Source organism: Lynx rufus, unplaced genomic scaffold (genome assembly GCF_022079265.1).
Source record: "Lynx rufus isolate CCGP_SWC_20201006 ecotype Redwood Valley unplaced genomic scaffold, mLynRuf1.p SCAF_1, whole genome shotgun sequence".
Taxonomy (NCBI): Eukaryota; Metazoa; Chordata; class Mammalia; order Carnivora; family Felidae; genus Lynx; species Lynx rufus.
In genome coordinates, this window is record NW_025814823.1 from 205,409,606 (window position 1) to 205,697,963 (window position 288,358).

A 288,358-nucleotide genomic window follows, 5' to 3' on the forward strand; every position below is an offset into this window, starting at 1 on the left:
TTATTTGGATAAAGTGACCTTTCATCCGTCAACTCAATATCTATTAATCATATTGTTATAACTATTGTTAGTGATAGTAACAAGCTATGCTGAGTTGGAATGCAACAGTCCTCATTTGTTCAGAGTAAGCATCACACTTGTTCATGTGCAAGGGCAATGACTAGTCCATGGAGCAAATTAACAGAGCTACAGTAAATAATAATGATTAGTTATTATGTGCCAGGCATTATACTTAATATTTTACTTGAATTAAGTAATTCAATCCTCATAAATATTCCTTGGGATAAATTGTTATTATCCTTGTTTTCCAGAGTATGCAGGTTTAATAACAGTCTGAGCCATTGTCAGTTTTGACCACAACCAAAAACCTATTTATCCCAAAGTCTTCACTGTTTCTTAGGGAGGTGGTTATTGTGAAAACAGCAGGAAAGAGAAGTATCTACCCAAATTATTTGGCTTTTGTTGTGATTCTTCACCAAAGAATTATTAAGTTGTACCACAGCCTAATGTTTGCCCTCCCTTGAGAATAATTATTAGTATTTCTAGGATAAGACACGTTGTTAGTTTTTTGGTTTTTCTTTTTAAATCAAAGCAGCAAGCCCTAATCAATCCGATAATTGACAGAAAGGACCAGTTGATGGGTGAGATTTTTAAATATGGCTGTAATAGCATAACATATCGAGAAGTTGAATCACTATGTTGTGCATCTGAAAATAATGGAATATTATGTGTCAACTATACTCAAAAAATAAAAACAAAAAAATAATACAGACGGCTCTTTCATAAGTGAAGAACAGACGCATATAGAAGAAAACTGCAATAGATATTTCATCACCATGTGAAATACTCTAAAAATATTCAGGGCAAGGAAGAATGATAAACCAGTGTTTGGCTGAAACCATGCAGAAAATAAAGAAATCTAAAATCACATGAGATGTTAACTCAGAGTAGTTCCATCTCTCCACTTGGAGAATTCCCTAGTAGTGTTAGTGTAGCTGCTTTTGTCCAGCTATTAACTGAAAGCATTCTGTTGCTCATTAGTGAAGAAACATATTGAGTCCCCAGCAAAATATAAAGGAGTTATAAGCTAAATAACATTTTAAAACATGCTATGTAGTAAAATTACGGCTTTAGATTTTTCTAGTAATGGGTAGTAGTCCAAATCAATACAATAACATTCTATAAAACATACTGTTAAATAGTTTACTTAACTCTTAGAGAAGAAAAGGTAGGAAAGACATTTTCCACAGTAAACATTAAAAAGTCTTTGTAAACCAGTTTCTTGTCATTTCAACAAGTATTTTTTTTGAGAGCTTGCTTTGACCCTTGTATTGTACTAACCAAAAATACCAAGATTAAAAACTTAATTATCCTTACCCTTAAAGAAATTGTCATCTTGATTAGTGGGCCATTAGTGGCCATCACTTAGCTATATCCTGAGAGCATAGACTAAAGACAGATAAAGTTTGATGGTAGACTGACTGCAAAAATGGCCCAAACATTCTATTCTCTGTAATCATGACTTTTGCAATATGACTTTATAGCTCCTCCCATTAAGAGATGAGTCTGGCCTTGTTATTTGCTAATAAAATGTGATAGAAATGATAGCATATCAGTTCCTCACTTAGGCCATAAGAAACTTCTGCTCCCTAAAGCCCTGCCACACCCATGAGAACAAGACTGGAATAGTCTAGGTCAGCCGGCCTGCATCATTGATTAGATAGTTGACCACAGAATGAATTAGGTGGAGCAAACATATTTGAGATCAACTTATGTTGCTCCAGATCGCCAATACTGCCCAGCTTACCCACAGCTCATGGGAAGTAATAACTGATTATTGTTTTAAGGCTCAAAATGTAAGACACTAGGTTTTGAGGTGGTTTGTTTTATAGAAGTAGCTAACTGATAGAAATACGCAAAATATTTATGTGGCTGGAGTATGGCTCTGGAAAGTCAAGTCCTTCCGGAGCAATTCAGGAAGTTTAGGCAACTGAATGTTCCTTGGCAGTTATTTGGTGGGAAAATATGGAAATGAAGACAGTTGAGGAATTATCAAGTCAAACTTGACCAACTTCACAAGATTTTCAAAGTCAGGGCCTCTGTACAGGTGTTGCCAGGCTTCTAAATGTCTTCTTTTATGCTTCTGACAGTCAGTGTTTAGGCTCAAAATCTAGTGTCAAAAGACCATAGAATGTGAGAGCTAATAGAAACTTCAGAGCTTTCATACCCTCATTTTGCAAATAAATAAGAATAGAGACCCAAAAATGATCAATGACCTGTCCTAAATCACACAGATAACTTTCACCTCTCACTCTTATTTGTCACTCACAGTTAGTTACAATTGTCAGTGTTCTATGGATTGGTGCCTCTTTTTCACTGCTTCCTTCAAAGTTTATGGCTTTATCGCTCAGTATTTGATTTACTTCAATGGCCTATTTCTTGATATTTCTTCTTATTGCAGTGTTTCTTAATAAGAGCACCACTGGCATTTTAGGTAGGAAAATTCTTCACTGTGGGAGACTGCCTTGTGCCTTGCTAGACATTTTGTCTCCTTGATCCCAAGGTAATAAGTGGTATGTTATGTGAGTTTTGCCACACCTAAAAATAAAAGTTAAAAAAAAATACCCCTACATAGTTACAGTTATGCCCCTCTCTCACTGACACTATGGAGGGTGTACTAAGCCACTACAAAGACTCTTGAGAAACCCTTTGGAAATTCCTCCTAGAGCCTTCCCTGGTGAATCTAGCCCATTTTATTCTTTGAATTTTCTGACCATAGCAATAATTGACCTTTATTATATTTATTCATAGCTTCAAATTATTAGTATCACATAATCTGATATTTTATACATTTTGTTTCATTAAATGGCTATTATGGATAAGCTCTGTGTTCTGGGCTAGACCTTAAACTGCTTGGGCTTTTGCCTTTCTCATAGCACCTTGCTCAGTAGTAGGTCTGTGGTTTATATTCTACATATACTTGTTGATCAGTTGACTATTGGAGACTTGACTGGAGAGCAACAGAAAGCTACTAGAGTCGTGGTTACTTTGAAATTAAATGTTGCATTGTGCACTTTACTTAGCCTTTCTCTGCATTGTCTAGCGCACTACAGCACTGTGAGCTGCTGTCCTCCTACAGACTACAAAAATACACCATTGTCCTGTGGATTTTGAGTCTTGCTGCCTAGTTTTATGGAAAATCGTAAAGACCTCTTTAAGTTTGAGCTCCCTTTATCCATGTAACACACAGGATGGCTTTTAAATCCAGGGTATTGTCTAGGCCCTCCTGGAGGAAGCCTCCCTTCAGTTGTCACATTCACCAATAATGCCAGACTTTTCCCACCTGTTTGTGTTGGCCTTTTCATTTACTATTCTTTGGAACCATTTCAAACTTACTGTCAAATAATAACCTGCCATCACGTAACTGTGTACCTTATGGCTGTCTTCCCTCCTGCACTCTCTTCCTCCTCATGTAACTCTCCTCACCCACTCCAATCCCTAAACTAGACATTACTGAAAAAGATCCATGAGGTTTTCCAGCATTCAGCATTTCTCTGTCCCCAACAATTCATTTTAAGAATCATAATGCATTTAATCTTTCTAAATTTCTCTGACCTTAGGCTTTCATGCAGGAATAAACACCATGCTCAGTTTGTCAGAGTAAGTAGTAGAGCGGGGAAAAAAGAACCTTTGCAGTTTGGTACAGGGAAATGGAACCCTGAAAATCTATTTGAGGCATAATCATCTGACAATTGTTCATGCCCCGGATGGAGCAAATCAGATTTATTATGCTCAAAAAAACACCTTCAATTTTGATAGAGTTTCTATACAAGAAAAACAGTCATTTCATGCTGATATTACTTCTTATATTTTTGCTCAATTTTAACAGCCTATGCAAGAGCAATAACATTTCCCTCCTAATTTTTGCCCTTCATATTTGTTCGGAGGTCATAAACCCTACAAGTCACTGATGACCATCTTGACTGATTTTATTTAGTAGAGTTTTAGGTGGGCTCCATGATTTTGGCTCACACTGGAGATGAATTATACAGGTCCTGTTTTCAGCATGAGGCTGCGATTCCAAGTGTTAACTTGAACATCTGTTGATTTTGATATCTGCCTACCCAGAAGGCGTGTGGTTCTCTTCTGAAGAACTCATGTTAAATGTTAATTGGCTCCTTAGGGGAGTCTTCTTTGTGAAAATAGGAGATAATTTGTACTTTGTGCTAAACATTTTTCTCCATTGATTTTGGCATAGAGCTGATGGGAAATGTCATGTTTCCTTTAGCCACAGGGAAGCAATGAGGCTGGAAGGGTGGGTAGAGGGCTTTATTTACCTGTTTCCTCAATGTACCTTTCTTTCCAAGGCAGTGTTTCAGGGTAGAGAATGTCCTCTTTGAGCACAAATACTGGTAATGCATTTCTCAGGGCAATATAGTTAGCAAGGTCCAAATCCATTTTTGTTAGGGCAGTTTTGGAATGTTTCAAAGTAGTCCTGCAACGTCATAAAGTCTTGTATTTCCATGCTCCATTAAGAAAAGGTGGCTATTAATGTAACGGAGAAAGAGGCAGGTGTGCTTGGCACACTTGTATGTTTTCTAATATGTGATCTGAACAGATGGCGAAGAACGTGTAGAAATCCAGATGTCTCCTGGTCTTCTGACAAGTTGATCTCTGTGCTGCAGTGTGAACAAGAGTGGACAACTCTTCAAAGGAAGACCAGTTGTTATGTTGGCAACTCTGTCAATAAAATGATCCTGCTCAACATAAGTCCAAATCTGCCAGGGACTGAGGTTAAAAGAATTCTATTCACTTCAAGAATTGGTAGTCCTTGTACTGCTAATGTTGTTATTTTAAAATTAGGGATTCATGGTCTTCCTCCTCTAGGTCTGTGGTGCCCTCTAAAGTTGCCCAACACTACAGGAAACAGACCTACCTCTGCTTCATAGGCATCATCAGTTAACCCTTTACTTAGTGTTTTTGAGTTTCCTGGGAGAATTACAACATAGCTTTAAAATGTGTGAGCTGTGAATTCATCTGTGTGATTACCAAACCATAAACCATTTGGTGGCAGTTCTACAAGTCCAACATGGGCAGAGACTGCAAACACGTTTATGTTCTCTCTCTTTGTGGCAGTTAGATTCAAAGTGACTCCCATAAAGTCAAAATGATCCTCCTCAGATGAGAAGGTGGTGATTATTCCTTTGACAGAGAGAGATAGAAAGAGAAAGAGAGAGAGAGAGAGAGAGAGAGAGAGAGAGAGAGAGATCTTGGATCATCTGGAAACTCTTGGTGAAGGGTATACATGCTTGGAGGTCAGGCCAGCTTCAGTTACAGCCTATCAGTAACCTTCAGTTACAGGTCTATCTTTGTGTCATCTACACATTAGGCTCATGTATAAACTTTTATTCAAATTAGGAATCCAAAAAGTTAAATCCATGACAAAAAGCTAAAAAACTACTTTTTAGCATATTACAGTTGGTAAAATTAATTTTTGATGCCCTGTCTCACTTCCACCCTCTTTCTATGTCCTTATTTTCTTGATTTTATTCCAATCAATCAATCAATCAAGCCTCTGTGGCCTCCTTTTAGAAAGCTTAAATTGAAGTAGGAATAGAAGATGGCACCATCTATGACTCAGAACCCTTTTTTTTTTTTCTGCAAGACCCTTCTCACTACTCCATTATCTTCTCTCTTTCTCTACTTTTCTCACTTTGACTTCTACTTGATCTTTACTCTGCTTTCATCTAAAATTTTCTTTCCTTCCTTCTTTCTTATTCTTTTCTTTCTTCTTTCTCTCTCTCTCTCTCTCTCTCTCTCTCTTCCTCTCTCCCTCTCTCTCCCTCCCTCTCTCCTTCCTCCACCTCCTCCCCCACCTCCTTATCCTCCTCCTCTAATTCTTATTTCAAGTGGAACTATAGAAGATTGTGAGGCAGAGAACAGGAGTCAGAGAAAAAACTGCATGTCTGTGATATAGATACAGTTATTCTTTCCTTGTTTTCTGTGTCCTAATTTGTTCACCTTTTACTGGATCTTAGTTCTTTCTCTTAAAAATATGCACAAAATTCTTTAGAGCAAAGCAAAGAGCAGCTTTAGCTGCAGAAAACCTGGGACCCTGGGTCTTCTAAAGCTCTGCCATGCTTTTCCAGGCATGTCTCCTCCACTCCCTTAAAGCACTTGGCCCTGCCCCAGGCGTGCTCCACCTCGCTGCTGTACATCACAGAGCAAAAGCAAATTCTCAGTGGATATGGAACAGGGGTTGACAAATTTTCTCCATAAAGAGCCAAATAGTAAATATTTTAGGCTTTGCAGACCATCTATGGTTTCTGTTGCAACTACTCAACTCCAGCAGTTGGGCCACAATATCTGCCAAAAGCAATACATAAATGAATGGGCATGGCTGTGTTCCAATAAAACTATATTCATGTACACTGAAATTTGAATTTCAAATAATTTTCATGTGTCGGAAAATATTCTTCTTCTTTTCATTTCCCTCAAACCATTTACAAGTATAAAAAGTAGTCGTACCTGGTAAGCTGAACAACAACAAAAAAACCACCAGGCTGTGAGCCAGATTTGGCCTGAGAATTATAATTTGCAGACACCTAATATAAAGGATAAATTCACAGAGACTAGGAATTTTATGTGAATGGCATGAAGTTTAAACTACTTCTATTTTGGCACAAGTCATGCTCTCAGGTTGGGCTCTTTACTTGTGATATATCTTAAGATCTCCTTATGTCATCCAATTATCCCAAATTGTAATAGAGGAGAGACAAGTATTCCATCTTGAAAAACCTGAAAATCATTCAGGAAGTCAGATTTTGGAGCATTATGATCCATACCTGTCACCTTTTACATTCTCATGACCACAGGTGGTCTCCCCCTGTGGTGTGTTTTCCTTCTGCATTTACCTCCATCTGAAAGGAACCCAGAAAGGGTTGCTACCTAAATGATGACACTTCCCTCTAAGCATCATACCTTAAAGAAGGGGAGCAGCAAGGTTGGGGAAAAATCACGTGAAGGGAAGAAAAGATTTTTACCCCCTGATGGAGGTTTCCATAGCCAAAACCAATACAGCCATGACCCAAATCTAAATGGGGATAGGAAGTTCAAAAGTTGACTCCAGTGACCTCTAGGTATATTTGTACAATACCCCACTCTCCTCCTCTCCTTTGGGTAAAAACTGTCTTCCAAGAAGAATAAGATTCCCAGTGTGTGCCCTTTTTTGATGGTCACTGGCCAACACTGTTTTTTGATGTGGGAAACAATGGCAAATGAAAATTAAATTTCCTTACTGCCTACAGCCCACTGACAAATCCTTGAGACAGGAAGAGTAACCTTCTTTTGGGAGCTCACTGCTTCCATGTTAACACTTTGCTAAGGGCAAAAGTGAATCTTAGCTTAATATTATCCCGACCTCCCACAATCCTTTAACTCTACTTTAAATTTTTACATATAAAAATTCCTTTGGAAACTTCCTTTATCTCTACCCCCCCCAAGATATATGTTAATAATCATACTACAAGCATATGGCCCCTGATATAAATCTGAAGGGTCTCATGACTGAGGTTTTACTAGACAGTAATACATGATCTTTTATTAACAACAGCTAGTCCCCCAAGGTCTTGGAAATCTTGCTTCTAAAATTTCCTAGAGACTTACAGTATCCCTAACCCCCTTCCAACTGAAGGTTGGAAGGTATATATATTATATACTGAAGGTATATATTCAGTCACCCATCACAACCCCAGTGGAGCTCTTTCTGCCCACGGGTCCTGTCCCTGTGCTTTAACAAAATCAGCTTCCTTTTTTTTTTTTTTTTTTGCCTAAGATGTCTCAGGAATTCTATCTTGGCCATTGGCTCCATACCTCAACACTTCAAACCACATCGCTTTTCACCTGTACTTGCCTTTGATCTCTTCAAGAAAAATACAAAGGACCTGGACAAAAGATTAAAAGACATTGGCTTCCTGCGAGGTTTTCACCAACTTTGTTGCTCTCAGACTGAAGTCTAGCATCTAAATCCAAGCAACGAAACGACTGCATCATTTGAACAGCAGAAAATTGAGTAGGAAAATTGAATTCTGAAGCTGAAGGACAAAGTATAGAATCAAAGGCCTTTGCTTATAAGTGAGTCCTGTTTAATCTTGCTTTTTCATTTATCTTCTTTTTTATTGTTGTCAGACTATTTTCCCCAACTAGATATTCATATTAGGAAGTTCTGCTTAAGCAATTTGTTATCTAGAAGGGAAAAAATGTACAACTTGAAGAAGCGGTGGGTTTTCAAAGAAATGAAAAGAACCATTTGTTGCAATGACTTGTAAAAACCCTGTGGCAAAGATCTTGTGTTGGTACAAACAGCTCTAGACTTATAAGTGGATTGTGAGCCAAAAGTTTGTTTGTAAGTCATTTGTTTATAACTTGGAAGGCATTTGCCTATCGGAACAGTGTTGTAGGTGGTGGCTGAACACTAGCATTTAGTTACCACAGCTTGTGTAATACACCGTCTTACATTTGAAATGGTAAAATAACAGGGCTTGAGGCTCTCAGACTGAAGTACGCAGAGACATGGCAATGAATACTTCTGGCCATGGAATAAACATGGTGCATCTCTCTGATATGTTCATTTTGTTATAAAATTTAGGGAAGTATCCCTTCTGAATTAAAAATAGGTAATGCAGGGGTGTCTTAAGTACCTCAGTCTTAATTTCTGCTCAAGTCATGATCTCACAGTCGTGAAATCGTGAAATGGAGCCTCCAGTTGGGGTCTGTGCTGGGCGTGAAGTCTACTTAATATTCTCTCTCCCTCTGCCCTTCCCCCACTCATGCTCATGCTCTTTCTCTCAAAAAAAATGGGTAATGCATAATTTATCGAATAAAACATAAAATCCCTGAAAAATGTAAAGATAAAGGACAAGACTCAAGAATATTTTGTGCTTGTAGCTTGAAGCTTTGGTCCAAATCCCCAGGCTTCCTTGATTTCCCTATTATGCAAACTGGAGATGTGAGAGAAGCAAAGCAGGTCAGCATTCCAGCTCCACCTTTGTCTGCAGCATGGCAGCTTCTAGAAGTAGACTTCAGTGGCTCCAGCCAGGCAAGGACAATAAATGAAACTCACTTTATCTAAAATGTAAATTACCATCTTGCTGGGGTAGAAGGAAATAAAGTACCCAAAAGTGACTGGAAGAGACAAAGGAGTCTTGACCACTTCATGCAAGGTGGATCCTAGACTGGATTGTGGAATAGGAAAAGGACATTAATGGAAAAACTGGTGAAATTCTTTTTTTAAGTTTATTTATTTTGAGAAAGAAAGAGGAACAAAGCGGGGAGGGGCAGAGAGAGGGAGAGAGAGAATCCCAAGCAGGCCCTGCTCTGTCAGAGCAGAGCCCGCCACAGGGCTCGAACCCATAAACTGTGAGATTAGGATCTGAGCCAAAATTGGACGCTTAATCCACTGAGCCACCAGGCAACCTAAAACTGTTGAAATTCTACTAAAGACCAGAAATTAGTTCAACTATTGTAACAATGGTGGAATGCCAAAGAAGAGTGGGGAGGTCAGAAGCACATGCTAAAAATTAAACTGCTAAAAACAGTGCTCATATCAATCTCAGTCTTTTTCCTTAAACATCCTTTTATTAATTAATAAGATAAGGGGATATCCTGATATTGTTTCCACATCTGTTATCTCTAGAGATAGGAATGGTGAAGCAAGCCTGGGGCTTAGTGTAAAAAGAGCTTGCTTCAGATGGTTCACACATCTGAACTGGACAGTTCATGGAAATGGATCAAGTTTTCCAGACTCTACTATGGCTGGGAAAGTTTGGGGGTGAGACAGAGCTTTCCTGGGAGACTTCTTGGTTAACTTTCTAAGTCAGAGGTCTTGTTCCAAGACAGTTGACCTGAAAGGCTGCCCCTGCTCCCAAGGTATTGGTGGATCCAGGAGTATTTCCTGCTCACTGGGGTTAATCCAAGATTTAGTATCATTTTGGCATAATGTGCAATTCCCCAAGCCCTTAAAAACTTCATGCCATCCATGAATGGAAAAGACCTGTTATATTAGCCTGACAGATACACTGTCAATATAATTAGTACTATTGAATTTCTTTCTCCTTTAGGAGGGAATAGAAAAGACAAAGCAGAAAAAGAACTAGTCATGTAAAATGAAAAGGCAGATGCGGGGGGATGACAATTAAAGAGAAAGGGGAAAAAAAGAGACTACGGCAGCAGGTACAAACTCAGTGACTGCAGTTTTGCTGCTCCCCTGTGGAAGGACAAATAGAAGTTTGGAGGTTAGTATCACGAGAACTCCCTAAACTACAGACACACATGTGCACATTTAATGGGACTTATTCTGACCTATGCTTACTTTAATTCCAGAGAGCAGAGTCTAGGGAGGGTGTCAAGGGCAGGGTGGAGGGAAGAGTAAGGGACGCTCACGATTCTTAAGGTAAGTGTAAGGGACAGAAAGAAAACTCTGCATGTAGCATGGAAGGCTTCCTCTAGCACACACTTATGCCTACGGATGTTCTTTATGTCTCCAACTATTTGAGAACAAACAAAAATTACTCCCAGAGGTGTTCTAAACCATGCATGGATCATAAAAAAAAGCACTTCTCCACTTTACTGTTCTATTGCTGGTTCTGAGGTCTGCAGAGCATTTAGTGAGACTTTGAAGTCTCCAAGAAAATGCCTTTCTCTGCAGAGAAAATATCCCCTGTCCCAATATGCCCCAGTCCAGCCATCCAAAGGGGGAATTAATTATAAATGGCTTCACCGAAACCAAGACATACTTATGTATTGTTGTAAGAGGGGGTTTTCCTTAATGTTTAAGTTTTTATTTTTTTAAATGTTTGAACTTAAAGAAAAGTTGCAAAAATAGCACAGAAATTTCCCACATACCCTTCACTGAGGTATTCCCAGTGTTAACATCTTACATGACCATGATACAATGATCAAAACAAAAAAATTAACATTGGTACAATATTGTAGATAATCCACAGACTTTACTCAGATTTTCTTAGCTTGTCCCCTGATGTCCTTTTCCTATTTCAGGATCCAATCCAGGATCCCGTGTTTGAGTTAACTGTCATGGCTCCATAGTCTCCTTTACTATGTGATAGTTCCTCAGTCTTTCCTTTTCTTTCATGACCTTTACACTTTTGAGGAGTACTGATCAGTACTGAAGTTATGCATTTTGATCAAGAGTACCCTTCTTGGAGCATCATTTTGGGAGTGTTTGATGTCAGTATGTTTTATTATTAATGATGCTAACCTGGTTAAGGCGGTATCTGCCAGGACTCCCCACTGTAAATTTACCATTTTTCCTTTTATAATTAGTTAATATATTATAGTGAGACACTTTGAGCCTCTTCAAATATTCTTTTTCATTATATGTTACTAAGTTTAACATTCATCAATAGTTCTCCGTTGTAACAATTATTATGATGTCAATCACCTAAAGATGATTTTCTATTTCTATCGCTTTTTCTACATTTATTCATTAGAATTCTACTGTAAGGAGGAGGTGTCCCTTCTCTCCCATTTATTTACTCATTTGATTATTTATTTATGTCAATATGGACTCAGGATTTTTTTTAGCCATAGTTATAATCCAATTCTATCATTATTTGCTGGAAGTTGTTTTTGTTTTGTTTTTTAACCTTATGCATCTTGAGCTCCTAAAAGGTGAAAATTATACCAGGAAAAAGAGATCCTCTCATCTATCTTAGATATTACATTTTAGTGCTAGACCTGAATGAATCTTTCAGAAATACTAAAGACAGACTGGAAGGCCTGGGGAAATGTTTGGTACATTTTGGTAATGCATAATTCTGGAGAGCCTTGTCTCAAGCAAGCAATTTAGAGATACCCTTAGTGGCTAAAGATAAGATTTTAAACCAGGAAAAAGAGAATTCTGCAATTAAGAAGATAAATAGGAAGATGAACCCATATTGGAATCCTCAGAATTTGACTTTGAATGCTCAGAATTTGTCTAAATTGTAAATGTACAATTGCTTTGCTTCTAATGGAATCCCTTGCCCTGTTGTTTCCTGCTTACTAGGGAAAAGGGAAACAACACAAAATCCACAAGTATTCCATGTAGAAGAAGGACTTCCTCCTGTGTACTATTTCAGAACCACTTTTCTGAGAAAAGCCAAAAACAAACACTTGTAAAATGTCCTAAATGTCGATCCTTTCCCTTGGGTGAGATGTTCTTTAATGCTGGAAATCATCCTCCTTTCCGCAAACTCCCACAGCTCCTTTGCACTTTTCTTAGGACTGTTACCACATTTGGTCCTATCTTGTAACCTCTGTATATATCTAAACTTCCCAATAATTCCAAGTCAAAAATAAGCTGCTTTATTTGATGATACTAATAAATTATTCTTACATTTTTAAAGCTTGATAATAGTATTGTGGATTTGTTTTTTAAGAACTTGTTTTTTTGAGATACACACCAAAATATTTATGGATTTCATGGTATGTCTCAGATTTATTTCAAAATCACCCAGCATGGGGGTCAGGGGAGTAGGTAGCATATGTAGAGGGTGGAAGAGAATATCCTCATGACCTTGAATGAAAAAGAACTTCTTAAACAATACTTCAGAAACATAAACCATCAAACAAAGGATTGATGACTTTGATTAAAATTAAGGCTTTTCTTTGAAAAATGGTGGAACATGGGTAAAGGCAAGACAGATTTGGAATGACAAAATATATTTGCAATATTAGAACTGATAAGAGGCTTATATCTAGAATATACACTACACAATCTTCAGATCAGCAACAAAAACAAAAGAACAGTCATCCCCTTCAAAAAAAATGAATAAAGCAATCTTCAGCAGAGGAACTCCTCAAAATTAACAGGCATATTAAACAGAGGCTCAATGTTATTCATAGTTCTAAGAAATGCAAGACAATACAGTAGATATATTGTTTTATTAAAGTGGCAAAAATCTGAAAGTTCTTTACTGTCAAGTAAGTAGGGACATGGGGCTCTCATAGTCCTGATTCTTAGTTGGTAGATTGTAGGCTGGAATGGTCATTTCAGAGAGCAGACAAGCAGAACTTAGTCACGTTAAATTTACAAATGCCCCATGATCCAGCAACCATGCTACTGCACGTATGTCCCAGGGAAAACCTCAACAGGTCTGTAAAGATGTTCATTGCAGCATTACTTTAAAGATGGAGATTTGTAGTCCCAAATAATCTTATAGGCAACACTAAATAAAAATATTCAAGAAACAGATATTCCATTTCTACAAATTCTTCCAGAGAATAGAAAAGAAGAAATGCTCTCCTACTCATTTTCTTAAGCTGAAATAGCAGCAGTAGATAGATCAGTGATTCTCAGTTCTCAAACTTTGCCTCATCTTAAAAGCATGATGTTTTTCTTGTGATCTTTCATATTTCTGTGGTATCGTTGTAATGTCTGCTATTTCACTTCTGGTTTTACTTACTTAAGTCTTCTCTCTTTTTTCTTAGTCTAGCTTAAGATCTGTCAACTTTATCTTTTCCAAAACAACTCTTAGTTTCATGTATCTTTTCTGTTTTTCTAGTCCTTACTTTGTTTATTTCTACTCTGATCTTTGTAATTTCTTTCCTTTCTTCTAATTTTGGGCTTAGTTTCTTCTTCTTTATCTAGTTCCTTGAAGTGTAAAGTTAGGTTGTTTATTTGAGATTTTTTTATTAATATAAGCATTTATCATTATAAACTTTTGCCACATCCCATAAATTTTGGTATGTTGTGTTTTCATTTTCATTTGTCACAAGATATAATTTTTGTTTCTCTTTTGATTTTTTCTTTGACCCGTTACTTGATCAGGAGTATATTGTTTAATCTTCACATATTTGTAAATTTTACAGTTGTCCTTATGTTATTGATTTCTAGTTTCATTACATTGTGGTCAAAAAAAGATATTTGAAAGGAGTTCAGTCTTCTTATATTTGTGAAAATTTGTTTTGTTACCCAATATATGATCTATACTCGAGAATGTTCCATGTGTGCTTGGTAAGAATGTGTATTCTGCAGTATTGGATAAAATGTTCTGTATATGTTTGTTAGATTCATTGGTATAAAGTATAGTTCAAGCCTAATCTTTCCCTGTTTTTTTTTTTTTTTTGGTCTGGATGATCTACCCATTATTGAAAGTGAAGTCTTGTACTATTTTATTGTTTTGCTGTCTATTTTTCCCTTCAGATCTATTAATATTTGCTTTATATATTTAGGTGATTTCATGTTAGGTATAAATATATTTACTATTTTCAGTTCTTGGTGAATTAACTATTTTATTATTATACAATGATTTTTGTCTCTTGTTATATTAGACTTAAAGTCTATTTTGTTTGATATAAATATAGCCACTATTCTTCTCTTTTGATTTCCACTTGCATGGAATATCTTTTCATATCCCTTCACTTTCAGCTTGTGTGTGTCCTTAAAATTGAGGTGAGTCTCTTGTAGTGCACATAAAGTTGTGTGTGTGTGTGTGTGTGTGTGTGTGTGTGTGTTATCCATTCAGCCACTCTGTGCCTTTTGATTGGAAAATTTAATGCATTTACATTTAAAGTAATTTATATGTAAGGACTTACTACTATCACCTTATTAATTGTTTCTGGCTGTTTTGTACTTCTTTTGTTTCTCTCTTGCTGTATTCTTTTGTGATTTGATGATTTTCTACAGTGGCATGATTTGATTCTTTTCTTACTATCTTTTGTGCATCTATAAAGGTTTTTGCTTTGTGATTATGGTGAGGCTTATATAAAACATTTTTCCTTTTATTTTTTTATTTTTTTAATATGAAATTTATTGTCAAATTGGTTTCCATACAATACTCAGTGCTCATCCCAACAGATGCCCTCCTCAACGCCCATCACCCACTTTCCCCTCCCTCCCAACCTCCATCAACCCTCAGTTTATTCTCAGTTTTTAAGTCTCTTATGGTTTGGCTCCCTCCCTCTCTAACTTATAAAACATTTTGTAGTTATAACAGTCTGTTTTAAACTGATCATGTAAAAACTCCACCCTTTTATTCCCACCTCCACATTTTATGTTTTTGATGTCACAGTTCACCTCTTGTTTGTATTGTATATCTAGTTATATTGGGTATTTAACAAATTAGTGTGGCTATCATCATTTTTAATGCTTTTTTCTTTTAATCTTTATACCAGAGTTAAAGTGATTTACATGCCACCCTTATAGTATTACAATAGTCTGAATTTGACCATATACTTATCTTTACCAATGAGTTTTGTGCTTTTATGTTTTCGTATTACTAATTAACATCCTTTCATTCCAGCTTGAAGAACTCCTTTTAGCAATTCCTATACAGCAGGTCTAGTGTGAATCTGCTCAGCTTTTGTTTGTCAGAGAAAGTCTTCAGAAGAAGGAGAACTTTGTCAGGTAAAGTATACTTGGTTGGCAGTTTTCTTTCAGCACTTCAAATATATTATCCCATTCTCTCCTGAACTACTAAGAAATCTACTGATAGCTCTAGGGGATTCTCTTGTATGCGATAGTCTCTTCTCTTGCTGCTTTCAAATTTCTCACTTCATCTTTGATTTTTGACAGTTTAATAATGTATGACAGTATAGACCTCTTTAGGTTGAAACTCTTGAGGGACTTTTGAGTGCCATATATCTGTGTGCCCAAATCTTTCCCCAGATTTGAAATGTTCTCAGCCATTATTTCTTTAAATATACTTTCTACCTCTTATTCTCTCTTTTTTTTTCTAGAACCCCCATAATTCATATATTAGGTCTCTTGATGGTATCCCATAAATCTCATAGTCTTTTTTAATTCATTTTCTTTTTTTTTTCTCCTCTGACTAGATTATGTCAAATAACTTGCCTTTAAGTTCACAGATTTTTTTTCCTTCTGGTGTCAAGTCTGGTGTTAACACTCATGATTGCGTTTTTCATGTCTTTCATTGTATTCTTTTTTTTTTTTTAATTTTTTTTTTCAACGTTTATTTATTTTTGGGACAGAGAGAGACAGAGCATGAACGGGGGAGGGGCAGAGAGAGAGGGAGACACAGAATCGGAAACAGGCTCCAGGCTCTGAGCCATCAGCCCAGAGCCTGACGCGGGGCTCGAACTCCCGGACCGCAAGATCGTGACCTGGCTGAAGTCGGACGCTTAACCGACTGCGCCACCCAGGCGCCCCCTTTCATTGTATTCTTTAGTTTCAAACTTTGTTTGGTTCTTTTTTTTCTCTTTTATAATTTCTCTCTCTTTTGTTCAGCTTCTTATTTTACTTATGTATTTTTTCCTGATTTTATTGAGTTGTCTATTTTTTCTTATAGCTTGCTGAGCTTCCTTAAAACAATTATTTGGAATTTTTTGCCAGAAAATTTACAGATCTCCCTTTATTTATGGACAGTTACTAGAAAATTATTGTTCCTCTGATGGTAGCATGTTTGCTTATTTGTGTGTGTGTGTGTGTGTGTGTGTACACTTTGAAGTCTTGTATTGCTATCTTTGAATTTGAAGTAGGTGTCACCTCCTCCAGTCTTTACTGGATGGGTTCAGAAGAGAAATGCTTTCACAAGTCGGGCCAAAAAAGGTTTCTGAGACTCTCTCAGACCTTTTGTATGGATGCGCCCACTCCACAACTCTTTTTCCTTCTTGGGGGATTAGTCTTAAGATTGTATGCCCTCTCTTGATCCTGCAAAGCCAGGTAGAATGCTGAGAGCCTGCCATTTGTTTTCCCTAGGGCAGTGTCCTGAAGTGCTCGTGTTTGTGTGCCTTCTCTCAATCCTGCAGAGTTGGTTTGGCATTCTGTGCATGCTTGCAAGCACCTGCAAAGACTTGCACTCACAGTCCATATGGGAATGTGCAGGGAGCTGGCCATAGGGTGGTGGTTGAGGTAATGGAGCATTGGGGATTGGCCACATAAGGGATCTGCAGGCAAGGCATGCCTAGTGGCTCACGGATGGGCTTCCTGTTGGGAGTCTACAATGTGGTTAATAGGATCAGCAGCCCTGTGATGAGTTCCAAGTGCTGTTTGATGTGCTTCCAGCCTCTCCTAACGCTTCAGTCATGCCAATCACTTGAGTATTTTGCATTTGATAATAAATAAGTGGGCTTCTTGGGCAGTGTCTCACAGAGCTGAGGAAGTCAGACATTCACTCACTATGTTCTCACTTTCCCTCTGTGAGAATTTGGCACTGAGCTGTGCTGCCTTGGAGGAGGAGTTGACATGGATAAATTGAAATTTTTCTTACCCTCTTCAATGCATCTATTCTTAGATGTTTTTTCTCTTATGGTGTGTTAGAACTTCTCCACTGGACTCCCAGTCTCCCACATAGTTACAATTACCTATGAGTGGTTGTCAAAATTGATGTTCTGTGGGGGATAGTGATAGAAAACTTCTATTCCATCATCTTGTTGACATCACTCCTTCCCTTCTGCCTTTATTAATGGGAATTGTATTGTAAAGAATATCTATCCATTGTTCCCAATTTATTTATTTATTAAAGAAGAGAAAAGGATGGGAGTTAGATGTCTTTTATTTCCGTTACTTTACAATTTTTTTAATGTTTATTTATTTTTTGAGAGGGAAAGAGCACAAGCATGGGAGGGGTAGAGAGAGAGAGAGACAGAATCTGAAGCAGGGTCCAGACTCTGAGCTGTCAGCACAGAACTCCTTGTGGGGCTCAAACTCACGAACCACACATGAGATCATGACTTGAGCTGAAGTCTGACGCTTAAGCAACTGAGCCACCCAAGCACCCCAGATGTCTTTTATTTTAAACTCAAGTTTTAAAAACTAATATTTTAATTAAACATGATACAGATAAGTGTATAGAACATATATGCACTACCTTACAAATATTTTTAAACACATTGTTCGAGAAATAGAATATTAATGACTTTCCATAAACCCTTAGTCTATTCTTTCCCAGTGAAAATTTATCCCCCCCTTAGAGACATCTGCAACTGCCATGACTTTTATAGTAAACATTTCCCTCCTTCTCTTTATGTATCCCTAAACATTAAAGCTCACTTTTGCCAGTTTCTGGATTTTATATGAAGAGAATCATGCTCACGCTATATGCATTATTTATAACATGCTTTTCCTTCTTCAACATATTTTGAGATGTCGATAATTCTGTAGATTTCTGAAGCTCATTCATTTTTAGTGTTGCATAGTATTCCATTGTATGACTAAAGCACAATTTTTTATTCTATTGTTGATGAGTATATGAATTGTTTTTAGTTTTTTGCAATTATGAAAAAAAGTTATTATGAACATTTTTCTGTGTTCTCCCTAGCTCACATGTCCACTTATTGCTGGGGCTATATATGAAGGATGAGAGTGCTTGTATAATAAGGTAAAGGTATCTTTCATTTACTTCATAATACCACAATGTTTACAGAGCCAACAGCAGTGTATGACAGTTTCTGATCCTTTACATATTTGTCAACACTTTATCATGTCTAACTTTTAAACTTTAGTGACTCTAGTACATATAGTGTTATCTCAGTGGGGTTTTGATTTTTATTTTCTCAGCTACTAATGATGTTGACACCTTTTAAAATATTTGTTGGTCATTAACATATCCTCCTTCATAAAGTATCTGTTGTAATCTTCTGCCCATTAAAAAAAACTGGTTTTGGGGGGTGCCTGGGTGGCTCAGTCAGTTAGGTGTCCAACTCTTGATTTCAGCTCATGTCATGATCTCATCGTTCGTGACGATGCCATCAGGTTCTGTGCTGACAGTGTAGAGCCTGCTTGGGATTCTCTCCCTCTCTTTCTCTCTCCCTCTCTTTCTCTCTCTCTCTCTTTCTCTCTCTCCATCTCTCTCTGCTCCTCCCCAACTCGTGTGCACACATGTGCTCTCTCTCTCTCTCAAATAAATAAACAAATATTGAAAAAAATTAAAAGGCTGGTTTTGCTGTCTTTTGGGATAGACCTAGAGTTCTCTGTATCTTCTTATATGTTAGTAGTTCTTTGTTGGTTATACTACTGCAGACATCTTTCTTCCACGTGGTGGCTTATCTTTTCATTCTTTTTATAATGCCATTTGGTGAACAGATGTCTTAATTTCAATGTAGCCAAATTTATCATATTTTCCTTTATGGCTAGTGCTTTTGTATCTTGTTTATGAAATCTGTCTATACCACAAGGCCATAAAGATATTCTCTTATATTCTCTAAAACTTTATAATTTTGGCTTATACTTGCAGACTTTCAATCTATCTGTGATTGATTTTGTGTTTGGTGTGAGGTAAGAATTAATTTTTTTTTAACCCATGGGTAGTTAATTGTCCTGAGATCATTTATTTAAAGGAATGCTTTTTATTTACAAGAGAAGTGGTTGCCAAAAACCTCTTTGATCTTGGCCGCAGCAACTTCTTACCTAAGACGTCTCCAGAGGCAAGAGAAACAAAAGCAAAAATGAACTATTGGGATCTCATTAAAATAAAAAGCTTCTGCACAGTGAAGAAAACAATCAGCATACCTAAAAGGCAACTGACAGAATGGGAGAAGATATTTGCAAACGACATATCAGATAAAGGGTTAGTATCCAAATCTATAAAGAACTTATCAAACTCAACACCCAAAAAACAAATAATCCAGTGAAGAAATTGGCAAAAGACATGAATAGACACTTCTCCAAAGAAGACATCCAGATGGCTAACCGACAGATGAAAAAAATGCTCATCACTCATCATCAGGGAAATACAAATCAAAACCACAATGAGATGCCACCTTACACCTGTCAGAATGGCTAACATTAACAACTCGGGCAACAACAGGTGTTGGTGAGGATGCCAGAAAGAGGATCTCTTTTGCCTTGTTGGTGGGAATGCAAGCCACTCTGGAAAACACTATGGAGGTTCCTCAAAAAATTAAAAATAGAACTCCCTCCAACCCAGCAATTGCACTACTAGGTATTTATCCAAGGGATACAGGTGTGCTATTTCGAAGGGACACATGCACCACAATGTTTATAGCAGCGCTATCTACAATAACCAAGGCATGGAAAGAGCCCAAATGTCCATCGATGGATGAATGGATAAAGAAGAAGTGGTATATATACATACAATGGAGTATTACTCAGCAATCAAAAAAAATGAAATCTTGCCATTTGCAACTATGTGGATGGAACTGGAGGGTACTACACTAAATGAAATTAGTCAGAGAAAGACACATATATGACTTCACTCATATGAGGACTTTAAGAGACAAAACAGATGAACATAAGGGAAAGGAAACAAAAATAGTATAAAAACAGGTAGGGGAACAAAACATAAGAGACTCATAAATATGGAGAACAAACAGAGGGTTATTGGGGGTGTGTGGGAGAGAGGATGGGCTAAATGGGTAAGGGGCATTAAGGAATCTACTCCTAAAATCATTGTTTCACTATATGCTAACTAATTTGGATGTAAATTAAAAAAAAATAAAATCAAAAAAATGATAATATAACAAGTAATAAGCATAAAAATAAATGTTCTTTCCTTCTCCAAAAAAAAAAAAAAAAGAGAGAGAGAAGTGGTTGCCAGAAGTTGGGGCTGGAGAGAGGGAAATTATAGGTAGAGCACAAGAGATTTTTAGGGCAGTGCAACTATTCTGTATGATATAGACATGATGGCCACATATCATTATACACTTGTCAAAACCCATAACATGTGCAACACAAAGACTGAACCCTAATGTAAACTATAAATTTAATTAATAATAATATATAAAGACATAAAAAGAGCAGCATGGTCCCGGCCCTCTATGAACTTAATGTCTTTTCAAGTTTAGCTGGATACATTAGTTATTTATGCCCTTGAGATTCTTTGCAAAAATAAGAATGTAATTTGCTACATTTACAAAGAAGGTGATTATAATTGAAATGTACAATATGTAGCCTTAAAGTTTGATCAAGATGAATTTTATACTAGAATGTTATAAACTGAAAGCAGTTAAGCTGTACTTCCACAATAGAATCTTTATATCTTTGAAGAGAGCAGGAGACAGCTCAGGGGTTCTTTCCCCCAGGTCTGACCCAATTGCAAAAGGATGTGATATTTCTTGGGAAAGCATTGCTCTTTAGAGTATTTCCTTAAAAAATAAAGATGTCAAAAAAACAGTGATACAAAAGGAAAGAAGAAATAGAAATAAAGAGAAAAATGTTCAAAGCATAAAAGAATGGATGAAAGGAAAAGAAAGAACTGGCTAAAAGGAGAAGGGGGAAAGAGGAAAGAGGAGCAGGGGAAGGGACAGGAGGGGAAGGAGAGAAGAAGAGTAGTTTGGGAAGAAAGAGGATTCAGTAAAGACTGGTGGTTTCCTGAGACACAAAGGGGAAAAAATAGCTACTAAAAGAATTTTTTATCTTAAAAGAAAAAAAAAAAAACAACATTGCACAGTCATCCCTTCTGTCCCTGGTGCTCCACTCCAGCCACACTCTTATCTGAGGCATTTCCAGGGGAGCTTAGGTCCCCTTGGGCCACTTGCTTGTTTTTTCTCCAAAGCATCTTACTGGAGGCTTTCACAATTCTCATTAATAAGCTCTAGATATTCTGGCTTTGTAAGTCTTTGAGGAGAAAAGCATTTCTAACCTAATTCTGAAATAGATATAATTAGATAAAATAAAACCAGCCTTTTAAAAACATGGCTTCATTAACATCATCTGCTTCTTTTTTTATAGAGCTTTTCTCTGAATCCCTTCTATGAAGGACCATGCAATGAAAAAAGGTCAGGGAGAAAGAATGAATACATTTTAATGAATATCTTTTCTTATGGCAACTGGACTTTAAGGAGTCACAAACATTTAAGCACTGACTACAACCTTAAAGATATTTTTATCCAAATACTTTGTTGCGTATGTCGTATATGAAACAACATACCCATATATTTTGTTTCTAAATAATTTTTGGTGAGAAGCCCATTTGGGAAGAATAAAATGCTGTCATATATAGAACTACTAAACATTGACCTGTGTGATTTGTGCTCAGTGCGGACTCTTGGCCAGGTCTGGGCCTGTTGTGCAATGCGAGGCACAGAACTCAAAATCTCTAAGCCCCAATGTCTTCCACATGTAAAATGGAAAGAATACCATTTATCCTTTAGGATTATCAGAATTAAGGAAGATATATTCGAAGGCAGATGGAACGCAAGAAATAAGTGTCATCCTCTATTAGGGTGCCTGCCCTATGTGCTTCCTTTTCTTGACCTTCTAGCTTTTCTGTTTCTTTTGTGGTGCCTGTGGCTCAGGCAGCATACCAGCAAGCATGTTAGACCTAGAATTAGAGTTAACAGCAGTCAAGAGGCTGTCTTAATGGCAAACTGCATCACCTTTAAAGTTGGGAATCCTTGGCCTTTGTTGGGCTGCTCAAAATCTTCTTTTCCCTTTTCTGATTCTCAGCCAAGTACACCAGTCTGTAAGTGGTCTATGCCTAAGTAACATATGGCTATAGCTTTGGTGATCCACTGGGAGGTTTTCTGATTCAAGTGCAAGAAGTTTTGTTTTGGCATAGAAACTTTGAAATCTTCCACATTGGGAAATCACCCATTTTTCCAATCTGAGTAAAGTAGTATTGAAGAGAGATTATGTAGCTCTCAAGAGTAAATTGTCTTGAATAGAAGTTTCAGACTCTCCCTTGTCTTCTACCAGGATGTTTCCTCAAAATGTCAATTATATTTTGTAGTGAGACAGTGACATTTATTTCAACCTGTTTATTTCAAACAACACCAGTAAATCCAGACAGATATTATGTACTCCAAATGGATTTTATGTATGTATGTATGTATGTATGTATGTATTATTTAGAATTTATTTTTCATTTTCCAGAAGAGAAGGCAGTGTGGGATACCAAATATATAGTGTATTCTTTGTTTCCTCCATTCCTATTAGAGCCTCTTAGACTCCCACAAAACCCCAGCATCTTTTGAGACTCATGTCCTTCCAGAATTATCTTCTCTGGCCTTCTCTCCTCAACGTGACTCTCTTATTCATGAATTCACAACTTTTCCTTCTTATTTCTCACATCAAAATTTATTTGTGCTGTGTCCCTTTCATATATTTGTATAATCTTGGAGATTAAAGGACATGATTATCTAGTAGAATTAGGAGTTCTTATTATGATAGTGGTTCTGAGGGGTTTTTGTTTGTTTGTTTCAGTTTCCCTTTTATACTCATAAATTATTGAGAACCCCAAAGCTTTTGTTTTTGTGGGTTATAGTTATGAAGATTTGCCATATTAGAAGTTTAAACCTAGACCTATTACATTTTAAGATAAATAACATTTTTATGAGAAATAAGTATTTCCCAATAATTTGTAAGAGCAGTGCTGTTTTACGTATTTACAAAACCTTTTTTATGTTAGCTTAATAGAAGACAGCTGGGTTCTCATATCTGCTTCTGCATTCAATCTGTTGCATTATTGCATTCAGATAGCTTCTGAAAAATCCTGTCGTTCACTCATGAGCAAATGAGAATGGAAAAGCCAAATAATATCTTTGGATTTGTATTGGTTTTCTACTGCTGCTGTAACAACTACAAATTTAATGGCTTAAAATAACACAAATTTATTATCTCATAGTTGTGGAGGTCAGAAGTCCAAAAAGTTTTTCTGACCTAGAATCAATGTTGGCAGGGTTGTGTTCCTTCTGGAGGCTCTCAGGGTCAATAGGCTTTTGGTCTTTTCCTTCAGGCTTCATGTGGCCACCAACACTACTAGGCCTGTGGCCCCTTCCTCCATCTTCACAGACAGCAACAGTTAGGCCCAGTCCCCTTCTGTCTGGTTCCCTCTCTAGATTCTCTCTTCCACTTGTAAGGACCTTTGTGATTACACTGGGCCCACCCAGATAATACAGGATAGTCTCTTTATTTCCAGGTCAGGTGATTAATAACTTTAATCCATTACAATCTTAATTCTCTTTACCATGTAATGTAATATATTCACTAATTCCTGAAATTTGACCATGGACCTCATGAAGAGAGTGTTATTTTGCCAACCACAATACTATTATTAAATTCATTTTGACTTCATGGATCCCATGAAACAGTCTCAGAAACCTTCAGAAGTTTCCAGATCCTACCTTGAGAACCACTATTCTATAATATCCCTAACAGGTAGTATGTGCCTGACAAAGCATCTCACAAGGAAGCCTTTTCGAAAAGTAGTGAAAATTGAACACTTAAAAAAAAAATCTGTCTTCTGTAATTCCCACCCAGTAATGTTCTTCTATTTTTTGGAGCTACAAATAATAAATCTACTCTACAATGTTGACAACCTTTCAAATATTTAAAGAACATTAATGTGCCCCACATGATTTTTCTCTTCATGTTATATATACACAGATCTTTATGAGAGAAGTTATGATGACATTAGCAGCAATAATATTTGTCCAAACTCCACCTCCCTTCACAGCCCAGCCTACATGTCAAGTTTTCTGCAAACTTCCTCAGATGCCACTAATGGAAAATTATTTGTTTTTCCTCTAGTCTCCCACAGCACATTATCAGAGAAGTCATTTACATTCAGGGCTACTCTGTAATATGATTGTAGATTTCTTGAGCACAAGGTCTTTCACTCATTTGTTCTTACATTATACACAGCTTGATATCTATTGGAAAAGAAACACTCTAAGTGATGTCCTTTTGAATAAAAAGACCAAAGAATTAGAGCAGGAGTCCCAGCTGGAGCCCATGCTTACCCTTGGTTTCAGGCACATATGATAAGGTTGAAGGTTCCATGTAAGAACCTCCTACCTGCAGGTATGTACTCCAACGGAAAGGAGAATAGAGACCCACTCTGAAGTGAGGAGGATGCACAGGTTTGAGATTAGGAATGACTGAGCCCAACACAGTGGCCATCACTGGGGCTGTCTTGAATCCTAGAGAGAAAGGACTCAGAATGAAAATGAAAAGTACTATTTCCTAAAAATCCCTAGAAAGACCAGATAACAAAGTGCAGCCTCACTCTGGGGTCCATGTTTTAGTGATTATCACCTGATGGTACAACGCACACCTTCTCTGAGGCACAGACTGGGGTATCATCACATGGGGCCTGCTCAAGGCTTCTGTTCAGATGGAGCCAGCTTCTCAACACTGGGCAATGGCAGCTTTAGCAGAGACAGATTGTTTGCTAAAACTTCTTTCTTTGAGCAACATCTTCCTATTTCCCTCATCCCTTGTCCCAGTAACCATCATTCTACTCTCTGCTTCTAAGAGTTTGACTTTTTCAGGTGCAACATATAAGTGACATCATGCAGTATTTATCTTTCTGTGACTTGTTTGTTTCATCTAGCATAATGGCCTTAGGGTCCATCCATGTTGTCGTAAATGACAGGATTTTCTTCTCTCTTTTTTAGGCTGAATAATATTCCGTGTGTGTGTGTGTATGTGTGTGTGTGTGTGTGCGCACGCATGTGTGTGTGTTTGTATATATACATCTTTGACCTTTGAACAACATGGGTTTGAACCGTGCAGGTCCACTTATATGTAAATTTTTTCAATAAATACAGTACAGTAATGCAAATGTATTTTCTCTTCCTTATGATTTTCTTAATAGCATTTTCTTTTCTCTAGCTTACTTTATTGTAAGAACACAGTATATAATACACGTAACATACAAAATACGTGTTCATCAACAGTTTACGTTATTGATAAGGCTTCTGGTCAACAGTGGCTATTAGTATAGTTAAGTTTTCGGGGAGTCAAAAATTATATGCAGATTTTCAACTGCTTAGGGGTAGGCCCCTGGCCCTCACATTGCTCAATATATATTACATATTCTTTACCCTTTCATGCATTGATGGACACTTAGGTGGTTTCTATATCTTGGCTATTGTGAAAAGGCCTGCAGCAAACAGGGAGGTGCAGATTTCTTTGATATACTGATTTAATTTCCTTTGGAGTTTCAGATATGCATGATGACTATAGTAAATACTGTATCGTGGAGCACCCGGGTGGCTCAGTCGGTTGGGCGTCCCAACTTAGGCTCAGGTCATGATCTCACAGCTTGTGAGTTCGATCCCCACATCGGGCTCTGTGCTGATGGCTCGGAGCCTGGAGCCTACTTCGGATTCTGTGTCTCCCTCTCTCTCTCTCTGCCCCTAACCCACTCGCGTTCTGTCTCTGTCTCTCTCAGAAATAAACATTAAAAAAATTTTTTTAAATACTGTATCATAACTGGAAATTTGCTAACAGAGTAGATCTTAATTGTACTCGATTTTTTTAAAAAAGGTAATTATGTTAGATGATGGAGGTGTTAATTAATTGACCGTGAAATGTTTATAATGTATATGTATGTCAAAACATCACATTGTACACCTTAAATATCTACAGTTTTTATTTGTCAATTATACCTCAATCAAGCTGGGGGGGGGATCCTCTTTCTTCGTGAATAAACACAAATATTACTTTTAATAATATGACTGAGAAGACGAGAAACAGCAGCAGTAGCTTCCTAACCTCTCGGGTGGAGGCATATTCCTTCTCTGAAATCATGCAGGGAGGCAGGAGCAGAGGTGGCTATTCCACTGTTTTCAGAGGCGTATAAAGCAACAAAGCACGTGGGTGAGGAGAGGAGGGTGGAGGACACTTACCAGATGCCATATGACACCTTGGGAGCCAGTGCTTACCTTGGAAGACATGGTCTTAACAGAGGAGTTGGGCTTAAAATGGGGCATGGAGGCCCTAGAATGGTGAATAGGTAAGGCCGGGAGAAGAGAAGTTCTGTTTTGGCTCCTGTTCATTAACTCCAGAATGGCATAGCCCACAATGGGCTGTGACTGGGAATCCTGGCTTGACTTGCTCACAGCTCTACTTAGCAGAGGAAGAATCTTGGTCTCCCCATTTCCCACTTACTTCTACTGTTATAGCAGTTCCTGACTCTTTCCCCAGTTAATGAACTCTAGCACTTTGCCATAGGGCTAATACTTAGCTTCTGCAAACACTTGAGTCAGCTCTTATTGGAATCAATGTTTTTTTCTTGAAACCAAATCTGTTTACTATTAACAGTTCAGACATATTAACTTCAAGCTAATTAGAAACATACACAGTGTAAAAGAGCAAATAAATATTGTAATTCATTCCTTGTTTATTTATTAATGAAATTGGATGAACACGCTGATCTTAGTATTCTAATGATTTAACTGCATATGTGGCACTAACTACATAATGACCCCCAAAATTAAGTAATCAAGCTCTTATCCAACAATTGTATAACACTAATTTTGGTCCAGGGCTAGATACATCATAAAAACACAAACACTGCTCTCCACCAAATGGGAAGAGCATTAGTAGCTCCCTACTCTCCCCATCCAGACATCTGTGTTTGCACACGTCCTTAGTTACTGAGGTCTCTATCACCACTGAGTGTCTACAGCAGCATGTACTATGGGGTCCCCTGTACATACTAGTGTTTGCTGTGGTATAGCTCCTCTCCATGTGTGCACATTGTTTGATGTGCTCTGATAGCTGAGATGTTGTTAGTCCCACCTGGTTTTCATACATAAGGTACTGGCCGGCATCATTGATAACTGATATCCGTGGTCTCTGCCTTTGTCTCAGATCACAACATAATTTAGTGTCATAGTCACACTGACAAGAGTCCTGTGAGTTGCCTCATTCCCAGCCAGCTTTTTGGATGCTGTGTCATACTACACTAAGCCAATCTGCCAAGATGCCTTTGCCTGTCATTGGCATTTGACCACCCACGTGTTGTATTGGACTTGAGGCTTGACTCCTAGACTTGCACTCTTTCAGGCAGGAAGCAAGTGCAAGTCCTCTCTGCTGTAAGATTTAGCCTAATCTACTGTGGATTTCTGGGGTTATCATGAAAGCACGACTCTCAGATGTCTGACTATGGAGAGTATAACTGATCCCTAGCTCTACCTGCCATGCTCAGAAATGCGTCACTGTGTTTGAACCATGTTAAACTTTCTAGGGACTGTTCCCAGTAAGTAAGGAGCATGGCTGGGCTATGAAGGTCAGAAAACCACCTGGGAGGCACAGGGCTCATCTGATGGGGGACTTTGGCTTGAGGACTCGCTGTAGGCTTTACCAAAATCTTCTTAGAAACTGCACCGCTGTCTACATCTTCCTGCCCCCTCCTTTCCTTTCTCCTCCACAGGCTCCAGATCATGGTCTGACAACTGTCTTGTCTCCACCCCTACTTTTCTTACCCCAGGAAATCTGCTTCATTTCTAATCCCATCTTGGCATCTATTTCTCAGGGGGCAAGGACTATAACAATCTAAAGCAACTAAAATTTTCATCTTCCTGCCTTATTTCTTTGGGATACTCTCTTTGGGACCTAAATATTGCCAATTTCTTCTACTTCCCCTCTTCCTTCTTTCTAATTGAACTTATTTTGTGGGTGGGAGAATGGCTAACATTATCATTCTGTAAACACTTCAATTTTATTGTTTATTTTTCAAACTCTATAATCTAGCTTTTAGCTTTCATCTTGCTTAGAAAAGTTAAGCTTTTGGAATTTCAGAAAACAGAATCTCTAAACCAAGCAAATCAAACAAAAATATCTATTCTTCCCACAAAACTTGTCTCTTACTTGTTTCCATACAATGTGTTCATCAAAAGCCCATTCAGAAATTCATCTATCCCTTGGTTTTTGGATGTGTTCACTCTCCTTTTGTGGGCAGAGCAATGAAAAAAGCTGTCACTGATAATTAAATGGTGGGGGCTGGGGCGCCTGGGTGGCGCAGTCGGTTAAGCGTCCGACTTCAGCCAGGTCACGATCTCGCGGTCCGTGAGTTCGAGCCCCGCGTCGGGCTCTGGGCTGATGGCTCAGAGCCTGGAGCCTGTTTCCGATTCTGTGTCTCCCTCTCTCTCTGCCCCTCCCCCGTTCATGCTCTGTCTCTCTCTGTCCCAAAAATAAAAATAAAAAAAAAAATATTTTAATCCCATCTAAAGTTCATCTCTTCCTTGTGATTCAGGATCCATGGGAAGGAACTGACAGTTCCCTAGTAGGTATATTTCAGTTGTAGGAAAATATTATATCTATTTTTCCCCCTTCCCCTCTATTTCTTTTGGGAACACCAGCCCAGAATTTCAAAAATTCTTGTGCACTATTACAAACCATATATGAGAATTGGAGTAAGTCAGCTTGAGGCAAGGACTTTAACCCTAGGAGAGATGGTATATGCAGAGAGGGAGCCAGATTTTGGTTTTAGAGCAGTGGACTTATTAATATTTAGCTTGAAAGTATACTACAGAATACTTTAAATCCCCAGAAATAATCAGCAGAAGTAAGAAAAGAGGAGGAAGGGGGCAGTGTCATGGAAAATTAGGATTCTCTTAGACTATGAACATTGAAAAGAATTGAAGCTTTTCTTTTTTTTTTTTTTTTAATTTTTTTTTTTCAACGTTTATTTATTTTTGGGACAGAGAGAGACAGAGCACGAATGGGGGAGGGGCAGAGAGAGAGGGAGTCACAGAACCGGAAACAGGCTCCAGGCTCTGAGCCATCAGCCCAGAGCCCGACGCGGGGCTCGAACTCACGGACCGCGAGATCGTGACCTGGCTGAAGTCGGACGCTTAACCGACTGCGCCACCCAGGCGCCCCTGAAGCTTTTCTTTAAGAGAAAAGACTGATTCCAATGCAAGAGAAGGATCTTGAGGGGGGAAGATTTTCATGATGACAGTTAAGAGTTGCTCTCCTTTTGGGTTTCCTTTTGGTAGGAAAATGGAAATTTGACATTAGTTTTATCACCAAAAAACAAAAGGCATTTAGACAGAGTTCAGATGGGGTTCAGGAATTCTCTGGAAGTCAGAGGGAGACCAGAGACTGGAGCCCAGGTCCTGGGATCATGCCAGGCTTGGCTGGTGCCTACTCTCCTTATAGGTCAAGGCCAGTATCTGAGCAGTGACTCATTCACACTCTGTCAGTGAAGCTTGTGGAGTCGGACACACACAGGGAAGCTTCTCATGCTCCTGAGGGCAGAGCCCTGGAGGATGAGGGAGTGGTAGGAAACACAGAGCAAGGAGCATAGAGGCGTCAGGTGGGGGGGAGGGGGGTGAGTTTTTAACCCAGTATCCAGGTCCTGATATATGATCTCAAGAGCTTGGCATTATATTCTAAAGAAACAGACTCTGGAAAGAGTCATAATCCCACCTGTTTAGAAGGGAAGAATTTAGATGAGAGTAAACATCCTTGTGGTGGCTTATTGGGAAAAAAGAAGGAAAAATTTATATTATAAATTTTCTTGGTAAGTTACATTTTTCCTAATTCACTTTCTTTTTACATCCTTCCCAACATTTAATGGTGATGAAGGTTTTCATCTTAAAGCCATGACTATCAGGATGGGAATGACACAGAAAAAGATAAAATCTAAATTCTAATTTTCGAATTATTTTATAACCTTCTGTAACCTACAGCAGAAGCAACATTTTTGAAAGACATGACCTCAACTGCAAAAGCAAAGCATTTAAAAAACTAATGATTTATATTTAGCTACCTATTTATAATTTTTTTTTACCATTTCAAAAGCTTCCTTTAAAATATTGAAAACTACATAGGCCAATACAGAGATATAGAACACAGAGTTGATAATACAAACAACAAAGTCTGGAAGAATCCTTGATTTAAGAGAAAATTTCCCCACTATGGCAAGAGAAGTCTCCTTTCTAGATTGGGAAAAGGAGTTTATAAAGGAGAACAAGAGAGTTTTAAGTTAGTGTTGGGCTCTGAGCACTGCTCTAATCGTCTCTAGGAGTTGAAACATTGGGGTGTGTGTGTGTGTGTGTGTGTGTGTGTGTGGTATGTGATAGAAATCTCTTGGCTATGTTTGAATCACTGAAAGCTGATAGGTCTTATGTCCCATTTTATATCTGAAACTGTAGGTGATAAGATCATAGGTTTTATTTCTCTCCTGATCCCTTTTAAAAGATAAAAAAAAACTCTGAAAAGTGTAACAGGTAACATAATTGATTCTTTGGGGGAGTATAATACTCTGTGGTGGGGGCTGTTTTGTGCATTGTGAGATTGTGGGGTTTATAGAGTATCCCTGGTCTCTATTCACTAGATGCCAGTAGCATACCCCCTCTCTCAGCTGTGGCAACCAAAAATATTTTCATACATTGTGAAACATCCCCTGAGTGGCAAAATTAATTCTGGGTAAGAACCAGTGCCCTATAGTAAATTAGAGTTTGTTAGATCATTCTCCTTCATGCTATGGGGACTAGGATGTCATAGGCAGTAAAGACAAGAATGGAGAAAGGGCATTGAAAAGGAAGTTGGAACCAAACCCCCAAGCTTCCTCTACCAACATTTTGTCCTGGGTTGGGTCTTTGTTAAGTCTTCAGATTTTTATTAACATTTTTTTAACAAGATGTCAAACTTAAGGAATGAATTCATCTCCTTAGGAGCCTCTCCAAGTATGTGGAAAGAAGAATTATTCCAAACAACAGGAAATAAAAAAGACAATGTGTGTGTCTAATGGCTTGGGGTTGGTTAGGTTGCAGTGAACAAACTAGTTTCATTTAATGGCTCATTAGTGGATGGCTGAAAAATGTGTAATCGTTCTAATATAAAATCTGCAGCTAGACCAGAAAGCAGCTTGAGTCCCAGACATACATAAAAGTGTCCCAAAATAATAAATTGGAATTCATTTAACAAAATATTTGCTAATGCATCTGAAAAAAAAATATATGCCACAGATATTCTGATGGTAATATATACCTAATGAATAATATTGCCAAAAAAAGCCCATGAGTGTGCACACAGAATGAATTCTGCAATCTGATACCCGAATAAGAAGGACCAAAACAGTGTTTAGTTGTTGTGGAAGGCCTGGAAAAAGCATTAGCTTCATATGCTCTGACCCTGAGACTCTGGGCGGTAAATATATCCAGGTGAGGTCACACCTGCCATTTTAAAATGTACTTTGGCTCATTTCAGGTCTGGACAGACATAAATTATTTGGCAAGCATTCAAGAGTGAGCAATGATGAAGGTAGGGGAGGTGGTGGATGGAAAAAATAGAAGGTAGAGGAGACAGAATATTACCAGGAGCCTCCCCCAAGTAACAAGCGTGAATGCTACGCTATATGCACACATTGTCTGAGACCAATTTATGGTTGAACCATTTAAAGTGACTCATACTCTAACAAGCATTGCTATTAACAATGTACTAAGGCAACCTGCAGCCAACCCAATTTGAAAGTAGATTATTGAGACAGAGGTCTGTAAGAGACATTACTTAGCTAGTTTATCCATTTGGGGTACCGGAATTAATTATAATAGGTAAGGTTCAAAATATCACCTGGAACTGTATATGTTACTATTGGAAGGAGATTCCTTAGATTGAAGCTTTAAAGAAAACAAAATGACACCACCCTATATATTTTACTGACCCCAACAAATTGTTGAGAATCTATGTATATGTATATTTACATGCTCTCTCTTTCTCTTTTTTTTCTCTCTCTCTTTCTCTGTCTCTCAAATATTTTGAGATCTATTTCCTAACTGAGGAACTAGAAATAACTCATAACTAGGGGCGCCTGGGTGGCTCAGTTGGTAAATCATCCGACTTCAGTTCAAGTCATGATCTCACGGTTCATGAGTTCTAGACCTGCATCAGGCTCTGTGCTGACAGCTCAGAGCCTGGAAACTGCTTCAGATTCTGTGTCTCCCTCTCTCTCTGCCTCTCCCCCACTCATGCCTGTCTCTCTCTCTCTCTCTCAAAAATAAATTAAAACATTAAAAAAAATTTTTAAAAAGAAATAACTCGTAACTAGCATGGTCAAGAGAATAATCTGCATCCTTGTCTGATGTTGATCCTAGTTTCCATGTCCCATGATGTGTTCCTCCCAAGCAGTCTGTATTAGGTATCCATTTCTTATTGAAGGGGCTCTGAATTAATCCTAGAAGGAGGACAGCAAATAAAGGCTGGGTTTGGGGGAGGTGAGCTGATAAATTTCCTTATAGCATAGATATTAAAATGCTTTGGAGATACTGTTTTTTATGGAAATACACCTGTAAATTTTCCTTGATAAAATTAGATTCATTATACATAACTGTTTTTAAGATCATCCTTTCAGGAACATATATATTCTATATGCATTAAGGATCATTCACATATATTAAAATGATTCAATTCCAGTAATGTCATTTTTACATGTTCAAAGAACCTTAAAAAACTTAATTATATGAATCACCTTAAAATGGTCAAACAACCAAATAAGAATGTAGAAAGACTTCCCACCATAATACTTTAATTTGACTTGATAAATACCATTCTGTGTAGGTTCCTGCAATGGCTTTCTTCTCAGTTGGATGGGAAAAGAGAGGAGTCCAATAAGACTCTCTTAGGGCTACTCTCTTCTGGTTCTGACTCCTGCCCCCAACCCTTTTCCCCTCAAACTTTCCCTTCACACCCTCTTGCTCTGGTTTGATTTCCCCAGATTCTGTAAAGTTGCCTAATTTATAAATAACTAACATTTATTTAGTGGTAACTGTATGGTTAAATATCTAGTTAAAAGACTAATGGCAAAATATCCTTGTCTCTTTATGAAAAGAATCTATGATCCTTTGTTTATTGTAACTTATGCTAATTGGGCACAAAGAAAAACTACTAATGGGTGTTTTGTTTAATCCCCACAGTGTTTTATAAATTGTCCAACTGGGGACAGAACATATTTAAATGGGAAGGAATTCAGGGATCTGACAGCCAGTGAGCTGAAGCTGGGTAGTCTGTTTCGCTAGGCAAGGCTGCCTGCCAGTGCTTGAGGACAGGCTGGCATGCTTTAGGTATTAAGGATATTTCTGATGACATCACAGAGAAGGTGATCCAGAGGATTGGTAGAAAAGTCAAAAGATCACCCCAGAATATGGCTGGTAGAAAGTTCTAAAAAGAAGTATCTTTGGCAGAATAGCAATATTACTTTATCATCAGTTAATTTGCTGATGTTGGTCTTTATAGAGATTTGTTTCACAACCAGAATTTTGAAGTTACTTGTCTTACTTCGATCTGTTCTCAGAAGGTTACAGTGTTTGACCAAACTGTTTCATTCTGATATGCTTTCAGAGGTATAATGAGCCAGAGGCCCAGGAAATGTTGAAATCCTACCACCTCAGGATTCTTCCATATTCACAGATGGCCACAGTATTGTGATTATAAAAGGAAGCACAAGTCTGTATTATTATGTAAAGATTAAAATGTGAGTTCTCCTGACTCTTCTAAGTGAAAGTTTATCCACATGATTACTCACACCAGGCCTAATGGTTCATCTGTGTGTTTATAACGTTAATGAACCTTTTGAGTTTTCAGATTCCAACCTCAAACATCTGAGTGATAATAGAAGTTTCCATGTAAAGGTTATATGATTTAAACAATAGATTTACTGTTTTACTAGGGACAGCATTTTTCTTCTGTCTGAAGGCTTAAGGATGAGAGAATGCTAGCACTTGGTAGTTTTTTTGTCACTGTTTTTCATCTTTCATACATGTTAAAAGGGATGAAAAACACCATATTAAAAGGTTGGTGATGAGACCTTTGAATTCTGTATCAATATTTCAGTCCCTTGACTAGATCTGCAACCATTTCCTTTCCAGTAAGATTAAAATTGGAGTATTATGTGATGAACATAGACCAGTTTAATAGAGATAATTAAAGTGTAGCAACATCTTTAAGTAAGGACACTTGAGATAATTTCCCTTTCCATCTGCATGGCTATTTAAAATTGTCTCTTATGGACTATAGATGCTGGAGAGGATGTGGAGAAACGGGAACCCTCTTACACTGTTGGTAGGAATGCAAACTGGTGCGGCCACTTTGGAAAACAGTGTGGAGGTTCCTCAAAAAATTAAAAATAGACCTACCCTATGACCCAGCAGTAGCACTGCTAGGAATTTACCCAAGGGATACAGGAGTACTGATGCATAGGGGCACTTGTACCCCAATGTTTATAGCAGCATTCTCAACAATAGCCAAATTATGGAAAGAGCCTAAATGTCCACCAACTGATGAATGGATAAAGAAATTGTGGTTTATATACACGATGGAGTACTACGTGGCAATGAGAAAGAATGAAATATGGCCCTTTGTAGCAATGTGGATGGAACTGAAGAGTGTGATGCTAAGTGAAATAAGCCATACAGAGAAAGACAGATACCATATGGTTTCACTCTTATGTGGATCCTGAGAAACATAACAGAAACCCATGGGGGGAGGGGAAGGAAAAAAAAAAAGAGGTTAGAGTGGGAGAGAGCCAAAGCATAAGAGACTCTTAAAAACTGAGAACAAACTGAGGGTTGATGGGGGGGTGGGCGGGAGGGGAGGTTGGGTGATGGGTATTGAGGAGGGCACCTTTTGGGATGAGCACTGGGTGTTGTATGGAAACCAATTTGACAATAAATTTCATATATTAAAATAAAATAAAATTAAATTAAAAATTAAAAGTTAAAAAAATTTTCTCTTATGCCTAAAGTTTGCCTATTAATCTACGGTCATCCAACATTTCAATCCGATAAACATTGCATTTTCAATCCAACAAAAATACTCTAACTCAGTGCTACATCTCAGTTTGGGTTTCTGAAACCTGTAGGTGCTGACAATCCTGGTACATTAATAAAACTATAGCAGTTTGAAGAGAAAACTTTCTTTCCAATGTTTTCCAAAGAAAATGCAGTATAATTTTGTAACTGCAAGGTACCCTAGAAGTATTTAATCCAACATCTTCATTTTACATAGGAGAAATAAGACTTAACGGAATGGAAAAAGTTGTCTATCACACAACCAACTGGCCCTAAAATCTATGTTTCTTTATTCTGGGTCCAAAGTTGGTCTCTCCCTATGTCATGATTGTACCATATATAGAACTTCTCTCATCATGTATCTGATAGCTGATAGCTAAGGAAGGAGCCTCTGCAGAGGCAGAAGAGCTTAGTGGGTAAGGGTTTGGACCACCAGCTGAGAAGATTCTGGTCTAGAAACCTGATTCTACTGGATGTGATTTTAGGTAAATTACTTAACTTCTCTGGCCTCAGTTTTCTCATCTGTAAAATGGAGTTTGTAATATCACTAAGTTTACAGGTCATTATAAGAATCAAAGGAGGCCCTGACACATATTATGAACTCAATATGTTTCAGAATAAGTATCCTAACCCTGCTTTTGATAAGCATGAGTATAGTTCAGTAACTTTAACATTGAGACCTTTATCTCTTTATCTTCAGACAACATAATTCAATAGATAGAGAGTAGGGAGATCCAAATCAATTTTGACTAAAATACTTCTTATAATGTTTTGACTTGTCAAATCCAGCCAGGCTGTATAAATTGGAAATCTGAGTCCTTTCCCAGAGATTCAGATAAGTATTACCACAACCATTTCAGGCCGCAAAGCATCTATCTCAACTTGTGACATCTCCAGAGATAGAGATTTGAGAGACCTGTGGTGAACCCATTTTTGAGCTCTAATCACCATCTTCTTTTCAGTTTACCTCACTAATTAAATATCAAGAAGAGAAGAAAGTTGAACTTGAACTTACTGAATGCTTGTACCAATGTGTAAAAGATTTCCTAAGTATCTGCTTTGGGTCCCCTGAGAAGCAGATGCTAAGACAAAGATTTGAGTGCAAGTGGTTTATTTAGGAAGCCATCTCAGAGGGAATCAGTAGGGGAGCAGAAAATAAGACAGAGAAGGGAATGAAGTACCTTATCAAGCAGATTATTGCTGGGAGCAACTGGCACTCAGTCTCTCTGGGGAACTACATACAGAACACACCTGGATTTATCAAAGCTGACAGGTTGGGGAGGTTAGGATATTTATTCTTCAACGTCAGCCATGCCTGAGTGAGAGCTGCTCCTGGAAGATTTAATTCCCCACCATTTCTGGCTTGTCCCATACTTGGGCTGAGAATAAGCCATGTGGCAGGGTATTGTAGTAGAGTGCTGCCAGCATAAATTTGATCAGTGAATATGCAAGGAATATGGGTGATGTCCACTGTAGCATGCCTTGTGATTAAAACAATAACCACTGGAAAGTATCTAGGCCTAGAATGTGACCCATGAAACCGAAGAATCTGATAAATTTATCTAATGAAATGTCACTGAAGAAAGAGTCATAGACCATATTATATCCTTCTTAGAAAAAGCAGGGGTAGGTGGATTTCAGGTGCCCTTTTCCACATTCAGATGCATACACGTAAACCCACATAATTTCAATCCCATCTTCATTTCTCATTTCACTAATACCTTCTGGAAATATAGCCTATTGGAAACCATTCTAAAACACAATAGGCTGTTATCTCTCTAGTGCCCATTTTCTACTCAGCACACAGTGACAACATGTTTATCAAGTTTGTGGAAGTATCAACAGTCCAAGACTTGACCCTCCATTAAGCACTGTATTCTACAAAAGCTCTGTTGAGGAGTAATTGTAAGTAGGCACAGAAAGATAATGCAGATAGTACTGAAAGAATAACAAAATAAGGAAAGTTAGCATGAATCTAACTCAAAGTTCAGAATAAGTTCAAGCTGTTGCTCTGGCATATGCTTTCACTTGGGACCAGAGTGAAGGGTGGGAAATTTCAAAATTACCCAACATGTTTTCTTGTTATACTTGGAAAGATGTCTAGTGTTATTTTTTCTTTTTCCATGTATGAAATGAGCCCAATTGCTTGTGTTTCTATGATGCATTCACACCACTAAGAATTAAAGCACTATCTGGGTTCTTTCTTCTCTACCCAGGCTCACTAACCTGCTAATTGGGAAAAGTCATTAACAGCATGTATTGAATTTATTTGCATGTTGCGACTTGCTGTAACAATAATGCAATGGTATCTTTACCTTTTGCAGTCAAGGTTTCAAACAAAAGAGCCTTGTTAAGGATGTCTTATCAATAAATTTTGACAAGACAGATTGTTAATAACCTATTTTCCAGAGGCAGTCTTTGGATAAGAATTTTATATTAGACTATCAGCTAAATGATCACTGTAAGATCCACAGCTATAGAAGTAAATTAATTTCTCTTTTGGTATGCCCTGTGACATGGTAGGAACACTAAACCCAAACATTTAAAGTGAGTCTATGAGAGCAGAACATTTGTTTCCATTGGACTTTAAGGTGGGGAATTAGGCAGAAACCTGGGTCGGGTCAACACAATGCTTTAGCTGATTGTTTAGAGATCAATCACCATCAAGGCAGGAAAGTAACATTTTATATTTTTTGGTTCCATTTGATCACTGCAATAAGCTAATGGATTGTTAGTGAACTGGAAATTAAATAGCTGACTAATGACTAAGCAATCCAAGAGGAAATGGTTAAATCTTTTACATTTTTTAAATGAATGCATTATTAAAGCAGGGGGTTAGCAAACTATGGGCCACGGGCCAAATCCAGCCCACCATTGTTTTTATAAGTAAAGTTTTATTGAAATTTTAGCCACACTCCTTGACATATTGTTTAAGGCTGATTTTATGTTACAAAAGCAGAGTTAAGTAGTTGTTGCAGAGACCAATAATACCCAAAGCCTAAAATATTTACTATTTGGCGTTTTACAGAAAAAGTTTACTATATCTACTATAGAGATGTAACTCAAATTTTTTTTTTTTTTTGGTACAAAATACGCTTGATAGACTGCTTACCTAGAGAGGCCAAAGATGTGGATTTCACACCACATACGCATGCTAATATCACCTTCTGATGCAAATTCTGTTCTGCCCTCTTAAAAATAAATGCTATTAATCATAACAGAAATTGTTGTAGCAAAAGTTAGAATGTAAATTATTAGAATTGGGAGCATGCCATAGAGACCATATAGTTTGAGGTTCTAATTTTATAGATGAGGAAAATGAAACCCAGAAAGGTTAAGAGGTTTGCCCAAGGTTACTCAGCTAATGGCAGAGGCAGGTCACCATTTCTCCTCCTAAAACAAATAATCAAACAGCAAAAGCCCTTTTGATGAAGCCCAGTTCTTCCTGATAAGAGGCAGGGAATATTAATTTTGTTCTTTAAGGAACAACCCTCATTCTATGTCGAGTAAATTCAGTTACTTTAATATAGTGGTTCTCAAATTTCAGGGTGGATGTTTTTAAAATGAGGATTTCTGAGCTTAATGCCTCCTTTCCAAATTGCTGATGCAGTGGGTCTCAAGAATTTGCATATCTAACAAGTTTTCCAGGCAACACTGATGTGCGGGTCTTGAGAGCACATTTAGGATACACTGGGAATGATTAATTTCTGTCTCTCTCATGTGTAGGGATTTGCTCTAAGGTTGAAACAATGATAACTTGCTCATGGCTTATTAGAGGATGGTAATCAACAAAGAGCTAGCAACACACTATTGCACTATACCAAATAAAGCAAAAAGAAAGAACAAGAACAAATGAGACTAACCACTTTAGTCTAGTTAGCAAGTTCCTGGAAGGTGCAGGGACAGAGATAAGGGAAAGATGATGTAGAAAGTTTTCATTCTGTGGGGTATAGCAGTTGACAACAGAAGGAAGAAGGGTTTGTGAGGGTAGAAGAGATGACACAAACTGTCAGGATGTCAATATGTTCTCAGCATTTTTAAGTACGTGATTCATTAGGTAGTGATTCAGCATTTACATTATAAGAAATCACCTGGTACTATCTTCTCCCCCACATACAAATGAGTTAATTTAATATGTATGTATGCAGATTTATATAAATATTTATTCCATAAAAGTTTTATGTGAAAGAAAATAACATGTTATTTCCCTATGTTCATAAATTCACAAAATCTCTTTATGGTCAAAGATTTCTTTTACAACTAGAAAAACAAGAAATAGAAATTACATTAAGTACCTGATAACCATGCAACAAACCAGTAAAAAGACAAAGAAAAATGCTAAATTCCCTTGATTCTTTGAGAAAAAGGCAGACATTAATAGAAATGAATAAGGAATAGAGGTTTATTTTTCTTGGATACTTTGTAATTTAAGTTGTTTTGCCTTTTCTTGAGAAAAAAATGGGGGAGATATTTAATCTCAAAAGATTGAATTTGAACGGGGCAGTGGTGATGAAGAAAAATAATTCACACCCCACCCTCTCACCAATCATCAATAAACACGATTAAAGTGGCTTCTTGTGAGAAAAAGCTCTAAAAATTTAGAACTGAGAAAATTTAAACCTGATGTTTCCATTTCCTTCCAACTTCTCCTGTGTCTGTTGCAACACTTGACTTTTCTTCTGCATCTGTGCCTGTGGATTACTGGATTGCTGGCACCATGGGCTCCCTGACTATTCCTCTTGGGATTATGAGGCCCACTCGGGGCATGGCTGAAACTGAGCTCACCCCTACCCTGCCCCTCTCTTGGCCCCAGTTGCTCCCTCTCTGTACATCCTCACTTCTGTCAAAATTATTATCAATTCTCCTGTCATACAAGCTCGAAAGAAACCTCAGTGAACCCTACCAACTCTTTCTTTCCTACCAAATTTAGCCTGCTCCCAATCCTCTTGATTCCCCCTTTATAATGTTCACACTTATCCTGTTTCTCTCCCTCTCTTCCACTCCCACCCACCCATTCTGAGCTCTCTGCGGGGAATAGTGGTTAGAGCAGGGGCTTCAAATTCAGATACCTAGACTGCACTGCCAGCTCTGAAGCCTCCTAGCTGGGTAACTTTCAGCGGTGAAGTGTCTGAACCTCAACGTCATCATTTTATTTCTAAACTGGGCATAACAATATTGCCCACAGAATTGTTATGTGGATAAGATAGCATATTCAAAACGCTTAGCACCGTGTCCCATACAATGCTCACAGAGACACACAGAAATGCAGTCACTAGAGTGACTATAACAGTTCTTATGTGAGAGGAACACTTACAGTGTAGCTTCAACTTTCATTTGCCCCTTATATACAAATATTCACTCTCATCTATAATCTTGTATTCAAAATTCTATTTTACTTTCTCATATATAATCTTTATTGTTTTTAACGAATGATTCATCCTCTGCTCCAGATGAGAAAGAACCCTGTGGAAAGAGAAAAGCAAGAAGTATTTCCTTCCACATTGACCGTGTAGGGGTAGTGGTGAAATTTATTCCTTTGTGCAAATGTCAGGAAAATAGAGAAGGCTCTGTCCTTTCTCCCACAGTAGTATTTATATATCCCATTTAAGTTTCTATGGTGCTTTCACATTTGTCATTTCTCTGAACCCTAGTGTTATGGATCAAATTGTGCCCCAGCTCCAAATTCTTACGTTAAAGTCTAAAACCCCAATACCTCAGAATGTGATATTATTTGGAAATCGAGTCATGCATATATAATTAGTTATAGTGGCGTGATTCTGGAGTAGAGTGGGCCCCTAATCCAAGATGACCAGAGTCCTTATGAGAAGGGGAAATCTGGACATAGATGCACACACTGGGAGAACATCATGTGAGCATGAAATCATGGGTAATGCAGAAGTCAAGGAACACCAAAGATGGCCAAACAAACTACCAGATGCTACAGAGAGGCATGGAACAGATTCCTCTTCACACCTCAGAGGAAGCATGGCCTTGTTGACACCTTGACATCAGATTTCTAGCCTGAAGAACTATGAGATGATAAATTCCCATTGTTTTAAGCCACTCAGTTTGTGGTAGTCTGTTATGGCAACTAGCAAATTAAAATACCTGCAAAGATGCTATGAGACCGAGCAGATGGTAACTCTCAAGCTGGCTAGGGTCTGGTGGATGGGACCAGGCAAGGTGAGAGCAATGAGTGGTGCCAGGCATGTCATGGGACCAGGTTGGATCCTTATGCAGCACCTCTGTTTCCTTCTCTGCTCACGTCTGGCAAGGAAGGGACTAGGAGGTTAGATTAGAAAAGGAGGTTTGAGTTAGCCTCTGAAAAGCCTGAAAGTACGGGTAGCTACATCCCCATTTGCTGAAGGTCCATCTTACTATAAGGGAGGGGAGTTCTACAGGGATGTTAAAGAGTGGAAGGTTTCTTGCTCCCAGCCCAACCAGCCTGGGATGGTTTTTAGTTTGTAGAATTTTCCATCTAACACAATTTCCCAGTACACTGGATCCTCATACTCAACCAACACACTCCCTGTTGCTTTTAATCCACAGGCCAGAACAAATCATAATCATGCTTTTAAAGGCAAGAGGGTAAGTTTACCCATAACCATACCAATAGGCATAGAACATATGCTGGCACTGTCTTATTTTCTACTTCTGAGGCTTTTCCTCTTTAATTGTGAATTTATGACTGTTTAATTGATAACTAAATTGCCCGGAAGTCTGATATCAAGATAAGTAAGATTTTATTTTAATCAGAAAATAATTCCTTTCAAATTTACCATCTGAAAAGCATGCAGGTCTTATCCCTTGGGAGCTAATTATGGTACCTTCATGATGATGAGAATGGCAGCTCAGCTTGACCCAGGAAACAGATCATGCCCTAGGTAATATAGACCATTTTTTTCCTCTATACAGACACTACATTCCCACAATGCTAACTACTTTTTCCCACAATACCAATGTGAAGACACCTGAAGATACCAGACAATCTGAAGACACCTTGTTTTCTCAATGCCTTCTTAAAGTCTTCATCTATACATCTCCATCTACCCTCCTCTTTGTCTTTCTGAAAAAATGCCCATTTATCTTTTTATCAGCTGGATCATTTCTTTTTTTCTGTGAAGCTTCCCCTGATCCACCCCTTCATCCCCCTCCTCCACCCTTACCCCCTAGACAGGCAAGACTGAGGGACTCTTTCTAGCCTCTCATATCACCAAGGAAAGAAATGGAAGCCGGGCAGATCTGGCCATGGAAGATCTGTAAGAGACCATGTTAAGGGTTTGCAGAGTGCTGAAGTATGTTAGGCTCAGTGAGGGTAGAGAGTGGGAGACTTCTGTGGTGGTAACATTTAGGACAGGGAGCAGATGAGGTGACAGAAAAGGAAAAGTGAGTCTAACATGACTGAGATTTTGGTCCTGGCTGACTTAGGGCAGGTGTCACAAACTTGTTCTGTAAAGGTTCAGATACTAAATATTTTAGGCTCTGTGGGCCATAGAGTTTCTGTCACAACTACTCAACTCTGCCACTGTGGAACAAACACAGCCACAGACAATATATCGATGAAGTGTGACTATGTTGCAATAAGATTTAATTTACACAAACAGGTGGTAGATCAAATTCGGCTTGTGGGCTATTGTTGCAAACCCAATTGAGAGGATGGGGGTTTCGTTATCACAAATAGAGGACAAACTGGCAGAGGTGGGACTCAGCTGAATTTAGATGAGCCGAGTCTGAGATGCCGGCATGATTTCAATATGAAAGGGTCCAGTTTGGAACAGACAACTGAAAAAATCAAGATGGACACAAGGCTGACGTATTAGTCTTACTTTAAAATAATTTCTATAGGAGATAATGTATATGAAGCATTTAAAAGATATGAAGTTATGCTTGTTACAGTTTCCAGAATTCAACTTTCATGTGCAAGTCATTTGAAGAAGGCCTGCAGTTTGAGACTAGCAAATAAGGAGTCAGGGGCCCCCCTTAATGTCACTGATTGGTCAACATAGGACTCTAAAATAGTAAGTCTCCTGTGGCAACTTGAAAACAAGCCAAATAAAAAACAAAACCTGCTCTTTCCCCTGTTTCCTCTATGCTCCTTAGCAGTAACCTAAGCTAGGGTCATAGGGATTATCTGAAATTTCTTATTCTCCTTTAGAATACTCCTTCTATTCATTTGGCTTACTTCATATTTTTAGTATTTCAGATGCTGATCTTTCCTCTTCATTGCCGCTGCCTTACTTTTAGGCTCCCATTAGTTTTTGCCTGAATCACTACAATAATCATTCTCCTAATCCTTGACCTTATCTTATACTACTACTAATATTATTATAATATTATTAAATACTAATAATCCCTATACTAACACTCACTCTTGCATTCTCTGTGCTGGGTTTACCATTGATTTCAGAGATGCACTTGAAGAATGTGTGTTTCCCTTCTCTATAAGACGCTATTGGTCCAAAGAATCTGCTTCCAAAGGGAGAAGGCTTTCATGAGGGAAAATAACTGGTTCTTCCTGGTCACTTTTGCTCCCTTGTATCAAGACCAGTAGTTAGGCAAGGAAGAAGCACCATCCCAACAGAAATAATTGACCCTAATGACCAGGAGACAGTAGGGATGTTTGTTACACACTGGTAACAGGGAGAATATATTTGACACTCAGATGATTCACTGTGGTGTCTCTTTCTTCTCTCCTAATTTTGATAATAAATGGACAAATGCAGAAGCAGGTTTGTCCAATTGTGACAATAAATGGACAAGTACAGAAGCTGCACTTCTAAACTTAAGGATGAGAGTCAGGGTCACCCCCTCAGGTAATCCCCTTAGACTAGCAGAGGTACTAGACTAGCAGAGAATAAGAATAATCTAGAATGGGTAGTCAAACAAAAAGATGATAAGAATTAGTTGCAACTCTGAGACTAGCTATAACCATAGAGACTCCAGTTTTATTCTGCTAACTTTTCTTATGTTAAGTCTTCCTGGAAAAGAGACGAACCAGAATCCTGGAAGAGTTCTTCTCAGTGGGGATGAAGCAAGCAGATCTGAGTGATGTAGGGGGTGAACTCTAGTGGATGCTGAGGTGCACAGCCTAGGTCCCCTCTGCAGGACCAAGGCCCCCACACTCCTGCCTGACAGGAGTGTTGCCTGTTGACTGCTCCAAGCTGGGGCCTTCCTCAGGATATAAAACCTAGCCCCTGTTTTAGTTTGGGATATAGCTAAAGAACTAAACAAGCCCAAGGGCTCCTGTGGGAGTGGCTGATGCCTCTGTTGCAAACTCATCAGTTCAACTTCTTCCCCTGCCCAGTCCTGCTTCCCTTACTCCCTTATGAGTACTGTTCCTGAAGACACTCCACAATAAGCCACCCACTTGCAAATCCCATCCCAGCGTCTCTTCCCCTGGGGTCCCAACCTATAACATCAATATTACAACATTTTCCAAGTGGGTAGGTACCATTTCAAGTCTTGGAATTAAGTACGCACATTTTTTATTAATAAAAACTGTGTTCTTGATTCTTTCAAAGTTCAGAACCTACAATGCTTCCTATCTACGGCAGCCTCTCTGCTCACAGGCCCAACTAGTTCAGTCACTGTTCATGGCTTCTCCTCAGGCACATCATTTAAATTCTTTGGCCTCATTTTAAGCCAGCCAGGAAATTGAGCCCAAACTCTAGCCTGGAGACCTTTGAAAATCATGTTAGAGCCATATTAATTCAATTTCTATTACTTTGGTTATATTTTATGATATATTTAAAACTGTCACTTTTTAATCATCCTGATTTTCATTGTTAAAAGATGAATGATGTACTCTAACCTGATTCAATCAGCTGGACCCAATATGTGAGATGAAAGCCATGTAATGTTGAAAACGCTGCTGACCAAATAAAATTTTCCAGGATACAAAACAAGTAGATTAAGGAGGTCAATATTTTGCTTCATGGTCACTTTACTGCAATCGTCAGTGATGAAGATAAATGTAGTCTGAAATTGTGTCCATGTTATGTAGTCAGTCAATACATCCTAATATGGAGGAAGTGCACTTATAAGGTGAATATGACCTTTGGCATTTGATGGTGTTTCAAAGTACTTCCAAGTAAGACTGTCTATTTAATTTGTGGAACTCAGTGCAAAATGAAAACACAGGGCTCTTGTTGAAGAATTCTCAAGAATCTTTAAGATAACGACAGTAGAGCATTAAAACCAGCACAAAGCCCTTCTAAGCCAGGGGCTCTGTGCAGATGCAGGGGTCTCATGTCCATGAAGCCAGCTCGGGCCCTAACCTTATGATTCACTTAATTTGTTCTAGAATTTTATTTGATATTTGAAAAAGCAAACACGTACTGGAGGGGAGAATATAACTGTAACCAAGAAAGGAGGTAAGCACATTTTATCATATTATTGTCTAAATAACTGCTATGGAAAATAGCATTGTATTTTTTAAAATTTATTTATTGATTCTGAAAGAAAGACAGAGAGAGTAGCAGGGAGGGGCAGAGAGAGAGAGAGAGAGAGAGAGAGAGAGAGAGAGAATCCCAAGCAGGCTCCATGCTGTCAGCACAGAGCCCAGTGTGGGCTTGAATCCACTAACTGTGAGATCATGACCTGAGCTGAAATCAAGAGTCAGATGCTTAACTGACTGAGCCAGCTAGGCACCCCATAACATTATAATATTTTTAAAAAATGTTTCATTTAATATTTTTAACTGTTAATTACTCAAAATCTCAAAAATCAAATTAGTAATACGTTTCATGGATATGTAGGATTTTAAGGTTTAAAAGGCAATTGGTCTGCAGATACTTACTTTGGAGAAGGAAGAAATTATCAAATTTTTCCTTTTATGTAAATGAGCCTATGAAATGAGCCTATATTGTACTTTCTACTGAGAAAAAATTATTTAGGAAATATTTGTCTTTCTGTGTCTGGGGTATTTATTTCACTTAGCATAATGTCCTCCAGTTTCATCCATTTTGTTGCAAAGGGCAAGACATCCTTTTTTGTTGAGAGATTTTATCATGAATGGATGTTGAATTTTTTCAAATGTTTTTTCTGCATCTATTAAAATAATCATATGATTTTAATTCTTCATTTTGTTTATGTGGTATATCACTTTTACTGATTTGCCTATGTTGAACCATCCTTGCTTCTCAAGAATAAATCCCAATCGGTCATGTGTATAACTCTTTCTAATGTGCTGTTGCATTCAGTTTGCTATTATTTTGTTGAGAATTTTTACATCAGGGATGTTGGCCTATAGTCTTCTTTTCTTGCGGTGCATTTGTCTGGTTTGGGTATTGGGTGATGTTGATCTGACAAAATGAGTTTGGAAATATTCCCTCTTCTATTGTTTGGAAGAGTTTAAAAAGGATTCTTTTTTAAATGTTTGGATTAATTCACCTGTGAAAGCCTCTAGTCCTGAAATTTTCTTTTTAGGAGGTTTTGATTACCGATTCAATCTCCTTATTTGTTACTGATCCGTTCAGGCTTTCTATTTCTTCTTTGGTCAGTCCAGGTGGATATATGCTTCTGGAATTCATCCATTTCTTCTAAAGTGTCCAATTTATTTGTGTGTCATTGTTCATAATAGTCCTTTATGATCATTTTTATTTCTGTGACATCAGTTATAATCTCTCCTCTCTCATTTCTGATTTTCTTTAAGTCTTTTCCGTTATTTTCTTGATAAGTCTAGGTAAGGGCTTATTGACATTGCTTTTAGTTTCATTACTTTTAGTTTCACTGATTTTTTTCTATTGTTTTTGTTGTTGTTGTTGTTGTTGTTCTCTATTTCATTTATTGCTGTTCTAATCTTTGTTATCACCTTCCTTATGCTAACTTTGGGCAAATTTTGGAGCTTCTTGGAAGGAAGGGACAAACAGAAAAAAATTACTTGAAGGTGATTTATACAGTGGGAAATTAGTGGCGTATGAATTATATGCTCTTTGGAGGGTGAGGCCATTTGTAATTTGTGAAAACCCAGGCAATTTGTGCTGTTGGTTCCTTAAAATAGTTTTAAAAAGAAAAACTGGCCATATTTAACTAAGTATAATCTTCTCTGAGGAAGTACTCCAATCCCACTCTTACCCAGTGACATTTTCTGGCTCTGTTAATGTTTGGGCAGATGAAGAGGGAGTCACAATGACACAATAAATTAATACACTTCCAAGAGACTCTTGTGAAATACTGAAGTATACTTCCAAACCAGAAAAGGCTACTTACACATTATTCATGTTGATAATAGTATTTAATTTTTGAAACTTTTCTGAGGATCCAGAGGGATACTTTGTGAATTATACCTCATGAAATGAGAAAGATAATTCAGTTCTAATGGTTTTTACATAGCCAAGTGATGCATTTTCAAATTTGGCAACAATCTATAAATATTGTAATTCTCATGCTTGGATGATGATCAGTAATTAGAAGAAGGGAAGGCAGGAACACATGTCTCACTGAGGAGCTTTTCAAATGAGCAGATTCCCCATCTTCTGCCAGAAATTGTGATCACTGTGTCCAGAGAGTTGCATGTCCACATGCAACATGCATAGTAGATGATTCTCATGCAAATGGCCCACACTCTTAAATTCACCAGAAGAAACTCTACCTGCTGGAATCAGTCCAAGGAGTATCTGTTTTGCTTTTCCATTCACTTTTTAGGTCAGTTAGCATGATTCCATCCTCTTCTTTAGAGCTATTGATTTAGAACATTCATGGGTGTGACCCCAAAAGAGATCATTTAAAAATGGTCCTGGGGGATTATAATAATCCATTGGTTTCCTACTGGCTTTGGTATCCAGTGCCCCAGAACAGTGTTTGTCAAAGTTGATTCAAGAATCACTTGTATCAGCACCACCTTTGAGCTAGATAAAATGTAGATTTTGGGGCTCTATCTTTAGGCTCATGTACTCTGAGTTGAGACCTATAAAAAATAATTTTTAACTAGCTCTGTCCCTGATGTCTGAGAATATCCCGGTAAACAGTTTGTTCCTGGTAAAGCAACAAAGGATCAAAACTACAGTAAAAATAGTTACAGGACTGGTTGTCCTACTAGGCATGTCAAAGATTCAGATCAGACAGAGCATGAAAACCAGCAGGATGCCAGCTTCACATTAGGCGGGTGTAAGAGAAATGGGCTTACTCAATAGTCTATAATTAAAGAATAAGGGAGAAATGGTGAGAATCAGCAAGAGGCATTCACAAGAGGACACAGAGGTCTCTCTGGGGAGTTCTAAGGACTGCAGTCTGAGCAGAAGAATGAATTCAAGAACTGCAGAGCTCACTTTCAGAGTTAGAGTTTAGTCATAGGATAATGAGATGATTTTTTTTATTAACAGGTTTTACTTTCAGAAAAAAATTGAAAGTTTTACATTGGAAGTGTCCCCTACATTTTATGTTCAAATAGGAGGAAAAGTAATTATCTAGATCAAATTAAATAAACATAGATTTACCAGTTATAGAGTGAGCTCCTTTAGGGCAGAAATTGATCATTTTAATTTCCTTTCCTTATTTTCATTTTTAAAAAATTGTATTTAATTTCAAGTTAGTTAACATATGTAGAATTTAGTGATTTATCACTTACATATAACACCTGAGATATCTTCATTGTATTGTCTTAGGGCTCTTTGGTTTGAAAAATAGTCATTCAGGCTAACTTAAACAAAAGGAAATTTACTGTAGAAATGCTCATTGAGTGAAAACCAGATGAAATATACAAAAATGCAAGGGCTCAATGCTAGAGATGGAAGAGGCTCTAAATGCCTATAAACAGAAAACTTAAAGACTGTCACTCTGGTGCCCTGCCATTAGCAACACTCAGCTGCTGTCAACCTGTCTGGAGTGTTCTAGGTTTTCTGCTTTAAAATGAGTATTTTTTTCCCTTTGATTTCCATTCAGTTTTTCAAACAGGGAATCTAACTGCCTAAGCCAATGGTTGGTCTTTTTTTCTCCAAGTTGGCCAACCTACGGATCAGGTTGCCAACATGGGTCTAATTTTTGCCATGGCAGAGGATGGGGACATGGAATTGGGATTCAGGCATATGCATCAAAATGACTACTTTGGAAGCAAGGGGTGTGGGGGACATAGATTCCTTTAAAATACAGAAGGTAGGCAGCAGACAGGCAGAGTAAACATGTTTGGGACCTTCCTCTTTTTACGTGAATCACTTAATGTCAGCATTAGTTTTTACCTGGGAACATGATAATTTTGCTTGACCTTTCATGTTGGGGCACATAAGCAAAACAGGCAGAATGGCCTGGCTAGAAATTCAGGGAAAGGGCTGGAACCCTGATAGCTAGACAGGACACTGTCTGGTGGCTGAGACTTAGGAAGACAGAGCTCATTGTTTTGGCCTATATTTCAACAAATTTGTATACCTTGGAATTAGGTCTATGCAAACAAATTGATAGGTTTCTACCTTACTTTTCATTTCAATCTTTTGTGGAATTCAGGTAAGTATGTGTGATTTCAGACTATGCTTCAGTACCTTTCTGCCAACTGCAACACTACTGACTTCGAGATTTCAAATCTTGCTAAAATTACAATGACTTCTTTATGGATACATCTCAGGAGATCTATATAATTTTCTCTTCCTCGCTTTGGTAGTTGGTTGGAAAAAGTCCAAGATATGCCACAATTTCCATGTCTCAGTATGACAGATGTTTTTGTTTGCTGGTTTGCTGGTTTGTTTGTTGCTTATATTCTATAGTCATAGTCAATCCTTTTGAGACTCAGCAAAGGTCAATTTTATTTAGACTTGTAAAAATGTGAGGCATTACAGTCATTGGTCTTCTCTTATGACAACTAATTTTCCACTTCTTTCATCACAAGAAATCCTAATCTGTAGGGAATAAGTTTAGGAATCCCCTGGGCTTACACCAATGGGGTAACAAGCATAAAGAAGTACAAAGTCATAGGATGCTCACACCTAAGTGTGGGTAAACAAGATTAGCACACCAGAATAGGGAGGTGAAAAGGCACCAAGAATAGGGAGGTGCAAAGGCACCCCAGAATAGAGAGGGGGTGCAGAGTCCCCAGAATAGAGAGGGAGGAGCAAAGGTCCCAGAATATAGGGGGGGCAAAGGCCCCCAATACAAAGGTATATGAGGTAAGCAAGATTCAGGGCGAAAACAACCCCCCAATTTAGTACTATAGCAGAAAGCTGCTTTCACAGGAAGGAAGGACCAAATTAGGTAAGCAGGTAAATAGGGCTATAGACCACACGCTGAGGGGCGGTTGATGCTCCCCAGAGTGGAGCTGACTAACAAAAGAAAAGATGCCTTGTTAACCCTGAGGTTATTCCCCTTACCTGTCTTATCCCCTAGGCTAGCTAAGATAAACAGACACAGCACCTCCTGTCTGCCTTTAACAACCATCTGCCCGGTGCCAGGATTTTGTTTTATATTTTTTTTTAAATGTTTTTTCAACGTTTTTTTTTTATTTTTGGGACAGAGAGAGACAGAGCATGAACGGGGGAGGGGCAGAGAGAGAGGGAGACACAGAATCGGAAACAGGCTCCAGGCTCCGAGCCATCAGCCCAGAGCCTGACGAGGGGCTCGAACTCACGGACCGCGAGATCGTGACCTGGCTGAAGTCGGACGCCCAACCGACTGCGCCATCCAGGCGCCCCAGGATTTTGTTTTATATTAACCCAAACCCCAAACACTGTATATCTTCAAAAGCCCCCTTTTCCCTCATGCCCATGGTCTCTTTGTGCATGCCCATCACGTTTGTAAGCCTTCTGATCCTAATAAAACCGGGGCAAGGACACTTACTCAGGGCTCTTGTCTTCTCCTGGACCTTAGCCATCTCTCACTTTTCATCCTGCATCCCACTGTTTTGCTGGCCAAAAGAGAACTTCAGACTTAGAATCTACGACACTAATCCTACATTTTCTGTATGCCTTTGAGAAATATCAGTGACTGGCTTTCTGAGACTAAATTAGAAGAATAATTATTAAATTATTAATTAATGTGTATTAATTAAATATATAAATTAATAATGATTAAATTATATCAAATATTTTCAATAATGAAGAAAGGAAAAAATATGGCTAAAAGGGTAAAGGTGAAACATCTAGAAGTAAAAACATTGCATCATATGTCCAGGAACCAGAGTCTAGTCCCAGCTGTGACATTAACTCTGTCTTCTTGGACAAAGTCACCTAAAACTCTTGAAAAATTAAGGAGTTACATTCGTTCTGTAAACTATACAGTATGAGAAGTTATTTTGGGAATATATATGCATATATATGTATGTATTTATGTGTATATATAAAGAGTATGTCTATATGTATATGTGTGTACGTGCATATTTAATATATATGTAATATTATCTAGGTAATATATATTACATATATAAAATACATATGCAATGTATTAAAATGTAATGTGTTATATTTAATATATATTACATATGTAATCATATATGTAACATATTGTTTATATATACAAAGAAAACTCAAACTTTCTATATGATTTCTTTGTAAGCTCAAGCTCCCTCTTTGGAAAACCCAGGACTATGTGCTAAGGACTTTGAATTCAGTCAACAGTCAATGTCAATTAATCTATCCATCCATCCATCCATCCATCCCCCCATCCATCCACTTAGTGTTCCTCAAACTCTAAGGTGCTAGATAGTGACACGGTAAGGTTTGATATGTGAAAGGAGAGGAAATAAATCATTCCAACTCTATTTTGTTATTGTTTGTTTGTTTGTTCCTTACTTTAAGTCCTGGGTTTCATTTTATGGAAGGAATTGAGGCAATGTGTCCCTTAAAGGAAGTAGCATGTATCCTTATCTATCCCTAAGAACTACTGGGGTACTCAAAGATATTTGAAAGCATGAATAGGTGAACATATATGTGTGAATGTACTTCAGAGACCAAAATGCTAGAAATTTCTCTATGATCTATGCCTTTTGAAGAGCTCCTGTCCAAAGTTGACTATGACTGACAAAACCAGGGACTTGAAGAATGGAATATTTCTCATTCCTCTTTTGTTCAGATTTTACTATGTTTGTGCAGTGAAGGACATTGGAGAACAGAGAAAGAAGAGGAAAATGGAGGGAAGAATTGAGAAAACATTTTGGAATGTTGTATGCATGGTCAAAAGAGGTCAAAAGTTAAAGAACCCAGATGGTGCATCAGAATGGCATTACCACTAGCTCTCTCAAGCCCTCCACCCCCACCCCCCACTTCAAACCCAAATCTCTTCTCTTAAGAATAATGAAAATGTTATACTGATGACATGGATGAATACTAATCCATGTGAAATATCAATTTTGTAAAGACAATTTAGAAATAAAAATTATTCTATCCAAATTCCTCATTCCTGTGGCTAGTCAAACTTTCCCTAGATTTAAATAATAGCAAAGGAGAGAGCAATATTTATAGTTGACTTTGTCATTGTGGGAACACAAGCAACCTCAGCCTGAAGGATGCTGAGACTTCAGAGGCAAGCAGGCAAAGAAAGGAGCATATGTTAGGACAAGCTGGCATAAGAGAACTGGAGAGAAATGTAAACCAGGCTACTTGTGGTTGTCTTTGCAAAGGCATTTAGATTTTAAGTCGTTTTTTATTGCAGCTAGCATCCAATTACAGTGACGTGGCCATGGGAGCTTAAGGACCAAGCACTGCCACTTTATTTTTTTATTGTTGCCTATATGTTATAAAATGGGTGAGTTTAATGCCTAGATCTTTGAGTATATGATTTCTTCTGGAGGCATGATAATCTCACATCCTTTCATAAATGCCATCTAGTCATCCTCCTGTGGGCGCTCAGTGAAAGTCTATAACATTATAAGAAATGGAGTTAAATAAAATGCATTTGAATTTTAAAAGCTGCCCTTTATTGCCCATGAAATACCCAGAGGTCTCCTTTTAGCACAAGAAGTCTCTTTTACACTTATGGACAATGGTAGCTATTGCAGACCATTATAGAGTTAAGTTAGCACTTAGGTAAAATTTGGTCATTTTATAAAATCCTAAGGAGTCTATGATGTTTCCGGTTGTCAGAAAAGGTTCTGAAAAGTTATCTATGCTGCTGACACCATGCACGTAAAATTAGGTCCTGAAATGTAGCTTGGACTCATTGCAAACTGAAATCTTTTCAAAGGTGAAAACACAGGAAGAAGGAATCAAATCAAAGAGTAACCAAATTTGACAACTGCCACAAAGAGAAAAATGGGAAAAGAAATGACACTTTGTATTTGATCTTGATCATAACGTGGAGAAGTTTCCTCCTAAAAAAAGTGGCTTGAATTCCCCCCTTTAATTGATTGGCAAATAGACAATGCTACACCTGTAAGCAGTCAGGTAATAAGAGCAATTAAAAATCAACCCTTCCATTTAAATAAGACCTTATCAAAACTTGCTACCAGAACTTCCCTTTTGAAACAATTCTTTTCAAAGGTTAATTTCAACTGACAGTTGGATATTTAGCATTCCTTTGTGGAAGTCATTTCAATTAAAAATAGGAATTTGTGCCTTGGGCCCAATTAACCCCCCCCCCCCCACCTTTCTAAATTACATCCATAGTAACAGGAACAGCTCTTTCTACCATGGAACATATTTAACCTGGTGTCAAATCCTGGTATAAATCTAACATAGTAATTCCAAAATTTTTCTGAGTCTCCTCTTTGAGAATCTGATGAGAGCAAAAGTAAGAATTCATATTTACACAACAACTTGTCAAAAGTTCAGCAAGTTAAAAAAAAAACTTGAAGCCCTTCATAACTCAAATGAAAAATTTCTGAAATAGAGCCTTTGCACTAAAATGTCTAGATGCCCAGCTATACACATAAGCTATTGCTATTAGTCAGTAGCAGATTCCTAAAAATGGAGTTGCAAAAGAGCTTAGCTATGTCTCATAAAATCTAAGATATTCCTGAAATCTGTTCAGTTTATTGTGCTCAAAGGAGTATCAAAATATTACACTGTTCCTTTGTTTTCATTTTTTTGTAATTTGAGGAACAACTTGTTGTGTTCATTCTGATACTCCAGTGAACCCTTCATGACACAATGTTACTGAAGCCATATCAAATTTGGCAGGTTTAGAGCATGATGATAAATGAGGGATATCCTCTGGCTACCCAATGAGGGTGTGTGAATCAGCAACACTGTATCATATGAACATTTGAGGTCACTGAACCCATCTTATAACCAAATCCAGGGATTCCCTCAAGAGTATTCCTTGACCTATAGTTTTCAAGCCTCTGCTGAGACACCCCAGTGAAGGAGAGTTTATTACTCCTCGAATGATTCATTGTATTTTGGCAGAGCAGAAAATATTAATAAAATTAATTAATAGTAATAAGGTAAATTTTATTCATTCATGTTGAGCTGAAATCTTCCTCCTAACTTCCATCCTATAACCTCCACGTGAAAATAAATGATGTATAATTTTCAAAAATACAAGATATGTTCGTTTGTGCTTGCTCCTTCTCTTTAAACTTCTCATAAAATTGTTTAATTTGCAATTACAGAATTCATTAAAGCATTGTTAGATATTGATCAGAAGATCATCATAGCAATGCATCACAAAGCTAGAGAGGGATACATTTTGGTAACATGCATGATGCTTAGGAGCATAGCCCCTGGGTTAGACCACCGTGTTTTGAATCCTAGCTCTGCCCCTTACTAGCTGTGTATGCTCCGATGAGTTACTTAACCACTCTGTGCCTCAGTAAGATGGAGGTTTTATTATCTACTTTACAGTGTTGGGAGGATCAAAAGAGCTATCTCTAAAATATCTAGAACAATGCCTTGCTTATAAAAATAATACTTTGGTTCACTGTGAAGAAAAATGTTAACAATCAGAAGAATATATTTCTTGGCACTAATAGAAATTTGAACAAAAACGAGACACCTGATTTTCAGGATTAAGTGTGCAGTCTTGCATCATGTACCAGTTTGAATTAAGACTGAATTAAGTCATCTGCTAAATTTAAGGCCTCAATTTAATTATAACTAATCCAAGGCAAATTCATGGAAGATTAGGTCTTTACCACTTTCACTGTAATGCTTTAAAATATGTAAGGATTGCGCCTTATATAGCTACAGTTCCATCTCATGTTTTAGGCATTCTTCATTTCCTTAGGTCTTATGCTTAAGCCACTTTGTATCATTCAGACAGTGAAAAGTACCCATTGATGGAAAGAGTGATTTGTGAAGCCAATGAAGAGGAACAATAACAATGCACATACTTAAGGAAGCTCATGGTGTCTTCACATAGGAATGGTAAATGGCCTTCATCTGCTTACACCAGAAGGCCTGGCAGATATGAAATTAAGTGCTGTGAAAAAAAAAATAAATCTTTATTTCTTTAAGAATACTCCATAATTCACCAACTTTGCCACTGAGTTTGGCTTTTTTTTCCTTCTGAGAACACAAAAGTAGCAATAACAACAATAATAAAAGGTATTCTTAAATTTTTTTTTCAACGTTTTTTATTTATTTTTGGGACAGAGCGAGACAGAGCATGAATGGGGGAGGGGCAGAGAGAGAGGGAGACACAGAATCGGAAACAGGCTCCAGGCTCTGGGCCATCAGCCCAGAGCCCGACGCGGGGCTCGAACCCACGGACCGTGAGATCGTGACCTGGCTGAAGTCGGACGCTTAACCGACTGCGCCACCCAGGTGCCCCAATAAAAGGTATTCTTAACTGTCCTCCTTTTTTCCATACAGTTTTGGCAGAACTTGTGAACATCCTCTTTCAACAACTTGTCTAGAACTCTCAACACTTCCAAGTAATTTAACACTCCACACGGAGCCTTTGTGTCATCAGGCTTATTTCTTGCCCTTGTAGCTGCGTTTCCAGATAATTCGATCCCATTCACTGGCTTCCACAGGTGGCCTCTGGTTTCTCAGGACTAGATAGAAATAGGCCCCCATGGGATAATGAAGTCTTCCATGGCTGGCCGCAAGTTTGCCTTTTAACACCGAACTCTTAAGACTCCAAAATATTCATCATTTGTCACGGCAGATAGTCTGCAGGAGATACTTGGCTTTATAATCGGCAAAACAGGTAATTGTAGTGCAAGAAGGAGTTATGGTCTGAGGTTGGGCATGCGGTTTATTTTCCATTTGTTACTGGGAGTTGAGTGAGCACCTGAATAGGAATGAAAAAGTCCTGCTGCTTTTTTATTGAATCACGGTAGCAAGGTCTTTTAGGTAAGGCTATTATAAATTGGGAAGTTATTCTTAATTTTCTATGGCTTATTTTCTTCTCTCATGACTGCCAAGATAGAACTTTGGAAATTGTAAGTTATGTGAATATCATTAGAGAAGATACAAATGATGGAGATTTCAGCACAATCCCCGTTCTTAGAAACCAGAGAGAAGGGCAATCTGCAGCAAGCCAAATCTGTTTCTACACAAAATGGGGTTCACCTGAAATCTCATTCCAAATGCTTACAATCAGCAGTGCAAGAGGACATGCCTGTGGTTCCCACAGCTTTGTCTCTTTAGGATCATTCTGCAATTTGTATTCACCAAAGGCACTCCTGGGCAATACACAGGGGACTGTTTTTTTAACAATGCCAAGGTTAATAAAGCCAAGATTAAAGGTTATGAAAATGTAACACTGAAAGTTGAAAAGCCACACACAACCTAAGATCCCTGGTCTGAGGAAGCATCATGGCTCAGTGAGTCTATTTATTAACCCAGCTTTATGTTTTGGTTTGTCTTCAAAGCTAGAATGGAGCTCCAAGCAAGAAAAATAACCACATATTTGGTTGCTCCAAGCAACCAAATAATGCCCAGTTATTTTCTTGATTCCTATTATTTCTTCTTCTGTCACTTGTTCATGCCTTTTGTCTTTATACTGCAGGTCTGTCCCTGGGTTCAAGTGAAGATTATGAAATAACAGAATTTCCCCCGTGAAAATCCCCCAAACAAGTTTGAGAAAATATTCAGAAGATAAATAAGTCATATTCTGAAAATTGGTTGGTTAGAACTGAGAAAATAATTCATTTAGAGAAATAATGCTGTGATGGTTGGTTGGTCAGCAGCTAGCCCAATCCACAAAAGCCACTTTAGTAATTCATTCCACTAATAACTGTTTATTGAGTATTTGCAATGGGTCAGGCACTATGCTGAGCACTGAGAATACTATAATGAAGGAACAACTTCCTCTGTCCTGCAATTGTTTACAGCTTTCCCAGGAGACAACAAGTATCAGACAATTGAGAGATAGTAAGATAAATTATATTTCAGAGGCAGATTAAAAGTCTGGATTTTCTTTTCTTACTTTTATGATATGATTAATAAAAGTGAGTCTTGGAGCACCTGGTTGGCTCAGTTGGTTGAGCGGATGACTTTGGCTCAGGTCATGAGCTCACAGTTCATGAGTTTGAGCCCCGCATTGGGCTCTGTGCTGCACAGCTTGGAGCCTGAGCCTGCTTCGGATTCTGTGTCTCCCTCTCTCTCTCTCTCTGCCCTTCTCCCGCTCACACTCCGTGTCTCTCTCTCTCTAAAATAAAATAAACATCAAAAAAAAGTGAGTCTTCATTTCCTGACCCAATTTCATTGTTTTCTAGAGAAAATGGAAAACACACTTGTGAGGACTGTTAACTTCTGCTGGTTACCTTTAAGAATCATGGAGAACGCAAAAATTAGAAGACTCAAGATAGGGAAATATCTTCATATTATCAAAAAAGACTAAGCTGCAATTTCCGTAAAATATTAACTAGTAGATGTGATGTCAATCTCAAGTAAGCTTTTAGGAAACATTAATGAAGAAATAGTTTGTAAGCACCTAGAAGTGAAAGCAGAGATTACTAGTTTCAAAAAGCAGTGAAATTCTATATTAAGAAGATTTTTTGATAAACAGAGCAGAGAAAGGCACTTGATGGAAATCTAAATTTTACCAAGATACTTGACAAAACACATCATTATAACACTATGCATAAATAAAAGTTGGAGTAATATGGTTCTCTTAAAATACAATTCATCCAATTGAATCCTTTTCTTTTTTTTTTCTTTTTCAAAAAAATCAAAGTATCTAAGTTTGCAACAGGGTTCTGTCCTAGCCAATATTTATCATGACTTGGAGAAGATACAGAAGGTATTATAATGGGACTGAGGTTCACACAGAGAGTCGTGACACTGAGGCTTTTCTTTCCAGGAAGCAACTTTATTTGTGCTGGCATGGGCTCAGTGGGTTTGTACCTGAAAAACACCCCCAGCACAGTGAGGTGTATGTAGCCTTTTATAAATTTTCTTCTTCTTTATCTCCCATACATGATAACCTACAGACATACAATCTGATTGGGTGGTCTCATGTTACAGGGTCATGAGGGATGTCACATATGCACACATAGCCAGGTTGCCTTCCCTTATCTTGAGGGATTTTTTTCTCACCACATTCTTTAGGAAGGGGACTCTACCACAGTATGTTCATCCAATTTGAGGATAAAGAAAATAAAATCTGGAGGAATAAAGAGTGTTGAGTAACAGACTCAGAAACTCCAACAATTTTCACAGGCTATAAGGAAACAGACAAACCAAAGCTATTAGAATGAAGATGACAAATAAAATTATCTAGCATAAAATAATATTACCTTAAAAGTAGAAGCTTTAAAAAGTGTAAAAAGAAATATATGTAGAGCTGAAGTATATAATTCATTTCAATTTTTCTTGAAATGAGGAGCTAAATTTTTCTTTACATTATGTGCCAGGAAAAACTGAAACAGAAACTTGGACACTAAAACACATTCTAATTACTGAATGTCATGGGTAATTTCAACAGAAAGTTAGACATCAAGACATATTCTAGTTTTAAACTTCAAAAAAGGTCACCTTCAAGTGGGAAGAATCAGGCTGTCTCAGTTTTCTCTCTAGTGATACTCAATTCTCAAAGATAAAGGAACTTGTCTCCAAATTTGAGGAAAAGAAGGTGACCCAAGAATTTTTTTCCAGCCAAGTTGTTGGCTGGAAACTTTATTCTCTGACATAAAAGATATCAAGAAAATTCACACCTGTAAGTTCTTCTTCAAAACAAAATCTAACTGAGGCACCTGGATGGCTAAGTCAGTTGAGCATCCGACTCTTGATTTCAACTCAGGTCACGATCCCAGGGTCATGTGATTGAGCCCCATGTCAGGCTCCATGCTCAGCATGGAGGTTAAGATTCTTTCTCTCTCTCTCTCTGCCTCTCTCTCTGTTTAAATTAAAATTTAAATACAAAATTTTTTTTTTAAAAAGGAAAGAAAATCTAACCAACTAGAGGATAATTCAAAATTAACAAAAAATTAAGAATATATGGAGGAAGGGCTGAGAGTGAGCATTGAACTCATTTAAACATAAAATTGGTGGTTGAAAAATAGAATATAAATATTATAAAATCTAAACTTACAAAAATAAAAGAATTTGGGACTAGGGAGAAGATACCTAATTATAGTTTGGAGAATACATAATCTTTTTTATTTTTAAAATACTTTAGATCTATTTTAATTTGTTTGGGGTTTTTGTATTTTATTTCTGCTGACCCTTAAAATTTTATTTATTTATTTTTGTTTTTCTCGAAGTATAATTAACATACAGTGTTATATTAGCTTCAGGTATACCATATAATGATTTAGCAATTCTATACATTGCTCATTTTTCATCACTATAAGTTTACTCTTAATCTCCTTTATCTATTTTACCCATCCCTTTATCTACCTCCTCTCTGGTAACCCTCAGTTCGTTCTCTCTATTTAAGAGTCATTTTTATATGTTTGTTTGTCTATTTTTAATCTGTTCATTTGTTTTGTTTCTTAAATTCCACGTGTGAGTGAAATCATATGGTATTTGTCTTTCTCTGACTTATCCTCACTTTTTAGTTTTTGTTTTTAATTAATGAGATTTTTTAAAAGAGTAATTTTAGGTTCACAGAAAAATTGAGCCAAAAGTACATAGTATTTGCATATGCACCTCTCCCTAACCACACAGTTTCCCTTATTTTAACATCTTGTATCACTGTGGTCCATTTGTTACAATTTATGAGCCAATACTGATAGATTATTATTAACCAAAGTCCATAATTTACCTTAGGGTTCACTCTTGGGTGAATATTCTGTGAGTTTGAACACATGTATAATGAAATGCATCCACCATTTAGTATCATAAACAATTGTTTCATTTGTGCTCTATCTATTCATCATTCTTTCCTTCCCCCAGAACTCCTAGCCCTTAGTAACACTGATAATTTTACTGATCCATAGTTTTGCCTTTTAACATAATAATTTAATTATCAATTTAATAGATATTGTCTAAAATGAAATGTACTAAAAAATTCATATGGCTTCCGTCCCCAAGTTTTCACTTCCTTTTAACTTTAGAAAAGACATCATGTATAAAGAGATATTTGAAATTTATAATTAACTTCAATTTTAATTCTTCTCCTTTTTAAAGTTTAATAAAAAATACTTTTATACTGATAACTTTAAGAGAGTATATATAGGGTAGATATATACTATGGAATATTACACAGCCGTAAAAAAGGACGAGATCTTGCTATTTGCAACAACATGGATGAACCTAGACAGTATTGTGCTAAGTGCAATAAGTCAGACTGATAAAGACAAATAACATATGATTTAATTTATATGTGGAATCTAAAAACAAATTTAATTTATATATGGAATCCAAAAACAAAACAAATGAATAAACAAACAAAAAGCAGAATCAGACTGATAAATACACAGAACAAACTGATAGTTGCCTGAGGGAAGGTAGTGGGAGAATGGACAAATGGGTGAAGGAGAAAGAGAGATACAGTCTTCCAGTTATGGAATGAAGAAGTCACAGGGATAAAAGTCACAGCATACGGAATACAGTCAATGATATTGTAGCAGCATTATATGGTGACAGATGAGAGCTACACTTGTAATGAGCATAGCACAATGTATACAGAAGTTGAATCACCATATCGTACACCTGACACCAATGCAACATTGTGTGTCAACTACATTCAAATAAAAATAATTTAAAAAATAAAATAACATGCATAGTATAATTATATTTGTATTAGTTTTTTTCTGAATATATCTGTCCATTGACCCAACTGCACATATACATAGAGATAGATTTGGAATCATGTTCAACAACTATCATAAGGTTATTCCAAGGTATTGAAATTTTAGACAATTTGTAGGGTTTTTTCCAGGTGATTTATAGCTGCAGGTTGTTTTGCTGTTTTTCTTTCTTTATTTTTTAATTCATGTTAGTTAACATACAGTATAGTATTGGTTTCTGGAGTAGAACCCAGTGATTCATCACTTACATATAACACCTAGTGCTCATCCCAGCAAGTGCACTCCTTGATGCCCATCACCCATTTAGCCCATCCTCTGCCCAATGTCCCCTCAAGCAATGCTCAGTATGTTCTCTGTATTTAAGAGTCTCTTATGGTTTGCCTCCCTCTCTGTTTTTATCTTATTTGTCCTTCCCTTCTCCTATGTTCATCTGTTTCTTAAATTCCACATATGAATGAAATCATGTATTTGTCTTTCTCTGACTGACTTATTTTGCTTAGCATAATATACTCTAGTTCCACCCACCTTGTGGCAAATGGCAAGATTTTATTCTTTTTGATCACCAAGTAATATTCTAGTGTGTGTGTGTGTGTGTGTGTATATATATATATACACACACACACCACATCTGTTTAATCCATTCATCAGTTGAGGACATTTGGCTCTTTCCATACTTTGACTATTGCTGATACTGCTGCTATAAACATTGGGGTTCATGTGCCCCTTTGAAGCAGCATTTTTGTATCCTTTGGATAAATACCTAGTAGTGCAATTGCTGGGTCATAGGGTAGTTCAATTTTAAATTTTTTGAGGAACCTCCATAGTGTTTTACAGAGTGGCTGCACCAGTTTGCATTCCCACCAACAGTGCAAAAGTATACCCTTTCTCCACATCCTCACCAACATCTAGTGTTTCCTGAATTGTTAATTTTAGTCATTCTGACAGGTGTGAGTTATAAGATATCTCATATGGTTTTGATTAATATTGCCCTGATGATGAGTGATATTGAGCATCTTTTCATGTGTCTGTTAGCCATCTGGATGTTTTCTTTGAAAAAGTGTCTATTCTGGTCTTTTGCCCATTTCTTCACTGGATTATTTGTTTTTTAGGTGTCGAGTTTCATAAGTACTTTATAGATTTTGGATAGTTGAGTTTGATAAGTACTTTGTAGATTTTGGATACTAACCCTTTACCTGATATGTCAATTGCAAAAAACTTCTCCCATTCTATAGGCTTCCTTTTAGTTTTGTTGATTATTTCTTTCACTGTGCAGAAAATTTTTATCTTGATGAGGTCCAATTGTTCATTTTTGCTTTTGTTTCCCTTGCCTCTGGGGACATGTCAAATAAGAAGTTGCTGTGGCTAAGGTCAAAGAGTTTACTGCCTGTTTTCTCCTCTAGGATTTTAATGATTTCCTATCTCCCATTTAGGTCTTTCATCCATTTTGAATTTATTTTTGTGTATGGTGTAAGAAAGCGTCTAGTTTCATTCTGCTACATGTCACTGTCCAGTTTCCCAGCACCATATGCTGAAAAGACCATCTTTCTATCTTTGGATATTCTTTCCTGTTTTGTTGAATATTAGTTGGCCATATATTTTTGGGTCCATTTCTGTGTTCTCTATTCTGTTCCATCGATCTATGTCTGTTTTTGTGCCAGTACCATAGTGTCTTGATGATTACAACTTTGTAATACAGATTGAAGTCAAGAATTGTGATCCCTCCAGCTTTGGTTTTCTTTTTCAACATTACTTTGGCTATTTGGGGTCTTTTCTGTTCTATACAAATTTTAGATTTCTTTGTTCCAGCTCTGTGAAGAATGCGTTATTATTTTGATAGGGATTGCATTGAATGTGTAGATTGCTTTAGGTACTATAGACATTTTCACAATATTTGTTCTTTCAATCCATGAACATGGAATGGTTTTCCCTTTTTTGTGTGTATTTTTCCATTTCTTTCATAAGCTTTATATAGTTTTCAGCATACAGATCTTTTACCTGTTTGGTTAGGTTATTCCTAGGTATCTTATGGTTTTTGGTCAATTATAAATGGGATAGATTCCTTGATTTTGCTTTCTGCTACTTCATTTTTGGTGTATAGAAATGCAACAGATTTATGTAGATTGGTTTTATATCCTGTGATTTTGCTGAATTCATGTATCAGTTCTAGCAGTTTTTTGGTGGAGTTTTTCAGGTTTTCCACATACAGTATTACGTCATCTGTGAAGAGTGAAAGTTTAAAGTCTTCCTTGCCACTTCGTATTTCTTTTGTTATGTTATTGCTGAGGCTATGACTTCCAGTACCATGTTGAACAAACAGTGGTGAGAGTGGACATCCCTGTAGTATTCCTGACCTTAGGGGGAAAGTTCTCAGTTTTTCCCCATTAAGGGTGAGATTAGCTGTAGATCTTTCTTATATGGCCTTTATGATGTTGAGGTATGTTCCTTCTACCCTTTCTTGAGGGTTTTTATCAAGGAAGGAAACTGTATTTTGTCAAATGTTTTTGCTGCATCTATTGAGAGGATCATATGGTTTCTACCCTTTCTTTTATTAATGTGGTGTATCACGTTGATTGATTTGAGAATACTGAATCAGCCCTACAGCCTAGGAATAAATCCAACTTGATTATAATGAATAATTCTTTTAGTGAACTGTTGAATTTGATCTGCTAGTATCTTGTTGAGGATTTTTGCAACCAGTTTCATCAGGGATATTGGCCTGTAATTCTCCTTTTTAGTTGGGCCTTTTCTGGTTTTGGAATTAAGGTAATATTGGCTTCATAGAAGGAGTTTGGAAGCTCTCCTTCCATTTCTATTTTTTGGAACAGTTTGAGAAGAATAGGTATTATCTATCCTTTAAATATCTGGTAGAATTCCCCTGGGAAGCTATCTGGCCCAGGGCTCTTGTATGTTGGGAGATTTTTGATAACTGATTCAATTTCTTTGCTGGTTTTGAGTGCATTCAAATTTTCTATTTCTTCCTGTTTCAGTTTTGGTAGTGTGTGTGAGTTTCTAGAAATTTGTCCATTTCTTCCAGATTGCCCAGCTTGTTGGCATATAAGTTTTCATAGTAATTTCTTATAATTGTTTGTATTTTTGTGGTGTTGGTTGTGATCTTTCCTCTTTCATTCATGATTTTATCTATTTGGGTCTTCTCACTTTTCTTTTTGGGAAGTCTGGCTAAGGGTTTATCAATTTTTTTTCATTCTTTCAAAAAATTAACATTTAATTTCATTGATCTGTTTTACTGGGGTTTTTCATTTCTCTATTGTTTATTTCTGCTCTAATCTTTATTACTTTCCTCCTTCTGCTGTCTTTAGGCTTTATTTGCTGCTCCTTCTCTAGCTTCTTTAAGTGTAAGGTTAGGTTGTGTATTTTAGACTTCTCTTGTTTCTTGAGGTATGCCTGAATTGCAATGTACTTTCCCCCTAGGGCTGCCTTTGCTGCATCCCAAAGGGTTTGGACTGTTATGTTTTCATTTGCTTCCAACTATGTTTTTATTTCTTCTTTAATTTCATGGTTAACCGATTCCTTCTTTAGTAGGATGTTCTTTAACCTCCACATATTTGAGGGCTTTCCAATTTTTTTTCTGTGATTGATTTCAAGTTTCATAGCATTGTGATCTGAAAATATGCATGGTATGATCCCAATCTTTTTGTATCTGTTGAGGGCTGATTTGTGACCCAGTATGTGATCTATTCTGGAGACTTTTCCATGTGTACTCAAGAAGAATGTGTATTCTGCTGCTTTAGGATAAAATGTTCTGAATATATGTTAAGTCCATCTGGTCCAGTGTGTCATTCAAAGCCATTGTTTCCTTGTTGATTTTCTGCTTAGATGCTCTGTTCATTGTTGTAAGTGGGGTGTTAAAGTCTCTCCTATTATGCTATTATTATCAATTAGTGTCTTCATGTTTGTGATTGTTTTATATATTTGGTTGTTCTGCATTGGAGGTATAAATATTTACAACTGTTAGATCTTCTTGATGGATTGACCCCTTAATTATGATATAATGTCCTTCTTCTTCTCTTATTATAGTGTTTGTTTTAAAATCTAGTTTGTCTGATATAAGTTAGGCTACTCCAGCTTTCTTTGACATCCATTAGCATGACAGATGCTTCCCCATCCCCTCTCTTTCAATCTGCAGGTGTCTTTAGGTCTAAAATGAGTCTCTTTTAGGTGGCATATAGATGGATCTTATTTTTTTTATCCATTCTGATACCCCATGTCTTTTGATTGGAGCATTTTGTGCATTTACAGTCAGAGTGATTATTGAAAGATATGAATTTGGTGTCATTGTGTTACCTGCAGAGTTGGTGTTTCTGATGATGCTCTCTGTTCCTTTGTAGTCTTTGTTGCTTTGGTCTTTTTTCCCCCCAATTCAAGATAGTTCTCCTTAAAATTTCTTGCAGAGATTTTTAGTGGTCACAAAATCCTTTAGTTTTTGTTTGTCCGGAAAACTCTTTATCTCTCCTTCTATTCTGAATGACAGCCTTGGTGGATAACGAATTCTTGGCTGTATATTTTTCCCATTCAGCACATTGAATATTTCCTCCCACTCTCTTCTAGCCTGCCAAGTTTCAGTGGACAGGTCTGCTGTTAACCTTACATGTCTACCCCATGTATGTTAAGGACCTTTTCCCCTAGCTGCTTTCAGAATTCTGCCTTTACCTTTGTATTTTGCAAGTTTCACTATGATATGTCATGGTGTTGACTTTTTTAGTTGAAAAATGCCTGTTTCCTTCCCCAGATTAGGGAAGTTCTCAGCCATATTTTTTTTCAAACAAACGTTCTGCCTTTTTTCCTGCTCCTCTTTTTCTGGGATTCCTAAGATACAGATATTGTTTTGTTTTAGGGAATCACTAAGTTCTCTAAGTGCCCACTCTTGATCTAATAGCTTATCTCTCTTCTTTTCTAGCTTTATTATTTCCCATAATGTTATCTTCTATATCACCTATTCTCTCCTCAGCTTCTTCAATCCTTACTGTGACTGTATCCAGTGGGTTTTGCATCTCAGTTATAGCATTTTTAACTTTCAGCCTGACTAGTGTTTAGGTCTTTGATCTCTCAGGCAAGGGTTTCTCTGGTGTATTCTATGGTTTTTTTCAAGCTCAGCTAATAATCTTATGACTGTTGTTCTAAATTCTTATTCAGATATATTACATATATCTGTTTTTGAGCAACTCCCTGCCTTTGATTTCTTCTTGACCTTTCTTTTGGGGAGCATTCCTTCATCTTGTCATTTTGGCTAAGTTTCTGTCTTGTGTGTGTTTTAAAAGTTTGTTATGTTTCCTGCACCTGAGAATACTGCTATATTAAAAAGGGGCAATACACCATCCAGGGCCTGGTACTTCAGGAAGTGTTTCTGGTGTATGCTGTGTGCACTCTGCTGTTGCGTTTTGGCTGCTCTTTCCCACTGGCCAGTCCTCTGCAGAGCTCCTCCTTGCTTGCAGTGGGGAGTGTTTGGACCTTCAACTAGGTGTGTTTTGATTTGTTTGTTGAAGTAAGCCTGGGAAAAAAAGGAGGAAAAAAGCCTAATCCCAAAAAAAGAGAAAAGGAAAGGGAATAAAAAAAAGCCAAACAGAGAATCAAACAACTATAAGACTGAGTCCAAAGAAAAAGAAAGGGAAAAGAAGAAGAAAAGAAAAATAAAAGAATAAAAAACCTGAACCAAAAAAAAAAAGAGAAAAGGAAATGAAAAAAAAAAAAAAAAACTATGAGCCTGATTTCAAAAGAAAAAAAGAAGAAGGAAAAAAAGAAGAAGAAAACATAAGCTTAGTCCTATTTCCACCATAACTGCAGGTGACACTTTGAAGCACTTGATTTTCAGTACACTTGGTGTATACAGGTTCTGGTTGTGCAGGTCTTCTAGACAAGAGGCTCACTGAATAGGCTCAGGGTCAGTCTTACCCCAGTAAATAAACAGTTGCGAACCATGGGCGAAGGATCGGGGGTGGGGGTGGGGGGGTGTTGGTGTAAGTGGGTCCTGCCTCCACTGGGGGTCGCTGTGTTGCTCTCTGAAGTCCAACCATGTTGGTGTTAGGGGGAAATGGCACCACCCCAATCTCTCATCTCCGGACAGGGGATCTCACACCCTCCCTCTCCACTGTTCAGGCAGCCCTCACAGAATAGCAAGGGCAGTCAGCTCACCTTGTGCCATAACTCTCCTGTGTTTTTTCCCTTTGTGCATAGCTGGGATTCAGAACTTGAAGTCCTAATGGCCCCCACTGCTGGATCTGCCACCCTCCCCCAAAGTAGAGCCTCTCCATGCTGTGTCTGGAGTCCTTTGTCCCTGAAAAACAATCCCATGCCTGCACATTGTACAGAATCTATGTTATAGCACTGCTAAAAGCAACAAAGGTTATATTCCCTCTGGGTGCGCCTCTGTCCTTTGCTGATGAAAAGCCTTTTGCTAGTGCCTGCAAGGTCTTTTGTCCTTGTGGAGGCCATATATCCTCTTCAAAAAGTACTTCACAAAGGGAATGGTCTCTCCAAATATGCCCTGGAGATCCTTACACCACACAATGCACTCAGCTGCCAGCTCCCTCCTCCCCAGAACTGTGCACCACAGCTCCACTCTGGAGAAAGTGGCGCACTGCCAAAAACCTCAGTTTGCAGTCCAAACTCTGTTTCCAAAAAAACACCTGAAACATTCAGTACTTCTCGCTCTCCAGTCAGTGGTCCAGAGAGATTTTCATCTTGTGTGAACATGATGCCACACTTTCTCAATTTCTCTCTCTTTCTCTCCCTTTGTCTCTCCAGGGAAAGTGTTCTCTCCTCTCTGTAACACCAGTTCTTCTCTCCCCCAATTCACTTCCACGCAGCTGACACCTGCCACACTGTCTCCCTCCAACTATAGAGATCCTTCTGTCACTCCATAGATCCATTTTCTGGGTGTTCCAAATGATCTGACATCAATACAGCTATGTTTCAGGGATGAGAAAAGCTCAGAGCACCCCTACTTCTCCACCATCTTAACTCCTGCTGTTTTTCTTTATATATTTCAGGTGCACATATTTTTAATAAGAATTATTATTTTAAAAATCAAATATATTAAAATAAATGTAATGAAATTATGTAAAACTTTTCATTTGGGTCAAAAATGCATCTCATAACTACAAGATAAAGAAATGAAGACTAAAAAGTTTGATGAGAGTGAGCTTAATGCATACACCTGAAAAGCTTAACAGAATATTAGGCTATATTAATAATGAATAATGTCAAATGAAGAAGTCCTTGTGGGTTTTAAAGACCACGTATGGAAGTTGAATTCAGCTCTGGATGCAAATTCAACTGCTTTCAGAAAAAAAGTGACTAGGATTTTGAAAGAATCAAAATGAATTCATGATAGACCAGCTTATGAAAGTGTTAGTATTCTTATGTTTTGTGATTTCAAAGAATTCAATATGTATTAATAGGTAGAACCTATGGAGAGAAATAATTTGATTCAGTAATGGAAAATCTTCCTGAGAGGACTCTCCACCATAGATGTCTGAGCATAAGTTGATCATTACTTTTGGCAGGGATGCTGTGGTAAAGAATTCAAACTTCAGGCAGGTGAAAGAGTGAAAATATTTAAAATGTTACCAGTTTTAAGACCCAAGTCTGGAAACAAGCAAAGATAATGTGATGAGTACAGTGTTTCACAATCAAATAAATCCACTGGGAGCCATACTGATGCTATATTGGATCACCATCATGAAGTGTGAACCATCAGTGTTTCAAAAAGCAGTTGTTAGCCTTCATTACTCCAAATGTTGACAAAGATTTTTCTTTCCAAGGGGCAGTGGTAGAAGAACGGGGAAAAACGATGCTAATTAAGATGTATATATTTTTATGGTTAAAAAATTTATATTTATATTTTGCCAGCTGGACTCAGTTTGGCTGACCCCAAATTTGTTGTGGCAGCATCCAAAGCATCAGAGTCAGGAGCCAGTCAAATATATGCCTTCTTCTCTCCATTGGGCCTGATCAGAGTGTTGACCTTGGCCATGCCAATGTCATAGAGCTTCTTCTCAGCCTGTTTGATCTGGTGCTTGTTGGTCTTGACATCCACAATGAACACAAGTGTGTTGTCTTCTATTTTCTTCGTGGCTGACTTGGTGGTCAGGGGAACTTGAGCATGGCATAGTGGTCAAGCTTGTTTCTCCTGAGGGAATTCTTTCCAGCCACCTTCAGAGATGTGATGTCTTGGGCTGTTGGAACATAGGTGACATGCAGATCTTCTGTGGGAGGGGGGGAAGAGAGAGAGAGAGAGAGAGAGAGAGACTGTGGATGCCTTTCACCACCGCTTTCTTGGTTCTTCAAAGCCTTTGCTTTGGCTTCAGATTTGGGAGGGGCAGAGGCTTCTTTCTTTACTTTTGGTGCCATCTTCATGAAAGATGTATATTTTTTAAGGGGTAAGTTTTTATGGTTGATGCAAAGACAACATTCCTTGCCCCCCAATTTTTCTTAGCCTGATTTTCAAAGTTAAAATTAAGGAGAAATGTATAATTTGTGTACATTTAACATGTGCAAATATATGACTGAAGGGCAATGCTTGTGGAAATACCTGCTTCTGTATCTTTATTTTCCACGCACTTACTTCTTTCTAGATTGTAGAGATTTATAGCTCAAAATGGTCTTAGAAATCATTTAATACAACCACTACATTGAAGAAACTGAGCAACTTGCTCAAGGTCACATAGTTACTTCCTAAAGGAGGTAATTCTATACCTCAGTACCTCTGATACTCAGCCCAGAGTTCTTTACATTACATCATGTAGTGAAATTTCTGTGCTTTATTTTCTCTTTTCATATTGGCTTCCTGATAAAGTGCAATGCTTTGTGCAAGAGCCTTTTCTGTACATACCTGTTGCAGACATTTTGAATAAAATATAATCTTTGACATTCTCCTGTTTTTGTGTCTATGAACTGTGCCTGTGAACGAGTGTCTATGTCTATGAACAAGTGTCTATGTTCACTGTGCCTGTGAACGAGTGAACTGTGTCTATGAACGAGTGCTGTGCCTGTCTAGTCTCTTTCTTGAATTTTGACTGTTTTGCAAAAACCACTCATTTTCCTTTGTTTAAGGGGATATATTATTTAAAGAAATTCTTGGGGTTTTGTTTTGTTTTGTTTTGTTTTGCTTGAGAATATTGAGTTGAAGAGAGAATCCCTGAATAGGTCAAGGTTCTGGTTTGCAAACACTAAGATCCATTCTGCCCAACTTCTTAGGTTTAAGCAATAAGGAATTTATCACAGAACATTAATTAGTTCAGAACACAAGATGGTGAATTTTTAAAAAAATTCACAACTATTATGCTCACTAATCCAATTTATGAGAACTCATTCCACTCAACTGAAATTTTGGAAACCCTATTATCAATGGTATTATATCAGAACAAAAGATGAAATTTCTGACATATAATTGGAATCCAATATGCTCCACAAAGTCTAGACTAGAGTGAACATAAATGCTTGGATATAGACAAGCAGGTGAAACCCAATCCATCTGACATTCTGCCAGGTATATTTTCTGCTAGAAGTGGTAATACTTTGTAAGGAAAATTCACTTTCTGAATAAAGAATTTATTTAATATCCATATACACCAGGCTGGGCACCAATTCATTATAAAAACATAATATCTCACAGAACTAATAGTTTGCAAATGAAAATAGATGAATAATGATCCCGAAAGACATATGACAGGGCATTTGTACACATACTGAATACGGAAATTATTAAATATGTTTCTATTATGTAAAGTCATCAGGGGGAGTCTGAGGGTAGATAGGAAATTGTTTGAATAGTAGTGTAAGACTTATGGAAGGTGAAGTTTTCTCCCTTCCTGTTATTTGTGAGAGACTTGGATTTAAAGAGAACCTTGAATGAATATTCAGGCTTGAGAGCTATACCAAGTCTAATAGAGAATCAGAGCATTGGCTCAGAAATACTTACAGCACAAAATTCATATGTTAGTTAGCTTTGTTGCCGTAACGAACAATCTCAATAGTTGACAAATATTTATTTCCTGCTCTCATTACATTTGGGCTATAGGTCAAATAAATAAGGCTTGGCTTGGCTTAGCTTCATGCATTTTCTCATTCTGGAACCCAGGCTATTGGAATAGCTACCATTAGGACATGTTGTTTTCAAGGGCAAAGGTTGTAGAAGAGGATGAACAGAAGCATGTGATGGCATTAAAGCCTCTGTTCAGAACTCACACACTGACATTTATATCCACTTTCTATTGGCTAAACCAAGTCACATGGCCAAGCCCTAAGTTAATGGATGAGGATGCACATTCCACCCACTGCAAGATGCTGCAAAAGGTGTAGATGAATAACTTTATCACAGTGAGGGAGAGAATAGTTGGGAACAATAATCTGATCTACCAAAATGTACCAAGAATAATTGTTTAAATAGATGTCATAAAGGCTGGAGGGGGCAAGATTAGGTCATCCAGGGTTTTTTCAGAAACAATCTGTAAATACAGAAGATTGTCCTGATTTAGAGAATAACCCCAAGCAAGTCAACCAGATAGACTCATAGCTGGAAGTAGGTGACTTGTTTTAGATACTTCAAGTCTCTGCTTTCTACATCCTTTCCTCATCCCATCTTAAAATTTGCAGTCACTTTATGAGCTCCCAAGTCACAACATCAAATCTTACTTAGGACCAGGACCCATCAAAGTAGGGTATTCACCATAGTCTTCAAACTTAGCATTTTGATGTTTTCTCTAAATGGCAGTATACATAGAGTCACACAAACAATATTGAATATTTAATTTTAACCCTTTCTTGAGCATTTTTTTCAATTTTTAATGTAATAAAAGCCTAAAAAACAAAAAGCTCTATCTCAACTTCTGAAAGGCTCAGCCTAGGAATATATTAAATAAGGTATGTCTGGTAGAATAGTAGTTCCTTCAGTGAAATTTTACAGGGATGCCCAGTGGATACAAATAATATATTTTGATTTCGGCAGTCCAAAGGGAAGTCCAGAGTTACTTCCACCTTCAACTCTATTCTTTCCAACTACCTTTGAGGGACTACTGAGGAAGCCATATCACTTTTTGAAACACCACCAGTATAAGTGTCTGATAAGGCCTAATGAGTTACATCTTTTGAAACTCTTAAACAGTCCCCAGTTTGGTCAGGCAAGGACACAGAGTATGAACTCTGGAATACATGGCTCTTTGGGTAGGTCAAAGAAGTACTGAGGAGCAGGAGGCATTTCTGCCATCCCAGAAATCGTGCCTCATAGAAAACTACTACTCATAAGATAATTATCTTCAGCACTATCAATGTTACTACATAGGAGATTACATCTGATGTCACATTAGATTAGAATGAAACTTATCAAAATCATAATTCCTGCAACCAATTAAATAAAGGCCATTTAAACATATTCCTAGATGGTATTGTACTCTCTGACACAACAGTCAAGCTATGCCAAGTTGTGTAGATGCAAATTACCTTAATGTTTATCTCAGATAAAACAATTTTACTTTTAGAAGTCTCAGTCTGAAATAATGGAAGACAAGTATACATGCACACAATTACACATTTAAATAAAACACTAAAATTCTTTTGGGAGCTCATAAACAAGAGTAAGGAATGGTCCATGAGTCATTGCAGAGATCATTTTGGATGGACCAGGACCATGTAATTAACTTTAAAATGAAATGTTTCTTGGGCATTAAAATATGAGGAATAATTATTGACTATGTAATTAGGGACATCTCTAAGGTTTCCAGTTTGATTTAGTATCATCCCTTTTATCTACATACAGGGGATCCTCTGTATTACACCTCTTAATCCTCTGTATTAAGGATTATCATTCTTCATTCAAGAATGATATTCAACAAACATACTGGGGAATCATTAGCTCAATAAAAGGACAGGAATTTATGGGGGGGCTTAATGAATAAAAGGAAATATTCACTAATCTCTTCTTGAACACTTACTATGTGCAAGAATTGTTCTAGATTCTAGAGTTACAATGTTAAATAAAGCATTAAATTCCCCCAAGAAATTTGCAGTCTACTGGGGGATACAAATGCATGAATTGATTACAACGTGCAAGGTCCTGACCTAACAGACCCAGGCACAATGGGCACTGAGACACATATGCTATAGTCAACATGTGGTCAAAATATAAAATAGAGTTTATTGGTGATAAACTGCCAGCAGAGAGAGAGTAAAAACCCTTAATACTCTGGGTTCTCATTTTCTCATGGAGTGGTGTGCCTAAGCCAGCCACAGCAAACTGCCCCTGAAACACTCTTCATTTTTATACAGAAAGGCCACGGTCCTCTAGGTGACTATATAACAACGGAATATTTGACAAGAAAATGGCCTTGTTATCAAGGAGGAGCCTATAGCAATTGGTCCCTGGATCAGCCTGTTCTTCAGGTGAGTTACTCAGGCTTGCTGAGCCAGCAACTTGCCAAGCTACAAAGGGAAGGGATATTAACCTCAAGGACCATCTCTGAATTTGCTGCTTGTTACTCTGGAAGTTCAGAGGATGGCATGAGGATTCAGAGAAGGTTTCCCAGAGGAGGACATTAGAATTTAATTTTGAATTTTGAAGAGGTTTGCAAGATGAGGAAGAGGAAGATCATTCTGGTAAAGAGAAGAGCAAGTAAGAATGAATAGCATAAAGGACACAGTATAGTCAACATACTCCTGGAACTGCAAATGGTCCAGTGTAACTGGATAATAGTTAGAAGTGAGATAAGTCTACAAGGCAAGTGGATACCAAATCAGTGCATTATGCAATTTCTAACAGGTCAAAACAATGAGGAATTCATCAGCATATATTCTTTCTATTTAGTCTTCATTTACTGATGTTGGGGAAGAGAGATCACCAAATAACCAAGAAAACAAAGATGACAAATTCTACCTCTTAAGTTGAAAAAGCCACTGGTTTAGGTATAAACCAGAAATATTCTGATGTATATGTACAGACAGAACATTCTTGCTCCTTTTCTAGACAAAAACAGTCTGATGGGAGAGGGGAGAGGAGAGATAGCAAGTGGACAGAAGAAATCTGCAAACCCCAAGAAGCTACCAGGAGTCTCCAGAGACAGGAAGCTAAAATAGATGCAAAACAAAACCCAGAGACTGCTCTATGTCTGGGCAGTGTACCCCTGAATCTCTTGATTCCATCAAGTGAGATCTGTTGATCAACAATATTCTATCACCTATTGATTGTCCAACAGGATGAAGGCCCTCTTGTGTGCTAAGACTGTGCTTAGTTAGCTCTTTAAACAGCTCACAAAGACAACTCCATTTTTAAGAGCCTAAGATACTGTAAATTCCTAGGAACCCTGGATCTCCAGAGGGTTGGGGATGGTATGGAAAGGAGAGTGCCTCTAATGGCCAAATATGTGGTGATGGAGCTATATATATGGTAGAATATCAACTGTAGGTAGCTTGTGAGAAGCTGTGGTGAGCTGGTGAGACTAATATGGTTATTTTCCAGAATGGAATATCCAAACTAAGAAGGGTTTAGAGGACTATGAGGAGGACCAATCATGATGTGAAATCATAATCCAAACTAGTGAAGTCTCTTGAAATCCTTTAATACTTGTAAAAATCAGCATTGCAAACTCTTTTTTTATTTGTTAAGAACACTGAATGAAAAAAGTCTTTAGAAATCTATATAAATGTTTTTAAGAAAAAAGATTCTTAATGTTAGTTTCTTTTGCTATAATTCTTACTCTTATGTAGTATGAGTATCATTATATAACTCAATTCCAAGTTATGATATTTCAACCTGCATTCAGTGCATTGATCTTAGTCTTTTGGATAAATTACTTTTCTTTCATGATTATCAAAGTATTAAAAATACTTTAAAATAAAGGAATTCCAAATTTCAGAAAAAAATACCAAAAAGCAGGAGAAAATCATATGTCATTCTAGCACCCCAAGAAAGCCAGTTTTCACCTGTTAACCTCAGGTCTTTATTCTTTCCAGTCTTTTTGCCATATGATCTTTCTTTTGTGTAGTTGACATCATACTGTTGATAAAATTTTTCTTATTTTTTAACTTAATATTAGATCAAAAGCATTTGCACATGTTCTTGACCAAGAAAGAGTTCATTTTCTAAATGTTTTTTAGTTTTACTAGTGGGTTTTATCATATATTTGTCTCCATATATATCCAGGCAAAGAGCAGGAACAAGGTGAAGTAACTGAGAATGAGAATAGCCCCTGGGGATATAACAGAGACTAGAAGTAAGGAAAGAAGGGAGTATATGCAGAGGTACAAATGGGGATATCTGTTTGCCTCATGCCCTCTAGAGGGCACAGACTTGGGAATGTGTCTCAAATGAACTTCTGGTACCAGGTATGCTTGAGCATCTTAAAGGGCAGAGAAAAGGAACATCATTAAGCTTACGAATAGATTCATTAATTGTTAGTACCTGTTTTGTTAATGAATTTTGTCTAATAAATATTATATGTGTGGAAGATTTTATTTGACACTGGATTTCATTAAAAACCAGTGAGATTTGGGGGGAGTAACCCTTAGCATCTCAAATTTTATTAGCAGACATTCTTTTTTACCAAGAAAAATATTAAGAAAACTGAATTGCTTGGGACAGTTTGCAACAATTTCACAACTCCAGTGCATCAGTTCCCCAGGGCCCAATGTAGAGTCTTGTTTCGCCATAACAGCTCCCCGGTATAGAAGCTGTACTGCCACTTCAACTTTCCTAAGATTTGTGCACAAGGAATGCTCATGGGAAAAACCAAATACTCTGTTACTATAATGTTGTTGTGATGGCTACAGAACCCCTGCTGCCACCACCATTAAGAAAGCCCCCGTCCTACCCCAACTGCTGAAATTATCTTTACTGTTGCTATCCAGAAGGAATTATAAACTGGGATTACATTATGAGCCATTCCCTTGCCTCCCATCACCCCCCTCAATTCTATCCCCTCACACAAGAGAAATATATGGACCTAGAGCCCTATATTTTTCAATGCCTGGCCCTACTCATGGGATCCCAGTGATAAGCCTACTTTTCCAACTTTTTTCCTAGTTCCTTATATAGCAATCCAAATGGTACAGATCTTCATTTTTTCCCACTGGCAAACACATTCCAGACTACTTACCCTAGGCGGATGGATAAGACCAGCTAAGCTTACATTTATATTCAGTACCTCTGGTTTGTTTAAGTCTGGCATTTAAGCACGAATGCCATCCAGATCTCCTGAGAAGTTTTTTTTCCAAATATATATACCTACCTCCCACCAACAGAGAATCAGGTTCATTTCTCTGGGTGGGCCCAGGCATGTATAATTGGAAAAAATCCAGGCTATTCACATATATAGCCACATTTCAGCATCACTGATTAAGTCTCTAGATAAATGGGCAGGACCTAGGTGCATTGAATGGGTAACTAGGCTTGCTTTGATACACATTTTCAAAACATTTCATTTCCTAAAATTGTGTAAGAGCAGCCCCTAGATGTTCTCAGCTGTTTTTCTTGCATTTTTGGCTGGTTCTTAAGGACTGGGGTCACTTTTGTGCTCCTCCTCACTTTTTAGGTTGCCTGGCATAGACCAATCAGGGCACTTTTAATCATATTTTTCTAGGTCTTATATTACACAGACAAATTGGAATATTGGTTTGCAGCAACAAATGTCTTTCTGGTTACACAAGCCTGGTCGCTGGGTTTGGGCTGTGTGCAGTACCACACTTCACTATGGGGGTGGGGAACGGAGAGCACACAACTGAGAGGCAGTGTTCCCTAGCTCCCGGTGACAAAATAGGATGGGTAAAAAATCAAGCAGGTCAAGAATTAAGAGTTGCTGAGGGGCTCAGACAGGGGGACAAAAGGAAGGGGAAGGAGTATTTATGAGAACCTATGGGCCATGCGTGGTACATATTACAGTGCATTTGTAAACTCTAGGAAATCCCCAAGCTGGGGAGCACGTGTTCAACCATGGCTTGTTATACAAGCCTAAGGCCTATGGTATGGGTGTGCTGGGTTAAAAGTCTAGATATACAAGAAGGATGGATAGAAAGAAAGGAGTTGGCTTGCCTGGGGATATGTGGATTCTTCTGGTACCTTTAATAGTAATAAAACAAGGCTACAACAATTTCTACTCTTCTTAGAAATAATTCCCCTATCACTGAATGTTCCAGAATCTATGTGAAATTTGGTCAAATGAAACTCTTATTATTGAAACACCAAACATTAATCTGTTCATTTTTCATACTTGTCATATTTTTCTCTGATAAGAAATGAAGTAAGCTTTGTGATTATTCACCCTGTCACCACTTAAATGACTCATTTACAGTGCAGAACAGAAGTGATTTTGTGGACAAAGGACCTAGGTTTTTTGGGTTTTCTTTTTTGCCACATTTGTTTCCAGATGACAAACGTTGAGCATCCATGGTATGCCTGTGCTGTGCTCTTTTCCAGTAGGTGGGAAAGACCTGACTTGTATTTTCTTATAAATCAACAGATTCTAAATAAAAAGCTTCAAAATAAATGAAACTAAAATTATGCCACAAAGCTTTATCTCCCAAGGGTACCCATTAATTTTTTCATCCAAATTCCTTGCATCATAGCAAGGAATCAAAATCATAAAATATGAATTTTTGAAGGGAACACTGGAAACCAGTTGTAAACACTTGAAAAACACTTAGTTGAGTTGACAACTCAAAAGCAATTTTTTTTGTGTTTTTTATATTCATATCATTTTGGTAGGAGTGGGCAAACTCTGTCACTATGGCTACCTTTCTTCTTTTTGTGCATCATTAATTCATTTCCACCTTCACTCATTATTCATTCAACAAGTATTCATTATGTTTGCCATGTGTCAGGTACTGTGCTTTGTCAGGAAATAAAAGGGTGAACACAAGTGGTTACATTCCTACTTCTTAGAACTCTTAGTCTGGCAAAAGATATGCATTAATGAAAATATCACACATACTTATAAAATTGTATTTTAAATGTTAAGTATTAGAAAGGAAAATGACAGCATACCATAAAATAGGGATTTAACCTTGTCAGATGAATCAGGAAAGACTTCTTTAAGGATAGGAAGTGAGCTAAGATCTGCACAATAGATAGGATTTATCTAGGCAAAGACGTGCAGCAAAGGGAAGAGCATGGGTGAAGGCCATGTGGTCAGAGGTGCATTTTGAGATCAAGGACCTGAAGGAGGACCTAGGTAGCTGGAGTGAGAGAGCAAGGAGAAGTACAATAGGAGATAAGGTTGAGAAGGTGTAAGACAAGGCCAGATGAGGAGGGCTTCCTCTCAAGAATACCCCTCTTACCCTGTCTTATTTTTCCTTACCCAATGCTCTCAACTGAAGAATTCTTTGTTCCCAAAACACCCCACCACTTTCCCCATATGCATTACTTTCACCTAGAATTTCCCCCCTATCTCCATTTCCTGTGATTTTATTTAACTTTCATTCCTGCTGAGTTCCATTTTCTCTGTGAACCTTTTAGTAATGCCCTAAACAGAATTAATCTTACTCTTTCTGTTTCTATGAACTTTGCATTTTTTGTTAGAGCTCATCATATTCCAGGTTACCTACTTTTTTTTTTTTTTGGTATATATTTCTCCTTTTCCAAATTGTATGCACCTAGATGGCAGGAATCATCTCTCATTCATTTAATATAAAGCCTAGCATAGATTCTGTGTCTAGTAGGTATCTAATCAATTCTTATTATATTGCATTATAACACCAAACTTCTAGAAAATAAAAAGGCAAGTACATTCCTTTGTTTTCTTTCCCTTTAAGAAGTTTGTTGTTTTAAGAAAAGGCAGTAGATAACAGTGAATGTAGCACTGAAGACAGAATCCAAATAGCTGCTTAATATTTATGAAGATTAACTTTATTTTAAAGAAGAGATATGCCACTTATTGGCATGATGCATGGCCATTAAGTTTCATACGTGTACTTTCCGTAATCCTTTCTTATGAACATACTTATGCCTCATGCCATTACCGACTTCTTTTAGAAAATGTTATTTCTAAATTTACAATCATGCCTGAGGTTAAATGCAGACTTAATGTTTGTTAGTTTTAACCCTGGTGGAGTGGATTTAGGTATTGAGGTGCCCTGGTAAGTGATCGAGAGAAATGAAATTTAGGGATTAGTGTTAAATGTTGACAACAGGCATTGCAATGATTTGTGGCAGTGGGAATTACTCTTTTCAATAATTATGACAGTAAAGAAGGATAGCGGTATCATTGCTAAGTAAGAGGGACAGGAGAAAAGCTGGGAGAAAACAAAAGGAATCTGAACCACTTTGCATGAAGTTCATTCAACAAAAGGAATTGCAAATGGTTTTCATGGCCTTTATGAAACACTGGGATTTTACATTTTCCACAGAGACAGAGTGGTATGAGCTGAAAGGGCATTGAGAGAGACAAGAAAGAGTATAAAGAGTAATGCACAGTATCCACTGACAGATTTTTAGCCTGGGATCCACAGATCATTTCAAGGAGCCTGTACACAAATTTTGCATCTGTGTGTATTTTCAGGGGTTCATGAAAGTTAAGAAGCTCTAAGTATGGTATAATTTTCTACTTATTTAATCAAATACATGGTCTGCTATTTACTTTTGAATACTTCATGTTAAATCGTGTGATATAGTTGTGTCTATTACCTAGCTTTAACTGACATCCTAGTGTAGCAGTTCACAGTGTGGTCCCACACACCTCCAGGGCTCTCCAGGACCCATTTAGTTCAAAACTATTTTCATGATAATACTAAAAAGTCAATTACCTTTTTTACCGTGTTGACACTTGCGCTGATGGTGCAAAAATGGTGGTCAATGAAACTGCTGGTGCCTCAGCATGCATTAAGGCAGAAGTGCATAAGGTAGGGGCAGTATATTCTTCGGGTTCCATTTTGGGGGGTGGGGCAGAAATTTCTATTTATTTTCAGTTTACCACAAGAACAACGTGTGCAGTCACTATACTATCATGCTAAGCATTTGTCCAGAGAAATTGTCAAGAAAAAATGAGCACAAAACCACTAAACTCAAAACCTGTGAGTTCACAGCAGCAAATTCTGCTACTCAGCGTACAGTGGTGGACAGGTGGGTTACAGCAGGCACCAGCACTGACTCACACGGCAGGGGCCCCTGAGTTACTGCCTGTAGGATACACAGCAGACTCCTCTCGCCTCTCCATCTACGCTCCTGTCAGCACAGCAGCTTCCCAGGGCCCAGGGCTCAGGGTAATTGGGCCTAGTATCATAACTACAGATACCATTTCCTGCCAGTTAGGTTAGAGGGAAAGTCTACCCAGAAAGGAAAATTGGAGGATCCTTCCTTTCATGTGCACCTATTTGTGTTGGATACCTGTATTCTCCTGGCCAGCCAAAAGGAAACACCTCTTGAGGAAACCTAGGTCAGGAAGAATTTGGGAGGGGGCTCCCCACGGATGCACATCTCCACTTCTGATGAAGATAGCCCCTGTCTTCTGTGTCTGGGATCCTTCAGAAGTGCTGGTGATTGCAGGGGTCAGCCTGCCCTTCCACAGTGGCCCTTCCTCCTTCCCTGTCCTAATGTTCTATTGAGCCCTTAATCCCTTTATCATTCCTGGAGACATCATGATACAGTTCTGCTTACCAACATAGTTTGCATGCACAGCCCTGGTCTCAGCATTCTGAATTGTCTGTGCCATGACAAAGATAGGGAGCAGAGAGTTCAAGGAATTCCACATAGGACATGACAGTAATTTCAAATGGAAAAAGACTGTCTTGCCTAAAGCACCCACCTCTGAAGGGATTTGAAGGACCATGGGGAGTGGGCCAGCAGTGACAAAAAAGTGACATATTGACTCCCAAGGATGACATATTAAAAAGCTGAGTAGAGTCTGGCAGTCTTAGTTTTAGTGATACAGTTTTAGAGTTCAAGGTTTGACAAGATAGAGGAACCTTGGTAAACATTCCAGGATTTCATTTGAAACCCCAGAAGATGGAATCCTAAGAATGGGCCAAACAGAAATAGATCAGCCCTCAAAAAAACTGGCAGAGAGACTTGAGGGCCCTTAGTCCCTGCTTATATTATGCTAACTTGCCCCTGGGAAAACTACATGCCAGAAACAAAAGCAAATTCTCTTTAGAAAAAGATACAATCTCTGATTATTAAATGATTCTTCATAGGCAAGATCCTGCATTTAATCAAAGCTATCTTTGTTTTTTAGCATCTTGACACCATGATGTGCCTATGTGTGATTTTCTTTTTATTTATACTACTCAGTTTATTAGTGTTTCTTGAATCTCTGGTTTGATGTCTTTTGTCACTTTGGGCATACCAAAAGACAAGTCCAAAGGACTGAAAACTAGGAAAAAATATCTATAGGAAATCCAGATTTTGAAGTTATTATGCAGGGGTTTAACCATGATTTATACATTCAAGAAGATACAGGAGAAGGTGAAATTTTTCAGCCAAGAAGTAGAATCTATTTTAAAAATATCCATAGAAACACTGAAATTTTAAAATGTAATAACTGAAATTAAGAACTTAATGGATGCAGGGACAAAACCAAATCAAAAAATAGAGAACTGGTTAAAAAAAAAAAAAAGTTTAAGCCAGAAACCAGTGAAACTGGGTATCTACATGAAGTATATGGAAATGAGGTGGAAAGTAAATGTAACTTCTTCAAATATTCATTTTTATCTAGCTTGGGATTTGTAATCATATTACTGTTTTACATATTTGAAAAAGTTTTAAAATCAACAATAAAGGGAAATTAAAATAGAAACAAATAAATATAATCATGTATCAGATAACTATGAGAATTAAAAAGAGGCCAGTATCACAACCATGAATTTTATTAAGAATTAATACTAGATTTTACATTTCAATAAAAGAATTTACACAAAACCACAAATAAAGATGGGGTCTATTATGTTATATGTTTTCTTAGGTCAGCTTCCTTAGAAGCAGAATGTGAGATGGGGATTTATGTGCAAGTGATTTATTAGGAGAATATGCTCAGAAAAATCCTCTATGGGAGTGAGGGAAGCAGGCTAGTCAAGTGAAGCAAATTAGCAAGGAGGTGATTTCAGATAAAACCTTGTCTCAGACTGATCGCACATAGAGATATGAAACCTAAATTATGCCAGAATTTGTTCTGCCTAGACAAGGGGCTGGGCTTGCATAGGCCTGTATCTGTCATTCATTGGATAAAGGCCATTCCAAAGGAGAGGCATATAACCCTCAAGTAACCTAGGAGTGATGGGTCTAGCTATGAGTGTCTCTCCAGAGATTGGTAGCAGCAACTCCTAAACAGCTTCAAGTGGGGAATACCAAAGAAGTAAAAAGAGTTCCTGAGATCTGGGCAGGACTACACAGCTTCTACAGCATCCATGTGTAAGTTCCATGAGTTAAATTCCTCCTAGAATTTTGTTCTGAGAAAAGCACACTATGTGGTCTATCATGGTCTGAATGCTGTAATGACAATGATTATAATTATAATGTGGTGCATACTAGGTGGCATTCATCTCCCATAAAGGGTTTTGCATGTGTCAACTAATGTAATCCTTATTAATGACCCTGAGCTGGAGAAACTATTATTACATTTACTTTTATAGGTGAAGAAACTGAGGTAGAAAGAGTTTAAAGTTACACAGTTAATGGGAGACTGGGATTTGAACCTAGTAAAGTTCTAGAATTTCTTACCTAGTAGGGAAAGAAAAATATACATTCTCTTTATGTTGTGTTAGGCTACAACCTGGGCCACAACTGACTGCACTGAGAATTAACACTGAATTCAAAGGCAGCTCTCTCCAGACCAGACATGAGAAAGGCCAGTAGGCTATCAAAGGCATTGGATGAGATATCTATTGAGTGATACTGTAATCTGAATACTGGTCAGTTAATCAAATCACAATATTTAAATGTGACAAAAGGTAGAGAGTCAGGAGTAGAGGTCAAAGTCTTAGATAGAAGCCAGTAAGCAGAGACCTTCAAAGGATAGAAACAGGATCAGTAGATGGAAGTGGAAAGAGGAAGGAAGTAATGAGAGGATGAATCATACATATATATGAGTGGGCACAGAGTTGGGGCAGGAACTCCAAAGGAACTGACAAGGGAACTGAGACACTAGTCTGGGGCTGCAAAAATTGTTAATGGGACACTTCTCTTGTTGTGGCACATCAACCCACATTTTAGCTGTTGTAATGTATTTTTAATATAATAAAACTTCATCAATATATTTTTTTAACAACTGAACTGAAGGAAAATATAAATCCCATCTCATGAGCTGGGATGCCTCATTTTATCAGACAAGGGGGCCAAAAATATCCATTATGTTTCCTTTTATGACTTAGCTGTTGAATGGCATAAAGCTAAATCTAGTTTCAAGACCGGGAACAATTTTATTCCCATATTCTGATAAAATATTATATATGTATAAGGATTGCTCATGGCACTCATTTTTTGATCTGTAATTGTTCTGCTTTAATCTAGGTTTGATATTTTAAGCTTCCTTTTTTGAAAACAAGCACAGCATAAATTTCAAATAGCAATATGGGAGAGATAAAAATGTTATTTCATATCAGGTCATGGTGTAGGAATATATGACAAAGTAAGTTGATAGACATAAAGTAAAACATCATGGAGTAAAAGCATGTGACAAAAGACAGGAAGTTAATTTACACATTAGCAAAGTACACAGCTCCTTAAAATGCAGCCAAGAGTGGCAAAGAATGGTCAAGGAAACCATTTCCTTGCGTAGCAAGAGCAAAATACTTTATGTTGGGAAACAGGAAGATGGAAATTCATACTGGTTGTGACTATTACTATTTATTTAATCTTTTGTAAAATCAGTTATTGTAAAAGTTTGTAAAAAAAAAGCAAAAACTGAAATGTGAGAGTAAATGCAAAGTAACTGAATAAATACATTAAATAGTACTTGACTAGATTAGAACTTTGTTACTTAATGCAATAATTATCAACTCTTAGAAGCTGTGGAACATCAATAATAACATAACCCAATGCAGAAGTAAAACTAAAACCTCCCAAATCTCAACTAATCAGAATTTTTAGGACATAACTACATTTTTTGTTTCTAATTTTTTTCTATTAACCGAGAGTTCACCATTTAGTCCATTTTGCTTCAACCCTCTGCAGCTAAAAATATCTATAATTATCATGGTAGCCATCAGTTTTCATTGTTGTTAGGGGAGCCTCTTTGATAGAATATAAATGTTACGACTAAAGGTGCTTGTAAGGAAATACATTTCTCACTTGCCACAGGAAGTTTTGTAAAAATACTCAGCACAGTATCTGGCCCAGAGTAAAAATGCTCTGTGCATGAAAAATTAGTATTAGTATTGATATCATGATTGGCCCACCTATAATAAAGTAGAAAGCAGAAAGACTACTAAGTTATTGAAGATTTCCTTTATTTTTCAGCCCAAGTTTATTTCTTTCTATGATAGTTTTTCATATTTATTGTATAATTTTTTTAAATAGAAAGAAGAAAAAAATAATGTCAATAAATAAATAGCTGGGCAACCTTTAGCTGTGCTTTAGTAAATTGTTTTAAAACTTTTTCTTTCCTTTGAGAAGTGCAAAATGTTTCTACACATATCATCTATCTGCATAGCAGTTCTGTGTAATAAAGGGCAGTCACTGTACCCAGTGCATAGAGGAAAAAACATACAGAGGTTAAGTGATTTTCCTACTTGGTAAAAACAGAACTAGAACCTCTGGCACTTGGTACATGAAGCTCTCACTATTTGGCTTAAGACCATCTTGCTACCAAACAATATTAATTACTAAGCACTAAAATATTCATGAGCACAATAATCACATGGATTGATTTAGGCCCTTAACATGTGGTGGGAAACCATTTCTTACCTCCTTCTCCTAACAACTAAAGCCCCAATTAGCTAAAATGTGCACTTAATGGTTTTAAATTTTAAATTTCCACCTGTGATACCCTTTGAAGATATCATGTAACTCTAAAACAGAAATGAGATTAAAATAAATAGATGGATACAGTCTTGCAAAGAAAATTAGAAAAACATAACATCCTACAATCAGCCAGTACTCCCTAGGATATACTGCTTACAACTCAACCCAAAGCTGGCTTCTAGTGATAATCATAGAGGTGGTAAGACAGAAGAGATTAAGATGCACTTTGTGATGCTAAGTGAAATAAGCCATACAGAGAAAGACAGATACCATATGGTTTCACTCTTATGTGGATCCTGAGAAACTTAACAGGAACCCATGGGGGAGGGGAAGGAAAAAAAAAAAAAAAAGGACGTTAGAGTGGGAGAGAGCCAAAGCATAAGAGACTGTTAAAAACTGAGAACAAACTGAGGGTTGATGGGGGGTGGGAGGGAGGGGAGGGTGGGTGATGGGTATTGAGGAGGGCACCTTTTGGGATGAGCACTGGGTGTTGTATGGAAACCAATTTGACAATAAATTTCATAAAAAAAAAAAAAAGATGCACTTTGGAAGTAGAGCTGGCTGGGTTTGCTGACAAATTAGGTGTGAGAGAAAGTCTGAATTCCAACTTTTGAGTCTGAGCAGCAGAGTGAATGTAGAATTATTTCCTAAGATGAGGAAAATGGGAGGAACATGTTGGGGGAGATGGAGAATTTGATTTTAAAAATATTAAGTGTAAGGTGCTCAATATCCAGTTAGATGGAGCTATCACATAGGCAGTTACATACTTTAGACCAAGACTTACAGGAGTGATCAGAGCTAAAGATAAAAATGTGGGGGTCATTTGGGTGGCAGGGAACTAGATGGGATCACCAAATGGAGAATTCAGGTCAAGATTTCTGATGGCTGCAAATTAGAAACACTGAGCCAAAGAGGACCCCACAGACAAGATGGTGCAGTTAGGGAGTTTGTGATGCAGTATGGTATCCCAGAAACCGAGGGAAGAAAACATTTCAAGACATGTTCCCAAAGCAATGATCAATTCTATTAAATGCTACTAAGAATTCAAATAAGAGGACTGAGACGAGATTCTTGAGTTTTGCAACATGAGGTTCATTATTGACCCTGAAAATGAGATTTCTATTGGAAATAAAGTTCTATTTGAAATGAGTTGAAATATGAAATGAGAAATTAGAGACAAAAGATAAATAACCAGTTCTGGCAGTTTAGTCAAACAGCAAAGCAGAAACAGGACAGTAGCTGGAAGGATATACGGGGTCAAGCTTTCTGAGGTTTTTTTTGGTTTTGTTTGTTTAGACTGACTTGGTTTGTTTGCTTTGTTAAACATGAGAGATAGTACAGCATGTCTGTATGCTGTTGAGAATATAATAGAGAGAGAAAAACTGATGGTACAGAGGCAAGGAGGAATAACTCCAGGAACAGAGTCCTTAAGTAGAAGAATGACACCAAGTGTATAATTGATATATCAGCCATAGTTTCAAGCATCAATAATTTATTCACTGTAATAGGAGAAAGGTAGAATGCACCAGTTATAGATGCAGATAGTTTATAAATGGTGTGAAAAAAGATGAGGAAGGCCTATTCTGCTTACCCCTATTTTGTTAGTGAAAAGAGAAAAAAAAGGCATGAGAGTGATTTTGAGGAGAGGGAAGTTGGGAGAAGAGAAGATATAAAAAGTGGTCTCAGAGAGGGGGAGAATGAACTGACTAGGGAAAACTGTTGTACTACCATTGAGTACTTGGGAACTATAGCATGGCTCTGTGTTTTTTTCCAGGCATCTTGAACTAACTGTTCATCCACAGGCACCCACAGGCACTTGGGATTTAACCAAGATTGGGGTTTGCCAGTGAGTATAATGATGGGAGAGAAAATTAGAAGAATTAGGAGTGTATAAAGGGTAATGATTATAGTAATGATTATAGAATCTAAACCAGAGAAGGAGGGACGCCTGGGTGGCTCAGTCGGTTAAGCGGCTGACTTTGGCTCAGGTCATGATCTCACAGTTGATGAGTTCAAGTCCCGCATCAGGCTCCGTGCTGACAGCTCTGAGCCTGGAGCCTGCTTTGATTCTGTGTCTCCTCCTCTCTGCCCCTCCCCAGCTTGCACTCTGTCTCTGTCTCTCTCAAAAATAAATAAATGTTAAAGAAAAAAAATTTAAAGCAGAGAAGGAAAGGACTAAGTACATTTGCAGATTAATGGAAAAAGCAATAATAAATGCATTAAAAATATCAGCTAGTTCAAGAATGGAAAAGTCTATGGCTCTTATCCTCTTTTCTGCAATGGTACGAATATTTTTATAACAAAAGATTTCTTAGAAATGTTAACTATCATATAATATTATTGTATAACAGTCTACATTAAAATGATACTAATTTGGTGGAAACTCAGTGAAAGTTACACAGTTTTTTGACAAATATCTGCAAACTTTCATTTATGTATTCCAAACCTAAATCATAGGAAAGTCCAATTAAACCAGCATTGCCTGTTGGGTTTGTCCAGTACCTAAATCTGTTTTGACTCATTCTTCTCGAACTCTATATCCAAATGAACTCCCAAGCACTTTGAATTCTTTTTTCCATAATGCTTCTTTTATTTGTATTACTTCCTTTCATATATACCTTAGACTCATAACGATACAATCTTCATCTAAAGACTCCAGCCTACATTGCACTGCAGGATTAACCATCAGGTTCCCTGACTTATGCTCCATTTGCAACCTAAATGTGTCTCAAATACAGCTAACTTTGCTTCATTTTATGTCCCAAAGCAAAATGTTCACATCTTTACAATACTATCCAGTTAATCTGGAATTTCCTGTGCTTTTACATTGTTTTATGTCTTCCCCTTTCCTCCCTGTTTCTATTCCATACCCCATCCTGTGTATGCCTAAACCTGCCCCTGGAATATTCAGAGGTTCCACTGTGCATTTAGGCAGCTGTGAGGGAGAGACCTTGAGAATCCTGGACACCAGGGGACCACAACTAGCTGGCAAAGATCTTCTTTGGCAGCCTTGGTTTGGAAACACTTCACAGGCCGTTTCTTGTGAGCTGGGCAGAGATTGCTCTTTTGGAAAACTCCCTCCTAGTCAGCTGCATGCTGGCTGGCCTCTGTGCAAAAGTATGATCCTTCAAAAGAAGGCAGCAGAAGTTTGCTTGGGAATCATTTGTTAAAGATGAGAACGATTGTGATTTTGTGAATTCAATCCTAAGACCAATCAACTTTCTTTCCTTCCTTCAAACATATGGTATGAATATAGAGAGACAAGTAAGTTTAGTGACTTAACTAAACTTATTTATCATCTCCCCCTTCCCAAAAATAAAAAAATAAAATTTATAAAGGAGAAAAAAAGCCATGGTGGTTTCACAGCTTAGTTAGAATAGCTGGTGACCCAGCTAAATTCTTCAAAAGCTTTGGCCAGAGGGAGGGGCAAATATGTAAGATAACAAGATATTGATATTTTATACAACATAGAGGAGCCGATTATTAGGTCCATAGAATAAAAGAATTTAGCCAAATGCCAGGTTATAAATTCTTTTCCTGAACACATAATCTAAAAGCCTAAGAAAGTGTCATGAAACCTGCTGATTGTTCAGGCTGTATGCAAGAAACATTTCTTTGTACTGTCTTTCCAATAGCAAGATTAAAATGATGGCCTAAGGAAGACAGAATACAAAGATGTTGGTGAGTGACTTCCTGTGTATAGGAGATGTTTCAGGGACACTGCAAACTGGGCCTTCGAAAGTATGTCACTACTTCCTCCCCACATGTTCACAGCAGGAGCCCAAACAGCCAACTGGCCTCCTCCTTGTTTCAGGGCAGACAGAGGTCAATGTGACTCAGGATAGAAAGTTGCCAATGGGAAAATGAAAACAGACCTAATTGAATGGATTGCAAGAACTGAAAGAAATCACATCAAAGCTCATGAGGTTGACAGAGTGACCCACAGAATGTATAAAGTTCACCAGTTTCTCATTGGCAATTTAGGTGCAATTCAGAGCAAAGTGTCAGTCCATGCAAATCGCATGACTTGGATCTCCAATGCTTTGCTTTCCACAAAAATGGAAGGTTCTGCAAACTCTGCATTTTCTCCCATTATATTTGGTGTCTCTAGGGAGGAATGTCAATGAGCATATTGTTAGAGAATGTTGTTGGTAAAAACACGATCATAAATCTGGAGTGTTTATATGTCTTATTATACTTTTTAAAGCCTCTACCATAGACTAAACTTAAGAAAATTGGTAGTGTCTGGGGAACACATTAAAAATGAGTTATGTATACAGCCCAACTCAGAAAGCCCAAAAATCAGTTGATCAAATATAAGTGGGTCTATTACTAGATATATAACTATAGCTACAGCTATAGGCATATTCTTGTGTATGTATATGTGTGTGTGCATAATATATATATATATATATATGCACACACACAGACACACACACTTATATATATACACACAGTCCTTATGCCAATATCATAGTCTTAATTATTTATAGATTTATAGTAAATTCTCTTTTTCTTTCATTCAAAATTATTTTGGCTATTTTAGATCTTTTGCATTTCCATATAAATTTTAGAGTCTGCTTGTCAGTTTCCACAAAAAAGCCTTCTGGACTTTTAATTAGCTTAACATTGAAACCATGGACCAATTTGTGAAGAAATGACAGTTTAACAATATGGGATCATCCAATGCAGAAACATGGTATATTTCTACATATATTTATGTGTAATTTCTATCAGCAATGTTTCATAGTCTTTAGTATACAGAACTTGCACATAATTAAAATTTTTTCCTCTATCTTGGGTTTTTGATGCTACTGTGAATGGTGTTGCTTTTAATTTTTATTTTTAAATTTTTTATTACTAGTATATAGTCATTTTTGTGTATCAACCTTATAAACTGTAATCTTTAAAAATGCGCTCATTAGTTATGAAAACTTTGTTTTTTAGATTAAGATTTTCCGTATATATGATCTTTTTATCTGAAAACAAAGACAATTTTACTTTTTGGTTCCAAAATATAACTTTTTCCTTTATTCTTATTACATAGGCTACCTTCAGTACAATGCTCAATAGATATGATGAACATAAGTATATTTGCCTTGTTTCTGATTTTAGAAGATGGAATGTCATTCACACTTTCACTAGTAAGTCTAATGTTAGCTGTGTATTTTGTTATAAATACTATAAGTTGAGAAAATTCCCTTCCATTTCTATGTAATCATGAATGAGTATTGAATTGTACTCAATGTTTTTTCTGCATCTGTTTGGATGATCATATTTTTTATCTTTATTCTTATAAAATGTGAATCTCATTGATTATCAAAAACTAAACCAAATTTCAGTTCCTGAATTAATCCCACACCGGCTTACAACTTGACAAAAAAATTTCTGAGGATTCTTGCATTGATATTCATGAGAGGTGTTAGTTTATAGTTTTATTTTCTCATGTTTCTTTTTTCTGGTTTTATTTTTTATCAGGTGGTGCTGGTCTCATTAAATGAAGTAAAAATTTTTTCATTTATCCCTTATTTGCAAAAGAGTTTGTGCAAGATAGGTATTATTTCTTCCTTAAATATCTAGCAGAATTACTGGTAAAGTCATCCAGACCTGGAATTTTCATTGTTCAAATATTTCAGATTACAAATTCAATTTCTTTAACTTAAATAGAGTTATTCAGATTTGCTCTTTCTTCTTGTGTATGTTTTGTACTTTGCAAGTAATTTGTGCATTTCATCTATGTTGAATTTATTTGCATATAATTGTTCATTATATTTCCTTCCTATCATCTTAATGCCAACAGGATCATTGATTTATAATAATCATAGTTTGTGTTCTATTCTTCTTGGTCAATATTTTCAGAGTTTTCCAATTTAATTAAGCTTTTCAAAGACCCTATTTTTGGTTACAATTATTTTTGTCTATTATTTGTACATTTTCTGTTTTACTGATTTTTAATATTAGATTTATCACTTCCTCTCTTCTCTTACTTTGGGTTTTATTTGCTTTTTCTGGCTTTTTAAAGTAGAAGCTTACAACATTATTTTTCACTTTTCTTCCTCTTTAATATAAGCATTTAACTTTCTTCTAAACACTACTTTAACTTCATAATAAGACTTTTGATAATATTTTTTGTTATTCAATTCAAAGTATTTTGTAATTCTTTTCTTTATAAATGTATAAAGTTAAGTGTCCAACTCGTGATTTCAGCTCAGCTCATGATTTTGTGGTTGTGAGATTAAACCCTGCATCAGGCTCTGCACTGACAGTGTGGAGCCTCCTTGGGATTCTCTCTACCTCTCCTTCAGCCCCTCCAACTCTTGTGCTCTCTCTCTCTCTCAAAATAAATAAATAAACATTTAAAAAATTAAAATTAAAAATATTTTCAGTTATTGATATCTAGTTTAATTTACTTTTGGTCATAAAATTAAATTGCTAAATATATTAAAGCCAGAGTAGCAATATGTATATAAGACAAACTAGATTTTAAACCAAAGACTGTAACAAGAGATGAAGATGGGCACTATATCATAATAAAGGGGACTATGCAACAAGAAGATCTAACAGTTACAAATATTTATGCCATCAACATGGGTGCACCCAAATATATAAAACAATTAATAACAAACATAAAGGGGGAGGAGCCAAGATAGCAGAACAGCATGGAAGCTTTTGTGTGTCTCCTGTCCATGAAATACAGCCAAACCAACGCTAAACCATCCTACACAACTAGAAAAGTGATTGGAAGATTAACACAACAATCTGCACAACCTGAACCACAGAATTCAGCAGGTACACAACACTAAGAGCTGAACTTGGGGAGCAAGAAGCCCTGAAAGGTAGGGAACTCCTTTTGCAGGCAGAGAGAGGACGGAGACTGGGGAGGGGGGGAGCATATGGGAAAAGCACCCCTCCCCAAAAGCAGCTGGAGAGAAAGTGGAAAATTGGAAACACCCTCAGGGACTAAACTAAAAGAGGAGAAAGGAGAGGGTTTAAATCCCATTAAGACTGTAAACAAGGGGAGCGCAAAGGCTGCAACTCCGCAGCTCCATAACTGGTGGTGCTCTGGTGGGAAAGGTGAATCCCCAGGAACAGAGTGAGGTCTGGGAGGTTCTCAGGCCACACGGGGAAAAGCGGTTCCACTGCTGGAAGGACATTTGGTAGAGACTGTTGAAGCCACCTGGTCCCAGCAGACCCCGGAAGGCAGCCACATTTGCTGGTGCTGGGGCAAGATTGTTGAGGGTGAAGCCTGGTGCCAGATGTGTGTTGCAATTTTCCTTAATCCCTGAAACGCTGATACTATACTGTCTTGTGATCTTCTTGGGGGGCGGGCTGGCACCTGGCCGCAGTCTCGGGGCACCAGCAACAGCAGGGTCCAGTGGGCATTCCTGGGTGCAGCCGACATTTGGCCATTGCTCTTTGGCCATTGCTCAGTGAGACCCTCCCGCAGAGGGGTGGAACGAGTCAAAGCCGCAGTCCTTCGGGAGTAAGGGGCTGGGGAAAACAGCCACATCTGAGACAAAAGTTGGGAGAGAGATACTGCCTGGGGCCTGGTCACGGAAAGTGGAAAAGCGGAGAGTGGAAGAGAGCTGAAGACGGAGGACCGGTGCGCGATTGCTGATCTGGGAGAACAGACTGGGTGGCTGGGTGGCGCCATTTTTCACGGCTCCCGCGCATGCGCATGTGCACCTACGAGCACCGCAGCAATCCACCCCAGTAGGCTAGCAGCGCCATCTAGTGGAGAGCAGAGCTGTTACACCAAGCCCTACACAACTGGGCCAACTTCGCTCTTCAAGAACACAAACCTCACCGCTGGCTTAATGTATGGACTATAAAGAGCTACATGGACTGACCTCTAGGGGAAAATGAAGCAATTTTAGTCCTACTTCAATCTGTTAGCAGGTTCATCTATTCAATGTTTTTTCTTTTTTTTCTCTCTCTTTTTCCTTTTTCTCTTTTACACTTTTCTTTTTCTTGAATACAGAAAGAGAAAAACTCATTTTTATTTTCAATTTTTATTAAAAATACCTGTCTTTAATTTTTGTTACTATATTTTTTATTTTTGGGCAATTTTTTTCAAATTCTACTTTACTTCCATCATTTTATTTTAGTCTACTTCAGTGTACTCACCTTTTCAAATTTTCAAAAAATTTCCTTTTTTTCTTTTTTCTCTTTTTCATTTCTTTTCTTTTTATTGAATGCAGAAATGGAAAAACTTCATTTTTACTTTCAATTTCTTTTAAAAATATTTTTCTTTAATTTTTATTACTATATTTTTTGTTTTTATGTAAATTTTTTCAAATTCTATCTTACTCCCATCATTTTATTTCAGTCTACTACAGTGTATTCATTTTTTCAAATTTTCAAACGATTTCTTTTTTTCTTTTCTTTTCTTTTGTCTTTTTTTATCCTTTTTCTGTTTTTAGTTTCTTTTCTTTTTCTTAAAGAAAATGAAAAAATTCATTTCTTTTTTATTTTTATTAAAAATATTTTTCTATAATTTTTTCTACTATATTCTCTACTTTTGTGTATATTTTTTCAAATTCTATTTTACCCACATCATCTTTTTTCAAATTCTCAAACTATTTCCTTTTTTTTCTACCCCCCCCTTTTTTTTCTGTTTCTCTAATCTCTCAAACCATTTTCAACACCCAGACCAAAACACACCTAGGATCTAGCATCATCTATTTGATTGTTGTGTGTGTGTGTTCAATTTTTAATTTTAATATTTTTTTAATTTTAATTTTTTTAATTTCAATTTTTCTACCTCATTAATTCTTTTTCTCCTTTGAAAATGACAAAATGAAGGAATTCACCCCAAAAGAAAGAGCACGAAGAAATGACAGCCAGGGATTTAACCAACACAGACACAAGCAAGATGTCTGAACCAGAATTTAGAATCACGATAATAAAAATACTAGCTGGAGTCGAAAAAAGATTAGAATCCCTTTCTGCAGAGATGAAAGAAGTAAAAAATAGCCAGAATGAAATTCAAAATGCTATAACTGAGCTGCAATCAGCGGATGGATGCAGCAGCGGCAAGGATGAACAAGGCAGAACAGAGAATCAGTGATATAGAGGACAAACTTATAGAGAATAACGAAGCAGAAAAAAAGTGGGAGATTAAGGCAAAAGAGTACAATTTAAGATTTAGAGAAATCAGTGACTCATTAAAAAGGAACAACATCAGAATCATGGGGGTCTCAGAGGAGGAAGAGAGAGAAAGAGGGGTAGAAGGGTTATGTGAGAAAATCATAGCAGAAAACTTTCACAACCTGGGGAAAGAGACAGACATCAAAATCCAGGAAGCACAGAGGACTCCCATTAGATTCAACAAAAACCGACCATCAACAAGGCATATCATAGTCAAATTCACAAAATATTCAGGCAAGGAGAGAATCATGAAAGCAGCAAGGGAAAAAAAGTCCCTAACCTACAAGGGAAGACAGATCAGGTTTGCAGCAGACCTATCCACAGAAACTTGGCAAGCCAGAAAGGAGTGGCAGGATATATTCAGTGTGCTGAATCAGAAAAATATGCAGCCAGGAATTCTTTATCCAGCAAGGCTGTCATTAAAAATAGAAGGAGAGATAAAAAGTTTCCCAGAAAAACTAAAATTAAAGGAGTTTGTGAGCACTAAACCACCCCTGCAAGAAATTTTAAGGGGGACTCTCTGAGGAGAGAAAAGATGAAAATATATATATATATATATATATATATACACACAAATAAATAAATAAATACCAAAAGCAACAAAAGATTAGAAAGGGCCAGAGAACATCACCAGACTCCAACTCTACAAGCATCATAATGGCAATAGATTCATATCTTTCAGTACTCACTCTAAACGTCAATGGACTCAATGCTCCAATCAAAAGACATAAGGTAACAGAATGGATAAGAAAACAAGATCCATCTATACACTGTTTACAAGAGACCCACTTTAGACCTAAAGACACCTACGGATTGAAAATAAAATAATATGGAGAACCATCTATCATGCTAATGGTCAACAAAAGAAAGCCAGAGTAGCCATACTTATGTCAGACAATCTAGACTTTAAAACAAAGACTGTATCAAGAGATGCAGAAGGTCATTATATCATAATCAAGGGGTCTATAGACCAAGAAAACCTAACAATTGTAAACATTTATGCACCAAATGTGAAAGCACCCAAATATATAAATCAGTTAATCACAAACATAAAGAAACTCATCGATAGTAATACCATAATAGTAGGAGACTTCGACACCCCACTCACAGCAATGGACAGATCATCTAATCAAAAAATCAACAAGGAAACAATGGCTTTGAATGACACACTGGACCAGATGGACTTAACAGATATATTCAGAACATTTCATCCTAAAGCAGCAGTGCACATGGAATGTTCTCCAGAATAGACCATATACTGGGACACAAATCAGTCCTAAGTAGGTACAAAAAGATAGGGATCATACCGTACATATTTTCAGACCACAATGCTATGAACCTCGAAATCAACCACAAGAAAAAATTTGGAAAGGTAACAAATACTTGGAGACTGAAGAACATCCTACTAAAGAATGAATGGGCTGACCAAGCAGTTAAAGAAGAAATTAAAAAGTATATGGAAGTCAATGAAAATGATAACACCACAACCCAAAACCTCTGGGACACAGCAAAGGCGGTCATAAGAGGAACGTACATAGCAATCCAGGCCTTCCTAAAGAAGGAAGGAAGGTCTCAGATACACAACTTAACCCTATGCCTTAAGGAGCTGGAAAAAGAACAGAAAATAAAACCCAAAACCAGCAGAAGACAGGAGATAATAAAGATTAGAGCAGAAGTTAATGCTATCGAAACCAAAAAGACAGTAGAACAGATCAATGAAACTAGAACCTGGTTCTTTGAAAGAATTAACAAAATTGATAAACCACTAGTCAGTTGGATCAAAAAGAAAAAGGAAAGGACCCAAATAAGTAAAATCAAGAATCAAAGAGGAGAGGTCACAACCAACACAACAGAAATAAAAACAATAATAAGAGAATATTATGAGCAATTATATGCCAATAAAATGGGCAATCTGGAATAAATGGACAAATTCCTAGAAACATATACACTACCAAAACTGAAACAGGAAGAAATAGAAAATTTGAACAGACCCATAACCAGTAAGGAAATTGAATTAGAAATCAAAAATCTGCCAAAAAACAACAGTCCAGGACCAGATGGCTTTCCAGGGGAATTCTACCAAACATTCAAGGAAGAGTTAACACCTATTCTCTTGAAACCGTTCTAAAAGATAGAAATGGAAGGAAAACTTCCAAATTCTTTCTATGAAGCCAGCATTATCTTGATTCTAAAAAGGAATCTCTTAAAAAGGAGAACTATAGACTAATTTTCCTGATGAACATGGATGCAAAAATCCTCAACAAGGTATTAGCCAACCAGATCCAACAATACATTAAAAAAATTATTCACCACAACCAAGTGGGATTTATACCTGGGATTCAGGGCTGGTTCAATATCCGCAAAACAATTAATGTGATTCATCACATCAATAAAAGAAAGGACAAGAACCATATGATCCTCTCAATAGATGCAGAGAAAGGATTTGACAAAATACAGCAACCTTTCTTGATAAAAACCCTCAAGAAAGTAGGGATAGAAGGATCATACCTCGAGATCATAAAAGCCATATATGAATGACCCAACGTGAATATCATCCTCATTGGGGAAAAACTGAGAACTTTCCCCCTAAGGTCAGGAACAAGACAAGGATGTCAACTCTCACCACTGTTATTCAACATAGTATTGGAAGTCTTAGCCTCTGCAATCAGACAGCACAAAGATATAAAAGGCATCCAAATTGGCCAGGAGGTCAAACTTTCACTCCTCGCAGATGACATGATACTCTATATGGAAAACCCAAAAGACTCCACCCAAAAACTGCTAGAACTGATTCATGAATTCAGCAAAGTTGCAGATATAAAATCAATGCACAGAAATCGGTTGCATTCCTATACACCAACAATGAAGCAACAGAAAGAGAAATCAAGGAATCGATCCCATTTACAGTTGCACAAAAAGCCATAAAATACCTAGGAATAAATCTAACCAAAGGGGTGAAAAATCTATACACTGAAAACTATAGAAAGCTTATGAAAGAAATGGAAGAAGACACAAAAAAATGGAAAAGATTCCATGCTCCTGGACAGGAAGAACAAATATTGTTAAAATGTCAATACTACCCAAAGCAATCTACATATTCAAGCAATCCCTTATTAAATTAACACCAGCATTCTTCACAGAGCTAGAACAAATAATCGTAAAATTTGTATGGAACCAGAAAAGACCCCGAATAGCCAAAGCAATCTTGAAAAAGAAAACCAAAGCAGTAGGCATCACAATCCCAGACTTCAAGCTGTACTAAAAAGCTGTAATCACCAAGACAGTATGGTACTGGCACAAGAACAGACACTCATTCCAAAAAATAGAAATGGAAGGAAAACTTCCAAATTCACTACCCTAATATCAAGACCAGAAAAAGACTCCACTAAAAAAGAGAACAACAGGGCAATATCCCTGATGAACATGTATGCAAAAATTCTCTATAAAATACTAGCAAATCTAGCCAACAGTACATTAAGTGAATCATTCACCACTATCAAGTAGGATTTATACCTGGGATGCATGGGTGATTCAATATTTGCAAATCAACCAACATTAATAAAGAATAAGAATCATGTGGTCCTTTCAATGGATGCAGAACAAGCATTTGACAAAGTACAACATCCATTCATGATAAAAACCCTCAACAAAGTAGGGTTAAAGGGAACATACCTCACATAGTAAAAGCCATATACAAAAACACACAGCTAATATCATCCTCAATGGGGGAAAACTGAGATTTTCTTCTATGGTCAGGAACAAAACAGGGATTTCTACTCTCACTACTGTTATTTAACATAGTACTGGAAGTCCTAGCCACAGCAATCAGACAACACAAAGAAATAAAAGGCATCCAAATAAGCAAGGAAGAAGTCAAACTTTCACTATTTGCAGATGACATTATACTCTATATAGAAAACCTGAAAGACTCCACCAAAAAGTTTCTAGAACTGATACATGAATCAGTAAAGTCTCAGGATAGAAAATCAAGGTACATAAATCTGTTGCATTTCTATACACCAATAATGAAGCAGAAGAAAGAGAAATCAAGGAATCAATCCCATTTAAAATTGCACCAAAACCCATAAAACATCTAGGAATAAACCTAACCAAAGAGGTAAAAGTTTTATACTCTGAAAACTAAAAAACACTGATGAAAGAAATTGTAGATGACACAAAGAAATGGAAAAACATTCCACGCTCATGGATTGGAAGAACAAATATTGCTAAAATGTCTATACTACCCAATCTCCACATTTAATGCAATCCCTATCAAAATACCAACAGCATGTTTTGCAGAGCTACAGCAAGTAATCCTAAAACTTGTATGGAACCATAAAAAACCCAGCTAGCTAAGGAAGTCTTGAAAAAGAAAACCAAAGCTGGAGCATCACAATTCTGGACTTTAAGTTATATTACAAAGCTGTAGTGATCAAGACAGTATGGTACTGGCACAAAAATTGACACATGGATCAGTAGAACAGAAAAGGAAACCCAGAAATGAACCCACAACTATATGGTCATTTAATTTTCGACAAAGCAGGAAAGAGTATCCAGTGGAAAAAAGTGTCTTCAAAAAATAGCGTTGAGAAAACTGGACAGTTACATGCAGAAGAATGAAACTGGACCACTTTCTTACACCATACACAAAAATAGATTCATAATAGATTAAAGACCTAACTGTTAGACAGGAAACCATTAAAATCCTAGAAAAAGAACACAGGCAGTAACCTGATGCAAGGGAAACAAAAGCAAAAATAAACTATTGGGACTTCATCAAAGTAAAAAGCTTCTGTACAGTGAAGGAAACAATCAAGAAAACTAAAAGGCAACTTATGGATTGGGAGAAGATATTTGCAAATGACGTATCTGATACAGGGTTAGTATCCAAAATACATAAAGAACTTATAAAACTTAACAAATAATCCAGTGAAGAAATGTGCAGAATACATGACTAGACATTTTTCCAAAGATATACAGATGGCGAGCAGATACAAGAAAAGATGTTCAACATCATTTATCATCAGGGAAATACAAATCAAAACTACAAACTGATATCACCTCGCACCTGTCAGAATGGCTAAAATTAACAACACAGAAACAACAGGTGTTGGTGAGGATGCAGAGAAAGCGGAACTGTTACAGTGCTATGGCAATACAAACTGGTACAGCCACTTTGGAAAGCAGTATGGAGGTTCCTCAAAAAGTTAAAACTAGAACTACTGTATGATCCAGCAATTGCACTACTAGGTATTTGCCCAAAGGATACAAAAATACTGATTTGAACACCCAGATGTTTATAGCAGCATTATCAACAATAGGCAAATTATAGGAAGAGTCCAAATGTCCATCAACTGACGAATGGATAAAGAAGATGTGGTGTGTGTGTGTGTGTGTGTGTGTGTGTGTGTGTGTATAATGGAATATTACTCAGCCATAAGAAAAAAGAATTAAATCTTGCCATTTTTGCCAATGATGTGGATTAAGACAGAGAATATTATGCTAAGCAAAATAAGTCAGTCAGAGAAAGACAAATACCATATGACTTCACTCATATGTGGAATTTGAGAAACAAAACAAATGAATGTAGGGGGTATAAAAGAGAGGCAAACCAAGAAATAGACTCTTAGCTAAAGAGAACAAATTGATGGTTACCAGAGGGGAGGCAGGTGGGGGTGATGGTTTAGATAGGTGATGGGGATTAAGGAGGGCATTTGTGACGAACACCAGGTGTTGTTGTAAGTGTTGAATCGCCAAATTCTACACCTGAAACTAATATTATATTGTATGTTAACTAATTGGAATTTAAACAAAAACTTGAAAGAAAAATAAATAAAATTACTTACTATATTAATGATAAATTTTTAAAATTTCAGTCCTTTTATGTTTATTGAGCCTTTTAATGGTTTGAGCATACATCTGGGTGAAAGTTTCATATGCAACCTGAAAGAGTATGCATTATTCTTTGTTATGTTCCCTTTTCTTTCTTTATTTTAAAGTTTATTTATTATGAGAGAAAGTGAGGAGGGGAAGGGAAGAGAAAGGACTCTGCACTGTCAGCAAGGAGCCTGACACAGACTCAATCTCACAAATTGTGAGATCATGACCTGAGCCCAAATCAAGAGTCAGTTCCTTAACTTACTGAAACACAGGCACCCCTGTTGTGTTCCTTTTTCTATATATATGTTAATTAAATCAAGTTGTTTGATAGTATTGTTCTGGTCATCTGTGTTTTCTGGCAGAGAGAGGATCCTTTAAATTCTGTCAGTTTCTGTTACATCTATCGTAGGAAATTTTCCATCTTGAAGTCTACTTATTGTTCTGGCCAACCCAGATTTCTTATGTTTATACATTCTGAGTTTTTCATTCTTTTTAATCTATTTGATTTTCTTATACATGTCATATAGGTCTACTTTTGTGTGTAATAATCTCTGCCTTTTAAAATAGTATTCTTAGACCATTTATAGTTAAAATAATTATCAGTATGGCTGTTATTTTCAAATCTACCATTTGCAGTTCATGTGTTAATTGTTCATCTGCACTTCCTCCAGTATTCCTCTTTTCTTGCTTCTTTATGATTGTGTATATTTTATATTCACTATTTTAATTGATGTATTTTATATTTTATAAGATAGTCATATTGGATTTATATTAAGCGTCTGTACCTTATTACAGTCTAGTCTATTTTCAAATAATATTATACTACTTCATGTGGTATACTTACAAAATATAATTTTTGGACAGAAGCACCTACACATCATAGATGTAGTCTGCCCTTGAGAGACTTATTAAAGAGGTGTGCATTGGCCCTGGTGGGCTTGGTGCCTTTGGGTGGGGAATTCCAGGCTCAGAAAATGGTCTGGACTAAAGAACATGTAGATGGGTGTATCCTTTTGACCCTGTACACTTTCACCAAATGGAAGGGCAACAGCTAGATGAGGACTGCATGCAGCAAGACTTTCTACGGTTCAAGGCCCAGGGTCTATGGGCAATATTACCTTCTAACATTGACTATGGTCTTTAGCATTATGTCCTCAATAATTGGTTATATCTCTTCATCAGAGCTTCTAATTTGAGATAGATTTGGAAATAATTTCTCTTGGAATTAACTTCACAGTAAAAAAGTAGAGTGGGAAAGAAGAAAAGGCTAAAAATCTAAGGAACCTTTAGACAAAGTGGTGAAAATATTTGAATTTTCACTGCCTGACAATTTCTCTGGATTAACTACTAGGGTAGTATAATTAACTAATTCATAACTTCATAGAATTATTCTGGTCAGTACCAAAATTTTATGATTCCTTTCTCTTCTTTGGATCTTCCTCCTCTTTTCAAGACCTTCTTCTTTGCATGGGTCTAAATTCCTATTTTCACATATTTCTGTACATCTTTAAATGTCTAAATATTTTCCCCAATTTGAGGCTGTTTCTACTACCACTGAAAATATTAAATTTTTAAAATATTTTTTAATATTTATTTATTTTTGAGAGAGAGAGAGAGTATGAGTGGAGGAGGAGCAGAGAGAGGGTGACACAGAATCCAAAGCAGGCTCCAGGCTCTGAGCCGTCTGCACAGAACCCAATGCTGGGGCTCGAACTCATGAAGTGTGAGATCATGACCTGAGCCGAAGTCAGTCACTCAACCTACTAAGCCACCCAGGCCCTGAAAATATTAAATTTTAATAATTATATTCTGTTTAATTTTATTACCTATTTCATGTAGAAATAATGACACTGGTACTTGGGAGAAGAGAACTCAATTGATTTGTACTAGCAAAATTAGGTTCACACACACACACACACACACACACACACACAGCATAGTTAAAACCAATGATTATTTCAAAGAAAATGTTAAAAGTTTTTTTTTTCTTCCTTAGTTAAATGGGACTGTGCTATCCAAAGAATGACTGCTTCTCTAAACTATGTCTAAACTATGACAAATTTAGGGGCATCTGGGTGGCTCAGTCAGTTAAGTTTCTGACTTCGGATCAGGTCATGATCTCATGGTTCATGAGTTCGAGTCCTGCATCAGCTCTATGCTGACAGCTTACAGCCTGGAGCCTGCTTTGGATTCTGTGTCTGCCTCTCTCCTGATCACCTCTCTCTCTCTCTCTCTCTCTCTCTCTCTCAAAAATAAATAAACATTAAAAAAACTTTTTAAAAAATCTATGACAATTTTGGCCTAATCACATATTAAACATATATTAAGTTGTCACATCAGGATAGATCGTGTACCTAATATTAAAAAGCTATGTTCTCTTCTCAAAGAGCTAATGTTCTAAAGTTAAGAGAGGGAGAAATAACATAAACAAACAGAGACAGGAATGGATCCAAACTCAGTAGAGACTCTCTTTATTATAGTTTCCTTTTTTGATCACTCCCTGATTGTGTACAAATAGACTTTTGGCATGTGAAATTATGTCATTGTTTAAATTGGCAGTTTGGTAAACTGGCTTGACCTGACTCCACCTCTTTCAGCCTGAAGGATAGTCCCATCTTGGGTGGCCTTCCCATCAGAAAAGTGTCTCAGACAGGATGCCAGAGCCTGGTCTGTGACCTACAGCACAGGAACTTTCCAGAGGCAGCTTTGAGATAACCCATCTCTAACAGCCAGAATATTAGTTGATTCAAAGTGACATAGATTCACTGGAGTACAGTGGATTTCAGTCTTCACAGTAGAGAGAGAGAGGGAAAAAAACTTGTTCAATTGATCATGTAGCATGATTACTAAATATTCTTGCCAACAGACTTTTAAAAGTTATAGTTAAAATGTTGATGAAATGTGCAAAGAATACAGAGAATATAAAAAGTGAAGTTAGCCCTGGTGGGAGAGAAACAATGGGGAGAAAACCACTTACGTATAATGATATGACATATAGTCCTCACTCTTTTCTCCCTATTCACAGAAAGGAGATTGCCTTCTAATGCCTTATGAGAAGTTTTGGTAAGAGGAAAAAAATTCTGAGATTGGTAGTGGCCTCCTCTTGGCACTAATTGATCATGAAATCATTTACATTGATCCCCTCAAATATCACGTGCCTAGAAATGGTGCAAACACTGTTCTCCATGCTTATGTCTCCTTGAATTGGTCTGAATTAAACCTCTAACTGGACGAAGGGCTGGTATGTATTTTGCAGCCCATGCCTTTAATAAAACCTTCACCTATTTTTATTGACAGAACTCTACAGGAAAACGCAAGCCTCATGTCAAAGGGACTAAATGTGGGGCTCTATGAAGAGAACGACTGAAAGAAAACTTAGAGGTAGTTGTATATAACCTAGAAGGGAGAAAATGGCTTCTATTTTTTGGATAACCATTAGGTAATTACATCTGTGTGAGCTTACAAGCAGAAACTGAAAACATTCCCATTAAAAGCTTTGTGAGTTCAGTCCACCAGTAGCATCGCTTAGATGGCCAGAAAGAATGTATAGCATAAAGCTAGCAGGAGGGTGTTCCACACTGCAGGATAGAATACTGTCGGATTCTGATGCATTGAGTCTCCAGAAAATATAGCACCGCTCTGGCATTTCTTGGCTGCAAAGAATCCATGGCAGCAATGACCATGGAAATTATCATGGAGTGAGGCAGAGATACTAACTTCTTGCCAAATATCCATGTGCTCCTCACATTACCCAGTCTCAATGCAATAAAGTGAGACTACTTCTGGTCAATGCTCTGTGAGCAGAAATGACCTATTTATTTTTGGGCCAAAGCATTCAAAAGCCAATGCAAGTCCTTCCAGTATTTCTTTGCCTTAATGACCCTTCAGGCCACTTATTGAGTTGGAAACATTGTAAGATGGTGAAACCTGTTAGATTGGATCTACAAGTTACAACTTAGAGGAGAGTTCCAAGCTATCTTGGGATGGTTGTCAGATCCTCAGAGAATCTGGCATGCTCTTTGAGTAAGAAGGAACTTTTATATGCAAAGCCATTAAAATTTCAGGGTTTGTTTCTGTAGCATAACTGAGTGACTAACATAAGGAGACTATACCAATAGAAGGGCAGAAAAGGTTAAATGCCACACAATAGGTAAATAAATGTGTTCATGAGACATTTGTAGAAATACCTAAAATACTGTTTAGAGACTTTAGAGATATATAAATAACAGGCAGGTTAAGATTTGGTAAAATAAATGTTATTACTATTCATGTATTCCTTCCTCTTAAACCTTATTATGCTGTGTATTAGAACTGATAGATCAGAGATGGCTTTTCCATTTCTCTTATTTTATATATGTGCCCCTTAAAACATGAGTGTGAAAAGTTGCTTGCCTAAGCCTTCTCAGCAAATTAGTGACAGAAAATGGGATGAAGGGCAGCTTGGGGGTCTAGGAGCCAGGTAGGCATAGTGAAGGCCCTTTACAGATGACTTCATTTTCCAGCTCTCTCAGGTGCTTCCCTCTCAATGTTCTTTTAGTACTTTGCTCTACTGGTACAACTATACTTATACTCTACTGCAATTTGTGAATTCCACAGTGAAATACTTGATTATAGAGATCATTAATCTTTGTCTTCAGTGTCCAACACAGAGACTGCAGCAAAAAATGAACTAAATAAAATTTTATTGAATAAATGAAACTTCAGGTGGTGTTAACACTAAATAAAGTTTTGGGTAGGGTAGTGCTTTGGATATATGGAATATATACATTAAAATTATGTAAAAAAATCCAATGATAATATTGGATAGTAGAGCAAAAAATATCTTCTCCCACACTGATAACAGTATATCTCTTACCATTCAGCCCAGAGGTTGGAATTCTCAAAAATAGAGTATACCTTAGTTTGGGTATTGAAGGTATTTAATAAAATAGAAATACAACCTGGGAAAAAATGGAATGGCATATAATTATTTATCTGTTAAAACCTTGGTACAAATTAACCAACCATATAGTCTTAGCAGACATTAGGTTCCTGATGGAATGGGATGTAGTTCATTTTTAAGGAAGTGGGAGCAAGAATACGGACCTATCTGAACAGGTAAGATATCAAAGTGTAGAATCTAGGCCATTGCTTAATGGCTTTATTAAAGTCATGAAGACATGAGAAAGGTGAATATTTTGTCATCATCTTATCAAAATTAATCAGAAAGGTGAATATTCTGTCATCATTTTGTCAAAATTACAAATTAGACCCATATATAAAGTGTCTCATGGATAATTAATTAGTTGCCTTTTTTTTCCCTCATCACTTTCTAATACCTATCTTAAATTGTAAAGAAAGGGAGGGAGGAAGGGAAGGAGGAGTTAAATATAAATTCCCTTTTCACATTATATAATATGACGTCATTGAGGTTAAATATATCTTGTTGGCAAATTCACTGCAATATGTTTTGTCAGTCAATGCCTAATACCTTGATAAGATAAATTTGCCTTCAGTTTGTCCCTACCTAATCAAACACAACTTACATTTTCATATCATCTATATGAAATCATCAGATTGAGATTAGGAAAAATACAGACTTCCAAGTCAATGTCTGTCCCCTATAAGAAAGGACAGCTATGTCTTAGCTATGCTAATGTTGATTATTAGATTATTCCTTTCTGTTTCATTTACTTAGGTACCAAATCACTTTGCTATATCCTTAGGTGAGGCAGCATAGTGCCCTCAATAAAATAAACAACATTTAGATAAACATTAGATAACAACATTATCTAACGTGTGAACATACCCACAGATACCATGCAAACTAAATCAAAAGTCTTTTTTTAATTAATGTTTTAAAGTTTATTTAGTTATTTTGGGAGAGAGAGAGAGAGAGAGAGAGGAAGCATGAGCAGAGGAAGGGTAGAGAGAAAGGGAGAGAGAGAGAATCCCAAGCAGGCTCTACACTCAGCATGGAGCCTGGTGCAGGGCTCAAACTCTCAAACTGTGGGATTATAACCTGAGCTGAAACCAAGAGTGGAACACTTAACCAGCTGTGCCACCCAAGTGCCCCCTAAATCAAAAGTCTTAATGGAAAACAATTTCCTACACTTGCATGACCTTTGTAATAATAGTTTCCTTTTCTTAAAAACAAATAGTTTTATAAACTATGTATGTACTCCTAAATAGTAGAGTTTAGTTTTTCCTGGTTTTAAAATTTCTACAAAAGGAATAAAACTATATTCTTGCATGTCCTATTCTTTTCATTGAATATTGTAAGATTCACCATGTTCTGTGTAGCTATAGTAATATTCTTTGATATGGCTATATGCAATTTTATTCATCTTGCTAATGACAGATACTGGTTTCCAGTTTGTTTAAAGCATTATGAACATTTGACAAATGTGGCAAGAAGTTACATATATAAGAACTAAAAATAATATAAAATTTGGAACAATATTTTATCGTAGTTTCCTCATAGATTTGTTACTGAATCTGGAGTGAGAATATGTCCAAATCAATCATGAAATCATCCTAGGAATCATGTAGTCAAATCTTTTACTTAATAGATAAGGAAACAGAGGTCCAAAGAAGATTTGACTTGGTCATAGTGACATAATTATAGAGTCAAGGATGAAAGCCAGCTCTCCAACTTAGGTAACACAGAATTCTCTTAACTTTTTATGTTGCCAAATTTCTCCACCAGCACCAGTCTCCACCAGTGTTAAGGAATAAAAACCATCTGAAAACTTCCTGTTAGTCTACCCAAAAAGATCACAGTCCATGGTCAAAAATGGATAAAAAAATATTGGTGTTATATTTTGAAAAAATTTTTTTTAATATTTTGGGCACCCATTTACCATGAGAGATGTGGCATTGAAAATACTTAAGGAAATCCTTTTTAGATTTTAGATGTAGAGGATTTTTTATAAAATTTTAGGATAATGTTATTTTGCTTTAAAATTTTTTTAAACAAAATTTATATCTTTCCAAGTCATTAGCTATTTAAGGAACAAAACAAAACCAAAATGGTTTGCTCAATATCATATAAAGAGTTGGCCATAAATTGGAAAGAAAAATCAAGCTTTGTGGTTTTTTGTTTTTTTTTTAAAAGAATGAGAATGCAAAGGAAGAAACACCATTCCAGGAGAAACATTCTGGGTGGCATATTGGAAAAGACTCTGCAAAATTCTGTGCAATTAAAAAAAAAAAAAAAAGATGGTCAGACACCAGCTCTTGCAAGAACGTCGCTTAAAGCCTCGCTTCACTGTGCTTCGAGTCCCCGCGTCCCTCCTGTGACTGGGTCAGTGGGTTTATTTCTCACAAATTTGGGATTTAAGGTTCAGAATGTGGAAGCACAGGTCCAGGAAGATGGCGGCGTAGGAGGACGCTGGGCTCACCGCGCGTCCTGCTGATCACTCAGATTCCACCTACACCTGCCTAAATAACCCAGAAAACCGCCAGAGGATTAGCAGAACAGAGTCACCGGACCCAAGTGCAGACGAGAGGCCCACGGAAGAGGGTAGGAAGGGCGGCGAGGCGGTGCGCGCTCCACGGACTGGCGGGAGGGAGCCAGGGCGGAGGGGCGGCTCGCCGGCCAAGCAGAGCCCCCGAGTCCGGCTTGCAAAAGCGGAGGGGCCTGACGGACTGTGTTCCGACAGCAAGCGCGACTTAGCGTCTGGGAGGTCATAAGTTAACAGCTCTGCTCGGAAAGCGGGAAGGCTGGAGGACAAAGGGAGGGTGAGCTGCGGAGCCCCTGGACGACAGAGCTCAGTTTGGCGGGGAACAAAGGCGCTCGCCAGCGCCATCTCCCCCACCCATCCCCCAGCCAAAATCCCAAAGGGAACCGGCTCCGGCCAGGGAAATTGCTCGCTCCGCGCGAACACCCAACTCTGTGCTTCTGCGGAGCCAAACCTCCGGCAGCGATCTGACTCCCTCCGGCTGCCACAGGGCCCCTCCTGAAGTGGATCACCTAAGGAGAAGCGAGCTAAGCCTGCCCCCCCTGCCGCCGTGCACCTTGCCTTCCCACCCCAGCTAATACGCCAGATCCCCAGCATCACAAGCCTGGCAGTGTGCAAGTAGCCCAGACGGGCCACACCACCCCACAGTGAATCCCGCCCCTAGGAGAGGGGAAGAGAAGGCACACACCAGTCTGACTGTGGCCCCAGCGGTGGGCTGGGGGCAGACATCAGGTCGGACTGCGGCCCCGCCCACCAACTCCAGTTATACACCACAGCACAGGGGAAGTGCCCTGCAGGCCCTCAACACACCAGGGACTATCCAAAATGACCAAGCGGAAGAATTCCCCTCAGAAGAATCTCCAGGAAATAACAACAGCTAATGAGCTGATCAAAAAGGATTTAAATAATATAACAGAAAGTGAATTTAGAATAATAGTCATAAAATTAATCGCTGGGCTGGAAAACAGCATACAGGACAGCAGAGAATCTCTTGCTACAGACATCAGGGGACTAATGAACAGTCACGAGGAGCTGAAAAACGCTTTAAAGGAAATGGAAAACAAAATGCAAACCACCACAGCTCGGATGGAAGAGGCAGAGGAGAGAATAGGTGAACTAGAAGATAAAGTTATGGAAAAAGAGGAAGCTGAGAAAAAGAGAGATAAAAAAATCCAGGAGTATGAGGGGAAAATTAGAGAACTAAGTGATACACTAAAAAGAAATAATCTACGCATAATTGGTATCCCAGAGGAGGAAGAGAGAGGGAAAGGTGCTGAAGGGGTACTTGAAGAAATTATAGCTGAGAACTTCCCTGAACTGGGGAAGGAAAAAGGCATTGAAATCCAAGAGGCACAGAGAACTCCCTTCAGACGTAACTTGAATCGATCTTCTGCACGACATATCATAGTGAAACTGGCAAAATACAAGGATAAAGAGAAAATTCTGAAAGCAGCAAGGGGTAAACGTGCCCTCACATATAAAGGGAGACCTATAAGACTCGTGACTGATCTCTCTTTTGAAACTTGGCAGGCCAGAAAGAATTGGCACGAGATTTTCAGGGTGCTAGACAGCAAAAATATGCAGCCAAGAATCCTTTATCCAGCAAGTCTGTCATTTAGAATAGAAGGAGAGATAAAGGTCTTCCCAAACAAACAGAAACTGAAGGAATTTGTCACCACTAAACCAGCCCTACAAGAGATCCTAAGGGGGACCCTGTGAGACAAAGTACCAGAGACATCACTACAAGCATAAAACATACAGACATCACAATGACTCTAAACCCGTATCTTTCTATAATAACACTGAATGTAAATGGATTAAATGCGCCAACCAAAAGACATAGGGTATCAGAATGGATAAAAAAACAAGACCCATCTATTTGCTGTCTACAAGAGACTCATTTTAGACCTGAGGACACCTTTAGATTGAGAGTGAGGGGATGGAGAACTATTTATCATGCTACTGGAAGCCAGAAGAAAGCTGGAGTAGCCATACTTATATCAGACAAACTAGACTTTAAATTAAAGGCTGTAACAAGAGATGAAGAAGGACATTATATAATAGTTACAGGGTCTATCCATCAGGAAGAGCTAACAATTATAAATGTCTATGCGCCGAATACCGGAGCCCCCAAATATATAAAACAATTACTCATAAACAGAAGCAAACTTATTGATAAGAATGTGGTAATTGCTGGGGACTTTAACACCCCACTTACAGAAATGGATAGATCATCTAGACACACGGTCAATAAAGAAACAAGGGCCCTGAATGAGACACTGGATCAGATGGACTTGACAGATATATTTAGAACTCTGCATCCCAAAGCAACAGAATATACTTTCTTCTCGAGTGCACATGGAACATTCTCCAAGATAGATCATATACTGGGTCACAAAACAGCCCTTCATAAGTTTACAAGAATTGAAATTATACCATGCATACTTTCAGACCACAATGCTATGAAGCTTGAAGTCAACCACAGGAAAAAATCTGGAAAACCTCCAAAAGCATGGAGGTTAAAGAACACCCTACTAACGAATGAGTGGGTCAACCAGGCAATTAGAGAAGAAATCAAAAAATATATGGAAACAAACGAAAATGAAAATACAACAATCCAAACGCTTTGGGACGCAGCGAAGGCAGTCCTGAGAGGAAAATACATTGCAATCCAGGCCTATCTCAAGAAACAAGAAAAATCCCAAATACAAAATCTAACAGCACACCTAAAGGAAATAGAAGCAGAACAGCAAAGGCAGCCTAAACCCAGCAGAAGAAGAGAAATAATAAAGATCAGAGCAGAAATAAACAATATAGAATCTAAAAAAACTGTAGAGCAGATCAACGAAACCAAGAGTTGGTTTTTTGAAAAAATAAACAAAATTGACAAACCTCTAGCCAGGCTTCTCAAAAAGAAAAGGGAGATGACCCAAATAGATAAACTCATGAATGAAAATGGAATTATTACAACCAATCCCTCAGAGATACAAACAATTATCAGGGAATACTATGAAAAATTATATGCCAACAAATTGGACAACCTGGAAGAAATGGACAAATTCCTGAACACCCACACTCTTCCAAAACTCAATCAGGAGGAAATAGAAAGCTTGAACAGACCCATAACTAGCGAAGAAATTGAATCGGTTATCAAAAATCTCCCAACAAATAAGAGTCCAGGACCAGATGGCTTCCCAGGGGAGTTCTACCAGACGTTTAAAGCAGAGATAATACCTATCCTTCTCAAGCTATTCCAAGAAATAGAAAGGGAAGGAAAACTTCCAGACTCATTCTATGAAGCCAGTATTACTTTGATTCCTAAACCAGACAGAGACCCAGTAAAAAAAGAGAACTACAGGCCAATATCCCTGATGAATATGGATGCCAAAATTCTCAATAAGATACTAGCAAATCGAATTCAACAGCATATAAAAAGCATTGTTCACCATGATCAAGTGGGATTCATTCCTGGGATGCAGGGCTGGTTCAACATTCGCAAATCAATCAACGTGATACATCACATTAACAAAAAAAAAGAGAAGAACCATATGATCCTGTCAATCGATGCAGAAAAGGCCTTTGACAAAATCCAGCACCCTTTCTTAATAAAAACCCTTGAGAAAGTCGGGATAGAAGGAACATACTTAAAGATCATAAAAGCCATTTATGAAAAGCCCACAGCTAACATCATCCTCAACGGGGAAAAACTGAGAGCTTTTTCCCTGAGATCAGGAACACGACAGGGATGCCCACTCTCACCGTTGTTGTTTAACATAGTGCTGGAAGTGCTAGCATCAGCAATCAGACAACAAAAGGAAATCAAAGGCATCAAAATTGGCAAAGATGAAGTCAAGCTTTCGCTTTTTGCAGATGACATGATATTATACATGGAAAATCCGATAGACTCCACCAAAAGTCTGCTAGAACTGATACATGAATTCAGCAAAGTTGCAGGATACAAAATCAATGTACAGAAATCAGTTGCATTCTTATACACTAACAATGAAGCAACAGAAAGACAAATAAAGAAACTGATCCCATTCACAATTGCACCAAGAAGCATAAAATACCTAGGAATAAATCTAACCAAAGATGTAAAGGATCTGTATGCTGAAAACTATAGAAAGCTTATGAAGGTAATTGAAGAAGATTTAAAGAAATGGAAAGACATTCCCTGCTCATGGATTGGAAAAATAAATATTGTCAAAATGTCAATACTACCCAAAGCTATCTACACATTCAATGCAATCCCAATCAAAATTGCACCAGCATTCTTCTCGAAACTAGAACAAGCAATCCTAAAATTCATATGGAACCACAAAAGGCCCCGAATAGCCAAAGGAATTTTGAAGAAGAAGACCAAAGCAGGAGGCATCACAATCCCAGACTTCAGCCTCTACTACAAAGCTGTCATCATCAAGACAGCATGGTATTGGCACAAAAACAGACACATGGACCAATGGAATAGAATAGAAACCCCAGAACTAGACCCACAAACATATGGCCAACTCATCTTTGACAAAGCAGGAAAGAACATCCAATGGAAAAAAGACAGCCTCTTTAACAAATGGTGTTGGGAGAACTGGACAGCAACATGCAGAAGGTTGAAACTAGACCACTTTCTCACACCATTTACAAAAATAAACTCAAAATGGATAAAGGACCTAAATGTGAGACAGGAAACCATCAGAACCTTAGAGGAGAAAGCAGGAAAAGACCTCTCTGACCTCAGCCGTAGCAATCTCTTACTCGACACATCCCCAAAGGCAAGGGAATTAAAAGCAAAAGTGAATTACTGGGACCTTATGAAGATAAAAAGCTTCTGCACAGCAAAGGAAACAACCAACAAAACTAAAAGGCAACCAACGGAATGGGAAAAGATATTTGCAAATGACATATCGGACAAAGGGCTAGTATCTAAAATCTATAAAGAGCTCACCAAACTCCACACCCGAAAAACAAATAACCCAGTGAAGAAATGGGCAGAAAACATGAATAGACACTTCTCTAAAGAAGACATCCAGATGGCCAACAGGCACATGAAAAGATGTTCAGCGTCGCTCCTTATCAGGGAAATACAAATCAAAACCACACTCAGGTATCACCTCACGCCAGTCAGAGTGGCCAAAATGAACAAATCAGGAGACTATAGATGCTGGAGAGGATGTGGAGAAACGGGAACCCTCTTGCACTGTTGGTGGGAATGCAAATTGGTGCAGCCGCTCTGGAAAGCAGTGTGGAGGTTCCTCAGAAAATTAAAAATAGACCTACCCTATGACCCAGCAATAGCACTGCTAGGAATCTACCCAAGGGATACAGGAGTACTGATGCATAGGGGCACTTGTACCCCAATGTTCATAGCAGCACTCTCAACAATAGCCAAATTATGGAAAGAGCCTAAATGTCCATCAACTGATGAATGGATAAAGAAATTGTGGTTTATATACACAATGGAATACTACGTGGCAATGAGAAAAAATGAAATATGGCCTTTTGTAGCAACGTGGATGGAACTGGAGAGTGTGATGCTAAGTGAAATAAGCCATACAGAGAAAGACAGATACCATATGGTTTCACTCTTATGTGGATCCTGAGAAACTTAACAGGAACCCATGGGGGAGGGGAAGGAAAAAAAAAAAAAAAAAAAAAAAAAAAAGGACGTTAGAGTGGGAGAGAGCCAAAGCATAAGAGACTGTTAAAAACTGAGAACAAACTGAGGGTTGATGGGGGGTGGGAGGGAGGGGCGGGTGGGTGATGGGTATTGAGGAGGGCACCTTTTGGGATGAGCACTGGGTGATGTATGGAAACCAATTTGTCAATAAACTTCATATAAAAAAAAAAAAAAAAAAAAGATAACTTCCTCCCTGACAGTTTGAAATTTCAGTATTTTTAGAAAGTGAAAGTTAAAATGTTCTGCTACTTAAACTAAAATTCTGAAACAAGAAAGTAGATTATATCAATATAAATGTCATGGCTTGGGATAAATAAGATACTTATGAGATTATTTCTGCACTTTCTGCACTAGATCATATAACTTAATAGTGTTGACAATACGATACTTCTTGTCCTTTTTAGTATGACACATATAGAAAGATGATGTGTATATAGATTGGCAGCTAAGGGGAGAGACATAGAGTAAAACAAACACATCTATAGAAATCTGTAAGTACCAATGGGAAAGTTGCTGGCAAAAGTCATTGATATAAGGAGCTTAGCCAGTGGATCTTTTTCCTCAAAATGTTTTCACTATGTGTCTCTAGGCAGTGTTGACATTTTTATATTCTACTATATGCATGCTTTTTCTTCATTTGGTTTTGCTTTGGCTTACTCCTAAGTAAAATGTAATTCCCTTTCAATTCTTACCTTGAAGTTAGACTTTCCAAATAAAAATATTCTTTTCTGGGGCGCCTGGGTGGCGCAGTCGGTTAAGCGTCCGACTTCAGCCAGGTCACGATCTCGCGGTCCGTGAGTTCGAGCCCCGCGTCGGGCTGATGGCTCGGAGCCTGGAGCCTGTTTCCGATTCTGTGTCTCCCTCTCTCTCTGCCCCTCCCCCCGTTCATGCTCTGTCTCTCTCTGTCCCAAAAATAAATAAAAAACATTGAAAAAAAAAATTAAAAAAAAAAATATTCTTTTCTGTTTTATTTCCTAAAACAACCTAAGACATAGGGAAGAATAGAGGTTTTACCTTTCTTGAAACTTGCCGAATTCACTTGCAATGCAAATTTCTTAACTTTTTATAATTTATCAACTTCTGTATCATCATCATTTCCAAACTATATGACTAGAATCTATTGGGCACTCATTGCATTATATGATTTGACCTCCTGCATTAAAATGGCTATTTTAGCAATGATTTGGAATTTATCTAGATGGTTGAAACATGCATAATTCTTTCAGTTGTCCCTGAAATACTGGTGCTACTGAAATACTGCCATTAAATACTGAAATAAAGAGAAGAAAATATGTCACCAATGAGCTTGAAATCACCAAAACATGATGCTAGTCTATTATCCCACAAGTCAGCTAATCTTTGCTTCAGATATAGGAAGAACAGAGAAAAATAAGAACATAATTTGTGACTCAATGTAAACTGTCACATTTTAAGGGACTATATTGTTTGTGAATATAAAAAAGAAACATGCAATCTAACGCATGCTTTTATTCTTTGAATGAATATCTAGTGCTGAAATCCTAAAAATACTTTAGTACTGTTGATGTACTTATAAAATAAGGCTTGTGGTAGACGACCAGGAAGAAACGCTGTAGCAAGAAACATGACATTGAATTCAGCTGTCACTAAAGATGTTCAGAGATTAAGCAATATACATGAAAGTGTATGGCACCAATCAGGTAAACTGTAAATGTGTGATAGTGTTACAGAATGTGAATTCTGCCCAGTGGGGGGCCAAATCAAAAGATTTTTTTTTTCAACGTTTATTCATTTTTGGGACAGAGAGAGACAGAGCATGAACGGGGGAGGGGCAGAGAGAGAGAGGGAGACCCAGAATCGGAAACAGGCTCCAGGCTCTGAGCCATCCGCCCAGAGCCCGACGCGGGGCTCGAACTCACGGACCGCGAGATCGTGACCTGGCTGAAGTCGGACGCTTAACCGACTGCGCCACCCAGGCGCCCCTCAAAAGATTTTTTTAGTGTAGAATGGTCCACAGCTGCATTAGTGCTCTGTTATCTGAAAGACAAAACCAAAAGAAAGAAAGAAAGAAGAAAGAAAGAAAGAAAGAAAGAAAGAAAGAAAGAAAGAACCAGATAATTCAGTAGTATAGAAAAGACATTTACAGAACCATTTCAATCAAAAAGGCTATTTCCTAGGGTACAGGCATTTCATTATATGCCAATTCATTCAGCTGACACTTTTGTATAAAACTGTTTGACAGCATGGTAGGTGTTCATGGAAAATGAAGAGAAAAACTAATAAATTGCTACAGCAAGAGAGGGAACAGTGGTTTAAGTTTCAGCTTTGAGGAATATGCTAAATCTTCCATGAGATATATGTATTTTTTTTACTCTTCCTCAAAACAATGAAATATCACTCAAGTAAAATATAAACTGTTTAATTAAAGTGTTCATGACTTTTAGGTGCATTAATAGACATAATGAGAGCTGAAAATGCAAGATCCAGGAAGAGCTCTTTGATATCCAGACAAGTGGAAGATGGGCTTTAAACCCAAATTTGTAACTCACTCCCTACAAAATCACCAGGAAGTCATAGCTCTGATATGACTGACCTAAAATGGGAGGACCAATGGCCTATTCCTCTGGTTTGTTGTTAGAAGAATTTGTTTTCTTGCAGAGTTTCATCTGTATCCTGAACCCTCCAGAAACAAATAAAGTCAGCCTCTATGGTCCTCCTTCCTGCCCCAGTTAAATTCTTCTGACCCTGTCCCATTTTGAAAGCATTGAAGTTCAAAGGCACACTCTGGCATTGTTTCTTGTTTGTAGAGACCCCACAGACTTTAAGCCCTTTTAACTAATTAACTACTTACTTCCTATCTGCACCATTAGAATAACAGGACAGCTTAATACTGGTTCAAGGAAATAGCACTTTATTGCTTCCACAGGGTTGCCACCTAATTGAGTAATGTGGATAAACTTAAACAAGGGAATGATCATATAAATAAAATTTGCTAAGAGACCAGAATGTAGATGTTCTTGCCACACCCATCCCTGCAAGAAAAGAGCCAGATAATATGTGAAGGGAGACACATATATCAAATCACTATGATGCACCTTTAAGTGTCTTACAACTGGGGCGCCTGGGTGGCTCAGTCGGTTGAGCGTCCAACTTCAGCTCAGGTCATGATCTCGCCATCCGTGAGTTTGAGCCCCGCGTCCGGCTCTGTGCCGACAGCTCAGAGCCTGGAGCCTATTTCAGATTCTGTGTCTCCCTCTCTCTCTGACCCTCCTCCATTCATGCTCTGTTTCTCTCTGTCTCAAACATAAATAAACGTTAAAAAAATTTTTTAAACATAAGTATCTTACAATTGTATTTGTCAATTATACCTCAATATAGCTAAAAATAATTAAATAATTAAATTGAACAAATAAAATGGTCTAGAGCTCTCTCATCTCTTGAGGCTACTTCTTCAGGACACTTAGAGGACAATTCAAAAAAAACACTGCTATAAAAGGATAGGGAAAAAAATGTTTTTAAAAGCTGCAGGTAGCTCCTGACAAGTTTAAAATGTGTTGACTAGAAAAAAAAATATGTGAAAAATAAATGACTATGTTACCAATTCATTAAAAAAAAATAAATTGAGAACAAAAGAAATTACAAGAAGAAAAAGTTCATGCATAGCAGACTTTCCTTTTTGTTTTTCTTTTTTTCTCTTTGAAATCTTTCTCCTCCCTATATTTCCCCCCACTCTGGAGAATTTCTCTAATGATATTTGTTGTATTTTGGTGGCCCAGGACCTGACCTCCTTCTGGTGTTTGTGGAGTCCTCTACTCTGTGCAATGGTGAGAAGATGGCCTGTAACCTAATAGCCAGACAGGTCAGATGCTTGCTTCCCATGCTCCCCAGAGCTTTAGTATGGTCTTTGGGAGCAGCCAGATATACTTTCTCCATCTCAGAATAAGATGTAAGATGTTCATAACCCAGAGAAGTAAGTGCAGTAGATAAGCTACTATAATGGAGACAAGAGCAGTTCAGAAATGTCCTGTCCTCCCAAGGCCACTATTTCTTTTTTTTTTTTTTTTTTTTGATATGAAATCTGTTGTCAAATTGGTTTCCATACAACACCCAGTGCTCATCCCAACAGGTGCCCTCCTCAATACCCATCCCTCCCACTGCCCCCTCCCCACCATCAACCCTCAGATTGTTCTCAGTTTTTAAAATTTTTTTTTCAACGTTTATTCATTTTTGGGACAGAGAGAGACAGAGCATGAATGGGCGAGGGGCAGAGAGAGAGGGAGACACAGAATCGGAAACAGGCTCCAGGCTCCGAGCCATCAGCCCAGAGCCCGACGCGGGGGTCGAACTCACGGACCGCGAGATCGTGACCTGGCTGAAGTCGGACGCTCAACCGACTGCGCCACCCAGGCGCCCCTGTTCTCAGTTTTTAAGAGTCTCTTATAGTTTGGCTCCCTCCCTCTCTGACTTTTTTTTTCCTTCCCCTCCCCCATGGTCTTCTGTTAAGTTTCTCAGGATCCACATAAGAGTGAAAACATGATATCTGTCTTTCTCTGTATGACTTATTTCACTTAGCATAACACTCTCCAGTTCCATCCACGTTGCTACAAAAGACCATATTTCATTCTTTCTCATTGCCACGTAGTATTCCATTGTGTATATAAACCACAATTTCTTTATCCATTCCTCAGTTGATGGACATTTAGGCTCTTTCCATAATTTGGCTATTGTTGAAAGTGCTGCTATAAACATTGGGGTACAAGTGCCCCCATGCATCAGTACTCCTGTATCCCTTGGGTAAATTCCTAGCAGTGCTATTGCTGGGTCATGGGGTAGATCTATTTTTAATTTTTTTTTATTTTTTTTTATTTTTAATTTTTTGAGGAACCTCCACACTGTTTTCCAGAGTGGCTGCACCAGTTTGCATTCCCACCAACAGTGCAAGAGGGTTCCTGTTTCTCCACATCCTCGCCAGCATCTATAGTTCTCCTGATTTGTTCATTTTAGCCACTCTGACTGGAGTGAGGTGGTATCTGAGTGTGGTTTTGATTTGTATTTCCCTGATGAGGAGCGACGTTGAGCATCTTTTCATGTGCCTGTGGGCCATCTGGATGTCTTCTTTAGAGAAGTGTCTATTCATGTTTTCTTCCCATTTCTTCACTGGATTACTTATTTCTCAGGTGTGGAGTTTGGTGAGTTCTTTATAGGTTTTGGATACTAGCCCTTTGTCTGATATGTCATTTGCAAATATCTTTTCCCATTCCGTTGGTTGCCTTTTAGTTTTGTTGGTTGTTTCCTTTGAAGTACAGAAGCTTTTTATCTTCATGAGGTCCCAATAGTTCATTTTTGCTTTTAATTCCCTTGCCTTTGGAGATGTGTCAAGTAAGAAATTGCTGCTGCTGAGGACAGAGAGGTTTTTTCCTGCTTTCTCCTCTAGGGTTTTGATGGTTTCCTGTCTCGCATTCAGGTCCTTTATCCATTTTGAGTTTATTTTTGTGAATGGTGTGAGAAAGTGGTCTAGTTTCAACCTTCTGCATATTGCCGTCCAGTTCTCCCAGCACCATTTGTTAAAGAGGCTTTTTTCCATTGGATGTTCTTTCCTGCTTTGTCAAAGATGAGTTGGCCATACGTTTGTGGGTCTAGTTCTGGGGTTTCTATTCTATTCCATTGGTCTACGTGTCTGTTTTTGTGCCAATACCATGCTGTCTTGATGATTACAGCTTTGTAGTAGAGGCTAAAGTCTGGGATTGTGATGCCTCCCGCTTTGGTCTTCTTCTTCAATATTACTTTGGCTATTCGGGGTCTTTTGTGGTTCCATACAAATTTTAGGATTGCTTGTTCTAGTTTCGAGAAGAATGCTGGTGCAATTTTGATTGCATTGAATGTGTAGATAGCTTTGGGTAGTACTGATATTTTAATAATATTTATTCTTCCAATCCATGAGCATGGAATGTTTTCCATTTCTTCAGATCTTCTTCCATTTCCTTCATAACCTTTCTATAGTTTTCAGCATACAGATCTTTTACATCTTTGGTTAGATTTATTCCTAGGTATTTTATGCTTCTTGGTGCAATTGTGAATGGGATCAGTTTCTTTATTTGTCTTTCTGTTGTTTCATTGTTAGTGTATAAGAATGCAACTGATTTCTGTACACTGATTTTGTATCCTGCGACTTTGCTGAATTCATATATCAGTTCTAGTAGACTTTTGGTGGAGTCTTTCGGATTTTCCACGTATAATATCATGCCATCTCCAAAACAGTGAAAGCTTGACTTCATCTTTGCCAATTTTGATGCCTTTGATTTCCTTTTGTTGTCTGATTGCTGATGCTAGAACTCCCAACACTATGTTAAACAACAGTGGTGAGAGTGGACACCCCTGTCGTGTTCCTGATCTCAGGGAGAAAGCTCTCAGTTTTTCCCCCACTGAGGATGATATTAGCTGTGGGCTTTTCATAAATGGCTTTTATGATGTTTAAGTATGTTCCTTCTATCCCGACTTTCTTGAGGGTTTTTATTAAGAAAGGATGCTGAATTTTGTCAAATGCTTTTTCTGCATCGATTGACAGGATCATATGGTTCTTATCTTTTCTTTTATTAATGTGATGTATCACATTGATTGATTTGCAAATGTTGAACCAGCCCTGCAGTCCAGGAATCAATCCCACTTGATCATGGTGAATAATTCTTTTTATATGCTGTTGAATTCGATTTGCTAGTATCTTATTGAGATTTTTTGCATCCATATTCATCAGACAAGAGCAGTTCAGAAATGTCTTGTCCTCCCAAGGTCACTATTTCTTCCATTGCTTCAACAACAAATTCTTTCCTAATGGCCAATGGAGGTCCTGGATGATGTCCCTAGGGTCATGAGACCACAAGCAGTCTCATGAGCATTTAATATGCTGTGCTGAAGGAAACTTCTAGTATGTCTGGGAGTTGGAGTCCTTGATCACTAATGTAATTTACCTGCTGTGCATATAAAGAGGCAAATTACCTAGTATCATCTGTAACTGAGGGAAATAGTATCTAGTTCATTGTTCTGTGGTATTAGAGAATTCATGTAGAGTAACTGGCATAAAGTTTGTCTGTAACAAATAGTAGCTATCACTGTTATTGTTGTTTCTATTGTTTCTATTACTAACCCTGTGACTATTTCCATTACTATTCTATCTTGCCTCTACTAGCTTGTGAACTCAGACCTCATGTCCAGTTCCTTCAATTAAGCAGCAGCTAGTCACCTCTAACAACAAAGTCCCCCTTGTTGCCCTCTGTTTCTGTCTCTATGCAAACACATCCCATCATTTTTTCTTCTTCATATAATGGCAGTTGATGTGAACGTACATGTAAATATATGTTCTTCTAGAATATATGACGGTGGGCACCCGGGTGGCTCAGTCGGTTGGGCATCCGACTTCGGCTCAGGTCATGATCTCAGGGCTAGTGAGTTCCAGCCACGTGTTGGGCTCTGTGCTGAAAGCTCGGAGCCTGGAGCCTGCTTCAGGTTCTGTGTTTCCCTCTCTCTCTGCCCATCCCCCACTCGCATTCTGTCTCTCTCTGTCTCTCAAAAATAAATAAACATTAAAAAAAATTTTAGGATATAAGATGGTGACATTAGTGGTACTTTTATTCTTTTCTTCCTAATTCTTAAATGTTTATGTTTTTTAAAACAACTGCATATTACTTTAATAAACAGGAAAAAGTAATAAAGCTATTTTAAGTAATATCTTCTTGACACATAAGGCTATTCCATATTCATTTTGAATAGATACAGTTCTTTGGAATAAGGTGTACCCTTCCTTTTTTTTTTATATTCCTATTTTTATTTTGTCCAAACAATTACACATAAGATGTAGTAATATGTAGTAATAGTCATGATATTCTGTGTACTGCTTGGTTACAATTCATATTCCCACTGATCATATTTATGTCTCCTATCCTATACTGTTACATGTGTATTTCTCAGGATCCATGATTTCCCAATATGTTAATTCTTTAATATATTCATCTTCTCATCCTACCTCCCATGTTATGGTTCTTTTTCATGTTTTAGAAGTTGTTGGTCATAATAACTGATTCCTAAGTTATAGCAGTGTTTGTCAAAATCTGATCATGCCTCCTGGGTTACTGCATTACTGAACAGTGATCATATAAAGCTAATGCTTTCTCAAGATCATTCAAGAAAATCACACACACACACACACACACACACACACACACGCACACACACAGACACACACACACAGAGAGAGAGAGAGAGAGAGAGAATGGCACATAATTCCATAGGAATTAATTTTTATGCGTGTAGAAGGGATATTTACTGGGATAAGTACTAAGGGAGTAAAGACTATTAAAGTTTACATTTATAAACTAAATTGTACTTATTACTAGAGTTTCCTGAGCTCTAATTGAGGTCCCAGGCAAAGCCTAGCAATGAAGACAATAATAAGCATAGCTCTCAGGACAGCATCATTACTGGATCTTGAGTTGGTCATGACTGTTAGTTGTAGCTGTTCTTGGTTGCTAATTATAAGGCAACTATCAAACACCCCCATTCCCTTCTCTGGCATATCTAGAAAAATGTGAGTTTGTTTCATATTCATAAGTGAGTCACTTATCCTATTATATATTCCTCCCATTGGTCCCAGGTCCCCAGTGAGCTGTCTGCCCTCTTTTTGCTGCTAGCCCTACACTGAAATGTTTGGACTAAAATCTCCCATCCATATATAAGTAGATATGGCTACCTCTTTGACATTCTCAGTGGTGAAATAAATACAGGACAGGGTATACTTCCTATGATTGCCACAGAAGTCTATCTGGTATATATCAACCTTTACTGAAGGATGGAAGGTCAATAAAAAAAAATTACAGTGGGGATCAGGTGCATTTAAGACTATATGCCAAATAGGGCTATTTCATAATCCAAGGAAAAACACAAAAATATCAAACACTTCCTAGGGAATTCTCCCATGGTTATAGTCCAATTCTTGGTTGCTCCACCATATTTAGATTCTCCCTCCTCTATAAGGATTTCCTCCTCCAAACGTCCCTTGAGGGCAACCCCATTCCCTATTTACACAGGTTGATGTGAGTCTGGAAACCATCCACTTCTTACTCACAGGAATTCTGTGGATCCCATAACCCACTAGTAGTATGTAGCCCAAATTCTGAGTTACTCATCTCACAAAGACTAAAGAGTTGGGGGATGACATTGAGTGAATTGCAAAATGGGATACAGTACTACAAAATCTGTTAAGTTGCAAGTACGTCTTCTTATTCTTACTGATAATCCAAATGGATCAAAAATATACATTCACAAACATCTTCCTAGGATAAACATCAATTCTTAGAAAGACTATAGTATAAGTCCTTATTGAAGTAGAGGAATATTTTACTAACTACAATATAATTAGTACAGTTGGCCCTCACTTAATGATACAATGTAAAAGAGTAAAAGTTTTCCTTTGTTTATACTTCTGTTTTCAGACTGTGCTCATGAGCCTATCATTATGTGACAAACAACAATTCCAGTGACTTCTAACTTTGATGACTGTAGCCCAGCCCAAAAGCGGCATTCTATAAACTCCAGTGATTTTCTGCAGGAAGATTTTTTTTGTTGTTCTGACTGACAATGATTTGGTACAGAAATACCTGAGTTTGGATGAACTACTCTGAGGAGTGTTCTTTCAGAATTCCTTAATGAACTTTACTTCTGGTGGCCTAGTGCTAGCTTACTTTCCTACCATCTTATGTCCTCATTCCCTAGTGCTTACTGGGTTCCCCAACAAATTATATCCTTGTCTTGGGATCTGCTTCTGGGGATTGCAAGCAAAGACAATGGTCATCCTTCTCTTTTCAGATAGATCAGAAGCTTTCAGATTAAACTCATTTTATATTTTGGGCCAAGTCAGATTCCTAGGCAGGGTGAACTTGTATATTTTCTGAATGAGGAAAAAAAAAGCCAATGCAATGATCCATTATTCTTCTGAGCAATAAGATGGAGCTGTTGTTCGTGTAGGTAAGAAAAGATTAATCTTCTAATAATTAAAATCTTAAAATAAAAAAAATACTGTTTATTTTATGATTGCCCATTTAATTTTGTTTGAGTTTTTTTTAATAATCCAAGTGCAGAGCAATACATTTAGCCACAATATTTTAGCCAATACTTTTTCTAAAAACTGGACTCTAAGTCATACATGTATCATCATTCAAATGTAAATAAATTACACTCCTTTCACAAAAACAGACCATGGTAATTTCCATAAATTCTAATGAACTCTATCCTCTATCTGGTCAACTATTCTTGCAAGTCCTCTTACCTATTGGGAGTAGTACAGCTTTTGGAGCACAGGTTTAGGACTAATGTAGCTGGAGCTCTCCTGAGTTCTATGCATTCTCATTTTAACTTCATATAATACACTTAAACACTGCTTCAGATACCTCATGTAGAAAGGGTTCCTATTACATAAACGGAGCTATTGTGATTGATGAGGTGATGTATTTATTTTAAGTAGTTGGTCTAGCTCCTGGCTCATAGTATATAAGCCTCATTGTTCAGCATTATAATGATTATTGAAGTAGACTCATTCTTCAATTGGAAGAAAGAGTGAAACACAACACTTAACTGCCTAAGGGTCCTCACTTTCCAGACCAAGAGTTCCCAATGACAAGGGGGGCTTCCTTCTTTTCTTCTCTCCTTATATTATTAATCCCCATGGAAGCACTGGGGGTGGGTAGCCATCATCAGATAGGTAAATCTTGGTAGGCTTTTTGGAGCATTCTGAATGTTCATTCTAGAAAGACAACATGCCTCCAAACCATAAGTGAGATTTACATGGTATTGCTTTTCACTTTTCTGTTCCCCAAGTTTTTCTTCCTCCAAGGGCCACAGGCATCCTTGACTTAGCCTGTGCTCTTCTTTTTTCCATAATATGCTATGTTCAATCATAGCCAACACTAGGCTTTTATCTAAACCATGAGGCATGGCCAAAGAGGTGACAGAAGTAAAAGTGATTCACTAATGGGAAGCTAAGAGGAAAGCAAGGTCAACATGTGATCCCTTCCAGTTTTGTGGAAAAATACAGAAATAAAGTGTGATCATACTCTGCTTCTCTATTAAAGTATTGGTACTTAATTAAAACTTGAATTAAAGATCAGATTTGTTTCTGTTCCCCACTTTCCTCTTCACACCTTATTAATGGTGAATTTTGACCACTGTCAGCTCCTAGAACTGTAAGACATATGATATACACTGTATAGAGAAATATAGTCATCTCCCTCCAACTTCCTGAAATAGATGTGAACAAAATGAAGAAAAAAAATGATAGATGTATCAAAGTCCTGATAGGAAATGGATGGCAATTGAGAATAATTTTAAAAGGTCTATTTACTTAGGAACCAGGAGAATGAATGGAAACCAGCAAAAGATAGTGTGTTCATCTGGGGAAAGAATGGAAGAGGAGATCATTGGGTTTTTTGGTTTTCATTTTTTAACTAATTGAATATCTGTAAGAGATCATACATGTTAAAAGGCTCATTCCTCCATAAAACAATATAGCTAAAATAGCAATCTATCTTAAATCTCCTTTGTGTTCCTACTCAGCTCTAACACTTAATGACATTATCTAATTGTCCCACTACCTAGCAAGTTAATCCAAAATATTTATCTGGCATTAATCATAAGTATGCTCCTTTCACCATCTGAGGTACAGAAAAGAATAAAATTTTTAAAAAATCTTGGAAATAAATCTTCATACTTTATAAGTTTGACAAATAATAAGGAGAAGTAAGAAGTAGGGAAAGGAACTAATTTGTATTAAGTATTTTGATTGGCAACTATGCTATATGTTTGTAAAATTTCCTTTCTATTGTTTGTTACAATTATGGTTTTTCACTCTAGAACTATTAGATGATCCTCTGAATTCTGAGCAGTGTCATGGTGAGCTATTGCATTGCTGTAGTATAACAGCATATATTCTTACTAAGGTTACATTGCCATTATAAAACGGACAATGAAATCATTTGGAATCATTTCCTCCACAAGGGCCATGAACTTCCCTTCTTTAAGATAAGGGTTAGCACTGGGCATTCCCTTCCTGTACCTTAGAATCCAACTCTGTTTTTTTAGTAAGTTTGGAAAGAAATTTATCATTAGTTGATAAGGGAAAAATTCAGTCTCTTTCTATTTATCATTAAAACCCTATTGGGAGCTTCATCTCTCTTGTCTAGAAGATTCTGCTCCCATCTTGCACATCTGTCATATTTATCTGTACACACAGGTTTCATATTCTTCTACTAATGCATTTACATTACAGGAAACTGGCAACATTAAGTATCTACAGGGTGAGAAGGTCAGAAAGAGAAATTGCCAGAATGCCTGGAGTTTAGTCAAAAGCCCAAGGGGTAGTACAGTAGGTGATGTTTTCTACTCTTTCTGTCTGAAGTTCAGAAGTGGCTGCTAGATTTTTTCAAAGTAATATTAAGTTCCTTGGAAAAGGATCTTACTTCTGCTATAAGTTACAGGAAGAAATAAATCCTGTTGACTCCTACAACAAAAAGCTGTGACTTGGGTGTGCTACAATGTATCTCTATCTTCAAAGAGAGCTGTAAGAGTAAAATGACTTGCCTGTATTTAGTAAAACCTACTTCAATGGTTAGGCATTTATGTTCTGAGAGTTTTCAAAGGAAATGCATTCATTTCAGAGCAATTGCTTGAAATGACTAATTTTCTGTTGCTTTTCCTAATTTCATTCTCATTTGATTTATCTTAGAGTTTGGGAGAAATGAACTATTCTCCATCAATTAATTTTCCAGAATTTTAGTCACATTGGGAAAAAAATTAAAACTTTATTAAAAAATGGTCCATGTATGGAGTGCCTGGCTGGCTCAGTCAGTTAAGTGTCTGTCTTTGATTTCAGCTCAGGTCATGATCTCACAGTTCATGGGATTGAGCCCAACATTGATTGGGGTTCTCTCTGTCTCTCTCTCTCTGTCTCTCTCTCTGTCTCTCTCCCTCTGCCCCGCCCCCCTCACTCACATGCTCTCTCTCTCTCTCTCAAAATAAATAAACTTAAAAAAAGGAAATTAAAAAATGGTCCATGTGGATAAAATTTATCATTTTAACCTCATACCTGTTGGCTCTGCTGTCCTGTGGGACAGTAATATCTTGTCCCCCTGTATTCTTGGCAGTCAGTGCTATACATGACACATCCATCTATTCAGCCAGTCACAGCTTAGTGCCTGCTTTGCACTGAGGTAGCATGACTAAACATGGTCTCTCCTTCACTGAGTTTATTTATTTAGAAGGCATTCAACACATATACATTAAATTAATGAATATGAATAACACAAATTCCTCTGGCTTATTGCCTCTACTTACAGATATATGAAGAACTGCTACTTAACCAGCAATCCTTCCCAGTTATTTTGGAGTATCCCCAGGGAGTTTTCAATGTACTTGGAAATAGGTCTGCTTATGATCTTCTCTTTCATAATTGTTGCTGTATGTCAGACCTGTTCTAACCACTGTTCTAATATACATTAATTCACCTATGTTGTCCTCATGACAACTATAGGACAAGAGCTGCACAACAAAAGGTGGAAGAAAAAACTTTCCTCCATCTTGATTTCTACTTGGTTAGCTGATCCTAGAAACACCAATCTTTCATGAAGCTTGCTCATGAAAACTAGTGATTGGGTTCTGCTTTTAAACCCCGCCCTCCCCAAGTGCTGATGAACAACCTAGCAAGCCAGGAGTTGGGAAGAGTTATCATGTCATTCTCCCCCATTGTCCACCTGTCTCTTCTTTCTCCCCACATACATTTGCTGTGATTGTTCTGTTTTTTCTATACATCAAATATCAAAAATTTTCATTTACATTAACTTGAATATAGATATATTGAGGGGTTCCACAAACCAAGAAGAGAAATCCCATTTGTGCTGAACTAGGACAACTGTTAAACCATATGGAGCATTAAGCACTATTTCAAAATGTACATTCATACCCCTTCTCACTAACTGCTTTAATCAACCTTGGGACGGGAAGGTGGGTAACTAAGCAACTAAGCAATTGGTTTTCTAGGGCTGATGTAACATTACCACAAACTATGTGGCTAAAGACAACAGAAATTTATTCTCTCACAGTTCAGGAGGCCAGAAGTTCAAAATCAAGGTGTCAGCAGGGTTGGTCTTTTTGGGAGAGGAGAATCTCATACATCTCTCCTAGCTGCTGGTGATTGCTGGGTTCTTAGCATTCCTTGGCTAATGAACAAATCACTCCAATCTCTGCCTCTCTCACATGATGTTCTCTGTCTGTGTCTGTATCCTTGTGTCCAAACTTCTCTCTTCTTATAAGGATACCAGTCATATGGATTTAGGGCCCACCCAAATTCTGTATGACCTCATCTTGATTACATCTGCAAAGATCTTATTTCCAAATAAGCCCACATTCATAGATTTGGGGGGGGCATGAATTTTGTGGAGACACTATTTAACCAAGTATAGCAATGATGTTTGTTAAATGGGAATAAAATGGTGACACTTTATAATGACTAGAGACAATTCTTTCCACATCTAAAAGGACATTTTCTTTTACTTCTGCATGGAGGCTCTGTTGAGATTGGAAGAACACTAAACTTCAGAAAAGTCAAGTGTTATTGTAGGTTAGGTGCCTTTCACCTATCTGTCTATCTATCCATTGAGAAAGTCTTATCTAGTTACAGTACATGAGGTTTACTGATTTTGTACCTGACATTTCAGGATCTTGGTACTCAGAATGTAAAAGACACCAGTTCCTACTGCCTTCTTTCTGTCGTGTTCAATATTGTATCATGCAATCTTCCATCTGAGGGTTGGGGTTTTTTTTCTTTTTATTTATAACGTTTGAAATATCCTTTTTTTTAATTAGAACTAGGAAAACTTAAAGTAGGGACATGGAAGTTATTAATTTTGTTATATGAAGTACAGTAAAACCTTGGATGGTGAATAACTTGTTTTGCAAGTGTTCCACAAGATGAGCAAACATTTCTAATAAATTTTAACTTGATAAATGAGTGATGCCTTGCAATATGAGTAGTACCTGACACCGGATGCCACATGATCACAACTGAGCCAATGGTTCTTTTCCCATCTCTCACTGCAGGATTGTGGGTGATCATCTCCCATGCTCAAATGCTCGGTCTCAGACATTGGTGTTTGGTAGAAATCAGTGATTTTTCAGAATGTTTGAAAGTGCCCACAACTGGCACTAGTGTATTTTTTGTCACTTCAAAGCACCAGTCCTATGGACAGTCTTTTCCATACAAGAGTAAGCTTAGGAATGCTTTGCTTCATTCTAGGTCAGGTTGCCTGAAGATAGAGACCCTTTCCTCTGCTGCCTTATTGCCAGTTACATTAAATACAGTGCATGAAAAGAGTTTATTAATACTACACTATAGTCAACATTCTTTAGTGATAGTGAAAGTTGTCCTACACAATAACCCTCCTCTCTCTTGTCTCCCTTACCCCGGCCATGAAGGTTTTCAAAGGTAAGTGCAGGTTAATTGGTTTATTTTTCTTTTTATTTTGTATTTTCTTTACTATTTTGTATTATGTTACAGTACTGTAATCATTTTTATATGAATATTTTTGGGTTGTGTAATGAATCATCAAAGTTTCCATTATTTCTTATAGGGAAATTCGCTTTGATATACAAGTGCCTTGGATTACAAGCATGTTTCTGGATGAATTATGCTCGCAAACCAAGGTTTTACTGTATATGCTTTTGTATATTACTTCAGAATAAGTACTTACATTAGACACTTTAATTATACAAATAGAATTTAATTTTATCCTTGAATCAGATACAATGGGCACAGTAGATCCAGCAGAGATATGGAAACTAGAATGATAATGTCACATTTCTATTTCTACGGCAAACCCACATAATTATCTTGATTAAGTACATAATTTGTTTAATATATATTCTTTGTTTGCATCTTCTGACTCTATTATTCAGTGCCTTAGATGTATCTAAAATTTACCTTTTAGTGTCAAATTAGCATCTGTCATCAGCTACCCAAGAAGACTAGGTGTATGAAACAAGGAGTTATCCTAATGGTTGGATAAGGGAGTATTTGGCTTAATCAAATTTAATTAATATAAATGTCACATAACATTTGGTTTTCAAGGAAACAATACAGTGAGATACAGGGAATAATACAGCCCAAATGTGGGCAAGTAAGAGCTTCTTTCAGCTCTAAGTGTAACCATTGCTTAATGCTCCTTTAATCATTCAGAAAGATGAGGATGTGGAGAAAGCGCAACATTGTTGCACTATTGGTGGGAATGCAAACTGGTGCAGCCGCTTTGGAAAACAGTATGGGGATTCCTCAAAAAATTAAAAATAAAACCACCCTATGATCCATCAATTGCATTACTAGGTATTTACCTAAAGGATACAAAAATACTGATTTGAAGGGATACATGCATCCTGATGTTTATAACCACATTATCAACAACAGTCAAATTGTGGATAGAGGCCAAATGTCCATTGACTGATGAATGGATAAAGAAGATGTGGTATCAATGGAGTACTATGTGGCAATGAGAAAGAATGAAATATGTCCCTTTGTAGCAACGTGGATGGAACTGGAGAGTGTTATGCTAAATGAAATAAGCCATACAGAGAAAGACAGATACCGTATGTGTTCACTCTTATGTGGATCCTGAGAAACTTAACAGAAACCCATGGGGGAGGGGAAGGAAAAAAAAAAGAAAAGAGGTTAGAGTGGGAGAGAGCCAAAGCATAAGAGACTCTTAAAAACTGAGAACAAAATGAGGGTTGATGGGGGTGGGAGGGAGGGGAGGGTGGGTGATGGGTATTGAGGAGGGCACCTTTTGGGATGAGCACTGGGTGTTGTATGGAAACCAATTTGACAATAAATTTCAAAAAAAAAAAAAGAAAAAGAAAAGAGAAAGAAAAAAAAAGAAGATGTGGTATATATAGGCAATGGAATATTATTCATCCATAAAGAAAAATGAAATCTTGCCATTTGTAATGACATGGATAGAGCTAGAGAGAATTATGCTAAGTGAAATAACTCAGAGAAAGACAAATCCCATATGATTTCACTCATATGTGGAATTTAAGAAACAAAACAGATGAACATAGTGAAAAAAAAAGAGAAATGCAAACCAGAAAACAGACTCTTTACTATAGAGAATAAACTGAGGGTTGATAGAGGGAGGTGGGCAGAGGGATGGGTTAAACGGGTGATGGGTATTAAGGAGGACACTTGTGATGAACACTGGGTGTTGTTTGTAAGTGGTGAATCACTCTATTCTATACCTGAAACTAGTATTACACTGTATGTTAACTAATTGGAATTGAAATTAAAACTTGGGGAAAAAATCATTCAGAGAGCTGGTTGGCTATTTCAGTGCTCTATAGTTAGCATTAAGAGTTTATTGCTATTCTGTAAAAATATTAATAATTAACACTACATATAGTACTTAGTCACATGTTAGTCAATAAGCATTTCATGTATATTAACTTATTTAATCCTTTCAATAGTTCTATTAATACAGGTACAATAATTATTTCTATTTTAGAGAAGAGAAAGCTAGGCACAGATGTACTATGTGACTTGCCTGAAGTCACAAATTGACAAGTGGCAAAGTCAGAATTTGAACCCACATAGGCTGGTTCTGGAGTTCATGCTCCTACCCTCATTCTACATTGCCATGTTAAGGGGTAGGATGCGGTCTCTGCATATTTAAAATCACACTCTACAGAGTATGAACTTTGTGCTCCATTGATCGTTGAAGACTAGTTGGCAGTCTCTATCATATTGACAAAGACAGTATGAATATTATCTATGGAGTATTAAAATAACATAGCTGGAAAGCATATTTTATTGTGTTAGTCAACCAGTCTTCATGAATCAGCTTTTAGGTTCTATGCACTGTCTTATGTATTATTGATACAATGGTAAGTGAACCACAGCCCTTGAAGGTAGAGGGACACAGGCACGTAAATATCTATATCACATACTATCTGTTAGGGTTCAAAAGCACAGCACTGTCAGAGGAAAACATCTTGCCATGATGCCTCTGAATTGGCCACAACTCAGTATAAAGAACCGAACTCCTTAGATACTAAGCAATGTATGTTAATGAGGTTCCTGGACTTCATTCTGAAGTCCCAGTAGAGGGACATTCTGAATGTTTTGAAAAACCTGCCAGATCATCTGGGATCTGCAGACAGTGCAGGGCATGCATGGCTCTCAGTCTGAGAAATGCTTGCTTGCATTTACATAGCTTGCCTCAGCTTATCTGATGCAGGCAACCCTGTGCTTTGCTGATCAATGACAGGAGTTTAGCATTAAAGCCGTGCCCTTAAAATTTGGGGCAAGAATTAATGCAGGCTCACCAGTTAGGGAGTTTTCTAAAAGCCTCAATGATTTGATTATTATTAATCAGGGTTTATTAAGAGTGGGTCAGTGCACTAAGCACTTTGCATGCACCATCTCATTTAATCTTCACAGCTTCCCTATGAGGTAAGTAGTCATAATTATCTCTATTTTACAAATGAGAAACTGAGGTGTAAAGTTTGCCCAAGGAGTGACTAATAGAAAGTGGCAAAGTCAGGACTCAGTTCCAGCTCTGTCAAAGTATAAGGCTAATGCAGGCCCTTAACTGCCATGCTATCCTGCCTCTGGTTCATTCAAAAAGCACCACTGAAGAGCCTTGCCACCATGTGCACCTATAGAATGGAACCTTCAGAGTGCATTGTAGAGACAGGAGGTACCACGGCTCTGTATTATAAACAGTAAAGCCCTCCATATCCAATGGCTATTCTCCCTTCCACTTGTGACATTCGAACTTTTGAACAGTGTTTAACAGTACAGATGAGTATGCTTACATTAAGCATCAGTCTAACAAATGTCTTGTATTAAATAAAGGTAAGATCTCAGTATGGAATATATCTGGACCCTCTATCCTGTCAGGAAGCCAGCAGACTTTAATGACATTGTTGCTAGCTATTGTTTCATTTGAAGATCATCACTGTCAACTCAGAAGTGAAAGCTGGAGAGGGGAGAATACAAAGGACAGGGCAGGTAGATGCTTACTTAGAAGTAGAACTTCTGCATTAGGTCAGAAGAATTTGAAGTTGTTAGTGAAGTCATAACATTTAAGCTTATCATCTAAAAGTTGTTCCATTTTCTGAGAAATACAATTTAATAAGGCAAAATGTATAGATTATTAAGTTTTCAGTAAATGCATAATAAATAATTTGAAGTAAAACAGTGTTTTATGTAGAGATTATGTTTATAAGGACATTAAATTTAGAGAAAGCTATTGTTAAAAGTATTAAGATGATAAAGATACCTCTGTGAGACACACGGAGACTCTACTTAAATACGTATTCAGTCAATCAATCAGTCAGTCAGTCATTCTTTCCAAACATTGAGTATTAGACATTTTATTAATAGAGTAGCAATAAAAATAGTAAAAATATTATTTTAAAAATATTTTTAGATGGTTTGTGGATTTTAAGATCGACTTTAAAATGTTCCTTTTATTTAAAATCACAAGGAACTGAAGGGCCGTATTGAAAGTCAGTTACCATAATAAAGGTTAGTATCCAAACTTGAGCCAATCAGTTAACTTCTCCAAGCCTCAATTTCCTCATCTGTAAAATGAAATGTTGGATTAGAAAACTCCTAAAGTCTTTTCAGCTATAAAATCTTATGCTTCATTCACAGACTTCCCATTTATTTGCTTAAGTATAAAATTAGTCTCTCTAGAATTAATCTCAAGAAGCTAAGTAGTCAGAAACATTTTATAAGCAATGAATGAGACTTGAAAGAGAACTAAACTGTGAATATATTGAGAGGAGAGGAGAGAAGCAGGTGGAGATTCTAGTTTGGAGAAAGAATGTAGGCTAGAGGATGTTGCCTCGAGATTGGAAACTGAGCTGTGGACAATGGAAAGTTACTAGAGATTTGTGAGCAGATGACTAACAGTGGCACTATCTGGGCTTTATAAAAGGAATAAAGACTGTTGAAGAGTTGACCAATTTGAAGTGTTTGGGGAACTGTTTGGTTAGTTACCATTTAATGTTTCAAATACCAGAGCTATCACAGAAAAGAAGGAAGGAAGGAAGGAAGGAAGGAAGGAAGGAAGGAAGGAAGGAAGGAAGGAAGGAAGGAAGGAGAAAAATATTTCTCCTTCAAATATTCAAATATTCATCCAGATAGATGAAATAATCGTTCTATGTATCTACCTAAGCTATCCACACTGTTTATTCCCGTGTATAATCATGCCAGGAGCACAGTAACACTGTAGATAGGAATACATAATTTCATGGTTAGACACCTGAGTTACAGATCCAACACCCTCTGGCAGATGTATATAAAATACATCTAAAGTCTCTTAATAATATCCTCTCTGTAAAGTGAGGATGATAATAGTATATCCATTTTAGGATTGTCATGAGGTTTATCTTTTTTTTTTTTTTTTTTTTTTTTTTTTTTTTTTTTGAAGTTTATTGCCAAATTGGTTTCCATACAACACCCAGTGCTCATCCCAAAAGGTGCCCTCCTCAATACCCATCACCCACCCGCCCCTCCCTCCCACCCCCCATCAACCCTCAGTTTGTTCTCAGTTTTTAACAGTCTCTTATGCTTTGGCTCTCTCCCACTCTAACGTCTTTTTTTTTTTTTCTCCCTTCCCCTCCCCCATGGGTTCCTGTTGAGTTTCTCAGGATCCACATAAGAGTGAAACCATATGGTATCTGTCTTTCTCTGTATGGCTTATTTCACTTAGCATCACACTCTCCAGTTCCATCCACGTTGCTACAAAAGGCCATATTTCATTTTTTCTCATTGCCACGTAGTATTCCATTGTGTATATAAACCACAATTTCTTTATCCATTCATCAGTTGATGGACATTTAGGCTCTTTCCATAATTTGGCTATTGTTGAGAGTGCTGCTATGAACATTGGGGTACAAGTGCCCCTATGCATCAGTACTCCTGTATCCCTTGGGTAGATTCCTAGCAGTGCTATTGCTGGGTCATAGGGTAGGTCTATTTTTAATTTTCTGAGGAACCTCCACACTGTTTTCCAGAGCGGCTGCACCAATTTGCATTCCCACCAACAGTGCAAGAGGGTTCCCGTTTCTCCACATCCTCTCCAGCATCTATAGTCTCCTGATTTGTTCATTTTGGCCACTCTGACTGGCGTGAGGTGATACCTGAGTGTGGTTTTGATTTGTATTTCCCTGATAAGGAGCGACGCTGAACATCTTTTCATGTGCCTGTTGGCCATCTGGATGTCTTCTTTAGAGAAGTGTCTATTCATGTTTTCTGCCCATTTCTTCACTGGGTTATTTGTTTTTCGGGTGTGGAGTTTGGTGAGCTCTTTATAGATTTTAGATACTAGCCCTTTGTCCGATATGTCATTTGCAAATATCTTTTCCCATTCCGTTGGTTGTCTTTTAGTTTTGTTGGTTGTTTCCTTTGCTGTGCAGAAGCTTTTTATCTTCATAAGGTCCCAGTAATTCACTTTTGCTTTTAATTCCCTTGCCTTTGGGGATGTGTCGAGTAAGAGATTGCTACGGCTGAGGTCAGAGAGGTCTTTTCCTGCTTTCTCCTCTAAGGTTCTGATGGTTTCCTGTCTCACATTTAGGTCCTTTATCCATTTTGAGTTTATTTTTGTAAATGGTGTGAGAAAGTGGTCTAGTTTCAACCTTCTGCATGTTGCTGTCCAGTTCTCCCAGCACCATTTGTTAAAGAGGCTGTCTTTTTTCCATTGGATGTTCTTTCCTGCTTTGTCAAAGATGAGTTGGCCATATGTTTGTGGGTCTAGTTCTGGGGTTTCTATTCTATTCCATTGGTCTGTGTGTCTGTTTTTGTGCCAATACCATGCTGTCTTGATGATGACAGCTTTGTAGTAGAGGCTGAAGTCTGGGATTGTGATGCCTCCTGCTTTGGTCTTCTTCTTCAAAATTCCTTTGGCTATTCGGGGCCTTTTGTGGTTCCATATGAATTTTAGGATTGCTTGTTCTAGTTTCGAGAAGAATGCTGGTGCAATTTTGATTGGGATTGCATTGAATGTGTAGATAGCTTTGGGTAGTATTGACATTTTGACAATATTTATTTTTCCAATCCATGAGCAGGGAATGTCTTTCCATTTCTTTAAATCTTCTTCAATTACCTTCATAAGCTTTCTATAATTTTCAGCATACAGATCCTTTACATCTTTGGTTAGATTTATTCCTAGGTATTTTATGCTTTTTGGTGCAATTGTGAATGGGATCAGTTTCTTTATTTGTCTTTCTGTTGCTTCATTGTTAGTGTATAAGAATGCAACTGATTTCTGTACATTGATTTTGTATCCTGCAACTTTGCTGAATTCATGTATCAGTTCTAGCAGACTTTTGGTGGAGTCTATCGGATTTTCCATGTATAATATCATGTCATCTGCAAAAAGCGAAAGCTTGACTTCATCTTTGCCAATTTTGATGCCTTTGATTTCCTTTTGTTGTCTGATTGCTGATGCTAGAACTTCCAGCACTATGTTAAATAACAACGGTGAGAGTGGGCATCCCTGTCGTGTTCCTGATCTCAGGGAAAAAGCTCTCAGTTTTTCCCCGTTGAGGATGATGTTAGCTGTGGGCTTTTCATAAATGGCTTTTATGATCTTTAAGTATGTTCCTTCTATCCCGACTTTCTCAAGGGTTTTTATTAAGAAAGGGTGCTGGATTTTATCAAAGGCCTTTTCTGCATCGATTGACAGGATCATATGGTTCTTCTCTTTTTTTTTGTTAATGTGATGTATCACGTTGATTGATTTGCGAATGTTGAACCAGCCCTGCATCCCAGGAATGAATCCCACTTGATCATGGTGAATAATTCTTTTTATATGCTGTTGAATTCGATTTGCTAGTATCTTATTGAGAATTTTGGCATCCATATTCATCAGGGATATTGGCCTGTAGTTCTCTTTTTTTACTGGGTCTCTGTCTGGTTTAGGAATCAAAGTAATACTGGCTTCATAGAATGAGTCTGGAAGTTTTCCTTCCCTTTCTATTTCTTGGAATAGCTTGAGAAGGATAGGTATTATCTCTGCTTTAAACGTCTGGTAGAACTCCCCTGGGAAGCCATCTGGTCCTGGACTCTTATTTGTTGGGAGATTTTTGATAACCGATTCAATTTCTTCGCTGGTTATGGGTCTGTTCAAGCTTTCTATTTCCTCCTGATTGAGTTTTGGAAGAGTGTGGGTGTTCACGAATTTGTCCATTTCTTCCAGGTTGTCCAATTTGTTGGCATATAATTTTTCATAGTATTCCCTGATAATTGTTTGTATCTCTGAGGGATTGGTTGTAATAATTCCATTTTCATTCATGATTTTATCTATTTGGGTCATCTCCCTTTTCTTTTTGAGAAGCCTGGCTAGAGGTTTGTCAATTTTGTTTATTTTTTCAAAAAACCAACTCTTGGTTTCGTTGATCTGCTCTACAGTTTTTTTAGATTCTATATTGTTTATTTCTGCTCTGATCTTTATTATTTCTCTTCTTCTGCTGGGTTTAGGCTGCCTTTGCTGTTCTGCTTCTATTTCCTTTAGGTGTGCTGTTAGATTTTGTATTTGGGATTTTTCTTGTTTCTTGAGATAGGCCTGGATTGCGATGTATTTTCCTCTCAGGACTGCCTTCGCTGCGTCCCAAAGCGTTTGGATTGTTGTATTTTCATTTTCGTTTGTTTCCATATATTTTTTGATTTCTTCTCTAATTGCCTGGTTGACCCACTCATTCGTGAGTAGGGTGTTCTTTAACCTCCATGCTTTTGGAGGTTTTCCAGACTTTTTCCTGTGGTTGACTTCAAGCTTCATAGCATTGTGGTCTGAAAGTATGCATGGTATAATTTCAATTCTTGTAAACTTATGAAGGGCTGATTTGTGACCCAGTATATGATCTATCTTGGAGAATGTTCCATGTGCACTCGAGAAGAAAGTATATTCTGTTGCTTTGGGATGCAGAGTTCTAAATAGATCTGTCAAGTCCATCTGATCCAATGTGTCATTCAGGGCCCTTGTTTCTTTATTGACCGTGTGTCTAGATGATCTATCCATTTCTGTAAGTGGGGTGTTAAAGTCCCCAGCAATTACCACATTCTTATCAATAAGGTTGCTTATGTTTATGAGTAATTGTTTTATATATTTGGGGGCTCCGGTATTCGGCGCATAGACATTTATAATTGTTAGCTCTTCCTGATGGATAGACCCTGTAACTATTATATAATGTCCTTCTTCATCTCTTGTTACAGCCTTTAATTTAAAGTCTAGTTTGTCTGATATAAGTATGGCTACTCCAGCTTTCTTCTGGCTTCCAGTAGCATGATAAATAGTTCTCCATCCCCTCACTCTCAATCTAAAGGTGTCCTCAGGTCTAAAATGAGTCTCTTGTAGACAGCAAATAGATGGGTCTTGTTTTTTTATCCATTCTGATACCCTATGTCTTTTGGTTGGCGCATTTAATCCATTTACATTCAGTGTTATTATAGAAAGATACGGGTTTAGAGTCATTGTGATGTCTGTATGTTTTATGCTTGTAGTGATGTCTCTGGTACTTTGTCTCACAGGGTCCCCCTTAGGATCTCTTGTAGGGCTGGTTTAGTGGTGACAAATTCCTTCAGTTTTTGTTTGTTTGGGAAGACCTTTATCTCTCCTTCTATTCTAAATGACAGACTTGCTGGATAAAGGATTCTTGGCTGCATATTTTTGCTGTCTAGCACCCTGAAAATCTCGTGCCAATTCTTTCTGGCCTGCCAAGTTTCAAAAGAGAGATCAGTCACGAGTCTTATAGGTCTCCCTTTATATGTGAGGGCACGTTTACCCCTTGCTGCTTTCAGAATTTTCTCTTTATCCTTGTATTTTGCCAGTTTCACTATGATATGTCGTGCAGAAGATCGATTCAAGTTACGTCTGAAGGGAGTTCTCTGTGCCTCTTGGATTTCAATGCCTTTTTCCTTCCCCAGTTCAGGGAAGTTCTCAGCTATGATTTCTTCAAGTACCCCTTCAGCACCTTTCCCTCTCTCTTCCTCCTCTGGGATACCAATTATGCGTAAATTATTTCTTTTTAGTGTATCACTTAGTTCTCTAATTTTCCCCTCATACTCCTGGATTTTTTTATCTCTCTTTTTCTCAGCTTCCTCTTTTTCCATAACTTTATCTTCTAGTTCACCTATTCTCTCCTCTGCCTCTTCCATCCGAGCTGTGGCGGTTTGCATTTTGTTTTCCATTTCCTTTAAAGCGTTTTTCAGCTCCTCGTGCCTGTTCATTAGTCCCCTGATGTCTGTAGCAAGAGATTCTCTGCTGTCCTGTATGCTGTTTTCCAGCCCAGCGATTAATTTTATGACTATTATTCTAAATTCACTTTCTGTTATATTATTTAAATCCTTTTTGATCAGCTCATTAGCTGTTGTTATTTCCTGGAGATTCTTCTGGGGGGAATTCTTCTGCTTGGTCATTTTGGATAGTCCCTGGTGTGGTGAGGGCCTGCAGGGCACTTCCCCTGTGCTGTGGTGTATAACTGGAGTTGGTGGGCGGGGCCGCAGTCCGACCTGATGTCTGCCCCCAGCCCACCGCTGGGGCCACAGTCAGACTGGTGTGTGCCTTCTCTTCCCCTCTCCTAGGGGCGGGATTCACTGTGGGGTGGCGTGGCCCGTCTGGGCTACTTGCACACTGCCAGGCTTGTGATGCTGGGGATCTGGCGTATTAGCTGGGGTGGGAAGGCAAGGTGCACGGCGGCAGGGGGGGCAGGCTTAGCTCGCTTCTCCTTAGGTGATCCACTTCAGGAGGGGCCCTGTGCAGCCGGAGGGAGTCAGATCGCTGCCGGAGGTTTGGCTCCGCAGAAGCACAGAGTTGGGTGTTCGCGCGGAGCGAGCAATTTCCCTGGCCGGAGCCGGTTCCCTTTGGGATTTTGGCTGGGGGATGGGCGGGGGAGATGGCGCTGGAGAGCGCCTTTGTTCCCCGCCAAACTGAGCTCTGTCGTCCGGGGGCTCCGCAGCTCACCCTCCCTTTGTCCTCCAGCCTTCCCGCTTTCTGAGCAGAGCTGTTAACTTATGACCTCCCAGACGCTAAGTCGCGCTTGCTGTCGGAACACAGTCCGTCAGGCCCCTCCGCTTTTGCAAGCCGGACTCGGGGGCTCTGCTTGGCCGGCGAGCCGCCCCTCCGCCCCGGCTCCCTCCCGCCAGTCCGTGGAGCGCGCACCGCCTCGCCGCCCTTCCTACCCTCTTCCGTGGGCCTCTCGTCTGCACTTGGGTCCGGTGACTCTGTTCTGCTAATCCTCTGGCGGTTTTCTGGGTTATTTAGGCAGGTGTAGGTGGAATCTAAGTGATCAGCAGGACGCGCGGTGAGCCCAGCGTCCTCCTACGCCGCCATCTTCCTAGTCCCCCCTCTGTCATGAGGTTTAAATAAAATAATACTGTAAAGTATACAGCTAGTTCTTAACATGTGCCCAACAAATGCTATCAGTAACAATAATAATAGCTATTATTATTATTACTATTAATATGATCACTGCTTGAGTAAATATTAAACAAATATGACAAATAACAAGGGTATCCAAGAACCAAGTATGAGCAAGATGGTACTTGGAGTTGAACCCCGTTTTTCTTGAAATGAGTAGTTGGAGTTGAGGGAGGTTTCCCTGAAATAAGTGACATTTGGTGGGTGATAAATTTGGATTTAAATAGGTGATTTTAGAGACAGGACAAGCCAAAGCTCAAGGGTTATATTGGTCAATGCATCATCTGAAAGCAATGACTCCTTAATTCCTTTTATTTTCAGATTTTTGAGCCACTTAACTTCTCAGCATGTTGAGAAGCACTGGTGTAATAAGAGAATTGTATTAAGTTGGGAGTATTGTGAAATTTGCTTATCTGGGTTTGAATTTTTGAAAACTTTAGTTCTATAGTCCTTTGAGTTTTAGAGGGCTGTGATCTTCTGCCCTAAATACTTGATGTATCTTTCTAGAACTAAAATTGGTTTGGAGAATTCACTCATGTTATACAGAGCAAACCAAGGTCCTGATACTTAATTTAAACATGAGTAAGCGTAAAAGAAACAGCATGACCCTATGTAAAACTACAGCTAAATAAATAACCAAAAAAAGAAACAAAGAATGAAAAAGACACATAGGAAAGCCATTAATATAATTCAAAGACCCTTTTATGTATAGCCACATAGCTGCTCATATATAAAGAAGATAAACATTACAAACACAAAAAACTCTGAGAATATAATAAGCATGAGCTGTTCATTAAAAAAAAAAATCTGCTTAATGACCTCCCTGTCACCAGTGGAGACATCAAAATAGAAGAACTAGTGGTAAGCACTGATTCCAATGAAATATGGAACTGATCTAAACAGAGGTAGGAAAATGTACACAGAAAATAAATTCTGTAAGCCCAGACAATGTGAAAATAATACAGTGATAAATGCACACTAAAAGGTTTATCTCAAAGGGGTGAGGGGCATTAAGGAGGACACTTGTTGGGATGAGCACTGGGTGTTATATGTAAATGATGAATCACTAAATTCTATTCCTGAAATTAAAAAAACATTTTTTTAAATAAATAAATAAATAAAATTTTTAAAAAGCCAAAAATAAATAAATATAAACAAAAGGTTTGTCTCTTCTTTCTCACTGGGAATTAATAGATACTGTCTAAAGTTGATAAATCAAGAAACAGAAGTTTACATACTTTGTATAAAATTAATAATATAACTGCCAGGGAATAAATTTCAGTACTGACATAATATATCAATCTATATTCGGATAACACAGAAAATACATTTTAAACAATCCCCCTTCCACCAAAATAAAAATAATAGTGAATACCTTTTCTGATTACAATGCATAAAAGTAGAGAATAGTATAGAGACCAAAAAATTTCCAATGCATTTTCCATTCTGCAAAAACAAAGTAAAACAAAACAAAACAAAAATTTTCCCAAAAGAAGGAAAAACATCCCTATGGTCTTTTTCTATGGAAGACCTGAAAGAAAACGTAAGCTGAATAAAGTAGACATCAAAAATGAGTGACAAAATACTGAATGAGATTAAAAAAAATTTTTTTTAATGTTTATTTTTGAGAGAGAGAGAGAGAGAGTGAGAGAGACAGAGAGAGCGGGGGAGGGGCAGAGAGAGAGGGAGACAAGAGAATCCCAAGCAGGATCCAGGCTCTGAGCTGTCAGCACAAAGCCCAACACAGGGCTCGAACCAACGAACTGTGAGATCATGACCTGAGCCGAGGTTGGACACTTAACCAACTGAGCCACCCAAGTGCCCCCAGAATGAGATATTTTTTTTAAAAAAGGAAACTGCATATTTCCTCGTTATTAAAATCTTACATTAGTGTACTATATTTGTTAGGACTGAGGAGCCAATATTGATACAATATTAAAATCTTACATTAGTGTACTATATTTGTTAGGACTGAGGAGCCTATAGTTTATACCAAGGTTGACTCTGTGTTGTACAGTTTTGACAAATGCAAAATGTCATGTATCCACCATATAGCGTCACACAGAATAGTTTCACTGTCCTAAAAATGCTCCATGTTCCACCATTCATCTCTCCCAAATATCCCTCAACCCCTGGCAACCACTGACCTTTTTAATATCTCTCTAGTTTTGCCTTTTCCAAAATGTCAAATAGTTAAAATCATGCAGTGTGTAGCCTTTTCAGACTGGCTTCTTCCATTCAGTAATATGCATTTAAGATTTCTCCATTTCTTTTCATGGCTTGATAGCTCCTTTGTTTTTAGCACTGAGTAATATTCCATTGTCAGGGTATTTATTCAGTTTGCGTATTCATTTACCTATTAAGGAACATCTGGTTGCTTTCAAGTTTTGGCAATTATGAATAAAGCTTCTATAAATATTCTTGTACAAGTTTTTATGTGGACATAATTTGCCAATTCATTTGGGTAAATACCTAGTAGTGCAATTTCTGGGTCATATGGTAATAGTATATTTTGTAAGAAAATTCCAAACTGTCTTCCAAAGCCACTGTACCATTTCGCATCCTTGCCAGCAACGAATGAGAGTTCCTGTTGTTCACATCCTTGTGACCATTTGGTGTCATCAGTGTTTTGAATTTTAGCTATTCTAATAGGTGTAGAGTAGTATCTTATTGTTTTAATCTGCATTTCCTAATAACATGTGATACTGAACATCTTTTATATGATTATTTGCCGTTTGTACATCTTTTGTGAGGTGGCTCTTCAGATATTTTATTCATTTTGTAACTCAGTTATTTCTTCTCTTTGTTTCCAGGAAAATTCATCATCTTCCACATTGATCTTATTTTGTTACTTTCAAAGGTGTCCCCTCTCTATGTAATTTTTTTATTTGTATTTTATATTTCAAGTTTATTTATTTATTTTCAGAGAGAGAGAGTGTGTGTGCAAGCAGGAGGAGGGGCAGAGAGAGAGAATCCTAAGCAGGCTCTGGCAGGCTCAGGCTCATGAACTGTGAGATCATGTATGACCTGAGCTGAAATCAAGAGTAAGACACTTTAATCAACTGAGGCACCCAGGCGCCCCTCTCTTTTAATTGTCATCAAAGGCACTTAGAATAATTTCTTTAATAGGTTTGTCCTTTAGGAAAACAACCACCAGGAAGAAATTTATCTTTGAAGAAAGACATGGGGTTTGGGGAATATAGAAGTAAGATTTTTCATTTTATAACCTGCTCTACTAATCGATTTTTCCCCATATGCATACGATTATTTTTAGTTTTCAAATAAACAGATAAGTTAAAAAATGAGGAGCGCCTGGGTGGCTCAGTCAGTTAAGTGTCCGACTTTCGCTCAGGTCATGATCTCACAGTTCGTGGGTTGGAACTCTGTGCTGACAGCTCAGAGCCTGCAGCCTGCTTCAGATTCTGTGTCTCCCTCTTTCTGCCCCTCCCCTGCTCACGCTCTGTCTCTCTCTCTCTCTCTCTCTCTCTCAAAAATAAATAAACATTAAAAAAGAAAATTAAAAAAAAACCGGAACTGCCATGATGACAAAAGAAACATTAATTATAAGAAGCCAGTGACAGACAGCCTTACTCTTCTCTAATGTCATTTCTCTTTTACTGCTCACTTTGTCAACTGTGGCCAAAAGAGAACATCACAAAACAGAATGTAAAGAACTAAAAAAGGAAAGAAAAGAAAAATCACATTAGCAAGATTTTGAAGAGAAACTGTGATTTAAAAATGCAGAGGTAGAAGATTTATGTAATATATAGTGAGCCTCCTACTCAGCTTCTCACGTGAACCCTCAGTCAAGCTGACTTCTAATAGCTAACCACGCGGAAGTCTTTTGACGCCTCACTAAGGCTGGAAAAACATGGGAGAGGATATTAAAGAAGAGAATATTTTATTAGTTCCTGGTTTCAGTGCTGAAAAATTACTGGCTAAGGTAGAAATAAAATGGTTTTCCTTCATACCGAACGAAAAACCAAATACTCCTGTGAATTTCACAGACTATAATTAAAGAGAACTTTTAACCCAACCTTAAGTTCTCAATGCTGTCCCTGATTGCAAGATGGTCTATCTTTGCCTTGAACCAAGATTCAGGGTAGAAATGAAAATATCTCTTCACGTGGGGACTGCAGAAGCTGTTGCTAGGAATAAGTTAGGGTGCACATCTTCCTGGCTAGCTGCTTTCAAATTTCCAGATGATAAACCAAAGGATAAGCAGAAGGAACAATTCCAAATTGCTGCTGAGGGAACACCAAATATTCCTTTTCTTGTCCCTCTATATCTCATTTTAAGAAACAAACTTGCAGACAAAAACGACAGCAAATCCCCAAAGCTCCCCATGACTTGTGTGTATCTATCAACAATCTTATCTTGGAAGAAGAGAGAAAAGTTTAGAACTCCACCATTTTTGAGGGGTAAAAGAAGAAAATACTGTGTCCCTTCTTGGAAAGTTACTTTCCAAACATCTTCTTGAGAGTGAGTCCAAATAAAATGCATGTTGTTTGCTTTTAAGCAGAAAACCTCTACCAAAATACTGCATGTAATGGTAGAATTGCGTCTCCTTCATTTTTAATTAAACAAATAACTGTAAAAAATGTTCTGAGCTAGTTATGCCAAGGCCTTATTATTTTCGGATTTGGGAGAAAGTTCCAAATGAAGTAGTTTCAGTGATATAGCTTGGCTAATGGCCTCATCTCCCTAAGAGTCAATTCAGCCTTTTTCTCAAAATATCACCCTACCCTATATTTCTCAACTCTGAGATTCAAATCCAGATGGATTTTGGTCCTGCTTTTATAAAGCAATTCCTAAAGTTCATGGAAGGATTTGATAGAATGCCTTTAAATTGGATTTCTGTGTTAGGGAAGCAAAGTGAAATATTATTCAATTCAATTTAACAAATAGTTTTTATGTAAGGAAAAAAATGCTTCAAATAGCCTGTAACATTCTTTGGCATATTATCTCCTATACTGGAGAGTACAACTATAGTCATTTCTATTTCTAAATAATACGGCCTAAGATCTGCCCATTTCTCTCTTTTCATCTTGACATTAACCATCATCACACTGAATTACCTAAATCATTATGTGTCCTCCATTCAGGCTGCCCCACTCAGTATGGTAGGATTCTTCAAAGAAAATTAAATTAGGGCAGACAATTAGAGGCTTAGAAATGTTTGAGCCCTTTGTCACAAGAATGACACTTCTATTGATTTTTCCTCAATAAGTCATCTTATGTGTAGAAAGAAAGAAATAATGGGGCCCCTGGGTGGCTCAGTTGGTTGATTGTCGGACTTCAGCTCAGGTCATGATCTCACACTTTGTGAGTTCGAGCCCCGCATCCGGCTCTGTGCTGACAGTTCAGAGCCTGGAGCCTGCTTCGGATTCTGTGTCTCCCTCTCTCTCTCTGCCCCTCTCCTGCTCATGCTCTGTCCCTCTCTGTCTCTTAAAAATGAATAAAGGTTAAAAAAAATTTCTATTAAGAAAGAAAGAAAGAAAAAACTGATATATAGAAACATATTAATCACAGCAGTATTTATAATGATGAAAATTGAGGGGCGCCTGGGCGCCTCAGTCAGTTAAGTGACTGACTCTTGATTTGCTCAGGTCATGATCTCATTGTTCATGGGTTCTAGCCCCACACTGGGCTCTGAGCTGACACTACAGAGCCTCCTTGGGATTCTCTCTCCCTTTCTCTCTGCCCCTTCCTGCTCGTTCTCTCTCTCTCTCTCTCTCTCGCTCTCAAAATAAATAAATAAATAAATAAACAAACAAACAAATAAATAAATAAATGTTTTTTAAAAAAGAAAATTGAGGCGCACCTGGGTGGCTAAGTGGTTTAAGTGTCCAACTCTTAATTTTGGCTCAAGTCATGATCTTGTGCTTCGTGAGTCTGATCTCCACATCAGGCTCCCCACTTGCGGTGCAGAGCCTGCTTGGGATTCTCTCTCTTCCTCTCTGCTCCTCCCATGCACGGGTGCTCTCTCCCTTTCAAAATAAATAAATAAACTTTAAAAAGAAAATTGAAAATAAACTTAATGTCCAAGAATCAGGGAAAGGTTAAGGAAAACCCCCACGTTTAAATTCTGAACCATTAAAAATGTTGGTTTATCAAACAACCGAATTATTATGGGATAATGATTATTTAATTATTAATTATTAAATCTATGTTAAAATATAATTTTATTGTGATTTTTCTATCCTTTTATATTTTTCCTATGATCTCTCATGGAGTTGCACTACTTTTATAATTTTTTAAGTTTATTTATTTATTTTGAGAGAGAGAGCAAGCAGGGAAGGGCAGAAAGAGAGGGAGAGAGAGAATCCCAAGCAGGTTCCAGAACAGAACCTGTATCAGAGCAGGTATCAGAGCAGAACCTGATGTGGGGCTCAAACCCACAAACCATGAGATCATGAGCTGAGCCAAAACCAAGAGTTGGACATCAACTGATTGAGCCACTCAGGCATCCCTATAATTTTTTTTAAAAGCATGTTTCTGAAAGTTGGAGCAAACAAAGACATATTTTTGTCATACACTTATTATGTTATGAAGGTTTGTTTTTGTTGTAGTGGTTACCAGTTCACATGCTGACAGAGGACCCAGACTAAAGCAGGAAACCAGCATCTCTGGAACTCTTGGAAGAGAAGATGGACTGACAGAGGTAAATATCTGTCTTCCTCCTGGAGAAATCGGATGACAACCAGGAGCCTAGAAATTATAGCTACTGGGAATAGATGAAGGAGTTAACAGGGAAAAGAGATCCTGAAAAATGAGGTGTTTCTTCTAAAAGAATAATATTACTTAATATTTGCAGGGCATTTCACAGTTGAAACAGTTTGCAAACATGATCTCATGCTATCCCTCCAACAACTTTGTTAGAGAAGTGTAATTGTTTTGGTTTCACGTTTCATGAAGCTGAAGCTTAGGGAAGTTAAGTAATTTGCCCATAGTCACAACGCTTTTAAGTGAAAGCTTGGGTTCTCAACTCAGGTTTCCTGATTTTCAATTCAAGCTCTTTCTGCTTCCACATTGTTACATAATGTACTATATGTTGTTCAAGACACTATCCACATGCAACACACACTGCTGAAATTAAAAGGGGGAAAAAGAAGCATGGGTTCTAGTCTCCTTGAACTTAACAACCTAATAGAAAGAAAAGGATCCAGATAAGAGTACAGGTCATATTTAAGTGCCAAGTCAGTAGTGTGGACTGAAAATGCAATAAAAGTTGAGAGGAAAGAACATCAGCTGTGAGCAGAGGAGACTGTGAAAGGATGGTCTGGTTATCAGGGAAGGAATTGGGGAAGGGAGAATGGTGCCATGGCTACCGTGGGGAGAAGAGGAGACTGAATAAAAAAGCAGAAAGGATGCCAGACCAGCTTCAATTATCTTCTTCCATCTGCATGGAGATTCACTCATCCTATTTGCAATATAAGGTCTCAGAGTATAAGTAAATGTGTCGATTTTTGTAGTTTTTAGTTTTGAGTTTTGTTTGTGTGTGCACGCGCACGAGTGTGTGTGTGTGTGTGTGTGATCACAATGAATCAGTTATTGTACACCTTTCTCCATTATCTGAGATGATGATTTCCCTCCACTGATTAATTTACTCAACCAGCCACATATGTGTGAGCCTATGATGAACCAGACATTGGCACCGGTGTGGCACTGACTACACAAAGTGTACCCGACACTGCTGACTGCCCTGAAAGTGCCCACTCTCCAAAGGGAGAGACTATATAAAAAATGCTAACAATTACATGCATAATGATCAGGATGAAAACTCAGCAATCTATAACGTAAAGGGGAAGCACCTACTCCTGCAGAAATGGGGATATGGTGTAGAAGGAGCTAGCTAAGGATAAATTGAAACTACCAAGCAAAGGAGGGAGGATGGGCAATTTCAGCAGAGGAGGCTACATGGCCAAAGTTAAGGGTGCAAGGAAAGGCCAGTGTATCAGGAATTGCTAGCAATTTGGTACTTTTGGAGATGAGGGTAAAAGGCAAAAAGGAGATTAAATTAGGTTTTGTAAACTATTTTAAGGAACTTGAACTTTAATCTGTACAGATAATGGAGATGCACAAGACTTTAAAGCACAGGCACAGGTAGTGTAATTAGTAATTACACTAATTACTAATTAGTAATATCGTGGCTATACTATACCGCACTACTCTATACCATACTATACATTACTATACTTTACTATATGTTACTAAGTATATTCCAAACATTTTTTCAGATTTTATGGGAAAATATCTTTTAAAAATAAACACTATGAACCTTATTAACTTTATTCAAATTTCTATGTCAATGCCTAAGCTTTTATCTCATTAATGGGAACTTAAGGAGAAATTTAGTAGAGCATGATTATATGTCCTCAGTATGACAGATGATTCCTGTTTACCCTCTACCAAGATTTGGGTTTATCTTGTTTATGTCACAGGAGGACTACAACCCAGAAAGTGGCTGTAAAGGTCTATGGGATATTTTTCGACTGCTCACTAGAAAAAGAAGGGTAAATATATCCCTACAGGATGAAGACCCTTGGGGACATAATTTAAAGGGAGTCAAATTTTTTTTCACCTTCTATAAGCACTCTCTTTTTAACAAAAATTTTTTAATGCTTTTATTTATTTTTGACAGAGAGGGAGAGAGAGAGAGAGACAGAGCACAAGCAGGGGAAGGGCAGAGAGACAGGACACAGAATCTGAAGCAGGCTCCAGGCTCTGAGCTGTCAGCACAGAGCCCAATGAGGGGCTAGAACTCACAAACCATGAGATCATGACCTAAGCCTAAGTTGGATGCCTCACCGACTGAGCCACCCAGGCGCCCCTGTAAACACTCTTACATTTAACAACCACAAAAAATAAAATAAAACAAAAACACACATAAAAAAAATCTTTGCATTTTGCTTCATTGTTTGCTTTTAAAAATTTTTATTTATAAGTTGAGAAATGTGTTTTCCTAAAAACTATGACTAATCCAGTTGCCTAGATTCAAAACTAGGAATTAGGAACTGAGACCTGTTTCTGTAGCTGATTTTCTGCTTAGTATTATAAAAAGCCTTTCTGTGACTCAGCCCCTGTTAGAATCAGATTCTGGGGTTGTCCATGCTTCTTGATGAAAAAAAAAATGGAGATATTTCCACATTCCTTAAATGCAATCTATCTTAGAGTTATGAAAACCCTGGAATTAAAGAATTTAGACTTTAAGGATGGGACTTTATAAGTTCTCTGAATCAATATTCCCTCTTGATCATTGTATCCAAGGTCCCATGCAGCAATGTTCTGCATACAGTTATACTAAGAGTTTGGAAAGACCTAGAATAGTCTAGTTGGTCTATCTAGGAAGCAAGGATCACACAGGTGAAGGCAGTTCTAAGAAAGGATTCGGAAAGCGGATATTCTGAAGGCCATAGACCTTGAATGAAGCTGGTTCCTTAGGGGATGGGGGGAAATGGTGCCTCTCTCAGTGTGATGTTAATGTTACCTCTAACGCTGCCTGTCTGGTATCATTTCCCTCAAGTTGGCCCTCATATCACCCATACCTACAGTCTGACTCAAAATCCTTATTATTAATAATTTTTTTCTAGTTTAACTGGTAATGACAGCAACATGGCATGAATGTTTTAATTCCCCATTCTCTGCCCATCAGACATTACTACCTGGGCATGTCTCATTCCCTCACTGAACCCAGACTCAGCCTTAGAATTTGTCACAGCCTAGTACTCTGGGCAGGCACTGCCAATGGACTTAAATTTATCCCATCAGATACAATTTCTTTGCCATCCCCAGATTAGAATTTAAGATACATATACTGGTTCCAAAATTTCTCTGTTGCACTGAAAAGATGGTGTGATATTTTTGCTTAATACATTCTTTTTCATTGAATGCCCAATTTTCATTTAAGCTTACTCAGACAAGTATTTCTCCCGTTGGCTGAGAGATGGTGTCAAATGCTTTACTCTGTGCTGTAGCTCTGAAAGCTCTATTCCAATAAGCTGACGTTCTTTGGTGTTACTTTTTCCTGTGCTAATTACTTTCATCATCCTACCCACAGGGAGGTAGATATTAACACCGGTATATACATTTTTAAAAACCTCAATTTGTAAAATAAATAAAAGCCCTGCCCTTTCCCCTGGGTTTCTACAAGGTGCCTAGTTAAATACGGCCCTGTGTGAGTTCTGGTTTCCTTATTTGGTTGTAGAGGGCAGAGACTTTGCTTTTTATGATTCACCCTGCATATTCATGACCCCTGCCACAGGATGCTTTTTGAATCTTCTTCATAGTTTTGGATAAGATGAATTTGCACATCCCCCAACCCATGTTTGCTTGCTGAGGCTCTCTCCAAGTGGCTGCCATAGTCCCCTGTGTGGGTAGAGGAAAGGTGGTTCATTCATTTAGTGAACAAATGTATATTGAATGCCTACTATGAGCCAGGCTCTACACTAGAGACCATGTTTGCTGTGGTTGGTCAAATAGAAATGATTCCTGGCCTCATGGAGCACAGGGTTCAGTGCAGAAGACAAGCAATAAACAGAGATAAATGACATACTAGCATGGTGTGATAAATGCTTTGATGGGCAAGGACGTAAGATTTATAAGAGAATGTATGTAGAGAATCCATTTATATTGAGTGATTAAGGAAGACACCAATGAAGAGGTAACCTTGAAATGGAGACCTGAAGATAAGCAGTTATTCATGAGGAGTAAGGAGAAGTGTTCTACTCAGAAGGAGAAGTGTGAGTGTAGGCCCTGAGGTGGCATTTGATGTGAACAATGACCCCAGCTCCCCTATGAGGGCCTCATCTGGCTCTCAAATAGCCAGAGTAGCTTTGGCAGACAAATACAAATCCCAGTCCAGGAAAGAGGAAGACCACCTTCTGAGCAAGGTCTCATGTAAGAAAGATTTTCCATTTTACCTGGGGTGAGATATGCCTGTTAATTGATTTAGGAATGTTTCACAGCAGTATGCATGGGCCAGGAATGAGGCTTTATATTCATGGTAAAAATTTAAGCATTTGGGACTGCTATTTGGGAAGGTCTGCACTGCAAAGGCCAAAGTCAAGACTGGAATGCTGGCTCCCCCATGTCTTCTGACAGTTTGGTATCCTTGCTGCTGTAGTTCAAATGATTTTCCATCACTCTGGCCTTTGGGAACTAAGGTGCCAGATTCTCTGAAGAGAGCATTGTCCTGATAAAGGAAAACCATGAAGGCACTGGATGTTTTTTAACTGTGGAACATAAGAGAGAAGGGAGGTGATGTTTTAATGTTTTGTTTTTTTTCCCCCAATTTGCTTTACTTTTTAGACCAGATTGTTTGGACACTGAAAGTCATATTTTTGCACTTCTTTTGTGGCATTTTGACTGCCACAAAAGAGCCAGAAAAACTATTCCAGAGCCAGAAAAACTAAAACATAAATAAATCCAGACAGGCTCTTACAAGCAGTTAAATTAGTCCTATATTTAACTTTTTTTTTCTTTTCTAAGTAACTATTACTTGAGCTGAAGCTTAGCTTACCAGATCTGACTCATTTGAAAGTTTTCTGAAACAAAATACTTGACAGAGTTTCTTCCTGTATTAAAATTAATCACATATATGAAGACTTTTTCCAAGTCTCTACAGAGTGAAGGAAAGCAAAAAGGGGAATTAATTGCCTAACAATTCACCTACAAAGTTGCTTATAATTGGTCTACATTTCTCCAAAACAAACATAACAAAGGTTTTTTCTAACAGCTTAAGAAAGGTGGGGAGAACAAGACAAATGATTCACTTTATTTTGCATAAGGAAAATAAGTGGTAAGGCACACTCACTTCCCTTGCATCCACTACTCTCCTTTTTACTTCACCCATTGCACTCAACAATTAAATGAGCTAATATCTACTAAGTCCCCCCAAATACTGGGCCCATATTGCCCCCTGTATAGCATACGTTAAATTTAAAAAAAAATAGAGGAATTAAAGAAGCACAGAAAGCAGAAAAAAGAGAATGAAGAAGGCAAAGGAGGAGAAGCAAGCAGAAAGAAACTGTGGAGAGAATTCGGAAATGTTCAGACTACACAAAATGAAATTAAATTCTTCCAGAATGCTTCAAGAACCTATATGATATCTTCTTAAACTCAAGTTACACTAACAGACACTCTCAAACAGATAAATTCTGTAAAAAGCAAAGTGAAAGTAAACCCTACAAGTTTCTGATCTATAGATGTCATGTGCCTATACCCTGAAACTATTCTATTCTTTATAAAAAGTGCCTAAAGTCTCTTGGTTTTGGGTAAGTCTAACAGGTTCTGACTAGTAAGTCTAACAGGTTCAGCCCTCCCCCAGCGTACAAACATGAAGCTGGGCAACAGTCTATGAAAGACAGCAATCTCTGAAAGAAGAGACACTAACAAGAGAAGCCTCATATTAGCCCTACCTCCCTGCTTGGGATTTTCTGCACTGAAGCCAATGACATGGAATCAGCAAAGCAAGATTGCCCTGCCGACTTGAGGAAGCTGAAGTGGCTGGAATCTGCAGGGCAGACACCAGAGAAGAGGGGATTGCACAGAGTAGAGCCCCAGTAGTTTTCATGGTGATCGGAGTGATGGGGGGAGTTCTACACAAGTCCTTGACCAAGGCTGTGCTTGACATGAGCAAGACAAGCTGTGTGAGGTTTACCAGAGGGTGGAGAATGAAATAGAGATACTAGTGGTTCTGCTAAGAACAATGGAGTTCTGGCCCAGTGGGAGTGGAAAGACAGCTCCAACACCTTGTTAACATCACAGGCACTTAACTGAGACACAAGAAAGGATGTGATGGGTTGTGTAAATGAAATTATATTGTTGTAAGGTTATTGCATTTCTTAACTGAGAACTATGAAGTACAAAATGGCTCAATATTGACTATAGACTTGGATAAGTTCAGGTATATGTTATTAACCCTAAAGCGACCACTAAGAAATAATAAAAGTAGATACAGATAATAATTCAACAAAGGAAATAAAATTTAATATAAAAATTGCATAAACACAAAAGAACATAGAAAAGAAACAAGAGAAAAACAAAAGGGACAAATGAGAAACAAATATCAAGATGATAGATATAAACTGAATTGTATCAATAATTACATCAGGGGCGCCTAAGTGGCTCAGTCAGTTGGGCATCTGACTCTTGATTTTGGCTCAGGTCATGATCTCAGGGTCCAGGGATTAAACACTAAAGATTCTCTCTCTCTCCCTCTGCTCCTCTCCTGTACTCACACTTTCATTCTCTCTCTCTCTCTCTAAAACAAAAACAAACCAAACAAAAATTGCATTAAACATTAATGGTCTAAACAATCCAATTAAAAGGCAGGAATTGTCAGACTGGACAAAAAAGGCAATATCAAACTAGATTTCTGCCTAAAAGAGATATTCTTTAAATTTAAAGACACAAACTAATCAATTTGATTAGATTTTGCAGAAATAATTTTTTTTATTTTCAAATAAATAAATTTAAAGACACAAATATATAGAAAGAAGGAGGAAGCTGGGTAGTTAATATCAAGGTAGACATCAAGACTAAGAGGTTTTTTTTAAATTTTTTAATGTTTATTTATTATTGAGAAACAGAGAGATATAGAACACGAGCATGGGAGAGGCAGAGAGAGAGGGAGACACAGAATCCGAAGCAGGCTCCAGGCTCTGAGCTGTCAGCACAGAGCCCGACGTGGGGCTTAAAGTCACAAACCATGAGATCATGACCTGAGCTGAAGTCAGATGCTTTACCCACTGAGCCACCCAGGCACCCCAAAGACTAAGAGTTTTTAAAAAGGACAGAGGGCCATTTCATGATGATAAAATGTAATAATTAGGAAAAATTAACAATCTTAAATATGTATACTCCAAACAACAGAGCTTTAAGCTTCATGAAGCAAAAATTGATAGATCTAGAGATAGAAACCAACTAATATAAATTTAGCAAGTTTGTAGAGTACAAAGTCATTATACAAAATGATTCCATTTCTGTATTGGCAGCAATTGAAAAATTCAATAAAATGCTACTTACACACAAAACATAAAATACCTAGAGATAAATTTCATAAAAGATGTGTAAAACTTCTACATCAAAAACTATAAAATATTTCTGTCAATTATATTTTAAAAAGCTTATTTATTTTGAGAGAGAAAGAGGGAGAGAATGGGGAGAGAGACAGAAAGACAGAGACAGAGACAGAGAGAGAGAATCTCAAGCAGCTTCCATGCTGGCAGCACAGAGCCTGATGTGGGGCTCAATCTCACGAACTGTGAGAACATGACCTGAGCAGAAATCAGGAGTCAGACACTTAACTGACTGAGCCACTCAGGCACCCTAACTATGCTTTCATTTAAAAATCTATAAAAGGGGAGCTTGTATAGCTCAGTCTGTTAAGTGTCTGACTCTTGGTTTCAGCTCAGGTCAAGTTCTCACAGTTTTTATGAGTTCAAGCCCCTCATAGGGTCTGCACAGCTGGCAGTGCAGAACCTGCTTGGAATTTCTTGGAAATATCAACATGAATTCATTTAAAAAAATTTTTTTTTCAACGTTTATTTATTTTTGGGACAGAGAGAGACAGAGCATGAACGGGCGAGGGGCAGAGAGAGAGGGAGACACAGAATCGGAAACAGGCTCCAGGCTCTGAGCCATCAGCCCAGAGCCCGACGCGGGGCTCGAACTCACGGACCGCGAGATCGTGACCTGGCTGAAGTCGGACGCTTAACCGACTGCGCCACCCAGGCGCCCCAACATGAATTCATTTTAAAAGTACATTTTCTGGGTCTTTCCATTAGAGTAGCCTAAAAACAATGGCACCCCAGTAGCAAGAAAAATACATATCACTCAGATATTAGTTTTGAATACTATTCCCTAATAAAAGGAACTGAGCATTTTGGAGAATTATTTGATTCCAGATATGGGACAGGAAAAATCTACAGTAAGCATGGGATGCTTTCTTGGTCTAGAAAGCAGAGGAGTGCTCAAAGACCAACAGGGTAATATCAAAAGCACAGAGGAGCATACTGAAAGGGGCTCCTCTTGACCAAATGTGACATAATTGGAGCATCAAAAAGTAGAGATAGTAATATATTATAACACATTAAATGTAAAATACCCTATGAGTCCATTGTGATATTTAAAAGAGAAAGGAGGGGCGCCTGGGTGGCGCAGTCGGTTAAGCGTCTGACTTCAGCCAGGTCACGATTTCGCGGTCCGTGAGTTCGAGCCCCGCGTCAGGCTCTGGGCTGATGGCTCAGAGCCTGGAGCCTGTTTCCTATTCTGTGTCTCCCTCTCTCTCTGCCCCTCCCCCATTCATGCTCTGTCTCTCTCTGTCCCAAAAAAAATAAATAAACGTTGGAAAAAAAATTTAAAAGAGAAAGGAATGGGGGAGGAGTGGTTTGTCTTTTGAGAAAAATTCCAGTTAATAGATAAGATTAGTCATTTTTCCATCTCCAATGTAGTAACTTATCTAGGTAAATAATATCAATGAATGCTAAAATTGGGATGTGGGATTGTGGGAAACAAGATACTCACACAGTTGCAAAGAATCACTCATAGATCACTTATTAGATATAACTTTGTAAATTCAAGTACAATTAACAACACAGTATTATATTAGTTACAGGTGTATGATGTAATGATTCAACAATTCTACACATTACTCAGTGCTTATTAGATATAATTTTAAATAAAATTAAACAAGTTATGAATTTATCATTAATAGTAGTAGTTCAATCTGACACTATATGTCCTCTGATGTGATGCATTAAGTACACAACACCTCCCATAAATTAATCTTATCAGAAATATTTAACCCAAATCCAAACATCAGAAAGCAATAAGACAAACCCGTATACTCTTTCCTTTTCCAATTCAGTACCATGAAAAACAAAACTAAAAACAAAAAGCAGGGACTATTCTAAATTAAAAAGGCAAAAACATGGAAATGCAAGCTGGTGCGGCTGGAAAACAGTATGGAGGTTTCTCAAAAAACTAAAAATAGAACTACCCTATGACCCAGCTATTGCACTACTAGGTATTTATCCAAGGGATACAGGTGTGCTGTTTCAAAGGGACACATGCACCCCCATGTTTATAACAGCACTATCAACAATAGCCAAAGTATGGAAAGAGCCCAAATATCCATCGATGGATGAATGAAGAAGATGTGGTATACATACAATGGAGTATTACTCGGCAATCAAAAAGAATGAAATCTTACCATTTGCAACTATGTAGATGGAACTGGAGGGTATTATGCTAAGTGAAATTAGTCAGAGAAAGACAAAAATCATATGACTTCACTCATATGAGGACTTCAAGAGACAAAACAGATGAGCATAAGGGAAGGGAAACAAAAATAATATAAAAACAGGGAGGGGGACAAAACAGAAGAGACTCATAAATATGGAGAACAAACAGAAGGTTACTGGAGGGGTTGTGGGAGGGGGCATGGGCTAAATGGGTAAGGGGCACTGACGAATCTACTCCTGAAATCATTGTTGCACTATATGCTAACTAATTTGGATGTAAATTTAAAAATATATAAAATAAAATAAAATAAAATAAAATAAAATAAAATAATAAAATAAAATAAAATAAAATAAAATAAAATAAAATAAAATAAAATAAAATAATAAAATAAAATAAAATAAAATAAAATAAAATAAAATAAAATAAAATAAAATGCAAAAACAGCTAAATGTGATTTTTGCACCTGGGTTGAATCTTTGAGAAAAAAATTAGATACGACAATGGAATTATGGTTCTGTTAAAAAGGCCCTTAATGGGGGCACCTGAGTGGCTTAGTTGGTTAAGTGTTCAATTCTTGATTTCAGCTCAAGTCATGATCTCACAATCATGAAATCAAGCCCTCTGTGAGGCTTTGCAATGAATGTGGAGCCTGCTTGGGATTCTCTCTCCCCCTCTCTCTGCTCTTCCCCTGCTCATGTGCATGTGTTCATTCTCTCTCTCTCTCTCTCTCTCTCTCTCAAAAATAAATAAATAAACATTTTTTAAAGTTCCTTAAGGTTAATGAGACCATGTTAATATTTTAGGGATGAAAGGTTATTGTGCATACAACTTACTTTTAAATAATTTAGGAAGGAGAGGAAGAGAGAAAGAGAGAAGAAAGGGGTGAAAGAAAGAGAGAAAGAGAGAGACAGAGTCAAATGCAAGAAATTAGTGACTGTATACAAAGTGTATTTGAATGTTCATTGCACTAGTCTTCCAAAATTTTTGCAAACTTGAACATTTTCCAAATAAAGATTTCCAGAAAAGTAAAACAAGTACTTGCCTTTAAACTGTAGCCTTACTGTCTGACCAAATTGCCTATTGTCTATGGAATAATGGAAACAAAAAGTGATGACAGATATAACTTTAACTTTGTTTTATTCATTATTTGAGATATGTATAGCATCCTTGCTCATTTACTGACACACACTGCCCTCAGAACCAACCAACTCACATTTGGGAGTGAGTTTGGGCTCTGCATGGCATTCCTATAGCCATGTTGTCATGTCTTCATGGAATATGTGAATGCCTCTGCTGTTTCCCCTTTGTCATAGCAGAAAGGAGTCAAGCCAGCAATCTGTTCAGTTCTAGTGTCAATTTTGACTTTTATTCCCCCCCCCCCAAAAAAAAAATCAAGAAGACGATCAATTATTCACCAAATGAAGGTGGTAGGAAAAGCAGATGGGTGGAAAAGCTTCCTGCCAACACCAGAATTCCAGAGTCAAATGCCTTAGGGTGTTGAGAGAGCTTTGAGACACTTTAGGAAATGGCCCTAATACAGGAAGGACAATCTAGTCCATGATTTTCCAGAAGTGTTTTTGAATGTTGATGGATTCAAAACCACACTCTTTCTCAGTACTTTAATAAGCTATCAAATGCTTCCCTTTCATCTCAAACAAATAGATTAAATCAAAACTGTAGGTTTGCATGTGTGTCGGGGAGGAGTTGTGAGGTCCTAAGTTCCCTAATAGGGCCACATGTTTCTAAATGGTGAGGCTAAGATTAGTGTTTTGAGACAGAAGGGCCTGGAATTGATGCCAGGAAGGCAGAGAAAATCTCCTTCTTGTTGGTGATACATTCTTTTTCTCATAAAGACCCTTCACTAGGTTCTCTCTGTGTACAAAAAGTCCTCATTGTCTAAGAATTGGTTCTTTAAAAAGCCACTTAAAGTGAATTCACTTTCAAAAGAGGATCAAAGTTATTTGTTAAATTGTGGAAAAAACTATTTTATAGAGCTTTATCTTGAAATAAGATTATCTAACAAAATTTAAGAATAAATTGTTGAATTTGGAGGCTTTTCCCTAAAATTAATACAATGCAATACCCTTCCACTGTATGTTTATTTTCTTAGATACAACATTTAAAGCATGCACACACACACACACAGAGAGAGAGAGAGAGAAAGTTCATAAAGTATATTCATTGAAATTAAAACTTTTGGCTCTTTAAAAGACAATATTAAGAAAATAAAAATAAAATCACAGCCATCAACTGGGAGGAAACATTTGAAAAACACATATTTGATAAAGGACTTTGTCTAGGATATGTATAAAGGACTCAGCAGAAAATCAATAAGAAAACAATGTCTCTGAATGACACATTGGACCACATGGACATAACATATATATAGAACATTCCATCTGAAAACAACAGAATACACATTCTTTTCAAGTGAACTTGGAACATTTTCCAGAATAAATCACATATTAGGCCACAAAACAAGCCTCAATAAATGTAAGAAGGTCAAAATCATACCATACATCTTTTTTGATCAAACAGTATGAAGTAGAAATAAATCACAAGCCAAAAACAAAAAAAATGCAAACATGTGGAGACTAAACAACATGGTACTAAACAACCAATGGGTCAATGAGGTAATCAAAGAACAAATTTAAAAAATACACAGAGACAAATGAAAACACAACAGTCCATAATCCTTGGGAAGTAGCAAAAGCAGTTCTAACAGAGAAGTATACAGCAATATAAGCCTACCACAGGAAAGAATAAAAAGCTCAAATAAACAATCTAACCTTACACCTAAAGGAACTAGAAAAAGAAGAATAAACAAAGCCCAAGATGGGTGGAAGAAAGGAAAAAATAAAGATTAGCAGAAATAAATGACAGAGACTTAAAAATTTTGAAAAAAAAAATCAATGAAACCAAGAACTGGTTCTTTGATACAATAAACAAACTTGACAAACCCTTAGCCAAACTCATCAAGAAAAAATAAATAAAATCAGAAATGAAAGAGAAGAAATAAAAACTGACACCACAGAAATACAAAGAATTATAAGAGAATACTATGAAAAGTTATATACCAACAAACTGGACAACTTAGAAGAAATGGATAGATTCCTAGAAACACACAATCTTCCAAAACTGAACCCAGGAAAAAACAGAAAATCTGAACAGACTGATTACAGTCTGATTATAGTAATAAAATTGAATCAGTAGTCAAAAAACTATCAAAAAATGAAAGTCCAAGACCAGATGGATTCATAAGTGAATTCTACCAAACACTTAAAGAAGAGTTAATACCTATTCTTCTCAAACCAGTCCAAAAAGTAGAAGAGTAAGGGAAGCTTCCAAATACATTCTATGAGGGCAGCATTACCCTGATAGCAAAACCAAAGATGCCACACACACAAAAAGAAAATTACAGGCCAATATTCCTGATGAACATAGATGCAAAAAATACTTAACAAAATATTAGCAAACCACATACAACAATACATTAAAAAAGATCATTCACTACAATCAGGTGGGATTTATTCCAAGGATGCAAGGATGGTTCAATATTTGCCAATCAATCAGTGTGATGTACCACATGAACAATACAAAAGATGAAAATCATATGATCATTTCAATAGATACAGAAAGACTATTTGACAAAGTACAACATCCATTCACAATAAAAACTTGCAACAAAGTGGGGTTAGTGGGAACATACCTTAACATCATAAAGGTCATATATGAAAAACCCACAGTTAACACCATGCTCAATGGTGAAAAACTGAGAACTTTTCCTTTAAGATCAGGAACAAGTAAAGGATGTTCACTATGGCCAACTTTATTCAACATAGTACTGGAAGTCTAGCTACAGCAATCAGACAAGAAAAAGAAATAAGACATATCTATATGGGTAAAGAAAAAGTTAAACTGTCACTATTTGCACACAACATGATGTTATACATAGAAAATCCTAAGGATTCCATTAAAATACTACTTGACGTAATAAATGAATTCAGTAAAGTTGCAGGATACAAAGCAAATACCCCAAAATTGGTAGTGTTTCTATATACTAATGATGAAGGAGCCAAAAGAGAAACTAAGAAAACAACACCATTTACAATTGCACCAAAAAGAATAAAATATGTAGGAATAAATTTAATCAAAGGTGTAAAAGGCCTGTACTCCAAAAGCTACAAAACACTAATGGAAAAAATTGAAGATGACACAAATAGAAAGATATACTATGCTCATGGATTGGAAGAATATCGTTAAAATTTCCACATCACCCAAAGCAATCTATAGATTCAATACAATCCTTATCAAAATACCAATAGCATTTTTAAAAAAATTTTTTTTTCAATGTTTATTTATTTTTTTTGGGACAGAGAGAGACAGAGCATGAACGGGGGAGGGGCAGAGAGAGAGGGAGACACAGAATCGGAAACAGGCTCCAGGCTCTGAGCCATCAGCCCAGAGCCTGACGTGGGGCCCAAACTCACGGACCGCGAGATCGTGACCTGGCTGAGGTTGGACGCTTAACCGACTGCGCCACCCAGGCGCCCCAATAGCATTTTTTTTAAACCACAAAAAATAATACTAAAATTTGTATGGAATCACAAAAGACCCAAAATAGCCAAAGCAATCTTGAGAAAGAAGAATGAATGTGCAGGTATCACAATTCCAGATTTCAAGATACCCTACAAAGCTACAATAATCAAAACAGAATGGTACTGGCATACAAATAGACACATAGATCAACAGAACAGACTAGATAGCCAAGAAATAAACCCACGCTTATTTGGTCAATTATCTCTGACAAAGGAGGCTAGAATATACGGCAGGGAAAATATGGTCTCTTCAATAAATGGTTCTGAGAAAACTGTATAGCTACATGGAAAAGAATAAAACTGGACCACTTTTAACACCATACACAAAAATAAATTCAAAAGGGATTAAAGACATAAATATGAAATTTGAAACCACAAAAATCCTAGAAGAGAACACAGGTAGTAGTTTCTCTGACATTGACTATAGCAACTTTTTCTTGATACATCTCCTAAGGCAAGGGAAACAGAAGCAAAGATAAACTATTGGGACTATACCAAAATAAAAATCTTTTGCACAGCAAAGGAAACCACCAACAAAACAAAAAGATAACCTACTGAATGGGAAAAGATATTTTCAAATAATATATTTGATGAGGGGTTAATATCCAAAATATTAAAAAAAAAAAAAACATTTCAACTCAACACCAAAAAAGCCCACAAGCAATCCAACTACAAAATGGGCAGAGGACCTAAATAAACATTTTTCCGAAGAAGATATACAGATGGCCAATAGACACAGGAAAAGACAGTCAACATCACTAATCATCAGGGAAATGAAAATCAAAACCACAATGAGATATCACCTGTTAGAATAGCTAAAATAAAAAAGATAAGAAATAATAAGCATTGGAGAGGCTATGGAGGAAAAGGAACCTTCATTCACTGTTGGTGGGAATGTAAACTGGTACAGTCGCCAGGAAAATAGGATGGAAGTTCCTAAAAAGTTAAAAATAGAAATACCATATGATCCAATAATTTCACTATTGGGCACTTACCCAAAGGCAACAAAAACACTAATTCAAAAAGATATATGCACCCCTATATTTATTTCAACATTATTTACAATAGTCAACAAATGGAAGCAATGTAAGCATCCATTAACAGATGAATGGATAAAGAAGATATGATACACACACACACACGCGCGCGCACACACACACACACACACACACACACACACAATGGAGTATTATGCAGTCATAAAAAGGGATGAAATTGTGCCATATGAGACAATATGGATGGACCTAGAGAGTATTATGTTAAGTTAAGTAAGTCAGACTGAGAAAGACAAATACCATAGGATTCTGTTCATAAGTGAAATCTAAAAAGAAAAACAAACAAAAAGCAGAATCAGACCTATAAATACAGAGAACAAACTGATGGCTGCCAGAGGGGAGGATGTGGGGGTTTGAGCAAAATGGGAGTCAGAGATACAAGCTTCCAGTTATGGAATGAATAAGTCATGGGAATAAAAGGCATAACATAAGAAATATAGTCAATAATATTGTAATAGCAATGTATCAGGACAGATGATAGCTACCCTTGTGAACATAGCATAATGTATAAACTTGTCAAATCAGTAAGTTGTACACCTGAAACTAATATAACATTGTATGTCAACTACTACTCAAATAAAAAAAGAACTGAATAATAAGAAAACTTCATATTTTAAATGGACAAATATAGCATGTGCTCATTGTCAAATATTTGGAAATAACAGACACATGAAGTATAAAGCAGAATTTATCTATAATCCTACTACTTAGAGATAATTATTGCTAAATAAGATATTAAGTCACAGGTCCTCCCAAGTTTTTTGAGAAAATATGCCATTTATATTCTATTTTTATATTATTTTACAATCTGTATTTTTTTTACTCTACAGTATATATATATTATTGAGCATGTTTCTATATCCTTTGATATTTTCAAACATGATTTTTTTAATAACTATAATGGCGAGACCATAATTTATTTACCCAATTTTGTATAGTTAGACATGTATATCATATTCAATTATTATACAACTTATACTATTGTGATATACATTGCTATACATAACTTTTTAGCCAAATTTCAGTTTATTCTATAAGTTATTATGATTTCACAAATATGACATTAGATTCTATTAAAAACTACCCCCAAAACCAAGAGCACACTGTGTACAGTATATGTTAGCCAATTTGACAATAAATTATATTTTAAAAATTATCTACATTTTATCTAAAATTTTTTTAATGTTTTATTTATTTTTGAGAGAGAGACAGAGTATGAGCAGGGGAGGGGCAGAGAGAGAGGGAGACAGAATCCACGAAGCAGGCCCCAGGCTCTGAGCTGTTAGCACAGAGTCTGACTCGGGGCTGGAACCCATGAACCACAAGATCATGTCCTGAGCCAGAGTCGGAGGCCTCACCGACTGAGCCACCCAGGCGCCCCTATCTACATTTTATTTATTTTTTTAAGTTTATTTATTTATTTTGAAAAAGAGAGAGAGAGAAAGCAGGGGATGGAGCAGAGAGAGAGGAGAGAGAATAGCACAGAATCTGATATGGGGTTTGATCTCACAAACAGTGGGATCATGGCCTGAGCTGAAATAAAAAGTCAGACACTTACCTGACTAAGCCACTCAGGTACCCCCCAGATTATCTACATTTTAATGAATTTTGTTTTTATATACAGAAAACATATCTTAATTCACTAAACTGAATGCATTTTGTGTTTCTTTTTTTCATTTTGTATCTCTACAACAGAAACCCAACAAATGGAGTTGTTCGTGCAGATGTCCAAGGATGAAGTTGTCAGGGTACAGCAAGTGCCTTCAGTCAAGAAACAAGATGGGATGTGAATTTGTATAAATGACAGCTCTACCAAGATTTATGTGCTAAGTTTGTGGAAAGAGTTCTGGAAAAGCAAGAAAAAAATTTCTGTTCAAATTCCCATGTTTATTGGGGGAACGGAGGCATCAAGCATTTTATTTTCCATCTCTATTAGCACAACTCAGAACTTCTACACTTTCTCATTGTTGTTTTTTGTTCTCTGAAACATATTAATGAGAGGCCAGCAGTGAGTTCAAGTTTTTCAATGCCAAGTTGAGAGTGCCACACCTCACATACCACTTCCCTTGGAAATTCAGACAATCCAAGTTTTCCAAAATCTTTTTGTTCTTTGAAACTCCGTGTTTTACCACAGTGCACGTCTCATTAGGTATTTAATAAAATATTTGTTAGTTGTTTTCTCATCAAGAAGGTTTTGTTCTTAGAAGACAAGCAACAACATACAATCATTAGATTTGATTGACTATAATTGATTTGAATGTTAATGAAACAGTGACTTCAATGTGTTTTATTTCAATTAAACTTTGACGACACTTAAGTAGTTGTCTTGCTTCCCCCAAATTGCCACCCCTACTTCTCCCCACCATCGCATTTGACACTGTTCCTGTGCTATCAACATTGTTTGTCTGAAAGCCTTTTAATCAGCTGTGGGTGAAGTTGGAGAGGAGCACTCAGGCTCTTCCAGCTCTACCACCTCCCATGTTAGTTGCCAAGGGAACCATCTCACTGAGTCAACAATAAAAGACTCATCAAATTTGGTTGTTTTTTTCATTTGCTTTGATGAGAGCCACTGAAATGTCCTCTTGCATCAGACTACATGTGCCAATCTCTTCTCCCATTTCTTCTCATATGATCTGAAAGCAATTTTTACTCATAAGGGATGAAAGAGGGAGGTTTGACAAGCTAGCATTGTTAAAGTTAGCTGAGATCGATGCCATAGAAACAATATGTATTTGCTTTCTAAAAGGAAAAATTAAAATTTGATATTTAGATATTTGGACAGAATTTTTAGTTTTATGTCCTGTTTGATTGGAGTGGGGTCGTATTTTATTTGTATTTTGTAGGTCTGTATTTTATGCTGACCAGTATTTTGAAACATCAATAAGGAAAATGGTGAGGCTGCCCTCTAAGGCAGGACAGAATCTAAACTTCCTTTGTTTGCTTCTCTACTACTCTCGTCAACTGGCACAAATGTAACTCTCAACAAATGTAGAGAATTTCTCACCAAAGTCTGCTGCCAACCTACAGAAGTTCTGTACTGTTTCAAAATATCCAGCCAAGTTACCGTCTGGAAAAATGTAGAGGCTGGTGAGGAAAAGTCTATGCAGGCTTTCTACTCAATATACCCTACCCTTACCTATTTTGAGTTGTAAACAATAAAGCTCCATGAACACAGGAGAAGGAAATCCCTTTGAAGAGAAAGAATGGTCCCAAGGCCACTTGTGAGAGTTTGGGGTGCGAGAAAAATTTGTTCTGCCTACCTACCCCCATTTTCAATCTTTTATGTGGAAAATATGAAGTTAAAATGGGCATTGCAGGGAGTTTTCACTGGGAAAAATGAAAACAATGTTCTAGGATAGCCAAGCTGAACAGAAGGGCAGATAGAGTAGGGTCTGGAAGGGAAAAGCCAGCCCTACTCTTTTTACCTAGGTTTCTATGTGGTAGAAAGAAGTGGTCCGCTTGCTTTTACTATATTTTTGTACCAATTGAGACACCTCTTTCTGAGTCATTGCCCAGCATGTCAGTTGTGACGGTTTCTAAAATTGTGATCATTTATTACTTGCATCAGCATCACCTGAGGCTCATAAAATAACTGCAGTGTCCTACTCAGGATTCCACATCGGCTGAATCAATCTGAGAATGGAAGCCACACATCCATATGCTTAACAATTACTCCCAGGTGATTCTTATTTCTACAACGCATAAAGACTAATGCAAGAACGTCTGTGGTAATGGTAAAACAGGGCAATCTTCTCAGAACATAAGTTCTAAATATGGATGAGCTTTGGGATAGGAGGGTCCATAACATACCTAAAGATGTTTGAAATGTTTTGTGTGTAACTGTGTCTACATACATCTTTCTGGTGACGGGCTTTAGATCTTTAATCAGATCCCCCAGGGAGTCCATGACTTTCCCCAAATGTTCGGAGCCACTTGTTTGTGTCATGCTTGAGTTGATGTCTGGAATAGTGGCAACTATCTCCAAAATAAAATGTCTTGAATAACTTCCTCACCCACTCTCACTCCTTCCCTTTCCTCCCCTGCAACACCCTCAACTTGAATATTGGAATTGTTCAGATTTATCAAAGTCTCAATTACCAAGTCTATCTGGTTTGTAAACAAACAAAATGAAACAATATTATAATGGCTTTCTTTTTTGGACTACATGATTGCTTCAAACCAGAAAACGAAAGGTTAATTTTGTCGTCTGCCCACATTACAAAAACAAAATCAGTGTTGATGCAGTCACTCCACTTCACCAAAAACCAAAGTGGTTTCTGAGAAATCCCTCACCACTTTGAAGAGTGAACGATTGGAACACTCATGATTAGAGAAATCAGATTAATTGGCCCAGAGTGTGATGTGAGAATGTGTTCTTTAATGACGATGGCTGTGCAAAATGGATGCACACAGCGCTCGTCCCGAATGGTGCAGAGAACTAAGGCCATGTTTCTCAAAGTGTGCTTAGAAAACCACATGACCAGAGTTATCTTGGAAGCCTGTAAAGATGCCAATTCCCTATATCCACCCAGACTTTAAGAATCAGAATCATTAGCAGTGGGTCCAGAAAACTGGCAGTTATAACAGGTATTGAAGAGATTGGTGACTATGAAACATTCTAAAATTTGAGAGTTTTCTTGGTAACATTTTTTCTGAGTCATCTTTACATGAGGATAAAAGTTATGGAACAGAGAAGCCAGTGTTATTGAACCCAGAACCTGAAGCATATCATCGGTAAGTAGCAAAATGGCACCCAGTCTCTACACACAGGAGATTATAATCCTGTCCAGATGTTTATTTCAGAAGGCTGAGAATTGAAAAATAATTGCATAATCATAAAAATTCTTCCCTGGACACAATTAAGAAGCTTATTACACCATTGTGTTTAGTGGATGTCTTAAAACTTCATTATTCTACATTTGAAAAATCCCAATGAGTTATCTTCTCCACTCAATCAATAGGACTCAACTTAAGTATGAAAGGACAAATTTTAAAATTATAGGGCAATTCATATCCCACCTCTAAGACTTTCTGATAAAGGATGTTTAGAACTGAGCCTGACCATCCCCTGGCCTAGGAAGACTTGGGGGAAGGGGAAGGGCCTCACATATTTGGTTTACTGCTTTCAGAAGGGTGTGTCTGTGAGACCAGGGAATCCATTTCCATTTTGGTCAGTCCCAAGAGAAACAAAATATTCCTGTTTATTCTTTTCCTTTTATTAGTCTCTGAAATTGTCACTGCTTAGAGCTCAGGCTCAGATGATTCTTGATATTCATTGTTTCCACACCAAAGCATTTCTAAGGAAGTTGGGAATAGATCTATAGCCATAAATAACATAATTCATTTGTCATCAGGTAATTATCAAGAATATTTGCTATGTCTTCTTGTCTATTTTTGCTCTCTCCCAATGTCTATGCAAAAGAGAGACCTACCTTCTGGAAACAAAGTCAGTTGTGTTTTAACATTACCTTCTTTTTTGAAAAGAGAAAAAGAATGCTAAAGCAAGGCACTAAATTTACTTGGAGGTGTAGATGCAAACTGATGTCAGAGAGTTGTATACACCCCTGCCTGCTGCCTAAACTTCTGTGATATGAATTGCACAGTAGGGTTTGCTGAAAGACCTTTTCACTAGTCTTCCCAACCAAGTTAATGAGGTCACCTACACTGCTCCCAGGAAGATCTGAGTTATTAGAACTGATACGGGCAGCAACTCCTGGCTTGTTATTTATTGTTGACAGAACAGTGCCCCCCCACCCCCTGCCCACATCCTAATCCACAGAGTCTGTGAATCTATTACTTTATATGGCAGGGAAATTAATGTTGCAGGTAGAATTAAGTTTGCTAACAGCTGATGTTAAGAAAGGGAGATTATCCTAAATTATTCAGATGAGCCCAATGTAAACAGAAGGGTCCTTAAAAGTGGAAGAGGGAGACAAAAGAGTCAGTGTGAGGATATTCAATGTGAGGACTTGACAGACAGGTCATTGCTGGCTTTGAAGATGGAAAGGGGCAATAAGCCAAGGAATGTGGGCAGCTTCTAGAAGATGGAGAAAGAAAGGAAATTAATTCTTTCTAGAAGTTCCATAATGTAACACAGCCCTCCCAACACCTTGATTTCAGTCAGTGAGACTCACTTCAGATTTCTGACCTACAGAACTATGAGACAGGAAATTTGTGTTGTGGTAAGCTGCTAAGGTTGTAGTAATGTATTACAGCAGCATTAGTAAACTAATACATCCATCTAAATATTTATATCTCTTTTAACTTCTCCCTTTCAGAACAAGTAATTTTTAGTACTTTAAAAAGTAACCTGGACTTTTCTTCAAATGGAGGAACTTTGAGACAGTTTCCTGTTTCATTTTAATTATTTCTAACATCTGAGCAATGCTTGACCTTTTCTAGTTATATTAGACACTTATAATGATCATGATATAATCATAGAGAATCTTGAGCACTGAGGGGGCTTCAGCCTCTGGGGAGACAGTAATGTTCAAGTGTGAGCTAATGACTTTAGGAGCTCTAGATATCTTAGAGGAAAGTGGAGAATGGGATGGAAAAGATGTTCAGTCAGGAGAAAGTTCATCTTCTAGATTCTGCTATGAAGAGAAACAGTTTCGACAGTTCACAGAATAGAAAACTACTTAGCAATATTTAAATTTTGATGATGTGCAGATCTTCTCAGGCATTATACACAGGATAGTAACACTTATAGTTTTAACCTCTTATTCTGTTGCTTATTTCTAAGTAAAGAACCTAGCTAGGATTCTATTCTCTTCCACACCCACCAGATTTCCTTCTCAATTAATTACTGTTTGTGTTTAGAAGAGCTGGTTTAAGAACTTTTTTTTTTTTCAGCACTATCTCCTACTGGCTGTAATAATCACCATATTCTCTACCCTAAAACAGCCAAATCCTATTTCTTTGAGAATGAAAATTCTTTTCATTTCCTTCATTCCATAAAAATGTAACATTTTAAATACATTAAGCATTCTTTCTTTCCAACTCTGAAAATCATCAAAGCAACTTTTTGTAGGACTTAAGATTTTAGGATAGATCCCCAAACAACGTCTTTAAAATCTGGAGATGGTAACTAACGTATATGGAGTACCTAACATATGCCAGGTTCTCTACTAGGTAATTTCACACATTGCAAAATGTTGTGTATCCACCATCCGTATTAAAGTATCATGCAGAATAGTTTCATGGCCCCAAAAATGTCACCTATTCATCCATCTCTCCCTCCCACTGAACCTCTGACACCAATGATCTTCTCACTTTCTCTATAGTTTTACCTGTTCCAAAATGTTGTATGGTTGGTATCTTACAGTTTGAATCTTTCTCAGACTAACTTCTCTCACTTAGCAATATGCATTTAGGGCTCCTCCATGTCTTTTCATAATTGGTAGCTCATTTCTTTTTATCACTTAATAATTCTCCATTGTATGGGTAGCCTACAGTTTATTTATTCATTTACTTATTGAAGGATTTCTTGGTTGCTTCCAATTTTTGGCAATTATAAATAAAGCTACTATAAACATTTACATGCAGGTTTTTGTGTCAGTGTAAGTTTTTAACTCATATGGGTAAATTCCAAGGAACGTGATTGATGGATATGATAAGCTTATATTTAGCCTTGTAAAAAACTGACAAACCATTTTCCAAAGTGTACCATTTCTGCATCACCATCAACAATGAATGAGAGTTACTGTTGCTCCATAGTCTCATCAGCATTTGGTGTTGCCGGTGTTTGAGATTTTTGCCATTCTAATAGATGTATAGTAGTATCTCATTGTTGTTTTAATTTGCAATTCCCTGATGACATATGATTTTGAGCACCTTTTCAAGTTCCTGTTTGCCATCTGTGTAACTTCTTTGATAAGGGATCTCTTCTGATTCTTTCTTTGCCCATTTTATAATTGGATTTTTTGTTTTCTTCTTGTTGAGTTCTTTGTATATTTTGATTTTTTTTAATGTTCATATACTTTTGAGGGCGAGAGAGAGAGAGACAGAGTGTGAGTGAGGGAGGGGAAGAGAGAGAAGGAGACACAGAATCTGAAGCAGGCTCTAGGCTCTGAGCTGTCAGCACAGAGCCCAACATGGGGCTTGAAGTCATGAACCCTGAGATGATGATATGAGCCAAAGTCAGACGCTTAACCTAGTGAGCCACCCAGGTGTCCCTAAGGGCTCTTTGTGTAGTTTGAATGCCAGTCCTTTTAACAAATGCATGGTTTGCAAATATTATCTCCCAGTCTGTGGCTTGTCTTTATATTCTTTTGAGAGTGTCTTTCACAGAGCACAAGTCTTTAATTTATTGAAGTCCAACTTGCCAGTCTTCTTTTTCATGAAACATGCTCTTAGTGTTGTATCTAAAAAGCCATTACCAAAGCCTAGATCACCTAGATTTTCCCCAATTTTTCTTCCAAGAGTTTTATTGTTTTGCATTTTAACTTTAGGTCTATGATCCATTCTGAGTTAACGTTTGTGAAAGGTGTAAAGTCTATGTCTAGATTCACTTTTTGCATGTCAGTGACCATTTGTTGAAAAGACTATCTTCACTACATTGTATTGCCTTTGCTCCTTTGTCAAAGAGCAGTTGACTATCCTTGTGTGGGTTTATTTCTGGGTTCTCTATTAGGTTCCTTTAATCCATTTTTCTATTCTTTCATCAATAATACACTTTCTTAACTAGAATCTTAGAATGATATGAAAAGAATGCTGTTATAATGTCCTTTATAGCAGGGCATGGGGATATCTTTGTTATATTGAGCAGATATTTTATTTCTTCGCAAGTTAATTATTCTTCCCCTACAACATTTGAAGTATGGCACAGGGCAATTGGTTCTGCTTAGTGTTGGTCTCTACTGGGACATCTGGGTATCTCTTCCATCTTTTTCTTTCTATATCCTGAAGAAATCCACTGTGATTAGTTTGGATTAAAGACAATTAATTAGTCATTGAGTGGGTAGAGTTACAGATGAAGTTAAAAATAGAGAATTCAAAAGTGTGAGGTCTCATTTGAACTCCCTTTTCCACTAATATTGATATACTTTCTTATCTCACACTCTTCTAAGGCAGACATTTTGAATGCATATCTCCATATCACCCATGCATTTGGATAAATTCTTAGTCTCTCTTCATCTCCTCTCTACTTCTTTTAAGACCTCCCAAGAGTGGTAACATCAGAGGCTTTGTTTAGAGGTTAAATAGGTTAAGCAGGATTCTTTGCTACTTCATTCAAATAAGTTGTGGCTAGCCACAATTAGATAAAGCATTTCTCCACAAAAATTAGTGCAGCTCTCCAGAAAGTGCATTGGCATTTGGAACCAAGGTCTCTGCTAGCAACAAAGTGTAACATTTTTCTTGCTTTGTTTTCTGGGTGATGACCTTGAGGTAAGTAAGGCATTGGTAGTTTGAAGTATAATTCAGCAATTTCTGGGATTCTCAGACAAATTCCATAGTATCTTCAAAATTGCATACAAACAAGTCTAATTGCTAATGAGAGCATGGCTTTCTACTTTGATGCAATTTAAGTATAAAATTAAAACTCTGTGGAGTACCTGGGTGGCTCAGTCCGTTAAAAGCCTCAGGTCATAATCTCACTGTTCATGAGTTCAAGCCCCATGTCAGGCTTTGTGCTGACAGCTCAGAGCCTGGAGCCTGCTTCAGATTCTGTGTTTCCACCTCTGTCGGTCCCTCCCCTGCTCACGCTCTGTCTTTCTCTCTCTCAAAAATAAATTTAAAAACATTTAAAAACATTTTTTTAAATAAATAAAATTAAAACTTTGTCAGTTTGGTCCATCTTAGATTCTCTATAAACTAAAATGAAGTCCAGATTACTTGTGCTGGTTTAGATAAGTAGCCAAATTGATAGATTATATTTATGGTGGCTTTTCACCATTTAAAAGGATAAGGTAAAAAAATAAAATAAAATAAAAGAATAAGGTATAATTTTGACTTTTTTTAAATTTTTTTAACGTTTATTTATTTTTGAGACAGAGAGAGACAGAGTATGAACAGGGGAGGGGCAGAGAGAGAGGGAGACACAGAATCTGAAATAGGCTCCAGGCTCTGAGCTGTCAGCACAGAGCCCGACGCGGGGCTCGAACTCACGGACTGTGAGATCATGACCTGAGCCGAAGTCAGACGCTTAACCAACCAAGCCACCCAGGTGCCCCTAATTTTGACTTTGAAAACAAATAGCAGTTAAGGTTCTTCCTTGTGGGTCCCCTATATATCAGCTGCTATCCAGACAATTTCTCTGACTTTAAAGGGCCACCTAATAAGTGTTTGGCTTCCTTATCTTTTGTTTTAAAAAAAGGGAACATTTCAGGTTACACATTGATTTTCTTTTGCTTAACTCATCAAACACTTAACTCATCAAACACTTCCTGAATATTTATTATATACCAGGAAATACACCAAGTGATGGGAGAACACAGATGAGTGAGAGGCAGTCCCTTTCCCAAAAGAATTTACAGCCTATAGAAAAAATTTACCTTATAGTATGATGTCAAGGAAGGTCTCTTTCTGTGTCTTCAATACATTAAACAGGTAGATCTTAATTACCAAGCATAATCCATTTTATCTCTAACTGAGAAGTTTAATCAAACATACTTAATGTGGCTTGTAGTCTCCCCTTGTTTTAAAAATAAACCTTCAAAATAAATCTTTCAAAAACAGAGACTAGTTTTCTATTCACACATTTATTTACACGGCCAGCTATGTAGTCTCGGGGTTTTTCTTGAGGTTGGTGCTGTTATTAAAGGGCCATGGCTCATAGGTCAACTGGATTTGGGGTTTGGTAGAATGGTTTGGTGAAAGTTATAACTTCCCTGGGTAGAGAGTCTTAGGTTATGATGAAAGCAGGAAGAAATCATGAATGTGGATGGGATTAAGAAGGTTAATAAGTGCATTCCTCACTTGATTAGTTTCTAAACCCTTGCAAGCTTGAAACCAATGAAAAGGAAGTATTCCCTGCAGACATAAATTATTCCAATGAAAGAAGTTGGAGGAAAAAAATGAAAACAAATCCCCTCAAGAGCACTGTGTTGGTGCTATAAGAAGAACACAATTTAAAAAGAATATTTGGCGTATAACACCCAAGAGGTTAATATATCACATATTCTACATTGGTTGAAACCATAAAAGTAATAAAATTAGGATCTATATCTGCTGAATGCTTTAAAGAACTCTTTATTCACCTTTGACCGAAAACATGCAAATGAGTTCAACTAATGAAAATCCAAGAGAAAAAGGACATGAAACCATTTGTGTAGGAGAGCCAGGAAAGTGCAGACAGTGAGAAGAGCCAAGGAAAAAGTACTGACAATGATTTAAAAATAGGAACAAACAGCGATAAGTGAAAGAAACATCACTCAAGGCATGAACTATGAGGACACCCAACACTCCTGTGCAGCTGCTCTGGTCTCTTTTCGAAACGTGAGCCAAAATAACTCAGGGAGCTATTCTTGACTTTAAATGGGGAACACAACCCTGGCAAATTATGAGGATGCTCAGTGTTAACACTGCTGGGGAATTTCAAATAGGCTAGAGCCTGCCTGAAAATTCCAGATGCTAACATTTGCACATATGTTTTCAGGTCAGAAGTATGTAATGCAAGCGTTCATGATTTGTTTTTATGTTCATCTTTGTATAATTCATAATTTAAAATTTTAAGTCCCTTGCACAGCTACTGAATTATTTTGTCTCGAAAGGCACATGGGCTATTTATCATTCCCCATTTATCATGTTCATTTTTTGTTTCAAATATGAATCTCATTTATAAGTAGAAAGAGACTCCATTTACTGAGCACTTACTGTTGGCAGACCCTGTAATACATGTAGAAGACTGAGCAGAATGTAGGATTTCTGGGCCCTTAATGTGTTTTGGAAAGAGAGAAGATTATAATGTAATGGGTTCAGAACTGAAGCTTTGGTCTTGCTCCTTTGCCTCATTAGGAATAATTTTCACCCTTCTCCCTAAAGTATAAAGATTATCTAACCTTTAATGGTTTTATATTCTTCAGTGGTCTAAGTATAGGTAAGGAAACAGGTCCAGAGGAGTGAAGTGACCTGTTCAAGGTCACAGAGGTAGTGAGGGGTAGAATTTTAGGGCCAGATCACAATTCTCAAGACAATGTTTATTCCCATATTTCCCAGGGCCTCTCCAGAGATGGTTTTCTAATCCAGAAAAGATTAAAAAGCAATTGAGTCTTTTACAAAGCTCTTTCTCATTGAAATCTTTCTCTTTGCCTTAAAGAAATGGCAAATTGGACCTGGAGAATTTGGGCTTGAGATTTTTTCATGGTATTTTTTGTTCATTTGTTTTATTTGTGTTGGAGAATATATGATGCTGGTTCAGGAACCATTTTCAGACTCCAGAGGTAGCATTGCTGACTTGGAATTATGATATTCGTTTCTCACAGCAGAATTCTGGTATGCCAAATATTTCTTCTTCCCTTTGATTCCTGCTTGTTTGGTTTGGTTTTTATCTCAAAGTAGTCATTTCATGAGGAGAATTCTGCCTCAAAAGCTAACAAAGAAGTCAAACTTCCTAAATTGTGAGAGGGTGGAAGACACCCCAGAATCAACTGCTTATCTAAATCCATTAAACTGCCAATTCTTTTAACAAATGTAGGTGGGTAAAACAACTCCTTAGTAACCAGGAATTGTATTTTCAGACAGCCACTGCATTCACGTCACAGAAATAAAGGAACATCTTCTCAAACAGTGTTCTAATGTTGTGAACAACAGCAGAAGATTCCATTTTGGCTCAAGAGAGGTTATTTGTTGACATGCCAGAAGTATCTTATCAGTAGCTAGTTTTAGCTAGTAAGCTTTCTCATAGTGTGAATCCCCTCAGGAGAAAAAAAGCAACAACAACAACAACAACAACAAAAGTATGATGACGTTCCAGAGTAAAACCTTAAGTGAAAATAAGAAAATGAAACCTTTTAGGATTTCTCTGCCTCTAAAACTTAGCTGTGTTTACAACCATTCTGGGTATTCTGTCTAGACCTATGAGCAGTAAAAGATAACATGGGTTTCAGGACATCCCAGACTTCCTTATCAGTCATACACTAGGTCAAACTTTATTGAAGATCTACTGTTTTCCAAAAGCTAATCAAAAAGTCTGGGGATAAAACTCTCAGACTTAATCTTACACATAGCCCTCTCTTCCCACTGCATAAACACACCCACATGCTCTTTCTTTCATCATCTTCACATTCAACAAATACACTTGTTACCCAGGTGAAACAATCTTTCCCTCCTGGTCTGGAATCAAGGCTGCAAGCTGTCCTCTCTGGAGTGGTGGCACCCAATACTGGCCTAAATGTGCTTCTGACCAAATTGGTTCTGTTATCACAGTAATATTTGCACATAGTGTCCTTTCTTTTTTGGGGAAGTGTCCTTCCCAAATCTGGCTTTTAAAATCTCAGACAGTGCCACTTAGTTATAATGAAACTACTATGATGCTATCATAAAGCCAACCAGCTTATGGTATTGGCTGTTTCAAAGCATTATTGGCTACAGAGGTAAATTGATAGGAAAACTCTAAGGGAAAAGGGGGATACTTCTACCAAATGAAGACAGGCTGAAATGTTAAGGGCAGATAATCCTAATGTTTATCATATGAAATAGTGCTATTACCATTGCTAATTTGGTACCCCAGCCAATAAACACTCAGTGACTCCTGCCAGGCAGTGTTAAATTTAATTGAAGTTGAAGTGACCTTTTTTGAGAACTGAGACTATGAAGTACATCTTTGTGGGTTTTTAAAAATATTTTTAAATGTTTATTTATTTTTGAGAGAGAGAGAGAAAGAGAGAGAGAGAGAGAGAGAGAGAGAGAGAATGAGTGGGGGAGGGGCAGAGAGAGAGGGTGACACAGAATCCAAAGGAGGCTCCAGGCCCTGAGCTGTCAGCACAAAGCCCAACGTGGGGCTTGAAGTCATGAACTGTGAGATCATGACCTGAGCCAAAGTCGCATGCTTAACTGACTGAGCCACCCAGGCACCCCTGAAGTACATCTTTGTATTTCCAGGACATAGTAGGTGGAAGGCATAGCTATATATATTCTAAGATGCCATTGATTTCAAATGCACCATTATTTTATATATCATTAAGGAATAAAAAAATGCTGCCAATTAAATCAATGGTTTTATTCTTAGTGAAAGAGCTGTCTGAGGTTTAGATTTTTAACTCATTGCTCATATCAAAAAAAAAGTCAGTTGGCTAAGATATTCCTAAAACTTCATAAACTAGAAGGTGCACACTTATTTCAGAAATGTTAAAATATGGAAAAGATGTGCACTTTAGAATGTACAGGAAATGACAGATGGTGCTCAGTATCCCATATTTGTTGTTGCTGCTGACAATGGTAATCATCATATACACGACTGTGATCAGTACACACTCAGCCCCAACTGGCATTTTCCATTAGGTTGTGTAACTATTCTACTACTGTCCATCTATGACAACTGACTAGAATCTATATGAGGACCGTGATTGTGTCTGGTTTTCACATCATTGTCTCCGGTCTGTAGCTGAGAGTTCTGTAAATATTAGTTGCACGTTAATAGGATGAGTAAGCGAAGGATGATGATGATGGAGTGCCAGTCATATACAGAAGAGGAGCCTGAGGAATTTTTAAATGAGATTTAAAACTCATTAAAACTTGAGACATATATTCTCTGGAAGGTCAGGAAGTTAGCTCCAATAAAGCCACTTCTAAGTTGCAATAGTAAAAAACTTTTTTGAAGTGCAGATATTTAATTGAGATGGAAGGACTCATGACCCAGCTTAATGTATTAAATAATGTACAAAGCTGCAGGCTGAAGTCATGACCATGACCTACCAAGACAAAGTTTATTTATGCACCCTCATTGGTGAAAAGCATAGCTGAAAGTAAATAAGAAACCTGATTTTCACATGTGATAGCATCAAAAAAAGACTTGAGTCCTATGTGTGAATGCTTATATGGTAAAACCTTAGATTGCGAGTTAACTTGTCCTGCAAGTGTTCCACGAGATGATCAAATGTTTCTAATAAATTTTAACTTGATAAATGAGCAATGTCTTGCAATATGAGTAGTACGTGATGCCACATGTCACATGATCACAACTGAGCCAATTTCTTGAAATTTGGTTCTTGAAATTGACTTTGATATACGAGTGCTTTGGATTACAAGCATGTTTCTGGAACCAATTATGTTTGAAAACCAAGGTTTTACTGTATATGTATTAGTGTATCTGATTTTTGCTTAAAAACACAACTGTAAACTATTTTATATAGAAAATGTTTTTACACAATATTAAAATTAAAGTTCATAACTCATCTTGGAAAAGCCCAATCAGTGGGATCCATGCTTCAGCATTTATTAAAATTTCTGTGAGAGCAGAGACTTTGTCTTTCTTGGCCATATCCCCAGCACCTACAACGCTTCACAAATAGTAAGTGCTCAATATACATCTATTGAATACATGAACTAATAAGTTTTGACTATGTGGAAACCCTTTCTGCCATTCATTTAGTGGTAAAATGACATTGATGAAGGATTCCTGGTGCTTAATGCCTGATATAAAGATGACTTAGGAAGCCTGAGTTTGAATCCCGTTTTTGCTTCTGGTCCATACTGACACAAATCACACAATGTCTCTGGGCTTCTGTTTCTTCACCTGGAAGGCAGAATTGGTTACAGAGTAGTCTTTCTCAAATTTAAGTAATAGATAGACCCTGTGTTAGACATGATAGGCTAAGTTATGCAGCAATAGTAAATTGATCTCCAAATCCCACAATGAGATTTTGTTTCACATTCATATTCCATGACCCTTAGGGATTTCCAGGGGTCTCTGTTCCATCTAGTCACTTAAAGATGTAGGATGATAAAGGCTCCATCATCTCATAGACTCACCAACTGGAACATGTAGCATTCCAAATGACCGCAGCAGGAAAAAGGATTAGAAATCGTGCACTTCATTGGCTAGAAATAGTCATACAGACCAGCTTAACTGAGAGAAGAAATAATGTGAAAGTTTTTGGTGTCTTGGACCCATTATTGGGCTGGTGAACTCATCTGCAAGCTACTGTAAGTGTTGGTTGCTAAACGTTCAGAGTTGCACCCTTTCTCTTTAGAATTATCCCCAGCTAAGTGGAACCATCTTGCCTGGGAAGCTTTCCCCATTTCCCAGGGATAGCACACAAAGACTGACTGACATACTGGTATACTGCCAGGCCCTTTGCCTCAAAGTAACCACCTCTGTGGTGAACATCAGGCTTCAGAGCTTACTGAGATGAGGCTGAAGATAGACTCCTTCTGAGCCCTATACCTTGGTTAGTTTGTTTTCCTCCAATCCTTTCTAGTTTCCCTCATTCCAACTTCTCAGAGTACTCTCTCAGTAATTCACTTGCATACAAATCTTTACCTCAGACTCTGCTTCTAGAGAACCCAACCTAGCAGAGTTTGTACCACTATTGGTTCTAGGAAGCTTGCTCAACAATGGGATTCTGAGGTAAGATCATTCAAGCTGTATAGCAATTAATACACAGCATTAGTGGCAAGTAGAGTATTACTAGGTCCCGGCATGCTGTAGCAGCCCAGTCACTAAGTGTGTCACCTGCAGTGAACTGAAGTGGAATACAGGTAGAATGGGATACACTGACAGATGCAGTGCCTTTGGCTTTTGAGAGTTACAGAGGAAAGAGTAGCTATAAGGACTTTGGAATTGTTTGAATGATGCTAAGTGCCATTAATGCATTGAAGAGAGAAAATGGAAGGCTCAGATCTATTAATTATCGATATAAAGCAAAATGTGACAATTAGAGGCCTCTTTAGCAGTATTTAAAGGTACTTTCATCTTTTTCAGCTAAGAGTAGACAGAGCTAAATAGTAGACACAATACTTATTGTAAGAGTGGCAGGACATTAAAAAAAAATCTGAATTCTCTGCCTGGGCAGGTCTATTTATCTGCCAAAGCATTATTTTCCATGCCCACCAGAAAGGGAGGGATCCAAAAGAGATTCTATTTATTGCTGGTGGTGGAGGAAAAAGCCTGAGCTTGGTTCATAGGTAGATTGGCTTGGTATGTGGGTTCCAGTTGAAAATGTACTGCTATTGTCCCACACTCCACTTAGGGATGGCCCTGAAAGACTGATGAGTGTCTTCCACTGGGAGGAAATCCTCCATCGGGAGGAAGTGCAAGCAGTGCATCTGATCATCTACTTTAAGAGTCACAAAGAAGCAGTCTATGATAAGGGTAAGAATTGACTGCATGATAAATGGTTTCTCTGGTGAGTTCGAAGCCTAGAAGGAGTAAGATTAGATTAGGGACACAGAAGAAGCATTTGGATGGAGCTGGAGAGTGAGTACAGCATACCAACAATATTTGCAACATAAATCAGTGCTTGCAAGACAGTGTCCACCATGGAAGAAGAACTAAATAACAAAGTCAACAGGGTGATTTGGCCAATAGACAGCAACCAGCATCTATTGTTGGCTGACTCAATACTTATGCAATGCGCTCTAGAACAGAGAAGAAATGGTGGAGGAGATGAAGGCCATGTGAGGGCCTGATCCGCATACATTCCCTTTCATGAAAGCTGATCAACTGCTGCCACCACTGAGTGTCCAATATGCCAGCAACAGATAACACTAATACAGTATCATCCTTCAAAGAGACCAGTCAGTTATTTGGTGGCAAAATGATTACATCAAGCCCCTTCCACATTACAGGAGCTACATTTCATCTGGACTGTCAATCAACTCTAGTCTCTGCCTATGGCACCCAGATAGCACCACTCCAAAGTGTCTGATCTAAGCCTCCAAATCCACTTAGCATTGCTAGGGACCAGGAGACAAACTTTATGGCAAAAGATGTGTAGTGGTGGAACATAGCCATCATATCTATTTATTGATATCACCATATACTGGATCATCTAGAAGCTGCTGACTTAATAGAGTAGTAGAAAGTCCTCTTGAGGGCTGTTGAAGTTCCACCTTGATGAAGACACTTTACAAGGATGGAGAGCTCTTCCTCAGGATACAGTGTATACCCTAAAACAATGGACAATGGTAGTGCTATGTCACCAGTAAGTAGAATGCAAAGTCTGGAAATGAATGAATAAAAATACAGGGAGGGGCCCATTCATCATCACTCCCAGACACCTATTCAGGGAATTTGTGTTTCCCTATTCCTGTAATTTTAGGCTATGTGGGTCCTGGTCCCTAGAGCGGGTGGGGAGGCCTCCACCAGGAAATCAGGGAGAATCCCAATAAACTTAAAGCTATGACTAACTCTTAGCTACTTTTAGCTCCTTAAGCCAGTAGCAGACCATCAAACATGATGACCCTATTCATCATGAAGAAATAAAGTACTACTAGCCAATGCAAGCAGGGTGATTTGCTGGGTTGTCTCTTTGTATTTCCATGACCAATTTTACTGTAACAAGCAAGTCTAACAACCACAGGCTGATAAAAGCATGGTAACTGAGGTATAAGATGTCACAAGGCAAGTCCAGCAGAGGTGCTAGCCAAGGAAGAGGCATTCTAGATAGCACAGTGGTAGAGGAGAAAGGATAAAAAGTATCTTGGGATCAATTGCACCAGGAGGAGCTGTAGTTTACCTAAATAAACTTCTTGTAAGTTTTCCCAAAACACCAACCATTTAGGACCCTGGAAAAGCTGTACCCAGACGAAGCCAGCTTAACTTGAGAAGCAAGTGTATCTGAGAATTACAAGGCAGGTACTATAGGAGGCCTCATGATTGCTCTGCCCAGATTCACTCTACTGGGCTGGAATAACCATCCCCTGGCTCTCATGCCTTAGCAGTCATTAGTGGCTCACAGCTATTTCCCTCCTCCAAATAGGAGCCATTATAATAACTCCAGGGGGCAGCAACCCATGGTGACACTGGACAAGCTGGTGAAATTCATGCTCCATTGCTTGCAGTGGAACCAGACTTTTTCCAGCTGGTCTCCAGCTGAGACCACATCCTTTCTTAGTTCCTCCCTCTGTCCTATCCTTCTCTCACTATCCACCCCCACCCTCTTCTGAAATCACTTCCTCAATAAATCATTGTATAAGAATCCCAGTCCCTAGCTCTGCTTCTAGGAAACCCCATCTAAGATAAGGAACAAATGGATCATTTGGCAGACAATCATCTCTCAGCCACAGATGACTTTAATTTTTTTTTCCAACGTTTATTTATTTTTGGGACAGAGAGAGACAGAGCATGAACGGGCGAGGGTCAGAAAGAGAGGGAGACACAGAATCGGAAACAGGCTCCAGGCTCTGAGCCATCAGCCCAGAGCCCGACGCGGGGCTCGAACTCAGGGACCGCGAGATCGTGACCTGGCTGAAGTCGGACGCTTAACCGACTGCGCCACCCAGGCGCCCCAGCCACAGATGACTTTAAAAGGAAAACATTTCTTCCAGATTCTTGTTGACCAAAATCACCTTTGTTTTAATATTAATAAAATATGCTCAAAGGTAAAGGTACTTGTAGATTCCTTATGTGGCTAGCTCTAACAAAACTATAAAAGCAGGATAAACTTGCCAATTAGATTAACCAAAGCAAAAATAAAATGTAAATTTACAACGTTAACATAATGTGACAATTTTTTTTGTGAGGCCAATTTGCCAATGTTGTTTTTAAAAGCAGGAAGATAGTAGCCCCAGACTTGGTTCTATATTTAGTCTGTTCCTGTATTTTAAACTACACAATACAAATTCAGAGCATATCATTGTTATTATTGTTTAAGTATGTTCTGCAAAACATCATTAATAACTTCCAGGCTTTTTTGCTAATTCAGAACAATCAGCTCTCTTTCTAAACTAAAAGCCAGCTAGCAAACAATCCTTTAGTGGCAACTGTAATAAATTCTCCCTTGATGACTTGTTAACGGGTTCATTCTTACTTACAAGGTAATGGTTCAGAATAAAATGGTTCAGGCTCTTTTGAATTTGGTATATCTTTTCTGTGTGCCTCGTGAAGATTCAATGCATCTACCACTATCAATTTGATCTGCTATGCCACATCCATTCATGGGGTGCCCCATGACACCAGTTGAGCTTTCTGTGGTGGGAGTAATACCAGAAACATAAAGGTAAATATGATCACTAAAATTAGGAAGCTATACTGAAGGCCCTCTCATAATCCCAAATGTGCATATGTTACATTAGAGACTGTCAACAAACTGAAAATAAACCGTTGAAAATTTCTGTTAAAGAATTAATATCCCCCTGCTGATACACTATACATACTACCCCTTCAGCATGTATGCTTTACTTTGGGAAGTAATACTCTAAAAGAACCATGAAATCCTTCCTACTCTAAAATTATATAAATTTTGCCCATCTCAAAAGCTGCCATAAACTGGGATGGTTCATCTCAAAACAAAACAAAATGGTAGCCATTAGAATATGCTGCCTTTGCATGCCCACTGGAAGACACTGACTTTGCTTTGCAATGAGTTGAAACAATTACTGGTTTTCTCTCACAGTAGTGCTTTGACTTCAGGAGACCTCTTCTCAATTGGATTTTAAGGTTTTATTTTCCTTTAAAGTAGTAAAGATTTATGGATGAAATGAAATCATGGTTAAAAATGGTAAAACAACATTTATTTATTTAAAAAAATGCATACTTTGAGCTCCTTAAATTTCAGGGGCACCAATTCATATTAATTAGCAAGAAAAATAAAGAATAAAAATACCTTCTCCATCTCAAGTGGCTCTGTGAATGGTTGACTTGGATATAAATGCATTGGCTATATCTAACCTCTCATTTGTCATCTCAGAGACAGAATATTTATTTTAAAAAACTGTTTTTAGAGGTCTATTAAAAGTTTATGACATTTTGAAACTACATTAGGCATTTAGAGTCAATTTTCTTTTCAAAGCTAACTCCAAAATAGCATTACAAGAAGTGATTTACAGAAAAGATTAGTCACCAGTATATAAGGTGCCACCCTTTAGGTCTGGCTAAATTGAATTATTGCGATATGACCCAAGAGACCCTTATAAAATTATCTCAGTTATCTGGTATCCTAGGGGAATAGAAATTCTGAATTAGAGAATTTTCTAGGACAGAGAAACTCAACTTTTCTGCTGTGGTTAATAATAGAGAAAATTTGTAGTCCTGCAGATCTAGGTTCATATCCCCTCTTCTCTGCCTTGTACTATCTGTGTAATTTTGTCACCATCATCTACAAAGCAAGAGTAAAATATTGAGCTTTCCTAGGATGACAAAGTATATAAACAACTTGGAATTCCTTCTTGGCACACAAAGAATCTAGAAATTTATATGCACTTTTCACTTCCTCATTTTGAGGTAAATTTTTTAATGTTTTTTTAATTATTATTTATTTTTGAGAGAGACAGAGTGTGAGTGGGGAAGGGGCAGAGAGGGAGAGAGACACAGAATCCAAAGCAGGCTCCAGGCTCTGGAGCTGTCATCACAGAGCTTGACTCAGAGCTCAAACCCACAAACCAAGAGATCATAACCTGAGCTGAAGTCGGACACTCAACCGACTGAGCCACCCAGGCGCCCCTTGAGGTAATTTTTAAATTCACTGTGCCTGGTTCTTCCTCAGGCCCCTTTTTATGTACTTCTCTACCCTTACCCCATTCTTGCCCCGACTCTTCCTCCCTGGAATTGCTTTCAAAAGGTAGTATTAATTACAATTTATACTTTTTAGGCCTTTCCTCACTTGACTTCTTTGTAGCATTGATGCTAGTAACCATGTATTTCCTTCTTAGAAAATTCTCTCTTGGTTTCCACAACACAATCTTGGATTTCTTCTAACTCTTAATGGCTTCTCCACAGCCCTCCTTGCTGATCACTTATCTAGGGTGTTTCCAACACCAACAACCAATTCTCCAATTCTCCAAACACCAACTGGGTGTCCAATGATCAATTAAATTCTGACACTCACTACCTGAGGAAGAAACAGATTCCACAGGTTTAAGGATTCAGTCACACACACACACACACACACACACACACACACACACACACACAAATACCCTCACTTCAAAAACCAATTGTAAGTCCCTGGGCAACCTGTACTTCTGACTTTTTCCCTTGAAAAAAAGAGGTAAGCAGAAATTGAGTAGATAGCAAGCTAAAAACTGCCACCAGTTAAAGAGGCATATAATAAGAAATATACTTCTCTGAGGAGAGCACCTGTAGCAGAAAAAAGAAATGACCCTAAAGGCCCAAAGACATAGCAATAGGCACAGAAAATTTTGACATAAGCAAGCAAAAGGACTTCAGCTTATCTATTTAAAGGCAAATTAAGAAAATAATGTATATTCACAATGCTAAGGATAGTAAGGAAAGGTAAAAATCATTTGTATTTCCTTAAATATTTCTCTATTTGATATATCCAATTTAAGTGTATTATTTTTTCAGTGTGCATGATTAGCTCTAAAAATATTTTAGAGTGCCTACTATAGGGAAAAATTGTGAAAAAGATCAAAAGCATTACTGGCTTTCCTGTGTAGCACTTACTTCTCTGTTACCTCAGCCTATTGCTTAGCCTTTGAGCTATTTTACAACCAAGTTGTAGAAATCTAACAGTAATGCAAAATGATGCTTGTTCATAGGAATGCAAATTGTGCCTGGTGAAATGCAATCAATTATTTCCCTGTGGATATTAGCTAGTGTCTTCATTTTTGCATCTATTTGCAAATTCTTTTCAGGTCTTGATGCCTAGATATTTGCTGCACTTCAGATTCTCCTTCAAATCAGTTGTACCACCTATTGATTCCCTCATTATTTAAAAATAAAATTCATCTTTTATACCACATGTGTCAGGAAGTGTTGTAGTTCATGGAGCTTACTCTTTTTTTTTTTTTTTTTTTTTTTAAATTTTTTTTTCAACGTTTATTTATTTTTGAGACAGAGAGAGACAAAGCATGAACGGGGGAGGGGCAGAGAGAGAGGGAGACACAGAATCGGAAACAGGCTCCAGGCTCTGAGCCATCAGCCCAGAGCCCGACGCGGGGCTCGAACTCACGGACCGCGAGATCGTGACCTGGCTGAAGTCGGACGCTTAACCGACTGCGCCACCCAGGCGCGCCGGAGCTTACTCTTTTTATCACATTTGTTGTTTTAATAAAGAGTTCTATGATTTTGAAAAGTCTGAGTAAAAACAACAATAACATGTTATCTCTTTAATTAGGTGGTTTGATTTATGGCAGCCTGTCATGTGACTAGAAATCTAACAAGTAAATATCATCCCAACTTCCAGTTCACTTAATACTTAAAGTTTATGAATCTTTCATAATTGGGCTCAAAAATCAAACTCCCAGATAGTCCTCAGAAAGTATACCTTTCATTCTCCTGTGGGCAATATATTCTTAAAAAGTTGGGTTTTAATAAATATTATCTGTAAAAGATTTGCTGCGTTGAGTTCACATACATCTCTAGGTACCTTAAATTTGGGGCCAAGATTGGAACTACGTCAGGCCATCGGACAATTATGCCTATGTCACATTTCCCTCACTCACGAAACTGCTTACTGAATTATACTTTGGTTTTAGGCCCTTGCCTACATGGATATATAAGAAATACAAAATTTACTTTTGTATTTACTGGTAAAGTGTTGAAGACATTGTTTACAATGTCACAATGTCCACAAAATGAAGAAAGCCACTGAATTGGTCAGTCTAAAGAAACATAGTATTCTCCTAAAGCACAGTTTTATTTTTATTTGGGGACATGAAAAAATTTATTTGACTTTGTTTTTTCTGTGCATTAATTGCTAGAAAGCTAGAAGCAATATTTCTGGCTTACATAGAAAGATGCACAGGACATTTTTTCACAAATATTATATACTAATCTTATTATCATCATCATTTTATTCATTATCCTCTACTTCCCTGTCCCCTCAATTTCTTCACATACTTAGTCTGTATGAATAAACTATTATTTAATGAATATTTATAGCTGCCTCAAATCTATTTTTGGAACCATATACCATATATGTGTTATCATTGCTAATATTTATTGAGACTACTATGTGCTAAAAAATATGGGGCGCCTGGGTGGTGCAGTCGGTTAAGCGTCCGACTTCAGCCAGGTCACGATCTCGCGGTCCGTGAGTTCGAGCCCCGCGTCGGGCTCTGGGCTGATGGCTCAGAGCCTGGAGCCTGTTTCCGATTCTGTGTCTCCCACTCTCTCTGCCCCTCCCCCGTTCATGCTCTGTCTCTCTCTGTCCCAAAAATAAATAAACGTTGAAAAAAAAAATTTAAAAAATATGTTAAGCACTTTATAAGGATTACCTCATTTAATTCTTACTACAGTCTTATAAATATTGTATTTATTCTTATATTGCAGATGAAGAAACGGAGACTCAAGAAATTGTCCAAGGCCACACAGCTGGTTAGGCCAAACAACTAGTAAACAGCTGAGCTGGGATTTGAAGCTGTTCTAACTGACTCAGAGCCTGTGTTAACAACCACATCATTATGTGCCTTTACATAAATACACCGTGTGTGTGTGTGTGTGTGTGTGTGTGTGTGTGTGTGTGTGTGTGTAAACAAATAACTAATTTTCTACTTAACCCAAACCTCTTTGGAACCAAGTTAGTCAGTTCATGGCTCTTTAAGCCAAGAACTATATTTGAAATTATGTCAGCTTACTTTAATTAAGGGAGGTTCACTGTGAAAATGCCTAGGAGAATATCAGGTATATAATAGACTCCCTATCTAAATACAAAAGTTCATTCCTCCTTTAGAAAAGTTCATCTTAGGGGCACTTGCGTGGCTCAGTCAGTTGAGCATCTGGCTTCGACTCACTTCATGATCTATGGTTGGTGAGTTGAATCCCCATATTGCACCACCAGGTGCTTGGGATTCTCTCTCTGCCCCTCCCCCACTTGCATGCACTGTCTCTCTTTCTCTCATTCGCTCTTTCAAAATAAATAAAGAAACTTAAAAAAACTGATCTTAAGAGAGTTAGTAGCCAATGTTGCCAAACATCAGTCCTTATCTGGAATGCAAGACTCCCTATTCTTTCCCATGGGGAAAGAATTTTAGTCCAACGACATCAGCCCACACCAACTCTTAGGCAAGTCATCCAACCTATCAGCCTTAGGATTCCATATGTAAAATGAGGGAAATATAAATAGTCTCCTGGGCTTTTATGAGGATCAAAAAGAGCAATTGCATGACATAATTTTATAAGAAATAACATTTTATCATTATTGATTAATATTATTTTGCTCTTGTGTAGAAATCATGTGATTATCTTTAAGAAGAAATGGCTTTGTATACGTGGTATATATGGAGGAAATGGAGCATTTCCTGATTGGAAGGTGTTATGATATTTGCTCCAGTAATTGTGGAAATATAACAATAATGTCACTCTCTAATACCGTTTTAACGTGTAAGCCATTCCAAAAGAAGCAATTCAATGATGACTTAGTGATCCTTGGAACTTACAAGCTAGTGATCTGGATGTGTTTCCCATTTTCTAACTCACTGCCTTTAGCTACTTTTCAAGAGGTTGAACATCCAATTCAACACCACCCTGCTTTCCATGTATACACATACCAAAATATTTATCATTAATGAGTAAGGACATTTTGATGATTGCCATCATGGATAAGGATACACTCCCCCTACAAAATAAAAGTATAGTGCTAGCAACTAACATTGATGTGTTTTCAATTATGTCATGTTTTATGTTATTTGTTTACATGTTTGACACCCTCAGATTAGCAAGGATTTTGGGACTTTGATCCAGTTACTTCACTATCTTTAATATGTTTCCTCATTTGGGAAATAAGGAAGTTGAATTTAAAAATACTGAGGGGCGCCTGGGTGGCGCAGTCGGTTAAGCGTCCGACTTCAGCTCAGGTCACGATCTTGCGGTCCGTGAGTTCGAGTCCCGCGTCAGGCTCTGGGCTGATGGCTCAGAGCCTGGAGCCTGTTTCCGATTCTGTGTCTCTCTCTCTCTCTGCCCCTCCCCCATTCATGCTCTGTCTCTCTCTTTCCCAAAAATAAATAAACGTTGAAAAAATAAATAAATAAAAAATAAAAATAAAAATACTGAAATTTCCTGCAAGCCTTGATACTCTATTACTCTATAAACTTAATTGGAACAATGTATTAGTTTTTCTGAATTAAAAAAAATACCATTCCTATTCTTCTTCAATATACTAAAGTACATTTTATCTTTGCACCAGGCTCCATAAGGCAAAATTCTATTACATAATAGGAGATGCTCTCTTCCAGCAAAACCTGACAAAGTGTCAAGAGGAAAAAAAACTAAGAAGGCCTGCTTTTCCATGTCATTTTATATTTAGACAAAATTCAATTTGAGTTCCTAAGAATACTAGATATAGCAGTGGAACAGATCATTTATTTTCTTTGTGCTTAGAGGCTCTTTTTCACACCTTTGGCCTTTCTGACTATTTAGATCATCCTTTCCAGACTGTGAAAGAGATGCCTTTTTTTTTTGCAAAGAGTGTGTCCCAAGGGCCACATTTTCAAGCCACATCTACCTGAAGAACATGGCACTCTCTCCACCACACTAAGCAAGCCCCTTGGTTCTAAAATCTATTATCAGCTTCAGAACCTGGGGAAAAATGATTCGTTTTTAAATGGCTGTCCTATTCACACTCCATAAGCTTCTGACATCTATTTCTCTTAGAAATGGTTCCACGCCAACGACAGGAGAAAATGAACTTCAAACTAATGTAGTCAACCCTTACACTTATAAATCTCTTTTCATATTTCAGAGTTACAGGTCCTATTAAAGTGTGAAATTTGGAGACTGCTTTAACTCTTTCTTCATATAAGTAAAATTCTTAAGAAGGTAAATTGGCTGTGTATTGATTCAACAAATATTTATTGAATGTCTGATCTATGCTGAGCATTGTACTCGGTACTGGGGATGCAGAGATGAAAGAGACCCTCCTTGATTTTCCGAGAGGTCATACTCTAGTGAAGGATACAGGGAATTCCACAGGCATTACAATACATTGTCACACATATTGTGAGAGAGATAAGTACGGGCCAGTTGGGAAGCATACAAAAAAAGGCACTTGAACAAAAAGAGTCTTACAAGCTTCTTAAGGAAGGGAGGTCTCTGAGCCTGCTTTTCCAAAATGAGTAGGTATTAGCCAGACAAAAGGAGACAGAAATAGAGTAAGACATGCAGAGAGAGTACAAGCACAGAGGCACTGACAGGGAGAACAAAAAGAACTTGCAAGATTACAACAGCTTCAGGTTCTTTGAACACCAAATTTCAAGTTGGGAAAGATGAAGTGAGAAAAGGAGTATTCCTTCCTCAGAGGAGAGCAAAGTCATTTGAACACAGTACTACAGATTATGAATAATGAGTTAAAAATCAACTGTATCACTATTCTAGAGCTTGAATATTTTCTAATCAACTGAGATAGGAGGACCTTTGGGGATTTTAAAAGGTAAGAGTAAAAATTGAAAACTGTTCTCAGAAATAGTCACAGTGTATGAATTTAATCAAGTTCCTCATAATTTGAATGTAAATTATAGGTTTTTCCTTTAATGGTGCCAAATACTCTATTTGCTTTGGAACTATCTGGAAATGGGACAGGATATGTACCCAGTGGCTACCAACTTGTGTGACCTTATGCCTCCTTCCCTTCACAAGAACCAACTCTCTCTCTTTGGCCATCTCTTGATCATTCACCCAATCCTCGGCTCCACAAATATCCTCATCTTAATAGGGTGGACAAGCTCTAATAACTTGTCTAGGCCAAAAATTAAATCATGGATTTCAAGCTGTATTACAAAGCTGTAATCATCAAGACAGTATGGTACTGGCATAAGAACAGACACTCAGATCAATGGAACAGAATAGAGAACCCAGACATGGACCCACGAACGTATGGCCAACTAATCTTTGACAAAGCAGAAATGAATATCCAATGGAATAAAGACAGTCTCTTCAGCAAGTGGTGCTGGGAAAACTGGACAGTGACATGCAGAAGAATGAACCTGGACCACTTTCTTACACCATACACAAAAATAAACTCAAAATGGATGAAAGACCTAAACGTAAGAAGCCATCAAAATCCTCGAGGAGAAAGCAGGAAAAAACCTTTTTGACCTTGGCCGCAGCAACTTCTTTCTCAACACATCTCCAGAGGCAAGGGAAACAAAAGCAAAAATGAACTACTGGGACCTCATTAAATGGAATACTACGTGGCAATGAGAGAAAATGAAATATGGCCTTTTGTAGCAACGTGGATGGAACTGGAGAGTGTGATGCTAAGTGAAATAAGCCATACAGAGAAAGACAGATACCATATGGTTTCACTCTTATGTGGATCCTGAGAAACTTAACAGGAACCCATGGGGGAGGGGAAGGAAAAAAAAAAAAAAAAAAAAGGACGTTAGAGTGGGAGAGAGCCAAAGCATAAGAGACTGTTAAAAACTGAGAACAAACTGAGGGTTGATGGGGGGTGGGAGGGAGGGGAGGGTGGGTGATGGGTATTGAGGAGGGCACCTTTTGGGATGAGCACTGGGTGTTGTATGGAAACCAATTTGTCAATAAATTTCATATATATAAAAAAAAATAAAAAAAAAATAAAAAGCTTCTGCACAGCGAAGGAAACAATGAGCAAAACTAAAAGGCAATCGACAGAATGGGAGAAGATATTTGCAAATGACATATCAGATAAAGGGTTAGTATCCAAAATCTATAAAGTACTTATCAAACTCAACACCCAAAAAACAAATAATCCAGTGAAGAAATGGGCAAAAGACATGAATAGACACTTCTCCAAAGAAGACATCCAGATGGCCAACCGACACATGAAAATCTGCTCAACATCACTCATCATCAGGGAAATACAAATCAAAACCACACTGAGATACTACCTGACGCCAGTCAGAGTGGCTAATATTAACAACTCAGGCAACAACAGATGTTGGCAAGGATGCGGAGAAAGAGGATCTCTTTTGCACTGCTGGTGGGAAGGCAAACTGGTGCAGCTACTCTGAAAAACAGTATGGAGGTTCCTCAAAACACTAAAAATAGAACTACCCTATGACCCAGCAATTGCACTATTAGCTATTTATCCAAGGGATACAGGTGTGCTGTTTCGAAGGGACACATGCACCCCCATGTTTATAGCAGCACTATCAACAATAGCCAAAGTATGGAAAGAGCACAAATGTCCATCAACGGATGAATGGATAAAGAAGATTTGGTGTATACAATGGAGTATTCCTTGGCAATCAAAAAGAATGAAATCTTGCCATTTGCAACTACGTGGATGGAACTGGAAGAGTATTATGCTAAGTGAAATTAGTCAGTCAGAGAAAGACAAAAATCATATGACTTCACTCATATGAGGACTTAAAGAGACGAAACAGACGAACATAAGGGAAGGGAAGCAAAATAATATAAAAACAGGGAGGGAGACAAAACATAAGAGACTCTTAAATATGGAGAACAAACAAAGGGTTATCGGAGGGGGTGTGGAAGGGGGGATGGGCTAAATGGGTAAGGGCCATTAACGAATCTACTCCTGAAATCATTGTTGCACTATATGCTAACTAACTTGGATGTAAATTTTTTAAAAAATTAAATTAAAAACAATTAAATCAGTGATATCAAATATCAATGTTATTTCTTTTTATACCTAATGTTCACAAAATTATAACTAGTGTCACACATCAAAAGGAAGGTTTTGATTTTGTAAAGTGATACATAAGTTTATATGTAACAAAATATAGATGCAAAGCAAAAATAAATAAAACAAAAAGTAATAAGTGATGACTCCACAGGTATAAAGACATATTGTAGAGCTATTATAATTAAAATAGCATCTTATTAACATAATAATATTAATGAAACTGAAAAGAAAGCTAAGATATAGATTTCAACAATATCATCAGGTCTCCTCCTGAGTCTTTTTCTCTTCTCTAGAATTAACTCATCCGGTTTGCAGTTTGCGGCTGTATCATTTACATACTGATGATTTCCAAATTTTAATTCAACTTAGGCATGATTTCTCTGTCCCAGACTTGAATATCCACTTGCCTACTGTATTAGCATTCTCCAGAGAAACAGAACCAATAGGAAATAGGTAGCTAGGTAGGTAGGTAGGTAGGTAGGTAGGTAGATAGAGATTTATTATAAGGGATTGGCTCACACTATTACGGAGTCTGAGGAGTCCTACCATCTGACATTTGAGAGCTGGCAGCCCAAGGATACAAATCCAAAGGCCTGAGAACCAGAGGAGCCAGGGGTGTAAGGCCCAGTCCAAGTCCAAAGGCCTGAAAACTAGGAGGCCTATCATGTTAGTGCTGGTACAAAGTCAAAGGCCCAATACCCAGGAGTGCCGCTGTCCTAGGGCAGGAGAGGACATGTGTCCCAGTTCAAGCAGATCATAAATGTGTCCTTCCTCCACATTTTTATTCTACTCAGTCTTCCAGTGGATTGGATGATGCCCATCTGCCCTGGTGAGGGCAATCTTCTTTACTCAGTCTATTGATTCAAATGCTATTTGAACACCTTTATTTTTTTTTAAGTTTATTTATTTATTTTGAGATAGAGCAAGAGTGAGAGAGAGAGAGAGAGAGAGAGAAAGAGAGTCCATGCATGCAGAAGGGGCAGAGAGAGAATCCCAAGCAGGCTCTGCACCATCAGTGCAGAGCCCTATGCAGGGCTCCCACCCATGAACCATGAGATCATGACCTAAGCCAAAGTTGGACACTTAACCAACGGAGCCACTCAGAAATAGTTTTACCAGCTATCTGGGCATCTCTTATTCCAATCAAGTTGACACATAAAATTAACCATAACATCTATGTAACAACCTACTTAATTCTTTGAAACTCGATTTCTTCCCAAGCTAGTCTTCTATTCCTTCCCCTCTCAATAAATGCTACCACAATTCACAGTTCCTACAGCTAGAAACCTGAGAATTATCCTTAGCTTCTTTCTTTCCCTCACTGCTCACATCCATTTCTAGAAGAGTCCTCTTGGTTCTACCTCTAAAATAGATCTCCATCATTGCTACTATCATAGTCTAACCTAGAAAACTGTCATTGACTATTACCAAGGCCTCCTAACTGATTTCACTGCATCTACTCCTGTCCTACTCCAATTAGTTTTCCTCTCTTAGTGATTTTATTATAAAGTAAATCAGATCGGAGTTCCTGGATGGCTCAGTCAGTTAAGCTTCTGACTTCTGGTTTCACCTCAGGTCATGATCTCACGGTTTGTGAGATTGAGCCCCACGTCAAGCTCTGCACTGACAGTGTGGAGTCTGCTTGGGATTCTCTCTCTCCCTCTCTCTCTGGCCCTCCCCTGCTCACACGTGCATGCTTTCTCTTTCTCTCTCAAAATAAATTAAAAAATAAACATTAAAAAAATTAATTCATTAAATAAAATAAAATAAACCAGATCATGTCGCTCCCAACTTAAAACTTTTTAATGGTGTCTCATTTCAAATAGACAAAATTCAGTCTTTACAATGCCCTGAAAAGTATTGCATGATTTGGCCCCACCTGAATAGCAGAAGTGCTATTAAAATATCATTGAAATAAATTAGAAATTTAATCCCATTTATCTCCTTTCTACTTCTTACATTATTGTCAAAGTATAAACTGGACTTATAATCTTAATTAGGAATACACACACACATACACAAAACACACATCTCTCTCTTGTTGCTAGGCAGGCCCATCTCTGCTGTGTAGTTTTGCTACAAGTAAGTGACATTTTACCATGTAATGCATGCCGTGTCAATCAGCCCTGGGGGAAAAAGACAGCAGAGGCCACTTCCTCAATCATTACCAAATTTCACAAACTATGTAACTTTCTCAATTATTACAAAATACAGTAATATTCTGGGGGAAACATTAGGATGCTATAAGCAAGGTTTTATTCAAAAATAAACACAAATTAAAGACATTTTCAGGTAAAAACAAAAGCTGAGAGAATTTGTTGCCAGCAGAATTGTAATACAAAAAAAGGCTAAAGCAAAACCTGCACACTAAAGATAAAGTTTACCAAGACACGCTCTATTTTCTTCTCAGCAACATGTTCTATTCCTTCACTGCTTCCTTCCTCCAAAGGTGAGCCCTTGGGAATTGTTTGTTTCCCCCACTGCTACTCACCTTCCACCCTCACCACCATTCATCCTAACCCACGCAGGTTGAGCACGCTGTGATTCAGTCCTTCCATTTCCCCAAACACAGTGTCTCCGGTTCACCTCCACTTCCTGAATATTATTTAGCTTTTCCATTGCAAACTCTCAGTCACTCTAACATTGTCTTTTTAGGGTTAAATATGTATATGCTTTGCTCTTTTTAGAGACCTTGGTCATGTTTAATCTGTTGTTCAGTCAGAACCCTGTTGTGATTATTTTGTCAGGAAGGTAAATAGATAAAACTCTCCCTAATTCTTTGCTCATCCCCAACAATAGTTTTATTTCATCATCACAGGGGACTGCAATCTTGGGTGACTTCAGGATTGCTCATCCCAATCACTTCCTCTCTGTTATGTATAGATGTTATTTCACTATTTACACTAGTTTTCAGCTATTTTGACTGATGTTTATATACACATTTTCAAGTTTATATATACATTTTTTCTAAATAAAAGCCCATGGTATTTTCATTTTAAATTGAGAAATATAATAATATGGCCAGAAATATGTCTAGGTGTATGTAGTCCAATTGTACCACAATCAGTTCTTAGTCATTTGGTAACTTCTTAAGCCAAGCATCATGCTAGACACTGACTGGGGTTCATACATGAACAAGATGAAATTTTCATCCTCATTATCTTCTTTTAAAGCAATATGGCATTAAAGTATGTGGACTTGAGATCAGCCAGATCCCAACTTTGAGTTCCATTCCTTCTGAGTTGCCATGGGCAAGTTACTTAACTATTTGATTCTTAGTTTCCTCATGTGTCAAATAAAGACAATAATGTCCAGATCACAGGGCTGTTAAAGGTCAAATACAGCAAAGCATGTAGTGCCCTAATACTTAGCAAATTCTCAATAATTGTTAGCTGCTATTATTCTTTAACTTTTTGTGAACAAGAACACACAGTTTTTGAGAACCCTATTACATGAGACTTGCTGCACGTTAATTAATACCTGACAGCAATCTAGACTTCCTTCTGACACTTTTTGAAGAAATACTACTACTGAGCATTTGTGAGCTATGCTCATATTCAAGAACCTGTCAGAGCTCCTAACTGGTGAATTTGACATCTTAGTTAGAAATGCCAAATGTAAAAATTAATGAAACATAAACATATGAAGGATAGGATTGTTTTTTTTTCTTACCCAGAATACCAGTTTATTTTTTTAATATAATTTATTGTCAAGTTGGCTAACATACAGTGTATACAGTGTGCTCATGGTTTTGGGAGTAGATTCCCATGATTCATCGCTTACATACAACATCCAGTACTCATCCCAACAAGTGCCCGCCTCAATGCCCATCACCCATTTTTCCCGCCCCACCCCCATCAACATGCTAGATGCCTCCTAAAAACCCAGAAATAAGGCACAAGATGCAGAAGTGTGAAGCTTCTGGGTATAGAGCCACAGAAGGGAAGCAAAAAGATGCAGAGAAAAGTCCAAATGGGAGATACATCAGGTTAACTTCTCTGTCATTTGACAAGAGTCCAGGAGTGAAGGATAAGGCTGCTAGTGAGGGTGTACCACTAGAGCAAAAAAAAAATTAGAGCAAAAAAAAAAAAAAAAAAGGCAGGGTGGTGGTGAATCTGGGCTAGAAATACAAAATCTGTTGTTACTGTGGTTAGCGAAACTGGTGGTTTCTGTGCACTGTCAGATACAGTGGCTCATCAGCAGGGACTGACAATTCTAGTGGGAGAAAAAAAGATATGAATAAAGTCCAAATTGGAACAAATAGAACTTGGCATCGTTCTGGCCAGACTGAGGTAAACTGTGTTTGTCAAAAGTATAGACTCTTTCTTAAGGTCTGAGTCTTTAGGGAGGATTCCCCCAAGAAGGAGAATGTTATGTCCAAAACAGTGCTATTTAAGAACTTCCCTGAGCACAATCTAGAATAAAGTATTAGATCAGTTTAGCTTCAGCTAAAACAGTGATAACCCAAGGTGAGAGAATGCTAACCAGTTCTATATTTATTTAAGTTGATGAGAAAAAAATCAAAATGCCTCTCCCTTATCCATTGTTACAAATATAAAAGATTTGTCCAAAAGGTTTGATGTCTGAAACTAATCTGTGTAGCAATACAAATTAACAGAATTTAGTAATGAAAATCTAAGACAAATGTATAGCATTTTATTTCATTGAAAAGAAAGATTTAAATATTAAAATCGTACATATAAGCAAAGCTTATATATATAGCTGATTACTACTTAAAAATGAAATATATTCATATAAGTTCATATCATTCCAATATGGAATAATGTAGGAAAGCAATTAGAATGGGAAATAATCCCAGTAAAGTCAAAGGATCCTACCATATCAAGAGGGACCTTTCTCAAATAAATCACTCAACAAGTGAAATTTTGGGATTTTGGAAGCTACCGAAAAGAGGAAAAACAGAATTAATTGACATAGGAAGGGAGGTCAGGTAAATATGGACAATGTAAGTTATTTCTAAATCTTACTTCTTTCTTTATAAAAGTTCCGTTAGTCAATCAAAAGAACTAAAGGGATTAACATGGCTTTAGAACCTTGCTTGTGGGTCAACTTTTGCCCATCAAAACAAGAACCACTTTAAAATTACGTCTCAGATAGCATAAAAGAAAAGATCTTTGAAACTTGTACCATGTTCCAGTAAATTTGCTTTCAATCAGAAAAAAACAACCCTTAATCTCTGAGTAGAAATGTTTCACACTGTTGGCTCAGTTTGCTCAAACAAATCTAATCTATTACAATGTATCTGCAGTGTGAGGGTCTAGGGAAAAGGGGAAGGACCTGGACATCTTTTATGCCTTTACTGATAATGGAGTCACAAAGAGGGTTTGTTTTCCATCCTTTCTTATGTCTAATAATAACCAGAACTAATGTCTAAATAGCTACAGAGTCCAGGATAACAGATCAAACAAGTAGAGACCCTGTGAAAGACAAAATGCATGGGACAATTCAGCAAATGAGTTTATTCAGGTTATTGCAATAGGGATAATACCCATTAATGAGAAACATCTAAGGACTCGTGGACGAAGGGCCTGCAGTTTTATTAGAGACAGGTATGAAGACGAAGGGAGATGGGTCCTACCTAAGTCATTGACAAATGATGGAGGGGAGTCTTATGTGAGGGCAGAGTAGTCCTTGGAAGGTAGTCACAACTCAGAACACAAAAAGGTAGGAACACAGGGCTCACGTGCAGTGCTCACTGTTACCCCTTTGTATTCTTTTTTTTTTAATTAAATTTTCAGCTGGTTTAAATAAAAGAGCTACTTTATTTTATATAATGCCACATTATTCTTATTTACAAACTAAAGTAAATTGAAATAGTAAGTAGTACTATAAGTAGTACAAATAGTAAATTTGGAAAGAACTATGATGGAAATGCTTTCAAATTTATGTTAAATAACAACTCAAATAATAAGTTGTTTTGAGTTAAAAACAACTCAAATAATAAGAAAAGGAAGTTTTTTTAAAACATACATTTGAATTCTACAGTGGTTGTTTTTTGCAGATCTCTAAAACCAAAGAACTAGAATAACAAAACTAACATTTTTTTTCTGTGAATGAAGAATATACAATCCTTGAATCTGTTTCTTGCGCAGGGGTACTTTGTTTATTATTTATTATGGCAACTTTCAAAGATACACAAAGTCAACACAATAGCATAATAAACACTCACGCATCACAACCCGACCTCAGTAATTGTCACTATTCTGCCATTCTTATTTCTTTATTCCCCTGGAGGTTTTTACTCAAGTATTTTAAAGCAAAAAGTAAACAACACATTATGTAACCAAAAATACTTCAGTATGAATATTTAACTGGCAATGACTTCTTTTTTAAATTTTTTTTTACTTTTTAAACAGAGAGAGAGAGAGAAAGAGAACACAAGCAGGGGAGAGGAGCAGAGAGGGAGAGAGAGAATCCCAAACAGGCTCCACACTCAATGCAGAGTCTGAGGTGGGCCTCAATCCCACCACCCTGGGATCATGACCTGAGCCAAGATCAAGAGTCAGATACTCAACCAACTGAGCCACCCAGGTGCCCCTCAAATGAGTTTATTTGTTTAATAAACTTTTTGTTCAAATTAAATCCTATCAGGGTTGTGAATATATTAAATCCACTCTTCAGATGGATCAAAGTTCCTGAGCACAGGTGGACCTCTTGGAGCTCCATCTATTTGGTCTCGCTAGTTCTCAGCATCCAATATGATCCCTAAGGAACAACCTTCAAATTCCAGGTCTATCCATAGAAAAAAATTATGACAATCCAATGGACTATGTTTCTAAAATACCTTCCTTAATTGGACATAAAGGGACTAAACAGAAAGAGATGCTCAAAGCCTAACTTATGAAGTCCACATCACTTCTAGAGTGCTGTCTTGGGGTAAAAGCAGACCTTCTTCCTCCACAATAATTTTCAACCCTCAACCTCCATTTCAATTATTGATGTGTAAATCATTAGATATTCACTATTTCCCATGGACAAATTTATTCTTTTCAAATGTAGGATCTTTTAGGTTTATTCTTTCACCTTGGACCTCAAAATCACTTCCAACTTCCAGACATTATCAGGTTCTAAAGGAATAAATGTACATCTTTATCATTGTTTTAATGTTTGTTTGAGAAAGAGACACAGAGAGAGACAGAGACAGAGTGTGAGTGGGGGAGGGGCAGAGAGAGAGAGGTAGGCACAAAACCTGAAGCAGGCTCCAGGCTCTGAGCTGTCAGTACAGAGCCCAACACAGGGCTAGAACCCGCAACTGTGAGATCATGACCTAAGCTGAAGTCAGACATTTAACGGACTGAGTCACCCAGGTGCCCCAAATGAATGTACATCTTGAAGATGGTGGTGTAGCGAGAGCATATTAGGGGGTCTTCAGGACAGGCTTTCTCCTTGAAGCAAGGAGAAGTTTGCAACAGAAGGCAAAAATGAGAAGGAAGGAAGAGAGCAAACATAAATTACAAGTCCTTCATAGTGTAGCCAAGGAATGTCCATGTCTATGTACTGGATTAATTTGTCCAAACCCTTACAGAAGATCACACTGTTTCTATCACAGAGATATTTCAAGATCTGTGAGGCAAGAACATCAAATAAGTACACTGTCCCTTTTCTAGGATTCACAAATTACATCTGAGAAAAATAGGAACATGGATCCCTTTTAATTTACTATCTACTCTCATCTCTTCCCTCAGCATTAGCACTTTATTTTCTGAATAATTTTTATTCCTGTTCTTTGCTTGTATATCAGTTGAGATAATACTGGCATGACTTTACATACTAGCAGGCTCATTACTAGTTCCTGGTCATTTTTGTTTGTATTTTGTATTTTATTCATTTCCCACAGAAAGACTCTAACATCTAAATCATTCATTAGTTTTAGTAGTAAGCTAAATCTTTTCTTTTTGTGTAATTTTGTGACTTGTTTAGATGCTGACTGACTTTATTTATTAAGATAAATTGAGCATGGTAGGGGAGGCTTCTTGCTGATAGTTAATAAAGCTAAATTTTATATGTGCAAAATGATCTCAGGGTCAGGGTAGATCTTATGGTTAAAAACATTATTATTTATCCTGGATTTTAAGCAGGGAACATTGCTGGTTAACTTAGGAAACAACAAATATCTGGTCAACATCACCCTGATTTTGGACATTTAATGGTTTGTACATCTTGTTTGTCGAACTGAACTGGTTCACTTAACTCTAATGGCTGTTTTCAAGGTTAAATTCATTTTTAAGCCTTCAGCCATGGAAATGCAGAAAGCAAATGCTCACAGAATGGCAGCCTTCTAACATGAACATGGTGAAAACTTAGGTGCCCGTTTGACAACACAGAAAGGAATTATAATGTTGAAGCCAGTCTGAAGATTATCTGACTTACTGATTGGGCAACAAGTATGGAGAGTTTTTGGCACGATTTGACCAAACCTATATAAGCAATAATTTGCAATATAGAGAGGCTCCAATAATCTTACTATATTGAACTAGCTTGTTTAACAATCAACTCAATAATAATCAGTATTCCAATTACAATGTTAAAGCACTCAACTCTTTCAGAATTATTTCTACTCATTGAGACAGTGAAAATGGCAGCATTCAAACATAAGAAACACATTTACATGTGCTGGGTAGGGCATTTTAGTATAACTTTTGAAATAAAGCTAAGATATTGTGACCTTAAAAGTAAAGGCCAAATGTATAAGGAAGGTTGTAAGGGAGTTGAAATCTTGAGATACACTCTGATAACAGAAACATTGTGCTACTTTGTAATTCATGGTTTTAACAATAGCATTGAGATATGCATTTAAGTACATAGTTCAATGCATTGTAGTATGTACACAGGGTTGTATAAGCGTCAACATAATGTAAACTTAGCCCATTTTGTTCCTCCCCAAACAAACTCTATGCTCATTAGCAATAACTCCATACTCCCTCCTCCTCTTGGCTTCTGGTAACCATTAATCTTTTTTCTATCTCCATAGATCTGCCTATTCTGGATAATTTACCCAAGTTAAATTACCCAACTTAGCATGATGTTTTCAAGGTCCATTCACATTGTAGCATGGATAAATACTTCGTTACTTTTTATTGGCAAATAATATTCCATCGTAAAGATCTAATATATTCTGGGCATTTTTTCATTAGTTTGTAAGAATTTGTGTTATTATCACTTGTGGGCCAGTAAAAACAAAGCTACTATAAATAGCTATGAAAAACTTTGTGTACACATTTTTGTTTTGTTTTGCTTTCCAGCTTTATTGAGGTATAATTGACAAATTAAAATTATATATATTTAAGATGTACAACATTGTGATTTGCTATATAAATGTATTGTGAAGTGATTACCACAACCAAGCTAATTAACACCTCTATCATGTCACATAGTTACCACTGCATGTGTGAATATGGTGAGAACACTTACCATCATTCAGCAAATTCCAAGTATACAGTATTATTAACTACAGTCACCATGCTGTTCACTGATCTCCAGAACTTGTTGATCTTCCAGCAGAAAGTTTGTTTAATGACTCAGCTGAACTCTTTCTGTGAAGTCCATTTTCTCCAGTGTGCACAGCCTCTCTTGTCCCTGCCCTACTGTCCCTAATGTTGTTTTATCTCTTATCTTGGGCACCCAGAGGTCATCCCAAGGTCAGAGGTTGTGTTCAAGTGCCTTAGTCAGTTAGATTTTTACCCTTATGCCACTGGATGTGCTGCAGCTTGGAGTATGCTGTCATAGCTCAGGTAGTTTACCTTGTTTGCCAATGTTCACCAGAGACCAGGATCTCTGATGAGTCCTCTCCGTTATCTCCTAAGAAAGAACTACACACAGCCTTCCAAACTGCCAGAGATAAGTGTGATTTTAATTTTGAGCCTGACTTCTTTTGAGTTGTCAGAGCTTGTTGTTCAGCCAGTGTTTGTTCACAGCTTGTGTTTAAGTGCTTTTTGCCAGGAAGGTTTCCTCCTGTTAATAGGTCTGCGGGTGGCTCTGGGAATGCTAGACTGTGCCCACCACATCATGCTCTGCTCGCTCCTGAGCTGGTGAAGCCTGGGACATGTATGTGACCTTCCCAAATCCTGAGGTTGGCAGTTGTTCTGGACTGAGTGTTTGAGGGATGATGTCCCCCCTACTCAAATTCATATGTTGAAGTTTTCCCCCAGTACCTGAGAATGCGACTGCATTTGCAGATAGGGCCTTTAAAGAGACATGGTTAAATGAGGGTGTTAGGGTGAGCCCTAATCCACCGTGACTGTTATCCTTTTGGGACAAAGAAATCTACACACAGAGGGATGACCATGTCAGGAAACAGCAAGAAAGAGGCCCTCTGTAACCTAAGAAGAGAGGCCTCTGAAGAAATCAAACCTACCAACACCATGATCTTGGCCTTTTAGCTTCGAGACTATGAGAAAATAAATTTTTGTTGTTTAAGCTAGCCAGTTTGTCGTCCTTTGTTATGGTGGCCCTAGCCAGCTAATACAGCAGTGATCCCAGGAGGCTGTTTTTCCAGTTCCATCTGTTATGCCACTTGGCTCATATCATGGAACTATCATCCTCCTCTTAATTACTCTTTACTAAGATCTTTTCTCATTCCACTGGAATCTTGATTTTACCTCCTGACAAACCCACACTGGTTTCTCTAAAAATACTGGCTTCAAACTCACCGATTATATCCTTGATTTCATTTCCCATATTTATCTCATCTTACCAGCGTGCAGTATTTGACTCTGTTAACCTTTCCTCTCCTCTTTCCTGTGTTTTCTGAAATTACACTCTTCTGGTTTTCCCCCTATTTGTAGTTATCTTCAATATTGTTAGACAATTCATGTTCCTTGTCCAGGATTAACTCTTGATGTGCCTCAGAGTTTTGTGTGAGTGCTCTTCTCTCAGTATATTCTTCTCCCTGGGGAAGCTGACCCATATGCTGACGACTCCCAAATGTATACCTCCAATCCAGACTCCTTTCCTAAATTCCAGACACATACACATACCTTTATCCTCAGCATCATCATAAGGATGTCCAGAGTTAACTCAAATTCAACATGTTCACAACTGGCCTAACAGCCTGCCCTCATGCCTAGTTCCCCTCTTGTGTTTTTCCTAACCCTCCTTTCTCACGCTTCATCCAAACCAACTAATCTAATCTCTTTAATAACTCTCCATCCCATCCATTTCTCTCTATCTTTATCTACTATCTTAGTTTACGCTACCAACATTTATAATAGGAATGACTGTTATAATCTCTGAGTAGGTTTTTGAGGCCCCTGATCTAGAAATTTTCCATCCCCAACTTATTTTCTCCACTGTAGCTAGAGAAATCTTTCTAAAGTGAAAATCTAATTACATCATGCTCCTCTTAAAAACTATCATGGCTCCCCAGTGCTCTCAGAATAAAATCTATACAAGGCATTAGCTATACAGAATCGTTGTTGATTATATAATTTCCAACATCCATCTTGTCTCTCTTCCCACCATGTTTTATTCACGCTAAAATTATTATAATTCCCTGAACATGAAATATTCATTTTTACCTAAATAATTTTTAATCCTCAAAGTCATATGGCTTTCTAGCTCCCCAAACTTTCATCAGTGGGCTACCTCCTACTCATATTTTGGGTTATAATTTAACTGTCACTTTCTTTAGGAAGCTTACTGTGACATATTCCTCAATTCTCACTCCTACCTACAACTCGTTTAGATAGTCTCATTGACTTTGATTTTCTCTATCAAAGTCCTTTTCCAGTTCACTAGTTTGCCTTCCCCATTAATCCATACTTTTTTTTTAAAGAGAATGTGACCTATTCACATATAGTATTGCCTTATAGAACAGTGACTTATACAAAATTTTTTTCTTAATTCATATTTCAGAATGAATGAATGACCCTACCACCCTAACACATAGTAATGCTCAGTAAATAGTTACTGTCCTTCAAATAAACTATGATCTGTGTGTAAATTTTTGGATGTATTACTTAGCCCATCGTTGAATGTATAAGATTTGAAGTAGAGAATTTAGTAGAACTCCATGATGTATATCCTCTACCTTCTTTCCACTATTAAGATAAGGCAACTGAAACTTATAATGGAATCATCAATGATGTTATTCCCTGTACCTAGGATACTACCACAGTGACCTTTATTGTCATCCCATGGCACTGGTAAAGATTTTACTTTTTAGCAATACAAGATAAAATAAAAACAGTAGACTCCTGCTCTCCATCTGCCCTACAATCAATTTTTAAAAATCTGAATTAAGTTACAAATCCCAATTATTTCTGTCTTTGTAATATTAAATGATTTATTTAATTGTTTCCCACTTTTAACTGACTATTCAAACACCACAATGTCATACTCTTTCATGAACTATCCCTGGGGATTTTTACCATTTATTTTTTATTTAACTTCTTTTAGTGTTTATTTATTTTTGAGAGAGAGAGAGACAGAGTGTGAGTGGGAGAGGTGCAGAGAGAAAAGAAGACACAGAATCTGAAGCAGGCTCCAGGCTCCGAGCTAGTCAGCACAGAGCCTAACACAGAGCTCAAACCCACGAACCATGAGATCATGACCTGAGCTAAAGCTGGATGCTTGACTGATTGAGCCACCCAGGAACTCCAATCTTTACCATTTATGAGAGACATACTCCACTTTAAGCCAAACCTTGATTTACACAAAGTCAGAATAACCTGAGATTCTCTACTTGCTTTAGAAGGATTTATCACATTTGTATTTGAACTATCTCCCTATCTTATTCTGAATATTACTTGATTAAGTTTGATTCATATAAAACTTTTCAGGTATATATATCCATTATATAAAACAAGACACAACTATTAACAGGCTTTCAAAATTTTTCTTGGCAACTGTCAGTCAGGTTTTACATTTTCAAATTCATGTGGACACTGACTTCTAAGTTAACTGACAGCAATAAGGCTGGCAATATGATTTCTCTTAAATAATATCCACATGGTAAACAAGACCTGATTCTATGGGTTGGAGTTCTCTCAAGCTCTGAAGCAAGGGGAATTCTGTGACTAATTCGAGATGGAATTACTTATCATGGCTTGGTATCCTGCTCTCCTGATCTAATATTGCCAAGGAAATCAATGAATAAAGTGTTAAAATTAAAATGGGGGGGGGAGTTTGAATGAGGAAAGTTTGTTTAAAAGTGCCTTTCAAATTCTTAGCCCAGCTCAGAAAATAGCTTCTTTATGAAGCTCTGAAGCTTTTCAGTTTTACTTACAGTTTGATTTATATTCTCTAATTCATTGCCAAGAATTGGTATACACTCAGTGCTGTGTGTTTTTTGATGTGAAAATGCACATTAAATCAAAGAAGAAAAATAGAATCCTAAATAAATATTGTTTCGTTTAAAGTTATGAAATATAGGAAGACTAGTACTACAATTTTTAAAGTTCTTTAGACTCAGGAGTTCACATTCTATCTTTTACACAGAAAATAATTAACTAGCTGGGAATGCAAACTGGTGCAGCCACTCTGGAAAACAGTATGGAGGTTCCTCAAAAAACTAAAAATAGAACTACCCTACAACCCTAAATATACTACTAGGCACTTATCCAAGGGATACAGATGTGCTGTTTCAAAGGGACACATGCATCCCCATGTTTATAGCAGCACTATCAACAATAGCCAAAGTATGGAAAGAGCACAAATGGCCATCGATGGATGAATGGATAAAGAAGATGTGAGATATATATATATATATATACACACACAATGCAGTATTGCTCGGCAATCAAAAAGAATGAAATCTTGCCATTTCCAACTATGTGGATGAAACAAGATGGCATTATGCTAAGTGAAATTAGTCAGAGAAAGACAAAAATCATATGACTTCACTCATATAAGGACTTTAAGAGACAAAACAGATGAACGTAAGGGAAGGTAAACAAAAATAATATAAAAACAGGGAGGGGGACAAAACAGAAGAGACTCATAAATATGGAGAACAAACAGCGTTACTGGAGGGGTTGTGGGAGGGGGGATGGGTTAAATGGGTAAGGGGCATTAAGGAATCTACTCCTGAAATCATTGTTTCACTATATGCTAGCTAATTTGCATGTAAATTTTAAAAAAGAAAAATGAAAAAAAAGAAAATATTTAGCTAGCGTCTTTAGTAAACAAAGTTCTTTCCTATTTTTGACTTAAAGAAAAAGATCCATCAGAAGAAATTGAGTCAATAACCAATAATTAGTTAAAAATAATGTTTGGGGCGCCTGGGTGGCTCAGTCGGTTGGGCGTCCGACTTCGGCTCAGGTCACGATCTCGCGGTCCGTGAGTTCGAGCCCCGCGTCGGGCTCTGGGCTGATGGCTCAGAGCCTGGAGCCTGTTTCCGATTCTGTGTCTCCCTCTCTCTCTGACCCTCCCCTGTTCATGCTCTGTCTCTCTCTGTCTCAAAAATAAATAAAACGTTAAAAAAATTTTAATAAAAAAAATAATGTTTTAGTTTTTGTCCTGAAGACAATTGCTGTTATCCCAGTATCTCATATCTCTGCTCCTACATGATTATCCAATGAGAATAATCCTGAAGCCCTAAGACATCCAGGTCAGCAAAAGAAAACAATTTTTGAAAATTTTTTTTTTCACCGAGACTAAAGTGAAACCACGTATTTTAGAAGAATTTGGAACAAATGTTACATACAAGTCTTATTACATTTACTTTTCTAAGGCATACATCCTATTAACAACATTCATCAGCAAGTCTATGTACAGTTTCTATCTTCAAAGTAAATCCTGAGTCTGACCACTTCATACCATCTCCATAACATCCACCCAAGACCAGGGCTGAGACAGCTAGGATACACATGTACAATTGTACTCGCCATTAAAATATTGAACCATTTCTGGGCAGGTGGTAGATAGCCTCTTAGCCATTGAACTGAGCCTGGCAGGTGCCCCTGCCAGCCACTCTGAGCCTTCCTCTCAAACACTCTATGACTGCCCTTGATATAGAAACTAAAGCATTAACACCGAACACAGCAGGAATCCCACCACATTTTAGTCTTTGTGTCTGGTCAGTACCTATAACGTATGGAACCTAGGTCTGCCCTTGACCAATGCAGTACTCTCTTGCAGCAGCCTCCTTGCTACCATTCTTACCCCTACTGTCTGTTCTATGGGAAGGCAAGATGATTTTTACTATTATTATTAATGCAATCAGATCATATCGCTTTCCTCTTTAAATTCTTCAGCAGTTTCCCATTACATTTAAATAAAGTCCAAACTCCTACCTAGACTGACTTGGCCCTGGGTCATGTGGATCCTGCCTCCCTCTCTCTCTTCACCTTATGCCATTCTTCTCATTCACTGTGTTCCAGCAACATAGGCATCCCTGCTTTTCTTCTGTCAAGACTTTTACACTTGCTTTTCCCTTTAAGTGTAAGTGCTGTTCCCTTGCTGTTCCACTTGCTGGGAAGACCATATCTTCAGGTTTCAATTCTTGCAGGTCTTTTCTCATATGTCACCTCCTTAGCAAGTCTGATGTGACTACAACTGTACATAAAACAGTTACTTGCACTTCTGCTCCAGCTTGAACCTGTCCCCAGTGACCATCTTTTCCATCACCCTACTCTATTTGCTTCACAACCCTCATTCTGTTTATGTATTTAGCTGCGTTCTTACTTATTTTTTCTTTCTGACTGAAAGGTTGTCTCTCTGGGAGGAGGAGGAGGATGCATGGCTTGCTTGGTGACTCTATCTGTTCCCAATATCTAGTTCAGTATATGTCCTACCATTTCCTTCTCCTATGCCTGCTCCTTCTTTCCTCTGCCATAATACCCTTCCTCCCAATGCTACCTGCCCAAAATCAGCTTCTCCACTAATGAGAAGCTCAAATTCCATCTCCTTAGGACCTTCTTTGATCATGCCATAGTATGTAATCTCTCTTTCTCACACATTGCTACCAATATTCCTCTTTCCTCTTAAGACTTTAACTGCTGTATTTTTGTTATTCGTGAATTACCTTCTCCTCTCAGTGAACCATATGCACTTTGAAAGATAAATTTTTAACCCACATGTAGGCCTTCATTTCAGTCATCAGTAAATTCCCATCCAGAATGAGCTTGCCTTTCTGTTTATTAGCTGACTTCTCTCTTTAGGATAAACCTCAGTTTTAGGTCATGGGACAAAGAGAGTCTTCATAAATTTGCACTTCATGGTGAGTTAACTTTGGCTTATGGGAAGGGAGCTGTGACAATTCCCCTCAGGACACATTGCTGCTTGCTTAGGAAAACTTAAATATAGTTTATAAACTTGAAGGAAAATAAGGTAGAACAACTCCCTCAAGAGATTCTTTCCAGATGTTTTTCAAGTAAAGTTAAATCCTTATAATCATTCAATGTTCACCAGTCTCCTTGCTTAAAAGTTCATCCAACTATACAAGTCATATTTCTTTTCTAATAAAAACACTTTTAAGCCAATGAAAGTATTTACTGGCATTGGTTCACCTCAATGAGAAGTGAATATTTTAATATTTTTTTAAGCAGATGATCTAACTGCAAAGTTAAATTATTTGTAATTCTCATAAATCCTATCTTTTATCATCAAACAACTATGTTTGGAATTACAAAATTTTAGCACCAAGGAGTTCCCTAGAGTGCAGATAACAATAACTAGCATCTAACAGAACATGCCAGGTATTGTTTTAAGTGCTTTCTATGCAATAATTCATTTAATCTTGACAATAACCCTCTGAAGTAGGTACTATTAATATCATCATCCTTATGTTAAGGATGGAAAAACTGAAAGGCAGAGAAGTTAAGTAACTTATCCCATGTCACAAAGCTGGAATTTGATCCCAGGCATGTCTTGTTTGGCTTTGTATAGCAAACATATCCTTGTTGTAACCCCCTCTCCCTCACCTTCCATTAGTTTTGAGCACTGAAGTAAAATATTTGACTTCTCAGCTTCCCTTACATGTAGAGGTGGACACGTAACCCTTCTCTGGCCAGTAAGAGTAGACATGAGTTCTTGAGAAAGATTTCCCTTCACAAATAAAAAAGAAAACTTCATAAAGGAAAATATTCGGCCATTTGCCTCATTTACACTGTTGCTTTCTTATTCTATTTTTAGGATACTTATTACTTTTTTTAATTTTGTTTTTAATGTTTATTTATTTACTTATTTATTTATTTATTTGTAAATTTTTCTAATGTTTATCATTTTTTGAGAGAGACAGAGACAGAGCCCAAGCTGGGGAGGAGCAGAGAGAGAGAGGGAGACACAGAATCCGAAGCAGGCTCCAGGCTCCAAGCTGTCAGCACAGAGCCCAATGTGGGTCTCAAACCCACGAACCAAGAGATCATGACCTGAGCCAAAGCCAGACGTTTAACCAACTGAGTCACCCAGGCGTCCCTAATACTTATTACTTATTTTTAATGGTAGTTATTCTTTCTTGGTTAGTCAATACCTAAAAAATAGGGTTAGGAAGAAAGGGAAAGTGAGGTAGGATACAAGCAGCTTAAATTCAGGTATATTGCCTCAGAAAACTCTCCTCAATTCTACTGCATACTCTGCCCTGAGACATCTCACCACTCTATGTCCTCAGCCATCAATGTGGCATAAACGTATATGCACTCTCCACTTCAGGGTGAGCAGGGTGGTTTACGGTGGAGAACTACATGTCACAGAATTTGTCTTTATTTCTTTGGAGGAAGAAGGTGGTTGAAGTGATTTCAGTCATTTATTTCTCAACTGACCTCTGTCAGATTGGTTGCTACCACTCTCTTTCCTTTGTTAACCCGGTTGGTATCCTGCCTCTTTGAGTAGTTTGCAGAGTTTCTCTGTCCTGTCATTTGTGTTACTCTACAATATGGAAATTGGCCCAAGGTTTCTCATACAGCCCATGCACAGCCTCAGACTCTGCCATTCCAAGGAGGGGATTCGTGGTTAGGCTCTTCAGAGCCAAATAAACCATTTCCCCTCATATGTGCTGAAAGATCTGAAAAAGAAATTATCTGCAATCATTGTCCTCCCTCCTGGGTTTTGGCACACATTCTTCAACCATTTAAACTAAGGAGTCATTTTAGTTGCTAGTTTCATTAACAATGAAGAATCTTTTCTCCCCATTTGTCCTCTATTTTACCACATATAAGGAAGAAAAAGGTATTTACAACACTTTCCTTCCCCCTAATCTTTAGCAGACTTTTTTCTCTTGGGGAAAAGAGTCATATAAGTAACATACTCAGGGCTTCAATGTGTATCATTACTTTTTTACAGAGTCTTTTCCTGGTTTATTTTGATTAGCTTCTAAGAAGTCCCAGTATATACTATAATAGTAAACCTGTTCCTTACCAGCCAGACATGTTCAGAGCCCAGGATGCCAGTGATATCATAAACACAAATACTGCCTAGGGCACTGAAATCACCTCACACTTCTCAGAAACCTTACACCTGATGCTAAGATCCTGAGACTGAGAACTGAGTGCAAGAGGTTTTATCAGGGAAGCTTAATGGGAACCAGACCTGTGGATTTTAGCCAGGGTTTTCTCAACCTCACCACTATCGATATTTAGACAAAATAATTATTTGATGTGGGGGAATATCCTGTGTGTTGTACAGAGTGTAGCTGTAGGCCTGGCCTTTACCTACTAGATTCCAGTAGCAAACCTTTCCTTACATCTATAATGTTCAAAAGTATCTCTAGACTTTGTCAAATGTCCACTGGGATGTGGAGGGGTGGGAGGTGGTGGTGGTGATGTGTGTGTGCAGGTAAAATCTTTCTCAGCTGAGAAGCACTGGTTTAAGAAAGAAGGAAGTGCGATACAGTTAGAATAAAGGTCTCATTCGATTGGGTGGAAAACACTGGAGCTAGAATGGTTCTTCAGAATTGTCCCAAATCTGCTTCAATGAATATTGGATACAGGAAGTTTGGCAAGGCAGCTCGCTTTAGTAAGCCCGAGAGGGACTCAGCAGTGAGATGTCTGCAGGGAACAGCTCCAGTAGTTGGGGAAATGAGTGCCGTAGTCCTGAAAGGTGAGTTGGTGAAACTATAGCATCCTCTACATAGGTCAAGCAGGATTCCTAGGCCTTGTCAAATACTTTTGAACATAAAATATTGAGTAAAATGTTGATATGGGACCTGATCCCCATAAGTAAAGTGAAGGTTAAATAAAATAATGTATGTAAAGTTTCTGGCATATATACTGTGCTATTCAAATTCTAGCCATAATTGTTTTGTTCACATATGTAATTTTCTAGGCCTACTTAAAATAAAACAAAGCCAAGCAGATTTATACCACACTCTTAAGGTTACCTAACCACTTTCTTTGGTTGCTTAGCAATGAAGGACAATGGGACAAAGCTACCAGTGTGACCAAATACCAAATTTACATGATTGGAATTTTAGCCCAAGAAGTCTTTCAATAGTAGACATTGTCCTAATGTGAAAATGACAGTAAACACTCCATATCTGGCTTTGCACTCATAATGAAATACGTTCCCAGATACAAAAGCTATACTCCTTTGTAATGATAATTTACAACTGTGAGACATTTTCATCAAGTAAGAATTTTGCTTATTATTTAATAAATTTAAACTCTGATTTACTACAATAAGTCAACAAATGCAACAGAATAATGTGTTACTTTAAATATCTCGGGTTAGTGGTTAAAACAACAACAAAAACAGAGGCAACCTTCATGTGTAAATGATATTTAACAAATGAAATGACAAATGTGAAAACAATGTTTTCAGACTATTTCAAATAGAGATAAGTAGAATTCAGTGAATACACACATACATAGAGAAAGAATAGATATACTTCACTCATTCTAGCTCTATAGAGACCAAATTGGGAAACATCATTAGCAGTAAGTGTAGTAGTAAGAATATGAAGAATATTTGGTTAATAGATTGTCTTCATAGATAATAGATTGTTAAACTTTATTCAGTATTACAATTTGGAACTCAACCACTGAAATGAATGAGTCATTAAAATAATGTAAGAGTAGTTTAAAAACAGCTTACTGTTTAAAAGAAAAAGCTATCAATAGCGTGAATGACAATGGCTTATAAGATGGTCCATCATAAGCAAAATTTAAGGAATCAAGTTAACCATAAGTAAAAAGAGACTATCCAAACACATTTTCACACCATTAAGCTCAACTTTAACAATTAATTAAAACAGTGTTTGACATATCAAATTAACTTGAAAGTTATTAGTTTTAGAGTTTCCTTTGAATATTTGGGTATTTTAGGAAACACTTTTAGTAAAAATAATTTTAAACTTAATCAGGATATGAAATATAATTATTTCCTGCATTTTAATGAACTCACACAGAACCCCCCAAATTTATCTAGAATTTTTTGAAACTTCTTTTAAAAGTTTTTTTGTTCATGGGGCACCTGGGTGGCTCAGTCGGTTGAGCGTCCAACTTCAGCCAGGTCACGATCTCGCGGTCCATGAGTTCGAGCCCCGCGTCAGGCTCTGGGCTGATGGCTCGGAGCCTGGAGCCTGTTTCCGATTCTGTGTCTCCCTCTCTCTCTGCCCCTCCCTCGTTCATGCTCTGTCTCTCTCTGTCCCAAAAATAAATAAACTTATAAAAAAAATTTAAAAAAAAATTAAAAAAAAAAGTTATTTTGTTCTTATAAGTTCTTAAAAGTTGTTCTTAAAAGTTATTCTTAAAAGTTCTAATAAGTTCTTATTTTGATTTTATTTATTTATTTTTAATCTTTTAAAAATATATTTACTTATTTTGGGAGAGAGACAGAAAGCGTGAGTGGGGGAGGGGCAGAGAGAGGGAGAGAGGGAATACCAAGCAGGCTCCATGCTAGAGCCTGATGCAGGGCTCAATCCCACGAACCATGAGATCATGACCTGAGCCAAAACCAAGAGTCAGACCTTAACTGACTGAGTCACCCAGGTGCCCCAAATTTATTTTCATTTAAAATAATTTTTTAATGTTTATTTATTTTTGAGAGAGAGAGACAGAATACGAGTGGGTGAGGTTCAAAGAGAGAGGGAGACACAGAATCTGAAGCAGGCTCCAGCTGTGAGCTATCAGCACAGAGCCAGACGAGGGGCTTGAACCTATGAACTATGAGATCATGACCTGAGCCAAAGTTGGGCGCTCAACTGAGTCACCCAGGCACCCCTATTTTCATTTTAAAGTAGTAAAAGACTATAACCATAAGTAGTTTATTCTAAATTTTTAAATATATATCTTAAATAAACAAATACATATATAATATATATATATATATATAAGCATTATTACAATAAAAGTAATCCAAGTCAAAACTAGAGGTTCTTAAGAATGTTTTCCTTGAAAATTAGTCTATATTTGTTACTCAATTTTGAGAATTTTAAAAAATTGAATTGTGTTATATTGTCAGTATCGAAGTATGTGTCAAACTTAATGCTTGTATATGTTTGTTCTCCTAGGAAACTGCTTATAACTTACAGATTCAGTTAAAAAAACACCAACTCTGTGAAGCTTTTCCTGAACTCCACACTACCACAATTAACAACAGAGTTAATCACTTACTCTGCAAGTAGCCTTTATAGCCCTTGTCACATTTCACTGTCCTTTTATCATCTTCTGATCTTCCTTCTCAGAAAGCCAGGTGTTTTAGAACACAGTCTGCAACTTATTCATCATTGAAATCACAGTTCCTGGTTCAGTCGCTAGCACATGGAAAACATTCAGTAAATGTCTAGTGAACAAATAAAATAATTATTTAATTAACTGGTGGAAAGGCAAAAACAATTACTCCCATCAGCAATAAGACTCAAAAATCTGCAGCATGTGATCACTTGAAACACATCAATGCTAACATCTAGAGAGGAATGTTCATAAAACAGCCTGGCCATGTCATACTGGAGAAAAGTAAGAATGATCACTGGGGGACTTAGAGAATGTGAATCAGTCTACCAGCAAGTGTTCCCCAAACTGTCATCTCAACCTCTCATCTTGGAGGATGAATTCTTAAGGCAACTAAGAGAAGAGTATCAGAGAGCTGTGCTGAAGAAAGAACCAGTTCAAGAAAGTCACTGAGCTTTGAAGAAAGTGGTTGCCGGTGACACATCTGTTTAGGAATTATTTAAAAAGCAACAGAAGAGACATGGACCCCTTCATGAATTGTCTGTAAGTCCAATACCACGTCTGAAACTTTTATCAGCTAGAAATATAAGCTGAATTTGTACCCAATTTTCCTTTTGACCCTTGGAATTCCTCAGCAGATACTGTTATGCTTTGGTACCACCAAGTCCCAGCAGCCTAAAACAACAAAAGTTTCTTTCTTTCCCGCATGAATGTCCACTGGCTGGTGGTTTTGCTCTGTACCATCCTCACTCAAGACCCAGGCTAATGAAGCATCCCATCTGGAACATCACCTTGGCAGACAGAGCAAAGGAGCACTCGAGGGTCAGGCAGCAGCAACTAAATGCTCCAGCTCAAAAGCCACATGTGTCATTTCTGCAAATGACACACATTTTCCAAAAGTAGTCAGTGGTCCCACCCAACCACAAGGTAGCAAGCAGTGCCTTCCTACCTTGTGCCCAGAAGCTGAGGAGCCAGCACAAACCACCACACCCTAAGACTAACTCGTTCCGGAGGTACGCCTTGACAGATCACCAAAATCTAGTAAAAGGGATTATCTTCTTTTCAGTTTGGAAAAACCAAAATCAAACCAAACCACACCAAAAAATCTTCTCTCCTGTTAATTTATTAGCCTCAAGTTTGCCTTTAAAGAAATGCACTATACTCTGTGTACAGCCATTATATGAGGCAAAGAAAACAGATACAAAAATGGAATACTGCATGAAAACATAAAGTTCAGAAACAAGTAAACCTAACTGACGGTGATAGAACACACAAAGGCGGTTACCCTGAGGGTTTAATTCTGACCGGAAAGACTGTCTTCAAGGGGCTGGAAAGGTTCTTTCTCTGCATATACATACATAAAAGTTGATTGAACTATACTCCTAAGATTGGGTCATTAAATGTGTGTTATAACCTAAAAAAAATTTTTTCTCATATGTAGAACATAGGCATTAATGGAAGCTGGGGAGAAACGAATGATTCATGTAAATCCATCTCTTAACTGGCACATTGTTTAAAAAAATGCATCTATAATCTAAGTAAAAAAACTATTCACCCAGAATTCATGAGAAAGTGAAAACTGAAACACTTGGGATGTTTCTATAAATTCCCTAAGCAAGCCTTTTCTTAAGTGATTTCAAATCATCCTCATCTTCAATAATAAGTATATGCAGCTGATACATGTAGTCAACTCTATAGATACTCTAATGTAGTAAAAAAGGAGATGTTTCCTGGAACAGACTAATGTGAAAAGCCAGCTTGTCAGGAAGCCTTGCCAATAAGCATGAAGTTTTAAACGAAACTGTTGATCCATAGGCAGAACTAAAAAGCACATACTGCAGAGGGCCATAAAGTAATATGGTTCTGGTTTTTACTAGTTAGTGAATGTTTAATAATTCTTCATTATTATAGGTCTTTATTCCACACACTACTTAATGAGGCCCTTGAAAATCCAGAATTTTATCTTGAGTGGTCTTTATAATTATTTAAGAAAATAAGAATTACATTTGAATATTAGATTCTCCTGGAGAAATTCCACTTATTATACAACAACTTTATAAAGAAATATGTATTATTTTAAATTAAATGTATTGTGCATATGGACAAAAGTCTAATCATGTTGACACCTTGAATAAAACTAGCTGGTCTCTTCAGATTGTTTAATAATTTACAAACAATGATCCATCTTTTTTTTTAATTTTTTAACATTTATTTATTTTTGAGAGACAGAGGTTGAGTGGGGGAGGAGAAGAGAGAAAGACACAGAATTCAAAGCAGGCTCCAGGCTCTGAGCTGTCAGCACAGAGCCTGACATGGGGCTCGAACTCACAAACCATGAGATCACGACCTGAGCTAAAGTCAGATGCTTGACCAACTGAGCCACCCAGCCACCCCAATAATGATCCATCTTAATGGTTCTCAAATTTGTTCAGATGGCTAGAGACCTCATGGAGACCTTTTCAGAATACCATAATCTTTGAACCACACTTTGAAATTTGATATTTTAATTCCTTTACACAAATAAGAAACTACTTTCTTAACCAAAAAAAAAAAAAAAAAGGCGAAAAGAACATATACACATACATACATAAGGTCACAATCATTAGCTCACGACTTTTGAAAAGAAAAATAAATTATCAAATCAAGTACAACAGACTGTTTTCAAGTTTTTCGACATTCATTTGCTACTTTTAATTCAATAATAATAAATAATATATAAATAATAATTAATATATTTATGTAATATATGCTATAATACATAATAAAAATTTATATATCATTATATACTACAATAAATAATACTGAGTTCAATAATTCAATATCCACAGCTCACTAATAGATAAGAAGCAGGTGTCACCAAAGTTTTTAATAAAATTTTAAGGAAAAAGCTAAAAATAGAAAAAGTCTATTGATTATTATATTTTCCTTTAAAAATAGGAAAATAGATATTATTCAGTTTTAGCCTTAAAATATTTTGTTTCAACTTAGAGAATGCCGGAGTTTTGAGAGCACATAGCTTGTTTGACTTCATTGTCAATGAAAAGAAATGGAAATCCTTTTTGGTTTTATTATAACTGCTAGAGATTCCTTGGGATCTGATTTTATTTCATCTCCTCTACCACAGTGAAGGTAGGGGAGAATTCTAAACTGTTTACATATAAAGGGCTATACCAAGAAATATCATAGGATAATGACCTACATTTTTTTTTTTTTACTCCTAGAAAAGAATACTAGTAGAAAGAATTTTGGCAAACTGTATACCTCTTTGCACATTTTTTAAATAATTTTTTTAAAGTTTATTCATCTTTGAGAGAAAGAGAGAGCATGAGCAGGGGAGGGGCAGAGACAGAGGGAGACACAGAATCCCAAGCGAACTCCAGGCCCCAAGCTGTCAGCACAGAGCGTGACGCAGGGTTGGAACCGACAAACCCCGAGATCACGACCCAAGCCCAAGTTGGACACCCAACTGACTGAGCCACCCAGGCACCCCTCTCTTTTCACATTTTTAACTTAACAACTATATTTGTTTTTATCATAAACTATATTGGAAACAATGTAATTTCTGGTCTACTTAAATACTGACGTGTAAATAAAACTGTTTTATATCCAAAAAGAATAAACATTAGCTCTTCTTTAAAAATCAGAATTTTGTATTGCTTCCTTTTCTGCTTGAAATTTGTATTTCCAGTCCACTTCCCCTACAGAATTTTATGCTAATCCAATCTATTTTTATATTTTAAATTATTTTTTAATCAACCTATCTTACTTTCATGTCACAAAAATCTATATAATTTAAATATGGTTTTTACATTTGTGAGCTGTGTTAAAGTATTTCTTTTAGATTTAATTATTTCAATTTTTAGTAACAGTCAATATAATATAAATAGTATAAATGTTGATAATTACCTAACATAGAAAAGTAAAATTTTATTGGTAATATAAGTTAGTAGGTATGGTTGTTTTTTCGCAATTGGTTCGCTATGGATAAACATTACATATTTCTAGGATAAGACAGAGTTTAACAAACATTCCGTTCTAGGATAAGACAGAGTTTAACAAACATTCCGTTCCTACTAGTCATTTTTCATAGACATAATTGCTGAGAAATTATATAGTTGAAAACAGAAGGAGTTTTGTATACCAGTGTCACTCAATTCTTTGAACTCCTTCCAAGTTATATGGTAAAAATCACATACTAATTATATTTGTAAGCCATCGCACTGATCCATCATCAAAAATTTTTAGTGATCTGTTATCTGATACTCAATATGTGAGGCCAGAGAAGAACTAACCTGAACTGCAGAAGAACTTGTTATGGTCATAACAGCAATGTACTTCTTCAGCTTTTGGAAAATACACCCAAATGGACTTACCAAGAAAAAAAATGACTATTAATTGTATATTTTACTCATACTTAGAGGTAATTTATTCAAACTGGTACACTCAAATGGAGTTGGGAAAAATTCAAAGTATTGTTAACTTCAACACATCTGGACCAAAATAATTTTTTAGTTATTTATTTTTATTTCACCATGTGTTTTACCAATATTTTTTGTTAAAACTTTGGCGCTCTATTGGGGCACCTGGATGGCTCAGTCACGTGAGCGACCAACTTCGGCTCAGGTCATGATCTCATGGTTTGTGAGTTCGAGCCCCGCGTCGGGCTCTGTGCTGACAGCTCAGAGCCTGGAGCCTGCTTCAGATTCTGTGTCTCCCTCTCTCTCTGCTCCTCCCCCACCCACACTCTGTCTCTCTCTGTCTCAGAAATAAATAAGCATTAAAAATTTTTTTAAATAAAAAAAACTTTGGCGCTATAGATTTAACTCTTTTGAGTTATGAAAAATGTCTGTCATATAACCTAATTAGCATAGTCACCCTACTGCCTCTTTCCTTGACTGTTCAAAGTTCTTGTAATTTTCTATCAACATATATACTCTTTGCTGAACAAGTATAGGTATGGGATATAGGGTTGGGGAGTTTATTGAATTATATGCAAGTCATTCTGCTAAGAGATCCAAGCTATTCCTTAGATCTCATCTCATTCATCTCTTCCTAGTTCACTGTGTTCCAGCCTGAAAGACTTCCTCACATACTTTGAATATGCCAAGCAGAAAACCCCCCACTTCCTGAAATAATTCCTCACTTCATTAAGATACCTGCTGAAATATACCTTATCACCACTCACTGTCTCCCTACTCTCTTTACTTATTTCTTTAAATTTATGTCCACTTTATATATTTATTGACTTATAACTTGTCTCCACCCTCATCAGCATTTAAAATCCATGAGAGCAAACATTTTTGTTACTCCCTGTTGTGTTCCCAGCACCTAGACCAGTGCTTGATATATAGTAACATCTCAAAAGTTATTCAGTGCATAAGTAGATGAATGAAGAGAGTGTCTCTGATCTCAATTAACAATAAAATATTAAAAGAAAAAAAGGTGAACTAGCATGGGGTTAATAATAGTAATAGTCTATTTTGCCAAGCATGGACACTTTAAAAATTGCTACCCAATAAAGACTCATTTCCTAAAACAAAAGGAATCTTTAACACCAAAATCCAGTAAGAATCCACTACTACAAATACTTTGGCTGTCAACACTTATCTGGGCCATGGCAGGATGCTATCTTATTCTCACTTAACCTTGAGAAATGATCTGATAAATTGCCTCAGCTAAAGCATTGGTAGTTGATAACTGGAAAAAAACACTAAAATATATTTGAAAGAAGAAGGAGGAGGAGGAGGAGGAGGAGGAGAAGGAGGGGGAGGAGGAAGAAGAAGATGGCAGAAGAGGAGGAAGAGGAAGGGGAGAAGGAGGAGAAGGAGGAAGGGGAGGAGGAGGAAGAGGAAGAAGAAGTAGGAGGAGGAAAAGGAGGATTGATTTATGATGAAACTGGAAAATGTCTAATGGCTTTTTAGATAGAATTTCTAACCTAAAGGAAAGAGAGAGTATATTCTCTTTGTGGAATTTTGGACTTCAGAATCATAAGAAGAAAATTCTTTTTCAGAGCATCCTTCAGATTACCTTCAGAAAGAGTGAGAGCCCACAGATAAACTTAAAGGAAGTTGTGACATTACACCTGACATAGTATCTCAGATTTGGGGTGAGCCTAAATTGGAATTTGCTGATTACTGATTCTTCTCCATCTTGTCTCATTGGAGGGTTACCATTTACATGTAATATCATAAGAGATGCCATATTACGCTTTACCTCCTGGCCATTTGGTCTTTGTCTTCAGTCTTTGCTATATGGTTTGTTTATTCTTTGTATCTTTTAGGTCTCATAACTTGGAAGAGATACATGCTGTTTTACTTGTAAGTCTTACAACTAAACCATTAGTCTCTAATTATCAGTGTCAAGACTGAAACATCCATTATTTCCTTTTTAATGACAGGACAAAATAATTTGCATATTTGTGCCTTCCTTAACACCCCATCCTCCCTTTAGTGTTGTTTTCCTTTTTGTTTATAATCTGGAATGCTTTTATTATAATATTGGATGATTTTTAAGTGTATCATCAATTTCAAAAATTATGTTTGTTTCATTCTGTAAACACACGACAATTGTTTACACTTTACTTAAATGGTTTCAGTGTTCAACATCAGTCCTTTCCTATCATGACATACATGCCAAATTTTTATTTTGATGTACTCTTTTGAGTTCATCTTTAAGTAGTGCTTCTTGTTAGAGGCCCCCAGACAAATGGTCCCTATTTCACCCCCTGCTCATCATTGTCACTAACTCTAAGCCCCTCCAAATTAGAAGGTCTTAAAGGTGTAGGCGAGCATTTCCTTATTTCCTGCAAAGGATGCAACACCTCACTATCTTCTTGGCAAATTTAGGAGTCTTTGGTGGCTCCTTTAATAGGTCTCATCTGTGCTCTATTAGAAATCTATTAGAAATTATATTCATATCATATCATTGCTGCTATTCTCTACTATTGTTATTCATTTACCATTACAATAGGTTTTGGAGAAAGAGACAGTCTGAAAGAAGATTTGATCACAACACTCCTTTGCTTCAGATTTCCTAGCTAAGTCCTCACCTATAAGAGTAACATTCATACTCCATAGAAGAAAGATCCTTTATTCTCTGGGCCAGCCTCTTAAATCTTGTACCAGAGCAAGTGCCTCATTCACTTCACCCTTGTTCTGGCCCTGTTTCTATGTATAGATAAAGACAGAGGAAGACTTTTTGTCCTTAAGCTGGTTTAGACTGTGTCCAAAATTAAAACCATCCCTTATTTATTTTATTTTGCTTTTGGTATTTTATTCCATACTAAAAGACTGAATGAAAAATCAACCCAAAGTAAGTAAAAACATTAATAGCAACTGAATGAGGACACAAATAATGTAAACAAATACAGGAAAATTATCTATGAAATAGCTGTCTTTGTATTTTGACAAATATCAAGGGAACTAGCATCCTAAGTAAAGCCATCTATGGTGCAAGCCAACAAACACTTTGGAAAAAATTTACCAGTACTTTTGGCTATGAATATTACTTCTCAAATGTTAATAAACATGAAGAATTATCCTAGTCAACCAAGAATATCATTCACTAGCATCATCAGGGATCTCTCAGCAACTCTTGCAGTCATTCACAACTGTTTGAGTACGTTGACTTCCAGGTCAAATATTTTTCTAGCTTGAAAGTCAAATGAAGAACATCTTTTTATAGTTTATTCTTAATTCCCATCTGGATATAACTTATTACAAACAGTCTTATGAGTTCCTATGACATTTATACATAGAATAACTGCTAAACCTAAGTTAAATTTCTCAAAACATATTACTATGTCTAATGAAGTCATCTTCTGTGATCTATGTTAAGCTTTCTTCCAAACCAACTTTAAATTACACTCAACCTGCTAAGCACATTATGAATTGCTCCACAGCAAACAGTAGATATGCTTATTTGGCCTAATTAACTAGGATAAAAGGATCAGCAGGTAACACCTTGTGATATTTGCTGCAATTTCTAAAAAATATGCATAGAAATTGTACATACAAAAGCTGTTTAACAGAAACAATTTGTGGGCTCTTTAAACTTTGGGCAAATAAATGAGGGAAAACTGAAATAATATTTTATTGTTTAGACGATGGTAAGTTAAGATAATTTCCACTATCTAGTTTATACTAATCATTTGAAATAACTCTTATTAGCAGTGAACTGAATGCTTCTATCTGTAATTAAGCTAAGCGTTTGATACTTAGAACAATAAAATGATTGGTTTGCATTTATACACACCTCAGTTTTTCCACTTAAAAGACACATAAATACAGATTATTTTCCACTTTTGCCAAGAGATAAAACTGAGTTACTATTAATTTTATGTACACATTTCTATCAAGCATAAAAGGAGTGGTCAGCCTTCATTTCTAGCTAATTAATACAGTCATTGGATAACAAATGCCTTTTTTCTTAGCAGTCTGAGAATTCAAAAAAAAAAAAATAGCTTCCAGAGCTCTGCTATTACTACAAGTATGAGAAACTGGATTACTGCCTAAAAAAATAAGAAAATTTTTTTTCAGATATAAAGCTCTGGTGATCATATCCCTAGAATTATAGTAAAAAATGTTTTTAAACTTCTAGGTGTGTTTAAAACATGTCTTCTCGTTGATACATTTTTTGAGAGCAAGATTTTTTTCTTTTTGGCAGTTGGGGAAGTGTCCTATAGTCTCTACTGCCCCTTATAGGGAAGGAGATGGCGTTTATTAGATAGAGCAAGTACTGTTTGCTACATAAACATTAGCCAACTTTGGCGATGGGGAAAAGAAAGTAATTGTGCTTCTCCTCCTTCCTCAGTGAAGCTCTCCTCAATCTCTTTTGTTTTCCAAGGTCTTCCCAACCTCTTAATTTTGAAGTATCCCAAGACATTCTCAGTCCTCTTCTTCAGCTACACTCACTTGGTGATTTCATTCAGGCCTGAGGTTTAATCCATCTTCTCTCTATTCTAATGCTCCCAAATTCTTATCTCAAGTCCAGATCTTGTTCCCAAACTCCAGGTTCCTATATCCAACTGCTGCCTCGACATTTCTACTTGGATGTCAAATAGCATGCCAAAGTCAGCATGTCCAAAACTCAAATCCTATTCTTTCTCCACAGAGACTTTTGATCTAGGTGTTCCCTTTGCTGGAAGACTCCCCATCACCCACCTCCTCCCCGTCCAATGGACACGCACTCATGCACACATGCACACATGTACAAACCTGATTGCTGCTAGGCTAAACTCCTAACTTCTTTACCTTTTACAATCTTTGGTCAGATGCTGCTATCTTAAGGAGTCCTGCCCTGTCTGCCTTATTTAACACAGCAACCTGATCCTCTCTGTGATTTAGACCCCCTGACCCTACTTACTTTGCTCTACCTGTTTTGCTCACAGCACTTTAACCTTGAACAAGTTCAATCATCAAGCAGTGGAAATGGACAAGTCCAAAAATATTCACTTGCTAATTGCTTTACTATGTTTCTTACTTACTGTCAATACTGAATTTATCTGATAGCCAGGCCCACTACCTAGAAAAACCTTAAGCCAAGGCAAGAGTTTATCAGCAGAGATTATAACTGTACCTAAAATTTTTACTTTTTTCTTATCTCCCTATACTTCCACACATATCTAAGAGATTCACATACCAAATATCTTAGGTAAATACCTCTTATTAGTTACTGACATCTTCACACACAAAAGCCATTCTCATGTTGTTTTCCAGATATGCTTCTTAGGATATCTAAATGGAAACCTTTGTTTCTTCATGTATGAAAATTGCAAACAGCATAAACAATTAATTTCATATTTTGTGCATGAAATTATTCGACTGACATTGGATGACATAGAAGTTACTGGTTGTTTACAGTTTAAAGTCCTTGTAAAGCAGTCTCTATTGGACTACATTTCTCAATATTTACCTAAAACTTACTATAAAATTTCTATCATCACCATTCTGGTCCACCAACACACACACACACACACACACACACACACACACACACCCCAAAGGCCTGTCACAAGTCTTTCTTTTCTAAGTCATTGGTTTCCTGAAACAAAGGGAATATCTTTCCTGTTCTTTTCATTAGGAGATTTAGTATTTGCAAACTAAAAGTTTGATGGTAAAAATAGATGATTTCTATATGCTTTGTGTTAGGCATATACTGAGCCCTGTGTATTTGTTCATGTAAATCTGACAACAATCCTATGATGTATGTGTTATTATTAACCACTTTACAGGTTAGGAAATTAAGGAACCTTTACCATGGTGAGTAAAGCTAGGTAAAAACTTGCACTCTTTACCCCAACTTCTGGTGTCCTTAACTCATTGTATAAGAACTTGTCCATTGACTGCATCAATTACATTACCAGCATCAACATTTTAAACTTATAGAATGTAATAACTTACAGATTTAAGAAATACATTTTATATACACACATACACACACACACACACACACACACACACACACACACCCATGCACATACAACTAAAACAAAAGTTTCACAAACCAGTAATCAACCTTACTATTTTACTACATGCAAGGCACTCCAATAGTTTCAATGTTATTCTAGTCTGGTGTAATGTATTTTTTAATTTATCAACTCACTAAATTTACTTATACCTGAGTTAGAAATACTGTGAAAAACAGTAAATGATGATATTTAGCTTTTATTTTTCTGTTACTCTATAAGCTTCTTAATCATTTATCAAATTTGATGCAAAAATGAATTTTAAAATTTCCTGATAATTCTGTTTTAAAAAACAATAAAAACATTCAGACTGTATCTACCCAAGAGAAGCATATAATCCAACACTTCAAAAGATTTAAGTTTTTAAATATTTTCTTAAACAGTAAAACTTACATGAAAACTATCTTTATAATCATGATAAAGCTAAGCACACAGTAGTCTCTCCATGTATATTACAATAAACATAACTATGTAGCAATAAATAATAAAGTGGAAATTAGCCTTTTAAAAAATTTATTTTTGAGAGACAGAGAGAGGCAAAGCACAAGTCAGGGAGGGGCAGAAACAGAGAAGGAGACACATAATCCAAAGCAGGCTCCAGGCTCCAAGCTATCAGCAGAGAGCCCAACAAGGGGCTTCAACTCACAAACTGCGAGATCATGACCTGAGCCGAAATCCGACGCTTAACCAACTGAGCCACCCAGGTGCCCCTAACCTTTTAAAATTTATTTACCAGCAAATATATTTTTAATTATTTGAAAGAAGTAATTAGTTTATTTTACTTTTTTCTTGGGAAATTCAAGACTGGCTTCTATACACAAAAGTTTATAATTTAAAAAATTATAATTTTTAAAATGGCATTGTTGGGGCTCCTGGGTGGCTCAGTCGGTTAAGCGTCTGACTTCGGCTCAGGTCATGATCTCACAGTTCGTGAGTTCGAGCCCCACGTTGGGCTCTGTGCTGGCAGCTTAGAGCCTGGAGCCTGCTTCAAATTCTATGTCTCCCTCTCTCTCTGCTCCTCCTGGCTCATGCTCTGTCTCTCTCTCCTTCAAAAATAAATAAAAACATTTTTAAAAAAGATATTAAAATGGCATTGTCTTGGTAAATAAAATAAATCACTTAAGCATAATTTATTCACAATATGCAGTGGAATCATTCCTCTCAGAAATGAATATGACACCATTTTCATAGTTGGAATGACTTGGAAGGATATTATTTGTTTTTACCTAAAAGAATAAGTAAAAATACTGACTGGAGAAACTACATATTTCCACACTAAGTTTAGCATTTATACATAAGATGAAATGTGAATCTTTGAAGATTGGCAAGGCCAATTCTCACCCCAAATTGGAGTCAGCCAGTCTTCATTTACTTGGGAAGAACAAGGTTAAGCTCATATTCAGAGACTGTGTCAAAAGCCCTATTACCAAGTACAACTACTAGCCATGTCCAGGAAAAAGTAGCTGGTCTAACTTCAATGAAGTTGACAGTAAATGCAATAAAAGAAAGGATGGATGGAAGGCTTGCAGGTAACCAATTGATTTGCAGGAAAGTTAGAGGTGGATTTTCATATATGTGAAATGCTTTTGTGTAGGTATCATGAATTATACATGGCCCATTTATAATGCATATTTTGTGGGAACTAACAGATACCAGGAGTGCAATAGTAGCCTAAAAGAGTAATAAAGAGAAATAGACTTCATCTTTGTAATCATACTTATGTCATTTATAAGTGTCACAGTTTATTTCCATTGATGGCCTCTTTCCGTCTTTGAACTTTCTCAAAAATAGGAAAACATACATAACTCAAATGCTATATTCAAGTGCTAACTAAAGTTTTTGTCCTTGGACTTGACTAGTTAATTTTTAAAAAAAATTTTTTAATGTTTATTTTTGAGACAGAGAGACAGAGACAGAGACAGAGACAGAGCATGAGTGGGAGAGGGGCAGAGACAGAGAGGGAGACACAGAATCCAAAGCAAGCACCAGGCTCTGAGGTGTCAGCACAGAGCCAGAAATGGGGTTCGACTTCACAAACCATGAGATCATGACCTGAGCTGAAGTCAAGACGCTCAGCCAACTGAGCTACCCAGGGGCACCTTGACTAGTTAATTTATTTTTTGTCCCCATGGATATTTTATTTTATTTTTTATTTTTTAAATTTTACATCAAAATTAGTTAGCATACAGTGCAACAATGATTTCAGGAGTAGATTCCTTGATGCCCCTTACCCATTTGGCCCATCCCCCACCCACAACCCCTCCAGTAACCCTCAGTTTGTTCTCCCTATTTACGAGTCTCTTCTGTTTTGTCCACCTCCCTGTTTTTATATTATTTTTGTTTCCCTTCCCTTATGTTCATCTGTTTTGTCTCTTAAAGTCCTCATATGAGTGAAGTCATATGATATTTGTCTTTCTCTGACTAATTTCACTTGGCATAATGCCATCTGGTTTCATCCACATAGTTGGAAATGGCAAGATTTCATTCTTTTTGATTGTCGAGTAATACTCCATTGTATATATATACCACTTCTTCTTTATCTATCCATCCATCAATGGACATTTGGGCTCTTTCCATACTTTGGCTATTGTTGATAGTGCTGCTATAAACATGGGGGTGCATGTGTCCCTTCGAAACAGCATACCTATATTCCTTGGATAAATACCTAGTAGTGCAATTGCTGGGTCATAGGATAGTTCTATTTTTAGTTTTTTGAGGAACCTCCATACTGTTTTCCAGAGTGGCTGCACCAGCTTGCATTGCCACCAACAATGCAAAAGAGATCCTCTTTCTCCACATCCTCGCCAACATCTGTTGTTGCCTGAGTTGTTAATATTAGCCATTCTGACAGATGTAAGGTGGTATCTCAGTGTGGTTTTGATTTGTGTTTCCCTGATGATGAGTGATGTTGAGCATTTTTTCATGTGTTGGTTGGCCATCGGGATGTCTTCCTTGGAGAAGTGTCTATTCATGTCTTTTGCCCGTTTCTTCACTGGATTATTTGTTTTTTGGGTGTTGAGTTTGATAAGTTCTTTATAGATTTTGGATACTAACCCTTTATCTGATATGTCATTTGTAAATATCTTCTCCCATTCTGTCAGTTGCCTTTTAGTTTTGCTGATTGTTTCCTTCGCTGTGCAGAAGCTTTTTACTTTGATGAGGTCCCAGTAGTTCTTTTGCTTTTGTTTCCCTTGCCTCTGGAGACGTGTTGAGTAAGAAGTTGCTGTGGGCAAGATCAAAGAGGTTTTTGCCTGCTTTCTCCTCGAGGATTTTGATGGCCTTCTGTCTTACATTGAGGTATTTCATCCATTTTGGGTTTATTTTTGTGTATGGTGTAAGCAAGTGGTCCAGGTTCATTCTTCTGCATGTCGCTGTCCAGTTTTCCCAGCACCACTTGCTAAAGAGACTGTCTTTATTACATTGGATATTCATTCCTGCTTTGTCAAAGATGAGTTGGCCATACGTTTGTGGATCCGTTTCTGGGTTCTCTATTCTGTTCCATTGATCTGAGTGTCTGTTCTTATGCCAGTACCATACTGTCTTGATGATTATAGCTTTGTAATATAGCTTGAAGTCTGGGATTGTGATGCCTCCTGCTTTGGTTTTCATTTTCAAGATTGCTTTGGCTATTCAGGGTCTTTTCTGGTTCCACACAAATTTTAAGATTATTTGTTCTACCTCTGTGAAGAATGCTGGTGTTACTTTGATAGGCATTGCATTGAATACGTAGATTGCTTTGGGTAGTGTCGACATTTTAACAATATTTGTTCTTCCTATCCAGGAGCATGGAATCTTTTTCCATTTTTTTGTGTCTTCTTCCATTTCTTTCATAAGCTTTCTATAGTTTTCAGTGTATAGATTTTTCACCCCTTTGGTTAGATTTATTCCTAGGTATTTTATGGTTTTTTTGCGCAACTGTAAATGGGATCGAGTCCTTGATTTCTCTTTTTGTCGCTTCATTGTTGGTATATAGGAATGCAACTAATTTCTGTGCATTGATTTTATATCCTGCAACTTGGCTGAATTCATGAATCCATTCTAGCAGTTTTTTAGTGGAATCTTTTGGGTTTTCCATATAGAGTATCATGTCATCTGCGAGGAGTGAAAGTTTGACCTCCTCCTGGCCGATTTGGATGCCTTTTATATCTTTGTGTCGTCTGATTGCAGAGGCTAAGACTTTCAATACTATGTTGAATAACAGTGGCGAGAGTGGATATCCCTGTCTTATTCCTGACCTTAGGGGGAAAGCTCTCATTTTTTCCCCATTGAGGATCATATTAGCGTTGGGTCATTCATATATGGCTTTAATGATCTCGAGGTATGCTCCTTCTATCTCTACTTTCTTGAAGATTTCTATCAAGAAAGGATGCTGTATTTTGTCAAATGCTTTCTCTGCATCTATTGAGAAGATCACATGGTTCTTGTCCTTTCTTTTATTGATGTGATGAATCACATTGTTTTGTGGATATTGAACCAGCCCTGCATCACAGGTATAAATCCCGCTTGGTCGTAGTGAATAATTTTTTTCATGTATTGTTGGATACGATTGGCTAATATCTTGTTGAGGATTTTGCATCCATGTTCATCAGGGAAATTGGTCTATAGTTCTCCTTTTTAGTGTGGTCTTTGTCTGGTTTTGGAATCAAGGTAATGCTGGCTTCATAGAAAGAGTTTGGAATTTTTCCTTCCATTTCTATTTTTTGGAACAGTTTCAAGAGAATAGGTGTTAACTCTTCCTTAAATATTTGGCAGAATTCCCCTGGAAAGCCATCTGGCCCTGGATTCTTGTTTTTTGGCAGGTTTTTGATTACTAATTCAATTTCTTTACTGGCTATGGGTCTGTTCAAATTTTCTATTTCTTCCTGTTTCAGTTTTGGTAGTGTATATGTTTCTAGGAATTTGTCCATTTATTCCAGATTGCCCATTTTATTGGCATATAATTGCTCATAATATTCTCTTATTATTGTTTTTATTTCTGTTGTGTTGATTGTGACCTCTCCTCTTTCATTCTTGATTTTATTTATTTGGGTCCTTTCCTTTTTCTTTTTGATCAAACTGGCTAGTGGTTGATCAATTTCGTTAATTCTTTCAAAGAACCAGCTTCTGGTTTCATTGATCTGTTCTGTTTGTTTTTGTTTTTTGGGTTTTTTTTTTGTTTTGATAGCATTAATTTCTGTTCTAATCTTTATTTTTTCCTGTCTGCTGCTGGTTTTGGGTTTTATTTGCTGTTCTTTTTCCAGCTCCTTAAGGCATAAGGTTAGGTTGTGTATCTGACATCTTTCTTCCTTCTTTAGGAAGGTCTGGATTGCTATATACTTTCCTGTTATGACTGCCTGTGCTGTGTCCCATAGGTTTGGGTTGTGGTTTGACTAGTTAATTTAAAAAACTACACTTGGGGGTGCCTGGGTGGCTCAGTCGGTTAAGTGGCCGACTTCGGCTCAGGTCATGATCTCACAGTCCGTGAGTTCGAGCCCTGTATCAAGGCTCTGTGCTGACAGCTCGTAGTCTGGAGCCTGTTTCAGATTCTGTGTCTCCTTCTCTCTGACTGCCCCCCCCCCATTCATGCTCTGTCTCTCTCTGTATCAAAAATAAATAAACGTTAACAATAAATAAAAATAAATAAATAACAATAAAAAAATAAAAAACTACACTTGTCCAGGGCAGTTGGGACACTGCCCACAAGATGGCCATGTCCATAACCCTCCCATTTGTTTCCTCCACTGGAAGGACTTGAGAACATAAGAAAGTAATATGCTGAAATGTTATAATTCTTTTTTTGAATCTATGCTTTCATATGGAAACAAAAGCCTCTTGTTCCTGGCAACTTGATTCCTGAAATACTTGCCTGCTCTCTCTAATTTGCCTGCACTCTTTTCTATATTGCACAATCAAAAAAGTGAAATACCAAAGAGATTTAGCAAATCTAATGATGCCCACCCTGAGAAGGGCAGGAGAGGACTGCTCACCTATTTGCTTCTTTTCCTCCTGCAAGTTCAAGACAGGTCTCAATTAGATCAATGGTTCAAATCTAACAGTTTATGTTCATAGCCTTGAGTCTCTATACAAGCCCTGTCCTTGGCTGAGGAACCAAATGAGAATATTCTCTACTGAAGTGGCCTTAGTCAGGCTTGGGCCGTCAGTGTTCACTCATGATTAGAGCAAATGGAGTTCTAGGTAAGAGAGTTCAGATTCATTCTACAGGCCTCAGAAGTTGTGTCTCAATCTACAAACTCTAGATATTTCTAGATCAGTGATCACACATGTGTGTATGTAATGAGTGTGATGTGTGTGTGTAGATGTGTAAAGAGATTTTATGTCTTTTGTTCATTTTGGGAAAAACACAAAAAAGTGAAACTCTGATTCTTTTCTTTGATAATTATTCTGAGCCATAGATGGCAATTAATCTGACAATCTCATTCTTACTTCCTGTCCTTTGGGAGGTAAGATTGTTTGTGAACCTTAATTATTGTTTGTAAAGCTACCATATTTTTCTCCTTTGCCGACAGATAAAGTTCCCCTAAAATAGACATTGAAGAGATAAAAGTTCTGCTTTGGGAAATTTAGAAATATGAAAGTCAGCTGAGTGAAAGAGAGAACAAAGAAATCAGAAGAACAGCTTTCCTCATTCATTGAACAAACACATATTGTTTATTATGTTCCAGGTTCTCTTCTAAATACTGGGGGTGGGAGAGGGGGCGGGGAGTAAGCACGTGAGATCAACATACCTATACTTAAACTACAGCGGGAGAAACTGAGAATGAAAACACATACACAATAACTTATTTAGAATATAAACTGCAGATAGGTACTTTTTTTAAAAGTCAGGGAAAGAGGCAGAGAGTGTAGGTCAGGTACATTTTACCTAAGGAAGGTGTATTAGTTTTCTGTTGCTTTATAACAAATTTATCACAAATTTAGTAGCCTAATACTATATCCATCTTGACTTTGGTGGTCTGCTGCTTAGGATCTCACAAAGCTGCAATCAAGAATAAGTTGGCTGGGGCGCCTGGGTGGCTCGTTGGTTAAGCAACTGACTTGGGCTCAGGTCATGATCTTGCAGTTTGTGAGTTCGAGCCCTGTGTCAGGCTCTGTGCTGACAGCTCAGAGCCTGGAGCCTGCTTCAGTTTCTATGTCTCCCCCTCTCTCTACCCCTTCCCTGCTCACATTCTGTGTCTCTCTGTCTCTCAATAATAAAAACAACAGTTTTTTTACCCTATTGAAAAATCATTGAAATTGTTTCCTATCATTTGCTGTCACATTAGTAAAATGAACACCCTATATGTTGTATTTGTAAAGGCATACAAATAAGTGTTTCTGTAGGATTCAATTCTCGAGTCAAATGATAGGTGCATTATACATTTGAAAAGATATAGTAGAAACTTTCCCAGTGGAACTTATAGATCAGTGCTGTCCAATAAAATATAATGCAATCCAAATATGTAATTTAAATTTTTTTTTAATTTTTTTTTCAACGTTTATTTATTTTTGGGACAGAGAGAGACAGAGCATGAACGGGGGAGGGGCAGAGAGAGAGGGAGACACAGATTCGGAAACAGGCTCCAGGCTCTGAGCCATCAGCCCAGAGCCTGACGCGGGGCTCCAACTCACGGACCGCGAGATCGTGACCTGGCTGAAGTCGGCCGCTTAACCGACTGCGCCACCCAGGCGCCCCGTAATTTAAATTTTTAGTAGCCACAGAAAGAAAAAAGAAAAGATAAAATTAATATTCTTCAGCATATATTTTATTTAACCCATTATGCCCAAAAGATTATAATTTCAGCATGTAACCAATATAAAAAGTTATTAAAGAGATATTTTACATTCTTTTTATCTTCAAAATCTAGTGTGTATTTTACACTTGCTGTATATCTTAGTGCAGATGCTAAATTTTTATAAGTAATATTTGATTTATATTTAAATTTCACATATACATAGTTGTAAAAATAGATTTACATATCAAAGTTGCTCTAAATATATTTAAAAGCTTTTCAATTATTGAATTATTAGTTTTTTAATTTAACTTTAAATTAATTTATATTAAATTTAAAAAAATTCAGTTCTGTTAAACTAATCTCATTTCAAGCACTTAATAGTCAAGTGTAGCTAATGGCTATAGTACTAGATAGCACAGATATAAATTAACCAGATTAACCAAAACTTTCCATTCTCTCTGTTCACCAAACTGACTGACAAAAAGTAAATATTTGCAGCTAGGAAGCTACCCTTTGGTAGCACTAACAATAGCATTTTTCCTGCCAATTGAGTTTTATATTTACAAGGATGAAGTTGCATTGTTATGAAATATGGTTGATCTCTTTGTTTTGTTATTGTAATTGTGCAATTTGATCAACATTACAAAACATTGATGTAAAATGAATTCATTGCTTTGGAAAAACTTAATAAAGGAACATTCACTTAATAACAATCTATTGATTTAGAACTGGACAAGATGACCATAAATGCTTGGGAAAACACTATAAAAATATAGAAGAATCCTGTACTCCTTTTGCTTGGTAAATTTTTTTAAATTCTTGCTACACTTTAGGGATGCCTGGGTGGCTCTGTCAGTTAAGCCTCTGACTCGGTTTCCACTCAGGTCACGATCTCATGCTCCTTGGGTTTGAGCCCCACATTGGGCTCTGCGATGGTGGCACAAAGCCAGCTTGGGATTCTCCCTCTCTCCCTCTCTTTGTTCCTCCCCCACTCGTGCTGTCTCTGTCTCTCTCAAAATAAATAAATACACTTTAAAAAATAAAAAATAAATAAATAAATTCCTGCTACACTTTGAAAGGACAGAAACTGGAAATAATAAACAATTTGGGGGCTAACTATTGAGATAATCATATAATTTTCCTCCTCTTAACTGTTCAAGTAATTGCATCAACAGTTTTACTAATATTTTATTTCTATGCTTTCAAGTTATTCCCTTAATACACTATTGAGTTTAAATTGTTATTATTTTATCATTATTTTTGTACTTATTTGTATTTTTATTTTTCCATGCCTGATTTCTAGCATCCAATGCCTGCCCTGAAGCCATTTACATATTTTTAAGAATTGCATGACCTGAGGCCCTATGTCTGATAGAAGATACAATGACAAACTGCGTTCTTCTCAGGCAATTGCTTCAGATTTCCGTTAGACATACATGGCATAGCTGTTCTCAATCTCTAATGGACATAAATAAGGCAGAATAAATCGGTTCTTTATTTGGTGAATGGGAAGATCCTAAATCACTTTCTTTGTGTCTCCCAGTGTGAACTAGAAATAAAAGGCACATTTTCCTTTGTACAGTCTATTGCCTGAAGTGTAGAGAAAATGAGTAATATCATTTGAAACACTATCTAAATAATGCTGCTTAATTAGTTTCCTGCTTTAATTTCATATCACTCTCTTTAGCAATTTAATGTTTTTGGCTGCAAGTAACAGACCAACATTATAGAAATGTAAAGACCTTTATTTCAACAAAGAGGGTTGTATAAAAAAAAGAAAACGTTTGCACTACCGGTAGATAGAATTTTTTTTTATATATATATATGAAATTTATTGCCAAATTGGTTTCCATACAACACCCAGTGCTCATCCCAAAAGGTGCCCTCCTCAATACCCATCACCCACCCTCCCCTCCCTCCCATCCCCCATCAACCCTCAGTTTGTTCTCAGTTTTTAACAGTCTCTTATGCTTTGGCTCTCTCCCGCTCTAACCTCTTTTTTTTTTTTCCTTCCCCTCCCCCATGGGTTCCTGTTGAGTTTCTCAGGATCCACATAAGAGTGAAACCATATGGTATCTGTCTTTCTCTGTATGGCTTATTTCACTTAGCATCACACTCTCCAGTTCCATCCACGTTGCTACAAAAGGCCATATTTCATTTTTTCTCATTGCCACGTAGTATTCCATTGTGTATGTATACCACAATTTCTTTATCCATTCATCAGTTGATGGACATTTAGGCTCTTTCCATAATTTGGCTATTGTTGAGAGTGCTGCTATGAACATTGGGGTACAAGTGCCCCTATGCATCAGTACTCCTGTATCCCTTGGGTAAATTCCTAGCAGTGCTATTGCTGGGTCATAGGGTAGGTCTATTTTTAATTTTCTGAGGAACCTCCACACTGCTTTCCAGAGCGGCTGCACCAATTTGCATTCCCACCAACAGTGCAAGAGGGTTCCCGTTTCTCCACATCCTCTCCAGCATCTATAGTCTCCTGATTTGTTCATTTTGGCCACTCTGACTGGCGTGAGGTGATACCTGAGTGTGGTTTTGATTTGTATTTCCCTGATAAGGAGCGACGCTGAACATCTTTTCATGTGCCTGTTGGCCATCCGGATGTCTTCTTTAGAGAAGTGTCTATTCATGTTTTCTGCCCATTTCTTCACTGGGTTATTTGTTTTTCGGGTGTGGAGTTTGGTGAGCTCTTTATAGATTTTAGATACTAGCCCTTTGTCCGATATGTCATTTGCAAATATCTTTTCCCATTCCGTTGGTTGCCTTTTAGTTTTGTTGGTTGTTTCCTTTGCTGTGCAGGGCTTTTAAAAGGCTTTTAATTCCCTTGCCTTTGGGGATGTGTCGAGTAAGAGATTGCTACGGCTAAGGTCAGAGAGGTCTTTTCCTGCTTTCTCCTCTAAGGTTTTGATGGTTTCCTGTCTCACATTTAGGTCCTTTATCCATTTTGAGTTTATTTTTGTAAATGGTGTGAGAAAGTGGTCTAGTTTCAACCTTCTGCATGTTGCTGTCCAGTTCTCCCAGCACCATTTGTTAAAGAGGCTGTCTTTTTTCCATTGGATGTTCTTTCCTGCTTTGTCAAAGATGAGTTGGCCATACGTTTGTGGGTCTAGTTCTGGGGTTTCTATTCTATTCCATTGGTCTGTGTGTCTGTTTTTGTGCCAATACCATGCTGTCTTGATGATTACAGCTTTGTAGTAGAGGCTAAAGTCTGGGATTGTGATGCCTCCTGCTTTGGTCTTCTTCTTCAAAATTCCTTTGGCTATTCAGGGCCTTTTGTGATTCCATATGAATTTTAGGATTGCTTGTTCTAGTTTTGAGAAGAATGCTGGTGCAATTTTGATTGGGATTGCATTGAATGTGTAGATAGCTTTGGGTGGTATTGACATTTTGACAATATTTATTTTTCCAATCCATGAGCAGGGAATGTCTTTCCATTTCTTTAAATCTTCTTCAATTACCTTCATAAGCTTTCTATAGTTTTCAGCATACAGATGCTTTACATCTTTGGTTAGATTTATTCCTAGGTATTTTATGCTTCTTGGTGCAAGAATTTTTAAATGAGTGTCATGATTTAGTAACCAGATCCAAACATACATTTATTTCTTCCCTTGTGATCTTTTTTCAAATATTAACCATTACAACAAAATATTAAAATAATCTGATTTTACAAATAGACCATTAATTGTGTATTAGAAAATGTTTTAAAAAGAACTTTTTAAAAGTTGCATGTTCAATTTTTATTTCTCAAAATATTATATATTAATAACATCTTAATATGTTAGTGAGAATACAATGTTTCTGTATCACTAATAAAAGAAAATAAAAATATTATTTATCTAAAATTATAAAAAAGAAGTAAGTAACTATATAGGTGATTGCAAGGTTGGTTTGTGGTTTGATTATGCCAAGAAGGATCTAGACCTTTAAGTTTTCTATTCTGTTACCCTTGTGCTGCGGTTATGTCTCTTCTCATGGTTGCAGCATGACTGTTAAAGTTCCAAGCATCACGCAATTCTATAACAGCATCCCAGGAAGAAAAGATAAAGATGGAGGGAAATAGAGCTTTCCTCCTAGATCTCTTTCTATCAGAAAGGATTATCTTTTGTAGAATTCCCAATAGATTTCTCTTTGTATCTCATTGCTCAGAACTGGGTTATATGCTACTTCTGGCTGCAAGAGACTTTAAGAAAGTGAGTATCTCTTTTTTAGGTTCTAGCTGCAGGCGGGCATAAAAATGGGAATGGGGATGGTGGTGGGGGGCGGGAGGGAGCTGGAGAAAAGGAATTGGGAATGGCTAATAGATTAAAAACAAACACTATCCTGTTTCACTGCTCTATTTTTCTTTTAATTAATTAATACGTTTGATTTTTTTCTATTTTTCCTTTGTGCTTATCCAAGTTGATATCAGTTTTCCCTTATAGGACTTAATATTTCTATCCAAACACTTTTAATGTTTTTCCTGATTCATTGAGTACATCCCAGCCAGTCCCTTTTAACTTGCTTGGCTTTCTTTTGTGCCATCACTTTGAGGGCAAGTCTCAGCTTCTGTTTCTAACATAAATACTAGGTGGTCACCACATTCCAAATAGTTCATCACACTTGAGATGTTTTCAGTCACTTGCTTCAAAACATAATCTCATGAGATCAGACTCTCCATTCTCCTGTTATTTCCAAAAGCACACTTTAGTGCTCATGTTTCCATGGCATACTTTTTCCCTTAGCAATATCAGATTAATCAAATTCCCTCTGACCATTCTTCTGTCAGAGTAGAAAGAGTCAAGGTCAGAATCTTCTTTCCAGCCTCTGACTAAAGTAGAATTGGCATTAGGAGAGTGCCATATTAGTACATTCATGCTTAGATAAAAGAGATTCTTATGGAAACTGAGCTTGGATTTAGACAAATATAGGTATATCTGATAAATTGTGAGCATCACCAGCCTGAAGGCATGGGTTGATGTGAGTACGGAGAAAAAGGCAAAGGCTTTTATGTATTTTTAACTACAAAATCACTCTCAAAATTAACAACTGTGATGTCATCTATATGTGCCAAGGGCCAACTCTTCTCTGGATTAACTTCCATGTCCAATATAATTTTTTAAAGGAAAAGTGATGAAAATATGCCAGTTTTAAGTCTTCCCCCACCAACATACATACACACAATTAATCTCAACAGTATTCCGCAAAATTACTTAGAATTTAGGCCAACTTGGGGCGCCTGGGTGGCTCAGTCGGTTAAGCGGCCGACTTCGGCTCAGGTCACGATCTCGCGGTCCGTGAGTTCGAGCCCCGCGTCGGGCTCTGTGCTGACAGCTCGGAGCCTGGAGCCTGTTTCAGATTCTGTGTCTCCCTCTCTCTGACCCTCCCCCATTTGTGCTCTGTCTCTCTCTGTCTCAAAAATAAATAAACGTTAAAAAAAAACTATAAAAAAAAAAGAATTTAGGCCAACAAAAGACTTTTTCAGAAAGGAATATTTATTACTAAGTCTGTGACATTGTTTACTGTTGTTGTACATGGTGATAATAAAAATAAGGCCATTTTTAGTCAGTTTTATTCCTATTTCTAAATTCTCTACAGATAATGCTCCCCTCCCCCCAACTGCCTGTACTTGGTGCTGATCATGACTACTATCCCATCCTTGGTATGTCACTAGGGGAAATGAAGACATTTTGTATGTTCACATTGTGGAAGAATTGTCTCAGTGTTTGTATATAATATATCAGAGGCAGATATTCCTTAATTTATGGATGAAAAAAAACTAGGGCTAAGAAAAGTTTATGAAGTAATTAGCAAATCCAGAATAAGTCAGATTCATCAGGTTCCAAAACCCATGCTTTCTAATGGATACCAACTAGCTTTTAAGAACTCATGAGACTTGGATTCTAGTCTCAAACCTCCTGTTCCTGATCTGGAAAAGAGCAGCCTTGGGTGAACTGATACCTATGATCTCTTTTAGCTAAAAAATTGAACTATCTTTTTTGGGTACTCTCTATGGCTCAACCATTAAGGTAAGGATTTTACATATGTTACTTATTTAAAAACAAAAACTAAAAAAAAAGCTAGTAAAGTAGGGGAGAAAATTAAGATGCAGAAAGGTTAAATAAAATGCTGAGGGAACTCTAGAGTTAACAAATAGTGGAACTGAGATTTAAATTCAGACCTATCTGGTTCATGAGGACACATACTTAACCTAAAATACCTATTGCTTTAAAGAAATTGTTCTCAATTAGAGATGTATGTCAAAATATGTAGAGTTAGATCGAGAAGATGGCGGCGTAGGAGGACGCTGGGCTCACCGCGCGTCCTGCTGATCACTTAGATTCCACCTACACCTGCCTAAATAACCCAGAAAACCGCCAGAGGATTAGCAGAACAGAGTCACCGGACCCAAGTGCAGACGAGAGGCCCACGGAAGAGGGTAGGAAGGGCGGCGAGGCGGTGCGCGCTCCACGGACTGGCGGGAGGGAGCCGGGGCGGAGGGGCGGCTCGCCGGCCAAGCAGAGCCCCCGAGTCCGGCTTGCAAAAGCGGAGGGGCCTGACGGACTGTGTTCCGACAGCAAGCGCGACTTAGCGTCTGGGAGGTCATAAGTTAACAGCTCTGCTCGGAAAGCGGGAAGGCTGGAGGACAAAGGGAGGGTGAGCTGCGGAGCCCCTGGACGACAGAGCTCAGTTTGGCGGGGAACAAAGGCGCTCGCCAGCGCCATCCCCCCCGCCCATCCCCCAGCCAAAATCCCAAAGGGAACCGGCTCCGGCCAGGGAAATTGCTCGCTCCGCGCGAACACCCAACTCTGTGCTTCTGCGGAGCCAAACCTCCGGCAGCGATCTGACACCCTCCGGCTGCCACAGGGCCCCTCCTGAAGTGGATCACCTAAGGAGAAGCGAGCTAAGCCTGCCCCCCCTGCCGCCGTGCACCTTGCCTTCCCACCCCAGCTAATACGCCAGATCCCCAGCATCACAAGCCTGGCATTGTGCAAGTAGCCCAGACGGGCCACACCACCCCACAGTGAATCCCGCCCCTAGGAGAGGGGAAGAGAAGGCACACACCAGTCTGACTGTGGCCCCAGCGGTGGGCTGGGGGCAGACATCAGGTCGGACTGCGGCCCCGCCCACCAACTCCAGTTATACACCACAGCACAGGGGAAGTGCCCTGCAGGCCCTCAACACACCAGGGACTATCCAAAATGACCAAGCGGAAGAATTCCCCTCAGAAGAATCTCCAGGAAATAACAACAGCTAATGAGCTGATCAAAAAGGATTTAAATAATATAACAGAAAGTGAATTTAGAATAATAGTCATAAAATTAATCGCTGGGCTGGAAAACAGCATACAGGACAGCAGAGAATCTCTTGCTACAGACATCAGGGGACTAATGAACAGTCACGAGGAGCTGAAAAACGCTTTAAAGGAAATGGAAAACAAAATGCAAACCACCACAGCTCGGATGGAAGAGGCAGAGGAGAGAATAGGTGAACTAGAAGATAAAGTTATGGAAAAAGAGGAAGCTGAGAAAAAGAGAGATAAAAAAATCCAGGAGTATGAGGGGAAAATTAGAGAACTAAGTGATACACTAAAAAGAAATAATCTACGCATAATTGGTATCCCAGAAGAGGAAGAGAGAGGGAAAGGTGCTGAAGGGGTACTTGAAGAAATAATAGCTGAGAACTTCCCTGAACTGGGGAAGGAAAAAGGCATTGAAATCCAAGAGGCACAGAGAACTCCCTTCAGACGTAACTTGAATCGATCTTCTGCACGACATATCATAGTGAAACTGGCAAAATACAAGGATAAAGAGAAAATTCTGAAAGCAGCAAGGGGTAAACGTGCCCTCACATATAAAGGGAGACCTATAAGACTCGTGACTGATCTCTCTTTTGAAACTTGGCAGGCCAGAAAGAATTGGCACGAGATTTTCAGGGTGCTAGACAGCAAAAATATGCAGCCAAGAATCCTTTATCCAGCAAGTCTGTCATTTAGAATAGAAGGAGAGATAAAGGTCTTCCCAAACAAACAAAAACTGAAGGAATTTGTCACCACTAAACCAGCCCTACAAGAGATCCTAAGGGGGACCCTGTGAGACAAAGTACCAGAGACATCACTACAAGCATAAAACATACAGACATCACAATGACTCTAAATCCGTATCTTTCTATAATAACACTGAATGTAAATGGATTAAATGCGCCAACCAAAAGACATAGGGTATCAGAATGGATAAAAAAACAAGACCCATCTATTTGCTGTCTACAAGAGACTCATTTTAGACCTGAGGACACCTTTAGATTGAGAGTGAGGGGATGGAGAACTATTTATCATGCTACTGGAAGCCAGAAGAAAGCTGGAGTAGCCATACTTATATCAGACAAACTAGACTTTAAATTAAAGGCTGTAACAAGAGATGAAGAAGGACATTATATAATAGTTACAGGGTCTATCCATCAGGAAGAGCTAACAATTATAAATGTCTATGCGCCGAATACCGGAGCCCCCAAATATATAAAACAATTACTCATAAACAGAAGCAAACTTATTGATAAGAATGTGGTAATTGCTGGGGACTTTAACACCCCACTTACAGAAATGGATAGATCATCTAGACACACGGTCAATAAAGAAACAAGGGCCCTGAATGAGACACTGGATCAGATGGACTTGACGGATATATTTAGAACTCTGCATCCCAAAGCAACAGAATATACTTTCTTCTCGAGTGCACATGGAACATTCTCCAAGATAGATCATATACTGGGTCACAAAACAGCCCTTCATAAGTTTACAAGAATTGAAATTATACCATGCATACTTTCAGACCACAATGCTATGAAGCTTGAAGTCAACCACAGGAAAAAGTCTGGAAAACCTCCAAAAGCATGGAGGTTAAAGAACACCCTACTAACGAATGAGTGGGTCAACCAGGCAATTAGAGAAGAAATCAAAAAATATATGGAAACAAACGAAAATGAAAATACAACAATCCAAACGCTTTGGGACGCAGCGAAGGCAGTCCTGAGAGGAAAATACATTGCAATCCAGGCCTATCTCAAGAAACAAGAAAAATCCCAAATACAAAATCTAACAGCACACCTAAAGGAACTAGAAGCAGAACAGCAAAGGCAGCCTAAACCCAGCAGAAGAAGAGAAATAATAAAGATCAGAGCAGAAATAAACAATATAGAATCTAAAAAAACTGTAGAGCAGATCAACGAAACCAAGAGTTGGTTTTTTGAAAAAATAAACAAAATTGACAAACCTCTAGCCAGGCTTCTCAAAAAGAAAAGGGAGATGACCCAAATAGATAAACTCATGAATGAAAATGGAATTATTACAACCAATCCCTCAGAGATACAAACAATTATCAGGGAATACTATGAAAAATTATATGCCAACAAATTGGACAACCTGGAAGAAATGGACAAATTCCTGAACACCCACACTCTTCCAAAACTCAATCAGGAGGAAATAGAAAGCTTGAACAGACCCATAACCAGCGAAGAAATTGAATCGGTTATCAAAAATCTCCCAACAAATAAGAGTCCAGGACCAGATGGCTTCCCAGGGGAGTTCTACCAGACGTTTAAAGCAGAGATAATACCTATCCTTCTCAAGCTATTCCAAGAAATAGAAAGGGAAGGAAAACTTCCAGACTCATTCTATGAAGCCAGTATTACTTTGATTCCTAAACCAGACAGAGACCCAGTAAAAAAAGAAAACTACAGGCCAATATCCCTGATGAATATGGATGCAAAAATTCTCAATAAGATACTAGCAAATCGAATTCAACAGCATATAAAAAGCATTGTTCACCATGATCAAGTGGGATTCATTCCTGGGATGCAGGGCTGGTTCAACATTCGCAAATCAATCAACGTGATACATCACATTAACAAAAAAAAAGAGAAGAACCATATGATCCTGTCAATCGATGCAGAAAAGGCCTTTGACAAAATCCAGCACCCTTTCTTAATAAAAACCCTGGAGAAAGTCGGGATAGAAGGAACATACTTAAAGATCATAAAAGCCATTTATGAAAAGCCCACAGCTAACATCATCCTCAACGGGGAAAAACTGAGAGCTTTTTCCCTGAGATCAGGAACACGACAGGGATGCCCACTCTCACCGTTGTTGTTTAACATAGTGCTGGAAGTGCTAGCATCAGCAATCAGACAACAAAAGGAAATCAAAGGCATCCAAATTGGCAAAGATGAAGTCAAGCTTTCGCTTTTTGCAGATGACATGATATTATACATGGAAAATCCGATAGACTCCACCAAAAGTCTGCTAGAACTGATACATGAATTCAGCAAAGTTGCAGGATACAAAATCAATGTACAGAAATCAGTTGCATTCTTATACACTAACAATGAAGCAACAGAAAGACAAATAAAGAAACTGATCCCATTCACAATTGCACCAAGAAGCATAAAATACCTAGGAATAAATCTAACCAAAGATGTAAAGGATCTGTATGCTGAAAACTATAGAAAGCTTATGAAGGTAATTGAAGAAGATTTAAAGAAATGGAAAGACATTCCCTGCTCATGGATTGGAAAAATAAATATTGTCAAAATGTCAATACTACCCAAAGCTATCTACACATTCAATGCAATCCCAATCAAAATTGCACCAGCATTCTTCTCGAAACTAGAACAAGCAATCCTAAAATTCATATGGAACCACAAAAGGCCCCGAATAGCCAAAGGAATTTTGAAGAAGAAGACCAAAGCAGGAGGCATCACAATCCCAGACTTCAGCCTCTACTACAAAGCTGTCATCATCAAGACAGCATGGTATTGGCACAAAAACAGACACATGGACCAATGGAATAGAATAGAAACCCCAGAACTAGACCCACAAACATATGGCCAACTCATCTTTGACAAAGCAGGAAAGAACATCCAATGGAAAAAAGACAGCCTCTTTAACAAATGGTGTTGGGAGAACTGGACAGCAACATGCAGAAGGTTGAAACTAGACCACTTTCTCACACCATTTACAAAAATAAACTCAAAATGGATAAAGGACCTAAATGTGAGACAGGAAACCATCAGAACCTTAGAGGAGAAAGCAGGAAAAGACCTCTCTGACCTCAGCCGTAGCAATCTCTTACTCGACACATCCCCAAAGGCAAGGGAATTAAAAGCAAAAGTGAATTACTGGGACCTTATGAAGATAAAAAGCTTCTGCACAGCAAAGGAAACAACCAACAAAACTAAAAGGCAACCAACGGAATGGGAAAAGATATTTGCAAATGACATATCGGACAAAGGGCTAGTATCTAAAATCTATAAAGAGCTCACCAAACTCCACACCCGAAAAACAAATAACCCAGTGAAGAAATGGGCAGAAAACATGAATAGACACTTCTCTAAAGAAGACATCCAGATGGCCAACAGGCACATGAAAAGATGTTCAGCGTCGCTCCTTATCAGGGAAATACAAATCAAAACCACACTCAGGTATCACCTCACGCCAGTCAGAGTGGCCAAAATGAACAAATCAGGAGACTATAGATGCTGGAGAGGATGTGGAGAAACGGGAACCCTCTTGCACTGTTGGTGGGAATGCAAATTGGTGCAGCCGCTCTGGAAAGCAGTGTGGAGGTTCCTCAGAAAATTAAAAATAGACCTACCCTATGACCCAGCAATAGCACTGCTAGGAATCTACCCAAGGGATACAGGAGTACTGATGCATAGGGGCACTTGTACCCCAATGTTCATAGCAGCACTCTCAACAATAGCCAAATTATGGAAAGAGCCTAAATGTCCATCAACTGATGAATGGATAAAGAAATTGTGGTTTATATACACAATGGAATACTACGTGGCAATGAGAAAAAATGAAATATGGCCTTTTGTAGCAACGTGGATGGAACTGGAGAGTGTGATGCTAAGTGAAATAAGCCATACAGAGAAAGACAGATACCATATGGTTTCACTCTTATGTGGATCCTGAGAAACTTAACAGGAACCCATGGGGGAGGGGAAGGAAAAAAAAAAAAAAGGACGTTAGAGTGGGAGAGAGCCAAAGCATAAGAGACTGTTAAAAACTGAGAACAAACTGAGGGTTGATGGGGGGTGGGAGGGAGGGGCGGGTGGGTGATGGGTATTGAGGAGGGCACCTTTTGGGATGAGCACTGGGTGTTGTATGGAAACCAATTTGTCAATAAACTTCATATATAAAAAAAAAAAAAAAAAAAAAAAAAAAAAAAAAAAAAAAAAATATGTAGAGTTAAAGGGTGGATTTTTAAAAGCATATTGAACATTACAGATTATTTTATATTCACATTTCATAAATATATTTTATAGGACAAATTTCTGGAAATTATTCCCATCTGTTATATTCATAGATAAAGGAAATGTCAACATATGTAGAGTCAGAAGCTAGAGAGAGACATAAGTTTGATCCTCTCCAGAATTTAAAAATCATAATGAACAAATCAAAACTTCCAGGCCTAAGCATGAAGAGATGAGAATACAGAAGGGTGAGGGTGATGTGTGGAAGCTTCTTCACTGAATGTTTTTTCCTGAGGATTGAAATCACACTTGCCTCAACTGAGTTAAATTTCTATCCTTCTACAGACATTGACAGTCTTGATATTTTTGTCTTTTTTGTAATTCCATCTGGTTATCCTATAATATGTATAGGCTACAGCAGTAAAAAGATGGTTACATATTCTATCTTCATGGAGCAAATGGTCTTACATGTAGGAAAGCTTATAAACCAATCTCAGACTCTTTCTGCAGCTGAGTGGGATGTCATTGGCAAGTACTGAATTCATAGAGAATTTCCTTGCTGATGTGCAGTCCTGGCCAGAAGCCACATTAACTTTTTTCACCTCTGGGGAAAAGCTGGCAAAAAGCAAGGTGCCAAAGCTAAACTTTACCTACTTCAAGTTTTGCCAGGGAACAGCCCTGTTTGCTCCCAACTCAGCACAAGCTCATAAAATCTATTTCTGTCCTGTGGCACTTGAGCAGATGTCGCTTATTGGGAATTTGTCTGGACTAGAGGTGAGAATAAAGGTGAGAATAGAGAGGAAAGGATAGATTCAAGGATCATTATGAAGGAAAAATTGTTTGGTGAGTGACTGGATGTGGATGCCAATGATTAAAAAAAAAGCAAAGATTCCACTTTTTAGCTTGGGTGGTTTGAGAATGGTTATCATTTGATAGAAATATCAGCCAACAAGATAATTTGAGATGTACTTTGGATAAACTGATAAGAACACCTATGTGGAAACATGAACAGATATATGTTCAACATCACAAAATTAGGGTAAAAAGTGACATTCATGTTCCTTTTAATATTTGAATCAAAGTCTACATAATCTTCTCTCCCCAACTACAATCTTTAATCCCATAATAACCCACTCAGTCTCACATGTGATTCTAGATACTTATGGAGAAAAAGTAGAAAATTTAGTCAATTCCCTATAGGATTTCTGTTCTTTGCTTCTCCTACATAACATTACTGAGTACTGCTTTATAACAGGTACCATTTTAAGTTTTCACATGTATTTGTGCATATAATCTTCACAAAAAACATGAGAAGGAGGTATCATCACACCCATTTTGCTTATGAAGTTACCAAAGCCCAGAGCCAGGAGTTACACACAACCTGTCTAGATTCAGAGACCTTATCCTTCCTTGTCTCTTGTACTCTGCTGCCTCTATCCTCATGGACAGTTGTGGTACCTGGTGATGTATTGGGAACAAGAAGTATAGCAACCTGTCACAATCCTTGTTCCCTGCTGGGAGTTCAGTGGTGATCTAAGGCTTGTCTGACCCCCAAAGCACAGTAGAAACCCATTCCTGGTTTGCTGCCCAAATTCATAATGACTAGGGCACTCACTGCCACCAAAATCTAGGGTCCCAGGGCCTATGTGGCTCCCAACTCAATAAAGATGGTGCCTAATAAAAGATTCCTGGGACACCTGGGTGGCTTAGTCAGATAAACATCTGACTCTTGGTTTTGGCTCAGGTTATCTCACATTTCATGAGAGATAACTCATTATGTCACAGTTCATGAGTACAAGCTCCACATTGGGCTCCACACTCACAGCACAGACCCTGCCTGGGATTCTTTCTCTGCCTCTCTCTCTCTCTCTTTCTCTCTTTCTGTCTCTCTCTCTCTGAAAATAAATAAATAAACATTTAAAAAAAGATTCTCCTCTCTGCTCTCACTGGAAAAATACATTTCTCAGAGTATGCCCCTGCATCTAGTCAGGGTATCCAATGTTACACCTCTTGAGTGACACAGATCTTTCAGTACACACACACACACACACACACACACTCAAGAGGCATCTATACAGCCGGGTTTCCAGCCTTCTCCCTGGACATCATAGGCCCTGGAGTTGTGTCCCAGACCCCTTGGAGAACCTGTGTCTAATTCTTGATATTTGCTCTTAGTTAGAGTCCTTAAACCCATCAAATATTCTAATAATATTGAGCTTCAAGGAAAAAGAAATCTATTGTCTCCATATATGCCCTCCTGTGGTCTACTGGACTCCCGTGTAAATTTACTCACCTTCCTGAATTTCCCTCAACTTATTTTGAGCTTGGCATATAGAGTAATTGTTCCCAAAACAAAGAACATCCACCCACAAGTAAAAGAAACCATTAAGAAATTTGACATGGTCAATTCTTTAATTAAAAAATAATTCTTAAAGGTTTCCTTTGCTGCATATATCCTACCTAGGAATGGAACCTAAGTAAGAGGCAAGAATGTGCCAGCGCAGCTTATTAGGAAATTCTTCCATAGACTTAACCTAAATCCATGAGTAATATAGTTTATTATAATGAATATCAATTAGAATCATCTATAGTAGTTCAATAAATATTTATTAAATATCTATATGATCCAGGCACATGTGCCAGATGATGGGACTTTGAGGATGAAGATATTGTTCCAGTCATCAAGACTCATTTTGTTACACCCATGAGAATGGCTATTATTACAAAAATTAAGAAGAAAGTAATGAGTGTTTGACAAGGATGTGGAAAAATTTGAAGCCTTTTGCATTGCTGGCAGAGACATATAATGGTACAATCACTATGGAAAACAGTATGGCCAGTTCCACAAATAATTAAAAATTACTTACTATAATAGTCCAGCCAACTCCTCTTCTGGATATATACCCAAGTAAATTGAAACAGGGACTTGAACAGAAATTTATATGCCTGTATTCATAGCAGCATTTTCACAATAGCCAAAAGGTAGAAGCAACCCAAGTGTCCATCAACAGATGAAGGGATAAACAAAATGTGGTATAAACATACAGTGGAATATTAATCAGTCTAAAAAAGAAGGAAATTCTAATATACAACAAAACGTATGAGACTTAAAGATATCATATTAAGTGAAATAAACTAGGCACAAAGGGGCAAATATTGCATTACCTCACTTATATAAAATACCAAAGAGTAGTCAAATTCATAGACATAGAAAGAATGATTGTTGCCAGGGAATGGAAGGAGGGAGAAGTGGGCAGTAGGGAGTTATTGTTTAATGGATCTTGGGCTTCAATTTGGGAAGATGGAGAGTTCTCTGGAGGGTGGTGGTGATAATAGCACTATAATGTGAATGTTATGTGTGTTTTAGCAAAATTTAAAAAATTTTTATTTTAATTAAATAATTTAGCATGGCGTGGGGAAAAGACTGATAAACAAGCAAGTATTTAACAGTCCCATGAGTGTTAACACAGTGATAATGCAGCATAGGTTCTACATCCTGAATTAGGGTCTACATGCCTAACACTTTCCACAAGTAGCCCTTTTATTTAAAGTCAGAAGATAGATCAATGTTTCAAGGAAAAGTTAAGATGATGGAGGAGTAAGGGGAAGCTAGGCTTGCCTCATCCTTTGAACACATATTTGATAAATATCAAATTATTATGAACACCCAAGAAATCGATTGAGAACTGAAAGAACAAAATTGCACAACTAGACATAGGAAAAAACGACCAGATAGTGGAAGACAGGAGCTGCAGACAGTTGATTTGGGGGAGAGAAGAGCTGCAGGCACCACAAAGGGAAGGGAGCCATGATCAGAGAGAGAGAATTCTGTCTGCAAGACAGAAAGAATGAAAGCATATTAAGGGAACTGCACAAGAAAAATTCTTCTCCAAAACAACTGACTGGGGAAAGGGAGAGGGGCTGAATACCACAAGTTTTTATAAGCAGCTGAGTGCAGAGTGTGAAGTTTCAGAAGTCTGTGCCATTGCCATCGTTGTGCCTGGCAGGCTTGGTGGTGTTCCCGTGGGGAAGGAAGGCAGAGATTCAGGAGCAGGCAGTGTGGTCTGAGGAGCTCCTGGATTGCAGGGGCAGAAATAGTTCCCCTGCTTGGAGTGCATTTGGGAGTGGCAGCACATCCTCTCAGGGAGCAAAAGAACTGGCAGTGCCAGCATGGTGCCCTATTCCTTAGCATTGGAACAAAGACACCAGCTGAGGGCAGCAAACCTCAGTGCCAGCTTTTAGCTGCACTTTACCATAAACTTGGAATTGTTGCCCAGTGGAGCAACTGATTTCTGGGAAAAGCTGGCCCTGGCCACAGCACAGCCAGACCCTCCTCCCCTCACCCCCAGAGAATCAGCAGGGGTCTGCACCACATAGATCTCTAAAATTTGGAGTTGTGATACCCAGTAGCCCTTGAGGTCAAACAAAGGAGTGCTTTGCTGCCTGGCAGGTGGACAGCCTGGACACAGGCAGGGTGAAAGTGGGGATCTAACAGAAGCCAGAGACATAAGAGAGGTACTTATTTGCTCTTTTGTGAGGGCTTCCTGAAGAATGAAGGGTACAGGCTCCCCACGCTGGGGAGGCGAGAGCAGGGTGACACCATTTCCCTCCCTGCCCATTAGCACTCACCAACTTCAGGGAGCAAACAGCGCCAGCAAGTGGAGGCCCCAGCCACTTACACCAAGCCCTATATCCTTGCTTCCTGCAGATGCATCTCCACTCAGGCAAGTCAGCTGGAGAATCACAGCAGCAGGCCCGTCCCTTAGAACACCAGCACAAACTCCTTGCACACACCAAGTCTACTGGTCATAGAGTGCTGCTAAGCTTCACCTCTAGAGAAAATAAGATCAAGCTTCCTTTTTTTGGATCTAGCTTCTTTTAATAAGCGACCAAAACACACTGAGGATCTAGCTTCCTTTTTTTTTTTTTTTCTTAAACCTCTTCTTAATACAGCCATTACTCCCAGGAACATGAATACAATAGACTTTCCTAGTAATCACACACAAAAAACACAGTGACCCAGACAAAATGACAAGATGGAGGAATTCACTCCAAAAGGAAGATCAGGAAGAAGTCATAGCCAGGGATTTAATCAATACAGATATAAGTATGATGTCTGAATCAGAATTTAAAACAATAATGATAAGGACACTAGCTGGGCTTCAGAAAAACACAGAAGACACTAGAGAACACCTCACTGCAGAGATAAAAGAACAAAAACTAGTCAGGCCAAAATAAAAAATGCTATAACCGACATGCAAAACCAAATGAATGTAATGACAACGAGGATGATGAAGCAGAGAAAAGAATCACTAATACATAAGACAAAACTATGGAAAATAATAAAGCTGAAAAAAAGAGGGAAAGAAAGGTATCATGAAGATAGACTTAGGGAACTCAGTGAATCCATAGAGTATAATAACATTCATATAATAGGAGTCCCAGAAGTAGAAAAAAAGGGAGCATAAGGTTTATTTGAGCAAATTATAGCTGAAAACTTCCCATAATGTGGGGAAGGACACAGACATTGAAACCCAAGAAGCACAGAGAACTCCCCTTAAATTCAACAAAAGTGGGCCATCACCAAGACATATCATAGTCAAATTCACAAAATACACAGACAAGGAATGAATCCTGAAAATAGCAGGGTGGGGGGTGGGGGGGAGTCCTTAACCTAAAGGGAAGACAGCTTAGGTTCACAGAAGACTGTCTGCAGAAACTTGGCAGGCCAGAAAGGAGTGGCAGGATATATTCAATGTGCTGAATGGGAAAAATATGCAGCCAAGAATACTTTATTCAGTAAAGTTGTCATTCAGAATAGAAGGAGAGATAAAGAGTTCCCCAGACCAAAAAAAAAAAACAAAACAAAACAAAACAAAACTAAAGGAATTTGTGACCACCAAACCAGCACTGCAAGAAATATTAAAGGGGACTTTTGAGTGGAAAAAAAAAGACCAAAAGCAACAAAGACTAGAAAGGAACAGAGAACATCATCAGAAACACCAACTTTACAGCTAACAGAATGGCACTAAATTCATACCTTTCAATAATCACTCTAAATATAAATGGACTAAATGCTCCAATCAAAAGACATGCTAGGGTATCAGAATGGATTAAAAAAAGAGAGAGAGAGAGAGACCCATCAATATGCTGGCTAGAGGAGACTCATTTTATACTTAAAAGCATCTGCAGACTGAAAGTGAGGAAATGGAGAACCATCTAACATGCTAATGGATGCCAAAAGAAAGCTGGTGGAGCCATACTTATATCAGATAAACTAGATTTTATTTTTTACTTTTTATTTTTGTATTTGGTATAGAGATCATGTGCAAGTGGGGGAGGGGGCAGAGAGAGAGAGAAGAGAGGAGAGAGAGAGACAGAGAGAATCTTAAGCAGGCTGCAGGCTCAGCACAGAGCCTTAGGCGGGGCTTGGTCCCACAATCCTTGGATCATGACCTGAACTGAAATCAAGACTCAGATGCCCAACTGACTGGGCCATCCAGGCACCCTAAGTACAGAGACTGAGATCATACCATGCATATTTTCAGACCACAACACTATGAAACTTGAAGTTAACCACAAGAAAAAATTCAGAAGTACCATAAATACATGGAGATTAAAGAACATCCTACTAAAAAATGAATGGGTTAACCAGGAAATTAAAGAAGAAAAAAATACATGGAAGCCAATGAAAATGAAAACACAAAAGTCCAAAACTTTTGAGATGCAGCAAAGGCAGTACTAAGAGGGAAGTATATTGCAGATCAGCCCCACATTAAGAAGCAAGACAAGTCTCAAATACACAACCTAACCTTACACCTTAAGGAGACAGAAAAAGAACAACAAATGAAGCCTAAAGCTAGCAGGAGGGAAATAATGAAGATTAGAGCAGAAATAAACAATACAGAAACAAACAAACAAAAAACAATTAGAACACATCAACAAAACTGAGAGATGGTTCTCTGTAAGAATTAATAAAATTGATAAGCCCCTAGCCAGACTTACCAGAAAGAAAAGAGAAAGGACCCAAATAGATAAAATCATGGTGGAAAGAGGAGAGATCACAACCAACACCACCATTGTAAGAGAATACGATGAAAAATCATATGCCAACAAACTGGACAATCTGAAAGAAATGGACAAATTCCTAGAAACTCACAGGAAGAAATCAAAAATTTGAACACACTTATAACCAGGAAAGAAATTGAATCAATGATCAAAAATCTCCCAACAAACAAAACTCTCTCCAGGTGGCTTCCCTGGAAAATTCTACCAGACATTTAAAGCAAAGTTAATACCTTTCCTTTTCAATCTGTTCCAAAAAACATAAATGGAAGGAAAACTTCCAAATTCATTCCATGAGGCCAGCATCACCTTGATTCCAAAACCAAAGACCCCACCACATAAGAGAATTATAGGCCAATATTCCTTATGAACATCGATGCAAAAATTCTCAATAAGATACTAACAAATAGAATCCAACAGTACATTAAAAGAATTATTCACCATAATAAAGTGGTATTTATTCCTGGGCTACAGGGCTGGTTCAATATCTGAAAATCAATCAATGTGATACACCACATTTAAAAAAAGAAAGGATAAGAACCATATGATACCCTCAATAGATGAAGAAAAAGCATTTGACAAAATACAGCATCATTCTTGATAAAAACCTTCATACCTCAACATCATAAAAGCCATATACAAAAAAACCCACAGCTAATATCATCCTCAATGGAGAAAAACAGAGAGCTTTTCCTCTATGATTAGGATCAAGACATGGATGTCCACTCTCACCATTACTATTTAACATAGTACTGGAAGTCTTAGCCTCAGCAATCAGACAACAAAAAGAAATAAAAGGCATTCAAATCAGCAAGGAAGAAGTCAAACTTTCACTATTTATAGATAGCATGATACTTTATGTAGAAAACCTGAAAGACTTCACCAAAAAACTGCTAGAATTAATACATGAATTCAGCAAAGTCACAGGATATGAAATCAATGTACAGAAATTGGTTGCATTTCTATACATCAATAATGAAGCAGCAGAAAAAGAAATAAAGGAATCAATCCCATTTACAATTGCACCAAAAACCATAAGATGCCTAGGAATAAACCTAACCAAAGAGGTTAAGATCTGTACTCTGAAAACTATGTAACACTTATAAAGGAAATTGAAAAGGACACAAAGAAATGGAAAAAACATTATATGTTGATGGATTGGCAGAACAAATATTGCTAAAATGTCTATACTCTTCAAAGAAATCTACATATTTAATGCAATCCCTATCAAAATACCACCCACATTTTTCACATGTTTTTTAGAACATAGAATCTAAAATTCATATGGAACCATAAAAGACCCCAAATAGCCAAAGTAATCCTGAAAATGAAAAGCAAAGCAGGAGACCTCACAATTCCAACTTCAAGCTATATTACAAGCTGTAGTCATCAAGACAATATGGTATTGGCACAAAAACAGACACATATATCAATGGAACAGAATTGAAAACCTAGAAATGGACCCACAACTATATGGTCAACTAATCTTCAATGAAGCATGAAAGAATACCCAATGGAAAAAAGACAATCTCTTTACCAAATGGTGTTGGGAAGCCTCACAACAATACGCAGAAGAATGAAATTGAACCACTTTCTTACATCATACACAAAAATAAGTTCAAAATTGGATGAAAGACTTAAATGTGAGACAGGAAACCAAGAAAATCCTAGAGGAGAACACACCAGCAGCCTCTTTGACCTCAGCTGGAGCCACTTCTTACTAGACATGTTGCCAGAGGTAAGAGAAACAAATGCAAACATTAACTATTGGGACTTCATCAAGATTTAAAAAAAAAAAACAAAACACGCAAAAAAAAAACAAAAAACAAAACAAAACAAAACAAAACAAAACTTCTGCACAGCAAAGGAAACAATCAACAAACCTAAAAAGCAGCCAATGGAACAGGGAAAGATATTTGCTAAAGACATATCTGTTAAAGGGTTAGTATCCAAAACCTATAAAGAACTTATCAAACTCAGGGCACCTGAGTGGCTAAGCTGGTTAAGCATCTCTTAATTTCTGCTCAGGTCATGATCCCTGACCTGACATTTATCTGTGGAAGTGAGCCCTGCATTGGGCTCTGTGCTGACAGTGCAAAGCCAGCTTAGGATTCTCTCTCTCTCTCTGCCTCTCCCTTGCTTGTGTGCTCTCTTTCTCTCTCTCAGGGAAAAAAAGAACATATCAAACTCAACACTCAAAAAACAAATAATCCAGTTAAGAAATGGTCAGAAGACATTAATAGACATTTTTTCCAAAGAAGATATCCTAATCTAGATGGCTAACAGACACATGAAAAGATTCTCTACATTACTCATCATCAGGGAAATATAAATCAAAACCATGATGAAATACCACCTCACACCTGTCATTATGGCTAAAATTAACAACACAGGAAACAACAGATGTTGGCAAGGATGCAGAGAAAGGGGAAAACCCTCTTACACAGTTGGTGGGAATGTAAACTGGTGCAGCCATTCTGAAAAACAGTATGGAGTTTCCTCAAAAAGCTACAAATAGAACTACCCTATGATCTAGCAATTGCACTACTAGGTATTTACCCACAGGATACAAAAATACAGAGTCAAAGGGGTACATGCACCCCAATGTTTATAGCAGCATTATCAACAACAGCCAAACTACAGAAAGAACCCAAGTGTCTACTGACTGAAGAATGGATAAAGAATATGTGGTATGTGTGTGTGTGTGTATATATATACCACATATGTGGTATATATATATAGTATATATATATATAAAGAATATATATATTATATACATATAAAGAATATGTGGTGTGTGTATATATATAGTATATATATATATAAAGAATATATATATTTATATATATAAAGAATGTATGTATGTATATATATTATTGTATATTGTATATTGTATATATATGTATGTATATTTATATATATAAAGAATGTATGTATGTATGTATATATGTATAAGAATATGTGGTGTGTGTATATATATAGTATATATATATATAAAGAATATATATATTTATATATATAAAGAATGTATGTATATATATATATATATACCACATCTCATCTCTCAAAAATAATGAAATCTTGCCATTTGCTATGACAATATATATATATATATACACACACACATATACCACATATTGCTATGACAATATATATATATATATATATATATATATATACACACACACATACCACATATGTGGTATATATATATATAGTATATATATATATAAAGAATATATATATTATATACATATAAAGAATATGTGGTGTGTGTATATATATAGTATATATATATATATAAAGAATATATATATTTATATAAAGAATGTATATATATATATATATATATATATATATATATATACCACATCTCATCTCTCAAAAATAATGAAATCTTGCCATTTGCTATGACATGGATGGAGCTAGAGTATATTATGTTAAGTGAAATAAGTCAGTCAGAGAAAGACAAATACCATATTATTTCATTCATATGTGGAATTTAAGGAACAAAACATATGAATGTAGGGGAAGTGAGGGGAAGAGAGAGGGAAGCAAACCATAAGAGATTCTTAACAACAGACAACAAACTGAGGGTTCAGGGAGGGAGGTGTGTGGGAGATGGGCTAAATGGGTGATGGGTATTAAGGAGGGCACTTGTTATGATGAGCCTTGGGTGTTATATGTTATATGAATCACTGAATTCTAATCCTGAAATCAATATTACACTATATGTTAACCAAATAGTATTTAAATAAAAATTTGGAGAAAAAAATAAAGCCAGAAGATAAAGAGGAAGGTGTTACCATTTTGAAGTGTTAACCATTGAGCTCCAGTCAGTCCACTATGATTCAGTCACTTGAACGCCTAGCCTTGGCAGTTCGAAATCAGAGAACAAAGGTAACAAATCCTTGACTTTCAAGTTGCAAATCAACAGTACAAAAAAGGGGCAGAAAATATTTAGAAGATTCAAGTCCCCTTCCCAACACACATACACAGATTCCCAAACTAGGTAAAGATTCCACAGGGTAGAGTATAGAGACAGGGAAAATGATTGGAGTACTGGAATTGGATTGTAGACACTAAACAACCTGCCTGGGCAGTTCTTTGTGTCATACAGTATCACACAGACTAGTGAGAAACAGAGAGCAGCTGGGAGGAGAGTCAGTGGTTGTATCATGTTTTAGGTGCTTAGAGACATTTTAGTCTGCATATACTGAGAACTGCATAACACCTGCTCTGAAGCACTGCCTTAGTTGTCCTTCTCACTGATGATAGACTCTGTGGGAGTCCATCAAGAATGATGCATATGTGCTTTCAAAACTTGCTTAACTCCCATCCTACCTACCTTATATAGAATAATTTCCCTTTCAATGGTTATGGACCCTTATATCTCCTTGAAAGAAAGGGTAGAGCTCTGAGTAAATGATAGTGGTACAGGAAGGAAAGAAAACCTGACCTAGGCCATGATATGTATAATAAGTTCAAGATCTCCCATCCATCTGGAACAGTGTTGGAATGGCGATCAGCTTAGTTCTGTAGCCATTATAACATAATTAGAAAGCTTAAAGTGCTAAAAGCAAAAAGTCTGAGTACCACACATTAGAAAGTTGAGCACAGATTCTGTGGAGAATTTTTTAGAAAAAATATAACAATATCAATGTTTAAGTAATGAAATTCATACAGGGCTCTTTCGGATAGAAGGACTAAAAGAGACCCTCTACAACAAAGCAATGTCATAAGGACCATTCCTAGAAGACTGTTAAACTTAGTTAGACACATCTATAGATACAAAGCACAAAGTCCCAGGGCACAGCAGAGTAGGGGTCACAGTCAGTAGCATTAAGAGATTGGAAGAAATCAGGACAAATAACTGGGGCCCAGAGGTCTGGAAAGGGATCCAACCCTGACAACACTGAATTATCAAAACAAATCCCCTGAAAAGATTTTTAAACCATCTGCCCAAATTTATTCTTGCAGCTCTAATTACAGACTTGTCTCCTCTGGGATCAGGAGGGAAAACAGAAAGAAACCAAGCTAGTATGTCTAGTCTCTAAAATCTCCAAACAAGGATCAGTTATGCATCTTTGATAGGCCTGTGTCAATACTTTACTCTTCATTAAAAGAGGTCAGCTAAATGAAAGATAATGGAACTCCCATGACCTATTGACTTTGTTGCATCATCAACTAAAATTATCCCTTAGCCAAAATGTGACCAATTTCTTTCTTATTATTCACACAGCACCCAGTAGACTCCGGATTTTTGGAATTCTAAATGTCTTAGCAATAATTTAATTCAATGCCACAATGTCTCATTGTTCTCTAGTGAGAATCATCTCCATGTGATTCTTCTCAAGTCCATTATTCATTCTTTTCCTTTCCTTCTGGTTGTTCTTTCTCTTCTCCATGGCAACTTCAAATTATTAAGTTTCTCATGGTACCAAATACAGGCAAATGGCTAGAAATGGAGAACTGTCTTGTGTGGATTTCTTTTCATGTGTAAATACTCACCAGAGAGTAGGCTCCTATCACCACCCAGTTCTAGAAATATTTGAGATTAGTCTACTGTGTGTTGATTCCATTCAACCAGTGGACTCACTGTTTAAGTGCAAAAAGATAAAATACTATATAGTTTTGCAATAGTGTTAGTGTCTAATGAGTTAGGCCACCTAAAATACATGTTCGTTAGCTCCAGGTGAAAATGAATGTTGCATTAGAACCATTTGCACCACCCACCTATGAAAGCTTGATAGATAAACCAAGTGACTGGGGACTCACTTAATCTATGAGTGTTTGCAATATGAAAATTTTCTCAGGTGTAACACCTATCTATGGATTATTTTGAATACTGCATTTAAGAAATGTGGTATTTTTTCTATTTAAGAAATAGAAAAATTAATATAGATTTCTGCCCCTGAGGAGTTTCCAAATTTACAATCTTGGGGTATAGACAATGCTTTTAAGTAATTTTAATACAAGTCAGTTTCAGCTCTTTACAGGTTACAAGATGTTTAGAATCTAAAGTCAATTTCTATGTAGTAAAATATATACATCTCCAAAATATACCTTGAAAATCTCTTAAATTATCCAAAGTAATATATATATAAATTTAACTTACACTGTTATAAAATACATAGTGTACATTTTAATATGAAACATAATAAAGAGCAAACATGCAAAAGCTGTTTAGATTATAGTATGTTTCATGTTATTTCATATAAAGTAACTGCTGTGTGGCTTAAGTGTTTACACCATAATACAGTTTCTTGCATATACATAAGCATTTACATTATAGCAACATTTTTTCCAGTCCTAATGATATTTAAACATATATGTGTGACTTTTATAAGTCCTATATATTCAATAATTTCTGCTATTTTGTTGATTATTCAGTTCACTATTATATATATTATTTTCAAACTTTTAGCTCTTTTTTAAAATTTTTAACCCTCTGAAAAAGACTTCAAATTTTCTTTACTTCTCAAAGTCATTGTACTTCTAGTTTATTTACTTCTAAAAAAATTATCCATTTGTTCTTACACGTGGTTTTTTGTTTGTTTTTTCTTTTGTCTCTTACTTAAAGGCAATGTTTCCTGATTGTGAATTTAAATTTTCCAAAGATATTAAAATAAAATTCTTCAACTAAAATAGGGCTTCAGCAAGCATGACTGCTCCAAATCTATAAGAATGTTTTGTATGGTCTGGGTATAATTTGTTAGGGGCATTAGAGGAAAGGAATAGGTGATAAAACAACTTGGAAATGACCATTTCATAAACAGGTATTTACAGAAATACAGAAAGCCAAATCACAAGCAATGTGGTAAAGGCTAGATAGATGGCAAAATGCTCAGCTATTGTTTTTGCCAACCCAGCATCCAATCCCTCTTCTGAAAACAGTATCATATTTTCACTTGAAGAGTTCTCCCTCCTTCTCTCACAGTCCATGTAGTTCGAAGGCTCTAAGAAGAGCCTATGTGCCAGGTCTGGCCAATTCAAGCACTGCCTCTCTGCACAGACAATGTGGAGCCTGCTTGAGATTCTCTCTCTCTCTCTCTCTCTCCCTCCCTCTCCCTCTCCCTCTCCCTCTCCCTCTCCCTCTTTCTCTGCCCCTCCCCTACTCATGCATGTGCTCTCTCTCTCTCTCTCTCTCTCTCAAAATAAATAAACTATAAATAGCTACTAGCTAGCTAGCTAGATAGATCTATCACTGCCTCCTTCAGGCCACAAAGGTTGGTATCAGGATGAGCATGTAACCCAAGACAAAATGAAAGGTTAAGTCTGTTCTTGGCTCAACTCCAAAATTTGTCTAATTCTATCATTATTTAAGTTCCTTAAAGTTGTGGTAATTTTTTCTTGTCCTTTGAAAAGAATAACTGTATTAACTGTCCAATCTATCTCATAAAATTCTTCTAAGGATGAAATTAGTTTAATATACAACTTATGAAAATGATGCATTATAAAGGCATATATAAAAGCATATGTAATTATGACATTCATAATTGAAATCATAACATACATATCTTACCCATATCATGCTATTATAAAAATAAGATGTAAATGTTCTTTGAAAAACAAAATGCAATGTATAAACACAAGGTGATGGTGATAACATCATAGCAGGTTTGCTATTAAGCACCAAGGCATGAGTTCACTGAAACTGGAATAAACTCGTATTATCTGAGCCCACTGATCCATTTATTTTTAAGTATTTATTGAACATTACCATGTTCCAGGTACATTCACTGGGTCACACAAAGGCTATACTGGGATATATATTGTATCACACATATATCAAGAAGATAAAAATGCTATTTAACATACACATGTTCTCCCATCACACATACACAAAAGCAAAGTATCTAAAGGACTATAGCTGTTTCTGCCTTCTAAGGGTATTAATCATATCAGGGAAAAAAAATCCTTGAATAAATATCTGAGTTGGGCAATCATTAAGGAAAATGCTTTCATTTGAAGTTTCTATCCATGTTTTCTACTGGTAAATTATACAGTCATCAAGGGTAAGCTCTTTATTTATCAGAAAACTTTAATAAGTTTGGAGATATAACAAGTAGGGCCACAGTTCAGATTCAGATCATCACAGTAAGAGCCACTCTTAAATGTGGCAGGCAATGCCCTAAGTCCTGTACTACAATGCTTCACTGAAAGCACATAAGACAACTCTTCCATACTCTCACCATAGAGAATAACCAGAGCATCGTCATTAAACAGCTTGAAAGTGACAAAGCTTACACTTGAACACGTGCTCTAGCAGCCTGGCCCCTAACCAGTACATGAGATTGCCTCCTTAGGGGTTAAAGGAAGCAGAATCTTGTTTTATCAAGTCAGAGGGCCTGATTTTTTTTGAGAGACAGTAGAGAGGAAGTGTAAGAACAGAAACCCACTAATATGGCCAGACTATTGAGTTCCACGTGAAAAGATACCCAGTCAAAGTTATTTAGTGGCAGGTATGACTGACAAGATTTTAAAAAAGAACAATTTTACTGAAATTTAATGAATATACCATTCAGTTCATCCACTTAAAGTGTGTGATTTACAAAAAGACAAAAAGTAACAAGTATTGGCAAGGATATAAAGAAAAAGGAACCCTTATACACTGGTGGTAGGAATGTAAACTGGTACAGCCACTGTGAGTATGAAGGGTCCTCAAAAAACTAAAAATAGAAATACCATATGATCCAATAATTCCACTACTGGGTATTTCCCAAAGAAAACAAAAACACTAATTTAAAAATATATATGCACCACTATGTTTATTACAGCATTATTCAAAATAGCCAGGATACAAAGGCAGCCCCCCACACACACACACACAGTGGACTGACTATACACAGACATAAAAAAGGATGAAATCATGTCATTTGAGACAACGTAGATGGACCTAGAGGATATTATGCTAAATGAAATAAGCCAGACTGAGAAAGGCAAATGCCATATGATTCCACTCATATGTGGAATAGAAGAAGAAGAAGAAGAAGAAGAAGAAGAAGAAGAAGAAGAAGAAGAAGCAGCAGCAGCAGCAGCAGGAGGAGGAGGAGGAAGGGGAGTGGAGGGGAGAGGGAGGGGCAGGAGGAGGAGAAGAAAAAAAAAACGAATAAACAAAAAAGCAGAATCAGACCTATAAATACAGAGAACAAACTTATGGCTGCCAGAGGAAAGAAGGGTGGGGAGGGAGGGAAAAATGGGTAAAGGGGAGTAGGAAATACAAGCCCCCAGTTGTGGAATGAATAAGTCACAAGAATAAAAGACACAGCATAAGGAATACAGTCAATGATACTGTAATAGTGATGTAATGGGACAGATGGTAGTTATACTTGTCATGAACACAGAACAATGTATGAACTTGTCAAATCACTATGTTGTACTCCTGAAACTAATGTAACATTGTGTGTCAACTACACTAAAATTTAAAAAATTAAATAAAGTGTTAAGATTTGGTGGTTTTTATTATATTCACAAAGCCACACAATGATCTCCAGAATCAAATTTAAAACATTTTCATATCCCAAAAAGAAACCCCATTCTGAGATGGAGTGACACATATTGCAAACCAAGGATCCACTCTCCATCATGTTTAGGTCATAGAAAATCATGGTAAATCAGCTTCCATATGAAGGACAGTAACATCTTATATCTGTAATTTGCATCATGCTTTAAAATATGTGTTCACATGTATAACTTCACTTGGTACTGCTGATGCAACCCTGTGCTGTTGTCAGTGGAATATTGTCCACACTTTATAAATTAAAACTCAGAAATATTATATGATGGCATTAACTCCTCACAGAGGAGAACCTAAAATCCAGCTCTCTTGATTCCAAATCCTATAAATCCTGTAACTTTTTTATTGATAATGTTTTATAAATTATAGATAAGCCAAATATATCCATCTCTGAAATCCAATAACTTCAAAAAACTCTCCCATGGCTCAAAAAGTAGTCAAACTTACAAATTTTTATCTGAATACCTATGTTATTTCTTTCTGTATCACCGCTAGCCATCATGATGTCACTATACAAATGAAACACTTATTCATCCCTTTTCCCACTTATTAAGTGTCATTTAAAAAGTCTGGAGTTTGTGATATTATGATTGTTACCATGGTAATGAACTGCAATATCAAACTCTATTCATAAATCATCTGTAAGTAAAGCAAACAAAAGAATGAGACTAAACACTGAGAGTTTCTTTTACTTAGAACCCATATTTAATAATAATAAAAATGTGTGCAAAAATTAAATTCAACATTTACTGCATGCCTACTATATACCAGGCTTTGTACCAGTTTCTGGTAATATAGAAACAAATGATACCAGTTTAGAGCCATTAGCACAAATTACTTTGTCAGCAGTTTGCTCTTTCAACTAAGGCTATGGTTGAGTTTGCCACTATCTTGTTTCGATATGTAAGCTAATAAACTAAAAATATAGGATACAACCAACCAATCATTCATCTTTAAAGACAATGCTATTAGTGCTCACTTTGGCAGCACATATACTAAGACTGGAACGATACAGAGAAGATTAGCATGGCCCCTGAACAAGGATGACACTCAAATTCGTGAAGCATTCCATATAAAAAAAAAAGAAAACAAAGATAATGCTATTAAATAATACTTAAATCCACTTAAGTATTTAATGAATTTTAAATCCATTAAAAATTTTCACAATGTGTTTTTCCATTTAAAAAAACAGGTTATAAAATAGTGTTTATAGTGTGATTATAATTTTCTTCTCTAGATTTTATTGTGTTCACCGAAAATGACATGATTCAGAGTTGAAGAATGCATTTGCTTTTTAAAAATCAACACACTAAAAATTTAGTAGCTGATAGAATGATATAACTGGAAGTCTTCAAATCTGGCAGCAGAAAGAATAGAAAACGCTTCTTGCTGAAAAGACCTCACCTTAAGCAATTTTCCACTAGATTATTTGATGGACTATTTGGAATTTTCCATTCCATTTATTTGATGAAGGCTCTTCAAGAGTCCCAGTCAATTAAAAACAAAGAAACAAGAAAGAAAAAACAACCCCAACACACTTGCAGTTCAAATCTGAAAACATTTTCCCAGTAAATCAAGCTGCCATTGTAATGAATTCCTTCATGTAAACTTTCTAATTGGCTATCTTACCAAGAAAAGAGTTTTTTCCCCGAGACCAAGCCTGGCTCCGAAGAGCCCCACCAATGCTTCCTTTTCATAGCAACGGGGCTGAGAAATGTTTGCTCCAGGATCACAGCATTGAGTAGAAGACACTATTCTGACTCTTCCGCTGTCCTCAAGTTTCCTTTTAAGAATGGAAGGTAAAGGTCAAAGATAGGGTGGGTTCAAGAGTCCTAATAGAGAAAGAACAGACCCTTGACTTCAGACCCTAAGTTCTCAGACCCACTAAAAGTTTATAAACCATCATTACTCATGAAACCCACATAAACAAAGACTATTTACACTTTCATTTCACAGGTAGGGATAGGACTGACTGCTAAATCTAATATTAGTTTAAATAAACCAACTGTGTACTATGTTCCAACAGTACATAAATAACTAGAGAAAAATCTAAATGAAACAGTGTTTTATTTATTATATAAGAGGAGGGATATTTCTTCCTAAGAGAAAATGGAAAGTAAAGGTATATAGACTATTTTTTTAAAAACTGAGGAACATCAAACAATGTATGTTCTTAAAAACTATAAATTAGGAGATAAAGTCACCTGCTAAGAGTATGAAGGCAGCGCTAGGGTTGAAGTTAAGGAATTCAGGGGAGAGCAAAAAGATTTAGAATAACTAGAAAACAGGAATTGTCAAATAGCTATGAAAACCCATTTGAGTTTGAATAGCAGGAATCTGAAGAGACCAATCAGCATGGTTTAGTAATTTCTCAACCAATGTTCAGGAGCCCAGAGGAGCAACTAAAAGATGTATTTTTGGGTAAGCTAATCAGACCTGAACTTTTGGAAGGAGAGCCCCGAAGACTGTCAAGGAGGGAAAAGACTGGGAAGTCTAGGGGGGTATCATCAACCTAATCCTATGCTAAGAGTAGGCTCAAGCTTTAACAGAAGGCAATCAGGTAATTAGGAGAACATAAAGGGATAGTAACTAAACTGCCACTTCTGTAGGCAGAAAGGAGTTGGTAGATAGTAAGTAGGTTGTGGTCAGAGTTACAAAGTCTATGGTTTTAAAATACTGGAGAATAGCTATAGTGAAGCTAAGCTCCAGGGTGTCATTATGGGAGGCTTATGTAGAGCTAAAAGTCAGTGGTTTAGTAGGGGCTGAGGAATTGTAAGGGTGAGATATTAGAAGGCACATTAACTAGAATGCTAACTCACCCAGGATGATGATGAAGCAGAGAGCTACTTTTTGACTAACCTATTTAGTCAATCCAAAGAATTTGAATTTTGTGCTGGAGATGTGGTGGGACAGAGTTCATGATGATGAAGATGAGAAAAGACAATATAAATGTACACTTCAAAGGGGAAGGATAGTGGGGTGCCTGGGTGGCTCAGTTGGTTAAGCGTCCGACTCCTGGTTTCGGCTCAGGTCATGATCTCATGGTTTCGTGGGTTTGAGCCTCACATCGGGCTCTGTCATGACAGCATGGAGCCTGCTTGGGATTCTCTCTCTCCCACCCTCTTTGCCCCTCCTCCCTCACACTGTCTCTCTCTCTCTCAAAATAAATAAATAAACTTTTTTTAAAAAGGAAGGCTATTCAGTGGGGACAGAAACTACATGTTCCTTGGTAGTGAGGAGTAGAGACATGATGATCCCTACTCCTTTTATAAAACGTTAAAGAAATTGCCTGGTGTAACATTAAAATTAATGAGCCCAAGAGCCAAGAAAATGAAAAATAACCATTCACATATTTTCCTTATTTTTCCCTTGTGTTGCTCTTTCGATGGCCCAATGAAAATAGCATTAAAATGATATTATCTCAACTCAGAATAATCATTAAAAAAAAGATAACTATCTACAATACCTTTTCAAAGTAATGATAACTAAAACTGTAATAATAAAGGCTTTGAGGAACTGGTACTATTCCTGGAAAATTAGTCAAATATTGAGAGAGTTCCCTGATTAGCTCCTATTTTTCAGATCTCAGCTCAAACACAATTTTCTCACAGAAATTCCCACCACCAAGACTTCCTCATAGTAGTCATCATTTTATTCTTTTACATTTGTTTGACTTTGATGAACACCCTCCTCTGCACTGCATTGTAAGTTTCATAAAGCAGTGATTTTAAATTCTTTATTCTATATATACCCACTGTCTGTCAAATTGCCCACTACAGTGAAATATCTTTTGAGTGATTTAATGAATGATATTTGTCTAAATTCCCTTACGACCCTAAACCAGGCAGTTTAGGTTTTATTCTAAGATTTAAACAATCAGATTTGGTATATGGGACATACAGAATTTTAAAAATGCAGTTATAAAAAAAAGTGGTAAGATTAAGGGAGGATCATTGAAATTGGCCACTTAACTGTGTAGTATTTAAAACTACTTAGTCATATCTTAAAATTGTAAGTGCATTTTTATGATGATGGCATTTTTGCACCAAGTAAAGGAAGGTGCTAACCCACATCTAAATCCCACTTTAGACATAACTACTGTAACTACTAGGTCCTTCTAGAGCCAGTATGCACACGCCAGACATACACATTCTGTACCTGCCATGTTTCCTCTCCCCTGGTTTTGGAGAAACTGATGTTAAAGCCTATATTGGCGAGACCAAGGAGTTACATAGCTAATAGACATGTTTCCTGAGTATGAGCATTTTAGTAGTAATCTTAGGTCTGAATCAAAGGTAGAATGTTTAAGCTAGGATGAATGAAAAGCAGGTGCTGACACAGGGAGCAATAGGGAGATAGTTTGAAGAGATGCTTCTTCAATTAGTAAATCATTACTGAGTAGGCATCTCTGACTAGAGTAATTCAAAAAAATTCAATAAAGAAATAACACCTGACTCCTCTTGTTTTAATTGGCTGTGCACTCTGATATTGATATTGTTTAATTGGATCAGGTTGCAATAAGACTCCAAGGTAAACATATTTTAATGTACACAAACAGAGCTTTAAAGAAAATTATCAAAATTACAGTAATCACTTAGCAACCTAATATCTTTCCATTTGTCTCTACAACAACTTGCTAAGGTCTTAAGCAAATTTAGATGGCTAAGTTCTGAGCTAAGTTGTAAATTAATAGCTATTTTGACTTTAAAATACCACTCCAAGTTTAATTACATTAACCATATCTAATGTGTTTATTTACACAGACATCAACCTCTTGAGCTATTTCTTGACTTGGTGACATCTGAATCTACTTTTACATCAGCATTTCTTATTAAGGATAGCCGATAATAATAACTAATTAAGGTACAAGGAGCCCTGCTAATACAAACTGAAGTCTTTAGTGTGAATGAGATTCATTAGGTTCACTGGTATGACACTTAATGTTAGTATCATAATAGTTTCATTTTTTTCTTTCTTAAATCATTTAACTTAATTCTACTGTAATCTGAGAATACACTGAAAGATTCTCATCCTTTGAAACTTGTGCACCTTGCTTTATAATTCATCATATGGTCAATTTTGCTAAACATTCATGGGCATTAAAAGGAAGATAAATTCTGTCATTGTTGGTTCTGTGTTCTACATAGCTCAGTTATTAATTTTGTTGTTCAGATCTCTTGTTGTTGTTTCTCCGTTGGATAAATAAATTTTAAAACTAGAGCCAACTGATTTCTAAGAAATCAGTAGTAGGGGTGAGATAAAGAAAGTTTGTTGTCTCCAAGGTTGTCTCCAAGACTTTTGGTCTGAGCCATGGGAAAGATAAATGGCAATTAAATGAGATGGAGAAGAAAGAAAGGAAAAAGTTCACATGACTTACATCTTCCTGCACATCTGCTGTCACTGTTTCTCTATTCCACCCCCTTCTCCCATATCCTGAAGGACTTGATACCAAATGAATATGCAGAGATGGTATTTAGCTACACTATAGGATAAGCTAACACACAAGATGTTCCCTAACTTCTCTTCTCCCCTTCTCATAGTGTTTTCCCATGATGTGACCTATGAAAGAGGCTAATCTTCTAACAGACCCAGGAGAAGTGAAAGGGAGCTACACGATATTTCATGAAAACCCTCTAACAGAAATGTGATTCATTTCATTATACAGAAAGGATAAAATTACACATAAGCAAGTATTTCATTAATTTACTTGAACATTGCATATCCTTAACATATACCATAGCTTGTAATCCATAGATGCTGCAAAAACATAATGAAATGACATTCAAGCTTGTATAAATGTCAGAAAGGTTTAAGGCCATTTCTCTACACTAATAGCCCTCACAAGTTTATTTACACCTCTGTATAGTTTTTCATTTCTATAGTAGTTCAGTGCCTAAACTGAACTCAGAAATTTGAGGACCTTCCAACAAAAACTGAATATATGTGAACATGAATAGACAGACATTTAATAAAATCCTTTGAAATAATTATTCAATTTCTAGGTCAGCCAGGTCAGGTCAACATTGATAATTCAAAGATGTGATGTGTCATGAACAAAGACGTAAGGTTGACAGCAGTGATGGCTGTTTTGTTTAAGCAGTGATGGAGCTGATATTTATGATTCCCATTTTATTTTTTTTAAGTCTTTCTAAACTAAACTAACATGACGTACTAATCTCTAATAAAAACAAGCTTAATTGTCTCTCATTTGGATTACAATCATAAAGGTCTGGTTTTTTTCCATAAAAACACTGCTCATTCTTAGATTACAGTGTATTCATAAACAAACCTCTATAAGTTATTTGTTTCTTTTTTCTAGTTAGAGAGAATGTAGCATTTCATTGCATGAAACTGAACTCAGGGATTAAACCTAAATGGATTCAAATTGGAGGACATTTTGTTTTCTATAAATATCAGGATGACAGTAGCATTTCCATTTTAAGGCAAAAGGCAATGAAAATAGGAAGTAAATCAAAATTTACATAAATATTACAATTTTATTATTTTTCTACCCAAAGCTGTATTATTCTATTATATGAAAAAAATCAACAACAGAAGTATTTAAGAACTCACAAACCTTAGAACATGTTTGCACTTTTGTGTTGTTATGTTTTCTGAGAGGTAATAACATTATAATTTTGTGTCTGTGGACTATCTTGCCTAGAGTTAACACTTGAGTAAAAGACTGAAATTCAAAAAGTTCATACAAACATCCCAAACACAATTCTGAGAATCATTCCACTGAAGCACCTCATGAGTTTGATACATGAATATAAGTGGTAGCATCACATTTTGTTCCCTGGACCTAAGCTCATTAAAGCTCAATTTTATTTCAGAATGGAAGAAAATGAATAGAAGGCTACATTTGTCCTTAAATAACTCAAGTAAATTATCTTAAAATGATTCAGTCCTTCCTTGTTTTTATATCTTCCTTTCCCTCTCTTCCCCCCCACATACATCCCCCAAATGAAAGCAATCTTACAGTCAATAGCTTTTTTTTGTTCTTAGTCAAAAATATAGTAAACTTTGCTTTGGGTGGTTATGCCAAACAGTGGAGCCAAGAAGTAAGAGAAATAGACATAGGACTAGAAAGTCATCTCAAATTAAATTAGGGTGTTTTAACAACCTAAACATGCTCTAAAATCCTCTCCAAACTATCTTAAGGATTGGGGACTGCTCTCATCCCACCGTAAGCAGCCAACTTTGACAAGTCATGATCTCACAGTTTGTGGATTCAAGTCCTGGGGGCCCGGGGCTCTGTGCTGACTGGTTGGAGCCTGGAGCTTGCTTTAGATTCTGTGTCTCCCTCTCTCTCTGTCCCTCCCCCGCTTACTCTCTCTCTCAAAAATAAATAAACATTAAAAAATAATTATAATAAAAATAATTATAATAAAAATAAAAGCTCCCACTTTGTGTCTGGATAACATTATCAGATTTTTATTTTCAAATTGTTTCTTCCATTTCCCAAGTAAAATACAAAAACACAAAAACATAATATCACAACAACACTGAGAACAAAATTGATGAACAACTTATTCTTAGAATCTATTGCAAGTCCCATGGATAAGTCTGAGAATCACAATGGATGGCAATCTCAATATTTTCTAATTTTTTTTATTTAGTACCTCTCTCCTGCTAGGTTATATTAGGAAAATAACATATTAAATTATATTAACAATGATAGAGAGAAGGGAAAGAAAGTGAGTTAAGTTATGGGATTTATGTCATGGGAACTCAAATAACAACATGCAATTATGGAATCAGACAATTAGATACAAAATAAATATTTTTAATTTAAATATAATACTAGTGAAATTTTAAAATAGGACATTTACCATCACAAATACTGGGGAAACACATGACATATTTAAAAAGGCATAAAAGAGAGAAATGCCAAGGAATTAATAAAAGAATCAGAAAATGCAACAGAACAGATATACCTATTGCAACAGTAAATCTAAATAGCTTAAATTCAGCACTGTAAAATTATTTTAAAGAATATTAAACAAAATGGCACAAATAAGCTAAAAAGAAAAGTGATAGGTCAAGATATATATAATAAGGTAAATACAAAGAAAGACAGGTAATGATAGTAAAATTGAACAAAGGAAAACTCAAGTAAATACATATAAATACAAAAATAAATAAATAAATAAATAAATTGATAAATATTTCAATTCATAATAAAGTTATGTCTATTATTAAGAATGTTCCTGTAATGGACAATTTTCTCATATAATAACAAATATAAAAACCATAATACACTTTAATGTTTATTTAGTTTTGAGAGAGAGAGAGACAGAGTGTGAGCAGGAGAGGGGCCGAGAGAGAGGGAGACACAGAATTTGATGCAGATTCCAGACTCTGAGCTGTCAGCACAGAGCCCGGGGACTCAAACTTACAAACTGTGAGATCATGACCTGAGTTGATGTCAGATGCTTAACCCACTAAGTCACCCAGGCTCCCCAAAACTACAATACACTTTAAAAATCGACACAGATGGTAGCATTAGAAGTCTCTAATATACCCTCCTTTGAATTTCAGCAAATGTAGCAGGCAAAAACCGAGCTACTAAGGATGTTAATTATATATTGATTTAGATTATTTTATGTTTTATAGATAATACAGAGTATATTGTATATTGCAAATACTATGCTTTTAAAATAAAATACATAATTGCAAAATCAATATATTTAACTACATGAAATATCAAAAACAAAATTAGTAGAAAAATTAGAATAATGTCTAACATAAATAATACAGAAAGGGAATTAATTTTGTCAAAAATATAAATTATTATGAAAAACACTAGCAATCCAATAGAAAAATGAGCAAAGGACTATTACTCAGAGAATATAATTTTTTAATATAAATAAATTTTAAGTTTGCTATTCATCAAAGACATATAAATTAAATTAGCAGTGAAACTTGGGGATGCCTACTGAATAAGTCCAATTTTTAATTACTAAGCCAAGTAAGAATGTCATAGACTGAGCCATCTTTTATATTGCTTATTTCTGGGAATAAGTAAAAAAACTTGAGACTTGATAATGTTCAACACTTCTTTTTTATCAGTAAAGCGTAGCCCTGTGGAAATTATACTAAGTACATAAAAAAATGTAAGCACAGAAATGTTCATTGCAATATTATTTATGAAAACAAAAATATCTAAAACAAATTCATGATCTCTTATCTGAAACCCTTAGAGAGGAATTTTTGGGGGATTCATCATTTTTTTTTTGGACTTCATAATGCATAGACTAAGCCCCTGCAGCTTTAGGGCAACACCCCATAATCTATCAATATTTATTCCTGGAAATATCTCCCTTTAAATGGAATAAACACAGGGGCACCTGGGTGGCTAAGTCAGTTAAGCATCTGACTTCGGCTCAGGTCACAATCTCACGGTTCATGGGTTCGAGCCCCGTGTCGGGCTCTGTGCTGACAGCTCAGGGCCTGGAGCCTGTTTTGGATTCTGTGTCTCCCTCTCTCTCTGACCCACCCCCATTCATGCTCTGTCTCTGTCTCAAAAATAAATAAACATTAAAAAAAATTTTTTAATGGAATAAACGCAGATAGTCAATAGCCTCACATCAGTTTTTGTGAGTCTTGTCACCAAGTTAGATCTGAGCCCAGGTGCCCTCAGATGAATTCCAAAAACACTTTTATTTTCACAGCTGTTTGGATTTTGAAATTAGAGATAAAGGACTAGAGATAAGGAATTTTAAAATTACAGAAAAGGGAACTCTACTGATGGAATATTTGAAGCATCATTACATTATGAAGCATCCGTATGGCAGAATACAACTTAGCAAATAAAACTAGAGTCTAAACATTCTATAGGACAAGGAACGTGTCTTTTATACAGAATTGGTAGAAATGTTAGTGTTTGAAATTGTATATATACAGTATAACTCCAAGTTTTAAAAGTATTCATGTGCAGGGGCACCTGGGTGGCTCAGTTGGTTAAGGGACTCTTGATTTTGGCTCAGGTCATGATCTCACAGTTGTTAGTTTTGAGCCCCACGTCAGGCTCTGCACTGACAGTGTGGGGTCTGCTTAGGATTCTCTCTCTCCCTCTCTCTCTCTGCCCCTACCCCACTTGCGCACACATGCTCCCTCTCTCTCTCAAAATAAATAAACCTAAAAAAAAAATTATATGCATAAGGCAATGCAGATAAAATACCATTAATGTTAACAGTAGTTCTCTCTCAGTGTTAGAGTAATGGTTGATTTTTCTGTTTTATTTACAAGTGTTATCTGTATTTTCCAATTTTTTAGATAATGAGTATGCATTCCTCTTAGTTTAGTTTAGTTTAGTTTAGTTATTTATTTTGAAAGAGAGAGAGCACAGGTGCATGAGTGCAGGGAGAGGCAGAGAGAGAGGGAGAAAAAGAATCCCAAGCTGACTCTGCACCACCAGCACAGAGCCAGTGTGGGGCTTGATCTCATGAATTGTGAGATCATGACCTGAGCTGAAATCAAGAATTGAATGCCTAACCAACTGAGCCATCCAGGAACCCCAAATTTCTTTTATCTTAGAAAAAATACATGGCTTAAAAGAAACAAGACAATGTGGAAGTAGCTATAATGTAACTTAAAATCATTCTTGTGGGTTTAAGGTGCTATTATTAGGATAAATCTAAGCAGGTATTCTTTAATTCATAGGATGATAAAAGTATACATTTAGGGGGAAAAAACCCAAATCTGAATTTCTTGGCTGTCAAGATGATTGATAGCAATAGTAGTTAACTAAGGAATGCTTTGGAATCACTATTCCTAAGAAAATCTAAATGATTTACAACTCCTGCCTTCATGCTTTTATTTATCATAATGATGTGTTTTATGTTTCAATTTCTCCTTTTTTTTGAATTTATTTTTAGTAACCTCTACACCCCATGTGGGCCTTGAACTCACGACTCCAAGACCAAGAGTCACATGCTCTTCGGACTGAGCCAGCCAGGCGCCTCCCCCATTTCTCCTTTAGAAGAATGTTGATAAAATAGTGATGGCATGGCATAGGGAGATTAAAAGAAAGGGAGTAAGCAATAAGAAATTAGCCTCAAGATTCTTTCAATCCTTTTTTACTGCTTTCATCCTAGAATATGGAGAAATGATAGCACAAGAAACTATTAGCCTCAGTAAAGTCCACAATTTTTTTGTTTGCTCAGTAAAGTCCACAATTACTCAAAATATTATCCTGAATATATATTGTAGTCTCCTTATGACCCTTCCTGGTCTCTCAGCATTTGAGTTCTCAGTCAAAAGTCTTGAGCACTAGCTTCTGTAATTTTTCTATTCAACACATAACCCCCACCCAAATCTTTATTTTAGCATTCCCATGAGCGGTTCAGGCTCTCTGTTCTATAAAGAGACACTGGAATTGAAATACTCTTAAGACTGTTTCACAACAGACTCTTCCAGAAGGTTCCAAATGTTCAGTATTTGTTCCATTTCCCCTGCCCTGTTGTAAATAACAACTTAGGATGTCATCTTATTAGGCCACAGTCATCACTTGACTCACCCAGGGAGAGTTAGTAGCTGGCTATGAGTGAGCACCAAGGCAGCTATTTTTAGATCTTTAAACACAGACCTTCTAGCTAACCTATATCAATCCAATGAGTCATGTTCTCTTGGTAAGAAATGCAAAAGCTGTTCTTTAACCCTCCCAGATCCTTTCCCCAAATTAAATTTGCTCTAAGCCCCAAGGTTAGGGCAGTTGACTCCTGGCTAGCTGTCATAAACAACTTTTAATTGCAAAATGGCTTGATGCATCTCCTTGTTTTGTTTTGAGTTTAGATTGATTTGGGTACAGTTGATACAAATTGGTATATGGGAGCCTCTGGATATATTTTTGAAAGTAGAAAGAAATCCTCTGAGGGGGATATAATAATTTTTAATGAAACTGAAGTCTTTAGCAATAAGAGAATATAAATTTGCAAAAGGGTGAAACCTTGTAGCTGCAGATTCCTTGGACATTGGAAAGCCTTAGAATTAAAGTAGCAGGTCCTAGAAAAATCAATAGTAACCAAAAACCAAAGACAGGTCTTAACAAGAAAAGAGAACCTAATCGGATAAGTAGTGCATACTGGAGCAGGCTTGTACTGACTCAATGCAATGACTGTGCTCATTTTTTTTCTTATCTCCACATTCAGTGAAGTCACAGTGGTTGCTTGAAATTGGCCATGGTTGGAGTGGTTAGGCCACAGAAACCATCAAACACTACAAAGCAGGGCTTTTTTTTTTTCTTTCTGTCCTGCGAGGCAGTCGTTAAGCATTTGTTAGACACAGACTAAAGTATATAGTTTTCAGAACTTTTAATAATGTAATTAGTAATAGGTGTGATTGTATACTCTTTCAAAGTCAGTACTATATAATGAAAAGCACATGAAGCAGAATATTATTTGAAGGCAGTCTCTGATTAATTGAAGATATATCCTAGGGCAACTACTAAAAAAATTTAAGTATAAATATATCAGCCAATAGTGAAGATAAACTAAATCATAAGAAAAATGTTCAATTAACCAAAGAGCAGTGAAAAAGGATAAAAGAAATGAGGAACAGATAAAACAAATAGAAAGTAAGATTATAGATTTTAATCTAACCTTATTAAAAATGATAAATTGTGAATGTTCTAAACACACTAATTAAAAACAGAGATTGTTAAACTGGACTTTTTTTTAAATATACACTATGTGTAAGAAACCCCCTTAATATAAAAGCACAGATAGATTAAAAGTAAAATGATGAGAAAAGATATACCATGCAAAAACGAAGAAAAGAAAGCTGGAGTAGCTATCCTATCACACAAAGTTACTTCAGAACAAAGATTATTACCAATATTTAAAAGAAAAATCAGGTAATAATGAATGGGTCAATTCTCCAAGAAGAGCTAACAATTCTATGTACACTCCTAACAACATAACCTCAAAATACATAAAACAAAACCTGAGAGCGCTGAAAGGAGAAATAGATAAATCCACAATTACAGTCTGAGACTTCAACACTCCTCTCAGTAACTGCTAAGACAAATAGATAGGAAATCAGTAGAGATACAGGAGACATAAGCAACACTACCAACGAATCTGTTAATATAATGTCATATTATTTACATTTATAAGATACTCCATCCAACATCTGAGTAAGCATTTCTTTCAAGTCTATGTGGAATCTTCAACAAGATAGACCATACTGAGGCCCTTAAAATAAACTTCACCAAATTTAAAAGAATAGAAATCATACAAAGTATGTCTTTTGACCATAACAGAATTTAACTAGAAATTAATAAGGGATAGATCTGAAAATTCTCCAATACAGTATTTGGAAATTAAAGCTGCAATTAATATATCATATGTCATCACTGCAACTGAGTTAAATTCATTTTTAAATATGTGATTTCTAAAAAATATGATGACCCCCTACAGTACAATGAATTACTATTGGCATACGCAGTCTTGTTGTTTTATAGGACTAAAAATACACCACTTCTCAAAATGATTCTTGGCAGAGTTACCTCAATTTGAAATGACATTCGAGAACTTTTCCAACACCATCTCCCACATACCTATGTCCATTGACAACGTACTAGTAATCCTTTTGGACAAGCTCAAACAGCCCTGAGCAGTCTTCCATGACAATTGTCTTTGCATGCCCACTCCCCATCATCCCCCGAAACTAGACTTTCCTTCCCTCATGTTCCCACAACACTCCGCACATACCTCCTGTAACACATCTGGTGTCCTCTGTCTGGTTAAGTCCAGCTGTTCCTCAAATTTCAGTCCAGATTCAGTGAAAGCATTCCGTGACTCTTCTCCCCTACTCACCTTTACTGGGTTAGATACACCTCTTATACAAACCCCAAAACACAATGATTAGCATAAGATTTCTCAACAGTAGCACTATTGACATTTTTATCCTAATAACTCTTTGTTGTGCAGGGCTGTCCTGTGCATTGTAGGATGTTAGGAGTATCCTGGACCTCTACCTGGTAGATACCAGTGGCACACACACCCCAATCATGACAATCAAAAATATCTCCAGGCATGGCCAAGTGTCCTCTGGGGAGCAAAATACTCCCCATTTGAGAAACCGCTGAGTCAGTGCTACTAATCATATTGAGTGTGATTAGTCTGTTTTTCTGTTTATTAGTCTATCTTGGACCATTGGTAACTCACGGGAAGAAAGCGTATTTTCTTTCTGAAGCCCAGTATCTAGCACAGAGACTAGCATCTAAATACTTATAAATATTTGCTGAAGAAAATGAATGAAATTATATTGCTTTGGAAATTATTTTGTTTACAGATCTATATAGCACCTGTCTTTTTCCTCTCCCTTCTGGATTGGGATTTCCTTGAGGACAAAGAGCCTTATTTAGTCACTTTCATATTCCCTGATTCATGCATCAGTACTGTCTAATCCTTGTTTTATAATTAAATCAATCAACAGAAGAATTTCTCATGTAAATAAAGATGCAATAAAACTGACAGATTATAACCCATGCTTCCAAGAGATAGTAGGAGAAAGAAAAGGTTTGTGTTTTCAAAAATACATACATGTATGTGTGTGTATATATATATATATATATATATATATATATATTTATATACATACAATGAAGTAAATGGGAGCATAAAAATTATTCATAATTATAGTGATCTGCACATAAACTCTTCATAATTTATTTCAATCAATTTATTTCTGCTTTAATAAACTATAATAGCAATGAAAATGATGGAACAAAAACTATAAATGCTGGAAGAATAGAGTAAGACATGTTGTACCTACTTTAAGATCCATATTAAATGCACATAATCAAGGGGGAAGAAGAGGACACTAGATGATTTATGACCCTATGGAGTGGTCTTTTTAATAATAATCAAAGTGATCACTACTTCAGGAAGATTATCTAGCATATAAGATGCTAGTCATGCATACGATTATTATTAGGCAGAAACTTGTCTCTATACCTTCATTTTTACCAGGAGACATACTAGATTGAATAACTTTTTATTATCTAGTTTGCATTTTTTAAAAATTATTACAAAAGCAGCATATATGCATTGTAGAAAATTAGAAAAAAATTATGAAATCAATCCTTCCTCACCAGAGACCACCACTACTAATTACCTTAATTCTGTATTTCCAGGTCTTTACAACACACACACACACACACACACACACACACACACACACACTCCTTTGCAGTTTCACCTCAATATAAAATCATACTGCATATGTTTTTCCTCAACCTACTTTTTGCAGTAAATGACCTCTACTTTTCTTTCAGTACATTTTATCTCCTCTGATATTGAGACTATTTTCAAAAGTCCCCATTTGATCCCAAAATATCACATATAGGTGGTCTGTCCATTCAAATATCAAATGTAGAGTCAGTTGTATCTGGTTTTTATGTCCATTGGTTTCTCATAATCAACCACAATGTCTTTTTCACTATAGTAACTTTTTAAAGAATCCAGCCTAATTTATCTCCTACAGAACGTCATTAATTTTTCTGGTTTCTTTGCTATGCTCTCATTTAACTTGTTTGTCTATATCCGACATTTCTTGTAAATTGCACATTCTATATGAGGCATAATAAATCCAACTTAAATATTGTTGCCTAGAATAATTAATAGGCAATGGTAACTTCATGTGACATTATATCAAAAGGCACATATTATTTTATGAAGAAACAATAGTAATGCTGCAATTGATTGATTCTTATACCAAGTTATTTTTCCTCTCCACTGAACAGATAAGGTTTCCCCTTGCTATTAAAAAAGTAATGTGTGAGACTTTCTTTTAGCAATTAACTAAGTTTCCCATCAACCATTTACTTAATGATTTTTGACAGCAATTAATAATACTTCCCTTAATCTATAATATCATTTGGGTCTGTGAAATTATTTTTTTCCAATTCTATATTCCCTTCTATGTTTTATAACAAGCATTTTCTGTAAAACAGTCCATTTCCTCAAAAATTGGGATACTTGGTTACCCTCTCAGTGAGGATGTAAGCAACAGAATTCCAACAGACACCTGGTAAGAATACTTGTACCATACTTTTGCAATACAACTTGGTATTATCTAACCAAGTTGAAGATACATACGATCTATGACCCAGAATTTCCATTTTAGGTATAGCATTTCCCACTTTAGGTATTCTCCACTTAAAATCAGAAACCTATTTCTATAAATTAGACTTTTAAAACAATGATAACTGAAAGTCTATTTATCAATATTTTAAATAAGAAAAATTATAACATTTTAGGGGCGCCTGGGTGGCGCAGTCGGTTGGGCGTCCGACTTCAGCCAGGTCACGATCTCGCGGTCCGTGGGTTCGAGCCCCGCGTCAGGCTCTGGGCTGATGGCTCGGAGCCTGGAGCCTGTTTCTGATTCTGTGTCTCCCTCTCTCTCTGCCCCTCCCCCGTTCATGCTCTGTCTCTCTGTCCCAAAAATAAATAAACGTTGAAAAAAAAAAATTAAAAAAAAAAAAAAAAAGAAAGAAAAATTATAACATTTTATATATTAACTCAAAACCTCAACCAATTTCCTAAAACGTAACTAATTCACAGTAAAATACATATATATATGTATATATGTATACATATATACATGACAAGCTGTCATGTTAATATGTAAAATGACTGAAATGTTCATTAAATGATCAATACGGTTATTTCAAACAATTACTTTGTATACAGCAACAGCAACATGCTGTATTAGTCTGGGTTCTCTAGAGAAACCCAATTGATTGGATATTTATATATGATATGATTTATTGTAAGGAACTGGCTCACATGATTATGGAGACTGAGAAGTCCCAAGATCTGCCGTCGAGATCCAGGAATTTGCTGAAGACCCAGGAAGGAGCCAATGGTATAGTTCTAGTCCAAGTCCAAGTCTGAAAGCAGGAGAAGACCAATGTTCCAGCTGGAAGATAGGCAAAGAAAACAAATATTCCTTTACTAAGCCTTTTTTCCTATTCAGACCATCAGTGAATTAGATGAAGCTCACCCATATTGCAGAGGGTGATCTGTTTAATTCACTCTATTTGAATGTTAATCTTATCCTGAAACAGCCTCACAGAATAATGTTTAACCAAATATCTGGGCACCCCCATCCCAGTCAAGTTGACACATAAAATTAACCATCACACATGCCCTTTGTTGATTCTAACTGTTCCTTTCAAAACGTTAACACTTAACAATTCTACTTAGAATATAATTCAAGACTTCCTCCCACACACACAGAGCTTTCTTTAAAATGTAGTACTGCATTTGAACATAAATACAAATTTTTCGTAAAAACATCAGCTGACAAGTGTTATTACAAAGACATTTATATTCTAAAGTTTGGATACCAAAATCCAAGAGGTTTTTCACCAGGGAAATATTAAAGAATGCCAGTACATACCCTAAAAGCATATAAACATAGGCCCCAGCATGCATGTGTAGGAGGATTAGCAGCAGTCTTATTTACAGTAACCAAAAACTGCAAACAACCTGAATGTCTACTTACAGTAGGATGAATGAGTTGTGAAATGTTAATACAATGAAACAGTGTAGCACTAAGAAAATGACATAGCCAAATGCTATAGTATGGATGGCATTGCAAACACTATATTAAACACAAGAAGTAGGATAAAAAGAATTCCAACAGGGCACTTGGCAGCAGCCACTGTGCAGATAGGACTCTGCTTGCTGGAAAGCATTGCTCTGCTTCCTTTGCAACCATGTCTGACAAACCCCATATGGCTGAGATGGAGAAATTTGATTAAGTCAAAATTGAAGAAGGGAGAAAAACAAGAGAAAAATCCACTGTCTTCAAAAGAAACAACTGAACAGGAGAAGCAAGCGGGCAAATCGTAATGAGGTGTGCGCCACCAATATGCACTGTACATTCCACAAGTGTTGCCTTCTTGTTTTACTTCTTTTAGCTCTTTAATAATATAAGGTGCAAAGAAGCTGGATCAGATTTAAATGACTGATGCCCCTTTCCTCATCAAAGAATCAGAACTACTGAGAAGGAACACTGAGGCTGCCTCCTCCATCTGCACGTCTGGCTGGGCAGGGAAGGAAAAGAACTTGTATGTTGGTGAAGGAAGAAGCTAGGTGGGACAACAGTGAAATCTAGAATAAAAACCAAGTTGGTACGAGATGTCCTGTAAGCTGCAAATGCAATTTAATCAGAGTACTGTTTCTGTGTTCAGATGATTTTAATTATTGGAATGCACAATTTTTAATATGCAAATGAAAAGTTTAAAATATGAAAAAAATTCCAATAGTATGATTCCACTCATATTAAGTTCAAAACAGGCAAAACCAGACCATTGTTTAAGAATGCATATATAGGTTGTAAAAGCATAAAAAAAAAAGGTAAGGTTATCGCAAAGCCAGAATAGTGGATACCTCCAGGCTGGAGGGATAGGATTATAATTAGAGAGGAAGCCAGGAACTAAGTGGGTGTGCTTGGATACTGCCAACGTTCTTTTTTTGACTTGGCTTATACTAGTTTTTGTTTTCTTTCATTATTAATTAAACAGTACAAATATATTTTATAAATTCTAATGTAAGTATATATATTTTATAATAAAAAAAGAAAAGAAAGGAAAGGAAAAAGTTAGGTTAGGCATTAATGTAGAAGATACGATTATAGAATGTTGGTGAGGGCACCAACCTCTTCTTGCTATATCTGAGCATACAGAATTGAACTACAGGAGAGAAAAAGAAAGATAAAATAAGTCAGCAAAAAAAGCATTTGCAAAGGAGATTACACTTAATTTTAAGCTCAAAAATAATACATTTGTTGGTTGGAAATTGACAGATGAAAAATCTTCCATATGAATAAAAAGCGTAAGAAAACAGTTTAGAACAAAAAAACTGAATGTCTTAATGGGGACATTAAGACACTCATAAACCCATAAGAAGTAAGGATGCTGTAAACATGGTTTTATGCAATAAGTCCTGCAATTTTTAATACATGCGGATGCAAAGTGAACTTCAAAAGAAGTCATTTCAACAATTAAAAGAAATTGTATCTTACACAGAAGGCAGAACATTTGCAATAAATCATTATTATTTTATGTCCTTAAATTTTACCATTTGACAGAAAAAAATCAAATAAATAAGCACCTAGTAAGAATATTCAGCCTCAAAAGAAAGTGTTCCAAAATTTCATAACTGTTTACAATTCAATAGATAAAATTCAATAACTGTCTCTGGCACATGAGGCAAAAGTTCAGAAGCATTTCCCTAGCAACTTCTGATTTCACATAGAGTGCTGCCCTCTGCTGGGAACTTTGGCCACATCTGATCCCATAAATGAGTGCTTTTCTGTGGTATTTTTGCAAAAAAAATTTTGCAAAAATTTCCACTTTTGTTTACACGAATGAAATGTATCTATCTTCCTCTTAAAACAAGTCATTTAGGGGCGCCTGGGTGGCGCAGTCGGTTAAGCGTCCGACTTCAGCCAGGTCACGATCTCGCGGTCCGTGAGTTCGAGCCCCGCGTCGGGCTCTGGGCTGATGGCTCGGAGCCTGGAGCCTGTTTCCGATTCTGTGTCTCCCTCTCTCTCTGCCCCTTCCCCGTTCATGCTCTGTCTCTCTCTGTCCCAAAAATAAATAAACGTTGAAAAAAAAAAAATTTTTAAAAAAAAAACAAGTCATTTAAAATTAGTTGTAAACAAAGTGAAGATGTGCTATGACATGTTTTCAAGAAAACTAAAAAAAATTAACTTATTTTTCCATTTAGAAAGAAAACCATAAAATGGTAAGCTATATATTAACAATTAAATTGCATTATTAACAGTACAAGAAGAACAAAATTTGAAATATTTTTTTGAATTTATTTATTTATTTTGAAAGAGAGAGAGAATGCACCTGAATGGGGGGGGGGGGAGAGAAAATCCCAAGAAAGCTCTGCACTATGAGCCCAACATGGGGCTTGAGACCATGACCTGAGTCAAAACCAAGAGTAGGACGCTTAACTGACTGAGCCACCCAGGTGCACCTAAAATTTGAAATATTTTAAAGTATTTTTCAAGACTAGATATATGAGCAATAAAAATGAACTTAAAAATTACATGTTCCTCAATACTTGGTTTAAATTACTATTCTATAATTAAGCAGCCATCATTAGAAATAGTTTTCTTATTTCAGTTATGCTGTTATCACTCAAAAGTAGTTTTGAACTGCTTGTATAAAATTGCCTTCAAAGTTGTTTAAGAGACATAAAAGAAAATCAGTCTATTTTAAAATTACATTGTTTTCATGATAAAACATTACTAAATTTCATTGTCAGCATTATTTACAAACTTAATTTTGAATGCCATTTTTATTTTAGAGAAAATATGATTTTTGGAACTAAAGATTTTCTACCATTAAAGATATTCAAAGGACTGTGATGAATGACTTTAAGAAAGTATGAAAGAAGAATTCCCAAAAAATTTTTTGTGAATTAGAATAACTTTTTTCAAAAGTGTGTGTATATATATACACACACACATATATATATACACACACACATATACATACATGTGTATAGGTGTGTGTGTGTATGTATATATATTCGTGTGTGTGTGTGTGTGTGTGTGTGTTATGAGTAGAGAGAGAGAGAAAATAATCATTTATATGTAAATGCCAGGTGTCAGCTTCTGCTTAGAATGTAGAAAGTTATAAGAGAATGCCATTTCTGGAGGGGCCAAGATGGCAGAACAGCATGGAAGCTTTTTTGCGTCTCGTGTCCATGAAATACAGCCAGATCAACATTAAACCATCCTGCACACCTAGAAAACTTATTTGAGGATTAACAACAATCTGCATAACCTGAACCACAGAACTCATCAGGTACATGGTGGGGAGAGGTGAACTAGGGGAGAGAGAAGCTGCGGAGGGCAGGAAGCTATTTGTGCTTGTAGAGAGAGGACAGAGATGGGGGGAGAGTACGGGAAAAGCACCCCCACCAAAAGCAGCTGGAGAGAAAGTGGAAAAGTGGAAACAGCCACAGGGACTGAACTAAAAAGGGAGAAAGGAAAAAAGAGAGGGTTTAAACTCCATTAAGACTCTATAAGCAGGAGGAGCACAGAGTCTGAAACTCCAGCACTCAATAACTGGTGGTGCGCTGGTGGGAAAGGCGAATCCCCAGGAGCAGAGAGTGAAGTCCAGGGGTCCTCGGGCCACACAGGGAGAGGCAACTCACCTACTGGGAGGATATTTGGTAGAGGCTATGAAGACACCTGGTCCCAGCAGACCTCAGAGATCAACCACATTCACTGGTGCTGTAACAAGGACGTTAAGGGTGAAGCCTGGTGCCAGATGTGTGTTGTGACTTACCATAATCCTTGAAACAGTGTGGCTACAAAATCATGTGAACTTTTACTGGGGCGGGCTGGCAGCCAGCCATAGTCTCTGGGCATCGGCAGCAGCATGTCCCACGAACATTCCTGGGGGCGGCCGTCACCTGGCCATTGCTTGGTGAGACCCTGCCCCAGAGGATCTGAGCAGGTCAAAGCCACAGTCCCTCAGAAGTGAGGGGTTGGGAAACACAGCCACATATGAGATAAAACTCAGGAGGGAAATGGGGTGCCTGGGTGGCTCAGTCAGTTAAGCATCTGACTTCAGCTCAGGTCACTATGACTTCAGCTCATGAACCATCATGAGATCGAGCCCTGCGTTGGGCTCTGTGCTGACAGCTCAGAGCCTGGAGCCTGCTTCAGATTCTGTGTCTCCCTCTCTCTCTGACCCCTACTCATGCCCTGTCTCTCTCTCTCTCTGTCAAAAATAAACATTAAAAATTAAAAAAAAAAAACTCAGGAGGGAAGTGCCACCTGGCAACCTGATGGCTAGGTCATGGACAGTGTAAAAGTGGGGAGTAGACAGATCGGAGACAAAGTACAGGTGCACAATTGCTGACTGGGGAGAACAGAGTTCCGATACTAGAGACTGGGTACTTGGGTGACGCCATTTTCACCCTTCCCATGCATGCGCATACACACCTACAAGCACCACAACAATCCACCCCAGTAAGCTAAGTAGCACCATCTAGTGGAGAACGGAGCTGTTACACTAAGCCCCACCCAACTGGGCCAACCTTGCTCTTCAGGAACACCACAAGTCTCTCCGCCTGCTTAGTTTACAGACTATAAAGTGCTTCATAATTTGACTTCTAGGGGAAAACGATGTAATTTCAATCATATTTCAGTCTGTTCACTGGTCCATCTATTCAATTTTTTTTCTTTTCTGTTTATATTCTTTTTCTTGAATACAAAAAGTGAAAATTGCATTTTTATTTTCAATTTTTATTAAAAACAATTTCTTTAATTTTTTGCTCCTATATTTTTTGCATTTTTGTAAATTTTTCAACTTCTATTTTACCTCCTTCATTTCATTTCATTTTATTCTATTTCATTGTATTCATTTTTCCAATTTTCAAGCATTTTCCTTTTTTTTTCTCTTTTCCCTTTTTTCTCTAATCTATCAACCTCCTTTCAACAACCAGACCAAAATACACCTAGGATCTAGCATCATTTATTTGATTTTTGCGTGTGTGTGTGTGGTTTTTAATTCTTTAATTTTATTTTTTTTACCTAATTTATTCCTTTTCTTCCTTCAAAATGACGAAATGAAGGAATTCACCCCAAAATAAAGAGCAAGAAGAAACAACAGCCAGGAACTTAATCAACACAAATACAAGCAAGATGTCTGAACAAGAATTTAGAATCACAATAAGAATACTAGCTGAGGTTGAAAATAGATTAGAATCCCTTTCTGTGGAGATAGAAGAAGTAAAAGCTAGTCAGGATGAGATAAAAAAAAAATGCTATAATTGAGCTGTAATCTTGAATTGATGCCACAGCAGCAAGGATGGATGAGGCAGAGCAGTGAATCAGTGATACAGAGAACAAACTTATGGAGAATAACGAAGCAGAAAAAAAAGAGGGCGACTAAGGCAAAAGGGCATGATTTAAGAATTAGAGAAATCAGTGACTCATTAAAAAGGAAGAACATCAGAATCACAGGGGTCCCAGAAGATGAAGAGAGAGAAAAGGGGGTAGAAGGGTTATGTGAGCAAATCATAGTGAAAAACTTCCCTAACCTGGGGAAAGACACAGACATCAAAATCCAGGAAGCACGGAGAACTCCCATTAGATTCAACAAAAACCGACCATCAACAAGGTCTATCATAGTCAAATTCACAAAATACTCAAGCAAGTATGAAAACAGCAAGGGAAAAAAGTCCTTAACCTACAAAGGAAGACAGACAGGTTTGCAGCAGACCTATCCACAGAAACTTGGCAGACCAGAAAAGAGTGGCAGGATATATTCAATGTGCTGAATCAGAAAAATATGCACCCAAGAATTTTATCCAGCCAGGCTGTCATTCAAAATAGAAAGATAAAAAGTTTCCCAGACAAACCAAAACTAAAGGAGTTTGTGAGCACTAAACCCGCCCTGCAAGAAATTTTAAGGGGCACTCTCTGAAGGGAGAAAAGACAGAAAAAAAAAGACCAAAAGTGTGGGGGGCCGGGCCCCGGTGCCAGGCTGAGACCGGGTCAAGCAATGTTCCCTGTTGACTCAAGCCAACCCGGTGGTTCCCCCTCCCATTCATGTGGGAGGCCGGGCCCCGGCGCCAGGCTGAGACCAGGTTGAGCAACATTCCCTGTTGACTCAAGCCAACACGGTTGTTCCCCCTCCCATTCCCCCACTTTCAAGGGCATACGAAAGCCTTGTCAAGGCTGAGAAAGTTAATTCCTGAAGCCTGTGGTCTGCAGGTGTTGGCAGTAATGCTACCTCCCTTTTTCTACCCCGAGTCAGATAGAAACAAACATGGGAACTGTGTTTTGCTAGCAATCTATCAACAAGGTCTTGTGACCCGTTCAGAAAGTTCACAAGGTATACAGAACTAAATGTTTTGGCTGGCAGTGATCATGTGAAACCCTGTTTATTCTTAGAATGACCTGATCCATAAGAGTCTTATAAAAGATTGTGTACAGCAACAATAAAGCTGTCACTTGGGCCATCAGCCCAGGGGACCCTCCTGTTCCCAAACTTTCTCTTCTCTCTTTTTTCTTGCATTCCCCTACCCTCAGGACCCTGACCTCAGTGTTTGTCGTGCCAGTCACGACACAAAAGCAACAAAGACTGGAAAGGACCAGAGAACACCACCAGAAACTCCAACTCTACAAGCAACATAATGGCAATAAATGCATATCTTTTAGTACTCACTCTAAACGTCAATGGACTCAATGCTCCAATCAAAAGATACAGGGAAACAGAATGAATAAGAAAACAAGATCCATCTATATGCTGTTTATAAGAGACCAACTTGAGACCTAAAGACACCTTCAGATTGAAAGTAAGCAGATGGCGAACCATCTATCGTGCTAATGGCCATCAAAAGAAAGCTGGAGTAGCTATACTTATATCAGACAATCTAGACTTTAAAATAAAGACTGTAACAAGAGATGAAGAAGGACATTATATCATAATTAAGGGGTCTATCCACCAAGAAGACCTAACAATTGTAAATATTTATGCTCCAAATATGAAAGCACCCAAATATATAAATCAATTAATTACAAACATAAAGAAACTCATTGATAATAATACCATAATAGTAGGGTACTTCAACACTCCACTTACAGCAATGGACAGATCATCTAAGCACAAAATCAACAAGGAAACAATGGCTGTGAATGACACACTGGACCACATGGACTTAACAGATATATTCAGAAGATTTCATCCTAAGCAATGGAATATGTATTCTTCTCCAGTGCACATGGAACGTTCTCCAGAATCGATCACATACTGGGACACAAATCAGCCCTCAACAAGTACAAAAAGATCGAGATCATACCATGCATATTTTCAGACCACAGCACTATGAAACTCGAAATCAACCACAAGAAAAAATTTGGAAAGATAACAAATACTTGGAGACTAAAGAACATCCTACTAAAGAATGAATGGGCTAACCAAGAAGTTAAAGAGGAAATTAAAAAGTACATGAAAGCCAATGAAAATGATAACACCACAGCCCCAAACCTCTGGGATGCAGCAAAGGCAGTCATAAGAGGAAAGTATATAGCAATCCAGGCCTTCCTAAAGAAGGCAGAAAGATCTCAACTACACAAGCTAACCTTATGCCTTAAGGAGCTGGAAAAAGAACAGCAAATAAAACCCAAAACCAGCAGAAGACAGGAAGCTGGTTACTTGAAGAATTAACAAAATTGATAAACCCCTAGCCAGTTTGATCAAAAAGAAAAAGGACCCAAATAAATAAAATCAAGAATGAAAGAGATCAAAACTAACACAGCAGAAATAAAAACAATAATAAGAGAACATTATGAGCAATTATATGTTAATAAAATGGGCAATATGGAAGAAATGGACAAATTTCTAGAAACATATACACTACCAAAACTGAAACAAGAAGAAATAGAAAATTTTGAACAGATTCATAACCAGTAAAGAGACTCTTAAATATGGAGAACAAACAGAAGGTTACTGGAGGGGTTGTGGGAGAGGGCATGGGCTACATGGGTAAGAGGCATTAAGGAATCTACTCCTGAAATCACTGTTGCAGTATATGCTAACTAACTTGGATGTAAATTTAAAAAATAAATTAAAAATAAATAAGTATAAGTAAAATAAAAAACAATTATTATTTTGATTAGGATTATAATAATGCTTGAATTAACTTTAAGATAATTAACATCTTTTTAATATCAAGTTTTTTATAAAAGAACATGTTCAATTATAAATTTTTCAATTATAATTTATATTTAAATTTTTTTCACGTCTGATTTACACAGTCATGATGTTTATTCCATACTATATTTGCTCATCTAATATCAATTGTAAATGGAATTGTATTTGCCATTATGTCTTCTAACTGCTTGTGGTTTTCATATTTTAAAAATATTGATTTTTGGTTATTAATATATGCTAATATTCTATTAGATTATAAAATATTAGGAGCACATACCACCATTAGGTGATAGTTTCACCTATTATTTCCAGTTGTAACATTTTGCTTTTTTTTTTCTTCCCTCTAATTGCATTGGTTAATAGCTCAAGTGCAAGGTTAAAATAGCAATGATGTTAGTGGATATGTTTATCATTTGGTCATAGTATATTTTTTAATGTGATCTGCTAATATTTCATGTGGGACTTTTATATGGACATTAATAACTGAGTTAACATGTAGTCTTTAAAAAAAAAGAGAGAGAGAGAGAGAATGCCATTTCTACCCTAACAGTAACAGGCCAGATAACCAATGAAATCATAATTTATTAAAAATTCATCATAGAGATAAATATGGGGGGAAATATATAATGAATTAATAAAATCCAGAAACTTATAAACCTCTCTCTGGAGTGAAGAGACCCAACAGTTTTCTTTCATCCTAAGTGAAGGAGTGGAAAAGGAGAAACCTGCAGAGAAATAGGTAAAAAGAAAACTGCTGAACTTTTAAAATAATTTTGATTTTGTAGACCAAGTGTGGTAGTTTAGAATCCTTGATAGTTTAGAATCCTTAGGACAGAATATGCCCACCTTCAATACTTCCTCATGGGCCTTCACAGAGTGATCATGAGAAATACTGGGGCTAGGTTAGGAATGCTGAAAGAAACCTTCAAGCACTAGGGTTTTATGATGATTGATACAAGGCAGCAGGCACCTAATTTTAGTGGAAGGGCAGGAATGCTGAGAAAGATCTGCTCCTCTAAGGTACAGTGTGAAGGACCTCATGAACTCTGAGGGCAGGAAAGGAGAAGGGAGACAAGTTCTATGAGTTCTCGGGGCCTAACACTGAGTTAGAGACAGTGATAACTTATGACTGGGAGAGGGGCAAGAAAGCTGAAAGGTATTCTCCTCTGAGGTGTAATCATAGGCAGTTTCTTGCAGTCTTGAGGCAGCAGAGGAGGAATGAACTGAACTCTTTAGGTACTTGGGATTCCCAGCGAGTACCAAGCAATGACTGATTTTGGATGGGGGCAGAGGCAAGAATGTTGAAGACCATCCCCCTGAGATGCAGACAACCAGGACCTGAGGAAGGTTGAAGGCAAAGCAGGAGAATGGAAACAGATCCTCTAGACACATGTCTGGTAAAAAGAAAATTCTGATCCCTTGAACAAATTATTATTGAAGTCTGTGGTGAAATAAATCCAACTAAAGAAATAGCCAAGCCAAGATTCAATTCAATTACAGATGAGATTGACTCATCTCCCCACAACTTACCTCCTCTTTTTAGTGGACTGACAAAAGGAATGTGCCCTTTTCTGGGTATAACTATTATTTTCCTCAGCTTCTGTATCAAACCATCAATCATGCACACACAAAAAGTGACTTGTTCTTAAGGGAGAAAACAGTCAATTAAAACCTTATCCAAAGATGGTCCAATACTAGAATTATCAGAGGGATTTTAAAATAACAATAATAAATATATTAAGAAATTTCATGTAAAAGGTGGGTAACGTGTGAACAGATGGGGAATTATAGCATAAAAATGAAAACTATAAAAAGGAGCCAGATGATAATCCTAAAAAAGAAAAAAAAAAGATGAAGAATTATTTTGATGGGCTTATTAGCATACTGAACACATCACATGAATCAGTGAATTACAAGATAATTGAAATTATCCAAATTAAAAAAGAAAGAGAAAACATTTTTTAAAAAGGGGAATCAGAAACTCCAGTAACTGTGAAACACTATCATATAGGCTATCATTTGCATAGCTGGAGTCCCAGAACAAAAACAACAACAGAGAAAAAGAAATATCATAAGTAATGAGTGAGAATTTTCCAAAATTGATGGAAGACATCAACTTAAGAAGTTCAGAGAAATCCTAGAAGAGTAAATACAAAGAAAACCACAACTGGGCATATCATAATCGTATGGCTGAAACCTAAAGGATAAAGATAAAATCTTGATATCAGAGGAAGGAAAGAAATATTACATACAATGAACAATGATGAGAATGATGCCTACCCTGTTATCAGGAAAAAAAAATGAAAGAGGTGAGCAATGTAATGGTATCTTAAAGTTCTTGGAGAAAAAAGAAAAACTGTTAATTTAGAATTCTATACCCTGTAAAAATGTCCTTTAAAAATGAAGTCAATATGGATCCTGAGAAACTTAACAGAAGACCATGGGGAAGGGGAAGGAAAAAAAAAGTTAGAAAAGTTAGAGAGGGAGAGAGCCAAACCATAAGAGACTCTTAAAAACAGAATAAACTGAGGGTTGATTGGGGGGTGGGGGGGAGAGAGGGGAGGGTGGGTGATGGGCATTGA

General features: G+C 37.3%; 1 non-coding gene and 1 pseudogene across 1 annotated transcript; both read left to right on the forward strand.

The window, feature by feature from the left end:
* Positions 1-261,036: 261,036 nt before the first annotated feature.
* LOC124523040 (U6 spliceosomal RNA) lies at positions 261,037-261,143 on the forward strand. The gene has a single exon (XR_006964900.1). It is a non-coding gene; the product is annotated as a U6 spliceosomal RNA (small nuclear RNA).
* Positions 261,144-277,799: 16,656 nt separating this feature from the next.
* Positions 277,800-277,935, forward strand: LOC124507444 (thymosin beta-4, Y-chromosomal-like; annotated as a pseudogene).
* The last annotated feature ends 10,423 nt before the right edge of the window (positions 277,936-288,358 follow it).